This window comes from Xyrauchen texanus, chromosome 48 (assembly GCF_025860055.1).
Source record: "Xyrauchen texanus isolate HMW12.3.18 chromosome 48, RBS_HiC_50CHRs, whole genome shotgun sequence".
Taxonomy (NCBI): Eukaryota; Metazoa; Chordata; class Actinopteri; order Cypriniformes; family Catostomidae; genus Xyrauchen; species Xyrauchen texanus.
This window is the reverse complement of record NC_068323.1, coordinates 15772670-16061027: the sequence shown is the minus strand read 5'-3', so window position 1 is coordinate 16061027 and position 288358 is coordinate 15772670. Positions and strand designations below refer to the sequence as shown.

Genomic DNA, 288358 nt, shown 5'->3' with positions numbered 1-288358 from the left:
ACTGCTGATGCAGGTGCAAGCAGGGTGCTGCGTATGTAATAGTAGGTGCATCAGACTGCACGTAACCTTCCAACACCCCAAAAGACGTTATATAGTTCACCACATCCCTGAGGGGGGGAAGCGATGTTACTAGCATGGGAGCCGCAGCTTTTTCTCTCTATGTTTTCTCTTCACAGAATATTAGATTCGGCTGGGGCCATCTAACCTTATCATAAGCATCGGGGAAGGTGTTCTTTTCCTTTCCTATTCTTTCAGGGGGAAAAGACCCCGTGGAAACCACATCCTGAGGCGACTCTACAAACACAGCGACCAGGGGCAGAGAGAGCTACCATGGAATATACATCACAGGGGTTACTGAAGCAATCAGCACCTGTGGAGCACCTATCCCAGTACAGGGCATATTGGGGCTGGCTGCAAACTAAAGCTCTGCGTGCTATCCAAGTATGTGCGCAAAGCACACACTGGACACAGCAACTACAGGGCTGGGGGTCATGGGAACCTTGGGCACATAACCCGGTCGGGGTCTCAGTATCACGTGAGAATCTACCAGACCGAACTCCAGGTAAGAGTCACTGACAGAGAACGCTTGCAGGTCCCCCACCCTCTTGATAGAGGTGAGCGCAATCAGGAGGGCCATCTTTAAGGAGAGGGCTTTCAGCTCAACTGACTCTAGCAGCTCAAATGGGGCTCTCCGAAGGGCCAAGAGGACCATGGAGAGATCCCATGAGGGGAAGAGGCATGGCCTGAGAGGAGTCAGCCTCCGAGTGCCTTGGAGGAACCTGATGATCAGGTCATGTTTCCCTAGGGATTTACCATCCACTGCGTCGTTGTGTGCAGCTATAGTGGCTACGTATACCTTCAACATGGAGGGGGACAGCCTCTCCTGCAGGAAGGAAAGCACTGACCCAACAAAAGAGATGCTCTGAACTGGGGAGAGCTTGCCCTTTTCCCAGTTGACCCGAAGCCCTAGACGGCTGAGGTGCCTGAGCACCAAATCCCTATACGCGCACAGCAACTCTTGAGAGTGTGCTAGAATCAGCCAGTTGTCTAGGTAGTTGAGTACGTGGATACTCATAGTCAATTAAAAGTATATTTATATATGATATTATAGTATATTATATACACTCCTTCAGGAACAAATGGAGCTGACAGGATGGAAGAATGGACTGACATCAACAGGAACTATTTCATTTTCTTAGTACAGCCCAATCTGGTATGCAACAAAATCCAAATCTTACCTTTACATCAGCAATCAAGAGGGCTTTGTTTTTGTGAGGAAAAAGAGAGAAGAGAAAACCTCGATTGCATCTGATTTTGGTATGTACTGTAGTAATGAAAGGAAACAGTATCTATCTTGCCGACTAATTTATCCATGGAAAACAGTTTTATAAAGTGAGCACAGTTTGAGCGGGACCAGTCCTTTGCTGTTCAGGGTTGGAACCAATTTCTCAATTTAGTGAATAGCATAGAGGTACTTTGATGACGACATGAGGGGTATCAGGTGTGTGTGGTTTGCTGGTGATTTTACAGAGGAGTTGAAGACTAGGTTGAGGTTACGCTCAGGGCAATCTTAAACAGAGGCAAGCTTAATTGGTGCAATGCACATGCACCTACAAATGCACAATTACACCACTGAGCCAGAAAACTGTCAACATCTGCTTTGGGTGAAAGGACCCTTCAGACATGTATGTGCACATGTGATCTGAATCTCTGGACTGTTCAAATGACAAGAATAAGTAATAGTATGAAAAATTTGCCAAAATACTTATACTTTATGTTTTTTTGCCAATATATGAGAATATGAGTGTAGATTACAAATAAATAAATAAAAATACAACAAAGATACTGGCCTGCTTTGAGTGGTTGCTTATTGGCCTCAAGTCAAAATCCCACTGCCAAGCCTCTTTGATATTCTGGCCACTAATATGGCTTAGGTGCATTCAGTTTAGGCTACGTTCACACCGAAGCTAAATTTGGCCCAAAGCTGATTTTCTGCTAAAATACTAGGAGTTTTTACTTGAAATTTTTTTAATATCAGACATTGGTCTGAACTAGAGCCCGAAGCCATTTGTTTTGAGAATAATGGCTGGCTGATGAAGTTATTGGCTGACTAGCCTGCTCAGCCAAAACCTAAATGGCTGCTGCAGCCACCAAACTTTTCATAGCTGCAAATGGCTGAAGCTGCCACTTCATGTCTATAGATGTCTATGTTATACTGATTTACTAGATCTCAATATTTCCAAGCAATGCATGGCTTACACTATATTTCTACAAAATGCAATACAATGTAATAAAGAAAACACCAGATTTTACTTTCACAACGTATGTACATATTTATTTTGTTGTCTGTATGCTACTAAACATTTTCAAATAGCCTACAATGTGTTGTGTTTAGGCTAAATGTATGTAGGCTAAGTTGTATACAATAACTTGGCATTATCATGGATGAAGCTTATCATATTACACCTTGAAGGAGCAATTGATGATCGTTTGCCATTGAGCAGTAGGCCAGTGGAACTAAACATGCATTCCACCGGCACACTACCTGCGTGACGGCAGAGATCGCGGAGAAGTATGTTGATTAAGAACGCAAGCTTTTGTTGAATTTATGAGAAATCTACAGATGCAAACAGATGCAGATCAGTAAAATAAAGACCTAAATGTGTATTTCAGACTTTTGTCACCACAAGTCTGAAAGAAGACATGTTATTGAAGACAAATATCCAAAAATCTCAAAATTGACCAGTAAAAAAAAAACGATGTTTTTGCCTGCCGTGTCTCGCCTTAATATAAACACACACTGTTAACAGTATTATTTTGGACAAAGTTTTGCACATTTCACTTCAATGTACACTGAAGCATGCGTCGTGAATTAGCAATGTGGAAACGGTGGTTTGTTACTGCAGTAATATCACGTTCAGTGCTATACATCTCTCCGTTCCAGAATATTTGGTTCATAACATCAATCTTTGATTCAGGTATTTGTGCAACCGTGCCCTGAAGATTTAACAAAAGTCTGGGTAGGCCTAAGTTAAAAAAAAAAAGTAAGTAGGAATTAGGAAAGTATGTGAGAAGTGAGATCAAAATTACCTTGCTTGCTTCTTTCCGCCATTTCACCTCAGTGCGAGAAAAACATGCATCACTTCTTCTGTACGGAAAACGAGCAATTTTAATTGGTCGTCAATTCACTGTGAGTCTGTGTATCGTAGCAACGAGCACAAGACTGTGCTGTTATGAATCCAGTGGGAAAATAGATCTCGTGTATTGTTTATATATTTCATGTGTGTATGTCTCTATGTGATAGAATTATTATTTGATGCAAATAATTCTAGCCGGCTCAGCCAAACTTTATCAGATGGCGGCTCAATTTGGCTTACGAAATTATTGGCTGTCGGCGGCTGAAATTCTAAATGGCGGCGCCTGGCAGCAGCTTCGGGGTCTAGTCTGAACAGCCGACTCTCCTAAAATGACCCTCATGCATGTAATACTCACTGACAGTTCTGGGTAAGTTACTAAAAAACTGTAATTCACTATAAATTACTAACTTCTTTTGTAAAATTATAATCAGATTACTTTACTGATTACTTCAATGAAAAACTTATCACATTACTAATTACTTTACTTTTAAGTTACTTTCTAAAACACTTGTCACATAATTGTTTTGGTTTTTCCTTTGAACAAATTCAAAATAATGTCTAATTTCTCGTCCACATATATACTGCATTTGGATATGTACAAATACAAATCTTTTACTGTTGGTAAGTATGGAATGGATATGGATGGATACCAATTTAACATGAATTTAACATGGAAGATTTAGATAAATAAAGACAAGATAAATTAAAACCTAATGGTGAAGCTAATTGAGCATGCTTAAAGCGGCTGATAACATTATATTCAAGGTTAGCAAGCATACATGGTTAATGTTGTGCTTCTCTTCTGTAGCTAATGGAATAGAAAATGTTCTGGCCACTCATTCTGACTTTAATCTGGGTAGGATTATGCACAGAAAACCCAAAGAAACGTCTCTTATTGTCAAACTAAAGTTGACGTATCAATCTGGGTAGGGTCAAGGGATCCAGGCTTTCTCTGTTTGTTTCAGGCAGAACCTCATGCATGTGGCAGTAATTACAGAAATAGGAGACAGAACAGGTTCCCAAAAGCTCTGGAAGAAATGGAGTAAAAGTGAGAGAGAAAAAAGTTTTTCACGCTTTTCTGAGAGGCCTACTAATGTCTATGACGCCCCCAGAAAAACAGTTTAATTAAGTTGTATACATAACGTTTATTTTAAGTGCCAGCAGTCTTTAAAATAAGGGCGAAATGTCAGGTTTTCGTCTCAGCTGTGATGTACTGCAGAACCTACAAACTGGATCAAATTTGTCGACGTGTTCATCTGTGCGGTGAGAATGTCAGAGAGGCTTCAAAACCAGGCAGAGTTTTTGAGTTTAAAGCATACACAGTACAAAAGATAGAAATTTGCTAACTTTGAGGTCATTTCTGTTTAGAGAAATTGTCTTTGATTAACAAGTATTTTATTGATGTAATTGATGTTTCCAAACGTTCTTGTCTAGTGTTATGCACTTTACACATCATGTATAATCTGGTTCTAATTTGTCATTTCCACCCTAGGAATGGACATTTAACATACATTGCCAAATACAAACAATGTGCACTTGCAATTACGTAACGGTTCAATTTCACCTCCGGACTATTTGACATATTTAATATCGGGTTAGAATTCGTAACAGTTACCTTTAAAATTATACCTGTCAATATGACAAACTATTTCATCTGATCTATCAACATATACAAACTTTCGAAAAGCAGCCAAACTTCTGCAGATTCCACGTGCCTCACAAGACAATGCCTATACAGTTGTACAGTGTATTTTTGATGGCGCAGCTTGCACAGGGTGGTCCGACTCTCTGTTTGAATAAAGACATTTATCGTAGAGTCAGTTCAGAAAGTCCAGAGTGACATTTTGTTCTCCTTTAAAAAGTCCTGGAAGGACAGGTTAAGGAAAGAACTCCAAAAGAGAGTGAAAGTGTTATAAAAGGAGAAGCCAAAAAAAAATATTTTTACATTTTCTGAAGCCTGTGCCAAACTTAAAACACAGTGCTTAGCTGTTGTGGGTGGTAACTAGGGATGGGAATTGTAAGTTATTTAACGATTCCGGTTCTTTATTAATTCCATTTACGATTCTTTTAAGTATAGCGTACTTTTAAAGAAGAAATATTTGGAAATAATAAATGCACTGTATGCACTGATTCTTACTGATGATTATTTCATATAAAGAACAGATTCTTGCAGACGGTGTGTTTACACAGAATGTACTATGTAAGATACTTTATTCATTCATTATTTTCTCATAAAATATTAATAATTACAACATACCATGTATATTTAACTTCACACTGTCATATGAACATCCAGTCATTATTCATGAATTAGGCATGGAAAAATGACTTCCAGTTAAGAGTTATTCTTTTGTGAGGTAAGTAGCATTGTACATTTTGCAGTTTAGATTGAAAAGAACCGGCTCATATGAGTCATTTGTCCTGTTCTGGAATTGGGCTCCACTGGGGAAAACCAGTTTTCAGTTCACCGCCCTAGTGGTGGCCAGGACATTACTATGATGTTATTGTGCTCTTCAGATGTCGTCCACAACATGGAAAAGTTGTTCGCAGCATGGATGCGTCGTAGACTATTCAAAATCTGCCTTCCTCTGTCATATCCAGAGATTGGCAGCATTTTGGCTTGTCCAAGGTTTTTCCTTCATTAAAAAAAATAATTATATTAATCTCGCGGTTGGTGCTTTACATGCACTTAATATGCGATGCGAGCCATCACAGACCCACTAGTGCAAGGGAACTGTTCTGCTGCATGCGCCAAAATAATGCATCAATAATGTTCTGTTAGAATGGTGTTAGATATTATAAAATAAACTGGACTTTTTTGCTTCAGACATTCATAAAGATTTCTTAACTCATTAAGAGCCTGATGAAAGAAAAACTGACTGTTATGGAGTAGGAAACAAACAATGAGGCATCATTCATATTCGTAGAACAAGCAGTGCAGGACGAATTACAATCCTAGCTTTAGTATTTAGGGTTAGGGGTTTGTTTCAATCACTAACGTTTTAGTATGAGCAATAGTAATTGTGATGCTAGCTTTAGAAAGCACCAGGCAGAATGAGTGAAGATAATGCCCTCTTGAGGCAGGACCCAGCTAACAATTTTACGTTCTGGGAACGTTCTGGGAACCTTAGTTTTTGGTTCCCAGAACGTTCTCAAGAACGTTACCTATTGGTGATCCAGGAAAGTTTTCTTAACATAAATAGAACGTTCCCTTAAGGTTAGGGGAACGTTCGGGAACCTACTCGAACGTTCCCGCAACGTTCTTGCAACGTTCTGGGAACGTTCGAAATGTTCCCATAAAGTTTCCAGAACGTTCCCCTAACCTAAGCATGTTGCAAGAACGTTGTAGGAACTTTATGGGAACGTTATGGAACGTTATTTTAATTATAAAATTAAACCTAAAAATAACCTACATGAAATGTTCTGGGAACGTTCCCTTTAGGTTATACAAATAGAACCTAGAAATAACCTACAGGGAACATTCCAAGAACGTTCTCCTTAGGTTATAAAATTAAACCTAAAAATAACCTACAGGGAACAATCCCAGAACATTCTCCTTAGGTTATAAAATTAAACCTAAAAATAACCTACAGGGAACGTTCCTAGAACGTTCTTGTTTGGTTCCCAAAAAAATAACCAAATGGGAACCATACGGGAACGTTAGGGGAACGTTCTGTGTTTGCTGGGGAGGAGCTGAAGAGAGAGAGAGAAAGAGCAAGAGATGGCTAAAGGGATACCCAAAGGCCACCAAGCCCTGAGAAGAGAAGGCAGATAGAAGCTGAGGTAGTGCGAGGCAGTCAGGGGAGGCGGGGAGAGTTATTAACTTAGCCCTGAAAGCCCTTCTTAATATAGGGTCCAGTGGTGATAGCTAACAGTGCCTGGCAGAGGTGACAGCTCATGGACCTGCATGAGGAAATCCAATTGAGAAGCAGCCAAGAGGAACAACAAGCACAAAACAGATGTTCCCTGCTATAGCAGAGCGCAACCGTGTATACACCAGAAACACCCTCTCTTCTCCTCTCAAATTGGATGCAGAAAAGAATAACAACTGTGATCATTATAACATTCACATTTGGATGCCTTTGCAGCAGTCTTTTAGAAAGTCAAGCCACTACACTACCCAAAGGTTTAATATCTTGTTATTCGCTGAAAGGTGGGTTTGAAGGTTAGTCATCTCAAGAGCCTCATATTCATCTTGTGCGGAGTGGCGAATTATAGTTCAATTAAAATGTATAAAAATGTGGTATTATTCTATTTTAGAGGACATTTTCATAAGCAAAGCCCCAAAGGCCAAACTACATAGTGTGAGCAATTGAGAGATGAAAGAGACACTATGGAGAAATTTCACACCTGGGATGGACATGACGAAAAGATAAAAAGAAAAGATGTAGTCCGATTCATGAACAAATGACTCCTTTGATTCTTTAATGAAGCTATCCATTTCAGTCTCGCTGACTATTTGACAACGTGTAGTTAAACATACATATTCACAAAGAGTTTTGTAGTAATAAATTGTGTTTTTTATATATTAATAATAATAATTCAAAGAAACATTAAGATGTGAACAAAAAATAGTATTGTTTTGTGTGATATGTCGTTAGGGTAAAATATTGGGGGGTACAGAACTCTGTTGGAAACACTGAAAAGTGAATAATTGATGCCAGATTGCCAAAATGCCTTAAAAATGTTCTAACACAAAATTGTACCATCAAAGCATTACACATTGAGGCACTGTGTATTTCACTGTTCTCTTGTTTTGTGTATTCAAGACACTAAGAATCCACAAAGTAACTAAATATCAAAAGCTCATGGCACACATGTATGAAGAAGAGAGGGAGAGAATGAATGGTAAACAAACTCGCGTTTAAACAAGACAATTTCACATTGCATACTTAAAAGGGCCAAGTCAAACATCCTTGCAGAAAATTGATACAAACTCTTAACACATGGGTCAAGCCACACACTTTGAACTGGAGGGGAAAAGGGGGCCCCATGTGCCAAAAAAATGTTTAATTAAAAATACTTAAGGATCCAAAAGACATTTTTGAGTGCCCCTGCTGTCAAAATGCATGAGAGCCCCCTGCCAATCTCAGACAAATTCGAATTACATACTTTCCACGGAAAGCAACACAAATGTCAGGCTTCACACGGGCTAAGACAGAACAGCTGGGAACGGGGATCTGCTTGAACTCAGAACACTCAGAGTTGGCCTCTTCCGACGCACACAGAAAAACTGCTGCCGCTCATTTCATTTGTCATTATCACGCACCTACTATCATACTTTTGATGGGAAGATTTGACAATACGCAAGGGCATTTCTTGATGCACTTTACATTAATAGCAAATGTAAGCTTTCAAGGATATTTGATGCTAAGGGGAGAATTCACTAAGAATGAATTGTGCGTTTATTTGCATATGGCGTCCATGCTGGTTTAGTGGCCAATTCACTAAAGCAAATGAGGCAACGGTGCAAACGTGGCCACAAAAACTGTGCTGAATGCAATTTGCACAGCGCAATTCCGATCTTGTGGTCCGAATCTGAGCTCTATGTGATGGAGGATGCAGCAGACCACCTCAATATAGCTGACTTTGCAAAGACAGTACAGCATCACTCCACAAATGTAATCCAGACACCTGAATTGTCTCTTTAACATGCTGAAAGTGCTCCTGACTACAGTACAATGCACATCTGGATAAATGCCAGGTTATGATGCACTTCTCCATCATTTTTGATCAACATGAATTGCACACAAGCTTCTCTTTTAATAAAATTCAGTTTACCGTCTGCTTTCCTCAGAAGGTAATAACGCAATGTTCATGTAATGTAAATAGCACAGGGTTTGATGAATAAAGCGGAATCTATAATACGATGAATTTAAGTAAAAGGAGGCATGTTATGACAAGGGCTAAAATGAAATACTCCAAAACACCATTTTAGTGCTGGTTGAGCCATCCTAGACTAGATTGCTAGTGGTTAGTGAATAAGACGCAGGTTTTTATAAATAACAGATATTACACTGCAACAGTGTGTAACAGGCTTGTGTATGTATATGGTAGAAATATATGCAAATAAGGTCTCTTGCATAATAAAAACGTACAGTCGAAAGAGACCACATTTTGGATACCCAGATCAAACTCTCCTTGGGCTGCTATTAATTGTCTAATGTCAAAAAATCTGGAAGCAGTGTTTGTTAAAACAAAAAGTGGCTGGGAATTGTCTTATTTTTTTCCCCCTCTTCAGATTTCAGTGGGTTTGAGGTTAATGACATATGCCCGAGTCGTGCCACATGCGGTTAAGGCACTTTACACCAAGAGCATCAATCCTTATCCAGCAATACACGGCATGAACGTCACATGCATTTACAGCTGACCACGGCTCACGGGAGTCCTAAGTGAAAACGAATGGTAGTTCATCGATGTGAGCACTTCATTCGTCTTTGTTTTCCAGACTCTTTGTCTCTTTCGGAGTCTGTGTTTTTGCATCCTGTCTCTTCACTCCCTTGGATCACTTTAGCGAGACACTTATATTAAACGTCCTTCCTCAATTTACTCAAGAATATTATTACATAACATTTACATAGACTGAAATTAAAGCCTTTTTGGTGTGACTGAACAAACATACTTGATCATAGAAAAATGTGAAATTTCTACGGAATGGGCCACAGTTAAAAGTCTCTAGTAGCGCAATGCACCGCTAGCCATTTTTTCCCAGCCTAATGAGTCGAGCTGAGACAAACTTTGACGTCCTTCAAGCATTAGGGTGGTTTTCGGCCTAAACTAGGCCCAACTCAAAGGCAGATGATTGGCACATGCTTTGACTTAATGATGATAATTACTTAGAAAAACAAAGCAGGAGGCCACATCTGCACAGTGTAAAAAGCCCAACTCCACACCCAAGTGCCGAGCTGTCAACCGCCCTGTGCTTTTTCCCACTTAGGGTGGATAACTCTTAACACAACCCATGGCCCTCCCCGTGTTCCCATGCCAACCAAACCGACAAGAACCAGATTAATAAGAATCAACATATCCTTGTCAGCAGTCGTTAGGGGCCAGGCGGTGCAACGGGACGGGAGGAAATGACACGGGAGAGGAGCGGCAGCTTTCTCAGCTCTGTGACAGCTCCGCCACACAGGAAGGGCAACAGGCCAAGAGGGCTGAAATGTACCTGTAAACTACTTTCCATTTTTTGACAAGTTTTTTCTTTTCCTTTCATTCCTTGTTTACACTATACTGCACCAGATGAAACATATTTGGGATTCCCTTCAGTTGATAAACAAATCTTAACACAGACCTTTGGCTTGAACAGAATGTCGCTAATTTGCAAAATCTGCTCTAGAACCTGTTGGTACGCACGCTCTACTCTTTCCAGTTCAACAGCTACATTTTAAGACAAACCTAACTATCAAAATTGTTCCTTCCAGTCCACAACAAGCATGCCCCACAATTAGGATTTCTTTTAGAGGATATAATGATTTGAAAAATAGCACTTGCATGAATAATACATACTGTGTTTATTTTGGATTTCATTTCCATGCAGCATACGAATTGCTCACTCGTAAATTGGCATCAGCATTTGACAGCCTTTATGGAAAGAGAGAACAAGAGGCTGAGCTTTTCTCTTGCCCAGGTTGACCCAGTTCTTGTTAATTATCAGCAAAGTATACATCAAAGCCAACCAAACAGTCTGCAGCACAGATTAGAATAGATTAAAAGATTGTTTATGTTACAAGATCCCTGAAAACCACTCCCTCCTCCCTGCCGTCCAAACCACCCACCCCATAAACTCATATAAATTGAAGATGGCTAAATTACACATGAAACGGCCATTGTTTCAGTGCAGGTAATTTGGATGTCGGAGTAGTTCCTGACACCAGGCGGGGTAAGGTTGAACTTGTGCGGGCCATGTTGTTGTAAGAGGGGTTTGTAAGGTCATCCCCAGCAGGTCATGTGATCCTCAATCTCCTGCCAGGGAAGCCGATTGATTTGCTTTCCTATGACATAAACTATTACTACACAGAGTCGACTGGTAATTATAAAGCAAATAAATGCGGGTGGGTGCCAAACACGACGAGCTCTTTTAGTGGTATGCGCTAGCTGTGGAATTCCCTTTGCTCGTGGCAGGAAACGTGTTATTCGCAATGATTATTTGTTGATTTCTGGCCAGATTGCAGTGTTGATTTGCTATTCTTCATATTGTGGTTTTCACATTTGAGAGAGAGGCATTTCACATTTCAATATCAGATAAATTATTTTGTCAGTAAATTATTTTATTTATTCACGTTTGAACAACATAGCAAGCCAGAGGGCAATAAATTCAAAGAAGAAAGAGCATATATTTGATAAATATATAAATGTGATTTAATTGCTTGAGGTTTGTATTTTATTGTATTTATCAGAGGTTGAACATCGTACTAAAATGCATATGAATCCCCAAGTTTCATAGTCTATTTCTGATTGACTAAAGCCCACTTCAGTTTATATGGTTGATATATCAATATACACATTTTAATGGAAAATGTGATTTAAAAACAGAATTTTTTTTTATTTTTTTTATATATGTTCTTCCATATCAAATTTCCAAAGTAATGGTAGACCTGTCATGTCCACTGCAATGAAACAACTTAAATATGTATATTTGTATTATTTATTTATTTATTTATTATTATTATTATTATTATTATTATTATTATTATTATTAATAATTATTATAATTTTTTAATTACTTGTCTATTTTATAAGGGGTATGTTTAACCAAGGAAAAAATTAGGCTTCTCTCTTTTTAGTTGAAAACGTATTTATGTTTTTGGATTTTTGCCTTCCATTGGATACTGGAAACCTTTTTGGCGACTCTATACTACATATAAATGCATAGTTGACAAAGAGTTATTTGATAGCTCCTGAGATAATTTACTCCATGCGATCGCTTCTCACTCTGTGTTGGCACATTATATACAGTATATTGCCCACACCTAGTTGCACCTATTAAAACATAAAGCTTTGTTTTTACTAATTAGCAATCCACAAGCAGGATATCTGTGTGTACTGTATCTGCATTAAACAGAATATTGAACCGACATTTCCAGTGTGGACAGAGTGGATGTTTTCCATCGTAAACAATTCCACATGTAAAACATTTCCCTTACCAGGGGTTTGGGGACTGGCTGACCATGGAGGCCAGAGGGAGTAAGGGGGGAGAGAGACGAGCAGGACACCTGTCTAGACTGAGGAATTTATGTGCTGTTTATTGAGTGTTTTTTTAACATTTGATGCTTGACTCTTTGTGTGGTGGTGAGGGGTTTGTGGCACTCTCCCATGCCTCTCTGTGGACCTCAACTGGCATCCATAAAAGGATAATTTCCCAAATCCTGAAGGATGTTGGAGGCATTTATGTTGAGACCCAGCTACAAATGTGTATGGAAGCCAATACTTTGCATAAACTTACCAGAGGCACTAGGACAATTGATTCATTCTACACAATGAAGCATCAATATTAAGTGAATTCCTATATTTTTATAATGGAGAACAGATTTGTATACGAATACATGCATTGGGCATATTTCTTAATAGCAATTGTCATTTCGATTTAAAGTTGTTTTAATATAAAGATTCAAGTTTTCATCTGTGATCAGCAATATATCAGGGTCATAATTATGTAAAACTTGCACAGGAAAAAGTACAAATAAAATGTGCTGAGTCTTATTACATTTCATAAGCTAATATGAGTTTTAAAAAGGCAAAACATCATCTTTAGATCATTACAATTCTTTATAAGGCTCCACTTTACTGCAACACCCAAAAAACTTATCCTGAGTTTGTGACCCCAAACCCCCTTTACACTCTCTATCCTCCAAGTTATTGATAGAGGGAAATTATGAGTGTATAATGCAATGGACAATGCATGGTGGAGGGTCTATTATATACCGGTAATGGATAGCACTGAGCTTTTGAATGACATTGTACTGAGATTGGATGACGGAGGGTCATGAGATTTATGGCCAAATGAAGCAACTCCACTTCCCCCCGTCCCCACAGAAAGCCATTTATTTTCAGCCTGATAGAGGAGCACATGACTGCATTTATGGTTCATGAGTTTGTAATTAAAACTGAAATAAGACAGAATTAATCTGCAATGGTTGAGAATGGCGTAATGTTGCCTTTGCATTCTAATGTTATTCGCCATATAGTCTATATAATGTAAATAAGTCATCTGTTATATGTGTGTGGCTCAGACATGGGTTTGTTTTGAACACAACTTTGACTATAAGTCATGATCTGCATTAGACTGTTCAAAATGTAACTCTCTAAATGAGATATAATATAGTTAACATTCATTGAGAAATACTTATAAATACTTATCGTTTAAGATAGATGTTAAAAAGGTTAAATAATCAGCCATTTATTACATATGCTAATAATGCTAATTTCTGCTTATTGCAGTAAATAAAAAGATTTGGTTGTCATATTGGTTTCCTCGCTCAAACAGGTTTGTCAGGCAACCAACAGGAAGTGTGGCCGATGAAAAGGGCTTGTCAACATTATTCCTTTTATTGATTTAACAATAAAGTCATGTGGCTTAAGGTTTATGTTGTTATTGCTGCCTATTGAAAATACAATGAAACATGGAAGGGGAAAACATGGCTGAAATTTCACATAAGGCCATCTAGAACTTGGAATGCCCTTTTGGATAAAGGGTTGCTGTCATATTCTTCACATTTACAAGGGCGTTCCTTAGAAAGCAACATTGCCAATGCAATTATGAACATATCCTAAAACAAAACAACTTCAGATGGAAGAATGTTCCATTCACCACCCCATGTGGTCTGCATTCATATAAGCGCATATTGTCTCTGTTTTCTTTAAAAGCCATGGGCCGCACCGAAGTATTTAAGAGCTTACAACATCTATATGAAGCACTTAAACACAAGGTCAGCGGCATTGAATGACTCAAGCACCCTGGATAATTGACGGTATGTTCTCAAAGCACGTAAAAGCAAGCATATGGATTGAAATCTAAATTATTTGACATAAAAACATTAATTGCCGAGAGGCATGAGGAGTGGCGAGGGAATCGTCAATGACTTCGTAAACTTTCAAAGAAGTTTGTTGTTTCATAGCTGCATTGTGTTTGGTTATTCTAACAAGGTTGAATTTATAGTGCAGTTGGGTAAAATGCAAAGCTTTATTGTCATTGTTAGGTTCACAGCTCTTGAGACCTGAGCCGCTTTCATGGATAAAAAAAAAAGGAGTCGGTATGCAAACAAGGCGTGGAATTTAGTGAGAACACAGTTCAATCGGTTTGGGAGATACACATGGGAGATATATTTTTGACTGCCACATTCGAAAAGGAAGAGGCTGGCAAAATATCTGAGCGGTGAAACGATTACACAGAGGACTGCAGTGATTTCCTGTGTATTCTGCATCTCCCAAAAAAACCTCTGACTCATTTTCTCTTTTGACTGATTTTGAGCCAAAATGTTATAAGTAACATTTTAGTAGTAATCTACTTTATTTTTCACAAAAAAGCTAAAGTACACATAAACATCAGTTTGAATTGTTTGGTCACTATTACGAACTATCAAAAAAGTACTCCTAAAAAGTGTGTTAAATAGTTCCCAATTATTTATCCAATTTGTCCTAACTATGTGCAAAATTATGGATTAATTTAATAATGCAGCTGGGAAAGTGGCCCTTTTTTGAGAAATGTATATTAAAACATGTATTTAATCAACTGAGTTATATTTATATAATTCATTAAAGAATAATTATCATGTAAACTAGGTAAACAACATAAATTGCCACATCTGTGACAATTTCACTGTAGGACATATCAAAATAGAGAGAGAAAGAAAACTTAAAGAGCTTTGACACACAAAGTTCCCAAAAGACACCAGGAAGCATAACATGAAGAAAAAGATGTGCTTGTTGGACCTCGTAGAGTTTGACATCTCTTTAATGTTAAACTTGTTCTATGGCACATAGATGTGGCCTCAACAAACACAACAAACATTAAAACAAGTAAATCAACAAAACTGTGACTTAGTTTGAAAAAGGGCTTCATCAATTATCACTGTGCCGAAACATTTTTTAATTAGCGTGTAAAATGAACTATTTATAGTGTGGTTTAATGATGTGAGTCAGGCTAAATCTCTATTGATTTTCTTGTGATATATACAGCTCTATTACAGAAACAAAAGGACGCAGTATTCAAACAGCTCAAGCTTGTAACACATAAAGAATGAAACACTTTTCTTTCTTTGATCCAAATTTACACACGGATGTTTTGTGAGACGCTCTTAATCTATCAAGCATGTGAAATGTGAAATAAGATCGTTTTGATTACTGGAAGTACCACCCAAGATTAACACTGTCAATTTCAGGAGAGTAATTCATGGAAGAACAGTCGATTAAAGATGCTGAGGAAATAAGCAAAAAGTTAATAAAAAAAAGTGTTTTGAAATCTGCTGTACAAGTTTTCAACAAGGCAGCAGAATATAAAAGATTAATGAATATGACATAAGATAAGGACTTGTATATTTAATACATTTACAAGAAATATAATACATTTGTTAATTGCATAATTTTGTACATTTTGATTTTGCACCTGCTGAAATGTTGTACTAAGAAGCCAAAATTATAAATGATAAGTATCTGAATAATTAATAATAATAATTTGAAATATTATTGAATTTTAAAAAATTAAATATATGACCAACATTTTTTTATATATAAATATTACTTAATTAAATTAATCATATAATAAAAAATCACATGATTATTATTATTTTTATTATTTTATTTGTATTTATTTTTAAATTATTTATTTATTTATTATAATTTCTTATTTATTTAGAAATTATTTAGAAATTATGAAATATATTAACACTCATACGGTTACAAAGAGCAGATTTAAACAGCTTTAGGAAGAATTTCATCACCATTTGTAATGAATTAATGGGGAAAAGAAATAGCAGGGGATCCATTAGGAAAAAAGTGTCTTTTGCCAAAAGTAATTTAACCCAGATTCTGACATGTAAGATCAATACTGGAAAATGACTAACACAGAAAAACGTATTATTACCGAAATGTACAAATGCAGAAATTATATAATGAAGCCTCAAAGAAAGAGTCTGATACTCCGACAGTAACATGAAAATCTGATGCTTTGTAAGAGTTGTGTTTACCAGAACTTTGAGAGAGAGAGAGAGAGAGAGAGAGAGAGAGAGAGAGAGAGAGAGACAGATTCTTACCTGCAATGAGTTGAGGAGGCAGAAGATATATGCTATAGCCACGGAGAACGGCACCAGAACTCCACACAGTCATGTCAGGCCCAGAATTGGAAACAAAACCAGCACAGCTTTCACTGCTGTCCTGAGAAAGATCTGATACAGCAAATAGATTATTTTCTAACAAGCATGCTTATACATGGTTCCACACATAACACACAGACAACAAATATGGTGGAAAATGTTGTTGCACATGTTCTGGCTGCTCTCGTTGACCTTTAAACTATAGATGACAGATTCCGGGGGTCATTCCCAGCACAACAGGAGCTGCTGCTTATTCTCACATTGTGACAATTCCACACTAAATCGCTTTTAATTCTATTTAGTATAATATTACCTCCCCATTCAGGTAACCGCTAAAGCGAACCAGCTGCAATCCAAATTAGCCGCTGCCAAGCAGAGGAAGCATGTGTTTGATTTTCCTTGGTGGACTCCATGCTTGACCACCAGCTTTCAAGAGTCACATTGATATTTCTTTCATACAGGGGCCTTCTGAGAACCCTACCTCGACGACTGATGCCGGGGGTCTAGATGTGTCATCGGCACTTCAAAACGAAACGATGGGTAAATGTGGCAGCTTAATTTGCACTGTAGTTATTTATGGTTTTAAGGTGAAGCTGAAATATCTATAAACACATTTTGAAAACAGAATAAACCTCGATTCCAGCAGTGATGGTGCAGTCTGAAAGTTTCTGCAAAAAAAGTCCACACAAACAATAGCAAAAACAATTTTGAGGTTAAAAGAGGTTATAATGTACAAATAAATCACTATATTAAAAAGCCAAATTCAAACCACCAATAATGAGCACAGCTGTGAAAGGGTGCCTCCATGTGGCAGCCCAAAAGACAAACAAGTCGAGAATGAGAGTGCTGAAGGATGAGCTAATGAGAATAGGACTGTATGAGTCCTACCATATCTGCTCAGAGACTTCTTCCTCTGGGATGCTGTTCAGGGTCATCATCAAAGATCTTCTCTTGGCCGTGGCGATGGCGATGACCACCTCAAGGGTCAGAATCATGATATTCACCTGAAACACGCATACTCAGTTCCCTCAATTGTTGCATCATAGTGGATAAAATAATGAAGACACATTGGATTAAGCTCCATATTTTGAATACTAGGTTTTTGAAAATGAGTAGTACAGGTATGTGATCAAAAATTCTGGAAAAACTGTTGCATAATAAAGAGAGAAGCAGAGACAGATAAACAAACCATAATAATGAAGATGACGGGGCCAGCAAAGCCCCATATTATGAGCCAGCAGTGTCTGTCTGCGTGATAGTTCCCAGAAGCAGATGCCAGCGTGATGGGGACTATGAGCACAGGCAGACCTTTTACAGAAAAGACAATTCTCTATTACAGACATGTTGATTTAATATATGGACACTTAAGCTTTGCTATCTTCACTTTTCTGAGCCCTTTTTTGCAGTTACTATTCACCACTGTCTCAATGTGAGTTCACACAGGTGACATAACAGAGTAACCCCAGGTGTAGTTCATCACATTAACTGTGGGTACGTTCCACCAATGTTTGACAACTATAAACTATTCTTGTTCCACTATTGTTGAACCACCATAAAGTGTGTCCAAATACTGAAACGTCATTATAAACAGTAAATCTTCAAACAAAAACGTATGTTTGTGCAATGTTGTGTGCTTGTGGTATCCTTCTTAAAACGAAATCCAATTGGATCGCTATTTTGTTAAATAATGCAATTACATTAATCTGTAAAGTGTGGCTTTAGTGTCTAAATTAATGTCACAGTCTATCTCAATCAACTTCTTCAAGGTCTCTTATTTTGAAGTTTTCTCCTGCACTACATTTCCCAGAATTCACAGCCCTCTTCATTCCCACCTGCTTTTCATCATCCTCACCTGTATTCCATTCCCTCATTTAGTTCTTTGTGTATAAATACCCTCTAGTTTTCCCCATTCCTTTGTCAGTCCTTGAAGTGTTACGTTGTGTTGTTAATTTTTGATGTTAAGCTTTATGGTTTGTTCTACCCCAGTGTCTTCCACTCCAAGACACCCAACATTAGAATTAGAGGTCAACCGATATATGGGTTTTACCAATTAATCTGTGCTTTTTGGATCTATCGGTTATTGGCAAAATTCGACAGTTACCTGTAGTTTTTTTATACCTCTGTTAATATAAAGGCTACAAAAAGCTTCATTTGGTAAATATTTACATTTTGAGCATTATAACTGAGCCTAGACACTGATGTGACATTGTAACTAAGCAAAGACAAGTGATTGCTGATGATCGTACCTATTGATGAATGACGATCTAATGTTGCTTATTACTACTCAATCTCATACAGTATTTATAAGGCCATATGACAAGATTTATTTTATAGTTATACTATTGGAATACATTGTAGATTCAATAAATCGATTTTAAAAACTATCAGCTGAATAATCTGTTATCGGCCTTTTCCGCAACCTTTGTTATCGGTTTTGGCAAAATCCACTATCAGTCAACCTCCAGTCTAAATATTGTACTTTTAGGGGCCACTCTACATAGTTAGACACACATGTCTCAATTTACAGTGCTTTTCAACTATTTGGATCATACTAATCAAAACTATATTGAGTAATTTTGAGGCTTTACCATTACTTTGGTAATAAAACAAAGAAAAACGTATTGTTCAAAAGCAAGTTATTTTTAATGGTTTTAATTTTAATATTTTAGGTAATTAAATGTAATTAATAAGTCTGTATATTGAAATCTAAAATACAACTACACTAATAATATACAACAACATCCTGAAGACAGGAGCCCTGCATTTCTGTACTCTCTAACCCAATCGATAACCGAGTCTATCACACAACCGATTTAATGGGAGATTGGGGGGCGGAAAGATCATTAACCCAGGCAATCAGGTAGTAGTATTTCATGTGGCGGTCCTCGCTCAAATTAACGCTCACTGCTTTGCTCCAGAGCAGCAGGCCCTCGACCAGCAACCAGCTGAGCGATGCCATGAAGAACAAATGCATCAGAGCTGCTACAAGCATGCAGGCCACCTACAGGTCAAAAGGTCAGAGAACAGGCTGTCAGGGGTCAGAAGGTCAAACATCCACACAAACGTGGCCACACGCCAGTTAATCCGTGATGCCAAATATGGCAACAGCACTAATGTTGCTTTAAGACACTGTCAGAGTGTTTGAAGAGTACTATTTTTTAAAGGTTCTAGAATTAGACCTTAAGAAATTATGTTATCTCTCTTTAAGACACTTTACAAAATAACAACTTTACATAATGCAAAATAACTTTAATAAATTGGGAAAATGATTAAAAAAAAAAACATCAATGTTAAATTTAAATAATTACATTATAATTGTGTTTGCATTGTATCATTAAAGTCAAGACATTTTTATTTGTATAGCGCCTTTCACAACAAACATTGTTTCAAAGCAGCTTTACAGAAAATCATGCTTTAACAGAAGATAAATCTGTAATATTTATAAAGTTTGATTAAATATGATTATGAAGTGTATATAAAAATAAGTAATTAAATAATAATTTTATTTAGAAACTCTTTGATCAAGCCGGTGGCGACTGTGGTAAGGAACACAAAACTCTATAAGATGTTGTTATAATGAATATATTGCACATTCATAAATAACGCTATTACAACATTTATTACAATAATCACAATAAACAATTATTTTGCCAAGTTATTGTTAAACACAGTTAACCATTTTACTGGTTTGTTGCAACTTGTCACATTAATTCAAATTATAATTTTTATTAAAAAAAATAAAAATAAATACATATATATATATATATATATATATATATATATATATATATATATATATATAAATTAATTTTCTTTAATTTACACAAATAATTACTTTATGGGAGTTCGAATCCAGGGCATGGTGAGAGACTCCAGCCAGGTCTCCTAAGCAACCAAATTGGCCCGGTTGCTAGGGAGGGTAGAGTCACATGGGGTAACCTCCTCGTGGTCGCTATAATGTGGTTCTCTTTCTCGGTGGTGAGTTGTGAGTGGATGCCGCGGAGAATAGCGCGAAGTCTAGGCGGTAACGTGCTCAACAAGCCATGTGATAAGATGCGCCGATTGATGGTCTCAGTCGCGGAGGCAACTGAGATTTGTCCTCCGCCACCCGGATTGAGGTGAGTCACTACACCTCCACAAGGACTTAGGGTGCATCAGGAATTGGGCATTCCAAATTTGGGAGAAAAAAAATACAATTTTGAAGACTACTAATATAAACTTGCAGATCTGTTTTGAATGTTACAAATGAGTGTGTGATAAAACAGTACCTTGTTATGAATGGCAGAACCACAGCAGAGAAGGACAATTATGGCACAGGTCAAAGATACAAAAAGATTCATGTTAGCGGATGTCCGTTCTGATTTCGGGATGCTGTCAAAACAAATAAACACTTTTAATCTTTTATCCTTTATTTATTTTTGCCCTAATTTTCATCACCTGCTTTTGCCAAAATATATATTTTGTGAATTTAATAGTAAATACACAATATAAGAAATGTTCTATTATACTTTGAAGAAAAAGTATACACAGTACAGTACATAGCTGTCAACCCTCCCGTTTTTTCCGGGTTTCTCACGTATTTTAGCTCTTTTCCCGCTGTCTTCCCGTTTTAGTATTTTCCCGTAAAATATCCCGTATTTTTACGCTCTGATTGTGTTAACTCAGAACCAGAACACGCAACTATCTGTGTCTGTGAAGTGGCTTGCACTTGGGTTGCTAGACCTCCAGTAAAGCAGGTGGCAGTATACAGACAGTAGCTTAAGCTACTGTCGAAGAAGAAGAAGACAGTTGCAGCAGCGGGGCGGGAGGAAGAGGTCTGTTGTGGTCTGTCATTCTTTAATATCTATTGTGTAGTTTTAAACTCTTTAGACTGTTAATGATTAGTCCTTTCTTTTAAAAAGTTTGTGGGTAAGAATGGCTGAAAAAAAATCCCTTATTTTGGGGATGGATTCCGGGAAATCTCCCTTATTTTCAATGTTCAATGTTGACAGCTATGGTACAGTAACAGGCAAAATTCTCGTGCGTTTACAAGAAATCTGGCAATCCAGATGAAATTTGAGAGTGTGTTTGTGTGTTGGTTGATTAGCAGCAAACAGACCATAAATCTCTAAAAGAAATCAGCTTGGCTGATCCAGTGCTGATTAACCTCCCTTTGTGTGACCATTTCCTTTAATTAACTCCCCTGTAATGTCACCATAAAACTTCAGCTTTGGGCTCATTTGGCACTGAGCGCTAATTAGCCGATTAGTGGTATTCAATACTGATTCAGCCACAGACCTGAGCACTATTGACAAGCACGAGATGCTGTGAGCTCACATTCACTAAGGCATGACTCTGGATTGTGAGTGATTGCTTGGTCAGGTCATTTAGGAGCAGATATTATGCCAGGTTGCGGTTGCGGCCCTATGAACTCAACACTCCAGAAGAAGTTTTAGAAAGGTAAGGTATTGTGAAAGCCTTATCAAATTATTCCAGAGCTCTTTTCAAAGAGCATCACAGAAGCACACTGTTATTGGCATGGTAGTGTATCCGTGGAAACCATTTACTCCAACATGGTAAACAGCATCAAGGTCACCACCAGCATGCAGAGAGAGGCTCCGGATCTGATAAATGTCAGCTACGTCCAAATGCTCTCCTGTTCAGCACTCTACTGCGGGGAAAAGCCCCATCAATATACAGATCATCATTCCTCAACCTCTGTCTAACTCTCATTCATGAATTAGGCATCTCAATGACCAGAGATACAAATCAACCTCATTAATATTCGGTTTGACGTCTCCTACGGCACTGAATGGTGATATAATGGCTGTCCATGATCATATTAGCTCCTCAAGAAGTTCTAGAAGGGATCTTCTCACTGGATCAGTCTTAAAGGTGCACAGTTCTGCACTCCCACGAATATAGGCCACTATAAAGCCTTCCTTGCTTTTGCAAGCTAACAGTGACCTCTAGTGGAAGGATTGCATTATAACACAAACTGCCATCAGACAATAACTTCAGAAGGCTTTAAGGATTACATTTTTCTTAGATTGCGTGATGTACCATTTATCAATGGTTTAATAATAAAAAGTTTAGATGCCTAGAGAACATTAGCACATGTGAGTATGTTCTTTGTAAGCACCATTGATTGTGTTACATTTTAACCTATATACTATAAACATACCCTGAGCTACATATACTTCACGAGGACAGCAAAGTTTGTGGTGTGGTGGCAGAGGCAGGAAGTGACATAAAGAGCTAAAGGCAACTCTGCATCCTATATTCGACCAATCACATGTGCGACCAGCCCTGTGGACACTGAGACAAATCAGACCCATGAAATATGTAACTGACATTCCAAAACACACATACTCAGCACAATACACAATAACAGCCTAAAATGAAAGAAAAAAAATCATGGAAGCAATACAACAACATCTGCATCAACCATCCAGAAAGCAAGTGGTTTAGCAGGACTAAATATGTATTAAGAACATCAAGTTTAGTTTAGTTTACAAACTGAACGGCAATGATAAAGTATATACATATTGTATTACTCATAGGCTCTACTCTTGTTAATAAAAAATATTTTTGGTTTCTGCACACAAAACCAATTGCACCTCATCTAAGATGGACCTATATTTCATCAAATGCACCCAATAAACCCATGCAATACAGCTCTGAGGGTTATAGATTGTTAACCCTATAGATTGTGGTGGTGGTGTAGTGGTCTAAGCACCATAACTGGTAATCTGGTAATCAGAAGGATGCTGGTTCGAGCCCCACAGCCAGCACCAGTGTGTCCTTGAGCAAGGCACTTAACTCCAGGTTGCTCCGGGGGGATTGTCCCTGTAATAAGGGCTCTGTAAGTCGCTTTGGATAAAAGCGTCTGCCAAATGTATAAATGTAAATGTAAAAAAAAGTTCAAAATGATACAGTGGGATATTTGATGGAAAGATCGAGAGATTCATTTTTGACCCCTTTGTTAATCCGAAAACTGCAACAAATATCTTTTTTACCATAATCCCAGTGGACCGTGTGGACAGAGACAGGAATATTCTCTGCCCTGGAAACATCACGCTCTGTCGCTGACATCCCTGCCGTGGCTAGCCGACCACTGCATAAAATAAATGGGGTTATAAAAGACACTTTTAAGATGTGAACTTTTCACAATCAGGTAATTTCAGTGTGGTGAGATTGAAGAGACTCTTGCCAACCTATTTTGGACAGGTGTGTGCACCTCCAGTCTATCTTTAACAGGTGGCTGTGGTAAGTATGAACAAGCAAGCCTTCCTTGTGGCCTGTAAAACAATATAGAGTACATGCCATCAGGTAACTGATTTTCACCAATATATGAATATATATTATGAACAATCAGTTCAAAATAACAAAACATATTTCAATTTACAGCATCCCAGCCATGAAGATTACTTGAAGAAATAAGCAAACTTGCCAAATTACATCATCTCTCACCTAAATAGAAGACTATGCACTTTTGTCTCAGTGATGAGGATAAATGGCTGTTAAACTGGCTGCCATGGACTGAGGGCTTGTACACACAACTGCAGATCATCTGTAGATCAACCTCCAAGGCTCCAGAAGTATACCCAAGAAACCACAAATCTCCAACGTATCATGCTAATTGAGCCAAATATTAAATATTGGAACTGATGTCTTTGTGTTTTGTGATTGCAGGGCTGACACAAACACAAGTGGCTCAGTTGTACCAATGTTCTTTGTTGACATTGTGTAGCTTTTGTGTTCAGGCCAGAGTGCATCTGCCAGTGTCCACAGCAGCTTGTCAATGCTCTCTACAACGGTCCATGGTCAGTGGTAATTCTAAGAATAAAGAAAATGTATTCATAAACCTGAAAGAAAAGAGTACAAAAGTGACTGCCCATTTTTTCAGCAGCTATTCATTTTCTCCATATGAATGTCAGAAATATTCTATAAAGATTTCAGAGCCTTGAGCCATAGCAACCAGCTCCAAGAGGAGTCAAAATACAGTGCATCCGGAAAGTATTTACAGCGTTTCACTTTTTCCACATTTTGTTATGTTACAAAATTGATTAAATTCATTATTTTCCAAACAATACCCCATAATGACAACGTGAAAGAAGTTTGTTTGAAAATTATTAAAAATTAAAAACAAAAATCACATGTACATAAGTATTCACAGGCTTTGCTCAATACTTTGTTGAAGCACCTTTGGCACCAATTACAGCCTCAAGTCTTTTTTGTGTATGATGCTACAAGCTTGGCACACCTATTTTTGGGCAGTTTCTCCCATTCTTCTTTGCAGGACCTCTCAAGCTCCATCAGGTTGGATGGGGAGCGTCGGTCCACAGCCATTATCAGATCTCTCCAGAGATGTTCAATCGGGTTCATGTCTGGGCTCTGGCGGGCCGCTCAAGGACATTCACAGAATTGTCCCGTAGCCACTCCTTTGTTATCTTGGCTGTGTGCTTAGGGTCGTTGTCCTGTTGGAAGATGAACCTTCGCCCCAGTCTGAGGTCCAGAGCGCTCTGGAGCAGGTTTTCATCAAGGATGTCTCTGTTCATTGCTGCGTTCATCTTTCCCTCGATCCTGACTAGTCTCCCGATTCCTGCCGCTGAAAAACATCCCAACAGCATGATGCTGCCACCACTATGCTTCACTATAGGGAAAGTATTGGCCAAGTGAGGAGCGGTGCCTGGTTTCCTCCAGACATGACACTTGCCAGTCAGGCCAAAGAGTTCAAACTTTGATTCATCAGACCAGAGAATTTTGTTTCTCATTGTCTGAGAGTCCTTCAGGTGCCTTTTGGCAAACTCCAGGTGGGCTGTCTTGTGCCTTTTACTGAGGAGTGGCTTCAGTTTGGCCACTCTACCATACAGGCCTGATTGGTGGAGTGCTGCAGAGATGGTTGTTCTTCTGGAAGTTTCTCATCTCTCCACAGAGAAACACTGGAGCTCTGTCAGAATGACCATCAGGTTCTTGGTCACCTCCCTGACTAAGGCCCTTCTCCCCCTGATTGCTCAGTTTGGCCGGGCGGCCAACTCTAGGAAGAGTCCTAGGAACTTCATCCATTTACGGATGATGGAGGCCACTGTGCTCATTGGGACCTTCAATGCTGCAGACATTTTTCTGTACCCTTCCCCAGATCTGTGCCTCGATACAATCCTGTCTCAGAGGTCTACAGACAATTCCTTGGACTTCATGGCTTGGTTTGTGCTCTGGCATGAATTGATAACTGTGGGACCTTATATAGACAGGCGTGTGCCTTTCCAAATCATGTCCAATCAACTGAATTTACCACAGGTGGACTCCAATCAAGTTGCAGAAACATCTCAAGGATGATCAGTGGAAACAGGATGCATCTGAGCTCAATTTTGAGTGTCATGGCAAAGGCTGTGAATACTTAATTTTTCATACATTTGCAAAGATTTCAAACAAACTTCTTTCACGTTGTCATTATGGGGTATTATTTGGAAAATAATGAATTGAATCAATTTTGGAATAAGGTTGTAATATAACAAAATGTGGAAAAAGTGAAGCGCTGTGAATACTTTCCAGATGCACTGTATTAAAGCATTTGTAAATGTAAATGTCAATTTGAAAATATGAAAAATGACTTGAATTTTGAGGGTGAAATACAAGTTAAGCCCTATTGCCAGTAGAACCACTTGCTCCACTAGTCTCGCTGTTAAGATTGCTGCAATTCCTGTTTTCATGGCAACAGAATCTTCTCTGATTGGTGGATTTTGCTTCAGGATTGTGGGTAGTGTATTACTTCATCAGGAATTTGCTAATAAATGCGATATTAATGTTAAACTGACTTGTTGGTTCAACAGAACCATTGCTATATAACCTTGAAGTTCATGGTAAGTCTGTCTTGAAAAGTTTGTACATTACTACCTAACATTGATTTTGCTATGGAGATTTTGAATCCCATTTTTAGTTCAACCCCAATGTTAATCAGTATAGGTGATGCAAGGTAGCTTTTCAACATACCCCATGCATTCACAAATCCATCCACTGTTGGACCATATCATGGTCAATGACTCTGCTGGTTAATTCCAAGCAATTATGATTATGGCCATGAAGACTTCAGAGGGAACAGCTATTTTATTGTGTTGAGTGGCTAATGTCTTCTCAATAATTTCAATGAGTTACAGAATATCAGAATGTGTGATAGCTGTCCATAACTCTCAAAATGGTACTCAAGAGAGTGCTATGGCGAGCAAATTGATTTGTTACAAATAAAGTACGTTTTTATTCTCAGTATAAAAATATATAGATCAGGTCGAGAAATTATACTCAAATTATTATAAAAAGGCCACTAGTGAAAATGCTTCTTTTTTGCCTTTAATAATGTTTTTTTCATTACAAATTATATTACAAGCATAGCAATTTGAGTAAAAAGTTGAATAATTTTTTTTATTTTTAGGGACATACCATATACATTTACCAAAATGTATATGGTATGTCCCTTTTTTTGTTTGTGCTAAACCTGATGGTCCATGTCATCCAGCCTAATTTGAGAATGTTCCAAAGAGTGCGTCAATGGAAACAAGGAAATCTAACCTTTTCAAACTTAAAACGATCAATGACACAAATGTAGTTATTTAATTAGCGACCTAGAAACAGTGCAGAATCTTAAATATTTTTATTCAATTTACAGAATAAAATGTTCTTTATTTTAAATGATTCCTTTGTTATAAATTATTCCATAAACAGTTCTTTTACGGTTTAAATTTGAGTTTGAATCCTAGAGTTTTAGCATGGTCTCAAACTTTTACAAACACTGTATGTGTCACAATACTGAATTTATTTCAATTCAAAACAATGAATGGCAGGTTTAAGAATAAAAACCATTTGGCCATTTCATGGTAAAATCAAGTGTTTTTTAGCGAATCTAATAAAAAGCAGCAGTGAATCCTGTCACAGGTTTGGAATGTAACTTATTGTTGACTTGTGTGAAGAACAGGGTCCCGGGAAAACCAAATGAGTTCAGCTGCTCTGAAATAAAGATCATGACAAATTTTCACAATGTGCACAAAATATATAAACACAGTTATATGTATACATGTATAAGACACATTTTTGCTCTCTGATCTGAGGTCTCATGCATACGTATTGTGTGAAAAGGCTTTGCAAAAGTTTCCCACACACATATCAGTATTGACAAAAAACAAACTTGAATCTAGCATGTGGTCACCTTTGTGGAACATGCAAACACTTCCTCTTTGTATTGTACAAAAGTCATTTTTCAGTATCCAACTTGAAGGGTAAAAGTTAAAGTTAGACATTAGGACATCTTCAACAGAAAAATTGCGATGAAAACTTGGCCCCAACCAAGGGATGACAAGTTGGCCTGGTGTATGACTTTTGATTATAAGAAACATGAAAAATAATAGTAATAATAATGTACGTTAAACAGAAAAATATATACCTTATTTGGTATATTCAATCTGTCTGGGGCCACCAAAAAGCAGACAACCCAATTTGTTTCAAGTCTGCCAAAAATTTAAGGTGATGTCAGAATAAATCTTAGATATCACACTCTGCAAAGTCTGGTACATGTAAAGACCACATGTTTTTTCTTCTGAAAAGAATTAGGAACTTTGGGTCCATTAGTTATGTGAATGTTTTGAAGGGTGTGTCCCAGCATTACATTATAAATGAAGTATTTACAACTTGAATAAGACTGTATTCTCTTTTACGTAAGAGTTGAATTATGTGAAAATGTAAAGGACTAAATTAACCCAATTCCATGTCTTGCACACAGTGCGTGTGACGCAAGTTTCGTGGACTTTTCTCGACTCACAGGCAGTCCATGTCTTGGTGCATCATAGGATCATGCACCTGGCATTGATTGTGCTTAAAAAGTATCACAAAGCAGCTGTAGTAATCTCCTGTGTGAACGTGTCCTGATGGGCTCATGGTCAAAAGAGTATACTTTCAAAGGGTTAGTGTTCGACCATGTGTGAAACAGAGTGGCACTCAGAAAAACGACTTAGCATTTACCCTTGACATGGTGAGTTTCCCCTTCGTGTCTGTAGGGAGGTCTCTATTTCCAGTTCAGACTCACTCCGTTTGAAGAACAAACCAGAAGGTACGGGTGAACAAACTTTTTCCATGCTTTGAATTTCACTGTCAACCAACACGAAACCACATGCACAGCTGCGTAATGTTCCTACAGAGCGCCATATAATTTTTGTAGCCTCCAAACAAATTTTGCTCTTGTCCAATGATGAAAAGGCCATCACCCCTGATACAGCTTGATTAGTTGAGGGAACTCCCAGAACCCACATGTGTTCCATCCGCCTAGATGGCCCATTTACCAGTATTCCCAACCGAGCTCGACATAAAGTGCCAGGAAGCATTGTTGGCAAAGGCTGATACATAGGTAGTTTTTGAACCATGCACAAGCAGTGCAAGCTGGGTGGGTTCATTCTGCACAATTCTTGCTTGGAGTTGGAACTCATTAATGAACTACCTTATGGAATATGAGAAAACAATGGAAAGTCAATGGCAAGAAGAATCAAACTGGAGGGAAGCGCAAACAGTCAGCGCTTCTATGTTAGGGAACATAGATTTTCGATGAGAATGCACTGGAAACTCAAGCATGTACAGTACTGTGCAAAAGTCTAAGGCACATAAAATGTTTCACAAATGCATTTATCTTAAGTTGGTTATTTATTTCTTCAGCTTTTGTGTGTCAATAGGAAATATATGTGTTATACTTTTGCAAATAGAAAAGATTAGAATAGAAGAACAGGGAGCCCTGCAGCAGATGGCATGGCCTCCATAGAATTCGCATTCTGCGTGCATATCGCCACCTACTGGTTGGCTATTTGAAAGTGGTTATTTATATTCCTAAAGGACATAAATACTGACGTTTCTCATGAATCATATCGCTTCAGAAGACATGGATTAAACCACTGGAGTTGAATGAATTACTATTTTGGAGCTTCAAAGTTTTGGTACCCATTCACTTGCATTGCAGGGACCAACAAAGATGAAATATTCTTCAAAAATCTTAATTTGTGTTCTGCAATATACTCATATACATCTGGGATGACATGAGTCTGGTATGTATAAAACTACATATAACTAATACCTAATAATAACCAAGTTTCTTAATTTTGTTATCAGGCAATTTATGAATTATATATATATATATATATATATATATATATATATATATATATATATATATATATATATATATATATATATATATATATATTTTTTTTTTTTTATTATTATTTTTTTATTTATTCAATCAAATTTTGAGTAATCTTTAATAAAATAAAATCTAAATATTTTAAGATTTATTCATTTAATTTTGTTTAACATTACTCAATTCAATTTGACAGACTTTGTTATTAAATTAAAATGTGTTGAGAGCACCTTCCATCTGGTCTGAATTGTGAGCAAAAATAAAATGCATTTAGTTTCATGGTGTAAAACATCATGGATTAAAATTCCCAACATTAAAAAAAGAAGAAGATTGGAATTAAATGTGTTAAATCAACAATTAAAGAGGATACAAGAGTTTGGGTACCAGCGGGTGTTTATTACTGATTGTATAAATTATGGTCAAACAGTTACATGATCCAGAGTAAATAATGCTACAGCTGGCAAAAATCACATTCCCATGGTTAGGAAAATGTGATATGCCTGTGCAAAGGTTTCAAGTGCAAAAAAATATATTCAATGAGAAAGTATTTTATGAGTGAGTTTTAAGCAATTTGGAAATAAATGACCCAACTAGCAAACTTTCTTTACCATCATACAAAAATATGCTTGGCCATTTCCAAAGTATAGATACCCACCCTCACATGTCATACAAATAAGCCCTTCATTAAAATACCCAACTACAATTAAATCTACAGGTCATACAACATATGTTCAGATAGTGCTCTACAGCACCATAGAAAAAATACTGAAGGCTTGAAATGTAATTGTAAATACATAAGTTAACTGCGGTGGTGTCCAGAACACACAATGAGGTTATAAACATGACTACAACCCCCAATTACGACATTCAATTTGAAGACACCGGAATCAAACCCAGCGGGCGTTTCTGGAACACATGCTAATGCCTGAGGAAAGAGAATACACAACTTTAGGGATGGTTCGGCTCCTGTTGCCATAACCAGGTTCTTGCAGATCTGCTTTGGCAAAGCAGCCATCTTCGTCCAGCATTCTGTCTGTGCTTTTATCGAACATCTCCGTCAAAGCATTCAGTGCTGAATGCACTTCATCTCTGGCTGCCATAACACTCCTCACACACGGAAGCTGAAGACTGTCGGCACGTTGGGCTCCCAGTTTCCGTGGAAGACCGTTGATGACATCGTCAATCGTCTTGGACGAAGTCTGTACTGCTTGTCTGAAAGAACCGTGGTCAAAGTCGCTGCCCCTCCCTACATAATCAAATCACCATAAAAAATTAACTCATGTCAAATATGTGTCATAACAGAGAAGTAAAAGTGTTTCAAGTGGAAAGAATGAGGCACTGTACCCTTCAGAGAGCATGACAAAGAGGAGTGGAGATCTGTGATCGCCTGGTTCAACTTAAGGAGTTTATTGGCTGTGTTCTGAATTCCACACATGTCAGAGCTTTCAAAGTACTCTGTACAGTTTTCAATGGACCCTGACCTCTCCTGTGAAAGAACAGGAACAAAAAACATTACTAAAATATGACAAATGTTTTACAGCACCATAAAAGCAGTCAATACCAGAGGTAGGCCAATAAATCGGTTTTACTGATTAATCGGTGACAATAGTTGCTTTTTGGAACTATCGGTTATCATCAAACATCTATGCCGATAATTTTTTACTATGCAACTAAAGTGACTGTAAAAAGTTACTGGCTGTTAAATGTTTACAGTAATTGTGTAGTTTAGTCGTGAAATGTTCAGCAGCGAGATCCTTTCACAGTGTTGAGAGGAAATGTTGTTCCGTGTAATGCGTGTTCAAGGACGAGATCCACATGACCCATTTGTCATTGAATACAATCTCTTAATACCGTATCGGTTCTCTACAGTCAGAAATTAGATGCCAGGCCCAGTACTCGTGAAGTATGCCCTGTCTGGTCAGCTCCTGTACTTGGGATAGGTGCTCCGTGTGTGGTGGTTCCCTGTCGGTAATCCCATGAGGTGTTTTCCATGGTATGGTTTCCCTAGCGATAAACCCATGTCTTCCCTTGGGCAGAGTTCTGCTCTGCCACCGGTCGCTGAGTTGTAGAGCTCCTCCCTTTCCTGGTAGAACCTACCACGGGGACTCCTTTCCATGTGTGGTACTTCCCGGTTTGTAAATCCATGTGTTGTATTCTCCACATGTTAACCTCCCCTTCGGGCAGGATGTGGTCTCTGCGGTGTCTTTTCTCCATGGGGAAAAAGAACACCTTTCCCGGGGTGTATGTATCTTGGTCCCTGCTAAGTTCATTTTTATAAAAAAATTACAAAAAAAGGTAAAAACAGCTTGTATGGCCTATTCCCATTGTAAGTACGTCTTGTCCTCCCCCTTGGGTACGAGGGACTATGCTACTTATGTGGGGTGTTGGGAACGTTACGATGGGGCTGTGTGCACTTGTTATTATGCATGCGACAGCCTGCCTGCACCGCCAATCCACCTAACACATGCACTCTGACGTAGGCATGTGTTGACCAATGATAATCTTGGAAAGGCTGGACTAGTTGCGCTGAAAATTCGATAAAAACATCATACATGCAGTGTATTAATTTCCTGTCCTTTATTTTTCTTCTCTGCCAGGCTAAAAAGAGATTGTAGAGAGAGAGCCTAGAGAAGTGTTTCAATGTTTACTGGTACATTGTCGATATATTTTAGATCGCCACTGGATTGCTGCTTGTTCTCAAATTGAACTGCCTCTTCACTCATTGGTACACACCTTCCAAACGGACCTTTCACATTCCCATCCGTCAAATCCGCTTTTGGAACTTTCCCTAGAGTGTAGGCACCCTTAAATGGTTAGTTTTTATCAGGGTAAGGACATTAACACCCTGTCTTAACTGGACGAGAGCAGTGCTTCAAGTCAAAAGCAATAGAACCCCTTATAATCAATGATGCTGTCTACATTGGAAGGGTCCGTTGCGGCACAGCGCCGACAGTACCGGGAGTCCAGTTCCATTTGGCGCTGCACGCGCTGGTGCTGAGACACACAAACAAATACAGTTTAGGATGTGTCAATACAAACATTTGAATCCGTTTATTTATGTTCTGTGTAGACAGCCTCAAGCCGTGGCGTTGCATCAATGGACATGTAGCGGTTTAAGCAGGCAGGCATACATTTTTGACCATTACCCTGATTTCACGTTTAACTGCTAGGCGCAAAATTACGTTTTGAAGTGAGCAGAGAATAACCCAATGATTCCAAGTCTTATGTTGTAGGATTTTTTGACAAAGCAATTTTTTGGTAGTTATCAGCATATCTGTGCATATTTGACGACCGCGATTGTTGGTGACGATTAGCGCAGGACCTGCAAGTAATACTTTATGGTAGTTTAGTATCATATTTGGAGTTTAACAGCGTCCTTCCTTATTCAAGTAAATCGTGCAGTGCAAACATACTGCCTTTACATCTAATTGTGTGTTCCATAAATTAATGAAATGACAAGAGGGTGAGCAAACTATGACAATTTTCATTTATGTTGTTAAATGAAAACATAAAACATGACTGCACTGGTTAATAGAAACAAAACAAATGACTTGTGCATTAAAAGCAAGAACTGATGGGCCTCTTATTTGTTTCAGCCCACAGTTTTTTCAGTAGGGTGGGTGGGATTGAGGAACAGGGGAATTGGTTGAATCCCAGCATCCCATTCTCTTGTTGAACAATAACATAGAGCCTGTAGTTTGTGTATTGAAGATAACAGCTACAGCCACATTAAGGTGACAGATGACACTCCACTCAATCCATTTATTTTCTAAACAGCGAAACGACCCAAGATGTGCAATAAGTCCGCTTGGGTACGACATTGTACAAGCGTTGTAAAAGCTAGTCCCCCACAGTCATTGTAGGGTTGGTCATCAATCCAAAACATTTAAACATTTAGCAGACATACCGACAAACTGCAATGGATGTAGCTTTGCAGAGCACAGGCAACCTCCATCAGTTTGCTTTTCAGGCTCTGTAACACCTAAAAATCGACAAAGGTTATGAAGTGATGCCATGGTATCCTATAATTTATTAATAAATTAAAACTGTAACTTTATATTTATTTACTGCATACAGATGGTATGATTACAAGTATACTCCATGGAATTTGTTAAGTGAATTTACCTGTGTTCTAGGCTGAGCCATCTGTGCATCTCGTAGCATCTCTTTAGTGATGGACAGACCCATGTTGAGTAAAGCAGTCACACTTTGATGCAACCCATCTTGCAAAGAACCCACAACCAACCTCTAAAGAGAAAGAGCAGAGAAACAACTATCAAAATCCAAAATTTCCATGTCTGCAAGTGTGCTAGATGTCCATCTTCAATAAGGTTATTGAAAATGTATGCTAACATAAAAAATTACCTACAGTAGAAATGTAAAACATTTATAGCACTTTTATTTGCCATCTGTCTTATAAGACTGTCATCAAGCCCTTACAGTGGGGCCTCTAAATTTAAGACTTTTCAAAAGATGGAAAAATATACCCACATTGCTTATGATCTCTGTACCAAGTTCAGTCAAATGAAGATCAGCCCCATTCACTCCTGCCAGCAAACCAATGGTGTTGAGAGCTGCGTTCAGACACTTGGCAACCTTCCTCTGGGCCTCTGTTACCATGGAGGAGATTTCGGAGTCACAGCCCTGAGAAAAGCATTTATTTAGCAGAGAGACAGAAAGACCAACTCTGTGATTTAAGGCTTCCACAAATAATTTAGTTGTTAATAACAAGTATTCAGGAAATTCTACTACTAGAGATATGTGGGGCCCATTTGTACCACTAAGTAGTAAATAATTACCTGAGAAATCAATAAATCAATTAAACAAACAATTATAAAATATGTTGATAAATATATTTATATTAATTAATAATATATACACTGATCACCCACAGTATTAAAACCACCTGCCTAATATTGTGTAGTCCCCCTCATGCCACCAAAACAGCACCAAACCGCATCTCATCTTGTACAGATCAGTTATCTGAGTTATTGACTTTGTCAGTCTAACCAGTCTGGCCATTCTCTGTTGACCTCTCTCATCATCAAGATGTTTCCGTCCACAGAACTGCTGCTCACTGGATGTTTTTTGTTTTTGGCACCATTCAGAGTAAATTCTAGAGACTGTTTTGCTTGAAAATACAAGGAGATCAGCAGTTACAGAAATACTCGAACCAGCCCATCTGGCACAAACAATCATCCATGCGATTATCTAATCGGCCAATTGCATGGCAGCAGTGCAGTGCATAAAATCATGCAGATACGGGTCAGGAGCTTGTTGAGGTTCACATCAACCATCAGAATGGGGAAAATGTGATCTCATTGATTTGGAGCATTGCATGGCATGGCATTGTTGGTACCAGATGGGCTGGTTTGAGTATTTCTGTAACTGCTGATCTCCTGGCATTTTCAAGCAAAACAGTCTCTAGAATTTATTCAGAAAAAAAAAAATAAAACATCCAGTGAGGGACAGTTCTGTAGACTGAAACAACTTCTTGATAAGAGAGGTCAACAGAGAATGGCCAGACTGGTTCTAGACAGTCTACGGTAACTCAGATAACCGCTCTGTAAAATTGTGGTGAGAAGAATGATATACTGAGATGTGGGTTGGTGCTGTTTTGGTGGCACGAGGGTGACCTACACCATATTAGGCAGATGGTTTTAATGTTGTGGCTGATCGGTGTGTGTGTGTGTGTGTGTTTATATATATATATGAATATGAGAGAGAGAAAGGTATGACCAAACAGCCTGTAGTTTAACAATTCAATCTCTGGATCAATTTCATGAAAATATTGTTTTTGCATTATGGTAATAAGCACCTGAATGAGCAATTGAAGGTAGCCACCGATTTTCTTGACCTCTGTCTTGAGCTCCTCAAATTTTTGAGACACTGCGTTAGAACAGGGCTTAATGCTGGAGACCCAGTGCATAGTAATGAACACAGCCCTTTCAACAGCAGAGGTGGCCTTCACCAGATGAGTCTGGGCTTCAGTGCTGCAGGCAAACACTGTTTTCACACAAAAACAAGACTCTTTGAATAGAGGTGTATAGAAAGTTCCACGGCATTGATATTGAATATCGTCACTGATGAATGGCTCTGTTGAATTATGTTTGTTAAAAATGCTCAAGCTCTTACAGTTTTCCTGACTGTCATCGTCAAGGTGCTCGTAAAGGTCTGCGATGGACCTCACGGCTGTGTGAATGGCGAGCAGGTCTAGGGTCAGTTTGTTGGGCAAGCTTTCGTGCTCCTCCAGCGATTGGTAGGAGCATAGGCGAGCAATGGCAGCACCAATCAGATCTTTGCAGATGGCCGGGAGGGCAGAGTCCGAGGTGCTAGAGTGCAGGGAGGGGGGTTTGCTTTTACCCATCAGCCCTAAAGAGACATATCAGAGCAACTCAGAGGAGGAAGAAGGGATTCAATCATATTTCAGTCATAAAAAAAAAAAAAGAGCTTTCTACTGTTTTTCAAAGTTTCAGTGGAGGAAAACGTAATCCTAGTGTGGATAAGAGGCAAAAATGTAGCGAAATCAATGCATTTTTAAAAGCAACCATATTAGTGTGGACATGGTTGCATTGCATGTATCCTTTGCAGAGAAGGCCATCCCAGAATGCATTTTGAGACCCGGTGAGGATGAGTTGAATGAAATGCTGATTAGATTATAAATACATACAATTTAATACTGAAATGTTAGGATTCTGCCTTTGAAAATAGTCACCTATGCAGGCAGTAGACACCCAATGCAGCTCGATAGATTTTGCAAAAGAGCTATTACAGCCACTATTCACAGTAGGCAGTTAAAAACACTGAGGTCAAAAGTCACTTTGAGAAGATATCAAGGGTACTTTACCAGTAGACTGTGAAGGACCACAAAGTAAGCTCTGAATGGGGTGCACTCTGATCTCATAGAGACGCCCAGATATCCTCCTACTCTTTAGCAAACTCCTACTCCTGAGCACAAGTATAGAGACAAAAATGGTCAGACACCAATGTAGAATATAATGCAAACAAAACACAACTGACTTAACCGCCATGCCCATTCATGTGCCATTCAATGCTTCTACAACAGACAGTTATGCTATATGCGTCACAAACAGTTTATTGTGTACTATGGCGTTTGAACAGAGTCCCTATACCACCCCTCTCTAGAGTCATTCAAAGCAAGGATTGATACACACAATGACACACAAAGGGGATAAGCAAGCAAATGTATTACGAAAGTAAACCACCTGTGAGAACAGGGACTTCATAGAGCTGGAGAAGTGGTTTTGACGGCTGGTATAGTTTGGTCTGACAAAATATTGAATTTGGCTTTATTCACATGCATATGTGAGCAATAAAATGGCAAAGCAGAAAAAAATGGAAAAGAAAATGGGAAAAATGGTGGATGATGAAAACTATTTGCTACTTTCTGGACTTTTCTATAGAGCAAGGGTGGGGAAACCTGCTCCTGGAGGGCCACTGTCCAGTAGAGTTTAGCTCCAACCCTAATCAGACAAACCTGAGGAAACTAATCATGGTCTCGATTACTTGAAAAATGTAAGGGCAGGTGTGTTTGATTAGGGTTGGAGCTAATCTCTGCAGGACAGTGGCCCTCCAGGATCAGGGTTCCCCACCCCTGCTATAGAGCTTGGTTTACGGGGGAGGGGCATAAAATATTGAGTGAAAAGTTTAATCAAAAAACTTTTTTGACATTCAGAGTTTAGCAGTATTTAGTTTGCTTTGCCTGAATTTTTAAATAAGCTGATTTTTGGGAGAAATCAGCGTGTATTTAAACAGACTCAATATCACCGTTTTTTTTTTTTTATTAGTGATGAATAAAAAATGAAGAACGTTTTTCTTTGTTTTGTCTCAGTGTTCACTTGAGATTTTTCAAAATCATAAAATTATTTCCATGATTTAAATTTAATTTGCAATCTGATATCAGACTTTTGGACCTCACTGCACATACAAAGTACAGACAACTACAAAGTGCCATCATGGACACCAATGAAAAAAAGACTAGTAAATTCAAATACCTTCTACGAGAGAATGAGGATGTTGAAGAGGAGGCAGATAGGTCTGCTTCCCACTCATCATTAGGGTCGTAAAACACGTTGTCATCTTTAGAGGCGGTCTCCCCCTGCAGCCAATAAAATCGAACTTGATTTAGCCTCAGATTCTTTTATGATAATAAGAATGAATGCCAACACTACACACTTCCTGCTTTTATTTGGTAATGACAAGAAAATAAACAGCCTTCAAATGGACTCATCTATCATTACGCACAAACGACCATTTTTCACATGACATACTTGATGGATTTATCGATACAGTAGGGTTCCAGAATTGTTTTCTGTTCTCAATGAAAGTTAAATTTGCGACAAAATAACAGCCAATCAAAACATTTTTGATGTTTAATATACAGTTATGTGGAACATAATATTTGACCAATGAGGTGTGAGTGGCACAGACACTACCCAGTCTGATGTTACAAAAAAAATGTCTTGTCGCTTATTGCAGTTGCACCTGGTTAGGAAAGAAACTCAGATTCACATGGGATAGATGAGATTTTATACTTCAACGCTTTAACGCATGATTTCTGGTTAGGACATCATGTAGGGTTCACTTTGTTTACTTGTCAGAAATTGTATCATGCACTCTTAAATTCTCTCATCATTTAGTCACCCTTATGCCATCTCAGAGGTGTGTGACTTTCTTCTGCAGAACACAAATTAAGATTTTTAGAAGAATATTTCAGCTTTTAGGTCCTCACAATGCAAGTAAATGGGTGCCAACATTTTGAAGCTTCAAAAATCACTTAAGTCAGCATAAAAGTAATCCATAAGACTCCAGTTTTTTAATCCATATTTTCAGAAGAGATATGATAGGTGTGGGTGAGAAACAGATCACTTTAACATTCTTCTTCTTGTGTTTTTGGATATTGACATTCTTCGAGCATATCGGCCCCTACTGGGCAAAGAGAAGATCTTTTACGCAAAAAAAGGATTTAAATATTAATCGGTTTCTCTCCCACACCTATCATATCACTTCTGAAGATATGGATTTATCCACAGGAGTCTTATGGATTACCTTTATGCTGATTTATGTGATTTTTAAGCTTCAAAATGTTGGTCACCATTCACTTGCATTGTATGGACCTACAGAGCTGAAATTTCTTCTAAAAATCATAATTTGTGTTCTCCAGAAGAAAGAAAGTCATACACATCTGGGATAAATGATGAGAAAATGTAAATTTTTGGGTTAACTATCATGCATTCGATTTACTGAAGCTAGATCTGACAGCAAGTTTATGGTTAAAACTAGATGAAAATCTTTAACCTGCTCGATCTCCCTCATGGCAGCCAAGTTGCTCTGAAACTTCTCCAGACTCCAGAATGTGGAAATCCCCAGTTTGGTGTTCTGAACTTGGACTTGCAGCTCAGAATCTCTGCCACCGTTTTCTTTATCAGTCGCCTCATGTCTGGCATAAAGATCACATTTCATTTCATCTTATATGATTCTATTAATTATTTTCAGTGTTGTGCATCATTCTTGTAAGCAACCCTTAATTGTAAATAGCCATAACTGGGAATAATTTAGAAGGTGAAATTGAAGAACTAAACAATTAAGACATAAAATGCTTTAAATGGCATGGACTAAATTGGCAAAATGTGATTTAGCAAAGTAGGACAGTTTCCAGGATGAACATGCTTTGTTGGTCCTGCCATATTCCTATCAAACAATTGTAAGCCAAACTCTATGAACCTACCCCGAAAATCAGAGGGAAATGATGGGCTGATAAGAAAGTTGCTTAAAACTCTTAACTTTAATCCTAAAATCAGATTAATTGAAAGCAATCTTATTCCAGGACCAACAAAGATGTTGATCCGGAAATAATACAACCCTCAAACTTCTTGGCGAATTCATGTTCAACGACTAAGGGGCTATTCAATCCAAATGCATTTTTTTGCATCCATCTACACTACTTTTATTGGTTTTAAGTAAACATGTATTAGACATCTGTCTTTGACGGTTGCGTCGGATCTTGCTATTTTTAAGCATCTCGTGCAGGAGCGACACGTTTTTTTAGAAGCTGCGTCGAGTTAAAGAGAACTGAAACATTTAAAACACGTCTCAAGAATAAGGATGTGTGAGTAAACAAGTCGACTAAACGGTTCTGATGCTGCTAGTCGACACTGCAATTACTAGTTGGTTAATATTTTTCCCCAAATAAACGGTTCAACATTCTTACACATTTATGTTTGGCTTTATATTTTTACAGAGGCTGCACTACACATTTTAAATATAATTAATAATACAAATATTATATTAATATAAAAAAAGAGGATATCTAGATCAGATACAACAACGTGCTTCTTCCTTCTCTCACTTGCGGTACATGCAGGAAAATGTCCTCTCACTAGACAAGCAAACTCAACAAAGTAGCTATGAAATCACTTCAGTGGTGGCGGAAGCGGATTTCAGAAATGTTGACTTGAAAGTCAGAAGTTTTCACATTTGAGTCTTCTTTAAATCTGTGCATGCTTGTAAGTTACTTTCCCGCCGAGCGAGCATTTTCAAGCGCAGACTAGCCGCCTCAGGTGAGTTAAGTCCCGTCTTTCACCGGATCATGTCGATGTGTTAATTTTGCTCATCCAAAAATGTATGCTTCTGAGTCAGTAATTTTAAATGGGTCGCATAAACACAATTTTTGGACGGTTTTCAGAATATTGGATTCTTTTTAGACTAGTCGACTCCAAAATATTTATTTAAATGTAACTTAAATTAGTCGTTCCACACATCCATTCTTGAGACACCTGCGTTCTGTTCTCTTAGTTCCACTGCTTTAGCTTTTTTAGTACAGGAACGCAAATTTGGTCTGAACTAGGAGGTAAAGTGGTGTAACGGTTTACCGATTAATCAGTGCCGATGGTTGCTTCTTGGAACTATCGGTTATAGGCAAAAATCTAGAAAGGCTTCATTCTACAGTATAACAGCATCCTCTAGATATCAAATAAAACAGTCACTTACACCTTGTAGGGATCTAAATCTGTCATAACTGACCATATTTTTCCATACTTTTGTCCTCAATTCAATTTTGTTATTTTGATTAGTAAATCAAGTGTTCTAAATTGAAGCAAAGAAAAATGTGTCTACCAAAATATAGAAACATGCCTCATCAGTGCAAACATTCATTTCAAAACGATTGGCTGAACATTCAGATCTTTTCCACCACCTTAGTTATCTGTATATGCAAAATCAACTATCGGTCGATCTTTAGTCTGAACAGACCCTAAAATGTACCTGCTGAAGACAGTGTGTTTCCGGAGGTTGGCACTGATTTTGTTTGCTTCTTCCATCATCAAAGAGAGCTTCATGGCATCCCACTGTGGATAGGCTGCAAACATTGTAAGGCAAAAGACAGATTAAAAAAAGACATTACTCTTAAAAAGGCAGTCTTAAAACACATTACTTTTTTTAAACTATATACATATACACACACACACACACACACACACACACACACCAATCAGCTATAACGTTAAAACCACCTGCCTAATATGGTGTAGGTTGCCCTTGTGCCGCCAAAACAGCACAAACCCGCATCTCAGAATAGCATTCTTCTCACCACAATTGTACAGAGTGGTTATCTAAGTTACCATAGACTGTTTCATCAACAAGGCATTTCCGTCTACAGGAAACTGTAAACAGAACTGCCGCTCACTGGATGTTTTTTGTTTTTGGCACCATTCTGAGTAAATAGAGACTAGAGACTGTTGTGTTGTGTGAAAATCCCAGGAGATCAGCAGTTACAGAAATACTCAAACCAGCCCGTCTGACACCAACAATCATGCCACACTCCAAATCAATAAGATCACATTTTCTCCCCATTCTGATGGTTGATGTGAACATTAACTGAAGCTCCTGACCTGTATCTGCATGATTTTATGCATTGCACTGGTGCCACATGATTGGCTGATTAGATAATCACATGGATGATTGTTGGTGCCAAACGGGCTGGTTCGAGTATTTCTGTAACTGCTGATATCCTGGGATTTTCACACACAACAGTCTTATCTCTAGAATTTACTCTGAATGGTGCCAAAAACAACAAACATCCAGTGAGTAGCAGTTCTGTGGACAGAAATGCTTTGTTGATGAGAGAGGTCAACAGAGAATGGCCAGACTGGTTTGAACTGACAAAGTCTATGATAACTCAGATAACTGATCTATACAAGATGAGATGCGGGTTGGTGCTGTTTTGGCGGCACGAGTGGGACTACACAATATTAGGCATACACTGTAGATGTATACAATAGATAGATAGATAGACAAACAGTAGGGGTGGGTAAAACATTTTTTCAGATTAATCGCGATTTGCACTCAGTGCAACCCTCTACTACAATGAAAGGAACTCACTCGCATTTGCAACCAAATGTCGCGCTATGCGACTATATATGTATTTGGCAACTAGCTGTTAAATGTTTACATTTAATGCACCAGTAATTGTGTAGTTTAGTCGTGAAATGTTCAGCAGCGAGATCCTTTCACAGCGCGTTGAGAGTAAATGTTGTTCCGTGTAATGCGTGTTCAAGGACGAGATCCACATGACCCATTTGTCATTGAATACAATCTCTTAATACTGTATCGGTTCTCTACAGTCAGTTGATGATCAAAAACAACAACAAAAAAAACATTTAATTCTAATCATGCATCGCACAGATGAGATAAAGCCATAAGATGCATCTCTAGTTAACATACGCTCATTTAAAAGTGCTGTTTACTGAAATCGGATTTAGCATGTGTTCAACAAATCAATGTAAATACTTGTAAATAGTACAAATTATGCAATTTAACAATAAACATGTCAAAATAGAATATTAAATAAAATATCTTATTTATTGATTGAAAACATTTATTTTTTCATTTTTAAAAAGTCACAATGTTACAAATTATGAAAAATATTAAAATATAATTAGTAAAATTATATTTTCCTAATGAACCTAGTTCTTTTATGTGCAAGCAAAAGGGACATTATAACAGAAATAAACCCATATGAATTGAGAAATCTGTATCAATGCCTAGACAGGATGGATGGACAGATAGATAGATATATAGATAGCATTGATGCACCTGTTTTAGGGGTCTGGTTCACCTTGGGAGCACGTTTCCTCTCAAACTGAGCAAGATCTTCAGCAATCTTCCTCTTTTCTGCCTCAAGGGCTTCTACAATTTTAGCATGCCGGATATCATGATCAGCCAAGGCCTACAAGACACAAAGACATGCAAAATCTGAAAAAGTTGTTAGTAGAAATGACAAGATCAGCTTTTTAAAAAAAGATCAAAACACACACAGGAAATCAAGCTTGGATGTCCCAATGTGAATGTCAAAAAGTGACAAAAACAAACAATTTTATTACAATTTGCTGAGTGAACAAACATGCCTAAAGTCCAGAACATCAAAAGTAGGAAAAACGTTTTACGGCAACATGAAATGTTCACAATTCATTAAAACACATATTACCCATCAGGATTTGATGGGATAGTGAAAAGTAGGCTTTGATATTATTTTTCCCCTGCCTGCCCAACCTTGGTAGTTACATCAGAAAAGGCATTGCAGAGGCGAAGAAAGTTAGGCTATTACAAATTGATGAAAGATTACAAAAACAAAGCTTTTTTTTCCCTTTTAAGAATTCTGTGAATGATCAATCTCGCACAAAAAAACAGGCACATTTAGCAATTAAGTAAATAGGATCAATATTGATGTCATGTTTTTAACCATGCTGCACCTGTCTAGTGGCACAGGCCTCGAGCTGCAGGCGCTTCTTATGGGTGTTTACTTCCTGTTCCAGTACAGTCTTTGCTGTCTGAAGTTGCTCTATCTGGCTGACAACCCTTAGTTTATCCAGCTCCTGTTTTCTTTTCATTTCACTCTCCTCCGCCTAAGAAACAATGGACAAGTTTTCAAAAAATAAAAAAGTATTCAAAAAACTAAAGATTCAGATTCAACACAAGTTAAAGAGACAGATCACCCAAAATTTAAATTCTCATTATTTACTGACCCTCATGCCATCCTATATATGGGACTTATTTTTTTTCTGCTAAACACAAAGATTTTTTGAAAAATATTTCAGCTCTGTTGGTCCATACAATGCAAGTGAATGGTGACCAGAAGTACTCCAAAAAGTACACAAAGGCAGTATAAAAGTAATCCAGATGACTTCAGTGCTTAAATCCATGTAAGAAGCTATATGATAGGTGTGAATGAGAAACATATAAATATTTAAGTCATTTTTTACTATAAATCTCCACTTTTGACCAGCCGGGACCAGTAGGTGTAGATATGCATTAAGAATAATGTGAAAATGTTAAATGGTAAAAATATTGATCCATTTCTAATCCACACCTATCATATCACTTCATAAGACATGGACTGAACTACTGGAGTCATATGGATTACTTTTCTACTGCATTTGTGACCTTTTTGGAGCATAACATTTCTGGTTACTATTCACTTCACATTGTAAGGACCTACAGAGCTGAAATATTCTTAAAATATCTTAATTTGTGTTCTGCAGAAGAAAGTCATACACATCTGGGATGGCATGAGGGTGAATGAATGATGAGAATTTAACTATCCCTTTAAAGAAAGAAAGAAAGAAAGAAAGGGATGAGTCAAAAAAAATTATTGTGGTTATCAACATTATGCCACATATGTTTTCGATAGAGCTCAAACTTTATTGAACACAAAACATTCCTTTAATTGCTCTTTACTTCCTTTGCACACAAGAAGAAAACAGACATGCAATATACACTCACTGAGCACTTTATTAGGTACACCTGTACTTCTACTTATTCATGCGATTATCTAATCAGCAAATCATGTGGTAGCAGTGCAATGCATAAAATCCAGCAGATATAGGTCAGGAGCTTCAGTTAATATTCATATCAACCATCAGAATGGAGATAAAATGTGATCTAAGTGATGTTGGCAGTGGCATGATTGTTGGTCGCAGTCAGGCTGGTTTGAGTATTTTTGTAACTTGGGAATTTCACGCACAACAGTCTCTAGACCAACATGTGAGCTGCGTTCCCTGCCTGGGCCGCACTCATGCTTAAGCAGCTGTCATGGGGATAGACTGCCCTTACTGTGAGGACATGAGTCTCAAGACGCCCACTCTAGGGTCGCCCTCATTCTGAGGGACGATTATGCCTCCCGCGCCCTCCTGACCGCTTCCTCTGTGTTAAATCTTGAGAAAAAAACATGAGGAAGATGGAAGAACCGGAGGAGGATCTCGCGCCGGCGCAAAACCCACAATCGCAATACGCACATGATGAATTCTGGCCCTCTATGAATGAGCATGGTGTTGTCATATTCAGCGGTTCAGAGAATGGTCCGTTGAGGATGTTGCAGCCCCTCCACCCAGTAAGGGTGAGGAGCAACAGCATTCCCTTCAATGTTCCATTCAACAGCATTCTATCCTCCACGTTACAGTAAGGACACACCCATGCTCACGGGCATGTCAGATTGGGTGCTAAAAATGATAGAACACTGGTATTCGATCCAATTCGCAGGCAGACCGCTTCGCTTCAACAGCGTTTTGTCCTCAGTAAAATCTCACTAAAGATGTGATCGAGATTGTTCTGCAGCTGCTACCTTTTCTTTCTGAAGAAAGGTGTTGGACTTTGATTTTAGATCTCAGATCGGTGTGCTTGCAAAACGCCCATTCAAATGTTAACTCAGAAGCAGATCTTATTGTCTCTGGCCCCGTACACATTCACGAAATGTGTCGATGTGTCAGAGGCTCTGCTATGCTATTTGAACAGCCTGGGTCTCAATGTCAACTGGGCGAAAAGAACACTTTCTCCCAGCCAACAAATCTCCTTTTTGGACTTGACTACATGAGCATGCATGCGTACCTCACGATCGAGCGTGTCCAGACCATTCACCAGTGTCTGTCTCGGTTCAAAATGGGGAAAGCAAATTTTTCCCAAAAACTTTTCAAAAATGCTAGGTTTTATGGCAGCAGCATCCGCCATCATACAGTTATGTCTTTTACACATGAAACCTCTCCAGTGGTGGCTCAAACACCATGTGCTGAGTCATGCGTGATGTCGGGGGCATGTTTGTGCCACCATGACTCACCACTGCCTGTAGGCTCTAGCACCATGGACAGCTCCAAACATTTATCAGCAGGGTGTGATGCTGGGTCAGGTTTTCAGATGAAAAGTGGTGACCACGGATGCGTCCAGCACAGGTTGGGGTGTGCTGTGCGATGGACGCCCGGCTTTCGGCACTTGGACATGTGTGAAATGGATGTGGAACATCAACTGCTTGGAAATGCTAGCTGTCTTCTTAGAAGTGAAAGCTTTCCATTCCGACATAGTGAATCATCGTGTTCTGATTCGGTGTCGTCAGTGGTAACGTACATACATTTCTAGGGCGGCACTCGATCGCTACCAATGATGAACCTGTCGCAACGCCTCTTCGTGTGGAGCGCTCACCATCTCCTCTCCTTGCACACAACATATGTTTCGGGCCATCTGACCAGCGGAGCGGACATGCCGTCATGCGAGGGACCGATGGCAGTGGAATAGTGACTTCATCCTCAGATGGTTCAGATGATTTTGGAAATGTTTGGCAAAGCGGAAGTCGACCTATTTGCCTCCGCAGAGACAGCCAACTGCCCTCTTTGGTACTCCATGACAAAACGCAAATATGCGTTTCCCTCGGTACGTCTCCTCCACTCTATCATTAGCAAGGTCCAAGAGAACAAGGAAACGGTTCTGTTGGTTGCGCCAAAATGACCCAACCAGCCATGGTTTCCAAAAATTATGGAGATATTAGGTGGCCCTCCATGGGAAATACTGCTGAGGAGGGATCTACGCTCAAGCGCGGGGTGCGATTTGGCTTCCCCAGCCGTAGCTGTGGAACCTACACGTATCTCCCCTGAACGAAGCACAGCACACGAGCCGGAATTGTCTCAAACTACAAGGAGCACCATTTTGCAAGCTAGAGCACCATCTAAGATGCCTCTATGCACAAAAATGTTGTGTGCTTTTGCGGATTGGTGCTCTTCACGCAACAAAGACCCAGTGAATTTCTCCATAACGGATTTCCTTGCATTCTTTCAAGAGCGGTTGGACACAGGTCTTACTCAATCAATGCTTAAGGTCTATGTAGCGACCATATTGACATTTCACGCCCCAGAGGCTGGTTCCTCTACAGGCATACATGATTGACCATAAAGTTCCTTAGGGGAGCGAGGTGCTTGAACCCCCCCCTTAAAAAAGTTGCAACATAGGATTTAAATCTGGTATTGAGGGCACTCATGAGCCCCCGTTCTGGCCTCAGTAAATTGGGTTGGTGATATACAGGCGCTGTTGGTTGACAGTTCATGTCTGGAATGTGGTTCGGGTATTTCAAACACATATATCAAACACAAAAATGGCTATGTACCTAAGGTGCTTTCCACACCCTTCAGGGCTCAGATAGTGCACCTTCAAGCTTTCTCTTCTCCACGGTCTAATTCGGATGTGGAGCAGTTAACGCATTTATTATGTTCCATGCAGGCATTGTACATGTATGTGGAGCGTACTCGCCAGTTTAGACTTTCAGATCAGCTCTTCGTTTGTTATGGAGGGTGCGCAAAAGGCATGTCCATCTCCAAACAAAGGCCCTCTCAATGGATTGTTGATGCGATCGCCCTTGCTTATGAGTCACAGGGCATTAGATGCCCTATTGGTGTATTGGCGCATTCAACGAGAGGATGGCTTCCTTATGGGCATGGACAAATGGTATATCTCTACAGGATATATGCTTTACAACAGAATGGCCTTCGCAAAACACATTCACGAGATTTTATAACCTAGACGTGGCATCCATCACTTCATGAGTCCTCTCTGTCTAAAGAGATATTATTCCTTCACCCAGCGGGTGAGCCCGAGCTCCTTTTTCGGGCAGGCTACTCATTATAATTTTAATACAGCCGCCTGGGTAGGCCGCTATCCAATTTACGGCCACTAGATGTGACAAGCACTTCCAATAGAATAAAACCTCCTTCCCTACCGCTGGTTATGAAGGGGTTAATTATTCTGTGTGTATTATATGGCTCATATAAATCCTCAGATTAAGACTAATTAATATTTTCCATCTGGTTTCCATACATTTTGATACACACATGAAGACATAAGTCACCGCCCCAAGGGCCATGACCTCATATACACATTATTGTGTTTCTACCGGGGAACATCTAGTGTATGACACTACGTAGTGCAGCGTGATGGGACTCTGTTCCCCATAGTGCTCAAATGCAATGTCGAGTGAACTGAATCGATAGGGAATGTCTCTGGTTACTCACGTCACCTTGGTTTCCTAAGATGAAGGGAACGAGACATTGCAAAACTCGGCCGCACTACTACTACATCAGAGCTTTGAGGAACAAGCAATGCGTTCTTGTCCCTCAGTCAGACATTCTGAAGAAATTATGTTTGAGAGCCCGCTTATATAGGGCAAATGTGCAATTAAAGGGGCGGAGCTCAAGCATCATTGCCAATCACAAGATTACAAGTTATGATTCAAGGGCATTAACTAGGTCTTGGAAAAGGGATTTTCCCCATAGCATTCAAATGCAATGTCTCCTTCCCTTTATCTCAGGGAACCGAGGTTACACGAGTAACCGGAGACGTTTCCCAGGACGTGTGGGAACCCTGACTCAGAATGATGATTAAAAACAAAACACATCCAGTGAGAAGTAGTTCTGTGAACGGAAATGCCTTAATGATGTGAGAGGTCAATAAGGAATGGCCAGACTGGTTCGAGCTGACAGAAAGGCTACGGTAACTCAGATAACCCCTCTGTACGATTGTAGTGAGCAGAATAGCATTTCAGAATCCAACAAACACATCAAACCTTGAGGCAGACGGGCTACTACAGCAGAAGACCATGTTAGGTACTTCATTAGGACCAAGTGCTCAGTGACTGTATTGCCATACATCCTAACAGAACTGTCTTACCAGCTCGCTCTCCAGAGCTTTGATCTTGTTCTCATACTGAATTTTCTGCTCGCTCAACTCTTTCTGTGCCATATCCTTTGCCACCTGAATCCCCTGCATCATCTCCTCTTTGGCCTTCAATCGTGCCTTCTCGATTTCTTCTTCAAGTCTACACAGAAAAGTAATAATTATCCCAAGTCAGTAGCTGCATCCGAATTTGCACACTTTCAGAGCACATACTTTCAGTGCATTTGATGAACCATTAAAGGGATAATGTGGATTTTGGAGCTTCAAAATTTTTGCACCCATTCACTTGCATTATTTAGACCAAAAGAGCTGAGATATTCTTCTAAAAATCTTTCTTTTGAGTTTAGCAGATGAAAGGAAATCGTACACATTTGGGATGGCATGAGGGAGTAAATTATGAGAGAATTTAAATTTTTGTGTGAACTAACCCTTTAAGTCAAATCAGGGCTGCTTCTTTTTGTTGCATTCTAGGCAAATTAAATATGAGATCCTAAAGGATCAGTAACTCTTTGGTGTGTACTCACTGAGCTCTCTGGGCAGACAGCAGCTCGTTTTTGGCAAACTCAAAATTCTTTTGACCATCTCCACCGTTCCAACAAGATGCACGCTTCCCGCTCTGAACCTCAGCAGGGTGGTTGAAACGAAAGTAATGATCTCCTCCAAGAATCACACGGTCTCCCTAAAAGGAAGTAGTAAGTACTGTAACTTCCATTATGATTTTTGATGGCATTATAGTAGCCAGCTGAACAAAAATTAGTACATAGTGGCATCATGAGTGATTCTTCACTCACATGTTGGAGAACAGTGCATTTAGACACAAGATTTCCATTCAGAAAGGTCTTGGCATTCTGCATCGGTTTAATGCTGACGGTACCTTTTACATTGGAGATGACACTGAAAATGAAAGTCAAAACAGAAGACATAAGTAATGAGAAAATGTAAACACTTTTCTTTTTTCTTTGGCACACTCAAAATGGCAGCAGCACATATTTCTATCATTTGTTGAATTGGAAAAAGGAAGGATACTAGTGAACACGACCGTCTCACCAGTGTTCATCTGCAATAAGCGCACCAGAGAGATGGATGTCATGGGCCGACTCAGACTTGAGCTTGCCGACCTTGGTGTCACCCTCTTTAATCATGTACAGCAGTATCTCTGACAGCTGCGGATCCTCATTCAGGTTCACAAGGTTAGGCAGCTGATTATCCACCTTAAAGGTGACACCGGCATGCTGAATGGAGTACACCGAATAAACAGAGGATTAGAGAAGAGAGAAAGATGGCCATAAAATATTTGAAAAAGCTCAATCAATCAATCGTTGATTTCTGCAAATGTTAAACCAATTCCATACCTGCAGCTCTTTGGTTTCCTCACGTTTCCTTCTCTCTGCCTCTTCCAATTTTTCCTTCCAAGTTCTACACATATCAAATGAAAACAAACAAGCAAAACATTTGACAGGTGCAATTTAGGACCAATAACGATTTGATGAGTTTAAATAACAAGGTGATGTGAATCAGGAGATGCTTAAAGGTGAGGTGTTATATTTGTATAAAAATAAAAATATTCAACAACCAAGGGCTCTTCGCTGGCCATGGCAGAACACTGACATTCCTGTCTTGCAGGAAATCATGCACAGAGCGAGCAGTATGGCTGGTGGCATTGTCATGCTGGAGGTTCATGTCAGGATGAGCCTGCAGGAAGGGTACAACATGAGGGAGGAGGATGTCTTCCCTGCAATGACAACAAGCTTAGTCCGATGATGCTGTGACACACTGTCCGACCATCACCCCTGGTGAGACAAAACTACGACTCGTCAGTGAAAAGCACTTTTTGCCAGTCCTGTCAGGTCCAGCAAATATGGGTTTGTCCCCACAGGCGACGTTGTTGCCGGTGATGTCTGGTAAGGACCTGCCTTACAACAGGCCTACAAGCCCTCAGTCCAGCCACTCTCAGCCTATTGTGGACAGTCTGAGCACTGATGGAGGAATTGTGTGTTCCTGGTGTAACTCAGGCAGTTGTTGTTGTCCCGCACATGTGATATTCAGTTGTACCGATCCTGTGCAGGTGTTGTTACACGTGGTCTGCCACTGCAATGATGATCAGCTGTCCTTCCTGTGTCCCCGTAGCGCTGTCTTAGGCATCTCACCGTACCAACATTGCAATTTATTGCCCTGGCCATATCTGCAGTCCTCATGCCTCCATGCCTAAGGTACGTTCGCACAGATGAGCAGGGACCCTAGGCATCTTTCTTTTGGTGTTTTTCCAAAGTAGAAAGGTCTCTTTAGTGTCTAAAGCTTTTATAACTGTGATCTTAATTACCTACCATCTGTAAGCTGTTAGAGTCTTAACGACCGTTCCACAGGTGCGTGTTCATTAACTGTTTATGGTTCATTGAAAAAGCATTGAAAACATTGTTTTAACAGATCTGCAAAGTTATTTGGATTTTTACGAAATTATCTTTAAAATGGTGTCCTGAAAAAGTGATGTTTCTTTTTTGCTGAGTTTAGTTTTGTAGCTCATGTCTAATCACCTGTGAGCCTCGACCATTTCCCGCTCCTGTTGACAGAGTTTAGTCCTAAGGGATGCAATCTCTTGCTGAAACAGTCTCATTTTCTCCGGAGCAATGCCTTGAGAACTCATCTGAGCTGCACGGAGCTTCTCTACCTCTGCTTTCAGCTCTGCACAAAATACAATCACAAAACGTCATATGTCATACATATTCTTAACAATTCACCTTTAACAAATTGACATTGTAATTCTTTATTGGTGGTTTTTCAGAATACAAATCACTAAGGCCAGTCACAATTGTTGGAAATGTACTGTCCTCCAGGGGAGAGGAGGTGTGGTGCAGCAGCATGCCTTGGTGTTATTGGGGGGCAGGGGGCATATTGCCCCCATTTGAGCATCGATCCCCCCCTCCAGAAACATCTGATGCCCCTGCCCTGACGAACAACGATACTCGGACTAAGCCCATTGTACAAAGGTGCCTCGGTTTGTTCCTGGGAGGCAGTAGATGTCTTAACCCCACCACCACCCTAATCCTATCCATATGGAGCCTGTAAGGCTGAGTAACCTGCCAGGAGCAACGCACGGCACTGCTCACCCATCATGCCAGACTGATGGCAAAACAACCAACGTTGCCCCCTAAACATACATGTGCTCCACCAAAGATTGCGTCCTAGTACCAGCCCTGTGCAGCAGTGTGCATGGTTATGACAGCTGATGCAATAACATACATCTAAACAGACAGGGAAATGACAGGCCTGACCTCGGATAAGTTTGGCATTGGTGTCCTCATTGACTTTTGCTGTGTTAATGATCATTCGGGCCTGCTGGGCGTAACGCAGAGTGCTCAGACTCTCATCCATGTTACTGGATGCAGGGCTTAGTGTGGCGATCATGGCTGTCTTGGAGTTGCCACCAAGACTCTCCTTTAGTAACCTGAACACAGGAGGGGATGAAAGAATTCTATCGCACAAATCAAGAGACTTAAAAACTTTGGTAAAAATGATATCTCGTAGGTTCTATCATATTTTACTTTACATTTGAATAATTTTCTCACCATGTAAGCACAGACTCTCTATAAGGAGTGAAGACTTTCTTTCTGCTCTGAGACTGTTCTGAAAGTGAAGAGATCACCTTTCCCAGCGTGAACAGAGACTTGTTGATGCTTGCTCCTTCCTGAAAAAATGTATAAATAAACACTATGGAAAAATGTTTATTTTTAAGACCTTTAGCAACGAAACTAAAAACGGCTGCTTTCCAACAGGTTTCCAAAACGTTACCACTGTCTACCATTGTTTGACCAAACAGATAGTCCAATCCCAAACTCACGCCGTTGGTTGGGCCAGTGATATTATGGTCTCTATTTTTTTGACCGTGAACTGCGTCTTATCCAATTTTCGTGCCAGCACAAAGCGCTAGTGGCCGTGGGTGGGAGTGTTTGCACTATCTTTGGGTGTATGTACACAAACTGTGGGTATATTGTACGTAAATTAAGTCTTAAAATAGGCCCCTATGTCTGGCTAATCGGAATGCTTAAACAGAGAAATATTTTGATAGTATCACAGAGCCACAGTGTTACACTTTTCGGGTAAATCAACCTAGAAATGCTCAACTTATAATTGTCTATTAAGTGGAGATAAGAGAAAGTATTTTAACTTTGTAAAAAATACACGATACAAGGTGTGTAAAAATGTACTGATGTATGGAATGCATCGATATGAATGAAAATGCAATGCATCAATTACAGAAACTGATAATTGATTATCATTAATATAATTGTATCCAATGTATTATGCACTCATTTTTTACTCAAAATGCAATTCTTGAGCCTGGAGTATTGTCTTTAATGGTGGATTACCCTGAGGCGGTCACCACTGGTCTGGGCTGAGGTGCAACGCTCACTTCCTGCCAAATCCACCAGGTTTATCCGGCTGGTGATGCAGTGATCATGTTCCTCTTCCTCCACAAACTCTGTCTGTGCATGTGCAAACACCATCATATGAATTTAATCATCAAATGCATTGGTCAAAATGCAGCATAGCATGGCAAAACAATATCCTTTTAAACACATGGAACTCATTAAATTGTTTGTTCAAGTATAAGTATAATCTAATTTTAAGCCTGATTTAAATGAGGTGTGGTCTTACTTTAGTTTGCGTCATGACCAGAGTGAAAACAGAATGGGATCTTGAGCTTTTATCATTCAGGCCAGTGGCAGCTGTGGCTCTCTGTTTGTTACCGAGTTCAAGCCAAGTCTATGAAGAAGAGGGAGAGAAAAAATGTATTTCCTTAAACCAAAACCAAAGACAACAATGAATTTATAAATACAGTGAATGGTCACAAAGCCATTTTACCTGAATATCTGCATAGCAGGTGACCACATTCCTACAAAAGAGCATAAGGGTAAAATGAGTAAAATGTACTTCTCAAAACAAAACTAAAATAACTAAAAAACAATTATATTCCCCATTTCAATTTTCATGATGTTTCCAGGCTTCGAAAATACAATTTCAGAATTAAAATTTCAATATTTTTCCATGACCGTCAGAATCTGGGTGTCTGATTAAACAACGTTTACTTACGTAGACAGATCTGCTACATACGGTCCATAGACAGGATGTTCTCTGACACGGAGCTAGAAAACAGTCAAATGAAAAGGATTGAATTCATGGATCTGTCAAAAGGGATAAATAAGGAACTACATTTAGCATTTAATGTGGTTGCATTGTACTTACAGGCATTTTCTTTTGATTCTGTTCATCCTTTGCCACTAGCAAATCATGGATTTTCTCATTGTACACCTCAAAATAGCTCATCTCCAGATGGCAAGAGACCTTTAACACAACAGACACTTGCATTTGTTAAAGTTGAACAGGCCATGCTTTTAATGCATTCACAAATTGCTGAAATTAAAAACAAAACTGCAATTGAAAAATCAGTGTTTGGGGCAGTAACCTCTTTGATCTTGGACCCGGACAATCTGGAGAAAAGTTCATTGCAGAATCTGGGTATAACACCAGCCTCTTCACCAAAGCCCATCATACTAGAAAACAATTAAATATATCAATTAAATACATTTAGAAACTTTTTAAGAATAGCGTAGCTCACAAATAACATGAAAAAAAAATAAGGTTTAATTTATATGAATGTATATCTCGCTTTTAAGTGTGATAGCTGGTCAAAATTTCTATACATTTTTAAAGGGATAGTTCACCCAAAAATGACAATTCTCTCATCATTTACTAACCCTCATGTCGTCCCAGATATGTATGAATTTCTGCTGAACACAAACGAAGATTTTAGACAAATATATCAGCTCTGTTGGTCCATTCAATGAAAGTGAAAAGTGACCAAAACTTTGAATCTCTAAAAACCACATTTGTCAGCATAAAAGTTATCCACACAACTCCAGTGGTTTAATCCATGTCTTTAGAAGTTATATGACAGGTATGGGTGAGAAACAGATCAATATGCAAGTCCTTTTTTAGTATAAATCTGCACTTCCACATTCATCTTTAGTTTTTTGGCAATTCACATTCCTCATATATATTGTACCTACTGGTAAGGGCTAGTCAAAGGTGGAGATTTATAGTTAAAAAGGACTTAAATATCAATCTGTTTATCACCTATACCTTTCATAACACTTTGGAAGACATGGATTAAACCAGTGGAGTCGTATTAATGACTTTTATGCTGACTTGATTATGATTGTAGATTCACACCATTCACTTGTATTTTATGGACCTAGAGAGCTGGAATATTCTTCTAAAAATCTTCATTTGTGTTCTGCTCAAGAAAGTCACACACATCTGGGATGGCATAAGGGTAGTAATATGAGTAAATAAAATAATTTTCATTTTTGGGTGAATTATCCCTATAAATCACATTTATGAAGATTCCAGTTTTGAACAGAAGCATTACTTACGTGTAGGACTTTCCAGAACCCGTTTGTCCATAGGCAAACAGACACGTGTTAAATCCTTCAAACGACCTTTCAAGCAAGGGCCGAGCCAGTTTTTCATAAACCCCCTGCTGACTGGCAAAACTTGCATCCGAATCATCAATAGAGCAAAAGGAGAAATCAAAGGTAAACGTGTAGTTTTGTTTAGTGTCTGGATGCTGCACTAGAGTTTCATGGTTGTCCATGAAGATCACCTGACGGGCTTTCTCATTCTGCTCCCTGTTGAAAAAAAAAAAAAAAAAAAAAAAAGAGCGAAAAGCAGAGCGAAGACACTGTTAGATGATTCTCATGAAACCTGTCAAGAAAATATTCTGGTCCTATTTTACTACAAGATGAAAAAAAATGTAGTGCTATAAAAGGATCATTAAATAATGATATAAAATCATTATTTTTATTTATTTTTTCAAATTTGTGACTTCTTCATGACAGTTACTCATATGTTACCCCCCAACACTCATTCTGCAATGCAAAAAATAACTTTAATATTCATTCATTAAAATTTGTAAAAATCATTGTACCACAGCATCTATTTTTACTGTAATACAGTAAATGACTGTGTTCCAGTAATGAGAATCATCATTGAGAAATCAATGGGAAAATGAAGCCTATTTTTAGGGCCATTAAGAGTTTTTTCATTGTGACATTATTTTCATGACATTTAAACATATTTTACCCCCCAATTCTCATTACCGCAATGTAAACGAACATTACATAAGCAGTATATTGTTGTATCCCCATCATGTGTTTTAATGTACAAGATAAAATAATAAAAACACAACATGTAAAGAAGATTAGTGCATTTTCTTTTACCACAATTAGCCTAAATGAAAATAGGGTTGAATTTTAAATCATTTAACTACTTTGGTTTCAGCAGATGTGGCCAGCTACGATTTACTAACTAGAATAGCATGAGGCTCCACATGCTGTGAGTCTCCGCGGTGTCATGCACAATGAGTCATGTGAGAAGATGTTCGGATTGACGGTCTCAGAAGCGGAGGCAACTGATACTTGTCCTCTGCCACCCAGATTGAGGCAAGTAACCGCGCCACCACGAGGACCTAATAAGTAGTGTGAATTGAGAGGAAAGGGGATAATACAATTTTTATATATATATATATATATACATACACATATATTTAAATTTACTTTCTGTCCTGTTAGTCTTTTGTAACATCCCTCCAACTAATAAAAGCCAGTACAGGTAAAACATCATCCTCCAGGAAGTGACTTAATATTTGGTGAGAAAAAAACAGCTCAAACATAAAATAAGTATTAGCAATTAATTTTATGAATTTTGTGAGATTTGTCTAAATCTGAAATAAAAACTCCATCCTGTTTGAAGAAATTACAGAAAGCGGAATAATTTATTTAAAAAATTATTAACTTTTCTAAATTACACAACCATATTGATTTTTCAAAAGTAACAGTTAAGGTACTGCTTAACAGTAATGAACCAACTGTAAATGACTAAAGTTACTTAACAACTATGGAACAAAGATACATTCCTCACCTTGAACTGAAAGGTCGCACTCGAACTGCAACAGTGACCGCACTATTCTCCATCTTCAGTTCTTTAAGTTGTACAGCACTTGATCTGCTTGCAGCTTCCACAGGAACATAAGTTTGTCCTGCAGTGGGCCTAGAAACACTCGTTCCTCCATGAGGTGTGGCGCTCATTAGGGTTGCAGGTCTCCTCACCTGTGCGGAATGTGATGTGGGTGTCATGTGCCTATTTAAACCACCAATCTGCACCTTCTCAGCGGCTGTTCCACATGCTGACCTTCCAGATTCTGTTCTCCCCTGTGGTGGGTTGTGTCTTCCAGCACCTTTGTGCTTTATGGGTGCTGGTCTTGGTGCATCCCTTCCAGCTAACCTCTCAAAGACATCTCTCTTGACACTCAATTTCTCAAACTGGGTTTTTCTTGTAGGTGTTGATACTGTTTTACCTCCATATTGGGTGGCATCTTCTTTCTCAGAACCTGATTTCTGAGCACCCCGTGGTGTTATTCCAGGTGTGTTGATGGTTTTGTGGATCTCCTTTGCTGAACTCCTGACCTCAGCAGAGACACATGGTGATGGATTGGGTTCAGACAGTACTTTGGTTCTGTTCATGGACCCTGTTCTGGTCCGGCGCTGGAGGGTCAGGCGTTTATCTGTGCTTTGGTTCTCGGTGTTCTCCTGTTTGGTTCCTTCATAGTTGCTTGCAGTATTTCTACTGCTGTGTTTCCTCTGAAGGGTGAGTCTGCCATGAGAGGATGGTGTTTTTAATGTGTTTTCTTCACATTTTGTGAGTGCAGAGATTACATAAGTCCTGTTTATTTCTTTGGTTTTGTTGAAAGATGACGTGATCTCTCCCTCCATAATATAAATGGTCCAAAAACAAGATTTGTCATTTAAAAAAAATCACTACTGAGCCATAGGATATTTAGTCCACATTGTTACGATTGTATTAAATCTGAGTATGACATATTTTAATCCTTTTATAAACCTATAAATCTAAACATAAATATAACTAACTTGCATGTACTAAAAATCCCTTTAGTAAAGACCCGTACCGTATCAAAATGGACTGCTATTCTGTCCTCCCTTATTTAATTTTGTTTCGGTTTCAACGTTGAGGAAGTATACAGACTGTACACCGCATCCTAATTCCAATGCGACGAGCTCAAAGTGTCAATAAAAACCACAAACTCACTGTATAGCCACCGCTATACTGCCGCTTTCTTTCGAAAACTGTCGGTGTGCTGTGATTGGTCAGATCTGAATGACGTATGATTTTAGAGCGCACCCATGCAGTAACGCATATCTAACAGCAGATGGCAGTGTCTGAGTTTTGAGACTGAAACAAGCGAGGGAATCTCACAAAACTGTCAAGCACACTGAGAAGAAACAATCAATTATATCATAAAAAAAAAAATCATGAAACTTGTTTTAGGACCATTAAGGTATTTTTATTTTTTTTACGAGCAAATTTTCAGCCCCAAAAAGCTCCTTCTCATTATTGTTAAAATTTACTTTTATTAATTGTAATATTTGTTAATGAACTTCGTGTTTTTCCCACAAAACATTCAATATATGTAGTAGCATGTATACATGGCAGTATTTGTTGTACTGAATTTAATTTGTTTTTTATTTATATTTGTTTTAATAAATAAAACAATTGTGCATGGCATTACACTTTTTATTATTGCACTACAATGAGAATTACACACACACACACACACACACACACACACAAACAATAAGGAGAATTACAAACGAACTCAAAACACCCGAACAACTGGAGTATAAAAAGCTTAATTTTCATGACAATGTCACAATGAAAAAAAAAAAAAAATCTTAAATTAACTTAACCAAATTTTCCTGCAAAACAAAAAGGCTCATTCTCAGTACTGTAATATTATAAAAAATATATATATTGAAATTGTAAAAAAAAATATTTAAATATCATGGTTGTATGTGCTGCACTGAAATAAATGTATGCAAATTTTATTTTTTTTTTGTAATCATTTCTATATTACTGTAACAAGAATTTTATGAAAATCATCAAGAATAATGAGAATTACAAAAAAACTGTTGAGCATAAAATGCACATAATTGTCATGACACAATGCAAAAATATTGTCTTAAATATTGTCTTAATTTTTCATAGGTAATCCACCAGTACAAGCACAAAATTATTACCAATAATGTTCATTTTGTACAAGAACTTGAAATGAAAAAGAACTGTCAAGCATGCCTTAAGATGGGACATTTATTGAAGATACAATTTACAAAACTTTAAACATGTAATAAATATATTTCATTGTGATTTTTTTGCAGAGCTTCTGTCATGCCTCCTGATGATGTCAATGAAGTTGCTCTTGGTTATGACGATGTGTTCTCCATGATTGCTCCTGTGTTTGGCTCTCCTCTGCGGTTCATGCAGATGGGGGGAATTGAGGAGTTATGGTGGCAGTATGTGTGAGTTTTACTCTGTACACAATGTCCAAAAACAGTGAAGGTGATGGCTGTTCCTCTGTGGCCCAATCTACCTGCTCGACCAATCTGAACGCACATGTTTGAACATGGTAGTATCATCAAAATTAGAAAAAACCTTTATCATCAACAGGGCTGTATCAAGACAGTGTGGTGCCCCTGGGCACTATACCTCAAAATTTTCAAAAAAACTGAAGATTTCATACAAAGGTGTACACTACAGTCTTCAAAGACAAAGGACAACTGGCTCTAACAAGGACAGAAAGAGATGTGGAAGACCAGATGTACAACTAAACAAGAGGATAAGCACATCAGAGTCTCTAGTTTGAGAAATAGATGCCTCACATGTCCTCAGCTGACAGCTTCATTGAATTCTACCCGCTCAACACCAGTTTCATGTACAACAATAAAGAGAAGATTCGGGGGTGCAGGACTTATGGGAATAATTGCAAAGAAAAATGGACAAATTTACACAGTTATACAAGCTGTACACTCACTACTTAAGTGTAATTTCTTCAGTATTGTCACATGAAAAGATATAATCAAATATTTACAAAAATGTGAGGGGGTGTACTCACTTTTGTGAGACTCTCTCTCTCTCTATCTTATATATATATATATATATATATATATATATATATATATATATATATATATATTTGCTGCCTGTCTGAACAAAGACTTTTTAAAAAGATATCAAAAAAAGATATTTTTAAGTATACTTTTTTGACCACGCCCCTCCAGATGCAATTGACGCATGCACACTACATTCGCTTTGTGATCCTAGACATGGTCAATGCCAGGTGCATGTGTAAAAAAACGAGCACTGACTATGCGACTAAAAACTAGGGTGGTGCACGTGAACAGTTGTTGGGTACTGCCCTAATGACAAAATTTGCAGTGTATGCGAGGTGTCATGCCACACAGAAGACCGAAGTATACAATGGCTGTTTTAGTCTAGTTTCTATACTTGCATTTAAAATCTCAAAATGTTTATTTTTATTTGAAGGCTCCTCCACCCAGAGGACTATCTGCCAGATGTAATGCCCACAGCGTCATGGGTTAGACATGCTGCTAGCTGTTCCGTTCCTGTGGGAATGGTTGCTGATGTCAACAGCGTATGATGGTCTTCGGGGACATGCTCCAAAATCTCAAGAACCTGTTGTTGGAATCCCATCTTCAGCATGGAATCTGCCTGATGGTGTTATTAGATACAGGATGTGATATAATAAAGCATGTTCATTCTTATAGGAAAAAATGAAACTGGTATATACTGAACTCAATTTTACCTCATCAAACACAACAGCCCTGACATCATCCAGCCGTACAGCCGTAGCGTTCTATTTGATAATCTCAAGGAGGCGTCCTGGAGTGGCTATTGCCATCTAAAATGGACACATGAACCAGACACACACAATTCATTCAAAGTGAGCCAAAGTTGCACAAAAAAAGGAGTTGTGGTTGGTTGACAAACACTTCCCTAACCCCTTACCTTGATCTTCTGCTTGAGTCGATGCAGCTGAGGGGGAAAAGGCATCCCACTCACCAGGAGAGCAGTCCTCATGTTCGGCAGACCCATCACCAGCTCTTTCATCTGCTTCTCTATCTGAATTGCCAGCTCTCTGGTTGGGTTAAGGATGAGGCATTTGGGACAAGACGGAATAAAATGCATGTAAATTGTTTGTGGCATGTTCAAATAGTGTGGGAAATCAAATCTGCAAAAATAAGTAAATAAATAACCACATTTATAAATTACTAACTTATTGATTAATGTCTATAATAATAATTATTAAATCATTATTAAAGGTACTGTAAGCAATTTTTTTTTCATGGAAAAGTATGCAAAAAAATGTCCTACTACCATAAAGATATTAATGAAATAAGTATCCTGAGACAAATCTCACCCGCCTCTGTGACGCTTTTCACTTGTCAATCATTTTGCTTGTTCTCATTTGAAGAGGATTATTGAGGCTATGATTCATAATGTTTGTCAGTTGAGGGCGCTATTGTGCCACTGTTTTTTTTTTTTTTATCCCCTTTTCTCCCAATTTGGAATGCCCAATTCCCACTGCTTACTAGGTTCTCGTGGTGGCACAGTTACTCACCTCTATTTGGGTGGCGGAGGACAAGTCTCAGTTGCCTCCACTTCTGAGAGCGTCAATCCACACAACTTACCACATGCCCCATCGAGAGCGAGAACCCCTAATCATGACCATGAGGAGGTTACCCCATGTGACTCTACCCTTCCTAGCAACCAGACCGATTTGGTTGCTTAGGAGACCCGGCTGAAGTCACTCAGCACCGCCCTGTATTCGAACTCGTGACTCCAGAGGTGGTAGCCAGCGTCAATATTCGCTGAGCTACCCAGGCCCCCACTATTGTGCCACTGTTGAATTTGACAGTCAAAGGAACAAACAATGGTACTCTTTTTCTTAGTTTTGTTCTCAAAATTATCTTTGGAGGGCAGGAAATGAGAGAGCATGGCTAATTCAACGGCTCAGTCATGTAAAAGCTTCAGAATGCTAAAATCACTTATAGCACCTTTAAATAATTATTTTCAAAGAAAAAAATATTTGAAACACAAACCAAACAATTTATTTTGCTTATTTTTTGTGTTTTGTTTTATAATGTGTGACTGCAAATCTCACATTATGGTTAATAAACACCAAATTTCCTCTACTGTGCTCCAATGTATTAGCCATGCCTGAATGAACAAATATATATTATTGTATTTCTTTATTTGCCTCCACAAAATAAAGAAATAAACTTCATAGAGAGAAATAAGGCTATTGTTTGTAGCAAAAATTCAAAAGACCTATGAATATTTGATGTGATCTTTCGGCTATAATATGTACATCTCATACTCTGTTTGCTAAATTGCCCTCATCTGAACTAAGCATTCTCATTGTGAACTTTTCATAGGAAGTGCACTGGGAATACAGAACAGCTAAAAATAGATCTGCACTTATGAATTGCTCTTACCAGTGGTGCACAGAAGAGGACTCTATCTAGGGTAACCTAAAAGAGTTTGCAAAAGTGAATGGGGTGACCTGCCAGTACTGAGTCACAAAACAAAGCCTAGGTTAAATGACTGACTTATTTTGAATGCCTTATTTGCAGGACTGATGTAACTGACTAAACAGAAGGCAGTCTCACTGAATGCACTTGTTAGGTTATCCTTGAGTGATCTCTCATTGTATACTAATTAATAGAAAACAAAAGTATTGACTATAGAAGTATACTATATAGAAGTATGCTGCCTAGAATTGGAGTTACTCATAATAAAATAATATTTCTGTTTATCACATTGGATAAATCCATGTCTTCAGAAGTGTTATGATAAGTGTGGTTGACAAACAACAATATTTAAATCTCCACTTTCACCTTCTTTTTCTTTCTTTATTTTCCATTCTTCCTACATATTGCCACCTACTGGTCAGGGTTGGTCAAAGGTGGAGATTTATAGTAAAAAAAATACTTAAATATTGATCTGTTTCTTACCCACACTAATCATATTGCTTCTGAAGACCTGGAATTATCCACTGATGTCTTATTGATTACTTTCATGCTGCATTTATGTGCTTTTTAGATCTTCAAAGTTCTCTTTGCATATTCTTCTGAAAATCTTAATTTGTGTACAGCAGAAGAAAGTCATACACTTCTGGGATGGCATGAAAGTGAGTAAATTATCATTTTTGGGGAAACTATTACTTTAAAATTTTAATCAAGCATAATATTTACCATGACGGCACAAACAACCACTGGAAGAAGGAAGGCAACTTTTTTTCCTGAACCTGTATCTGCAGTGGCAATCGCATCTCTCCCAGATAAACCAACAGGAACCATCTGCATCTGAATGGGACTCGTGCCTCATAACCAGCCTTCTTCAGATTCACCTTGAGTGCTGAAGGAAAGTTACAGTGTTCAAACTTCTTCCTCCAAAAATCCTCTCCAAAGTCCTTGCACGTTTTAGCCAGATGACTGGCTTTACACTCCAGGCTGCAGACATCATTGTCAGTTTTACCGCATCGACCAAACATGATACAAACAGGCTCTCATGCCATCTCTGGAGCTTCTTGAAGGACTTCACAGGTTCTTCCTCATCTGATTCTTCGGTCTCTATCTGATTGTGTTCCTTTATTGATACACTCTCATATTTTTGTGATGTAGAGGTGAATATGTTCAGATCTTCTGGTTTATTCTCAGTCTCATCTGGAGGACAGACCTCATCAGTTATTGGAGATGTAGAAACAGTGGCTGCTGATCACAATTTGCTTCTCTTGGTGTTCTGCTGTTGGGACTCGGGAGCTCTCTTGAGCTTCAATGATCTTGGCATAAACATCTTCCGACCAAATTCAGCTATCCGATAGTTACAGAACATAACTAGCATGCATAAATAAAAGTGGATGTGGATGATTTATCCTGCAAAGACGCTTTAAGTTATATATTTCTAGATATGTTGATGATGCATTCAAGCGGTCGCGTAAATGTGACGTCATGGATGTAGTTTTACGCTGGGTATTGTAGTTTTTAGCTCTGTATTCCCCAGTAGAGCAAGCATTCCAGCAAACACAATGTGGTGAAAAGGTTTTTGTAAATATTGAGAACTGTACATATAACAATATATTTCGGGGTATGTGGGAGGAAACAATGCATGGAAATGAAGCAACAGAAAAGATATTATAGAAAAATGTTGTACATCGTAAATTCGTATTGCTTTCAGATTTTTATTTTAGATATCGTTTCTAAATATTTTTTATTTAAATTGATCAAATACAGGAATTTACAATAACAAGTCATAATAATAATTATATCACATAAAAATAAAAATATTGTATCATTAATCAGTTGCGATACACTATAACATTACACCAGTTTCTTCAAAATTAAAAACAATCTTGGCTTCTTGTTGGAACAATGGCGTTTCCTGGGGTGGGCCACCCAAATTAGACCCAGGCCCACCCAGAATATTACAAATTATTCTTTGACTTCAAATATGTATTTATAAAATATTTTTTAAAATGCATTAATTCTGAGTTCTGATTGAACTCTTTGAATGTGCCACTTCAATGTTGTTAAGAAATATTTCTAAAAAAATAATTTGGTTGAAAACTTAGATTTTTATTAAGGCCCACACAAAAGTAATTTCCTGGCTATGACCTTGGTTGGAAATGTTTTTTGTTTTTTTTACTCTTTTACTTTAGGACACTCACAAAATGATTTAGGCTCAGGGGCAATTTTACAAAAAAATTATACACTATTATCTTACTGGCTAACTTTAAAGCACAGTGCCACAGTCTCAAAGGTTGTGATAATGTTTTTATCTGAGGTCAATAATAGATTTTTTTTTTTTTTTACGTAATAAACAAGTAGTGTCAAAACGTTGCAGAAAAATTGTTATGAAGTTGTTATCCCATCAGCACTGCTCCTTGTGACATTTTAGAAACCTTCTTGCTGTGTTCAACTAAAACTAAAGACTAAAAGTGTTGTCATCAAATATGTTTTACCACGTTATCTTGCGAAACAAAGCATAAATTTTTTTGTCGTTTAATGCTATACTACAGCATTTTACGTATAATATCTGTTTATAATAAATTACAAATGTCAATCACTAGTCCAATACCTTATTTTATTTTTCAAAATTTCCTCAAGTCCAATTAATAGTTCACCCAAAAGTTAAAACTCTCTCTCATCATTTACTGACCCTCATGCCATCTCAGATGTGTATGACTTTTATTTCTTCCACATTCTTTTATAAGAATATTTCAGCTCTGCTGGTTCATTAAATGCAAGTGAATGGTGGCCAGAACTTTGAAGCTCCAAAAAGGACATAAAGGCAGTATAAAAGAAATCCATAAGACTCCAGTGGTAATATCCATGTCTTCTGGAGTGATATGATAGGTGTGGGTGAGAAACAGATGAGTAACTGATCAGAGAATTAAAGTATTTGGGTGAACTATCTGTTTGACTATGTATACTTTTTTAATCTGATCCATATTATTTCTGTTAATAATATGTAATAAATATGAATAATCTATTAACATAACGATTTAAAAACAAAATATGTAAGGGGCCGTTCACACTGAACACCTTCTTGTGCTAAAAATACTAGACGCAGCCTACGAATAAAAAAAATAAAAAAAGACGAATAAAAAAAATGCAGTTCTTTATAACTTCAAACAGCGTCTAAACACGCGAATCTCCTACGCGATACGCTGAAAAACAGCGAGATACGTCGCAACAGTCAAAGATGTCTGTCTGGCGCAAGGTTACATAGAAAAACAATCGAGAAACAACGCAGACGGACGCAAAAACGAGTTCGTTGTAAACGGCCCCGAAGTGTCCATGTGAATGTGTATTTTTTTCTTGATATTTTTTAGGCATAACCAAATTTTAGGTGATGAATTCTCAACAGGTCTAATTTCTACCTCTCAATCCCAATTTCTGCCTAGTTTTGTATTGTCGGTGTGTTGGGCGGACCGCGCATGCGCAAATCGGCCGGTTGTACTCACTGCTGCAGGAGACCGCAGAGCTCTGGATGAATAGAGGACGGAGAATAACCGTACACATCCCGATGTGGGCAGAGCATGGCGAGATCCTAAAAAAGACAAAGACTTTTTAATGAGAAACACCACGTCTACATCTTCTGAATCAGGACGTGTGGGGTCATTACGGAGAAAATCGCTACAAATCAAATGGGGTACCAGAATGGATGAATGTCTGTGGGCAGACCCCCACTTTTATTATCGGATCGCCTCGAAATTGATTGACAAATAAGCCCATGTTTAACGCAACCGAGCCTTTCAGTAGTTTTCTGGCATATGCATGTTACAGAAGCTGGTAGATGTAAACAAAGAGAGGCAAAAAGTCAGATTTGATGCATTGAATTCCTTCGGAGAGATGTCATCGTTGAGCCCGTGAGCCGTGACTCTTCAGCCGTGAATATGGGCGATCTGACCGACTCCAGTGAACCGAAAAAGACTAGCATTGTTCCTGCCATCAAGTCCTTCGATCATTATGATGTAAACAGAGCTAAAATCAGAGCCAGTCTCACATGGCTGGTGGCCAAAGCCTTTGGTGCAGGTAGGTGGCGTCTTTCTCTGTCGCTAATATCATCTTTGTCTCTTGATTTGATTGCAGTTGAAATGTTTTGAATTATTTTGATATCAAATGCGAAATAAATCGATATTAGATTTGATTCATGTCATTTAGATGTGAAAATAATATCATAATGTAAAATTTTGAGTGTAAATAAATTAATCTTGCTTACTCTCAAAGGGAGCCTGTGATAACTAGTTTTTAAATGTCCTTTATAAATAGCATAAATATTGATTGATTGATTGAACTAGAATTTATATTTATGCTACACGTTTTCTGTTACAAGTATAGATTACACTAGCAATCTGTAATTACAATATTATCCACAAATAATTACTAATATGACGTTTACTTTTGATAATGAAATACTGCACTAAAAAGTGGTAACATACAAAAATGAAAATTTCTCCAATCATTTTCTCTCCCTCATGCCATCCCAGATGTGTATGACTTTATTTCTTCTGCAGAACACAGATGAAGATTTTTAGAAGAATATTTCAGCTCTGTTGTTCCATACAATACAATTGAATAGTGGACAAAACTTTAAAGCTCCGAAGAGCACACAAAGGCAACATAAAAGTAATCCATACAACTCCAGTGGTTTAATCCATGCCTTCAGAAGTTATATGATATTTAAGTCCTTTTGTTTTACTATAAATCTCCATTTTTGATCAGCCCCAACCAGTAAGTGATGATATGCACAAAGAATTTGAATCACCAAAAAATTAAAGAAGAACGTGAAAATTGAGAGTTTTTTTGTTGTAAAACAAACAACTTATCATATCACATCAGAAGACATGGATTAAATCAGTGTTTGTCTTTTTGGTTCAGTTTTATATGAAACCATTATTTAAATCGTCAAGCCATTTCTCGCCTCCTCCTTTCCCTTTAATCCCTTCACAGCCTATTAGTAGTGTTCAGTTCTTTTAGTATTTTCTATGTAAACCTTACTCTAACTCAAAGGTACCATGGTAGTACTGTGGGTTTTGGACAAGTTATACCATGGTATTTTTGATGCACCTTGGAGTACCATGTAAATACCATCAATATGTAATCATCAAAGGAATATTCCCAGTTTAATACAAGTTAAACTCAATCTACAGCATTTGTGGCATAATGTTGATAACTACAAAAATTATTTAGACTCATCCCTCCTTAAAAAAAAAGAAGCAAAAATCGAGGTTACAGTGAGGCACTTCCAATTAAAGTAAATGGGGCCAATTTTTGGAGGGTTTAAAGGCAGAAATGTGACGCTTATAATGTTATAAAAGCACTTAGATAACTTCTGTTAAAACTTGTGTATTATTTCAGCTGTAATGTTCTTAAATCGTCGTTTTAGGGTTTAGGGCGTAACGTTGTCAAGGCAGCAACGTTGTAAAATTGGATTTAATGTAAGTGATTTTATCACACTATTGTTTATGTCTTGTGGCTATACTTTTGAAACAGTGAGTATTTTAACATTTGCAGATTGGCCCCATTCAGTTGTATTGTATGTACTATAACTCAGATGGTTACTTTTTTAAAGAAAAGGAGGAACTAGTCAAAATATGTTTTTTTTTGTTAATCAACATTATGTCACAAATGCTGTCGATTGAGCTTAACTTGTATTGAACCCGCAATATTCCTCTATCTATAGCAAGTCACTGAGCTGTAGGCTTTGGTTGTTTTCTCTTCTGAGGTGAAGTTTAATCATCCCATTGAGATTGAGATTGGCTAACTGATGTGACCAGAGGCCATCTGGTTGCCTTTACGCCCCCCTCATTAGAATGCACAGTCTGCTCTTCATGCCCATATGAAACACAAATGAAAGCTTTTGGTTTTTGCTGTCAGAATGGTTATTGTGTAGCATCTTTGATTTAAAGTGACCTTAAACTTTAGAAAATTAGAAACTGAAGTCCAGGATAAAGATATGATAATGTGCAGTTGGTTGATTGACGCCCTCAGGGTGTTATTGGCTGTTTTTGTTTATAATTTTTTGTACTTGTTTTGTGGTATAAACTTAGATAACAGATAAAAGGCTATACATATCTTCCATTCAAATAAATACTGATTAAATCAATAGATTTAATGAAACCATTCTTTAAAATATTGAAAAACTAAAAACCCAAATGTCAGGCTTAAAATGAATACATTTTAATTAATTGAGTGTGGTCAGTTTAAAGTCCATAAAAGCTTCTTCTCTATTGAACCATATTGGTCAGTTGGGAAATACTGAGATAATGTATTGGCCCGATACAGAGTGCATTTTATGGCGTGAAGCAAACTGTTCTGTACATATCTTTTGAACGCACTCTTAGATAGCTTATTGGTTGTATGTCCAAACAGAAAAATAAACCAATAAAAAAACCAAAATTCTTAGTATATGTTCTGAGTTTCCTTCCTTTTGACCCTATAATACACTCAATCCTATCTAACACTCTAAAGCAGGATTAGATGCATGTAAAGCCATCACATGAGAAAGGCTTTAATGAGAAATTCAATTTTCTTGATATTTTGTAATAAAATAATTAAATGGACTATGAAATTTTTTTGCCAGGACTCATAACTTCCCAGTTTAAAAAGGCCATTTATTGAAAGTAAGCTGTAAAAACAATTCCTTTTGAACTTCCACAATTTTCTGACTTCAGACAGATAAATACATCAACACATGACTGGGTAGCCCAGCGAGTATTGACGCTGACGACCACCCCTGGAGTCGTGAGTTAGATTCCAGGGTGTGCTGAGTGACTCCAGCCAGGTCTCCTAAGCAACCAAATTGGCCCGGTTGCTAGGGAGGGTAGAATCACATGATGTAACCTCCTCATGGTTCTCGCTCTCAATGGGGCGCGTGGCAAGTTGTGCATGGATTGCGGAGAGTAGCATGAGCCTCCACATGCTGGGAGTCTCTGTGGTGTCATGCACAACGCTCCACGTGATAAGATGCGTGGATTGACTGTCTCAGAAGCGGAGGCAACTGAGACTTGTCCTCTGCCACCCGGATTGAGGTGAGTAATGCGCCACCATGAGGACCTAGTAAGTAGTGGGAATTGGGCATTTTAAATTGGGAGAAATTATGAAAAAAGAGTTGAATCAAGCCATGAATCAAACCAACCAGCTCCAAGCACAACATTACAGACTATTAGTAATGAGTATTTAATGTAATGTAATGTAATGTAACAATTATTTGAAAATTAAAAAAAAAAACAGACAAAAAAAAGACAAAGGTGCAAGACTACACAGTCTGTACTTTCATTTACATTTACCAGATGCTTTTATTCAAAGTGACTTACAGTACACTTATTACAGGGACAATCCCCCCCAGAGCAACCTGGAGTTAAGTGTTTTGCTCAAGGACACAATAGTGGTGGCTGTGGGGATCGAACCAGTGACCTTATTAACAGTTATGTGCTTTATCCCACTACACCAACACCACTCCGTACTTAAAGTGATAGTTCACCCAAAAATGAAAGCTCTCTCATTATTTACTCAGACTTTCTTTCATCTGCTGAACTCAAACTAAGATTTTTAGAAGAATATTTCAGCTCTGTTGGTCCATACAATGCAAGTGAATGTGTGTGAAAATCACATAAATCATCATTAAAATAATCCATATATCTCCAGAAGCAATTTGATAGTTGTGGGTGAGAAACAGATCAATATTTAAGTCCTTTTTTCTATAAATTCTTCTCCCTGCTCAGTCAATCTCCACTTTCACTTTCACATTCTTCACCTTGTGTTTTTGGTGATGCTCATTCTTCGTGCATATCACCCCCTACTGGGCAGAGGGAAGAATTTATAGCAAAATATTGACTTAAATTTAGCTCTGTTTCTCACCCACACCTATTACATCACTTCAGAAGATATGGATTTAACCACTGGAGTCTTATGGATTACTTATTTCATGATGCCTTTATGAGCTTTTTGGAGCGTCAACATTTTGGCTCCCATTCACTTGCATTGTATGGACCTACAAAGCTGAAATATTCTTTAAAAAAAACTCTATTTGTGTTCTTCCCTCTTCAATATGGGTTGCGTAGTTCTTAACCAGAAATTATAATATCAAGCCATTTTTTTTAAAATAAAGTTAAAATAATGTGGACTGATGTACCAGCAGAAGCATGTACCATCGATTAACAACCTTGGTGCTCACATTATGTCTGTCTTTAAAGGTTTACAAGCATTGTTAAAACAACCTGGCCTCATAGTGAAAATGTGACTATACATTTTTGCAAAACTTGTTACATGTGTCTCCAGGTACAATTCCCTGCAGTTTCAAGGTGAAATCAACACTAGAGGCGCTGCAACGACTGTGTGTTTTATTCACTTTCACTCTAATCATGACTTTAATGGCTGATAATGACTTTTACTCTAACGCATCTTTTGAAAAACGATACATTTTAATGCCTTTATTACAAACTCACCTACATGTTTATTACATATTTACACTTATTCCATCATGGATAGCTTACACAGTAGCTTGGTATGTTGGACTTAGATTTGAAGGACCGCGGTTCAAGTCCAGCCATTAACTCAAGCTGACACGTGACATTAGAGTCATAGAAGTGGCAGGAAATTATGTAGTTGCTTCAGAAAATGTGATTTTTCATTTCACTTCTGCATTTAAAAAAACGTATGGTTAGATTTACGCAATGATAAGGTAAGGATGTCTTTTTTAACGTCTCATTTCTATTGTAAAACACTATTGGTTAGGTTCAGGCAAAAGTTTTAGGTTAGCGAGGTATGTTTTAAAAACATCCATCTAAAATTCACCTTAATACCGCATTTGAATACGACACCATTTTAATCACTTTTGGCGCCCCCAGCTGGACATTTCACTGGAAAACTGCAGCCAAACGTGATATACAGCACGTAAATTTTGAATTGCAAACATGTTGTCATGTTCACATAAATTTCATGAGACCAGGCTGTGTTAAAAGTAAATGTGTCTTTGGAGAAAATGAATGGGATTTTACATCTTTAGCCAAACTGTTGCACTCCATTTGCTGATCAGAAGAGAATTAAATTACTAGCATAGTTTAGTAGATCATGGGCATTTGATAGGTTGTTCAAATGTAGCATTAATCTGTCATACATGTTGTGCGTGGGTTCTTGGAAGGTTGTGTTTAAAGGTAGTCAGGATGTTTAGTAGTTCCTCTTTCCCTCTCCTTCTATGTTTCTCAGCTTCTCTTTGATGAGACTCATGAGGAGCTCCTTGCTAGATACCTACGGCAGGGGAATGGATCAGGCACCCAGTTGTTGCTATGCAACCGCGGTCCAGCTCGACACAGTCATATTTTTTATTCAGATTGTCAACACCTTTTGGCTTTGATAGCATCAGCAGTGTTGGGGTTTATGCATGTTATGTAATCAGATAACTTTTTTGAATAACAAGTAAAGTAACTAAAACATTTTTATTTTAGACCATAATATAGGAGTTACTTTTTAAATAAAGTAACGTGTTGCTTTTGTACACCTCTACTTTCCCTGTATTGCGAGAAATCAGGAGTAAAAGTGTGCAAACTTCGGGGAAGGATACGTAGTGTATGATTGGCATTGTAGTCTTATAGAGTGTGAGGCCAGAGACTATTCAGCATGAGTCACTTCTATTTAAATGAATGAGAGGAATTGGTATGCCCAACCAAGGAGCTCTAGCACCCAACAGTCAATAGATGTTTAAAGGAAGTCCTGCCTTGCAGATAAAATAGCCAATCACATTTTAGATACAGACATCACCAGTCAAGCAACTCGGTAACGCGCATGTGCATTAGCTATACAAGCCGGGAAAATTGCGTGTTTTAGCGTAATATGTGGTCAACATTCGGTTGAGTGAAACGTGATAGCCCCATATCACCCTGCGGCTATTGCCTGGTTGCCCACTAAAGCTAAGCAGGGTTGAGCCTGGCCAGTACCTGGATGGGAGACCTCCTGGGGAAAACCAAGGTTGTTGCTGGAAGTGGTATTAGGGAGGCCAGCAGGGGGTGCTCATCCTATGGTCTGTGTGGGTCCTAATGCCCCAGTATAGTGACGGGGACACTATACTGTAAAAAAAAAAAGCACTGTCTTTTGGATGGGACGTTAAATCGAGGTCTTGACTCTCTGTGGTCATTAAAAATCCCTAGGGCACTTTTTTGTAAAGAGTAGGGGTTTAACCCTGGTGTCCTAGCCAAATTCACCCATTGGCCTCTATCTATCATGTCCTCCTAATAATCTCCATCCCTGAATTGGCTACATCACTCTACCATCTCCTCTCCACCAATAGCTGGTGTGTGGTGTGTGGTGGGCGTTCTGGCGCACTATGGCTGCTGTCGCATCATCCAGGTGGATGCTGCACACTGGTGGTGGTTGAGGAGATTCCCCCTATACTATGTAAAGTGCTTTGAGTTTGAGAAAAGTGCTATATTAATGTAAGTTTTTGTTGTATCAAAATGCACCTTTGAAGTTGTATGTGATCAACCAGTGTCGTATGTACGCACCGTGGATCAACTCAAAACAAGCGTGTACTGAGATGGCTTAAGTTTCTTTTATTATCAGACACATTCCTTGAACATGTTAGGCTGGCATTCCCCACTGAATTTTATCCTGGACTTTTAAAAAAGATCTTATGTTGACTCAGACATTGTCGATGTTCAGCACATGATGACATACCTGATGCAGGTTCAAGTGTTGGACTTTGCTGCTTTAGGTAAGACAGTGATTATTCTTCATTATTCATGTTGGCTGCCATATTGATGGAAAAACAAATCATGCATATTTATATTATTGATTCCTTGTTATAAATATGACGTGAAGACTTACTTTCTAAATATCTGTTTGTTTGCTATGTTGTAGCAAAAATAATGCAAAAGTAACGTAAAGCTTTACGTTCCATAAAAATGAACTTTTTAATTAATTAAGTTACTTTTTTTAGGAGTAACGCAATATTCTAAGGAGTCACTTTTAAAACTAACGTTACCCAACACTGACCATCGCTGAAATGTTTGATATAAGAACTGTCAACAACTGTTAACATCTTTTGTTGTTGAATGTAAAGTATTACTATATAATTGACCAAATCAATTTAGCTATTAGCACAATCTAGTTTGACACGCAGAATTGAAACCCATGTGCATGTAATAGTGATGTGTAGGGACTCACACATCAGCATTCTCTCAAACTCTCATCCTTCTCCATAAATAGCGAAACATCTCAGTTCTCCATGGATACTGTGACCTCATTCAGCAGAACTGTGAACCCATTTATTCTGTCAACGTGTTCAAGGTCACTCGCATTAATGATATTTTTTCATATTCTAGCTAGCTATGTGGTAGACACTTTAAGGGGTTTCTCTTTCCCTTCATCTTCCCATGTTAGAGTAAATTACGCTTGCTCAGAGGAACGGAAATCACAGACTGGAGTTTTGAGCCCTTTGAAGCTTGAAATTCTGAAAGATTCCATGCTGCACAGGCTTAACAGGGTTAAGGTGTCAAAATATGTGCAGAAAGCAAAAGTCATATTTTGTATAATATACTGTATATTAGTAATATAAAGAAATTTCCTGGGTTGAAAAAAAGTTATATCAGCAGAATCCATGTGTATCTTTTTACATGATCATGATAGGGGCTGAAAAATTGGATGTGACTTTACAGTCAAGGGTAGGAAGTGATTTTAGCATCATGTTATCACATATAATATTTAAAACTGATGTATCTTTTTCTGTGTTAAAATACTTTCTCCTATTCCAGCTTAATATGCAGTTTAATTCGCCTTTAAAATAAATTTAATTTTTTCTGTAAATTTACTCGAAAACTATAAGCACTGTGTTTCTGTGGCACTTTGAAAATAGCTCTGTTTGTTTTGTGCAACCCACTTAGACCCGCCCCAACAATGTTACTCAACCAATGGCGTGAGTTGGGGGGTGGTGCTATCTCTTTGTTTGACCAATGGCAGATGGGGGGAGGGGTGTCAGAAAGCTGTTTTGAAGACAAAGTTTATTTTTGGAATTCCATTTGGTGGTGTAGAAATGACATACTTCAGCTTTAAGTCTTGTTGCTTTACTTGATACAGTATTTCAATGTTTATTCCGGTGCAATGCCTTAACTCATGGACTTCCATTTTAATTGCATTATTGTGCTCATGATTTTTTATTATTTTTACAAATTTATTATTTAAAAGAAATTATATTTACAAAAATAAATTCTGTGCTAACTGACTAATTTTCTGTGGTAGTTTTATAATAGTAACAACTATTTTCTGTGGAGTTCAGTTGCATTTGTGGCATAATAGTGAATACCACAAAAAATTATTTTGTCTTTAAAAAAAAAGCCAAATTTGATGTTCCAGTGAGGCACCTACAGTACAATAGAAGTGAATGGGAGCCAGTTTTTGAACATTAAAATACTCACTTTTTCAAAAGTATAGCCACAAGACATAAACAATATGTGTGTTAACATGATTTTAGTGTGATAAAATCGCATGCTAACCTTTTGTGTGTAAAGTTATAGGCAATTTTATAACTTTGTTAAAATCTCAACAAACCCTAAAATGACTGTAAACAACTTTACAACTCAAATAATACACAAGTTTTAACAGAAGATTTAATGTACGTGCTTTTATAAAATTATAAGCTTCAAATTTCTGCCTTTAAACCCTCCAAAAATGGGCTGCATTCACTTTCATTGTAAGTCCCTCACTGTAAAGTCAATTGTTTATTATTTCTTTGTAAAGAAAAGGAGGGATGAGCTGAAATACATTTTTGTGGGAATCAACATTTTACCTCAAATGCTGTCGATTGAGCTTAACTTGTATCGAAACCTGGAATATTACTTTAATATGTGGATACTGTGATTTAGGTCTAGTTCCAAAGCTTATTTCAGTACCAAAAAGGAATAGGAATACCACACTACTGGATCTGCAGTGATTGATATAACAAGTATAAGTCTGCTGTTTTATATAATATGTGGCTTGAGTACAAATTTCTAGTATTATTTAAACAAAAAGTTTTATTACATACAATATTACATCTAAAAAAAGAATCACAGATTCAACTATCTGTACTTAAATTCTTACAAATAAAGGTTCTAATTAAAAACAAAATGTCTTTTAGGCCATGTCCACACTACTCCGTTCAAGTTTGAAACCTCAGTTTTCAGTTTCCTAATATTAGGGCTGAACAGTTTGGACAAACAATCTAAGTTTATTACAAAAATATTGCGAATATGATTTGAACTGTGATGATAACTATGATTATTAAAATAAAAAATAAATAAATAAACTAGTATGTGTTTGCTGTTACCAAAATTACGCAAATGTTCTACCGCCAATAGAAATACAGTACTGTTCAAGAAAGCGTGTTCACTTTAAGTACTCTTAAAAGAACCAGACCATATAAATAAAACAGTGAAACATAGAGGGGAAAAAACTGATTCACGTCATCTTCACATTGTATTTGTTCACAGCGCTCAAAAAAAAATAACGCTTTGGCTGAAATTTATTCAGTCGTGGACGGTGGTTCCACATGTTTGAAATGAATTTTCCTAAATTAAAATGACCTTGGAAATTCAACTGAATCAAGTAAACCCATCAAAAAATATGCATGTCCAAATAACTCAAATTAAACTATTTTAGTGAAAGGCTAGCTCGTGGACAGGAACTGTTAATATGCTAAGCATATACTGGTGGGAAGCACTACAAATAACTATTGAAGAGCTTTATTTCCTTCATAATGATGTACTATATCAGTATTTTAGCAGATTTTTTAACCTTTTTCACAACCATGTTAACTGATCTCTTCTCATTTTTTCTATGTTCTCCCAGACAATGTTCCAGAAGAGCTGAATGAGCCCTTCTACAAGGACCAGTATGACCAGGAGCACCTGAAGCCTCCGGTGGCCAGTCTTCTGCTGTCAGCTGAGCTTTATTGCCGAGCAGGAAGTCTGATCCTGAAGAGTGACTCTGCCAAACCTCTGCTGGGTCATGATGCTGTCATCCAGGCTCTGGCTCAGAAGGGCCTGTATGTCACTGACCAGGAGAGACTGGTCACAGAGAGAGACCTGCAAAAGAAACCCATTCAGATGGTGAGACGTACTTCTTTTTCTCATGTTTCTAATGGTCAGAAAGTGAGGAGTGGTGGTAGCTGGAACGTTTTAAAGAACTTGAATTGCACACTGTTTTATGTCCTTTATCTTCTACCTCATCTTGTTGATGTGTTCACGTTGTGTTGCAGTCTCATATAATCTGCTCTAAAGATCTAAAGAGAGCCGTTGTTGTGTGAGTGATTTCCTGTTGATACTTAATTACCGCGGTGATGTTTGCTGTGCCTCTGGCTGCCTCACCCTCCGCCGAGCACATCTCATCAAAAATTATGTCTGTGGGGGGCCTGGGTAGTCCAGCGAGTATTGACGCTGACTACCACACCTGGAGTCACGAGTTTGAATCCAGGGTGTGCTGAGTGACTCCAGCAAGGTCTTCTAAGCAACCAAATTGGCCCGTTTGCTAGGGAGGGTAGAGTCACATGGGGTAACCTCCTTGTGGTCGCGATTAAGTGGTTCTCGCTCTCAATGGGGCGTGTGGTAAGTTGTGTGTGGATCACGGAGAGTAGCATGAGCCTCCACATACTGGGAGTCTCAGTGGTGTCATACACAGCGAGCCACATGATAAGATGCTCGGATTGACGGTCTCAGAAGCAGAGGCAACTGAGACATGTCCTCCGCCACCCAAATTGAGGTGAGTAACCGTGCCACCACGAGGACCTACTAAGTAGTGGGAATTGTTCATTACAGAATTGGGGAGAAAAGGGGATACAATTTAAAAATGATTAAAAAAAAATAAAAAAATAATATCTGCACTATATGAATAATGGTTTTGCTTTGTGCCAATAATTATTGTTGCTCTATTCTCTGCTTCCCATGGGTAATTGGTTATTTTTATTTTATTGAATGATCACACTGCACACAGTGTATTTAACTAATATCACCACAATTTAGAGTAAAAGATGATCCCTGAGCTGTTGTTTCTCCATGGTGACTGAACCGGGGGGTGGGGGGGAGGTTTGGCTGGTTAGCATAGGCAGTTAGCTCCAGCTTGTGGATGCCATAACTACCATTCTGTGTGCAATAAGCAAGTTTCTCCATTGACAGCCATTAAAAAATACCTGTTGACATAATTAAAATAAAAAACATTTGTCTTTTGAAGAAAATGCCCTTTAAATTTAGTCAATATTTTATTGTGTCATACTAATTAATTTATGTCCGTTTTACACTTGACTAAAATTGCATATTATGGCCTATAATTTGTAAAATGTACCCTGAAGAAAAAAGTGTCAAGCTGACTGAAATTTTACCAAATATTTGTACAAACATTTTGAAAAATCTATAAACATTTAATAGCCTACTTTAGACATGTATGAAACATTTCTAAGATATATCGACATGTAAAAAGTGTCCTGTAAAAACATGAAATAGTAGCATATAATGAATATATTAAGGATTAGATACTTTTTAGAAGTTACTTTTTTGTGAATTCTTCACGGCGTAGGCCACATCCAGACTAATCTGTTTTGTTTGAAATCACAATTTACAGTTTCCAAAAGTCATCGTTGTGGTACTGGAGAGCGTTTTCTAAAGTCTCAGTTTTCGGTTGAGGAAAACGCAGTTCCAGTGTGAATGAGAGGCTACCACCACTGGAGTCACGAGTTTGAATCCAGGGTGTGCTGAGTGACTCCATGCAGTCAGGGCTCCTAAGCCACCAAATTGGCTCGGTTGCTAGGGAGGGTAGAGTCACATTGAGTAACCTCATCGTGGTCATTATAGTGTGGTTCTCGGTTGCTAGGGAGGGTAGAGTCATATTGAGAGACCTCATCATGGTCATTATAGTGTGGTTCTCGGTGGGGTGCACGGTGGTTGTGCGTGGATGCCTCGGAGAATAGCATGAACATTTACATTTATATTTATGCATGTGGCAGACGCTTTTATCCAAAGCGACTTACAGCGCATTTATTACAGAAACAATCCCCCCAAGAGCAACCTGGAGTTAAGTGCCTTGCTCAAGGACACAATGGTGGTGGCTGTGGGGATCGAATCAGCGACCCACTACGCCACCACCAGTCCCAGCATGAAGCCTCCACACACGCTATGTCTTCGCGGTAACGCGCTCAACAAGCCATGTGATAAGATGATTTGACTGATGATTTGAAGATTGACGGTCTCAAACGTGGAGGCAACTGAGATTCGTCCTCCGCCACCCGGATTGAGGCGAGTCACTATGTCACCACGAGGACTTGGAGCACACTGGGAATTCCAATTTGGGGAGAAAAGGGGAGGGGAAAAAATTGCATTATGTGTAGTGTGTTTTTAAGGAAACGTCGTATTTACAACACAATTGCGCATCCTGACTTGCTCACAACTTAGTTCAAGTTCAACTGTTATTTGCTTCATTGTCATTTGTCAGTCATTGATGACGAGTTTGGCATTCGCTTTTTATGACATGTCATGCATTCAAATCGGAAACAAAATACTGAAGAAGCCAAACTAAAACAAATACACATTGAAGAACTGCAAATCCTCTTTTTTCTGTTGTACCGGTGAATTAAATGCATTGAAAACCCTAATAAGTTGACTCTACTCAACTGATTGATCAAACTATTGGCTTTATCGTGGCACGATACATCGCAGTTCAAAAATGTGACGATGCACATCATCGAGATTGGAGGGCTTTTTTCGTCCTAACGTACTACGCCTTCGTGACGTGGGCATAGAAATAAAAATGGCTTCATTGCACACAAGGAGGTCTAAAATATGATTGCATACCAGCAGCCACAGGTGTTGAACGATAAGTTTGCCTGAAACTTCAAAAACTGAAACAGAAACCAAAGCGAATGTTATGCAGGGATAACCTAGAGCGGGAGAGAGACTGCGCAAGAGAAAATGAAACCGAGGTTTAATGATAGTGCCATATTAATCTACTAAACTGTATATTGTATAATGTTGAATATTATGTATAATACTATTATGTGGAAATAGCATAATGTCAAATGTATGATTTGATTTCATCAGTAAATTATTATTACTTAATGGATAAGCATGCACTTCCATTAAATATGAAAAGTGTATGTAATAAGAGACAATATTATTTTCGAAAAATGCCATTTTAATTGAAAATATTTTAAATGTATGTAATCTGTGACATTGTGTAAGAAGCATAAGTATCTAACTTAATTCTGCATTTTCAGTAAGTACAATTATTAGCTAATATTTCCATTTAGTGTCACCATTGCCCTATTCTGGGCTAATTTTAGTCCCATGAGTTCAGTGTCATGAACCGGGTCAAATCGTGGGATGAGTGAACCATTACACCCCTAGAATTGAGTAATGGGATCTTCTAAACTTGTTTAATTAAGTTCACTTAATTTGGTGATCATATATAATGAATTTAAGTATTTATAACAAGATGTAAGTAGACTTAACTCAAATTTACTATTTAAATGTTGTTGTTTCAACTTAATAATTTGAATTGGACTCAAATTTAGATGGTACAATAACACAGCTGAAATACTGACCAAAGAAACATAATTCAATAATACAAGCGCAAGGCAAAAAATCATTCATTCATGCATTCCAGTCACAACTGTACTAGTATCATCTATAAATTCCAAGTTTCTCACTAGTAAATATGACTTTGCTTGCTCATTCATGTGCTCGGAATACGTAATTACGATATTTCCGACTCCACTTGAAGGCTGTGTAACACTGGTCACTAGTGAAGGGCTAAGGACTGTGCATGTTCTTGTGGGTCCATCAACCAGACGGTGTTGTCTGGATGTCACCTTTCTGTGGCTTCAGAGTAATTAGTTAAATAGCATTTAAGGCTCAGATGACTTACTGACCAACTGTGCAACTGCCATTGCGATGGGAATGCTAACAAATAGCTTTCTCCAAGTATTCTAGACCTCTTTGGACTGAACAGAAAGTAGCAGCTCCATGTAGCCGACCCCATCACTGAAAGCCAGGTTTAGATGTCAGACAGCGCTGCTGTCATTGATCCAGCTCTAAACTGCTAAATATCTACAAACCAACATTTTAGCACCTTGAAATCTGTGCTCATAAATCCTTATTAGCGTCAACCAGCCATCCATCTGTCTGCTGTTCTACACAAACTCTGCTAGTGTAAGCTGACTACAATATCTGTCATTCTTAGACCATTTCCCATCCTCCAGTTTAACCTGGTTTGCCCTGAGTTTGGATTTTTAGCAGTCTCATTTTGAGGAAATACTGTGGTCATAATCATAATCTGCATGGAGAAGGATTCTATGCCTCAGTTGGCTTATTGTTGCCAGAATAAGGCTCACTGAAGTGTTACTGAATGGCCTGATCTCAGTCTCTTGGCAGAATGTAGTAGCTTTCATGTTCAGGACTACAAGAATTGATGAGGTCTGATGAAGGTAGAGCTCTGTGAAGTAGCTTTTCAACAAATAACTCTGAATGTAATATCCTAAGTGTAAACCCTACAACAGTGAGCATGTTTACATGCACAATATTAAACTGATTATGCTTAATAACACGGCAACATGTTAAGGTCACGTAAATGCTTTAAATAAACATTTTTCTTTTATCAGGAAAATGTCATAAACAATTTAAGTATAAAACAGAATTTTTGCCCATTACCTTGATTTTGCTCTGCATATAAACACCATTACAGGCATTCTTGTAGCTAATTCAAGTGTGTTTAATTATGGAAACATCAAAAATGTGTACTTTGGAGGAGCTTTCAGGAACAGGGTTGGGAAACACTGCACTCCTATCAGTACTGTAGAAAGAGTGGAATTGCTATTTTTTTTTTTTTTTTTTTTATTGTAGTATCAATTTGGTACCGATGTTTTGGTACTTTTAACATTCATAATTATCAGTATTGGTCAGATTTGGCCAATGCTTTAAAAAAAACGTTTATTCAAACACTAAATTTAACTGTAATAAACAGTCTTAAAACTATATATGTGTAATCCATAATTCTAAATAACAATTATTTATAGATTATAGGTTTATAATTTATATTATAGATTATACAGTAACTGCGATGGACTGGCGACCTGTCCGGGGGACACCCCCTCTTTTCACTAAGATTATAGATTATAATTATCGGTCAGATTAGGTTATTTTTTTTCAAAACCTTAAACTAAACAGAAAACTTAAAAGAAAAAAGCATGCTTTTATTTTTGTAGTTTATAAATCTATAATCTATATATTATAAATATTAATAGATTATACACTGATCAGCCACAACATTAAAACCACTGATAGGTGAAATGAACAACATTTATTATTTCATTATAATGGCACCTGTTAAGTGGTGGGATATATTAGGCAACAAGTGAACAGTCAGTTCTTTCACAAGTGCCAAATTGTGATGGCTAGCTAGACAACTGGGTCAGAGCATCTCTAAAATGGCAGGTCTTGTTGGGTGTTCCTGTTATGCAGCGGAAAGTACCTAACAAAAGTGGTCCAACCGGTGAACCGGCAACAGTGTCATGGGCGTCCAAGCTTACGGCGGATGTGGCTGTGTAGCCACAGACTGGTCAGAGTGCCCATGCTGACCCCTGTTCACTGCCGAAAGTGCCTACAATGGCCACGTGAGCATCAGAACTGCACCATGGAGCTATGGTAGAAGGTGGCCTGGTTAAGGGCTAATAAAGTTTTCTTTTAGATCATGTGGACGGCCAGGTATGTGTGGCCGGTGGAAGCAGTCTAATGCTCTGGGCATTGTTCTGCTGGGAAATCTTGGGTCCTGACATTCATGTGGATGTTACTTTGACACGTACCACCTACCTAAAGACTGACCACGTACACCCCTTCATGGTGATAGTATTCCCTGATGGCAGTGGCCTCTTTCAGCAGGATAATGTGCCCTTCCACACAGCAAAAAGGAATGGTTTTGAGGGCCATTCAAATTCCAAATTCCCCAGATCTCAATCTGATTGAGCATCTATGGGACATGCTGTAAATTATTTAAATAGTAATCTAAACTGTAATCTTTAAAGAAATCTTTTTTATGATTATTAATTATGATTAATAAGAGATCATAGATTTATAACATTGGCCATCATGTCGGTGATGGGCTATAAAACAATTATCTGTATTTCATCCACGGCATGCATGATTGCCGTTTCCATGGGAACATTGATTGTTTGGGAACGTGATCGTGCCACTAATTAGCGTGCCGAGAAACACCTGTTCTCCTCTAATTTAAGCCCTTCTTGTTCTCAGTATCTTTGCTAGCTTGTTGTTGGGTGTGAAGTAACTAACCTCACTCTCTCTGCCTGGTTGGTCCTGTCTCGTGTATCTGTTGGTTCCCCGTGTGTCGGGTGTGTGCTTGCCTTCCATTTCGCTGCGTGTCAGCTGAGTTTCCACAGAGGATACCTCGTCTTTGCCTGCATGTTGGGAGCTAGATCGTCCTACCCTGCTGGGCATCATTCTGCACCTCACTAAGCTTCAACTGTGGATTCCACAAATCTATTCCTGACTTCCACAACGCATACACTCATTATACGAACACACTCATCGCAGATTGCCTCGGGTGCGGCCACAGCGTGTGCACTTCTCTGTCATCTCTCCTCGCTGCTGCAGCCGGTGCCGTGATCCTCGACATCCACAGTGACTGCTCACATTTATTGTGAATAAATCCTTTGAACTGTTCCTCTGCATTTGGATCTGTTTGTCTCGCTATCGCTTGTTACAATTGGCCATTTTTATATTGATGTATACCTTCAAATATTGTAACCAAAATGTAATGGGCAGACCCAGTTCACATTTGTTTTCTTCACTTTCTGATGAATGTGTCAGGACGTCGTTTTGGTCGTGACGATAAAGACCTGCTGTTTCTAACATTTCTTCACATATTAATACGTGTGACAGGTAAAACCTTTTGGAGTTTGGCTCAGAAAAAGTGAGTTTTCATCTGCAGTCACTGCTGTCTTGGAAAATATACAGAGCTCTGCATCGCAAATGTCTTCATATTACATATCTTCATCTCTCTCTCTCTCTCTCTCTCTCTCTCTCTCTCTCTCTCTCTCTCTCTCTCTCTCTCTTTCATTTTCTCAAAAGAATTGTATTTACTGCTGCAGCTACCGCCCACCCACACAAAATTCTGCATTATCTCTACATTATTGACTCATTCAAGAAATGACATACTTACTCATACACACACACACACACACACACACACACACACACACAGCTCATACTTTAACCCACGCAGTCATGCCAGAGCTAGAAATAGTATCTTGTCATAATAACTTTGCATTATGTTGTAGGTTTAATTCATTTAATATTTATTGAATTTTCAAATCGTGCACACACTATAGCAAGATTTGAACACAGGACACATGAAATAGCCCTCTGCCATAGGCCATCTTTCATAAGTCATGTGCTGTATCTATCTATCATCAAGTGGAATGTAAATAACGCAGTCAGTGAAATAGATCTGTTTACTGAGCAGGTGATGATAAGAGGCTGTAGTAGCCAAGAAAAGGAATGACTTAATTTGGCGAACTCAACAATATATCTCTCAATATAGAATATCTCAATATAGAACTCAACAATAGGTCTAATCTGCAGTACTATCAGCTTTACAGACTAGAGGTTGACCGATTAATAGTTTTTTACAGATAAAAAGGCACTAATACCTGCTTTTGGAACTATCAATTAGAGGTTGCCCAATAGTGGATTTTACCGATACGATAACTAAGATGGTGGGAAAGGCAGATAACTGATTAATCGACCGATAGTTTTTAAAATGGATTTACAGAATATACTTTTTTTTTTCACAATGAAGAGGACAGACAAAGTCTCCTAAATTAATAAAGTCCCTGATGCAGCTTAGTGTTCAACCAAAATATACCAAACATAATCAAAATATTTGGTGCTTAATGTCGGATTTTAAATCTAAACAAGCCCAAAACACCCAGGGCACACTTATTTTGAAATGACGAAATTATGAAAAAACTATTGCCATATATTTTTGCTGATAATTATATTTCCAAAAAGTAACTATCGGCACAGATTAATCAGTAAAACCGATATATCGGTCTACCTCTACTATCAATGTAAGTGCAGCGTAGTTCTAGCGGGAAGAATAGCAGCTGTTCATCATCACACCATTAGCTGGGTAATTCCTAGCCAATCACATGTAAGCTGTTGCTTTATAAGTCTGCTCACAATCTATCACATTGCTGTTTCAGTGTGCTAAGGCGGCAACCTCCACCACCCCACCACTACCAGTTGAGCCCTGTCCCGCACAGGGGTAGGCTCCTCGCCCCTGCCTCCTATCTTCAGCAGGATATGACATTCCGAGTACAACTCCCTTGGACCGCCAGACCGCCAAAGAGAGACATAACTTTTCTGTTTTACATTCATCAAATAAACGGCATCTTAAACCTCACTCAAGCCTGCGTGTCTTCCCGATAGAAATACTGTTATGCGCTCAAATAAATCTGAAAGGAGTATCTGAAGGTACCCCACACTGTCCAGAAGCGCTGCCATCTTCTCTGGGTTCGGTCTCATCTTAGAAGGAAAGTAGAACAGTGGAACCATGTTTTTTGGTCCGATGAGCCCACATTTCAAATAGTTTTAAAAAACACAGCTATTGTATTCTCCATGCCAATGAAGAAAAGGACCACCCAAGTTGTTATTAGCATCAGGTCCAAAAGCCAGTGTCTGTATGGACCAGTGGTGTGTCAGTGCCCATGGCATGGGTAACTCACACATCTGTGAGGAGCACCATTTTAGAGCAGCATATACTGTCATCCATCCAACACCATACGGTGTGCCCTGTACAATTGTGCAGCTGAAGACCTGCATAATGGATGAATGGGGGAAAATTCCACTTTTTAAACTCAACAACCTTAATAATGCTAAAATACTTAATAATACTTAAGTGCCTAAATACTTAATAGGTGATGAATGGTGATGTTTCACTGTGGTAAACACTAAACTGTCCCATCCTTTTCGGAGTGTGATCCAACCATCTGATTTGAAATGACTGTACAGTACATTAAAAAGGTAAAACGTCATATAATGTTTAGTTGTAGTGCTTTCAATATAGCAAAGTATGAATATAATTTACAATTAACTTTTTATTAGCATTTTTCTTACTCTATATAGTACTCATATCAAACCCTATTGAGAAATAGGGCCTTATTTTAAGCACAGCGCTATGCAATAAGTCATACACGCAAAGTCAATGGGCATGGCCATTAAGTTTTGGTATTTTCAAGCAAACATTCACTAAGATTTTGCGCAAGTGAGTTTGGCGAAATTGCGCATGGAAAGTGCTATTGGGCTGGGTCAAGAGCAATTCAGTTCTGAGGTTTTTCTCTGGTTATTGCGTCTTATTATATAGTCCATTCCCTGTCAAGCACCAGTGATATAAACAGAGACAGCACATTCATAAGAAGTTTGTAGTGTAAATAGACTGTATGCAATGAATTAGAAGAATATAAATATGGACTTACGTTCTTTTGTGGATTAAATGTATTAACTGCATCCTTGTCCTAAATCAGACTAAACTTGCCCTTGGGCACATTTGGGTATGTCCTCAATCGGAACAATTATTCATAAAGTAAATTCTAAAAGTGAAAAAATATATATTTTAGGGTTAGGGTGTGAGTTAAGGTTAGTCTGTAGTAACAGACTAATTTAAGACTATGGTATGTCCGTGTGTTGTGTATGTGGCCAGCTTTCTCTATTCCTTTCCGAAGATGATGTACACCTTGACTTCCTACCATCACCATGATGACAGCTCAGTTAACGTTCACAATGTACGGAAGTCATCATCTTAACTTGATTATCATGAATGTGAAAAAGCAGCAGTGTGTGAAGCGGAAAACATGTTGAATATGAAAGGACTGAATATTCCCCACTCCTGTGGTGGTATGGCTATAGTTTTTGTTAAATATTTAATTCATATACATCTGCATGGCATTAACCAGAGTATAAGGTATTACGTTGAAGACCTAAGCTTCTGCATAATTCACAAACAAGCACAGTATGCACACTTGACCTACTTCATGTATTTTGGCATCAGCGCTTGTTGATCATGAAAGCAGCCAATACTTACATGTTTTTAGGCTCTTGTAAGCATACTGTATAGGTTTGTTTTGATGTACTTGTAAAGTCTGTGCAGTAATTGTTACTATACTGACGTAGGCTCCCATGATGCACATAGTGATTGGGTATTTCAATAATACCACATTGAATGTCGTTCAGCAGCCAGCCAAAGCTGCTAATCAAACCCTAGCAGTCCAGTGTAGCTTTGCTCACTTTCCCGCTGCAAGAGGCGTAGGCACACCAACCTGACACTTCCTTCTACCCGCTGTTCATACACGTTCTGTTGCCATGGAGACAAAGGCAAGTGGCGGTGATGGAGGGGGTACTTTTATTTGCAAGGTGGATCCATTAGTGACAAGTGCAATTCAAGCTAATCTCTCAACCTGGCCAAGATGGTTTTTAGTTGGTTTGTTGGTCTCAGCTGGCTTCCAAGCCTTGTCAGACTGGTATGTTATCTAGTTTTAGAGGGGCTTCAGGCACTGATCAGTAGCAGTAGGCGATATATCAGTTAAAACGATATATACCCGTAGAAATGGGTCAACCGTTAAAGATCAGCAAACTGGTTTGAGACAGTTTAAGATGTTTTTTTTTTTTTTAGGCAAAGTACCCTAAAATAAAACTCCTAAACCATCAAAACAGCCCAGGTAGACCAGCTGGCAAGTCCCTATACTCCTCTGAAACCATCAAAACAGACCAGACAGGCAAACCAGCTAACACTGATAAACCAGTTTGAGTTTATCAGTGTTAGCTCTGTTAGCTCCTCTAAAACTATCTAAAGAGACCAACTTTGTGAGACTTGGAGACCAGCTCAACCGTCTAAGACCAGCAAACCAGTTTGAATGGTTTAAGTTTTTAAGATTAGTTTTCTATCATAACAGACCAACCTGACCAGCTGAAAAGTCACCAAAAATCCTCTAAAACCATAGAAACAGACCAGGTACCAGCTGACAAGTCCCTAAGCTCCTCTGAAACCACCAAAACAGACCAGCCTGGCCAGACTGGGAAAACAGCTAAGACCGACAAACCAGTTTGAGCAGGTTTAAGATGTTTCCTTTTGGTTTGCTCAAATGGGAAGACCATTTCTCAGAGGTCATTCCAGAAGAAATAAGAAATGTGATTGTGTGCAGTTGACTGGACAGGGAGCCCCAGTGGAGAATGTTGAGCTCAGCTCACACAAAAGTCTGTTTACAAAAACTTGTTTCTAAAGTCTCTTTGCAGTGCTCGGCTGGTGTCTCATCAGCTATAAATAGCCACACATTTTAGGCCAAACACTGGTTTGGTTCTTTGAATTGACTGAAAGGAAATATTGCATTTAGCTATTGTATCATGATGTGGCAGGTTTGAATACATGTAAATTATGAATTCACATTTTTGGTGAACAATATATAGTTGAATGTCAGAGCTATGGCCTGACGGTTTGTGCACATACTCGAGACATGTTGAGCCATAATGCTCATGTGGGAGATGCAGGTTTGAACCTGACGTCATGTCCCGATCTCATGTTCTCTAAAATTGAGAATAAGTTTTCATTTTGAAACTATTAAGAGGGAAGAACAGATTTTCATCCCAAGTTAAATAAGCAAATCACATCACACACAATGACCATTAATGCTTATTCACACTGCAAAAAATGCAATCAATAAAAGGCTTTATAAGTGTAATCAGCTTAAACTTGAAGCCTGGCTCTTATACAAAAAGACTGTCTTCTGTTATCTTTACTGGGAGAGAGAGAAATCGCTGACTGAACAGTCCAACTAATGCAGCACAGTATCAGGGGGGTCTGTCATTGCAGATCTTTCTATCGTACTGCATTAATACAAGTATGATGTAAAAGCTGTGCTGTGGCACTACCTGTTCTGCTAAACCCGTGCTCAGCAGGCTATCTGAAAATGTGCAGTGCTAAGGAATATGCTACTGCAGATAAAATCAGGTAGATGTTTGGTACTTCAGCTTTTTTAGGGAATTCAACTTCAACAATGACCCCATTTACATACCCACCAATATGCTGATTACTCCCAAAATCAGCTTTTTTTTAAAATTTGACAAAGCAAGAAATCTATGTGTACATGACATTTGAAATAGTTGCATTATCCACTGTTTTGATGTCAAACTTTGAAGAGGCAAGCATACGGCATGTGTGGTCATTGGATACATGAAACGCGAAATCAGTGAAATCGCCAATTGGTTTATTCTTACACCATTTATGACCTTACACCGATAAAGGAATACAGTTCACAGCCCTTCTACTTCCTCCTACGAACCAGCCTCTGTTCTAAGGCTGGATGGTTATGACAAAAAAATCATAGTGTAATTGTCGATTAGTTCCTTTGCTATTGTAATTGCGATTGATTTCAAGTAATAGAATTAACATGAAAACTCATCTTTTGCGTGGTGCATCTGCATACCATATTCTTTATATAGGCTACACATCCAAAGCAAGTGAAGATCTGTGTTTATGTATTACTTTATTTGTGTTTTATACATCATTAAATCAAGACAGTGGCTAAAACTTCACATTGGCCATTTTAGCAGCATAACAAAATTGTTAATAAAATTTTAAATGAATTATGCACAAACAAATTGCAATTTTCTATTTTAAAAAGTTGTATCACTACATGGCCACTAATCAGCAAAAAAGCATTTGGAAGAATTCTAGATTTTTAGCTAGAAATAATTTCACTAGATAATTAGCAGTGAGATAGGCGAGTCCATTTTTTGCTTGTACGCAGAGGTAATGACGACAGTGGTGTGGACAACATGCTTGTACCCAGCTTGTCTGTGCTTGTTTGTTGTAATGGATAAATTGAGGCTGATGTCAAGACCACATAAAGAGGGTTATACATTAGTAGGTGCTGAAGGAATTCACACCTCCCATGGGAGTGTTGTGATGAAGGGGTTGAAAGGTTAAACCCCTTATTTATTTAACAAACATTTAGTTTACAGTGGCCAGAAGCCCACTTGGTCTAAGATGAGTCTGGTAAGATATTTGCAGGGGGGAGGGTAATAGACTAATTGTTTATTACATGATATGGTCATAAGCATTAACTATTTAATGGCTTTCAAAAAGTATTTCAGAGAGCTTTGTAATGATATATTTATAATATAGAGACTGAAAGGATGGGCCCCAAACAAGAGCAGGAGCTACTGTCCTATCTCTGGAAAGATTATCTCTAATTGGGTTGAGCAACAGGGGATGGATGCTGCCGTTTCCTGGGCAACAACCTCAAGAGACCGATGACTAACTGCCAACTGAGAGAGTGATAATAGTCAGTATATGTATTCATGAATAGGACCCATGTCAGCAATTTGATTTCTCACCAAAGCAATGGGCTTAGGGGTATCTTCATTGATTTGCTGTTTGCAGAGCGCCCACCTGGCCATGATTGACACGCTGATGATGGCGTACACGGTGGAGACTGTGAGCATCGAGAAGGTGATGGCATGCATGCAGCAATACTCCACCGATGACCCAGATGAAGATGTGCCCTACGACATGGAGGATGCTGTCACCAGCTGGATGAACAAGGTATACACGACTCATCCGACTGTTTGTCTACAACCTCCATCTCAAACCCTTTATTGTAAGATTTGTGTTCAGAATCATTAAATAATTTTCTGGCTTTTATTGGATGTTGGATGTAAACCCACGTTCTCTGTACATAAGCTGCTTCACACTCAAAAAATGAAGTCAATACCTTTACTTAAAGGGGTCATGAAATAAGGTATCACATTTTCCTTGATCATTGAACATATAAGAGGTCATTGTACTATTAAAACGTACTGTACATTTCAGAACTCAAACTTCCTCTTCAAACAACAAAAGTGTTCCCAAACCTGTACATTTACGAAATCTTAAAAAGATAGTCCAATTCCACCCTATCAATTGCCTTCTCGGCATCAAGTGAGATGGCAGCGATTGGGGTCTGATCAATCACTGCTGACCACAAAATAGTTATAAAATGTCTTATATTATCAGAAGAACTATGACCACAAATAAACCCCACTTGATCTAAATGTATAATAGATGTAAATACCAGAATTTTAGCCAATATTTTTACATTGTGGTGATGTGCGTGTGGCCTAGCGATGTCTGTGGGTAGCTAGGCAGGGAGAAGAAGAAGGGTAAGGATTGACAGCTGTTCTGTGTTGCAGTGAGAGCTGGAGAGGGATAAATGAGGCAATCCAGACTGCCGGAGGAGAGAGAGAGAGAGAGAGAGAGAGTTGCATGCAGCAGTGTGGATGTGTGCATTTATTTATGTGTGTTACGCTGAAATGCCAACCTGTGTTAAAAATAAAAAGATTTACATTGACTGTTCATCTGGCTCTCGCTTCCTTCCTCGCTTCCTTCAAAGAGAGTTTGTGACTTGTCACATATATCTAACTGGATCAGGAAAATTGGACTATAACTTTTACATTCATTTGGGTCTTTATCTTTTAAGTGGAGTCAGTGGGTGCCTAAATATTAGCCTAAATAAGATTTTGCCCCTGTATTTCAGCCATAACAATAATGACTCTTCGTAAATTATCTTTTAAATTGTAAATGCTTACTTATCAATGTGATGACTCCTTCCTGTGGAGAAAGGTGCATTTTTTATGGATCAGTATGTAAAACATTATATTCTTAAGAAAAAATACCACCTTCCTTCTTTTAATAGGGTGCCCAGCCCATTAAAATTCCATGTGGAGAGAAACATTTAAAGGGGTCATGACATGGGTTTTTTTATTGTATTATTATGTTCCCTTAGGTGCAATTATAGTATTAATATATTTTTTTTTTAAGAAAAACTTTTAAAATCTAGTGATTTATGACCTTTTCCCACCCTGTTTCTCATCCTCTGATTCAAACAGTCTGTTTTGGGGGCGTTTTCCATTTAAGACTTCAGTGTTAACGCCCACTGTTATGATTGGCTAACGTCAGTGCCTATGTATCAATTATTGACGCCCCCAGCCAGAACAATATGCAAGTAAACTAAGTAAAAACACTGTGATTATTCATAATGAATGAAATTGCGCTTTAAAAAGTAGTTTAAAGTTTAAAATAGATTACTTACAGTTTGCGTCGTCGTTGTTCCCAGAATAGTCGGCACGGACTTATCTTTGAGCAACAGTTTTCTGGCAAAGCCAGCATCATATTGAGATTTGTTCTCAAAACAGTCATCCTTAAAATGTACAGAACAAACGCTTAAGTTAACACTGCCGTGACTGGGACGTCCGCAAAAAATAAACTGCATCCATTTTCCCTGACGTCTGGATCTTTCGGCAGCTTATTCAGAGGTTTTGTTTGACCACAGCCAGGAACAGCACATCTGTGTGGCATCGTAATTTTCCTGTGCACAAGTAGTCTCTGTCAGAGCTCGCTGTCCATCGACTGAACACTTGTGAGGCGCACGGCGATACGAAATGAGCGTAGTTCTCTTGCGCTTAAAGCGTAGTTATCTTGTGCTGGAGGCGGTCATATGCAAACGCTGGTACGTCACTTCTAACCGTCACGTCACTTCTAACCATGAATCCAGAACGAGCTGTATTTTGAGCTTGATTAAATAAATGATTCGTTTAGAATGGGGAGGACGTCTTAAAATATTAAACTTGCAGGACGTTTTAATGATACAAAGACCTCTTATATACCAAAAGATCAAGGCAAATTTGGTTTCTCATGTCATGACCCCTTTAAAGTGTGACATATTGATATGCAAAGGAAAATTATGTACCCAAGGATAAATAATATAGACCACTATCCAACATTGATGTAACCTAACCATAAAATCCTTAACCCACAGAACAGGGATAAAAAATGCACTTCAGCCTCGCACATAGCATTCCCAACTGGTGTCCATCGCTCGGAAATCCAACAGTCCATGCACGCACACTGTTGCTACCAGTTTGCTCTAGTCTGGTGATTTTTACACACACACATACATACACACACATATATATATATATATATATATATATATATATATATATATATATATATATATATATATATATATATATATATGCTGCTCTAAGTGACCAATCCTCACATAGTGTCACGTTACTCCCAGTATAACGGAACATTACAAAATCTCATATTTTCAACTTGCTCAAAAAATGCATAAAATAACACTTCATTTCAACACTTGTTGAAAGCATGAAAGCACATTGCAAAGCATGCTGGGAAATGGAAATCCCCTGTCCAGATTTATCAATACTACATTAACACCACAAAAAGTATTAATGTAGTCCCAATTCAATTAAAGTTATTAAGTTAACTTCAATTTTACAAATTTAAATGGATAGAATGCAATACAATTCTTGCAATAAAAAAGTTGTGACAAAATGTTGTAGAATTGTGTTGCTTTAGTTCATTTTAATAAAGTAAATTGAACAAGCAACAAAAAAAAAATTATTTTCTTTTTTTTGCAAAGTATTCTTTAGCAGCTTAGTCCTTACTACAGAGGTTCATTACACTTATAAGATGATAAAGATATTTTTCCTTTTTGTCATGTGCCACATCCATTGGCTGTGAAGGGGCATCCCTGCAGGGCCTGGACTTTTTACATTCTCTTGCACTGTTTACATTCCATTGCAGGTCAGCTGTACAACCAACCTAAATCTAGGCACAACCGTAAATGTACACACACATGCTAAGCAGCCAGTGAACAAACCATTAGGAACTGCCGGGAAAATGCCTGTGTATCTTTTGCCTTATTCCTGCCCTAATTAATTAAATTTTCTATTGAAAAAGCTCTAAAATAGCACCATAAAAGTTCCTATATAGCCTAGTAATCCAATCGACTCGTGCCCTTGACAGCTCCTAGTCAACACTTGAAGTGACGTAATTAGAGTGTATAATTTAAGCTATGTATAAATGCATTCTATACAGGCTCCTTCTAAAAGATATTTTGTGTTTTACTCCATCATTTAAGGTGAACGCATACTTGAAGGAAATCATAATGCAGGAGCAAAGGAGGAGTGAAGCCCAGAGCGCAGAGCCTGTTGAGAATCCAAAGGTAATCGTGCAATTCCTTTTCATGCCCGAAATCAATGATCATTCAACTTAATTGTAGGAGGAAAATACAAGTGTAAAAGGTGGAATTTTGTCATTGTGGGTGTGTGTACATTTATTTTATTAGCTTAAAGCAACTTTAGGATCTTCTTCCCTTCCGACTGCAAACATGCCTGTAAAATGTACTTGTAAGTGCCCAAAAACTTTTAACAGATTATCCTAATACTAGACTTACTTAAGACTTCATAAAATCAGTAATAAATATGTAGTCTAGGCCTGTTTTATTCTGTGTCTATTGACAAGAAAATTTTGATTAATAATTTCACAATATACTTTATTATACAGTATATATATAGAGAGAGAAAGAGAGTGAAAACTCCATAAATATGTATTTTATATTATTATTATTTTTCTTTCTTTTTTTTAATTTCATTTGGGCATCCATCAATTCGACCAAATAAATAGATTCAAAATGTTTAAAGCAAGAAGTCAAATGAATTAAATTCTACTTAAATATAATCAAGTCATGTTTTCCACCCTGTATATCACTATTAACACAAGTAAAAATATTTTACCATTTTAATTTCCTCAGTATATGCTCCAATACAGTATAACAATACAGAGTAATAAACATTGTTAAAAAAAAAAAATTCATTTCCTGAAACATTTTGAGTGATGACAGATGAATCATTGATTCATTTAAATAGACAGTTCAAAAGAACTGATTAGCAGAAATAACTTAAACTTCAGAGGACAAAATATTAAAACATTTATAGTGGTGGTGGCATAGTGGGCTAAAGCACTGCACTGCTAAGCAGAAGGTCGTTGGTTCGATCCCCACAGCCACCACCATTGTGTCCTTGAGCAAGGCACGTTGCTCGGGGGGGATTGTCCCTGTAGTAAGGGCACTGTAAGTCACTTTGGATAAAAGCATCTGCCAAATGCATAAATGTAAATATTGAATATATCATAAATATTGGATATATTTTGCCCAGCCCTACTAACATTAAACAGTGATCCACTAACAAAAAATTGTCCATTCAAATTTGATATAAATGTTGCCATTGTAGATTCTCTTAAGAGGCTGTTAACACCAAATGTGTTTTTGCATCTGTGTTGCTGTTTTCAATTGCTTTCTATGTAAATATGCGCTAGACGGACATCTTTGACCGTTGCGCCGTTGAGTTCTTCAGTGTCTTGTGCAGAAGCTCTGCTTTTTTAGACGCCATGTCAAGTTAAAAACAACTTCAACTTTCGGAAAAACGTTTGGTATGAGCGGCCTCTAAGGTGATCTGAACACAGGTCGCAGGATGTGACACGTGTGATTAGACATGCTATCTTATGTAACATGTTGCTGAGTTAGGGTCTGACTTTGCTGAATCACAGACCCGTGGTGAGGAACATCCTGATGTGGTCCGTGAGATGTTCTAGGCTGATGTTACCAGTGAGATGTTTGCTGATTCATGTCCCAGTGTGACAGCGAATCTGCCAAACACAACTAGATGACATCAGTCTCATTACATTTTTCCCCTCTCTCTTACCTTTAACCCATGTGCTGCTTGGAAGGAGTGTGGTGGATGTCTTTAAAAGGAGAGGTGTCTGCAGAGTCATCACACAAAATTGTGTGTGTGTTTGTTTCTATGTTGGGCATCTGACAGAGTTCGCCACACCCTGTCCTGACATTGTCACTAGGCTAGGCAACTGATGCTAATGAGAGAAGTCAGTTCTAAGAGGCACTGTATGCGTGTGCGTATGTGTGTGTGTGTGTGTGTGTGTGTGTGTGTGTGTGTGTGTGTGTGTGTGTGTGTGTGTAGAGAAGCAGTGTGGACATATCAGTGCTGAGCAGAGGACTGTCAGTCTGTTACACAACACTATAAACATCCTGAAACAGCCCACAAGGCATGCAGCTCCCAAACCGTGAAACACATCAGATGACTTGGGCTCAGAATATGGTGCTTGCAGGTGTAAGGCAAGCTTCACTATTACTGTTGTCAGACGGTGTGTCGGGTAAAAAAGAATGTCAACTTTTTAAACCACGGCTCGAGACACCGGAGTCCTGTTACATGCTTTGCGCTGCAACCTTCTACAGACATGATGGAGAAAGAATCGCCATTGGCTAGTTCATTTTAGTTTTTACTCGCCAGACTTTTGACAGCATGTAAGCGTAGTGGAAATGAAAACAGAAAAAGATATTAAACATACTGAGAAGGGGGCATCTTTACATATACAGTATATAGTATTCATGTAATTGACATCACACAATATAGTAGTATGCACGATTGTACATTTCATTTTGTATTTCACTTTTCATCATTTAATCACATTTTAGCTTTTCTTAAAATGTACTAATTTCACATTCTGTCAATTAATATGTTATGAAATTGCATTTTTAATAATGATACAAGCTGCTGCCTCTATTTGAAGGTCGGAACCTAATAATGAACATAGAATTACACACAAAACAATAGGGCTATCATTTTATAAATACAATTTATAATTACATTATAAGAATTATAATTTAAGTGCTACTATATCAAAACAACTATGCCAAAAAAAAAATACAAATTTGAACAAACCCTTGCATAGATGCATCATGAGCTTATTTGTTAAATTCATTAATATTTAGAGTTTTCTGACGTTAAAATATTTCAGAATGTATGATTGTGCCTTCAAATATTTATTTACACATTTATTACACTTACCACATTTTTTTATGTTTTTATATACACTTGTGTGATTTACATTGAGTTTACATTGACATGAATTACAAGCATTAATTTGGTACTGTCTCTTTAAGACAATGGCTGCTCCACAAGCAAGTGTTTACAATAGAAACCAATTTTCACCAATTGACTTTTTCACCAGTTTAACCAAAGAGATATTAAAACTGACATGAAATGAAAATAGGATCTCGTCTTTAGTCACAAAATACACAGAACGAGCCAAAAGAAAATTTTACGTGCATAATAAGTATTAACTTGCTTGTACAAATATTTATTGTACAAGTTCTCAAATTTAAATCTACAACCTCTTGAGTTTTGCGACACTTTTTACCTTCCAACAGCCTTTCAACAGGACAGGCACATTACTGATCTGTATACAGACAGTTCATGGAAGTGTAGCCATATATGGTCATATTCCTTCAGAGAGTGCGCTCATGAGACACAACATGCTTTACAAGACGAGACTGAATCCAGCTTCATAATTGCCAGTTTCTTATTCATTAAATGGATTTCACTGCTTCGCCTCTACACAACTCAATAACTGGCGAGTGAAATCTTAATATTTACTCACCATTGGCTAATAACAGACATATTTTAGTCGCATAGAGCGAAATTTATCCGCATATGCATGTGATTTACTCACTGTGTAGAGGACTGCACTGTTTCTAGCTTTTGGTAGTGCAGTGACGTATTCGGTCTAAACAGCTCCGTACACTGTCTAGATGTGAACGGTCTAGATGTGAAGCGACAAACAAATTGAGACGCTCCAAAAGCGTCCGTCTGATGCATGTGTTCATTGATGCGTCCTTAGAATAGCTTTTACAAAAAATCTGTCTTGGAAAAATTAAATTGCAAAATGGAATTAGCTCTGCCGCTGATGTTGATTATTCTGTCTTTTTTCTCTCTCATTCATTATTTGACTGGCTGAAGTCTCCAACCAAGTGGTATATGAAGCTGGTTCCTGTAAGTGTGATTCTGTGCAGTGAATTATGTCATCCCCACTTCTTCCATCTCGTCATCTTTTTGTTTCCTTCACAATGTGTTTTTGTTGTCTTCAGTTTCATTACCGTCAGTTTTAGTCGCCGATGACTAGCTACACATAATAATAACACTACAGAAAAATAACAGCTTAAACCAGCCTAAGGTAGCTAGCTGGTCTCCCTACCTGGCCAAGCTGGTTAGGCTGGCACTTTTGGATGGTTTTAAGGGGGTTTTGGTCACTTTTCAACTGGTCAGGCTGGGAGACCAGCTGGCCGACCAGTTAAGCAAGCTAAACTCCAGCTTGGCCAGTCTGGGAGATCTCAAAGACATCTTAAACCAAGCAAAGGCTTGCAAACCATCTTAGTTTTAATTTATTTAATTTACAGTTTATTAGTTTGAGTATGAAATTAATTTGAATTACCATCCATGGGATTCGTCCATTTCTATTAGTTGAAATTCCTTTTGCATGTCTTTAGCAAAGTAATTGTGAAATGAGCTAGCAGAATCTATTAAATGCAATGTAAAATGCCCATAGTTTATCAGACAACGGTTTTACCCCAGCAAATAAAATATGTTTGTCTGTTTGCCCTAGGCACGTTACAGAAAGGAGCAGGTTCTGCCCAAGATGGTGCCCTGGATCCCTCCTCTTGACAACCTGCAGAAGGACAGCACAGATGGCTGTGCCCTCGCCGCCCTGCTTCATTTCTACTGCCCCTCCATCGTCAGCCTGGGGGGTACGTACACCTGCCAAACTCCTCTCATTCCTGTGAATATGCACAAAATATTGCAGTTTGTATATTATCTGTCTTTTATAGCATGCTAGATTAGGATCATTGGGATCAGAGTATGTTGAATATAGTATTGAGAAAAAGGTGCCCAGATAGTGTACTACTCAGGTTGGATTTAAGGACAGATCCATGCAAGCTTTTGAACTGGTATTACCCACAACCTCTTGTACTATTCAAGAGAATTGGTTTGTGATGGTTCTCTGGTACTGTAAGGTTCGACCGATAGTGGATTTTGCAGATGCTAAAAATTTAGCGATAGTTTTTAAAACCGATTCATAGAATGTAAAAAAAAATCGAAATACCGTACAATGACAGGCACAGACATAGATGCTACAAGAGTCCAAAATGAATAAAATCCTTGATGAAAATTTTTGTTCAACCAAAATTCCAATGATAACCAGAAGTTATTAAGATTTGATACATAACGTGGGACTTTTATAGACAAACCTGAAACACACTGGGGACTCTTATTTTGAAATGAGGGCGACTTGGCTCCATTACAGTGCTTTATATTTAAGTATTTACCTGTTCTTTTATTTTAATTTATTTGTATTCTTTTGTCTTGTATAGCCTTTATATTCATAAGATGAAATGTTTTGTATTTATTTTAAATATATTTGACCAGACGAGAAATAAGGTTTATTATTCTTAAGACATGAAGTTGGGAGATATGAAGTATGTGCTCACGCTCACAAAGTATGTGCTCAACTGTAGAATCTTCCAGCACCACCCACAAAGAAACTTGGGGGAATATTAATATATTTTTTTAAAACATCAGCAACTATCTGCACAGATTAATCGGTAAAACCGATATATTGGTCGGTCTACTGTAAAATGCAATTTTATGACATTCTATGCCTGAATACTGGTCGACAAGTTTGTTTCATACTTAGGTGCTACTGTTACTAATGCAGTATATATGATTCATACTTAGTCAAAGTATTCAAATTTAAGGCATTTAGCTGCAAAAAGATGTCTCAATCCAGAGAATATGATGTTTAATTAGTGTCTTAATAAAACAAGCCTGACATTAAGAGAGATTGAGAGCCAGCGAGTGTAAGGTCAGAAAGGGTCAACAGGCAGTGAGGTAATTAGGGTAACCTATACAAGCACTGAGACGATTTCTTTAATAATAGTTGCAATATTCAGATGATTATTTCTCAACTGAAATTTCTCAGTAAATACAATAGTTTAGTGGAAGTCTTATGTAACTCTGAACTCAGTTTTAATCTAATCACAATGATGAAGGGGTTCATATTAGAAGTGGTTCTCCACCTAGTTATGAAATCAAATGATGGAAGCAATTGATGGAAGTAATTTGCAGTTTATCTCCAAAGGCTTACCTGGACTTATCACATGACTGTCAGTGATGCTCCTTGATTAATGGTCTACTCTGTGTTTGGTCAAGCCCTTACAGAATCTTCCAAATAGGTTGGATAAGCTGTTCAGTGCTTAGTAGAATCTTCTCTGATTTACAGACATTTGCCTGAAGGAGACCATGTCACTGGCAGACAGTTTGTACAACCTGGAGCTCATCCAGGACTTCTGCAAGGAGCACTTGAACCGCTGCTGCCACGTCAGTCTGGAGGATATGCTCTACACTCATTCTTCCATCAAAGTAAGCCTTCAGATGTAACTTAGCTTTGGTTGTTTGGTAGGTGTTTGGTAGGAGAACCTTTTTAAGTTCCACAAAAAACATTTTATTCTTTAGAAAACCATGTACTGGTGCTTTAAATTTTAAAGAACCCTAATGGCCTTTCCTCCCCGGGCGGACCGGAGTCAGACCTACGACCCCCGGCTAACAGAACGCCCCTCTGTTTTCCGGCGACTCGTGGGGACACTCCCCACGCGGCCCTACCACTCCAGGCGGTCGGGGAGTTGCTTCCCTCCTCCCCTCGTGGACGGTGGTCTTCTTTTGACCCCTCTGCATTTCTGGGGGATGGCAGGGTACTCCTCCGCCCCTGGCAGCGGCTCCATTGCTCCAGGCGGTTGTGGAGTCCAGTCCCCACTAGCCTCGCGGATGGCGGATTCCCCGCGATCGGGCAACCCCGTCCCCCGGCAGATGGCAGCGGCGCTCCCCTGGGTGGACGGCAGTGTCGAGGACTCCGCGACGGGCATCCCTCCTCCTTCCCGGGTTTCGGCACCAGTGTAAAGCAGTTCAGTGGAATGGAGGAGGCGAGAACCGGCTTGAAAATATAAATAATAGTTTTAATGATAAACTGAACAAAAAGCACACAAACATACACACAGAGCAGCTGCCTGTCATTCTCTCTCAAACTGTCCTCACCGGCCGCCTTTATCCCTCGCTTGCCCCCATCACGCTGATTGGGGACCGGGCATGCGTTGTTCCAGCCCGACCCCGCCCTCCTCTGCTCTACAGCCTGAAATAGTATATGCGTTGTATGTGAACACAAACACTTCTACTGCCACACATCTCGATGTCACGCATTGTTGCATTGTGAAGTGTGTCACATCACAATTCTTTATGCAACACGTTGCATTTAAATGGTTGTCACAAAGGTGCTATAGCGTACCCTCTCTTCTTCTACATTCAGTTTTCTTATTCATGATGGAATAGTTTGAGAATCTTGCTGAGTAAGTTATATCTTGTAAACATGTTTATGTATTTAGTGTATAGTATGCTGTTACTAAAATGTTTTCCAATCAGTGCATTCAAATTTAATATTATAAACAAGATTCACTCTGGCAATATATTATTAATGATCAGAGACTGAGTCTGTCATATTGTTTTGTGAAAATTAAATATCTTATTTTAAAAACATATTTTGTTGAATTAGGCCCTATTTTATAAATGCGGTCCTAGGAAATAGTGGGGCAAATTAGTTGGATTCACAGCATATGTGACTGGGTGGAATGCAGTTATTTTGAGCTCTTCTTTCACACTGGTGCAAGTGCCATCCATGGGAGCTGGCTTTATTCCTGTTAGCCAAAAGCATAAGGCGTGCTTTCAAACAATGTTGCTTAAACCAGTCTCCTCATGGAATCAGATTCTATAAAAACTAATGCCATTGACTAAGACAGCAATACTTTAACATAGAGATACAAAGGCTATATATCATAAATAGAATACTCAGCACACGTTTAAATTAAGGGAATCTGTGAACCTATGCAGGTGATAAATATATATATATATATATAAACACACACTGGTGGCCAAAGGTTTGGAATAACGTACAGATTTAGCTGTTTTGGAAGGAAATTGGTACTTTAATTCACCAAATTGTCATTCAACTGATCACAAAGTATAGTCAGGACATTACTGATGTAAAACAAACAGCATCTTCACTATTTGAAAAAAAGTCATTTTTGATCAAATCTAGACAGTCCCCATTTCAAGCTGCCATCACTCCAACACCTTATCCTTGAGTAATCATGCTAATTTGGTATTTGAAAATCACTTGCTATTATATCAAACACAGTTGAAAGATATTTGGTTCATTTAAATGAAGCTTAACATTGTCTTTGTGTTTGTTTTTGAGTTTCTACAGTATGCAATAGACTTGCATGCCTTAAGGTCAATATTAGGTCAAAAATGGCAAAAAGAAACTCGTCAGTCAATCATTTGTTCTAGGATTGAAGGTTATACAATGCTTGAAATTGCCAAAAAACAGAATATTTCATACAAAGGTGTACACTACAGTCTTCAAAGACAAAGGACAACTGGCTCTAACAAGGACAGAAAGAGATGTGGAAGGCCAGAAGTACAACTAAACAAGAGGATAAGTACATCAGAGTCTCTAGTTTGAGAAATAGACGCCTCACATGTCCTCCGCTGACAGCTTCATTGAATTCTACCCGCTCAACACCAGTTTCATGTACAACAGTAAAGAGAAGATTTAGGGGTGCAGGACTTATGGGAAGAACTGCAAAGAAAAAGCCACTTTTGAAACATAAAAACAAAAAGAAAATGTTAGAGTGGGCAAAAAATCACCGACATTGGACAACAGTCATTGGAAAAGAGTGTTACGGATCTTAACCCCATTGAACTTTTGTGGGATCAGCTAGACTGTAAGATGTGTGAGAAGTGCCCAACAGCCACATGTATGACAAGTGTTACAGGAAGTGTGAGGTGAAATGTCACCTGAGTATCTGGACAAACTGACAGCTAGAATGCCAAGGATCTGCAAAGCTGTCATTGCTGCATGTGGAGGAGTTTTTGTTGAGAACACTTTGAAGTAGTTTAAGAAGTTCTGAATTTTTTTCACATTGTAATAGTAATGTTTCACATTATTAATGTCCTGACTATACATTGTGATCAGTTGAATGCCACTTTGGTGAATAAAAGTACCAATTTCTTTCCATAAGAGCAAAATCTGTACATTATTCCAAACTTTTGGCCGCCAGTATGTATATATATATATATATATATATATATATATATATATACATTTACAGACGGGCTGGTTTGAGTATTTCTGTAACTGCTGATCTTCTGGGATTTTCACACACAACAGTCTCTAGAATTTACTCAGAATGGTGCCAAAAACAAAAAACATCCAGTGAGGGGTAGTTCTGTGGATGGAAGTGCCTTGTTGATGAAAGAGGTCAACAGAGAATGGCCAGACTGTTTCGAACTGACAAAGTCTATGATAACTCATTTAACCACTCTGTACAATTGTGAGAGAAAGTGCTATTCTGAGATACTGAGACTGCTGGCGCAGTTTTGGCAGCACAAGTGGGACCTACACAATATTTGGTTGTTGGTTTTAATGTTGTGGCTGATCAGTGTATACAGCTAAGAAACAATTATGAGACCGCTGCAAAATTCTCAGTTTCTCTGGATTTACTATTTATAGGTTTGATTAAAATGAAATGTTTTTTTTTTATTCTATAAAGTACTGACAACATTTCTCCCAAATGCTGGAAAAAACTATTCTCAGAGCTGGAGAACATTGTTAGAGTAGAAGGAAGCAAGTTTTCTTTCCAGGATAACCTTGTACATTGCTTGATACATGCGTCCTTCACAAAGACGAATCTGCCAGATTTCAGCCTTGCTGAAGCACACTCAGATCATCACCGATCCTCCACCAAGTTTCACAGTAGGTGCGAGACTCTGGATTGAAGGTTTGTCTGGTCTCCGTCTAACCATTAGACGGCCAGGTGGAGGATGAGTGATGATCTGGGGGGTGCAAGCTGAGGCAAATATAGTATGTAAACAATATATATATATATATATATATATATATATATATATATATATATATATATATATATATATATAAAGTACTGTGCAAAGGTTTTAGGCACATTTTGCATAGTGAGGATGTCTTGAAAAATAATGACATAAATAGTTTTTTTTCTGAGTACATACTATATGTACTGTTTGTTTCAAGTTTAAAACATTTCCTAAATCTGCCAACAATTGATACAAGCATGAGGCTTCTCTTCTGTTCAACTATTCTATTCTATTGTAATTTGCACCCTACAGTGTACTAAGCTAATATTGACTGTTGTGCTTTGCGGTGGCTGAAAAGCCCAAGGGAGTATCATCTCACAAACAGTCAACACAAGAATGCTCAGTGTTTGGCCACTGCCGCACCACACTGCCGACATGCTCACAGCGTTCACTAAACTACAGTAGGGGACATTATACATGTATGACAGCTCGAAACCTCATCAGTATCATTCAAAAAGAAAGATTCCTCTAATTAATGCAATTTGTTCATTCACAAATGATAAACATTTACTTAGGGGTCCACCATTAACCAGCCTGGACTAGCATGCTGGTCTGGTCTTTTTTGGACCAAGCTGGTCTTTTTGGCATGAAAGGTCTCTAGGCCACAACTGCCCTCTAGATAATTAATGTTTTTATGATTTTAGAATGTGAATGTTAGATTGAATTTTTTGTTTTTATAAGTAATTTTATATGCTTATAATGCTTGTATATGTTCACACCTTTTTTGTGAATAAGTAGGTAGACAGACAGATGGGGGAGAGAGACTACATTTGCCATCTGGACACAGACTGTCAACCACTCCACAAAAATGATCAGCAGAGGGGTCCTTTATTTATTTCATCACTCACTTGCAATAGCAATGTTAAATAGGATTTTATTGCATTATATTGCATGAAAATATGAATTTGACAATGGAGTATTTGAATAATTTGTCAGTATGTAGCTTTGTCTTTGTTAATTTACTGTAAAGTTATCTTGTGACAACAGTGTCAGTATTATTTTAATGAAGGTTTTTGCAAAGACTTAGGGTGATCATATGTATATGATCAATAAACAGTTTAATTATGTTGTTATATGGACTGTGTGTGTGTCTTTAAGAGTAAAAAAGGAAGGTCTTTCTTTGTTAAAAGTCAATTAAATGCTGAGGTAATGTCATCTGGTAGTGGCCTCTGTTAATTGCTGGTGTTGCCCTGTGCCTTTAAACTGCTGAATGCAATTTCTGCTGAGTGGGAATAGTGTTTCAAAGGCATTTTTAATCATGTCAGGTAGTCTCTGCAGATTCAAGGTCATGAATGCTGTAGTATTGGCATAACAAAAAGGTTGTTGAGCACAGACCAAAGAAAATAAATATGTTTGTATATGTGTGTGATTGTTTGTGCGTTAATTAGATAGACCAAGCAAAAAAAGCTACATTTTTATTACATGTTATAAAACAATGATTATGCCCAATGATTAACTATTGGGATTTTGAGGATTGCAGATGTTGCAAAGACCAATTTTATAAAAGCAGTTATTACTTTAAAATGTAAAGGTCTGAAATATACACTAAGCGAGAATGTGAACGCATACTATCACACATTGTTACTTCTTATTTCAACAGAAATAAATTTACAATTCTAATATTATTATTTTTTTACAGAATAACTACCTTGTTTTTATGGCTGAGCTCTTCTGGTGGTTTGAGGTTGTAAAGCCACCTTTTGTTCAACCTCAAGTGTTGGACTCTGAAGGTAAACTACCCTTACTACAAAACCTTTTTGCCAGAAAAATGACCCAATGATCTTTACATTCATGTCATTTGTCTTGATTTTTAGAACCAGCCCCCTCACTGAAAAATCTCCCATCTGTGCCCATCTCAAAAGTCACAAAGAGAAGTTTCATTGAAAGACCCCCGAGTCCAAACAGGCCAAGGTATCAAAAATCTTCTTTGTTTTGAGACTTGACACTTCCTAATTTATTTACTCTCAATACCTGTAGCTGTTGAAATGGTACAATATTCATTGTTATTATATATCGTATTCCCTATTTCCATATTATATTTTTAAGTCTCCCTCTCCGACCTCATCCACTGAATTCAAGCTCAGGTAAACAACCAAAACATTGCTTTTGTTATGAATATAAACTAAATATATATATAAGTATCAAACTGAAGTATGTCCAGTACACATACTGTATATAAGTTTTATATGTGGGCTTTACAGGTGAGATCAAGCGATCAACCTCAATGTCATTTGTGGACAGCTTCATGGGTACTTGGCCCAAAGAGAACAGGTTAGTTCATCTGATTGAAACCATACAGTTTGAAACTATATGCTGTTTGATCTAAGGAATTTAAAAAAGATATACTTGATTGACAATTGTTTAATGTTAATGAATAAATATAGATTAGTAAAAACTTTACAAATTAATCAAATGTTAAAATGAAACACTAAAATTATTATATTGTATATTTTTTGCTTTGTATTTTCACCATTTAATTACTCCTCCTAATTACACCGTCTAAACTTTAATTACGTTATTAACTGCAAATACTCGACGATTCATTAATCATTAACAACCAAACCAAAAAACAATTTTTGTCACCTATCCTTACTTCTTTGTGAATTTTCCACAGGTCTGCTGCTCAGGGAGTGTCCTTTGAAATCCCATTTGACAACGAGAGCACTAGCCAAGCACCTCAATCAACAGGCCGAGGGATGACCCGGTCTGCCAGTACTGAAGGCTTTGGTTTCAAAGTGGCCCATGGGACCAGAGGCATCAAGAGAAATCTGTCCTTTCAGCCTGTCAATGGCAAGAACATGGGCATCGAGGAGGAGGGCTGTCCTGACAGTCTGTTTGGACATCAAAATGGCCGCCTCAATGGTTCAGAGCCACCAAGCATTGAAGAAGCCCTTAAGATTATCCACATCTCAGAGGAGAATTCACAGAGCCCCAGGGCTAATGTGCCCAGTGAGGGCTTCTTCCTTCACCTCCAGAGCAAAGGACAGTTGAACCCCAAAGCCAAGGATGGTGATCTAGACTCAGTTTCAGAGTCGTCTAAAGGGGATGCTAGCACATCCACCACAGAAGTCGATACCGGAATCCATGTGCGGACAGAGGACATTCAGGAGACTCTGGACGAGGACTCGTCCCTTAGGGATTGTACCATAAGCATGGAGCTTGACACGGATCAAGACTATGAGGCAAGAGCATGCCAGAGTCAGGGTTCCACTAGCCCATGTCCCAGCAGCATCAGCGGCAAGTCTCCTGCTGGGAGTACATCAGCCACTGCTCTCACACCTGGAGTTAAGTTGACCAGCTTTGCAGAACAGAAATTCCGTAAACTGAATCCAAATCTGGAGGCCAGAGGTGCCAGCTCCCAGGGCACAACCCCAGATGGTTCAGATCTCGGCATTCCGCACTCAGTCTCCTGGGCCCCTTCACCTGAAGTTAGCCCTGCACACCAACCATATAAGGACCCTGCCCAAGCAATGGCTGCTGAAATGGTTGAGTTGCGCATGAGACTTGAGGAGAAACGTCGTGCTATTGAGGCCCAGAAGAAGAAAGTGGAAGCGGCCTTTACCCGACACCGTCAGAAGATGGGTCGCAGTGCTTTCCTCACAGTGGTCAAGAGGAAAGGAGCTGTCACCTCACCATCTCAGGAGGACACTCCTAGCTTAGAAGAAAGCAAGATGCCTGCAGAGACACCTCAGCCCGTGAAGTCACCTCTAAAGTCCTTGGGTGAGGATGGCACCTCCGAGGCAGACCTGATGGAGTACACTCGTTCCATTGAGAAGCTCAATGCTTCACTGAGCTTCTTGCAGGCTGAAATGCAGCGGCTGGCCCAGCAACAGGAGCTAATCATGCAGATGCGGGAGCAACAGGCTTGGATAGTGTCACCATCTCAGCCTTCTCCACAAAAACTGGTGCGTGAGCTCAGAGGAAGTGGAGCACACTCCTCTGGGTCTCCGTCACCTGCAGATTCTCCTCGAGCAATACACCGTTCCCCTACAAACCTTAAAAGGAAGTCTGCTTCTTTCCATTCCAAGACCCCAAGGACACCCAGACCAAATGAGCTAAAGATCACTCCCTTCAACCGAGTCTTGAATGTTCCTCAGTCCGTGGACAGCATACCACGCCTCCGAAGGTTCTCCCCATCTCTGTCTGTATCATGCTCCTTTTCGTATTTGGGAAATGAAAAGAAACCACAATCAGGAGTGGAAACCACATACAAGGACCTTGAACAAGACCTTGAGGCTTTTTCTATTGAACGTTCTTCTGAAGGAAACTCCCCAACCAAAGAAACTCAACAGGCTGTTACAGAGGAAGCTGGTTTATGTGCCAATGACCCTGAAGATAAAGTAAAAGAAAGCAAGATTGAGCATAAACAAACAAAGAAAAGGGAAGAACAGAAGAAGCCAACAGAAGAGATCAAGCCTGCAGTAAATTCTAGTGTGTCGGAAGTATTATCGCAGCCAATAACAGAGACAGTCATTGTCACTCCCAATGAGAAGCCAGTTGACATCACCAATCAGAGCAACAAAAACTTGATTGAGGTTCCACTGTCTGTCCTCAAGCCCCTGGATGGACAGGCATTAGATGGAGAAGAGAATGAGACATCAGGGGAAAATCAGGATGATGAGCAGAAAATGTGCTGTGGATTCTTCTTTAAGGTATTAATATGCCAGTGCCTGGGTAATTATAGTTTAAAAAACATTTTGGTTTTCAATTTCAGTTTAGTTTTAATAGTGCATAAATAGTTTTTATTTCATTTTATATATTTTTTAAATTGTCTGTTTTAAGTAGACCAATATAGGTGTGATCTAGGGAACAAAATATCATAGAGACGTGGTTTGGCAGTAAAATGTCTTTTAAATGACTTGCGATGGGATGTTAATGCGTCACTCAAGGCCAGCGTTAAGTGGCATTAATCTAAACATGAAATGCATTGCAGAGAATGTCTTGTTTTGATTTTAGACTGGCACTGCTGTAACCTGCACAAGAAGAGACAGTCACAATGTCGAGTAAAACTGCTTTTATTGCAGAGAAGGCAAAAGTACAAAAGGGCAAATCCAGAGAAGAGTAGTCAAGGGGAGCGTAAGGTCGAAGCCGGGGAATCAGAGTATGGCAAAGGGGCAAATCCACAGAAGAGTAGTCAAGGGGAGCGTAAGGTCGAAGCCGGGGAATCAGAATAGAGTTAGACGTAACAAGCGAGTTGAAAAGACAGGGGAAGCTAGGGGAACACTAGAGCTGGCAAAGCGAAGGGGTAAACTAAACAATAACCAACAAGTGTGGAGAGAAAGGGCAGCGTATATATAGGGGAAAACGAACAGTGCAGGTGAAACTAATAATCTAGTGATGGGAGCGAGTGCGGGTGAAACTAATACTCTGGTGATTGGGAGCGAGCGTGAGAGCTAGAGGGGGTGGGGTGAACTTGAGGATCAGAGTTCGTTACAACTGCACACCTTGTAATACAACATCTGAATTGTCCGTTAATGCGTCAGATTGTCAGCAGCAACAGGTTCAAAGCTGAAATTGTTTGTATTTTGAGTGCCGCGTTACACCTCTTTACAGAAGCACAATGCAGCTCCAGCTTTAACTAGCTAAGAAACTTTATAACAACACACAGGCAACCACCCATTACACCCTAACATTGTAGTGGCGAGTTTTACAAGAACAAGTACCTCTCACATTGTCTTGAGAACATTGAGAAAATGTAATAATCAAGTTTTAGCTCTTAAGCATTCTAGAAAGACCCAAAACAAGATTCAGTCAGGAGAATGTTGCTGGATTACCATAACCACTATATATATTTACCATAATCTATAACAATATTCTAAGTCTATGTTTATAAAACAATGCAGTGGCTTAAGGAGGTTAGCTTGGGACAGAATGCTGTTGCTGATCAGTACTGTATGCCATGCAGCTGTTTGATCTAGGTCAGAAAACTGGGGCATATAAATCATTTAGTTTATAATGTAAGTGTTCTGCAAGCAGTCTGAGTAGTGTAGCAGTCATATCTGGTTCATGCAGTCTGGTCACATCAACATCAGTATGTTTATGTTGCCTTCAGATTCCTGTGGATGTCTTTATAATGTACTGTATATGTCTTATTTTTGAATGCTTGTTCACAGTGGAGCTACTAGATTATTCATGACATTTAGACACAGAAAACTGACTCAAATTAGCTTAAAATACCAACCAGTTGTCCCATTTCCATTGGAGCCATAGTCTTGTGGGCTGTAATCCGAAATATGGAAAAATAACTCTTCTTCAGTATATTTGTGAATGGGGAGATATATCAATTTCAATAAAAGGTAAAACAGGATTACTTTTCTTACCCAATTTGCAAACATTTTTGTTATTGCATTTTGTTACATTTCTCTTTTTTGCAATGTATATTGAGTGAACTAAAAGTAATTAACAGAGATGCTTGATGTCAATTCTGATTACGTGCTTATGTTGTCAGGACGATATGAAGGGAGAGGACAGCATGGCCATGAAGCGGGCGGCAATTCTGGAGAAAAGACTGAGAAGAGAACAAGAGAGCCAGCAGAGGAAACAGCAGCTAGAGGCGGAGCTTGAGCAAAAGAAAGAGGAAGCCAGGTAACACCCAGCTCAGCTAACATCATACATAAACTCCTTCCCTGCATTTTGATTGGCTAAAGTCCGTTTAAATAATGGTCTCCTTTCATAGGTTGAAAGCAGAGGAAGACCGTGTGAAGAAGGAAGAAGATAAAGTACGGAGGGAATTCATCAAGCAGGAGTACCTGAGAAGAAAGCAGCTGAAGCTCATGGAGGACATGGGCACACTGGTCAAAGCACGACCTGCTGGGGCCAAGCAAAGGAAACCACGGCCAAAATCCATCCACAGAGATGTGATGGAGTCACCCAAGACTCCTGTTAGGGCCATGGCAGGTAAAGGGCGAGCAACCCCACTGAAAAAGCCTAGTACTGCATGCTCTGTGCTTCTATCAACCTTTTCCTGTCCAGCTCACTGCATTCCTCTGTATTTCTTTCGAACAAGTACTCTGACACCTTTTTCACACTCACAGCATCTCTACTGAAAATAAAGTATTTTCAGGGTCACTACACTTAGATTTTACTAGTGATAGACCGATTTATCGGCCAGGCCGATTATTAATTATCTATTGACAAATCTATTGGTAGATTTTGGAACAGACACAAGGGAAAGTTAACACTTTTGTTATTCGGCCAAGCGAATGTGGATATAGACAGAAACCGATAATTGCAAAATGGTAAAATATCAGTAAATATCGGTAAACAATTTCTGTATTCAAAGATTTTCTTTTCAAGTTTAAGCAAATGTATTGAATATTGTACAAAATGAATGTTTGTTTCACCTTAGAAATGTTGTGGACATCTGATTTGGTGTTGTTAAATTATGTATATCAGCATTTACGTATATCGGCCATCCTTCTCTCTAGATATCGGCATCGGCCAATGTAAAACCTGTATCGTCGACCACTATTTTTTACAAGCCATAAATTATAAAATGGTTATCAGAAGTTGGACATTAAGATCTATTACACGTTTTTTTGTCATGCAATCTAAATAACATGAAGAGGAGGACCACATGTATATCCAAATGGATGTAAATTGTGAATGCTGTAACATGAATGTCGAAATGAACACCCCTCGAACGCAGTATGTGTGGAATAGGCTTAACATGTAATTTCTGCAAAATCCCTTTTTGAGAAATTATTTTCCTGCTCTATCATTACAGATAATCTTTAGTTCAGGGTTCCCACCACGGTCATTGAAATCCTGAAAATATCATTTTAAAACAGTGATTTCCAGGCCTGGAAATGCCAAGAAAATTATGAAAATCTTAAAAAGTAATGTACATTTTTTTTATAAATTATATTTTTCTAGTTGCTTTGCTCAAAAATATTTCAGAAATTAATTTTTTACATTTAGAAATTACTCTTTGTGAGTGCAAGATAGATACGATATAATATTTAACAAGTTTTAACGGCCTTTTGAGCAGTCAGACTAATGTAACTCTATACAATCTTTTAGGTGTGTTTAGACAGTTAAAAGCATTAAAGCACATGGGCTTGTTGATGTCTTGTGTAACTGTGGGTCCTGTGTTGTTTTTACATTTTCACCCGGGTTCACGATCTCGTGTTTTTTCAGTGTCCAGCCTGTCTCTGGCCTCTCTCAACCTTGGAGATAATGACAGCGTCAACTCTGACAAAAAATCACCCAGGTAAGTGGCACCTCAAGCAGTGCACAGTGACAGAATGCAACCGAACACAGGGGTCTGGGGACAGGTTTGTTAAAAACTAACATGCCACATTTTCATGGATTGCTAAAACAATTTAATATGCAACGAAATGGCCTAAGACATTCGTCTGACACATAGAAAAACAATTTAAAGTGGTTGTCTCATCATTGGCGCAATCATTGGGAAATTCTAGGTGGGCAATGACCCTCCAGTCCCCCCTTAGACCCGGCCACATTTGCAACTTTCATTAATTGATTTCTCTTTCCCAGTGTTGTGTTACTAACCTGGTATGCTCTAGTTTTGCTTCTTAAAAGCATCTGGCAATCTTTCAAAAAAATTTAATCACTCATCGAATGAGAGGGTCAGTCGTAGTTGGATGAGACATGTTTTCCATTCAACAAGAACAACATTTTGTGTTTAGTTTGGCAGCAATATGAGGATAATTTCTGTGAAAAAAAAACTGAAATAAGGTAAAAATGTTCAATTCCCACCTTTGCAAAAGGCTTATTTGGAAAACCAGTGTCCATAAGATTATTGTCATTTAATTATAATATACAGTATATTGTAATTAGTCATTTTAAAATAATTACTTAAATATTATCAACAAATCTGTGATTTAAAATGAAAACATACGTAATTATAGGTCCCACTTTGTATTAGGTGTCTTTAACTACTATGTACTAACTTTAAAATACAGTCAACACAATGTATTTTCAGTGTAACTACATGTTATTTGCAAAATTCTCACAAGATTCACATTTGTTGCTACTGAGGTTGATGTACGGTTAATTTTAGGAGTTGGTGTAGGGTTAGAGGTTATGGTTTAGGGTAAGGGTTGGGGTAGATTTAGTTTTAGGGTTAGGAGGTGAGGTTAAAAGTGAAATTACAGATGGAATTAAATGCGGGTACTTTAAATGTAAGTACATTAAAACAACACCCATAATAAGTACATTGTATCAAATGCTTAAGTACATGGTCATTTAAGACACCTAATATAAAGTGGGTCCTTACTATATACAGTTATAAACTCATTCTTAAAGGTGCAGTATGTAAGATTCAGAAACTTTTGTTATTACTGACACCTGTGGCCATTAAGTGAACTGCAGCCATCTACCTGATGCTCGCGCACGTGCACACACTCCATTGGGAAGTGAGCAATTGAGCATCGACCAAAACAATGACATAATGTACAAAGAGACTGAACGTGATTCACCATCATCATGCTGACAGATGAGGTATCATAATTAAAATTACACAGTTATGATTATTTTACTACAAACTTTGCGACTGTATATTATATTTGACTCTTCAGTGCAGGAACAGGGCTTAAAGTGTGGATATAGGTCTGACTATGCAAGACAATAGTTTGAAGTAATCACTTTTCTTACCATGATACATTGACTGCGTTTATACGATAGCCTATGTCGGCGTTAGCTAACTAGCCAACTTTATCAATAGCTGTTAGCTAAATTTGGTGGATGATGACAGGAACTGTTTATAAATTGACTGTACATTTTAAATATGTTGACACAATTCAGTATTGATGTGATTTCCATCAAAACTGTCATTTTGATATATCGATGTGCTTTTGTTTTATAATAATAGAATGTAAATATTTTCTGTATAACCAAGTAACATTACACTAATGAATGGAGCTTTTTGCATTATCTTGACCATTGCCTAGCATTCATTTTATGTGTTATTGTAGTTTAGTTAAAGTTACACAGATCAATCCTTATGGCACTGTATTTCACATACTTTGCAGTTATGTAAGTTTACCTGTCCAATAAGAACACCACCAATTCAGGGTCAGTTTTGATCTCTTCCAGGAATCAAATGTCCTGCCGATGTTCACTCTAGTTTTTTTTTTTTTGGCTTACTTAGAGTTTGTGTAAGAGTTGGTGTTGTGCTGGGAGCCGGACTTTTGCTGGATTCCATCTCTAAGATAACGTTACCTAGCGTTGCAGTTTGTTGTCGCTGTTGAATAGCAGAAGAGAAGCACCGAGTCCAGGCTCTCAGGAGTGTGCATAAACGTCACATCCTTTGGATGTTCCCGGCAAAAGTGTCCCGCTCCCTTCACATGAAAATCAGTCTACAGGCTTTAATAGGCAACCTAGGAAGTCCGGGAAGAGCTCATGTTTTAAGTTGTGTTACAAGCCGTTCACACATTGGCAAATATTATATGAAATGTTTTATATATTGCACCTTTAATGAGAGCTTGTAAATATTCACATCATCTTTCATATTTGAAATTTTTTTAAATTTTCCCATTTGATGCTGGTATTGATGACATTTTCTAAGTAAACCCATTAGATTAGAGCTTTTGTTTACTCACAACGACCTCACTGCCTGATTTCGCATGAGATCAGTTGAGACTTGACAGCACTGTTCCTGTCAGACTTTGATGGATCCCTAAGTTGTCTGGTTTCATCCCAGTAGGCCGGACTCAGCAGATGGTTGCCTGTCCCCCACTCGCTCCAGTAGCCGCAACGGAGAGAAGGACTGGGAGAACGGTTCCACCACATCCTCTCTGACATCCAACACTGAATACACAGGTTAGTAACTCTTTTACTGGATTTTATGCCTCCTGATCCACCAGTCTGCCAGAGGGAAAAGAAGTTCTGAGCAATATTCATAAGCCCGAGTGATTCACGCCTCAGGATTAGTACACGAAAACAGCAAACTAAGGATTATATTGTATTTACACAACCAAGCAGAAAGTCTGAAACAGGTGTGAATTGCTCAGTCTGGGCAAATATTCCTCAAAACTACTATTTGGATGAGGGCTCCCTCTGGCAGACTGGGGGTGTACTGCAGTAACTCTACTGAAGTACATGCTTTGTGTCTTATCCAGTAATCTTACTAAATGCAATGATTTGCAGCACAGGGATTCATTTATATTTCTAAGACATTTATCCTCCATTGTTTTGCCACAGGTCCTAAATTATACAGAGAGCCCAGTTCAAAGTCCAATAAACATATCATTCAGAATGCTCTGGCACACTGCTGTTTAGCTGGCAAAGTCAACGAGGGACAGAAAAACAAGATTTTAGAGGTAAGCGCCTCAATTTGTGACATTAATTTAGTATTTTCTACATTTATGAAACTAAGTATCCATACTTTTTGTTTTTTTAAATAAATATATATTTTATATACAGTGTTGGGTAAGTTACTTAAAGTAATCCACTACAAATTACTAACTCTCTCATTGTAATCAAATAACTTTTTTAGATAGAAAAGTATACACATTACAAATTACTTTACTTTTATGTAGAGATGCATGGATGCATGGAGATGCATTGCGGCCGCCGAAAATGCCATACAATTTGATTAAAGTTTTTTTTAACCAAAAGCGAAAAAGTAATTTAAAATTTTAACAGAAACTTTAAACTTTAAAATTTGGAAACAGAAACACTAATATGGAAAAAAGCATTGTTTATGTTGCAAATTAAAGTGAAGTGTTCGTGTTTTTAGCGCATGAATAAAGAGTGTTTTTCCAGTGCTCCTGTATTGTGTGTGTCATAGTTGTTTTTGTCAAGCTCCAATATGAAATAAAAGCACCATTAAGTCTCTTGAAGCCATACAATAGTTTTATGATTTGCAAAGGCTCCCTGGCTGTGGCTCAGGTGGTAGAGTGGTTTGGCCACTAATCGAAGGGATGGCGGTTCGATTCCCGGCCCGCACGACTCCACGTGCCGAAGTGTCCTTGGGTAAAACACTGAACACCAAGTTGCTCTCAGTGGCAGGCTAGCACCTTGCATGGCAGCTCTGCCATCATTGGTGTGTGAATGTGTGTGTGAATGGGTGAAACAGTCGAGATGGGCAGAACACTAAAAAAGTCAATAGATTTTTCAGTAACTCTTTGGTTTGTAATCAGATTGCACCCAACACTGATTATAAATATAAGATAGATATAAACTAACCACATTTTATTGAAATATCTGACTTTGTCTTCCGAAGGAAATGGAGAAATCAGGTGCCAACAACTTTCTGATCCTGTTCCGGGACTCCGGCTGCCAGTTCCGCTCTCTCTACATGTACTGCCCAGACTCAGAGGAGATCAACAAGTTGACCGGCATCGGCCCTAAAACCATCTCGCGCAAGATGATCGATGGACTCTACAAGTACAACTCAGACCGCAAGCAGTTCAGCAAAATCCCAGCCAAAACCATGTCGGCGAGCGTGGATGCCATCACGATCCACAGCCACTTGTGGCAGACCAAAAAGCCGGGGACCCCCAAGAAAGTAGTTGCCGTAAAGTCCTAGTGTTCTGATCGGATGTACTCATTCTGAATGCACTTCTTTGTACATGTAAAAAAAGTTTGTACACATTCTTCCATTAAAACTTCTTAACATTTTGTCCGCACTCAATCAGGATACACAAGTTTGTAAAAATGATGCAGAACTGGAATGTAAAACTTTACGGGGTTATGTGGCAACCGAAACTGCGTGATCCTAATTGTTTTATTGAACATTTTTGTTTGTAATTTTGATGTGCCAAAAACAGAAAATAATAAAACCTTGTCATGGATGTCCTGTTATTATAATTTGGTACACTGAAGCACTGAATGTTATTAGTTTGTACGGAAATCTCGCACATATGTTGACGTGTGGCCTTATGTTGCTTTTTTTTTAGCTATTTTTATTTGATTTAGATTTGTATTTATTTAATTTTTTTTACGACTGTCCTGATGTGATTGTACAGCTGCTTTTTGAAAGGTTCTCACATGAATAGCTTGTGATTGTAATGGTTCAATAATACTGTAACTTTAAGGGAATTCACTTGGCAAACTATGGCAGATCTAATATCGGCTACATTAACCAGCGTGGTAATGTGCAGTGAGTAAATGTTTGCAGAATTAGCCCACTTTTGATGGGTTTAAACATTCTGTAACTCTTAACGACATTGATTCACAGCAGGATTGTGAATTTTATTTGATTTTGTTCAAGTAGGTGTATTTGCTTTTTTATTCAATGTTGGATTTGTTTGATCGACTAAAAGAAATGTTCTATATTCAGCATTATTATCTATTTAAAACATTATATTTATCTTTAGTAACAGGTCTTGGACAAGACCAGGTACTAGAAAACCAATCTGTTTGGTTATTTTAGTTTTTGATTGTTGGTGCGACAACAAAATCTGGATAATAAGTATTTGATTATGCTGGACTGAATTGTTTCAACAATATTTCCATGACAGCTTATGAGATTATGGAGATAAACAACATCATGTGCTGGTGGGCACTTCATTGATCAAATCTTTTGTACTGTTATGTATGCTTGTGGTGACTGGTCGAAAGTATTTTCCACTGTTGTCCTGGGTCACGTAAAAGTATTAAAAAGCAGTTTGCCAAATGATATATTTTAGGTGATTGTTGGAGCCTATTAGGATTGTGTGTTTTGCGAATGACAACTAAATCCTTTGATTGGTAAATTATTTTACATAAAAAATTATTGCTTCAGTAACGCCACATTTTGTGGTATTTTAAGAATACTGACATAATGAATCACAATCTGTTTGCATTCCCCACTAATTGTCTTTAGGCAGAATGTGGCTGTATACGGGTAACGAAAATGACTGCCTTCCTTTCCTGCTTATTTAAAGCCATTTGTTTCTTTAGATTTCTATTGTGATTGTAAAAATTCCCCTTTTCTGGTGCTTGCCACTCAAAACAAACTCACAAACCTGCTCTTCTATGAATACTATCTATTGAACAGATGTATCGGTGGTATGGAATGGGAAAATGCGCACAGCCCTGCAATATGGAGTAGCTTATTAGGAAAAGAAGACATCTTTCAGGTTACATTCATAAGAACAGCACTACTGTAATCAGTCTGTCATAGTTGAGTTGTCTGGGTATTTCAGGTCAACAAGGTCAACAGAGTTTTTTAACTGTAAATGAGCACGGTAGAAAATTATAGAGTGTGATCTCTCAGCAAGTCTCTCTCTGTCTCTCTTTTATTTTATTCTCAGGTGCTGTCATATTGTCAAAGTTACATGTTAGATTTCAGTTGCATTAAATAAAGTTTCGCATGGCCTCAGTCTCTGTCCAGCTGATCATTGCGCAACACTTAACGCACATCTTCAATTTAAAGGGATGCGTCACCCAAAAATGAAAAATCTCTCATGATTTACTCACCCTCATGCCATCCCAGATGTGGATGACCTTCTTAATAATAAATATTTTAGAAGAATATTTCAGCTCTCTAGGTCCATATTCAATGCAAGTGAATGGGTGCCAAATTTTTGAAGCTCCAAAATCCACATAAGTCAGCATAAAAGTAATCCATACGACTCCCGTGGTTGAATCCATGTGTCAAGACATGATTTTATAGGTGTGGGTGAGAAACAGATCAATATTTAAGTCATTTTTATTATAAATTGTTCTCCCTGCTTAGTTGGGCAAGATATTCACGAAGAATGTGAATCACCAAAAACAAAAGGAGAAAGAGAAGGAAAAAGGACTTCTCCGTCCTCGAGCCTGTGAGCCGTAAACCAATCACAGTTTGCCATCAATAAGGACATATCAGATCTCTAAATGCACCACAAGGATTGAGGATGGAGGAAGCTTATCGAGGATGCATGAGCGAGGAAACACAGGTGAATCCTATGCAGTCAAAGCACCTGACACATGCATAAATTCTCCTCCCCATTCATAACAACAGTTTTAAATCATGTTTAACCTTTGCGGTTTAAGTAAACCATAATTGTTACGTACTTCAACAGTGCATCTTGAATTATTCAGATTTAATCTGAATATATTCAGAAATAAAGTTTCAATAACATAAAGGCAAGCAGAGTATCCCTTTTGCTTGATAACAACACATTTTGGGCATTTCTCCTGAGGAGTCGTAGCCCATTCCTCCTTAGCAAATCTCTCAAGCTCCTCCAGATTTGTGTGTCTCCTGGCATGGACTCTAGTCTTCATGTGTGGCCCACAGATTTTCTATGGGATTCCAGTCTGGGCTTTGTGCAGGGCAGTCAAGGACGTTAACTTTGCTCGTTTGGAGGTAGTTCTTCACCAGAAGTGAGGTATGCTTTGGGTCGTTATCATGCTGGAAGACGAAATGTCGACCCAAACCAAGTTTTATTGCAGATTGCCTGAGGTTGTCTTTCGAAATCATCTCGTAGTCTTCCTTTTTCATGTTTTCTTCGACCCTGATGAGATTCCCAGTTCCAGATGCACTGAAACATCCCCACAGCATTATACTCCCACCACCATGTTTCACTGTGGAAACGGTGTTCTTTGAGTTTAACGCCTCTCCCTTCTTTCTCCAAACATAGGCAACATCTCTATGGCCAAAGAGCTCTAGTTTTGTCTCATCTGACCATAGGACACATTTCCAGTATGCATAATTTCAGTCTAGCTTGGAGATGTTGGAGGAGGAGTTTTTCTTGGTCTGCAACCTCGCAGGCCGTTCCTGTGCAGGGATCTAGTGACTGTCATCGTTGAGACATCAATCCCAGACTTGGCTAAATCATTATAGTGTCTTGGCAGTTGTTCTTGGGTCTTTAGAAACCTCTCTCACCAGTTTTCTTTCCAAGGTTTTTAAATCTTTCGCTTCCTGCCTCTGTCAGTCTTGTTCTCCACTGTGTGGGTCTCTTCAAACTTCTTGATAATACTTCTCACGGCAGTTTTTGACACCTGAAAATGCTTGAATAAACGTGTATATCCTTCTCTTGCTTTGTGAGCATTAACAATTATGTTTCTCAAGTCTAAACAAATGTATTTTGTCTTTGACATTATGACAGTTTTATATTACTTCACTAGTTGTTTTGCAAGATACTAATCCTCAGTTTGAAGTGCAACTTAAAGGCTTGGGGGATTAATTCGGTTAATTAGGCAAGTCATTGGATAAAACTGGTTGGTTCCGTAACCAATCAAACAGATAATTTCTTAAGGGGGCTAATAATATTGACCTTAGCAGTTTTGTAATTTTTAATAATAAGAAATACTGTGTTAAAATCCCCTTGCTCTGTTAAACATCACTTGGGAAATATTTTTGAAACATTATTAGGGGGCTAATAATTTTGTCTTCAATTGTATTATATTCAGTTCTATCAAACATTAAATTTATTAATCTGACAAATTGAGAAAATATAAAATTTTGACAGGCTTTTTTTAATCTGGATTAAAAAACAATTAATACATGAAATAACACTTAAAGCCAGTAAGTGGCTTCAGTTATCCTTTGATTTAAATGGGCATAATTCTCTGTAAACCAATGATGAAACAAACTTAGTTTCAACATTTATTTCACAAGTTCTAAATTTGGAAATGTACTTAGAAATTATTAAAAACTATTATTTGTAAAATTGTAGCTTTTTATGATTAACATTTTTATTCAAACACAGAAAAGCAAAACATAAATCACAGAATCAACTTTTAAAACCCAATCTGACCAGCAGAAAGGGGATTTATTAATACAGAATTTAGGGTTCATCCACACGATTGAGGCAACATTTAAATTAATATCAGAATTAAACACTCTGGACACTTTTGTCATAGCGCATGCAAATGCGAGATAATGGGGTGTAACTTAACTTCTCCGGTTAGTTTGATAGAAAGGCTTTGCAATGGCGGAATGGGCAAAGAACTTTCTGTTCAATACAGAAACAGGGAGGTTCTCTCTCAGGTGGAAGCGAACAATGAGCCAAATGTCTGAGACCGAATGCATAATAATAAAACAAAATCTTGGGTAGGCCTAGCCCACTTTTGTCAATCGGCCTATGTAACTTATTAAAATGTAATATAAGGGGCCTGGGAAGTTCAGTGAGTAAAGACTCTGACTACCACCCCTGGAGTTCATGAGTTCGAATCCAGGGCATGTTGAGTGCTGAGCGTGCAGCCAGGTCTCCTATCAGCCAAATTGGCCCGGTTGCTAGGGAGGATAGAGTCACATTGGATAACCTCCTTGTGGCCACTATAATGTGGTTCTTGCTCTCAGTGGGGGGCGTGGTGAGTTATGCGTGGATGCCGCGGAGAATAGCATGAAGCCTCCACACACGCTACGTCTCCGCCGTAATGCGCTCAACAATCCACGTGATAAGATACTCGGATTGACGGTCTCAGACGTGGAGGCAACTGAGATTTGTCCTCTGCCAACCGGATTGAGGTGAGTCACTACGCCACCACGAGAACTTAGAGCACGTTGGGAAATTGGCGAGAAAAAGGGGAGAAAATCAACAAATATATATATATACATTTTAATGAATGAATACATGTACATTAATAAAATAGATTACAAATAAATTAATGTTATTGAGATTAGAGGCTATTGTGCATAAGGCAATGTTTTGTGATGTAGTGTGATGTGAAAAGCAGATGTGAAGGGAACGCTGAATATTACACTCTGGAATGAAGGGGGTCCAGCTGCTTTGGGAGGAGCTGCTGGCATTAGTCAGAGAGACAGACTGGCCTAGCTTCCTGCAGGTAAGAAAAGCAAAGCATTAGTCTCTTATATCTGTATACATAGATTATTTTTTATAACAAATCCCTGACCTTGCGTCAAAGTGTTTGCCATTGCATTAGATTAGTTCCTAGCTCCAATGCAGGGATCTGGGCAGGACGATCAGCTGCAGGGGTGGGTGGGATGCAGGGAAGGCTCTAAGCTTTTTTTTATGATTTAATGGTTTAAAGTTTCATAATTATTATTATACTTTGCTAAAAACCCAGATAGTACACAGTGATATAATTTGGATCTTATGGGCCCCAGTACAAAGCACCTGTCGGACCCTTCTGTTTTCGCCTTCCGGGAGGGGGATCTTTAATCGTTTCCCTTTTGGGCGCCCATCGCGGTCCCCCTTTCATCTCAGGCCCCAAGGTGGCTGCCCACCCTGCACTGCCTGTAGTTATGCCCTGCGTCTCCAAGATGCCTCTTTAAGAGCGTTTCATTTGGAAAGCATTGCAATATAATTAACATCTGCTAAACATCTTAAAAAGATCAGATTTACAAAACATTCTAAATCATAAACGTCTCAAAGACATCCGCTGAATATCTTACTGACATCCGAGAGGAAACGTCTTATAGACGTACGGCAGATAAGCAAACAACCTTAAAAATGCATTTTCCAGATGTAAACACACCAAATAGACGTCTAGATGATACGTGTGCTATCTGGGAACTGGTCGACAACATGAAACTGGGTGGAATGGCCAATGGGGGGCGCTACAGTGAACAAAACAAGAAAATGAGACATTTTAAGCGATAAATCCAGAACACAAAATAATCAATTACATGTATAAAAGAGCTTTATATGATATCAAGAATTATAGAAGGTTCACTTTTTGTTTTTTACATTTTAAAAGGTTCATTTGATATCTCTTTTCTTTCTATACACCATCTTTCTATTCATTCTACAGCAAAGTTTTACAAGACTCAAACGCGTCTAGTTAATGATCGACGTCACCCGCACGGTGTTGTTCAGGTGTGCGTTGACTGTAACAGTCGGATTCAGCGCTCGCGATCATTTCCGATGCGAGGCTGAGGCACATTTTTAGGAGGATTGTCATTCATTCAACTCCGGTGAGTTAATGTTTTGGGCGAGTTCAAATAATGTTTGTTTAGCCTAATTTAAGCGATGTATGAAAGAAGCAGCTATTTATTTGACTTCAACTTGGAAAAGCTACTGCTGTACATCAGGGGCACTGAGTGCTTCTCAGAAGGTAGATACATTTGTTTGTGTTGTGTGTTTAAGGTGTGACCTACATTGGTATTCTTACAGCTATTAATCCATGTGTATCATGCTTTTACCTTGATGTGTGGTGTCAGATGTTTTGGCAAAATTATGACATTTTACACGCAGCTATTGATATAGAAAGAAAGTTCTCTCATTATTTACTCACCCTCATATCATCCCAGATTTTGTATAACGCTTTTTTTTTCTTTTTCTGCTGAACACTAACAAAAATTTGTAGAAGAATATCTCAACTCTATTTGTTCATTCAATGCAAGTGAATGGTGACCAGAACTTTGAAGCTCCAAAAAGCAAATAAAGGCAGCATAAAAGTAATCCATATGTCTCCAGTGGTTAAACCCATGTCTTCAGAAGTGATATGATAGGTGTGGGTGAGAGACAGATCAATATTTAAGTCCTTTTTACTATAAATTCTCTTTCCTGCCCAGTTGGTGGCGATATGCACAAACAAAGATGTTTGAAAGCAGAGATTTATAGGAACCTATCATATCACTTCTGAAGACACGGCTGTAACCACTAGTTAACCCACTAGAGTCGTATGGATTACTTTTATGCTACCATTATATGCTTTTTGGAGCTTTACAGTTTTGGGCCCTGTTGACTTGCATTGTATGGACCTACATAGCTGAAATATTCTTCGAAAAATCTTAATTTGTGTTCTGCTGAAGAATGAAAGTCATACACATCTGGGATGGCATGAGGGTGAGTAAACGATGATTTAAATTTTTGAGTGAACTATCTCTTTAATGTATAGACTATGGTTCCCCATTTACAATGGATCCAAAAGTGTTTGGAAACGTAAGCCAAAGTTACAAATATAAGAATATCGTTGCATTATTACAAACTATCAAACTAGGTGGTTTATTTAAAGAATATACATCCACTAAAAGGACTTTAGGGACAAAAAGTAAAAAAAAAAAATAAAAAAAAATTGCAAAAATGGTTTCAAAAGTCAAATTAGTCCTGAGAAAAGGTCTAACATCATTTGTTTGCAGATGCAACTTTGTTTGATATTTTGTCATATAATGCAATGACATTAATACTAATGTTTTCAAATACTTTTGAGGGCCACTGTATGAGTGACAGATTAAAAAAACACAGTTGAGACAAACTGAACTGGTCTTAAGTCTTGCTCCGACTTGCCTGAATGCAAGAAGGGAATGTTGCCTTATTTCACGCCCATGTGTTTCCTTCGGTCTTCATGAGATGCATAATGACACTCCATGGTTTTTATATTATCCAACACATCCAACCTCTTCTGCCATTATATTCCCTTGCTCTGTATATAACCAATTTATATTTAGATTTGCACTAAGTGTGTGTTTGTGTGTGTGCGTTTGTGTCTGTGTGTGTGTGTCTGTGTGTATATGTATGTGTGTGTGTGTATGTATGTATGTGTGTGTATGTGTGTATATATCTATGTGTGTGTATATATATATATATATATATATATATATATATATATATATATATATATATATATATATATATATATATTGTCTATTGTGTATTTTATATATACTTTATTTTCTTTTCAGTATTTATTTATTTATTATTACATTTGTTATTATTTTTTTTAAAAAGTCTTGTTTGTTTTTAATTGTTTGTACACTGGCAACTTCTGTCACCAAGACAAATATCATTGTGTATGTAAGCATACTTGGCAATAAAGCTCATTCTGATTCTGATTCCAGCACTTTAGTGTAGGTTTTACAAAGAGCTGTAACCTTTGGCTCATGAACACCTTTAAAACTACCATCCTAAGTGCATTCATAATAATAAAGCCTTTTTGTTTTGTTGAATTGATCCAACAAAGGCCTGACCCCATTAACTGGGTGTGTCTTTTAACGTAATAGTGTTTCACAACTTTGTGTGTGACACATGAAGTGTTTTTGCTGCTCCCTCTCACAGGCACTTTACTCCTGACCTTCCGACTTTGCTGGTTAATGAATCACAGAGTGTTATTTCAGCCTGAATCATTGTAACACTCCGGATCAAATCACATTGCCTCAATTATAATAAGCTACACTTGTTGTACAATTAAATTAAATAAGCCTCTATTTTCTTTACTCAGTAGTATTAATATAGCTTGTTAGCTACTTTTTACCGCACACTATCAAAGTGCAAATTTCACATGAAAGGAGCACCCTGGATTAAAACACACAACATATGCTGTGTTCACCGCAGTTATGGCATGCCATAACCACAGAAAATTATTTTGACTCAATTTGTACCTCATTTACCTCAATTTGTAAAACAAACAAAAAAATGGTTGATATAGTAATGTACTCACAAAAGAAGTCTATGTGGCAAGCACAACAGAAAGTATTTTGTCTTAATTTATACCTCATTTACCTCAATTTGTAAAACAATCAGAAAATGCACTGACAGCAGTGTGCTTGCAATGGAATTCTATGGGGCAAGTGCAACAGGAAATACATTTGTCTTAATTTGTTTATCATTTACCTCGATCTGTAAAAACAAAAATAATTGTTGACAATAACGTGCATACAAAAGAAGTCTATGGGGCAAGTACAAAAAAAATTATTTTGCCTCAATTTGTATAACAAACTAAAAAGAATTTGACAATAATGCACTTACAAAAGAAGTCTATGGGGCAAGTGCAACAGAAAGTCATTTTGCCTCAATTTGTACCTCATTTGCCTCAATTTATAAAAATACATTGACAGTAAAGTGCTTACAAAAGAAGTCTATGGGTCAAGTGCAACAAAAGATAATTTTGCCTCAATGTGTACCTCATTTACCTCAATTTGTATAACAAACAAAAAATATGTTGACAGCAATGAGCTTAAAATGGAAGTCTATGCAGTAAGCGCAACAGAAAATAATTTTGCCTCAATTTGTACCTCATTTACCTCAATTTGTATAACAAACAAAAAAATGTGTTGACAGTAATTCGCTTACAGAAGAAGTCTCTGGATCAACCGGCAAGCATAGAATGGTTTAACTTTCTACACGTGATATGTAAGTCAAAACTAGTTTAACTGGTAATTTAGTTTACCACTGATGCTGTCTTAAATGTGAAGTGTGTAAATTCTGCCCTAGCATCACCAAACGAATTGCAAAATGAATGAATGTTTTCGGAATACTCCCCCATTTGCCATTGATAAAAATGACATATTTCACCTTTAACTTGTATACAAATTAGAATATTCCTTTATGTTAGTGCTAAAGACTGGTATATATCAGTTAGACAGCAAGTCTTGGATCACGATACAGTGTTCAGGATTATTTTATCAGCCATGTGAGAACATGAACAGGTGGGAGAAGCTAGTCTGAAAAGTTATTACTAAGCAATCATTTGCATGATAAACACACTTTTTATGAGGCATGAGTAACAGTAGTCTGCCTGTCGACAGTGCCTGTATAGAGGTGAACTGAATGATTTCCTTTGTTATTCACAGTTGACCAACATGTACAAATGTTTGACTGTTTGGGCAAAAGAGTCAAATTTGTAACAAAATGAAAAATCATATTGACTTTTATAGTTTCTTTCTCTTACTTTTTAAATCTGGTGACTGCGACATTTAGCAAGCAATAAAAGCTGATGGAATTATTTGTCCTGCTTGTTCTAAAGAAAACTAGTTGGCTATTTTAAATAATCATTAGCATGTAACATTTTGCAACTTTCTTCCTTATAAACTTTATATATATGAAACTAGCACTAAAGCATATAAACTATACTTAATATTTTGTTGGTGTGGTAAAAAAATTGGGTCCTATCTTTTCCGTATTCTTTTTTATTTCGTAACTTCAGTTGTTGCGCAACTCACTTTCAACGTGCGCAAGTGTGTATTCAAGAGCATCTCTTTAGAATGCAAACATTTTAGATATGTCAAACACTGTGAATTATTACACAAAGCCTCATACAAACAGACAGCTGTGTTACGCCGTGAGTTTTCACCTTAAGGCATCAACAATTTGAGGTATCCTCACACGCTGATCCTCTTCATGCCTCATCCTGTCACTGCACACATCTAGCCAAAATTGGGAGGGAAAATGTTTTTTTTTTTCAACTTCCAGAGAGCTGTCAGCGCAGACTGTTTTGGTGGGAAAACAATGAGTCACTGTAGAATTGCTAGCTTTAAACACAGCATTGTGAACACTGTTTAGATAAATGAGCAGAGATGTAGGCTACATGTTTACCTTTCAGATTGACTGAGGGATAAGGGTAAGTGGGGATATAGTTTTCCATAGCTGCACTCCTGTATAAATCCATCATTCAGCGTGCTTCCTGCAGGAATAGTCCTTCAGGTGAATCTTCAGTCTTTGTTTAGGAAAAGATGATATTTCTCTTAATATCTTTGTTCAGTGGAAGATAGTATCTTTTGAAATTAGAGAGAATAGACAGACCATAATGCAAAAGATTTATCTGAGTTTAATTTCTTTCTTCTCAGATGTTGGTGAAACAGTGAAAGAGTTTGATGTCTACCCCTTCAGCATCACAGTGTCATGGATTGCCACCCTTACCTACGTGAACAAACGTATATGTTGGAAACTTTCACCGACATAACGCGATCCACCATGGCAAAACACGACTTAAAAGACTACTATTTTCTTTATTAACAATTAGTTATGGTTAGTTTTTCTAAGTGATCAAGTGGGGGAACGAAGCCATGTATTCTCTTCTGCTGTTCCTGACTGTACTCCATGGCATCCTCTTGGCGTGTGCCTACACTTTATGCAGCAACCTGAATTGTATTGCCCGAAAAACCATCACATATGAAGGTAACATTCTCCTTTTTTGAGTTACGTGTACTGCCATGACCTGCAATAGTATTACCCTGTGAGTAATTCCTGAATGTTTAAAGGGGTCATATCATACCATATCATGTTCCACCCTCTCTCTTACCCTGATTAAACTGGTCATGTTTTGCTTCTATGTATTTTAAGACTTCTAGGTAAAAGCCCTCTTTACATTGACTGTCCACGTGCAGCCCAGTTTTTCTAGACATGCAAACAGTCCTTGTCCATGCGCATTGCCAGTGCATGTGCCTGGCTTTACTAATAAGTGTATCACAAAACAGTCATAGTGCACATGCGTCAAACGCATCCATATGGTCCATGCATGAGATGGAACAGCACGTTAAAAACTAAGTGTACCCTAGCCTAAAGTTGCAAGTTGTTTTTGCGGCATAATTCATAAAAATGCTGTTTTAATACTGGGGCGGATGTTTAGAGTTCTGAAAGTGGTATGCAACAGGATCACACAGAAAATATCCACGTTCATTGCTCCAAATGTTTTTCCACCTAAATGGAAAAACCCAATGTGTCGAATTCCAGACTGTTATGCTTGAGTAACGGAGCAGACGAGGAGATGCGGATCCAAACGCAGTTGAACTTTATTAATTGAACAACACAGGAAAAACACAAAGTAACAACCCACGATGGAGAAATGAAACATAAACTGAGTGAGCTGACCAAGGTAAACACGAACAGGGAACTCGGGAGGGAAAGATACACCGGGTTAACATCAAACAACGATAGACGAAGACTGAACAAAGACACAGGGTATAAATACATAAACAAGGGGAAAAAGGGACCAATGAACAAACAGAACTCAAACAAGATAACAAGGTGATTAACAGAAGTAAAAGGCAAACTAATGAGGACAGGTGAAAACAATGAACAGAGGAAACACGAACGCTAACAAAGAGACTATGGAGTTACATAAGGGACTAAAGTGAAAACTAAGAAATGCAAAAGTGACAACACTTTTTGCAAGGTAAACAAAAGGGCAACAGTGAAACAAGACAGGGTATTCATAACAGAGCCCCCCCTCAAAGGATCGGCTTCCAGACGATCCTAGAAGACAAAGACAGAAGACCCACAGAGAACAAAATGATGGCACCGGGGGCAGACAGGCAGACCAGGGGGGGCACAAGAACAAGGAGGCAGTCCAAGGGGCACAGAGGGCAGGCAGGAAGTCCGGGGGGGCCACGAGGGGAAATGAGACAGTCCACGGGGGCACAAAGGGAGATGAGACAGTCCACGGGGGGCACAAAGGGAGATGAGACAGTCCACGGGGGCACAGGGGACAATTAGGCAGTCCATGGGGGCACAAAGGGACAGGTTTCGATGGTCTGGGAGCTGGCCATCGGGCAAGGGTAGGTGCAGGAGGCCTGGGAGCTGGCCACAGGGCAAGGATAGGTTTGGGGGACCTGGGAGGAGGCCACTGGACAGGGACTGGGTCAGGAGGCCTGGGGGGAGGCCTCAGGACGGGAACAGGGTCAGGAGGCCTGGGTGGAGGCCACCGGACAGGGACTGGGTCAGGGGGCCTGGGAAGAGGCCACGGGACTGGGACTGGGTCAGGAGGTCTGGGAAGAGGCCACAGGACAGAGGCTGGCAGAGCCGTGTGAGGTGGAGCCAAGGAGGACTTCGGAGGCGGAGACGTAGAAGACTTGGGAGGCGGTGCCAAAGGAGGCTTAGGCAGGGCCGTGGCAGACTCAGGCGGTAAGGCCTTGGGCAGGTCAGGAGGCGGAACAGTGTTGGGCGGAGCCAAGGGAGGCGATGGTGTAGAAGGCTCAGAAGGCGGAGCCACTGGAGGTGGAGCCGAAGGTGGCGAGGGCGAAGAAGGCTCTGAAGACGGAGCCAATGGAGGCTTCGGAGGCGGAGCCGGGAGAGGCTCGGGAGGCTCCGGAGGTGGAATTGAAGGAGGTTCAGGAGGTGGAGCTGAAAGAGGCTCAGGAGGCGGAGCCGAGGTAGGCGGCACCGTGGGAGGCTTTAGGAGCGGAGACCAGGAAGACTCAAGAGGCTCTGGGGACGGAGCCCTGGAAGGCTCTAGAGGCGGAGCCCTGGGTGGCTCGAGAGGCCTGGAAGGCGAAGCCCTGGAAGGCTCGAGAGGCTTGAGAGACAGAGCCGTGGGAGGCTCGAGAGGCTTGAGGGGCGGAGCCCTGGCAGGCTCGAGAGGCTTGAGGGGCGGAGCCCTGGCAGGCTCGAGAGGCGGAGCCCTGGCAGACTCGAGAGGCTTGAGAGGCGGAGCTCTGGGAAGCTCAGAGGGCGGAGCTCTGGAAAGCTTGGGAGGCTTGAGAGACGGAGCCCTGGAAGACTCGAGAGACTTGAGAGACGGAGCCCTGGAAGGCTCGAGGGGCTTGAGGGGCGGAGCCTTGGTAGGATCGGAGGGCGGAGCTCTGGAAAGCTTGGGAGGCTTGAGAGGCGGAGCCCTGGAAGGCTCGAGAGACTTGAGAGGCGGAGCCCTGGAAGGCTCGAGGGGCTTGAGGGGCGGAGCCCTGGTAGGCTCGAGGGGCTTGGGAGGCGGAGCCCTAGAAGGCTCGAGAGGCTTGGGAGGTGGAGCTCTGGGAAGCTCGGAGGGCGGAGCTCTGGAAAGCTCGGGAAACTTGGATGGCGGAGCTCTGGAAAGCTCGGGAAACTCGGATGGCGGAGCTCTGGAAAGCTCGGGAAACTCGGATGGCGGAGCTCTGGAAAGCTCGGGAGGAGGAGCCCTGGAAGACTCGAGAGACTTGAGAGACTTGGGAGGCGGAGCCCTGGTAGGCTCGAGAGGGGGAGCCCTGGAAGGCTCGGGAGGTGCTGACTCTAGGATGGGCACGACCACTGGCGCTGGCTCTTGGACGGTCACGGTTACTGGCACTGGCTCTTGGACGATCGAGGCTTCTGGTACTGGCTCTTGGACGGTCACGGCTACTGGCACTGGCTCTTGGACGGTCACGGCTACTGGCACTGGCTCTTGGACGGTCGAGGCTACAGGCGCTGGCTCAGGGACGGTCGAGGCTACAGGCGCTGGCTCAGGGACGGTCGAGGCTACAGGCGCTGGCTCAGGGACGGTCGAGGCTACAGGCGCTGGCTCAGGGACGGTCGAGGCTACAGGCGCTGGCTCAGGGACGGTCGAGGCTACAGGCGCTGGCTCAGGGACGGTCGAGGCTACAGGCGCTGGCTCAGGGACGTTTGAGGCTACAGGCGCTGGCTCACTGACGTCCGAGGCTACAAGCACTGGCTCACTGACGTCCGAGGCTACAAGCACTGGCTCACTGACGTCCGAGGCTATTGGCACTGGCTCACTGACGTCTGAGGCTACTGGCTCTGGCTGGGTTACCGTGGTAAGCGCCGGCTTGGGTTCGCTGGGCGCTGAGGGCAGAGCCAAGGGGGGTTCAGAGCATGGGGCTGTGGCAGGCGGAGGCTGGAGTGCAGAGACCTCTCCCTTTCTCCTCTTCCTCCGGGCTGATGCGACTGGCGAAGCTGGGATGTTGTTCCTGGTCAGCGTGGCTTCAGGTTCGCTGACCGTGGCTGGCAAGGGCTCAGGCTCGCTGACCGTGGTTGGCGAGGGCTCAGGCTTGCTGACGGTAGAGGCCGTAGGCGCTGGCTCGCTCACTGTGACATGCGTGGCCGCTGGCTCGCTCACTGTGACATGCGTGGCCGCTGGCTCGCTCACCGGGGCAGGCGTGGGCTCTGGCTCGCTCACCGGGGCAGGCGTGGGCTCTGGCTCGCAGACCGGGGCAGGCGTGGGCTCTGGCTCGCAGACCGGGGCAGGCGTGGGCCGGGAGGCGGAAGCCTGTCTTCTCCTCCTCCTCCGGGCAGACGAAGAGGGCCGCGCTGGCTCGTTGACAGGCGTGAAAGGACGAACCACGGGCGAATGGAGGGTCAATACTGTGGGAGGCGCTACGGGGTTCTCCTCGATGACGTCCACTGTTAGAGGAGAACCGCAGGCCTGTAGGGTCTCCTCTACGAACGCGCGGAGCGTCCAGTCGCGCGTTGGCGGTGGCAACCGCTCCTTCAGCCCGTCACTCAGATTGCCTCGGAAGAAGACCACAAGGGAGGAATTAGGGAAGTCTGAAACGTTCGCCAGGACAAGAAAGTCGTGGATGTGGTCTTCTATCGGTCGGTCCCCTTGCTTCAGGCAGAGCAGTTCGTAGTTCGCTCTTTGGACTGCTGGATCCATGGGTGGTCTATCGTTCTGTTATGCTTGAGTAACGGAGCAGACGAGGAGATGCGGATCCAAACGCAGTTGAACTTTATTAATTGAACAACACAGGAAAAACACAAAGTAACAACCCACGATGGGGAAATGAAACATAAACTGAGTGAGCTGACCAAGGTAAACACGAACAGGGAACTCGGGAGGGAAAGATACACCGGGTTAACATCAAACAACGATAGACGAAGACTGAACAAAGACACAGGGTATAAATACATAAACAAGGGGAAAAAGGGACCAATGAACAAACAGAACTCAAACAAGATAACAAGGTGATTAACAGAAGTAAAAGGCAAACAGAGGAAACACGAACGCTAACAAAGAGACTATGGAGTTACATAAGGGACTAAAGTGAAAACTAAGAAATGCAAAAGTGACAACAATGGTAAACAAAAGGGCAACAGTGAAACAAGACAGGGTATTCATAACACAGACAAACATCACCATGCGATGAATGTTCAATACCTGAAAGATACCTGTGCTGTTTGCTATGATGTCACATCTCTTTTTATCTCCAACTAGCGAGATACTACATTTGCAAAGACGTATGTTAAAGAGTGCTGTTTTGGTCTCAGTACTGTAAGGATTGAGGTTAGGTTTAGGGTTAGGAGTACATTAATGTATGCACAACTCAAATGTTTCCAAATATGTGCCTTTCCTGTCACATCCATTCAAAGAAGAAAGTCTCAGTACTGTTTAGGGTTGCCAACGGCCCGTATTAGCCAGGAAGTCTGTTTTTTGGGGCAAAATAAGGGCATATTTAAGCGGTAAAACGCTCGAGGGAGAACAGAGGTCTCAGTACTGTTTAAGGTTGTCAACTGCCCCATTGTAGCTGGGATGTCCCGTATTTTGGTCAAAATGAAAACTCTCGAAAGGAGAATAGCGGATGGCAAAACACGGCAAAACATTGCGTTTTGAAGGCATCGTGTCCTACATTCAAACTGCAAACTGCTGTACGTTGAAAGGCTAAATGTGCCCTATTAAATCACTAAAAATGCTCAAGTAACCCATATTCGTGTGGCGAAAAGTTAGAAATCTCTGCACTGTTGCGCATATGCATGACTGTATTTCCCACTTCTGCCACTGGGGGCAGTTCTGACATTCAGATAGCAAAATCAGATAAAAGAAGACAAAAACATTCAACCTCATGTCGCGATATAACCCCTTTAAATTGTGGCATTTAAATTGTTGGTAAACAGACATATTGTTAAATGTTAGGTGAATGCATTTTCAGTTGAGAAGTCTCAGTGAGTTCTATTTAGTGTCAATTTAGTTTTTCTCTTTTTTTGATATTATGATCGTGTTAGTTCTTAATTGATAAATGGAAATCTAACTTGTATTCAACATGCATTTATGTTCACATTCCTCTTAGATAACCATGTGATCATGTTTAAAGAGGAAGGTATTTGGAATTACTCCACAATGCTGATTAGGGAGGATTTGGGGTTGCTGATATTGGGGGCAAGAGAGGCCGTCTACGCCCTTGACATAAATGATATCTCGGTTGCCAATTCTAAGGTAGGGTTTTCATTTCTTCCATGTTATTTCTTTTTCAAAACAGCATTTCTGTGTAGTTTTTATTGATTCCTTTTAATCCACCCATCAGGTTCTTTGGAAAGTCACAGAAGAGAAACAAAATGAGTGTTCCTCCAAAGGAAAACATCCTGACGTGAGTATGGACGTTCTGCTATAACTTCATCACATGCATGCAGTCAATGTAAATACTCTTTAGAAGGGAAGCTATTGATACTGTGTTTTGCTGTGTTTTATCATAATTTGAATGTATTGACGCCTGTATGAACGATTAACCTTTCAGATTGACTGTCATAACTATGTGCGGATGCTGCATCAAGTGAACGACAGTGTGATGTACGTGTGCGGAACGAACGCATTTAGCCCAACCTGTGATTACTTAGTAAGTGACGCACAACCAGAAGAACAATAATGACAATACTAGTCTGAATGAATGAACAAAGACAGTGGGAAAAATGCAGAAAAAGTAAAGAAAACCTTTTTGCTCTACAATTGCTCACTCCTACTTAAAAGTACCATGGTAACACCATAGTTGTTTGGACAGTACCGTGATGGTAGTATTATGGTATTATTTGAAGAACGTGGTAAATACCATTGTATAAATACTGTATACCGTATGGTACATACAGTATAATCTACCATGGTATATATCAAAGTACCATCTAGAACCATGGTATTGACTATTTCCTTTCTGTTGTCCATACTTCTCTTAATGTGTTTTGGTCTTGTTTGTATTTTATTATCCTTTACTTGCATCCTGGAATGGGATTAGGAACATCAGGTTTCATGTGTTCTAACAAGTCCCTCTGTTAAACAAGATAAGAGACACTAGTGTGCTCATGTGTTTGTTTGAACAGACGTACAGTGATGGACAGCTGAAACTGGATGGAAAGCAGGAGGAGGGGAGGGGGAAATGTCCTTTCGATCCCTTCCAAAGATACTCCTCCGTTATGGCTGGTATGTATAACTTCATGGACTTTCACTCTCAGTGTGAGTAATTAGTTTTTTGGGGGCAAGTAGAAATAACCTGGCTTTATTGAAGCCATAGCTTAGCGGTTAGCATACATTTGAGCTGTGATGCTAATGTGGAAACGGGATTAGAATCCAGACTGATATGTACCCATCCCTTTTCCCATCATTTACTGTGTCTTAAATTACACACAAAAATGCTTTAAATCTATGCTTTATCAAATGTTGTTTTTGTGCTTCCAATATGTCTCTTAACACCTGAAATCGTGAATTTCTTGTGTATTTTGTAACAGATCAAGACCTGTATTCAGCCACGTCCTTTAACTTCCTGGGTTCTGAGCCGGTTATACTGCGCACCTCTCCCATTACACTGCGCACAGTGTTTAAGAGCTCTTGGCTTAATGGTATGTCTGGCCTTTGAAAGAAAGGGTCAGAAGTTATGACAAAGGAATTGGCTTAATCTAGGAAACAAAGACTAACTGCAGGCTGTTGTGTGTACTAAGGAGATCATTCAAGGTTTTGTTCAAATGTCCTGTATTTTATAGGTAATATATTATCTTACAATAGTTTTATTTCTACAAGTTTTTAAGTCGTATTTTAGTAATGGGCATGGTCAAATTTAAACTGTTAAGAAAAAAGAGGAACTATTAAAGTAATGGTTCACCCAAAGATGAAAATTCTGTCATTATTTGTTCACCTTCACCCTTTGTTTTAAACCCAGGTCTGTATGAGTAGGTGTTAGCACTGGTGTTAGTGAACTAAAAAAATTATTAGCAAAAAAAAAAAAAAGAGTATGGTGGAATATACAATTTTGAATTGTAATTTTATGTTTTATGTTGTTTTACTATTATAAATAATTCATCACAAGATAAATCACGATGCTGCCTGCAACACGCTCGTAATTTCCAATAATATCTTGCGTTTTCATCGATTGCATCAGGGTCTTTTTGTGCCCATTATTTCCGCGACCCTGACTTTGTATTTGATAATGGCAAAGCAGATATCAGAGCCACTGTAGCCTATATGTTCTTTGTTGTGATGCTGTTCTTAGCAGAAATGACACTGATTGCACATGTACAGCCCTGTGTAAAAGAGATTTTTTTAAGAATCTTCACTCAGCCAGTTTTCCATACTATGACCGTTTACAGTGACCATGTCTGTCAAGCTCCTAAAAAGGACACTGTAGCTTTAAAATCAAAGATGACAGCGTTAGAGGTGTTCAGTCAGGTTTCGAAATGCATCTATTCTCTGACTACAAACTGATCTAATCAGACATATTTAGTAAGTTCTGTTCTTTGGGTGCAGCTGTGTTGTGTTCTGTTGTTAAAATCTATGTGGGGGACCTGTTTTTAGATCAAACGAGTTTTAGCTTGAAAGCCGCATCTCGTGACAGAAACTACTCTTTTGCAGTCTCAAGAATGTACAGAGGAGCGCAACTGTCGGTCAACCTTTTCACTAAATAATACATTCGATTCCGGTTTGTTTCTTACCAAACCTCATGGTATGGTTTCAGAACAATCATGAGAATAATACTTGCGTGCTTTTGAAACTTGAAGAGTTGGTCACCATAAACTGCCATTGGATGACATACCTACTGTAACTGAGCACAATATATTTTCACAATTTCTCCCTTTGGGTTCAGAAAAAGATAAAGTAAAATAAGGGCAATAACAACACAGGGGTGAGTGAACAATGACGGAATGTTCATTTTGGGGTGAATTATCTCTTTAAGAGCTACGGCAAATTTACAGTGAATTAAGTCTTATCACAAAAAAGCTATTGTATGGCTACAGATAACTTAAAATATAGCGTACGAGTCCTATGGACTACTTCTATGGTTCTTTTTTGGTCTTAAAGAGTCCTTTCTGGCACTTGACTGCCAAATTTTAGACAAAATCTCCTTTCTTTGCTCACTCAAGAGCCAAACTTCATCTACATGGACATGGTCCCAGAAAGTGAGGACAGCCCCGAAGGTGATGATGACAAGATCTACATGTTCTTCAGTGAGAACGCGGTAGAATACGACTTCTACAACAAGCTTGTGGTGTCGCGTGTTGCCAGAGTTTGCAAGGTTACCCTTTATTTCTTCCTTTACTGTTGACATAAGGACTAATGCTTAGTGTTTATGGCCACAGCTTAGCTCAGCAGTGTGTGGTCTTTTTGCTTGTTTGTAGCTTGACTCAGTGGATTTACAGCATTAACTATCAGGGCATTGATACTATAGGATGTATTGAAAGATTTTGCATGTTTAGCCCTGTATTTGCTGAGCTTATACTGACTTAGTCTCTGTTGTGCAGGGTGACATGGGTGGCCAAAGGACTCTTCAGAGGAAATGGACTTCTTTCTTGAAGGCGCGTCTGGACTGCTCTGCCCTTGAGCCCAGCCTGCCATACATCATTCAGGACGTCTTCTATATCCGACACAAAAAATGGAGGAAAAGCGTATTTTACGCTGTCTTTACCTCTCAGTCGTAAGTTTTGTCCTCCTGAGTCTTTTGGAGTCACAAATCTCCACTCTGATTCTTCCATTGTCTATTCTCAACTGTTAAGAGGAAATAAGACTATACAGTGACCAAGACTATAAAGTGAATGCCACATATGGGGATTTACAATGTGATGGAAAATGTATTCAGATCTGATCATTCACACTAAAACATACTGGAAATGGGGTTTTAAGCCGATTTCAAACCACATATGAACACTGTTGGATGTAATCCAATTATAAAGTAATTAGTTACTGCACTCTAATTACTTTTAAAGTAAAAAAGTAGTGTAAATCCAGATTAAATGTAATTTTATTACAGTTACTGACCCTTAACCCTAACCTAACTCAACCCTTACCATAAAACCCCTAAAGCCCTAAAGCCCTAAAGCCCTACCCCTACAATGTAACTTAATTGTGTAACTAAGTAATGTGATTACTTTTCTTCAGTGTAATCATTAAAGTTATCTGATAATTTTTGTAGAAGAATGTGGTTTGGTTTTGTAAAAATTGAATTTCATGCATTTTACTATTCAGACTAAACTATTCAGAGTTTATGAAGCACTGCAGGTCTGACTAAGTAAAAGAGTCAAGTGAGACAGTTTATAGATTTTAAGTGTAGGATTGATAATTACATCGGGATAGACTTTTCTCTCACTTTTGCCATGCAGCATTGATGTAATATGAAGTATGTGTTTGTGTTTGTAGAAGCTCAACGGATCAGTCATCGACGGTATGTGCGTACAATGTGACCGATATTAGTGAGGTGTTCTCCCGTGGCAAATTTAAGACAGCGGTAACCGTAGAGACATCTGATGTGAAGTGGGTCATGTACAATGGAGAACTTCCTGTCCCTCGACCAGGAGCAGTGAGTTGTTAATTATGGTCTTAATTACATACTTGGCATATTCATAAACCATGTTATTTAAATGGAATTGTATGGTACTTCAAAGAATACCATGGTATTACTATTACAATAGTGTATAAAAGAACATACAATGGTGTATTTTAATGGTAATAATACCATGACACTGTAAATCATGTAAATCTTGTTTTGCTCTTCCAATGCTCATCTTTGCACAGTGCATCAATAACGCAGCGAGGAGTTTGGGAATAGAGCGGTCACTGGACCTTCCTGATAAAACTCTACAGTTCATCCGAGACCGGCCCCTTATGGACGACGCTGTACGTCCAATCACGGGCAAGCCTCTGCTGGTCAAGAGAGGACCGCTGTTGACCCGTCTTGTTGTCGACCATGTAACTGCTCTGGATGGACAGCTTTATCCTGTGATGTTTGTTGGCACAGGTGAGATCTTCCAATTAGCCTGTAGGGCAAATCAGTCGTTAATAGTCAGTTAGAGGGTGTGCATGTAAACAGTCATTTACTGGAATGTTAATTGTACCTTGTACTGAGCTCTCGGTCAAGAGAGAAAAGTTTGTTTATAAAGGGAAAGCTCAACCAAAAATGAAAATGTGGTCATCATTTACTCTCCTCTTGTCATGATTTAACTTCCATAAGAAACACGCTACACGCAATGTAATATGCTTTCACGGAAAATAATAAGTATCTAAAGCATGAAGAATTCAGAATACAGGCTAACTTCAGTCTATACATTTTATTTCAGGAGCTCAGGTTTTTCACACATATGTTTATTTCATTTCTAAATGTTTGAATATTTGATTAAAGTTTGGGCTGTTACAGTTTTACACATGTTTTGTCCATTTTGCATGTCATCATCAAGTAAAAGTTATCAATATTTTTGTTGACTAAAATGATGTCATTTGATGTCATTGATTGAGTCAAATTAATGAATATGAGATGACAAAATATTGACTATTTTTAAAAGACATTTTCATCAAAAGATAAACTATGTATAAAACAAGTTTTAGTTGAACATACTGTCTTAAAAAAAACTTTTAGAATCAGTATGCAGCTCTTACCATACAATAACAGCTCATAGTGACAAGGGGCTGTAAAGCTCCAAAAAAGACATAATGTTTAAGGGAAGGCAAGATTATCATTGAACAATGACTTAAATTTTGGTCTGTTACTCACGCAAAGCTATCGTATGGGTTCAGAAGACTTGGAATAGGGTTCACGAATCATATGGACTAATTTTGTGATACTTTTATGGTGGTTTTGGGGTGTTTTTTAACCTTTTTGGAGCTTGACAGATGTTGTCACTATGTACTATCATTGACCAGGTCTACATGCACTTAAGAAAACAGTTTATTCCAGGGTTTTTGCAAAAAGCGGCATTCTGAGACGTCATGAAAACAAGAACAGCAATTAACACACCCAGGTTTCGCCCAGAGCACGCGGTTTATGCAGTCATGTAAACGGAGAAGCGCCATTCTTATAGGTTTTTGAGGATTGCGCATGTGCTTAAACAGACCAGAAAACAAACATCATAGGATGGAGCAAAACAACAAGTCAACACAGCAGAAAGAATTCAACATTTCTGGGAGTACAGTGGGAAAAGCACACATTATAAACTATCCTATTTCATACACAACAATGTAAAATATTGACTCTCCCTCACATTCGCGTAAATGCGCTCATACATTTGGGGATTTGCTGAGTTTGACATAAAATGGAAACACCACTAGTGCAGCGCAATTCTGCTGCAGATCGTAACAAAGTTAAGGAAAAAAAACACAGCAAGAATTCTGGAATATCTGTAAGTAAAGCAAACACAAAGAATAAAATAGTGAAGTCTTCCTCGGATCCCATGATTGTTATTTACTCAAGCGTCAAAATGATGTTGCTTTTGATAGAGCGTCTTACTGACTGAGCCGGATGTATACAGGAGTAAATAGTACGCTGCATATACAGTGCATGGAAATGGGAATGCTGCTTTCTCACAATAAGTTGCTTTCTGTTGTCTATGTAAATGTAATCAATGTATGGCAAGAGCAGTGTTGGGGAAATACTCAAAAATGAGTCTGTTAAAAATGATCAATTACTTTGAAATTGTTATCAGATCATTTTGCTGATTACTTCATTGACAAGTAATCACGTTTCTAATTAATTTACCTTTAAGTTATTTTCCAAAACACATTTCATATAAAAGTTTGTTTTTCTGCTCAATTTCAGAGTAATGTCTATATTATTAGAAAGCTAATAACTGTAATCTGATTACAAGTATTATATTTAATGCATAACATTACTTTTTGAATACAAAATGATTGGATCACTGTAACTTAATTACTTTGTAATCAGATTACACCCCAAACTGGGCAAGTGCAGTGAAATTCTGTAAAAACATCACTATGAATTTGCGTTCCACTGAAAAAATGACAGACATAAGGGTTGAGTAAAATAATGACAGCATTTTCCTTTTTGGAGAAAATTTTAATTTTTCATTTTTTTTCCTGTCTTCCATCAGAAAATGGTTATGTGCAGAAAGGGGTGAACTATGATGGAGAAATGCATATAATTGAGGAAGTAAAACTGTTTGAGAACGCTGAGGCAATTGATGTTCTACGTCTCTACCAGAGCCAGGTACTGAAAACCGTCCATTTCATCCAGACAGGGTGGTGTAAATGTGGTATTTTTGTTTTTACATGTCATACTGTAGATATTGTCGATACAGCTTAACTTGTGTTGAATCAGCGCATCCCTTTAAATACTTGAACATGCTTGAACACTTTGTTTCTGTAGGGGTTCTGCTCCTATAAATAAATGTGAATATGAGTAACAAGTAATTTCATTCACTAATTAAATGTTTAGAAAGCTGAAGTGGAGCTTTATTCAGTTTCAACGTTCATCATGAAAAATGTGTTTGACTCAGGTGTTTGCAGGCTCTGCGTCTGGGGTAATTCAGATGTACGTTAGCAACTGCAGTCGCTATTTTTCCTGTCTGGACTGTGTGCTGGCCAGAGACCCTTACTGCGCCTGGGACCTAACGGCTCAACAGTGCTCTAGATTGCCTAGAGAACCTAAGGATGCTAAAGTGTAAGATATACACTCACGTGCAAACATTTACTCATTCTTATTTTGTTTTAAACCTGTATGACTGTCTATCTTCTGTGGAACACAAAAGGAGATGTCAGGAATGTTTATGCTGCTCTTTTCCATACAATGAAGTTGCATAGTGACCAGTGGCTATCAAGCTCTTTTTTTTTCGACTTGTGCACTTTCCTCCCACTGTTCTGAAGACTGGGCAGGGAGGAAAATGATGAGAGAATTTACATTTTTGGGTGAACCATTCCTTGTCTGTGTATAAACAATTTCTATCAATAGCTAACATCAAATGTTTCACATTTTAGAAATTTCATACAAAGTCTGAAAGATGGGGATGCCACTTGGTGCCCAATAACAGGTACTTATCGACACATTTATTGTCTAATCAAATAGTAACAATAGTTTGTGCTGCATGTAATACATGTTTCTGTGTCCTACAACTTCAGCTGCTGTGGAACCAAAGATCCGGACTCTGGTTTTGGGAAACAACATCAGGTTGCTGTGCCAACCAGACTCTAATCTGGCCCGGGTGAGGTGGAACTTTGCTGGGAAGCTGCTCCCCTCCTCCAACAAGAAGTACACCATCTATAGTGATGGTATCCTTATCTACAACGCCTCAGTAACTGATACTGGACACTACACCTGCATGTCAGTCGAATGGGTCAAAGGAAGACAATACACCCAAACACTGGCCATTTATGACCTGCAACAACAACTAGTTGTAGATGTAACTGATAAAATAAAGACTACAGTGGGAATCAATCCTACATCATCAGGTTTCCATAAGTTAGAGGAGCCTCCGTCACTTCCTCAAAGTCAGACAATTGAGAGTAAGTGGATAGTAATGCAAGTGGCACTGGCTGTGCTGTCAGTTATGATGGCATGTCTGCTGATATGGAACCTGTACATGGGCCACATATCTCCATTCATGTGCTGTGTAAGGCAAGCGATCAAAAGCCCCAGGAATCTTTGCGAGAGGGAATACCAGCATACAACTTGCACAGATACATTGGACAGTAAACAACAAATGGTCAGGTTGTGTCCCACATCAAACAGTGATCAAGAAGCTGCCAGCTTTCGCAGGAATACTGCCAATGGGGTTATGCAAAACGATATGCCTATTTGTAAGTACATTACAGATGAGTCAGAGATTTAAGCTCTGCGGTTTACAAATGTCCTGTTTTATTTTATCAATAATTTTGCATAATTTTTATACTTATTTATTTATTGTTAATAATAAAAAAACTTTATTTCATAATACCAAACATGCCTTCTGGTCCATTTATGCTTATCAGCAGAAATGTGAAGCTTATCATTTTATAAAAGCTGTTACGTCGTCATGGCAACGAAGTTGTAGAATAGGATATAACATTACACATAAAAAATTAGGAGATTTTATCACACTAAAATCAAAACACACATATTTTTTTGTGTCTTGTGGCTATATTGATGAAACAGTGAGTACTTTAACGTTTACGCATCGGCCCCATTTGCTTCCATTGTAAGTGCCTCACTGCAAACCAGATTAAGAAAAAGAGGGACGAGTCTGAATACATTTTTGTGGCAATCATCATTATGCCACAAATGCTTTCAATTGAGCTTAACTTGTATTGAACCTCGAATCTTCCTTTAAGAAATTATTTTGTTCATATATCAAAACCACAGAATCTGTTATCGTTTCCTGCTACACCATTATAGTAATAATAACTAGATTTTTAACTAGATAACTAGAATAACTAGAAGTTTAGAACTGTTTAGAACTCACCACCATAATGCCAGGGAGTTGCTATGCAGTTGCTAGGGTGTTCTGGGTGGTTGCTTACTGTCCCAACACAAAAGAGCCGGTTTTATTGTATAGAAAGGTCATAGCATGCCTCTCCTAAAAACCGCACATGAGATATACAACCATTCATATGCATAGCACAAATGGTGCATTATACTTAAATATATCAGACTCTTTGGCAAGCTCTTTTAACATTTATTCCTTAAAACGTACTAGTATCGATTTTTGTTCCTAGTACTTTTTGTAGCTGCTATTAAGTATTATAATAGTGACTAGTATATTTTGTGATTTTACTGAATTTTAATGATTAGATAGTAGTACTTAGTTACTAGTTGCATTTGTCACTAGTATCTATTCCAGTTTACTAGTATTTATTTATTATACACTTGTCTATTTAATCAAAATATTTTTGCCTATTTAAAAAATATATTTTTGCATTTCAATTCCATAACAAAATTCCATCAAATTAAACTGTTTAATTTTTAACTCAATTTAATTCATAAAAGTTGAATAAATTAAAGTTTTATTAATTTAATTTTGTTAAAGATTACGCAATTCAGTTTGATAGAATTTAACGTAAATCTTAAAACAAATTGCTAAAATATTTTTTGAGTGTTCCAAATGGTACTAGTAATATTTCTCATCTCACTATTTGCAACTCTTATTTTACTTGTTAAATATAATGAATGGTCAGAATGACCACTGTATATCCAATTTAAATATCTTAATAGTAAAATTACAATTTTACAAGTAACTTTTGGAATAGACACAAGTGTATAATAAATAAGTGCTAGAATCTCATTAATAAGAACTATTAAACCTGGAATACGTACCAGTATCCAATGAATACGAGTAAAAAAAATAATAATAATAAAACAATACTAGGCACTGTTTGTATGCATAGTACACATACTAGGAACCACAGATCCCATTAGATTTCAATGGCACAAATGAGCAATTTGTTACCAGTAACAATGAAACAGTGACTAATAGCAAAGGAATAAGCACTAGTTTCTATTGGGAAAAAGTACTACTTAAAGAAATAGTTCACCCTAAACTTTAAATTCTCTCATAATTTACTTGCCCTCATGCCATTCCAGATGTGTATGACTTTCTTTTTTCTGCAGAAAACAAATTCAGATTTTTAGAAAAATATTTCAGCTCTTTGTCCTCACAATGCATGTGAATGGTGATCAGACTTCTAAAAGCTGTAAAAAAATCACATAAAGGAAACATAGAAGTAATCCATTAGACACCAGTGTTTAAATACATATCTTCAGAAGCAATATAATATGTGTGGGTGAGAAAAGAAACAATATTTAAGTCCTTTTTTACTCATAATCTCCACTTTAACTTTCACATTCAGATGTGAAAGTGAAACTAAACAGACACAACATTTCACTTTCAGGTGTAAAAGTGAAAATGAAAGTGGATAATTAGTGTAAAAGGACTTAAAAAAGGACTTAAATATTATTTAGTTTCTCACCCTCACCTATTATATCACTATTGGATTACCTGTTCTGTTTTGGTCACTATTCACTTGCATTGTATGAAGAGCTGAAAAATTCTTCTAAAAATCTTCGTTTGTGTTCTGCAGAAGATAGAAAGCAATAAACATCTGGGATGGTATGAGGGTGAGTAAATGATGAGAGAATTTTCATTTTTGGGTGAACTATCCCTTTAAATGGAAAAAGAAACTAGTCACTTTTGGAATACTCAGTAGTACCTAAAAAAATATCTAATAACTCAAATGAAATTAAAATAACTAAAAAAATGTTAGAAGCATTGGCCATGCACCCACATGGGCTTTAAGTTTTGATTAAAAATATAACAACTTAATTGTATCCCAAAATGTAACTACCTGCTACAAACTCTACCTGTAGATGTCCCCCCTCTTATTTCAAGCAGTTTGATAGCATAGCGAAGTACTTAATTTTGAATGGAAAACAACCCAGATTACATTTTAATAATGTATGTAATAGGCCGATTGACAAAAGTGGGCTAGGCCTACCCAAGATTTTGTTTTATTATTATGCATTCGGTCTCAGACATTTGGCTCATTGTTCGCTTCCACCTGAGAGAGAACCTCCCTGGTTCTGTATTGAACAGAAAGTTCTTTGCCCATTCCGCCACTGCAAAGCCTTTCTATCAAACTAACCGGAGAAGTTACATCCCTTTATTTCGCATTTGCATGCGCTATGACAAAAGTGTCCAGAGTGTTTAATTCTGATATTAATTTAAATGTTGCCTCAATCATGTGGCTGAACCCTAAATTCTGTATTAATAAATCCCCTTTCTGCTGGTCAGATTGGATTGTGAGGGAGGTTAATACACTCTGTGACCCATATGAGAGTGAATAATAATGTTGATTCCCAGATCTCAGTTCTTCAGGTATTTACAGCTGCTCCATCTGATCTGTACTATTTTTGGGAGTAGCATACACCCCCCTAAAGCAGCAGATACTCTGAGAGATTCAGAGTCTGGGGGACAGAGCTTCAACTTCTCTCAAGAGATTATGGGAGAAAGATTTAAACTTGGTATTGGAGGAGTGAGTGTGTGCTAGGATTAAAAAAAAAGTCTGCATCTCGAGACACAAGGGTGCTCCTTATGCAATTCAAGATTTAACATAGATTCTACTGGACCCTCTCTAGTTTGTATAGGCTTGGTCTTAAAGACACACCCACCTGCTGGCAATGCCAATCACAAGATAGGGACACAACACGTGTGTGGTGTGTTAAGATACAAGAATCTTCATGATATTTAAAACAGAGTTTTATGTGTGGTGTATTGGGTACTCAAATCTCATTTAGCCCCAGACTCTGTATTTTAGGAGATGGGGCGGTCAATGATGTAGGGGATAAGTTCCTGAAAAATTGGTTGCTGGGTGATGTTATGATTGGCAGACAGGTCATCCTTAGAGGATGTAAATCAGCTGGAGCACCCTCATTTCATGAGTGGTATGCAGAGATGGGCAGGGTAGCGACATTGAAGATTTGTCACATAGAAGGGTAGGCAACATGGATAAGAAATGGAGCAGCTATTTAGACTTTTTTAATAGAAGGCTCTATGGGAGGGTGATTTCAATATTCTGTTATTTTTTATATATATAAATCTATAGATATGTTATATGGAATCAATAAATTGTTAATAATAATAAATATCACAATTTTCATTGCAAATGTTAAAATTAGAGCTGTCAGTTTGGAGTGTTAAATTCATATTCCTGGTTCAATACAAGTTAAGCTCAATCGACAGCATTTGTGGCAGAAAATTGATTACCGAAAAAAGATATATATTTTCTTTAAAAAAAAAATCTGGGTAACAGTAAGTAAACTAAAATCAAATTGAACCTTTCCCAACTTCATGCCATCATGAACAATTACTGTAGCTCGTCACCTAAAATCCATCCATTTATTGAAAATGAATGACTTCTGGTGATTTTGTCACTGTAAATCACACTCACGCTCCTGTAACAATCAGTGACAGCAATAAAAGCAACTCTAAACTGAAAAGGAATGTTTTTTATTTAACTGCAGTTAGTTAAAGAGCCATTCCGGTCACATTTCAGATGCATATACAAGAATATTAAATACATTGGCAACACCGAGGTGCAGTCATAGAATGTTTCAATTCAAACATGGCTCCTCCTATGGCTCTGTAGTGGAAGATCTAGAAGAACAAAAAGGAGCAAAGATCAAGTCACATATTGACAATAAGTGTCTTGTGACTCCAACCAGCCACATTTGTAAACACAATGTTCCAGTACGAAGCACAATGAAATCAGTGAGATGAAACATAAGGATAAAGAAAAACATCTAGAAGCAACAGCATTAAGCACTTGCAGCAAACTTGAAAGCTATTGGCTTTCACATGCTTATTATGAATGAAAATTTAAGGCTGTCTTCATTTTGAAGAAACAGAAAAGAGAGAAGGCACAAAATGAATTTGCAACATGACTTTGTCAGTTAGAGGAAAAACTGGATTTCTGCAATGCTTTGCTGCAGTGCATAAAAACAGTGTGTCATATGCAAATCATATTTACAAAGACATTCAATTTACATTCATGAATATTAAAAATCTGAGCAAATATTGAACAAAAGTAAAAATCAATGCAGAAAACTTATTGAAATGATGCGAGACCTAATTTCTTGAGGTAAATAGAAAAGCTGCCATGAATTAGAAAAGAATCCAAAGCTTTTTCCTCAGTCAAAAATCACTTTCCCTAAAACGGTAATGTGATTGTGTGCTGTAAAGTGATTTATATGTTCATAGTGGATGTAATCATTTGATATGTAACAATTTCATTCTCTTAACAAATTAATGGAATGTTTACAAAAAATCAAGACCTTAATGATGCTTCGAAGAATCGAGATTAATTCATGATGTGTCATGCTTTACATTCTCTACCTTTCATCATTATGTACTTTAATGTTACAATGTCCCAACGATACTTTTTTCTATATATATATATATATATATATATATATATATATATACTAACATTTCAACAAATGTGTTGAGATGGCTTTAAAGGAGCAGTTTGCTGAACAGGATGTTTCAGCCAAAATTTGACAATTTTCACTCAAATATTCCATGAACTTCTTTTTAAATCAGGAAAATTGGTTTCAAAGTGTTGAATGAACATTTTCTCATCCTCATGCCATCCCAGATGTGTATGACTCTTTTCTCTGCAGAACACAAATGAAGATTTTTTGAATAATTTCTCAGCTCTGTTGGTCCAGACAATGCAAGTGAATGGTGACCAAATCTTTTAAGCTCCAAAAAAGTACATAAAGGCAGCATAAAAGTAATCCATACAACTCCAGTGGTTTAACCCATGTCTTCTGAAGCCATATTATAGCTGTGGTTGAGAAACAGATACATATGCAAGTCATTTTTTTCTTACTATAAATCTCCACTTTCACATTTGTCTTCATTAGTGTTTTGGTTATTCACATTCTCTGTGCATATCACCACCAACTGGTGGAGGCATGTCAAAGGTAAAGACTTATAGTAAAAAAGGACTTAAATATTGATCTGTTTCTCACCCACAACTATCATATTGCTTCAAAAGACATGGATTACCCAACTGGAGTCAAATCAATTGCTTTATGTGCTTTTGGAGCTTAACACTTTAGGTTACCATTCACTTGTATTGTATAAGAGCTGAAATATTCTTCTAAAAATATTAATTTGTGTTCTGCAGAAGAAAGTAAGTCTTGCACATCTCAGATGGCATGAGGGTGAGTAAATAATGAGAGAATTTTCATTTTTGGGTGAACTATCCCTTTAAATGTTCTTTCTTATGTTTATACCTAGGATTCTTTGAGGAGTGCTGATGTTATCAATATTAGATTAGTACATATTTTTGCTATATTAAAAAAACTGTAATATACAAATGTGAAAGAAAAAACAAACAAAAAAAAACTATCATCACAGTCACTGATCCAGCTGTGTGTTAGTGTTTTTTCCATCCTAACATTCTTTCACATACTGCCCCTTTAAGGTTAAGTCAACAAGTGGCACTCTGTCTCCATCTATAGTTCAACAGCGGTATCACCAGGGTCCGCTCTCTGGGTAATTGGGCACAGCAGCAGGATACTGAGGGAGGCTTGGGCCACTTTCAGAGATGGCATTGAATCCTGCTTCTCTCACAGGGGCGCTTTTCCACATGCCTGTGCTCCACTCTTCTTGGGCCCGCTCCAAACTGCCACCACCACCACGGTACAGCCGATGAACCTTTTAGGGGACAAAACTAATGTCAACTTTTCACACGTTTTTTAACTAATGAATTCCCATGAACTTCCCAATAATTTCTAATGGGGCAGGATACCGACACAGAAAACAATTTCCAATTAGATTTGATTCTAATTCACAAGCTCTCAATCAATTCTGATTCATTTGGGTATATTTCAGTTATGAAAGATATTCTCTTTTTGTTAATGTTGCATATCATACAAGAAAGTATATTACAAAAAAAAAATATATATATATATAGGTTCTCGTGGTGGTGCCTTACTCACCTCAATCTGGGTGGCAGAGGACAAGTCTCAGTTGCCTCCGCTTCTGAGACCGTCAATCCACGCATCTTATCACGTGGCTCGCTATGCATGACACTGCGGAGGCCCATGCTACTCTCCGCATTCCACGCACAACTTACCACGCGCCCCATTGAGAGCGAGAACCACTTAATCGTGAGAACGAGGAGGTTACCCCATGTGACTCTACCCTCCCTAGCAACCCAAGCCAAATTGGTTGCTTAGGAGACCTGGCTGGAGTCACTCAGCACACCCTGGTTTCAAAGTCGCGACTCCAGGGGTGGTAGCCAGCGTCAATACTCGCTGAGCTACCCAGGCCCCCAAAAATATACATTTTTAAAATGAACAACCAGACTCAAACTATTGCTATTTGCTTTTTATTTAACAGATAAAATAATCAATACAACCAAAACTGAAATACATTTTCAGTAAAAGTAAGAGATTGATCTTGGGATTTTAAGAATCGATATCTGGATTGCTCAAATGAAGATCAAGAGTAGTTGGAAAAAAAAGTATTTTTTTACCCAGCCCTAGTTTATATGAAAGGACTGGATAAGGATTCATACAAATCATTCAAATTCAGACTGATTCATTTATGAATCTTTCAGACTGAATTCTGAACAAGTTCGACTTTTTTCAAATGACGATTCATTGAAAAGAACCAATTCAAAAGAAAAATGTGTTCGCAAGTCAGACATCATTTCGCGAGCAAGTTTTACCCTACACAAGAGCAATATTTAGTGAGGAAATATACTTGTTTAGAGCATTTGAAAAAAGGTTTTACATGACTATGGGAACCCTAAACATTGCCATACTCTCTGCACACTGCTTTAAATTAAGGATTTACTCTTTAACATTAAGATATTTTGTGTGTCAGCTGAGCATGTAAATGTAAAATGGTTACAAATAAGGCAAAGCTTGTATGTATATGCAAATCATACCTTGATGAGAACAAGCACCATGAGAACAGCAACAACAGTAAAGAGCAGAGTAGCGATGAGCATGAATATAGCAGAGACCACGTTTGTGCTGAAAAACATCACTGTGGCAATCCAACCACTGTAAAGAGAAAGAAACATTCTTCCTTTAGCATCAATGGAAGTGTTCAAATTTCCTCTTGAAAACCGAACTTGACTAAAAGTCCTTAAAGGAGAGTTTATCCAAAAATTACAATTCTCCCATCATTTCCTCACCCTCATGTCATAACAGATGTGTATGACTTATTTCTTCTGCTGAACACAAATGAAGATTTTTTAGAAGAATATTTCAGCTCTGTAAGTCAAAACTCTTGTATGTTTCCCTTTTCATCAGCCTCAAATAACCTGGCTTTTTCCCACTTTATATTTCGACAAGATTCAGTTGAGGCTCCGCAGCAGCAGCTTTGCTTGCCGCAATCTTTTGCTTGTTCTTTTGTAAGTCGCTTTGGATAAAAGCGTCTGCCAAATGAATAAATGTAAATGTAAATGTTATGAGCGTTCGAAAGTTCCCACCTCTGCATGGGTACCAGGTAGACCCGGTACTCGGTACCTTCAGAAATTCTGGTATCGTAATTCATTTTTTGTTTGAGTACCGACTTGGTACCGGGGTACCGGTATTTTTGACAACACTACGTGCGACACAGTTTGAAAAAAAAATTTCTTGCCCAATTCCCAATGCGCTTTTAAGTCCTCGTGGTGACGTCGTGATCTCAATCCGGGTGGCGGAGCACGAATATCAGTTGCCTCCTTGTCTGAGACAGTCAATCTGCATGTGGAGTCTCATGCTACTCTCTGCAATCCACGCACAACTTACCACGGGCCCTATTGAGAGTGAGAACCACTAATCGCGACCACGAGGAGGTTACCCCATGTGACTCTACCCTCCCAAATTGTTTAGTCACAATTCACTTGCATTATATGGACCCACAGAGCTGAAATATTCTTCTAAAAATCTTAGTTTGTGTTCAGCAGAAGGAAGAAAGAAAGTCACACATCTGGGATGGCATGAGGGTATTTAAATGATGAGAGAATTTTCATTTTTGGGTGAACTATCCCTTTAACATTTCATGTTACTCACCATGCACCCCAACCCGATATTCCAATACTCTGGATGAAAGTAAGTACACATTGCAGGAAGAAAATGAAGAAGAATGCCATGAAGTTGAATGAACTATCAGCCCTGTATAGAGGGACAAGACCAGTTAAATCAAAGCATAACATCAACCTCAGAATTTAGTTTTCCCCAAAAATGGTTTCCTTACCGGAAAGCTTTATAGAGTGGCCTGAACCAGCAGGTGTAACTACACGGGCTGAAAACAAGTAGCCAGAGGAGTGAAAATCCAAAGTTAACTGCGCTGCCCCCTCCGGCCCACCAGGCTATGCTGGCTACCACATTAACACACAGTGTGATAGAGTACACTGTAAAAACAGAAGTATCAGTCATCAGATACGTACCTTCATTTTAAAGAGACCGTTCACGCAAAAATTACAATTCTGTCATAATTTTCCCCACTGTTGCTCATAACCGATACAAAGAACATTACGGGAGCATTATATGGGTTTGGTACAACATGAGGGTGAGTAAATGATGAAAAAAGTTAACTATCTCTTTAAGACCAAATCTGATATCTGTATCAGGATCATTTCACTCACACATCCAAAGGTTGTAAACACGGCGCACAAGCTGGCGGTGGGGTTGTGGAATATCCTCGTCCACGTTCTGGTAAAAACATGGCTTTATGCGAAGAAACTTCGGCAAAGGGGGGAAGTTGTTTGCTCGATCTGTCATGCAAAAATGGAAAGAAATTGAAAATGTAGGACTGTGTTCAAAAAGCAAACTAAAACTATTTCAAAGTGATGACAACATGACATTTATGTTAAATTAATTATACACAAAAATATAGCATGCATAGTTTCAATATGTCAACCACATCTGGCTTACCTGTCATCCTTAGTTGTGTGAAAGTTGGTTAAATGTGTTCCTGATGCTCCTTTTTTAACTGAAGGACTGCTGTTTTCAGTGCTAAATGAAACAATATAAAAATTGTAAAATGTAAAATAAAGACATTGTTTACTCACCCATGTGGTGTTATAACCCCTTATGACTGACTTTCTTTTTCTTAACACAAAGTGAAGCATTTTGAAAAAAATACATAAATAACGCCCCATCTCAGTAGCGGGACTGCGTATTCTGTTGTTCTCGTGCACTCTCATGAACACAGCAGAGCAACGGTCAGTGAAGATTTTCACAAAATGTTAGATTTCGGTTTCTTTGTTTCTCACCAAACCTTATCGTATGCCTTCAGAACAGGGCATAAGTCACATACAATTATTTATAAGACTTCTAAATAATACTTTTATGTCTTATATGAAGCTTGAAGAGGTGGTCACCACCAACTGCCATTGTATGACATCAATGCACAACATTTTGTTACATTTCTCCCTTTGTGTTAACAAGAAAGAAAGAAAGTCATATGCGGTTATAACAACACATGGGTGAGGAAACAATTACTTAATTTTCATTTTTGGGAGAATTATCCCTTTAAATTACCAGACAAATAAACAAATAACTGTTGTACACTGCACGCCACACAATATCACAGCAGTGTATTCAAATGAAATAAATTACACTCATGTTACAGTAAATTGGTGTTGCTATTGGTAAAACTTCTATATTACATATATCTCACATCACTAGATTTGTTCTGATAACAGCACAGGCCAGCAGCTAACGACACACTGCCAAATATAAAGTAGAAATGGTCTAACTCTACAACATCTAGGGGAATAAACGATAACATTTCATGTCATGAGACAAATAAACGCTGCTACATAATACACTAAAACATCCGAGTTATATCCAGTTTATGACACGATACCTGTGCACCGCTAAATAGTTTGATAGTGGATTCGTCTGCAGGACTGGAAGCGTTGTTGCGGCATTATGGGAAATGTAGTTCTAAAATGGTGTAGTTTGTGCTCTGAAAGGAAGTTGTCAGCATTGAAGACTACAAGCCCCATCAGAGTCAGTCAAAGGCGTGGTCTCTGTTCTTGTGACTACTGTCTTTCCTGCCTTGTGGCAATGGAATTTTTCTTTCTTTTTTTTTAATTTTTTTTTATGTATGTACAGTCAAAACTACAATAATAAATATATAAAGAGAAAAACAATACAGCCAGGGGGGAAGGCTAAACATTATGTAAAAATATTGAAGGACTCACATATAGAAACAGTTTTAATTGCTTTCTTATTATGTGAATGAAAAATAGTCTTGATATATATTTGAATTTCTTTACCTTGTGGCAATGGATACATAAGATGCATTTCGGTTATATTCGTCAGAAACCAGTGAATATTGATGTGTACATTAAAATTATTCTATGAAATCAATGAATCTATGAATTCAAAACCAAAATGTGAAATATGCAATAAACCAGTAGGCTACAAAAAAAATTATATATGTAATTGGATACTAATATATAACAAGATCAACTGATGTGTGGTAACAGGTAATTTCAATGTAGATAAAAGTTCGAATGTATCCCGACTGAAGCGTTGCACTTTGGAATGTGAATCAAGGACCAAATTTAATACTAGAATAGACCTATAAATAGTCAATGCCATTCATTCTATCACAAATAGTGCAAATGACGCTTTAAAATTAGCTGTTTATTATGATATTTAACGTTACCTCCTTTATTTAAAAAAAATAATCGAAAAAAATTAGTCTGGAATCGACTCTTGGAATCGATTCAATCGATTCCGAAAACCAGGAATCGGAATCGAACAGCCCTAAAAATCCAAGTCAAAGCAGTTGAACAAATAACTTAGTGACTTTTTATTGTCGTCTGACCAATCCTACTCGGGAATCACACTTACTGACCAATCACAGGTCTTTACGGTCCAAAAAGGACGTGTTGCGAGGCAAAGGCTCGCAAAATAACCAATCATATTATTCTTCAATTCGTGACGTAGTACTCTGTAGGCCAATCACACCCGGGAATCCTTACCCGCAACAAGCTCCCGCCAATTCTGAGCGGGGAGCGCGAGGGAGTCTGACCGGGGATGTGAGGGAAGCGACGATCCAGGATTACGCACCAAAGAAATATAAGCTACGAATAACAAAATTTACAGAAACACGCCAGATCTGTAGTTGACAGGTTAATGTTACGATAGGAAAAGATTGGAAGTCGATGCCTAGCCTCCAGGAGTCAAAAAAAGTCCTCACCGTTTCTGTTTAACGTCAAGTTTCCAGTGTGAGGACAGCGCGAGCGGATGGTGGTGGTGATGCTCGCGGCCGAAGAGCCTTGCGCCTCCACTCCACGCAAAGGTCGCTTGTCTGATGTTAAATGTGGATTCTTGCGTGAGGAAAGTTACTTAGAGCCGACGTTGTTGGGGAAATTTGAGAAATAAAAACTGTAGGTGGCTAATAGAGCTATTGTAAGTGCATTCCACTTGCAGAAAAACCTGAAAACTCCATCATTCACCCGAGAGACAAACTGAAACTGAGTAAAAGTTTGGCTCAGTTGCTTTGTGAAAATGGGAAATGTTCAGTTTAATGTCTTTCCGAATAGCATCAGCGCAGTCAGGGTTTTACTAACCTAATTAGCATGCTAAGTTTATGGTTAGCCTACGAGCTATTGACTGGTTTGGTAATTTTGTCTTTTTATATGCAAAGTGTGTGTCTGGCATAACGTACCTTATTTGTAGAGGGTTAAATGAGTTCAAACGAAACGACATTAGCTTCATTTGTGCTATTCTGTTAAGCTATCTCTTTATTCGACAGTCTTGGGCTAAATAAGGTAACTTTGATGGCTCCCTTTTCACAGGTTCTGTAGCCAAACTCACATTAGCCACAGGCCTACTAACCATCATTCACTGAAAGGCGGGAGATGAAAAAAGAAAGACATCGCGCTGTTTCCTTTGAAGTTTATAAATGCTTCGGACTTTTGTATGGTATATAGAGTATTTTCGGCCTTTAAAGTATGAAGTTATTGTTTTGACTCTAAAGGAAAGTCGTCGGCTTTAGTAATGACTGTCAGATGGTGGTGAGCAGCTCGCAGACCTAGCCAGCATCTTTGTTATGAAGAGACATGCTGAGTAAATGAGTACTGTTGTACTTACTATAAACGCTTGTTTTGGCAAGGATTGACGTCAAGAACATGTCAGGTTTCATGTCTGGTTGATATCATAATTTGAGTGTCTCTGATACAGGATTGAAAACGTCTACACACTAACTTTTGTCGTTGTATTTCAGGCATGGATTGTGTGGGCAAAGCTAATACTGTCAACAAGAAGCTTGTTCAAGGTAACTAACTGATGGAATGTTAAATTATTGTAAAATAAGCATTTGTTTCTCATTACAGCAGACAAAGTTACTGTTATCCATGTAAAACCATCACCATGCAACAAAATATGTAAAAAAAAAAATATATATTTTAGGATTTTTTTTTTTTTTTTGAAGGGGACTCAAATAATTTTGACTTGTCCCTCCTTTCTTAAAAAAACAAAACAAAAACGGTGGTTACAGTAAGGTGTTTACAATTAAATAGAATGGGGCCAGTCCATAAACGTTAAAATACACACTGTTTCAAAAGTAAAGCCACAAGATGTAAACATTATAGGTCTTTTTTTTCCTCCAATTTGGAATGCCCTATTGCCAATGCGCATTTAAGTCCTCGTGGCGGCGGAGGATGAATCTCAGTTGCCTTCGCGTCTGAGACCGTCAATCGGCACATCTTATCAAGTGGTTTATGCGCATTACCGTGGAGACAGCGCTTGTGGAGGCTTCCACGATATCCATGCACAACTCACTATGTGCCCCACAGAGAGCAAGAACCACATTATAGTGACCACAAGGAGGTTACCCCATGTGACTCTATCCTCCCTAGCAACCGGGCCAATATTGTTGCTTAGGAGACCTGGCTGGAGTCACTCAGCACACCCTGGAATCTAACTCACGACTCCAGGGGTGGTAGTCAGCGTATTTCCTCGCTAAGCTACTCAGGCCCTCAACATTATACGTCTTAACATGATTTTAGTGTGATAAAATTGCTAACTAACCTTGTATGTGAAAAGGTATATCCCATATTACAACTTGCCATGACCCAGTAAGCGATTTTTGTCACACTAAAATCATGTTAACGTATCTAAACTTGGGTCTTAATACAGGGTTTTAACCTGGCTCAAAATGAGGCGGAGGTGGTATCATACTGAGCAAAAAGTGACGTTAAGGACACGTAAACGTTGGCTTTGCATTAATACACTCCTAATGCCCTGGCAACTGCATAATAGTGTTCATTTCCTCATCTGTTTTTTTATTTAGTCTTAGTCCTGTGTCAAATGTCCTTTTTCGTTTTTATCATATTTAGTCAACCATATAATATTATTATTTTTTTTTTTTCACGTTTTAGTTGACAAAGTCTGGGCATTTTAATGTAATTTTAGTCAATGAAAACTGTTGACATTTTAGTCATATTTTAGTAACATTTAGTCATATTGACATTTTAGTCACTGAACACTGTAAACATTTTTAGCCATAAGAGTATTATTGATAAGCATTTGTCAATCTAGTCTATCCAAAACCTATATATATATATATATATACACACACACACACACACACATTTTATTGTTGTTGTCATTTTAGTGATATTTTTCATGATGATGACGTTGCGAGCAGCAGACAGACGTTGCGAGTGAGAGACGAGCACGTATCAGCCGGCAGAACTTTAAAACTCTCCCGGTCTCAACTCCCGCTCAGATTGGGTCTCTTCCATGGCTGGTTGAAGCAGCTCTGACTGCACAGACAATGACAGTTTTGGAGTTTGTGTTTATTTACATGGCATAAGTTCATATTATATTAACTTAAATTAAGGATGAAATAAAGATATATCGCCAAGCTGTGATCTGTGTTTCTATCAGACACTCGAGCTGCTAAATTACATCAAGCGACTATTCGACAACGGAATTGTTTTTTATTATTATTGCAGAGATTTGGAGCTACAAATGACAATCCTCTGAGTGCAGCCCTTGTTAGTTTTTTCCTTGAAGACACTCACCAGAGTTTTGTAGACAGCCAGAGTTGGCACGAAATTTGATGGAGGCGGCCGCTTAGTAATTCTCTACGCAGGAAAAACCCTGGTATACTTTCGAAACAGTATGTATTTAAATGTTTGTGGACTGGCCACATTCACTTAAACTGTAAGTGCCTTACTGTAACAGTGATTTGGCTTTGGCTTTTTTAAATTTTTTAATAATTAGAGAGGAGTTGAAATACATTTTTGTGGTAATCAATATTATGCCACAAAAGCTTAACCTTTACTAACTATTTTTATGACTAAACCAGGGCAATTCAGCTTTATTGACAAGTGGGCCAGATGGAAAAATCTTCAGGGCATGCAGGACAAGCCAGAATATTTAGTTAATCATCAGATATCATGTTAAAGTAGGCCTATAATAATTGTTCACTGTATAAATAAAACAGCTGTGTTAATCATTTTAGATTTTTATCTTGATTTAAAATTGGTCCATGACCAAGTCAATCATACTGAGACAAATTTTTTTATTGAACTATAATTTGTTATAGATTCTATGATAATAACTTTTGACATTTCAAATGAAATGTTTTCTTGACCAAATTAATGAATAGAACTTTTCTTTTTCTCCGAACTCACGCTTAGCAGTTGGCCATGATTTTAGTTATTTAATCTTCCCATCATGATAATTAATATTTGAGGCATGACCTCTGAAAGCATCTAAAAATACCGCGTTCTTGCACAAAAAAAAGAGCTGGGGCGTAATGCCCATCCAGCACAAGTTTACATAGGAAAACAATTGCAAACAGACAAAAAGCACGTTTGGTGTGAACGGCACTGAAAATTTCAAACGGCATGGGTTTGACACGTGGGATACCAGTTTAATAGGCCCTCTCAATACTGTCTTTATGAACCTAATCCATAGCCCATATTTTATTTAGCTTTTATGACTAACTGTCCTCAACACATTGAAGTTGTTTTTCTGATTTTAAGACCAGCAATCTGTCTGTTCCTTTTTGTCTTGTGCTCTCGCACCCCCCTTCCCCCCACACACACACCAGCACGTCTTCCATTCAAAAGGCTTAACCCAGAATCCCAGGAATGCAGTGAGTCTAAAAGAGCCAAAGGTCCAGTTGCCCTCAAGTGTTCTGAACCCAGTGCCTCTGATGGCGAAAATGAAATGGATCACTCTTCTTTGCTACTGCACCACGGCCCAGCTCTGGTTAATGGCCGTGGGCCTCTTGATTGCTTCATGAGCCGACGGAAGCATTCCCCAATCCGCTCTGCACATGAAGCCACAATTGACCTCACAGAAGACTCCACTGATGCGCCTGTGCCTCCAGTTGCAGCCACCTGCCCCATTAGTGAAGAAACCACAAAGATAGCAGAACACACCCCACAATCTATAGGACCTACCACACCACTGACGGAGGAGGATGAAGGAGAGATCCTCCCGCTGCTGGACACCACTCAGGAGTCTGACTCTGAAGACGAGGAGCAACAAGAGGCTGATGTTAGCCAAGGGAATGAATCTGTGCTTTCGGCTGAGTCTACCAGCTCCCTCTCAGTGGTAGAGAGCTCACCAGAGCCCAGCAAGAGCGCACCCACCACCCCTGCCTCAGTGAGTAGACCATTAGCTCCATGGGTGTTAGGGATGCGCTGCATTGCTGATGCTGAATTTATTACTATTCATTTTTGGCTGAAAAGGCCAATACAACTGTGATAGAAAATTTTGTTAGTTTTTCCTAGCTGTGCCAAATTAAAATACGTGTATACATACGTTTTTGGTGTCAGTTGGTATCTAAACCATATTTTTAAAGTTGGTGGAGCCTAGTTGTATTGATGTCAAAAGTATTGAAAGAAGAGCATAGTGTAATCACTTTAAAATAAGTTATGTATACTGGCTAATTATGGATACTAACCTAATAACATTTTAGTTTCTTTTGCCCAGTGTGTATTAAGTGTTGGTTTAGGACTAGACATTTTGATGCAACACTAATGAAAGTCATTAGTAGATAAGGAATGTACCTGTAATCCAGTGGTGTAATTTTCTTGCCAGTAGTTTTGATTTTGAGGTCCTTGTTGTACTTTGCAATGTTTTTTGTGTCATACATTGTATGACACATTTAAGAGTCCTTTTGATTGTTGAAAGGTCAAAACATTGTTTTTCTTTTCCTGGCACAGGCAATAAAGACAAACGCAGTGAAAAGACGGTCTCTCAAGGTAATCCCACATCTTTACTGAGCATGACACTAATCTGAACACTTGTGAAGATCAAGCTTAAGTGAGTGGTGCGATAAATCGGTGTGGATTGCCACTGACAGTCGCAACCATTATTTTAACTTTGCAGAGACCCAAATGTTCAGTAATTTGAGTGAAAATTGTGTCTACTTCCACATTAAAGCTTGCTTGTCTTGTAAAAACAGCAATGATAATTATGGGAGTGAACGAATACACACCCCTTCATCTAATAGCAGGTGGGGTTTTTTAGCGAGTGTAGAACATAGTTGCTCAACCGACCCATGCCTTATGTTCTAAATATCATCTTTTACCATCAGGCAGACCCTATAGTCCCAGTGTAAGAGCAACCATTATAAAAAGTAATTTGTTCCAGCCTTAAATAACATATTGAGCAATTGTCAGGAAGTTTTGTGTATCTGGATCTGCCTTACTAATATTTTATTACTATTCGTTTTTTGTTTCTCATATATTGTTTGTATATTATTTGTGTATTAGTCCAAGAAAAATTTCCCTAAAGGGCAATAATATGTAACCTAACATACAAACTCTGGTCATACACCTACTTTGATGCAAAATGCAACCCGATTGCCCCTGGTTATTAAAAGTAGTGTTGTCGTGATACTAAAATTTCAGTAGTCGGTACCGATACTTGTGAAATTTCAGGGTTCTTGATACCACAGCAAAAATATACTAACATGATAAAGTGCTATTATTGAAAACACTGCTTTAGCATGTTTAACTATAAATTTCAACGTAAATAATAAATTTAAATAAATGGATGTTTCCTTCAAGTGTTTCTCAATTAAGTTAGCATTGCTTAAGTGTTAAGTTGGGCCCTACTGAAATATTTTTTTAAATAATTGTTCCAGCATTCCATGTTTTGGAACTCCATTTAAAGTTTAAATTCATCATCAAAATGGTGTCTAATCAAATTAACTCTTTAACTTTTAAAATTTCTGTTGCTATTTCTATTTGAAGAGCCTGGCTGTTATTTTAAATCATGCTTTTATTTTGACGCCAGCAAAGTGGTTTCGACGAAAGCTTAATTCTACTGACAGAAAAACTGTTCCCTGCATGGCCCAGTGTGATCTTTAAAACGCAAATGTTGTAAAGTAATTATATACAATGGATTCAGAAAGCATTCAGACCCCTTCATTTTTTTTTTTTTCTTCACATTTTGTTATTTTGTCTACACCCCATAATGACAAAGCAAAAACCAGATTTTTCATAATGATGAAATGATGTTTGATTGGATTCAAGTCTGGGCTCTGGCTGGGCCACTGAAGGACATGATCAGGGTTGTCCCTAAGCCACTCTTGCGTTGTCTTGGCTTTGTGCTTAGGGTCATTGTCCTGTTGGAAGGTGAACCATCAGCCCAGTCTGAGTTCCTGAGCGCTCTGGACCAGGTTTTCATTAAGGATATCTCCATGTTTTGCTGCGTTCAGCTTTCCTTCAACCCTGACCAGTCTCTGCTGTTAAAACACCACAGCATGATAATACCCCTGCTGTGCTTCACCGTTGGGATAGTATTGCACAGGTGATGAGTGGTGCTTGGTTTCCTCTAGACATGAAGCTTGGAATTGAGGCCAAACAGTTAAATCTTCATTTCATCAGAGAATCTTGTTTCTCACGGTCTCAGAGTGCTTTAGGTGCTTTTCCAAATTCCAAGCGGGCTTTCATGTGTCTTGCACTGAGGAGTGGTTTCCATATGGCCACTCTGCTATAAATCCCAGATCATTGGAGTGTTGCAGTTATGGTTGACCACCTGTAAGTTTCTACCATCTCCACACATGATCTATGGCAGTGTTTCCCAACCATTTTTCTGCCACGGCACACTTTGTACGACAAAAAAATTATTATTTAGTAGCTTTTATTTTAGATTCACATTTTCATTTTTAATCATGAAGTTACAGGATGAGCATATAGCATATTATGCATTTATTTATTTATGAAGAGAACAGATGAAAAACAGACACCACAGGAAGCAGATGATTGTTTCCCCACTGCAGTGACAGTGGAGGCCACTAAAACATGACATATGAACAATGCAATATTACAAAAAACAAATACGATTAAAATATGAACAAAACACTTAATAAATGAACTGAACACAACTCAAACCTTCCGCTTGGTCCGCATCGACTTAAACTCGCCTCTGCATAATCAAACGCATCAAGGGAGACTGATGCTTAGGTGATTGTCTTTGCCTCGGACAGACGACTTCAGCCACGGCACATGGTTTGGAATCACTGATCTATGGAGCTCAACCCGAGTGACCATCGGGTTCTTCACCTCTCTTACCAAGCCCTTCTTTCCTGATTGCTCAGTTTGGCCAGGTGGCCAGCTGTAGGAGGAGACCTGGTTGTTCCAAACTTCCATTTAAGAATTATGAATGTCACTGTGCTCTTGGGAACCATCAATGCAGCCTAAAAAAGTGTTGTTCATACATCCCATTAAATAATTATACAATAATGCATTACATTATGTAAATATAATTTCATTACTATCACGTTATAGCTAATAGCTCACTCCTGATAACCATTATATAACTTGATTTTCTGTATAGACCGCAACATTTTCTGCAGCAGAAATGTAGCTGGTGTAAAAAGCATGTTTCTGTCGTGATGCACTGCTTTTGTTCGGCTTACGACCTGCTTCGGGTGCAATCATTGTATCTTGTTACAAAGAATCAACCTACCTGGCGGGGAATTTATTTTTTCACCATTATAATTTTTGCACTTTTTGTTAAGGTGTCCATATGGATAAATTGATTGTTTTATTAAATTGGTGTAATTTGTTCCTAGTTTAAAAAGCCTTTATCAATTGATTGTCTCTTAGAATGTTCAAGAACAAGAGGAGAGGCAGCGACAGAAGGAAGAGAAAGAACGACAGAGACAAGACGCCATAGCTGCCAAGGAGAAGAAAAGAGAGGAGGCCCGCAAGCTGAAGGAGGATAAAGAGAGGGAGAAGAAAGAGAAGAAGGAGAGAGATGAAAAGGAGCGGCGGGAGAAAAAGGAGAAGGAGGAAAAAGAAAAGGCAGAAAAAATACGAGCAAAAGAAGAGCAAAGGCAGATGAAGATGGAGTGAGTGCCCAAGTATCTCAATAGTACTTGCACAGTTTTTTTTCTCTTCAATAAAGAATTTGTTAAAATCTTTTACATTTTTAGGGCCAAACTGGAAGAGAAAAGGAAAAAAGAAGAGGAAAAACGGTTGAAGGAAGTGAAAGAAGTGAGTGTTTTTCCTTTAAGTTTTTGTGAGACACTGTGCATTAAAATTGGTGGGTATGAAATAAATTTTATTAAACATGAATATGCTGTAATATGCAATATAACAATTGCAATAAGTTTCATTAAGTTTTTTTTTTTTAGCAGTGACTAAAATAGTTACAAGCTAAACAAATGAATGTAAATAACTTGGAACATGGAAACTACAGCAATGTTATAAATACTCAGATGTCAATAATATTAGTTAACATGTTACAGTAACTTCACCGTAAAACGTAGATACATAGTGATCTGACAAGTTCGATTTGTAAAGTATGGCAAGCAATAGAATCTCCAACAACCTTACCAGAAAACAAATTCAGGCATTCTAGCAAGTGAAGAACTTTGCCAAACAATTCAGGACTTGACGATAAGGATTGCCCGATGGTCCGGGGCCAGTGTGAGAGAGCTTCGGGCAAGTTGCTAGAACGGTCACTTGCCCGATCGGGCCAGTGTTGCATTTATAACATTAGTGCAAGCAAACAAGCGAGTGAGCACAACAATTAAACTGAGCGAACGAAGTCTTCTAACCGAGGAGCAAGCGCAAGTATATTTAGCTCGCAAAGATGCACGATCGAATAATATACTGGACACACCAAGGCACAGTCGGCTGCTTGCACGAGATGGTGCAGACACCGAGTGCATTCTCCTAGCACTGTCCTCGCTCTTTTCCAAGTGTCTTAGCAGCAGCTATTACCAATGTGTAGAAAATAGAAGGAAAAAGCCCCATTTAATGCATTTCGTAGCGGGATTGCACGTCTTCCGCAACATTGCATAATATTACAATTTATCATTTGAACAGCATTATTTAAAATTTTAATAGCATTATTGAAATTTTTGTATTTGATTGGAATGTTTGAACTGCATTGTTCGGAATTTGAATATTCAATTCAAACAGCATGTTTGAAGAGTTGTAGGTGTCTTTGATGCCCAAAAATGCTTTTAAAGTAGGGTGACCATACTCCTCTTTTTAGGACCTTAAAGCATCCGGCCGCGATTTCTAAATTAGCGGGATTCGGCTTTAGTTGCATTATGATGTGCATCTGGTCTAATACTTCATTGTGTGTGCACGCATATTTGCATTGATTTAACACCTCTTTCTAAGTCCCGCCTTCACGCGCACCAATTGGTCGATTATAATTGGCTTGCAGCAACTATTGGCCAAATTCCTGCCTGTCAATCTATCCGCAAACGTGCAAAGCACTGTTGTGTTCAGCATCAAACAGTTGCTTGACAATAGCAGTAAATGTCAGCTGAGTGGTACAATGCCCCAACGAAAGTGCAAATTTACAGAAGATTTGCACAAACAATTGACATGCTTTCGTCCAGGTTCGGTCGAGACCCGTGGGAAGTAGAATGTATGACATGTAAAGCTGGCACTTATGTGTCAGCTCCTAATAAAGATGCAAGTGATTAAGAAGCACACATTAGGTCTGCAAAGCAAGGTGAAAGTTCATCAGGTAAATTAACGGACTGCTTTTTGATTAGGCATATTTATCACATTGCTTCTTTTTCCATGTCCATTCAAAATAATAGTAATGGTAAATGAAGGTACACTCATGGCATCACATTTTATTTTAGTACACGGACATTCAAAAGAATGTTGGAAGTTTTTATTTATTTATATATATTTATGTTATGCTAATAGTGTATTTTTCACTGTATCTAAGATTACATTCAGAGTAACACTGTTTTGAACCCTATTATTCCACACACACCCCCTCCCCTTTTTGCAAAACCAGAATATGGTCACACTAGAAAAGCAGTAATCCATACATTGGTTTCATTCTATAGGACTGAAAATGCATGTCTCTCCGTGCTGTGCAGACTGTTTAACATGCATGTGCTCTCCTGAAGGGACAGAGCACTAGTTTTATTCTGTAAAAATAAAAGCATAAATAAAATTTTCTCATTAATTCACCTTTAGAATTAAAATTGAAGCACCGAATGAGATGTAATAAACTTTGTTAAACCCCAGTTATGCATGTGTCTGGAAATCACAAGCTGCTCAATATCCTAAATGAAATATACATTTAATTTGTTTATGTTTTGAAACTTAATCATTAATTCAACATGATAATATTTGATATGAAAAGCAGCAAGATCACTATGGCTTTTAGGCTATTATTATCAGAGCTGTTCAGCTGTAGGGTGAAGATGAATTTTCATAAGTCTACTTCATATCATTCTCATGAAACACCAGTTACATTTCTCATTTCTGGACCGTACAGGTATATTTGTTTTTGTGCTTTGTTCATCAGTCTTTAGGTTGTCTGATTTCATGTTATATACACATTATTAATTCACAGATTAGGCCTAATATCTCCCTAATGTATATTACACGTCACAACCGATTTGGTAGCAAGTCACTTCTCAGGGATTCATATGTTTATTACATTCAGCCAATAATCTCATTTTTAACTCCGTGGTTACATCTTTGATCCTGTGTGTGAGTACACTACGCATGGCCAAAAGTTGAATGACTAAATGGGTGACCAAGAACCCATCATCTATCTGGACAACAGAACTCTTTGCTTAAAAACACAAGTGTAAATGGCAGGACGGCTGAGGTTAATATGAAGTAGTTATGAATTTATATCTGTAATGCACTTATATGGGATTACATAAGGCATAAATCATATCTTGCAAAATATAAATGTGATTCAGTTTTTGGGGGGGGGGGCATTGTCTTAAGAACATAATTTTTATATATATATTTAATATTTTATCTTCGGACACATTTTTAAAGCTGGTAAATGATTGTTGTAAACGGAACAAAGGAAAGGAGGCAGCGAGAACTGGCTTGACAAATATAAATAATATTTTAATGTAAACTGAAACCAAAAGACACAAACACGCACATAGGATGGACAGCTGCCCGTAAACACACTCTCTCTGTTGCACCGCAGTCAGCCTTTATCCCTCTCAGAGGATTGATTAGCCTGATAAGGGACCAGGTGTGTAAAATCACAACCTGCCCTCCACCCTGTCACACTTGTAAAAACAGCTATTTATAATTTTTGTGTTGGGGCCATTGATAATTTTGGCAGGGCCAGTAAAAATTTGAATCACTGGCCCAAGCGGGCCAGTAAAAAAAATCCTTGCCGTTGAGCCCTGCAATTAACAGATAAACATCCATACAGAGTGCTGAGATGCTGTCCTGAACTGTGTGACAGTGACTGATTGAACTGAAAAGTGTAGTTTCCCAAGCCGGAACACGGGCCAGTCGGTACTTGTTTTCTGTGTTTACAGACATTATGTTCCAAACAATCTTCTGTAGTGCATCCTTTAAGCCCGAAAATACTTCAAGTATGCAGACACGAGCACTTCACCAACACATGGTCCCATTGAACATACATTAGGTGTGCTCTTGCGGTTACAAACCTTGGACCACTAGGGGGCTAAAGAGGGTTTTGTTTTCCGATGCCACGAAACCGGATGTGGTGGAGTCAACAGTTGAGGAGTGTGCTTTTGTATTTGCTGAAAAGATGACAGAAAAATATGCTTGTATAATTATCTTTTTCGGCAAGACCCTCTTCAAATTGCTGCTCTGCCATGACAGTTTTGATTGAAAAAAGTAAATCCGCTGTAGCACCCAGTGTACTTTCGTTGGGTTATGAATTGCATTCTGACATATTTCACAACACAACGATGTGTGAAATAGAGCTTGCATTGCAAGATGCATCTGCTTTCATGTACTTACGTAAAGTATGTTTATGTATAGTTAGATGTTCTGTTTTGCTGAAAATGTCAGTAGCTTAAATGATAATGTTTGCTGAGCTGTGTAGGACATTTTTGTCTGACCTTTGTTAATATCTCTTTAGCGAATCAAAGCAGAGAAGGCTGAGATTACCCGGTTTCTACAGAAGCCTAAGACCCAGCTGGCACCAAAGGTAAGAGCTACTTGATTTAGTGTTTGATAGAGCCGTTTTCTTTCGGTAATCTAGTTTATGTAAATACACAATTTTTCTTTTTTTGTTCTCATTACTCTCTCAGCCAACTACTTGTATTGTACATTTACAAATGCGACGTAACTGATATTATGTTGAGTTACACAAGCTTCCATTAACATGCAGTTGTATATTTTGTTTTCTTTTTTCTAAACATGTTAGTTGTTCTTGGTTTCAGACTCTGGCATCTGCCTGTGGGAAATTTGCTCCATTTGAGATTAAATCGTACATGTTTCTGGCACCATTGACTCGAGTACAGTGTGAGGATGCTGTTCTAGAGGAGCTGGACCATTATCTTGCCCAACCAGACAGCACTCTAAATGGACTGAAGGACTGGATGAGTCACAAACCTCGCAGATCGGGTCCAACCAGGCCCAGGTGCATTGATACGGGAAGGTAAAGCAGCATGGGTCTTTTCTTAATGACTGTTGCTTGGATACTTCTTTGTATGCCCATCATGTAACCTGGTCGAACACCAGCAGCCATTTAAGTTATTGTTCTTGTTTTGGTCCTTTTTTCAGTCTGTTTGTTTATGTTCTCTGTCAACAGTGATTGTTTGGTTGTAAGTGAAAGCCTGAAGGCAGATGATGGCGTCCCAGATCGTTGTCGATTCGGCCGCATGAAACTCCTGCATTTCCATGACAACTATCGTCCAGCTTACTGGGGCACCTGGAGCAAAAAGAGCACTTGCATCTCTCCACGCTGTCCATTGAGACAGGACAAGGTATAACTAAATGCGAAGCTAAATTTACATCTTAGCGCAGTCACTTCAGTAGGTGCAAAAATCTTTAGGCACCTCACTATTTTTATTCAGAGAGTCACAATGTGATTATAAAGCAAATCTTGTTGCATTTAAAATTAAATCAATTTTCATCAACAGTATGGATGCAAATATTTTGCAATAAAACATGTGACGGACCTAGTGATTTGCATCTCCTAAATTGAAGTATGAAGAAGCTTTGATGCTTGCTTGGTTCCCTATATGGAATTGACAGCAGTGACAACTCTGTTGTTACTCCAGCAGGTGAAACTGTTGATTAGGATTTCGGATGTATAGGTGTCTTGCAGTGTTAATCTTGTCAACTAAAATCACTGACAAAAACATTAGTTGACGAAGGGTTTTTTGATTTCATCAATGATAACGAAGATGAGATGAAAAAAGGGGCATCATGCCGATAATTATACAATTTTATTAAAGCACACAGTCGATGAAAATATGATGATAAAAATTATACTGCAAGATATAAACATAAGGAGAAACATATTGAGAATCTGTTTATAGAAGATATTAGGTATAGATTAATCTAAACCATTAATAATTGGGGATTTCTCCACTTGAGCTGGGTGAGTTGAACACATGCAACATGATCCGCTTCAAAGCGGGGTAAATACCTCATGCAAACGCATTCTATTTATACATTATATTAATCACTATAGTAGCCTATATCCACAACATGTATGTCATTTATCAATTTACATCTGCACAACGAAATGAATAAATGTAAACGTGAATTAAATTACATGCTTGTTAGTAACTTGAGTTGTGAATACACTTTCCGTAAGAAGCGCCACATGCAATGTAAAATCCTTTCATGGAAAATTAAGAAGTCTAAAGCTTGAAGAGTACAGTAGGCTAACTTCTGAAAAGTAGCTAATACTTGTTATTATATTAGGAGGACAGTAGGCTATGTATAGTGGTTTTTATAGATTTTTAAATTAAATTTTAAATTTCCCTAAATGTTTGAATATTTGATTTAAGTTTGGTCTGTTACAGTTTGATGTACTTTTTTGTCCATTTTGCACTTTGTCATCAACTAAAAGTTTTTCTTTTTGTTGACTAAAATAATTTTTTCTCAGACAAATTAATGGAAAACTAAATGACAAAATATTGAATATATTTAAAGGACATTTTCATCAAAAGACAAACTATAACTAAAACAAAAAACTGTGAAACAAATTAACACTGGTGTCTTGCACTGCCGAGATAACGTGGCTGCAATGCTCAATGTTAGACGATGATCAACAATACCGGGAAATGGCAAAACCATGGATCTGGAAGTCGCCAAATATTTTTAACAGTTGCACAGAGCACCCTCAAAATGCAACGAGGCTGAATCCAGTTCACAAGCTCCTCGTCCAAATGTATTTCATGCGCGGGTAATTTTGCTCATCTACTTGCAACAGGCGGGCAACCTATAAGACGTCTCAGTGACACATGACAAGAAATGCTTTGTCATAAAGACATGCACTTAAAGAAACACTATTATATTTTATAAGAGCAGACAAAAGTATAACTGTCAATGCTCATGTCTGATTCGCTGTTTGTTCAGAGGCGTGCAGCGCAAGAGCATGTAAAGAATTGTAACTTCTTTTACTCTCTATTTTTCATTCATTTGAAAACCGTTTGCAAGAATAATGTCATCTATGGAAATGCTGCAAATCATCTCCGGAGGTGCTGTGAGTTTAGTTCACTTTATTTCCATGGAGCAGTTTGCGGGTAACATGCATTGTGAATTAGGGTTGCACAGTTTTACCAGTACTAATGCAGTATCGCGATACAAAAAAAATTAAATAAATGCTACTATATCATCTTGTTGCTAATTTTGGTACCATATTACAGTATGCTGTCATTAGCAAAACAATATGAGATGTGACTCTTTTGAGATGAAATCAATGACAAATTGAAAATCAAATAAAAATACTTCTGGATATGGCCAAATGTGATCATTAAATGGCAGAAGGATGTAATTTAATGAAATAATATTCAGTCACATGCACTGCACGCTACAGAATGAACAAGAGGTGCCACTCTGTTCATCTGCTTCACACACACACACACACACACACACACACACAGGGCGCTCACACAAACTCAACACATGCTACTGGTTCTTAATTTTCATGCAGTGTGTTTATAAACGGCTGTTAACTCTTAAATGAACTCCTCCGGTTCAGCTTGGAGATTTCAGCACAGGAGTATTGATCGGATTATCCCAGCACTAATGGGAAGCTTGATATAACTAACCAGAAAAACAGGAAGATATTTTAAACATCAAAATAAATGTCCCGCTAACATGGAAGCTCTATTCAAATGGTTGCGTGAAATGGAAGACAAAAAAAATTAACTACTGTATTATTAATTCATATTCATAAAGTAGCAATAATACTTGTAATAACAATTATATAATATTAATTGGTTGTTTGAATATTACTGTTATCTGTACATAATATCACAAATGCAAGTGTTTTATCAGCATGTTCCACAGGTAATGATTTTTTTTTTTTTTTTTCTCATAAATACTGTGAAGCTGTATTGTGCAGCATTTTATTTTACAAAAAATGTAATTGCAATATAAAATATATATGTCAATGTCATTATCTAATGGTGTTTAAATTGATGCATACTGCTTTAATATTAATAAAAAATAATAATACGTGTGTGTGTATGTTTGTGTGTGTTTGTGTATATATATATAATTAAAGCAGTATGTATCAATTTAATTAAACACCATTTGATAATGACATTTCATATAAAACAGTTAACATGGAATCCAGAAGAATTAAAACGTAAAATGCATAATTTGTATCTGTGAGACTTCAGGCAATTCTTGTAATCGTCATTTTCTGTGTATTATCATAAAAAAAAAAAATTGGCTTTTTATTTGTTGGTTATAGTATCGATACAAAGGTGCCAGGGCTGGTATCGCACCGAAGCCAACATTTTGAAATGTGAATGCAACTCTGCAGGTTCAGTAATATACATCTTTGTCTTAAAGAAACAAAGATGAAAGTGATTAAATTATAAAGAAATGCAAGACAAGTTCATCTTGAACCTAAAATGTTTTTCTATTTTATTTTCTTTAGGCAGCATTAACTGTATTACCAAAACGCAATACAAGCTTTTAAGATTTCGCTGACAGGTAGACAACTTTTTTTATAATTCTCCAAGCGCATAGTGTGTTCATTTGAAACTGTTCTTTGTTTTAGGAGCAGATGGATTATGAGGTGGACAGTGATGAAGAATGGGAGGAAGATGAGCCAGGAGAGTCTTTATCACACAGTGAAGGGGTGAGTAGGAGGACTTTATTACACTCTCAAATAGAATAATTGTGTAGGATATTCACTGGTTGCTTTTAAGTCCATACGTGTGTATTAGTATCTTGTTGTGTGGTCCCCATTAGCCTGTGATTGAAAAGCTTCATTATGACTTTCATTTGTCTTGCCGTGGCAGGACGACGATGATGAAGTAGGAGGAGGAGGAGGAGATGATGATGATGATGATGATGGGTTCTTTGTGCCACACGGTTATCTCTCAGAAGGGGAAGGAGGACTTGAAGATGAGGTACATCAAACATCACCCTTTTAATTTATGCCCCTTTTATTCACTCATTTAGTCATGTCATGATGAAAATGCTCTTGCAGGAGGGTGGAGACCCAGAGAAACAGAAGGTCCGTCAGAGGATGAAGGCTCGTGAATGGGAGAACGAGCTGATGTCTAAAGGGAAGGTGAAGGTGTTGGAGGCGGTGGTGCGAGGCTGCCTGTGGGAGGGGAAAGAGCCTCCACTGGAGCTCCTGCAGCCGTACGCTGTATGTATACTGGAACCATTACCCAGAGACGAGTGCAACACCCCCGAACAGGATGTCTCACGCCAACAGAGGAATGAGAAATGTGAGTACAGCATGTGTATTTGACATATTGGCCAGCAGTCATATCACCCTGTAGCTCTAGTCTGCTAACCCACTGAAGCTAAGCAGGGTTGAGCCTGTTCAGTACCTGGATGTGAGAATTCCTGGGGGAGAGCTAATGTTGCTGCTGGAAGAGGTGTTAGTGAGGACTGCAGGGGGTGCTCACCCTGTGGTATATGAGTCCCAATATATTGTTGGGGACACTGTGCTGTAAAGGCACACTCTTTTGGATGAGAGGTTAAACTGAGATCCTTGCTCTCTGTGGTTATTAAAAATCTCAGGGCAGTTCTTGTAAAAGAGTAGGGATGTAATCCCTGGTGTCCTTGTCCAAATTGGCTCTCTGGCCCTTATCAATCATGGCCTCCTAATTATCCCCATTCATTAATTGGCTGTATCACTCAATCAAAGTTTGTCTGTATACAATCTCCTCTCCACCAACAGCTGGTCTGTGGTGAGTTTACTGGTGCACTGTGGCTGCTGTTGTAGCATCCTGGTGGATGCCGCACACTGGTGGTTGTTGAGGAAAGTCCCCTGTTCACTATGTAAAGTGCTTTGAGTGTCAGAAAATATGTATATAAGTGTAACATTCATACATTCATTCACATCCATGGGAGCTCAAAGAAACAGTTGGCAGTGAAGTATTAATTTGTCTGTATTGGTTTTTTTCCATGTTTGATCACAAATTATGTACAAAATATTAGCATGCCTTAATGTATTGGAGAAGTTTGTTTTCAGTCTGATCGTCTCATTTATTGTTACACTGAGGCTTTACAAGCCATGTCAATGATTGTTAGATATCACATAAGAATTACATTTGCATTGCAATGAAGTGGACATATGTTAATTGCTGTTCTCAGCTCAGTTAATGCACAAACACGAGCCTAAAGGCCCGTTCACACCAAAAATGATGCAAATCGCAAACAAAGCAAATCACAAGCACAAGTTCACAACAGAAACTGTTCACGCAAAGCACAATGTGAATTTTTAAAAGTGCTCAAGTAAATCGGATGACTCTTGTGAGTGTTTAAATTGATTAGTGTAGTAAACATGTTTTTAATTTCTCTTCAGTGCTGTTACAGCTGCTGCCATTGCTGCATGGTAATGTGAACAGCTCTAAGATCATAATCAGTGAGTTCCTGGAGTTCTGTCGCCAGCAAACATCATCCCCCACAGAAACCCCTCTGAGCTCTAATGAAAATGTCCCAACTAGGTAAGCTAGCTAACAAGAGTATCTTACTGATCCTTAGCAACAATAGTCTTTATACAAAACAAAATTTCTGTTGTCCTTTAAAAATTAAAATTACGGCTTTTATGTCATCTGTTCTTAATATAATAAAGTGTGTCTGTGTGTATACGGCAAATTATTTGTAATATTAATTTGATAATAATTCTAATTTAATACATTAATGGGAAAACGAGCCAAATATCATCTTGACATCGTCAAATGCATCAGCTATTGGTGATCACTCTGACCAGATCATCGTCTGTTGGCAAAACCCTAATGTGCATTTCTCTCTGTAAATTAACAAAATGTTCAGACAGTCTCCTTGCTGATTTTTCCGACACATTCATAATTATTACTCCTTTTGCCGGTGTCGCTGCATCTCGCTTCTTGCGTGTTCTTGTAAAATTGATATTTTAAAAGCTCATTATTATGGTTTAGTATTTCTCTGTAATGTAGAACAATGCTATTTATAACATTCTCAGCCCTGGAACTCAAACCGTTTTCTTGTGTGTGTGTGTGTGTGTGTGTGTGTGTGTGTGTATATATATATATATATATATATATATATATGTATATAAATAAATAAGTTAATATCATAAACGTGCAACCAACTAGTCCACTAATGGTTGGGGCACCCCTAAAACAAGATGAATCATCTTTTTAATGCCTGGAAAAATCTAGCTTTTTGTTGAATATTACTTTTGTCTTTCTGACTGTGGGGGGAGTGTTATTTTGTGAAGTTTTATTTTGAAATTTGTGCTGGAATGTGAATGTGTGGCTTTATCTGTGTGTATTGATTTGTTTTCATTTGGCAATAGGATCCATATCAAGCGTCTCATAAAGGAGTATGCTGTGTATGAAAAACGCTCCACTTACAGGCGATGCTGCTGGTATGTGCATGCAGAGGTTCTTGCACGTTATTCTCAGGAGGCCTTGCCTGTGCCCTGCCAGTGGACCTACCTCACCACTGGAGCTCAGGTGACCCGCGACGAGGCCACTGGGTCACAGGGCAACTCTCCCACCACATCCAGCTCCACCACACCCTCCAACAAGAGGAAGAGCGCCAGCAGCCACTCCATAAAGAAGTATATGAAGAAATGTGGCGATTCTGAACAGGTGAAGGAAAAAACAAGACTGCATGCTTTATTGTACTCTGAGCTATTGTGAATACACATTTGCAGGGTTGTCACAGTAGGCAATACCAGTGAGCACCTGCTCTTAATGCTAATTTGCATACCATAACAAGAGCTCAAATGCCGTTTAAATGCATTCCTCATTTACTTTATGGTTTGTGAATATTTATTTGGTTACATGACGGCATGCTCAAGGACTAATATGAATCACTTTTACAGAAGATTACTTCATCTCAATCTTCATTTCAGTCATCATATTTTGATTTATAAAATCTACGTGGTTGCAGTATGGCAATTTTGTAAAACAAATATTTCCAAATGAATCAACATTGAATCAGTATAGAATCAAGAAATATTGTATTGGGCACTGATTCCCAGCCCTATTCATGAATAACTTTTTTTATTCTGACAAGTGAATGACCAATTTACTTGTCCGGAGGACAAGCACATGACAATGCTTAATGTCGAGCCCTGATTTACGTGATTCGTGCATATTTTTTGGGGGTAGCCTATACATATATGTATTTTTATTTTATAAACATCCATAAAGTAAACTACTGTGTTAGGTGAACAAACATTTTGTTCGGCCAATTGCATTCATGATGAGCAGCACAAGGTGGACCGCCTATGTGTTAGATAGACACAGCGCATTACTCTGAAGCAAACTGGGGGAAAGCTATCCTAACTGTTGCAGTGTATGGTATTGGTAAAAAACAGATTTTCGCTATATTTATCGCTTTATATACAGAACAGGACTTTAAAATGTTGTAAAATGGCCACAACGTTTGGCTATTAGTAACACACGAACTAGATTTATGATATCTATTTGAATATCTCATGTTCTTTACTGTCAGCTGAAAAACAAAAAGACATTATCAGTCACATTTAGTGCAGTGACTCTCATCTATGGCTTGTCATTTCTAAAACTGTCCCTTTCCTTTGCTTCCTGTCAGCTCCCTCTTTGGATATGAGAAAAGCTGGAAGGAAAGGAAACAACAATTGTAAAATGAAATGTCCTGCTCATTCAAGCTTGCCATTATGTTGTTCAAATTTCATTAATTGATATATTAAGAATAAATTCTAATAATTCAAGATGCACTGTAGAAGTATGTGACCATTGCATTTTGTTAAAACAACGGTGAAACAAAGTAAAACTATTTTGTCAGATGTGAAGGGGGAGGAGAATTTATGCCTAATCTTTCCTCATTTCAAATGTTTTTCATACAAACACATTTTGCTGTTTTAGTCACCGTAAAAACAGAAAAAAAAGACACATGCGTTCTGCCTTAATTATTGCGCTGCATCTTGTTTATTAAATTTTTTTAGTGCAAGAACGCATTCGGTCTGAACCAGTGTCAGAAATTAACAAGGGCTTGGTGCTAAAATGCCACTGAATGTGACAAATTACCTCAGAATTTAAATCATGGGGTCCAAAAAAAGTGCCGCTTTTATGATTTATATTTCTTTTTTGGAACATCAAATAGGTTTATTTTTCTTTTCTAGACCTAGTATATACGCATCACATTAAATGTATTTTGATGTTAATTTTTAATTTATAGGTAACTGCTTATCTAATTTCAGTTTTACATGTATTTAAGGAATTTATTAATTTGTTGTGTTTGATGTAAAACTGTCATCTTAAATATGGTTAGAAAAAAATATGTCCTAACAATTCCCTCATGGGAAACAAGTGCCACTAAATACAACTCCATGGAGGCAAATGTTGCCCCTTAATAGAAAAGTTCATTTCTGACACTAGTCTAAACAGCTTCTTTTAGAATGTATTGCTTTGGTGGTGTTTTGGCCAAAATGTCTCACTGCTAGAGGTTTTTAATGTTTTTAAATATAATATAAAAACAAAGAATAACATATATGTTGATAGTTGCATGTCACAAAAATTACATTTCCCAACTCTGTTCATGAGCTAAGCGTTTAGTATAGTATGATTTGTAATTTAGCTACCCACATTCCAATTTGCAAAAAGAAAAAAGCTAGTATTATATTTGTGTTGTTTTGCTGTTGAATTTTGTACAATGTTTAATTCGTACTTCAAGCAAACTTTTCAACATGTTTGTTTACATTTATGTCTTTGCTATCTTGTATGTCCGTTTACACATCTTCTGTAGATTGGAGCCATGGAGACCGACGGCTTTCAAGCAGACACAGAGGATGATGACGATGATGACGACTGCATTATCGTTGGAGAACAGTCCGGTGAGTAAACTGTGACTTAATTCTGTCTTCATTGTCAAGCTTTGGTAGGACGAGTTGTAACTCTGTTGTTTTCCTAACAGGATCCTCTGAACAAGATGCCAACACATCCTTGGCACAAACCCAGAGAAACACGGAGCCTATGGACACAAATGAATCTGAAACTGCTGCTCTTGTCATACCCTGCCTCACTTCAGCCACTGCCTGAGATCCAACACCTTTACTGTTGGGGTTTTGTAGGGGCTCAAAATAAGATCTACAATTCGAAGGAACACCGAGTCAGACACAGTATTAAAGGTCCCCAGAATGAATCACTTGTTTCCTCCAAGTTGGAGGTCTGTTAGATGAAATTTCACCAGTACACCATGTCAGTGGACTACACTATATCTTGTTGGCTCTTTTGAAGAATAGGGTTTACCGCCCTTCATAGATGAGGTCCCACTTTTTGAAAGTGTGTTAAATCTCTGCTGGTACACAGTCAATCAAGCTGACATATTCTTCAGCTCTGACTCCAATCATGAGCTTGTTGCTGTCTGCTGGGCTTAGTGCTCAATGCCATTTTTTTTTTTTTTATTGTTTTTGTTTTCTCAGAATACTTGAACTGGTGTATTACTTTCAAAAATAATGACAGTTGAAATATATTGCACTTTTATATTCCATTTCTGTTTATTTCTTTCTTCCACTCATCTTAAATATAGAGTTCACCCAAACATTTAAATTCAGTCATTTAAGACCGAATTGTCAGTTTTGGGTGAAATATACCTTTAACTTCTGTTAGCCCCTTCAGAAGTCCTTTTCTTCTGAGATGTTTTGTATAAAAATAGCACATGCCATTTTTCGTCCAGGCTGCTAAATGTGGTGTACATACTATTTCAAATTTTATTTTTTTTTCCTTTCTAAAGAATAGTGTAGAGGCTGAAATTGTCAGTGACTGTTCAACAACAGTAAAAAAAAAAAAAAATACACAAAAAAACAGCAGCATTGGGGTTTTCTTTTGGCTTAAGTGATTTCTTAATTTTTCTGAATAAACTGCGCAATAGTTTGCAGTTGTAATGGGTTTCCTACAAAGCTTGTTTAAATAAAGCATTATTTAAAAAGAATGATAAACAACTTTGATATGCTATTAACAAGATTTTTTTTTTTTTCATTCCATTGTTTTGCATAGAATTTGATCATATTTACAAGACATTCTGCACAGCTAAAGAATAGCTGAAGCTGTTTTGTTGTGATTTCATTTCATCTGACAATGCTTTTTATTTCATACATTATGTCAAAACCAACAAAATACAACATTTGGAACTACAATTCTGAATGTAAAATACAGCAATTTTTAACAATATAGCACAGTGTAATAAAGGAACACTTGACAAACTAGTTATTAGACATCCAAATCTGTGGCCATTATATTTTGTGTTAACTTTACAGGCCAATTAATTGGTATTGTAACAGTTGAAAAAGTGGACATTTATTGGAGCTTTTGTCCAACTTAATTGGCATAACATTCGTGTACGTTCATCTCTAAGCAGAAAACAAAGATTCATAATACAATACAGAAGACAATTGGTAGTGCTCATGTTAGATTAATTTCAAACACAGTGCTTCTGTTGTCGATTTTATGGGACATTACTTTTTTTTTGTCCCCTCAGCAGTAGTTAAAGTTAAATTGCTACAATACAACGGTTTCACATTTGAACGCATGCCAATTCATTGGAGACAGAAACTGAGCATTTCCAGTCTTGACCTCCTGTAAGGCAGCCAGTCATGAAACAACAAAGCATTATCATAGGATGACTAATAATTTGAACACTGCGCTAGCTAGCACTCCCAATAACACCACTGATTTACCCACATCAAATAAAAAATACTTGGATGTTTCTGATCCTGCAGTTTTATAGCACCATTTAAATCCACCTAATTTATGCTGTGGATGCAACCAATGCATCAGGCTCATCTTGTGAAACAGTGTTGGGATCTCTAGAAATGGGTGGGTAGACAATGGGAGAGGAACTCGTTAAGAGTGGCAAGAGAATGCAGGCAGGGATCGCAACACTAACTATTCAGCTCAAGATCTTAATGTTCTCTAATAGTGCTGGTTTAAGCAAAACCATAGTGTTTCCTCCTGCAGCAGCAATATCAGTCTGCACAGCAGCGTCCCACAAGAAGGTCAACAGAGCTGCTGGAGCCTGGAAGATGGAGAAATGAAGTCAAAATTGATCTTATTTCTTAAACCGGTATTGTGCATGACTCAGAGCAAATTAGTCTTAAGAAAACAAAATGAAATTACTTTCTATACCTCAAACTAATTTTTGACTGTAACAACTGCCTTGTAGCAAGAAAAATAAATACTAACCTGTATTATCATCTCTTAACATTTCATGGCAATACAATCTGGATGACACAAATTAAGCCTCACCCAATAGAATATTGTTTTTACTAAAAAAAATACATCAGTTAAAGGTGCATTCAGTATTTTCTTTCTATTAAAGTTTAACTCTTAAAAGATATTAATTGTAATTTTGCAATACATGCAGGAAATCATAACTACTCATTAAAATGAAGACTCCAGTCGTATCAGTAACCTTATAAAAGCTGTTTTATTCTACATGGAGATGGTCCACACATGGGGGCAGCCATGTTAGAATCACATGACTAGCTGAATACTATTTAGTTAATCTCAGTAACTGTCCTGTTACTACACATTTCACTCACTGATCAAAGTAATTATGGCTGACTGTGAATACTACATTTCTACAATGGCAACTGACACTAAAAATTATTGATTTTAAATGATGCTGCATCCAAGCCGCTAGGTGTCAGTGTAAGTCCAAGATGACACAAAGACCAAACTTACTGAGTGCACCTTTAAATATGTTGTAAATGGGGTTCATGCAGTCCAGAATGGAAAAATACTAAATGATCTGAGAGCACTACTGGAGAAGAGTTAAACAAAATTGTTGTGAATAATGTCACAAATACTTTGATCTTTACCTACCAGGCTAAACTCATTCAGGGCTACCTCATTATCATCTTTCAGCTTTTGTCCACCAGGTGCAACCAGCTCAAAGGGCTGCCAGCCATTCTCCAGTGAATCACGCACAAACTGGTACACTGCTGCCACCCTCTCCCATGCCAGGAATGTGCCTGCAAAACATTTAATGGTAAAATGAATCAACTCACAGTGATGATTATTTAGTACAAGGATGTTAAGTACAGTCTTTAACTCAAAGCTTGTAATGTTGAGATTGCTTTTGTTGGGACTTGGAGCTTGTTGATTTGGCTCATGTCTTAGATCTCTTTTATGATGTATTTTATGAAATTTCTATGGAAAAAAAAAAACAAAACATCTGGAACCAAATCGGCAAAAAAAGTGGGCCGGCACTGTTGCACTCTACTACATTGAAAATGTTGTCGAACCGATAAAACAAAATAGGTAATAGCTAACAGGGACATTTTGTGTGCGCTACTCCATTGAGAAATCACAGCACCTTTAAGCCAAAATAATTGTCCATACCCATTACTTTTCCCTAGAATCTGCTTCATTTGAATGTGTTTAATTTAAACTGAATCAAGAGACAAGTGTGAACTCATCAAACAGAGAAACTGCCAACCCTGGAGTATATTTCCATCTGGTAACCGCACTCTCAGAAGGGCGTAGTTGTATTTTCTTCTCTCTCTCTGCTCGTCTTTCTCTCGCATGGCTTTTGTTCGCAGCATTGCGTTTCTCTCCACCATTTCACTCCTGAATTATGAAATATTATAAAAAACATTGTTGGATCTGATCAACTTTTTTATAACTTTTAGGAACTTGTTTTGTTTTGGCGTGAATACTTTTGTTTCCTCACTTAATTTGCTGTTCTTTCTTCAGTTCCTCTGTGGTCAGATTGAAGAAGTCGGGGGGCAGCTCAAAGTGAGTTGCATGCTGAGAGGGTCTGAAGACCTGTGGCTGACGGTCCAGCTTTGCTCTGATTGGCTCCCCATTCTGCAGACACGCCAAATGAACCTTCAGAACCTCCAGAGCCTCGGATTCCTGCTGCGGCAATACCAAGTACTCCTCTGTCCTTTCTGTGAGGATTTAAGGGATGGAGAGACGTGTCAGGCAAGAACAGAGGAACATCCCAGGTTCAATTCATAACGCTGACATTACAGTCCATAAATGTTAAAACAGACACAAGATGTATACATTATATGTTATTATTTTAATGTGATAAAACGCATACTAACATTATCTGTGTAAGTTATTTTCACCCTGAAAACCCTAAAAATGGACTCAATTGATTGAATAAACTTGTTCCCTCAATTCAACTGAGTAATGGCATCTCCAAAACTTCTGTAATTAAGTTCACTTTATGACCGCGCCACCATGTTTGTGACCAATATTCAATTTACCTTCATTGTAATGCGCTGTGAGATGCGACAAAAACCTTCATCAGGAGTTAAAAGAAGCTCTTATGTTCATACAGATGGGATCATCTCAGACGTTTTTTAATACTGTGACTAAATCAGACCAGAAAGCAACACAATAATGTGTGTAACTTCTGAATGAGAGACATTCATGGTGATGTACATGTGGGTGGGTGTACTTGCCGGTCATACGTCAGACTCACCAGCGCACGGAGATGAATCAATGATAAAATATCTTTAATTGTCAGTGAAAGTTAAATTTGCCAATATTTGTGCTGTCTTAAGACCTGTATGAACTTTTCCTGGGACTTGGAATGGATCGAAAGCAATTTTTGATGTTTTTCTTGATATCGTTTTTTTTTTAGTATTTTTCCGCAAGTGTTTCCTCCCACTGATAGTCACAAATATGGCGGCTGTGGGGAAAAGTGACATCACTGAAATGGGTCAATAGAATGAACTTAACTATTTAAGGTAACTGGATACAAATAGACTTAACTCTGATTTGCTATTTAAATGTTATTGTTTCAACTTAATCATTTTAATCAAATAGCCTCAAATTTAGATAACAATAAAACAGCTTTCTAGGTCAGAACAGAATGCATAGACCCCTGCTCTTCAGTTCTTCATAAGGACAACTGTGACAGAATTAACAACAGTGTCCAACTTGACCAATCGGGACACAGATCACCCTAATGGTGACATCACACGAAGCAACTATTTGCAATAAAACAACATAAATAATACTACAAAAGAGCAAAAACCTCTATGGATTCTTAATAACAACTATTTAAATGTCCCCATGTTTCCTTTGACCAAGTAAACATAATTAAATAATTCAAGCGCAAGGGATTATGGGTATTCCACATAGCCTTAATTCTGAACTATTAACACTTAAAATCTTAAGTCTATATATTTATAAGAAAAATAAGTTCAAGGTACATAGATATGAGCCCAAAACTTAACATTTCAAATAGTTTAATTAAGATGTCTTGATTTTTCCAGTAATGACAACATTAGTGTTTACAGTGCAATATTACAACTTTGTTGTCATGATGATGGTAAACTCAGTAATCGATTTTATCACAGTAAAATCATGTGGAACAGAGATTTTATTGTATTAAAATCATATTAGCATGACTGTAACCAGGTTCTTTTTATTTTTTATAAACGACGGACGAGTCAAAATAATTTTTTGTATAAATCAACATTTCCAGACAAATGCTGTCAATTGAGCTTAACTTGTATTGAATTATGAAGATTTGCCAGTGATGGATGTTCAGGAAAATCAATGTCTTCAGAATCAATACATTTTCCAATAAATCTCCACTTTCACTTCCACATCCTTCTTTTGTTTTTTGGTGATTCACATTCTCCGTTCATATCGCCACCTACTGGTCAGTCTGAACGGAGGTAGAGATTTAAAGTAAAAATGGATTTAAATATTTATCTATTTACATTTATTTACATTTACATTTATGCATTTGGCAGACGCTTTTATCCAAAGCGACTTAGAGAGCCCTTATTACAGGGACAATCCCCCCGGAGCAACCTGGAGTTAAGTGCCTTGCTCAAGGACACAATGGTGGTGGCTGTGGGGCTCGAACCAGCATCCTTCTGATTACCAGATTACCAGTTATGTGCTTAGACCACTACACCACCACCACTCCTACACCAGCAAGGAAGACACTGCTCCGATCTATTTCTCACCCACATCTATTATATTGCATCTGAGGATTGGATTTAACCACTGGAGTCTTATGGATTACTTTTATGCTGCCTTCATTTGGTTTTTTGTGTTTCAAAGTTTTGGTCACGATTCATTTGCTTTATATGGACCAACAGAGCTGAGATATTCTTCTAAAAATCTTCATTTGTGTTTAGCAGAAGAAAGAAAGTCATACACATCTATGATGACATGAGGGTGCGTAAATGTTGAGAAAATTGTCATTTTTGGGTGAATTATACTTTTAAATTCAAATTCAAATTTAAATTCAAATTATAATACCTTCACCATCTACTGGCAGCATGGTACTCTCAAACCCCAAGGCCTGCAGGTACTCCCGAGTTCCGTCAATTCCGCTAACCTTCTCCTTTGTGGGTAAAACAGTGCAACTTGAATAAATTGTTTTTATTAATGCCAGTTTTGTTTTATTTGATCCAACAATACAGATGCTCTCTTACCTGAAACACTTTGTTGCTGACTTTGAGCTTCCGATACTTTTCCTCAGTTGGATTCTTACAAATGTTATCAATGTACCTGCATATTATAGGTACTGAATTAAACGTTAAAAAGTCAGAAGTTTGCATACACTTAATTTGAAGTCATTAAAACTAATTTAACCACTCCACAGATTTCATATTAGTCGTTTAGGAAATCTACTTTGTAATTTTTCCAACAATTGTTTACAGACAGACGGTTTCACTTTTACTTGACTGTCACAATTCCAGTTGGTCAGAAGTTTACATACACCAAGTTAACTTTGCCTTTAAACAGCTTGGAAAATTCCAGAAAATTATGTCAAGCCTTTAAGCAATTAGCTTCTGATAGGAGGTGTCCTGAATTGGAGGTGTACCTGTGGATGTATTTTTCGGCCTACCTTCAAACTCAGTGCCTCTTTGTTTGCCATCATGGGAAAATAAAAAGAAATCAGCCAAGACCTCCAAAAATTGTGGACCTCCACAAGTCTGGTTCATCTTTGGGAGTAATTTCCAAATGCCTGAAGTTACAATGTTAATCTGTATGCCAAACACCATGCGACCACACAGCCATCATACTGCTCAGGAAGGAGATTCTTTTTCCTAGAGATGAATGTAGTTTGGTGTGAAAAGTGCAAATCAATCCCAGAACAACAGCAAAGGACCTTGTGAAGATGCTGGAGGAAACAGGCAGACAAGGATCTATATCAACAGTAAAACGACTCCTATATCAACAGAACCTGAAAGGCTGCTCAGCAAGGAAGACACTGCTCCAAAACCACAAAAAAAGTCAGACTACAGTTTGCAAGTGCACATGGGGACAAAGATCTTACTTTTGGAGAAATGTCCTATGGTCTAATGAAACTAAAATGTAACTGTTTGGCCATAATGACCATCGTTATGTTTGGAGGAAAAAGGGCGAGGCTTGCAAGCCAAAGAACACCATCCCAACCGTGAAGCATGGGGGTGGCAGGAAGACATAACCCAGGAAGTGAAAGCTCAATCGCAAATGTGTCTTCCAAATTGACAATTACCCCAAGCATACCTCCAAAGTCGTGGCAAAATGGCTTAAGGACAACAAAGTCAAGGTATTGGAGTGGCCATCACAAAGCCCAGACCTCAATCCAATAGAAAATTTGTGGGCAGAACTGAAAAAGCATGTGCGAGCAAGGAGGCCTACAAACCTGCCTCAGTTACACCAGTTCTGTCTGCAGGAATGGGCCAAAATTTCAGCAACTTCTTGTAAGAAGCTTGAGGAAGGCTATCCAAAATGTTTGGCCCAAGTTAAAGAATTTAAAGGCAATGCTACCAAATACTAACAAAGTGCATGTCAATTTCTGACCCACTTGGAATGTGATGAAATAAATAATAGCTGAAGTAAATAATTCTCTACTTTTATTCTGACATTTTACATTCTTAAAATAAAGTAGTGATCATAACTGACCTAAGACAAGGAATGTTTTCTATGATTAAATGTCAGGACTTGTGAAAAACTGAGTTTAAATGTATTTGGTTAAGGTGTACTGTATGTAAACTTCTGACTTCCACTGTACAAGCATCAAAATATGATTGTTTCACAAACCTCAGTTAACAAATTGACTCCTTACTTGCAGATGATGTCCATGGCAGCCTTTACTTTCTCTCTCTCTTTATTAAAAGTGTGAACCATCATAATGGAGGCCTCCATTGCATCCTCTGAAAACCGCTACGAAGAAGAAGAAAAAACATCTTTATTAAAAAAGGAACCTACCTTGAATATTTTGTCTATAGTAAATAATCTCACCATCAGAATGGCCTCCTTGATGTGTGACTCTCTCTCGCTCTTTGTTAAGGTTTTTCCAGTGAGAGGACAGATGAAATACACTCCTGACACGGAGAAACAAGACGGGTCCTTCTGTGGAACACTGGTGCCCTTGAAAAGGTACATTTTTGGATGAGCTATGCCTTTTAATGCTGGGCCACCACCACCACCACCACCACCACAAATAAAAATGTGGGTCTTGCCTTGACATCTGCATCCTTTTGACCAGCCGCTGTGGCAGCTGCCTCTGCTTCAAGCTCCCGCCTTACTGAAATACAAAAGAAAACTAACTTCATTTTGAATTCAAACACTGGTGCCAACACAGAGCAAGTGGCTATACATATATGTGCATGCGTTACCTTGGTTCCTTATTACATCCTGTGATGTTTGCACTTTCGGCCGGTGCTGTTGCTCCATCCTGGCCAGGGCGGCAGCCCCCGCCCTCTGCGCTCCCTCGGTGGGTGCGTTTCTGGGCGCTGAATGAGCAGCCTGTGGGGCCTGATATTTGGGGCTGTTTAAAAACAAGAAGTCACTTACACATATGTGTGGTTATAATTGTTGTTGCACTCAATAACATTAGTGCAAGCTTCAGCGTTAACGTGGAAACCACTCCCATGTGACTAACACAAGAGCTTTACTAAGCCTGTTACCTTCTGAGTAATTATAGAGATAAGGTTAAGCTCCCAGCTTAAAGGGATAGTTCACCTAAAAATGAAAATTCCTTATATAACACAAATATTTCAGCTCTGTAGGTCCATACAATGGAAGTGAATGGTGACTAAAACTTTGAAGCTCCAAAAAGCACAAAGGCAGTATAAGATTAATCCAAGTTATGCTGGCTTTATTTGCTTTTTGGAGCTTCAAAGTTTTGGCATACATGCATTTGCATATGGACCTACAGAGCTGAAATATTCTTAAAATCTTCATTTGTGTTCTGCTTGCTGTTTCTCTTTCTGGGATGGCATGAGGGTGAGTAAATGATGAGTGAATTTTCAATTTTGGGTGAACTATTCCTTCAACATCATGGTTAAAATAGCTTTACAATCTTGATTCATGTCAAGCATTTAGCACATTCTGTGAATGCTGTTAGACCAGTCAACTTAACCAGAACTCATACAGGTGCATTCATACATAAATGCAGTTTATACAATTGTGTTAGACATTACAATAAACTCAGGGTAAAGTGAAGCTAACTTTCATATCTGGATTGTAAAACTATTCTCAATGAATACATTGAGACAAAATATGACCCTAGATTGGACTTTTACCATCTAAAATGCAGGCCTGATAAAGATTATGTCATGTAATAATAACCAGGTGAAAAGTTATTTAGAATGACAGAAGCAACCCAGCTGGTTTCCAATGGGGGAAAGTCAGTGTTTATCCTTCATTAATAAGACGAAATGCGAATCAGTGCGTCTAAATCTGATCTTCGAAATGCATCATGATGCAGCTGTCTAAATGCTGTCTAATGATCAGAGTAGTTGCCATAACATATCTCGTTAAACAGCTGATAATTTACCTTGACTCTTCTGTAAGTTTCTTTCCTGGCCCTGCCGTCTTGAATTTTACATCCTTCTTGATGTCCTCGAAGAACTTCTTCATTCTTAGCTAAAGACACAACAACATATGTAAAGTAATATGCAGGTTTTAATGAAAAATAAGTTGCTTTCAATTATTAATAACGGGATGTGGGCAGTTCTAGACCGGAAGTGATGATCGCTTTCGAAACACCGCTTCATAAAGCTTCGAAGACTTTACGAATCATTTGTTTCAGACCAAAGCTTCGGAGCGCGTATCAAACTGGCCAAGTCACGTCTTTTATTATTATTATTTTTTTATTTATTTATTTTTTTTATATATATTATATTACAAAAACATAAGAAACATACAACGCCAAGGGAAAATGCCAAAAGATTACACGAGGAGAGAGAAAATACAAAATACACTGTAAAAATAAATGTCTAATTTTAACGGTAAAGCACTGTAAAAATCCTAAAACGTTAGGATGTTAATTGATTAACGAGTATTAACTGTAAAATAAAATAACACAGCCATTTTTTTTTGTAATATATTTTAAAAGACTATAGTAGTTTTTCCAGTAAAATGTTGTAAAAATTAAAATTTTAAGTGGTAAAAATAAGATTTCCCTGCATAATTCATGTTTTTTATAGTAAATTATTGTTAAAATTACAGTAAAAAAAAAAAACAATAATCGGGAATCCCCACAATTCCGTGCCTGACCCATCATATTCCATTATATTTTATGGGAATAGTTAAGATTCATCATATTTTTTATATCAGTTACGTAAGTTGGGGAGTTCTGTTTTATATTTAATGTAGTTTATTTAATGTTTACTGCATTATTTAAAAGAAATAGAACTCTTCATATTGTTTATCAAAAATAATAAACCCAAACAATACATTATCAAAAAAAAGAAGTTGAAAGTCTTTATTGATAGAATTTATAATAAATTGAGATACACCTTGCCAACATTTCTTTGTGTCATCACAGTACCAAAAGAAATGAAAAAGAGTCTCAGGTTGTGTATCACAAAACGTGCTGTTCACATCAATGTTCATTGAAAATCTTGATACAATAAATGATTTAACTGGATAGTATCGATGAAGAAGTTTAAAAGAAACCTCTTGCACTTCATTTACTAACAGATATTTGTTAGGAAGTGTCCAAACATTTTCCCACACAATATTCTTTACAGATCTATTCCAAGTTACAATATGGCCTGTAAACACAAACATTTAGGAAAAAATCTTAAATTCTTGATATGTGAACAGATGACCATCCTTGGCTCACAAGATTAATACCATTTATAAACCACTTTTCAAAAAACAAGGACAGGTTTGTAACCAATATACATTTTATTCCCGATGAAATAACAAGTTGGAGAATACAAACCCCAGAAGAGTGTCGCGAAGCATGAGAATAAACATCACTCCCCAATTGAGATTTCCAAAAAGGTAATTCATCAGTACTGTGAGTTTCCTGTAGAAAACAAAAATCTGCCTTGCGTTGTTTGCCAAATAAAAAAATGACTGTTCATTTCAAACAGTCTCTTAATACCCTGGCATTGATAGAAACTATTGACACTGACATATTGACAATGACATTATGTCAACAATTAGACGACTGGCCAAGTCACGTGATTTCAGCAAATTAGGCTTCGTAACGTCAAACTGTTTCTAAATAGTTTCGTCATGTTGCTTTACAGCTGAGTGGAGTTGTTGACATAATGCAATACTCCAATGATCATGTAATGGATAAAGAAAAGCATATCTTATACGATTGTTAATTCTAATGGGAAAGATTCACATTCATAAAATGAAATGGTCTGACTCCAAACCTAATTTTCTTCCATTTGAAAATGATTTCAAACAATATTGTAATGTGCTATTCAATTGTAAAAGTAAAAAGGCGATTAGAGCCTGATTAGAGTAAGCAAGTATAATATTGTTGGACTGCCCGCCCCCAATAGACCTTATTCACGCTAGCGCCATCTTTCAATTTTAATGGAATGACAAGGAGGCTGTAGTAACAGCTGATCCAGGGGCGTAGTTTACAGTGGGGAGGATCGGAGGTAAACCCCCCATAATCAAAACAAGCAAGTACAACCCCAATATTTTTACCATGATCAATGGAAACAGATGCTTCACACTGCACCCCCACCAATGTTTAAGCCAATTATACGCCCTTGAGCTGATCTAACGGCCAAAGAACGTTATGAACTTAATATTGCAGCCTACCATCAGAATTATAACTCCCTATTGCATCTTCCCTCAAATACCAAATACTTTTAAAAGAAGCGCGTTAGTTATTTTTGCATTAAAAGCGCCCTTTTCACTCTCACATGGCTGCGAACGCTTTCCTCTCCTGCTTTTTCTTTCATGTACACGCAGAGGTCGAGCGAGAGATATACCCATGGAGATAAAAAATACCTGGAGAGAGATATCCATTAGCATCCCCATCAAACTCGCTAACTTTCCATCAATATCTTTATCTTTAATATACTCCCATCACTAAATACCAATTAAACCTGTGCTTTCCAGGAACCTAAACACTACTGAATTTCCCCCCTTCCCGTTTCTGGATTTAACCATTTTTTTTTATGTTATTTCTTGTTCTCCTTTCCTCCTCCATTTACCATTATATATATATATATATATATATACCATTACATGAGTCCAGTAGGATGCTTCGATATTAACTACATACTGTTCTTAATCCAGTATGCCCCAATCACAATCTTGATTACCTTCTTCTCTCCTGCTCCTCCCAGAGTTCCTTCACCTCCCCACTATTGACTGTATTGAGGATAGATGTCTCTCCTTAGTTTCTGTATCCCAATATTGTTGCCATCTCTGATATATCTTCTTTTTTTTTATTAATGACTTGATTTCTGAACTACCATGTGAGATCTCCATTTTCACTGTAATCCCTTCCATTGGTATTTAGCCAATCTATCAGCGTCCTCATTCCCTTTCACTCCCACATGTGCAGGGACCCACACAAACTGTACCTTCTCACTTAACTGCTGTAATGTATATAAAAGATGAAGAATTTCCAATATAATATCTTGCCTTGTTTCAGATTGCCTAACATTAAGACTTGACCAGAGCAGAATTTGAGTCTGAGCATATTACTGTGTGCTGTTAATCTCACTTATCCATTGTATTGCTATCATTATTGCCATAAATTCACCATAAATACAATGATCACTAATCAGATATCAGTATCTTCTTTACAATTTTCAATTTAGGAATTGTAAATGCAATTCCGACCTGTCCACTACTTGGATTCTTTGATGTATCTGTGAATATGAGTGTATTATTTCTAATAATACTAATAATAATTTGTAAAAGGTATATCAGAGAAGATGTATAGAATATATTAGAGAATATATATATATATTGTTTGGAATTTATAAAAAAAACGAACAGTAATAATAAAAAAGGCCAATTTATATAAGAAAGTTATCATATTCTGAAAATATTAAGATCTGTTTATTCCAGGATACTGAAGACAACCATGAAAAATGATTAAAAACAGGCATCGAGTCATTGTAGCTACTATTGACTGGAGTGTTCTCATTGCATTTACACACCTGTGACCAGCAGGTGTCCTCTTTGTGCGGTGTTTCGAGCGCTTCGAAACAGTGAATCATTTTGCAAAGCAATAGGTTCAATTGACTCGAAGTTTCGGAACACTTCGTTTCTGCCATCACTACCGGAAATATTATCATCAGGCGATTGTGATGTCAAATATCGACTTTTAGCAATTACAATAAATTAAAGCTCAAATTACAGCATCTGTGGCATAATATTGATAACCACAAAACAAATGTTTTAACGTTTTCGGATTGGCCCCCGTTCACTTCCATTGTAAGGTTCTCACTGTAACACAGAGTTTTTGCTTTTTAAAGAAATGGAGGAATAAGTCAGAATTAATTTTCGTGTTAATCAGCATTATGCCACAAATTAATTCTATTAAACGCGGAATATACCTTTATTTTTTCAATTTTAACAATTGAAATAATAGTTTTTAAGAATAAATTGTGAGTGTACAATTATTGTTTTAGAATTAAGTTACTTTAAAACAGATTTCCATGAGAATTAATGCATTTTGTGCATTATGAAATAATTTTTCTGTCCTCCCAATGCGTTAGCCCAAGCAATTCGTTGTTTTATCGCAAGATTTGCATTAATAACACATGTTGATTGTCCAGAATGAAGATATAAGTAGTTTTCAAAATTGTCATTTCATAATCAGGTCAACGCGAATGTAATTACGATACTATTAAATTGAAGTCTTTAGCGGCGTACACATTATACATTTCTATTGGTAGACAGAAAGGGTGACAGCAGTGGTGACAGCCCATCCCTCCAATCGTTGACCTCACGGGGGAGGGACTTCCGCTGACAGAAATGGTTTGGCGGAAACTACTTCAGAAACCAACCGCCTTTCCTCGCGCGCACTGCCTGAAACAGGTCTCACATTCGGCCTTAAAAACGGACCGCAGACGGACATAAACCAGCAAACTAGGAAGCGGTACATAGAGGGACTACAGTATGCCGCACAACTTTCGGCCCGGCGATCTTGTCTTCGCTAAAATGAAGGGATATCCCCATTGGCCGGCCCGGGTGAGCGCAGCAGCGAGCACCTCCCCCCATCAACCCCAATGACCAGCTTTACTGTTGTGTCTTTCCATTTGCATTTTATATTCTGCAGATATATTCAAGCCCGTCTTATATCTATCTTTAGTATCCAATCCCATTTTATTATGTATTTGTTTCATATTGTTGACATAGTAATGAATGTATGAATGGGCTTCCTGGCTAACTAATGTCGCGTGATCGCATAGTCAATGTTTATTTTGTGTTGCTTGCATTTGGGAATCGTCTTAACGTGGTTATTGAGCAATAGCACTTTTTTTTTACTTCTCTTTCGTCTTAAACGTTAATAGTGTTTCGGTGTTTGTTTAAATTAGATCTTTTATAATAATTTTGACAAAGTGGTGTAGGGAATTCTATAAAGACATATTTCTTAAGTTCAAGAGAACATGTTGTCAATTTTTTTTAATCAAATCTGTATTTCTGTCTCCCCTACAGATTGAAGATGTTGCTGAGGGGGCCGTGAAACCACCACCTAATAAAATTCCCATTTTCTTCTTTGGGACCCATGAAACGTAGGTATCCCTGGACTTCAATGATCACCTGGGGAGGGGTTGCACCTGCTGTGCGTAAGGTCTCACTTAAGTTGAGATGTTATGTTCACATTAAGGGCTTAAACTACTAGTTAGTTTGTAACTAAGTCAGTGCTTTATTTGGCTGCACCCACCTGTTTTTAAGGCAAGACTTAGCTAGTAGATCGTAAGCTCTCCGTAAAGTAATGCATAGTCGCATAAAGTTGACCTGTATTGATTAAATATACAGTATTCAAATTTGTACACAGAAGTGTTAAAAACCCATGTTTCAGTTTGATCTTGTTACGTTAGTAATTTTTTCTCTCTCTCATAAATGTAAACGAGTCTCGTAAAATATGAGCTCATTAAATATCATAAAATATCAGTCTGCTTTTTTATTCCATCAGTTAATCTTGGTCTTCTGTAAATATTTAGTTTATATGTAGGTTAAACCTAAGTTTAATGGTGTAAAGCTCAAATACTTAGTAGTGGGTAAATTGTGACGTAGTGCCCATTTATCCCAAAACTAGGCTAAGTTGTATCTTGTGTATAACTGGTGCAACTGGACCCTGGTCATTAATAATGATAAATGGATATATTATTTTTGGTTTTGTTATGTCTAGAGACCAAATAACAGAAGGATCAGCACTACCTGTAATAGAGATGTTTGCAATACCTCAGCTGTTTTCTTCTTGTTGTGTTTGTGTTAGCATTTTTCAGTCATTACATTGAAGGCTTTGAATTCCCTGTTAAAAGTGTGAGGATGCCATGCTTGACAACTATTGCATGACCTCAAGAGTCAACAGGTGGTGGCACTAGAAGAACCATTTTCTAGACATCACTCCAATGATAATTTTTGGTTTCCTTATAATGTGTGATATATATATATATATCACACATTATATTTATCTGGTGTTTTTTTTGATGAAGACCCTGGAATACCACCTACACATTTATTCATCAAATACATGTCTGATTTGTACTTTATTTTCTCCACTTCAGAGCATTCCTTGGACCCAAGGACCTTTTTGCATTTGAAGAGTACCAAGACCGTTACGGGAAGCCCAGCAAAAGGAAAGGGTTCAACGAAGGCTTGTGGGAAATCCAAAACAATCCTCATGCCTCTTACAGTGCACCTGTGGTACCTTTGATTTTGCATCTGAAATCATTGTTAATGCTTGAACTGTGGCAGAAAACAGTGATTTTAGATTTATTTTTTCCTTTCACGCATACGTATGTTTAGTCTGAATCATCATCTGACAGCGAGGACAACGAACCTGCAGCAGCAAGTGATGCAGGAGATGATGAGGAAGCAGTGGTACCAAGGAAAGCTGAAACGGGAAGTGATGATTCCAACTCTGGGAGTGAAGATCAAAGGAAGGTAGCTGTGAAGCGGAAAGCTCCTGCTGCAAAGGTATCCAAACGCAAACAAACATCTCTGCTGTGAAGGCTAACATGATCTCCATTAGTATGCCCTCTAACCATGTTTAGTTGTCAGATGAATAGATCTAAATTGTTGCATCACTATATATTGTTGTCTCTTCTCTGGCATGCTTCTAAAGTATTACTCATTGTACTTTTCAGGTGCTGTAAATGTGTCCTTTCAAAGCTCTTAATGCCATATCTTCGTTTAGTTGAAGTTGGATTACAGAATGTTACATTAGGATTAATAACATTAGTGATTGTACTGTAATCAGTGTGCAGTGTTTAGCTTAACTGTGTAGAACATGAGCTTGTAGATTTGTGTATGGTTTTCATTGAAATGTTGACAGCTTTTATATTTAACTTTGCAGAAGCCACCGGTGAAGAGAACACGACCATCATCCAGCGATCGAGATGGAGAGGAAAGTGAATCTCCGTCAGAACCAAAACCATCGCCAAGTTCTGACTCTGATTCCGGCAAAAACAGTGACCAGGTATTCTGCTCTGTGAAATTGTACAGCCCCAATTCCAAACAAGTTGGGACCGTATGGAAAATGCTAATAAAAACAATTTAATTTTAGTATTGTAGCGTTGCAATGAAGACACTCAATGCCGATCTTATCAACAGTGTGTTTCTTTAAGGCTGTTATCGGCCACGCCATACACTCTGTAACTCTTTAGAGAATCACATTTAAAACAACAGCTATCAATGCAAGACATTACAACCCAGTCAAATAACACAACAAATTTATCTTAACAGTTAGAATAAAACAAACAACATTTCAACACGCTACATGCAGTTACATCGATGAATATGAAATGATAATAAACATCAGAAACAACAGTAACACATTGTGAACATTACTAAATAATGCTAGGCTTGTATACAGATTTGGTAAGATATTGAATTTGAAGTTGGATATACCCTAGTGATGGATAACTGACTTGGATAAAAATGAATGAATCTTTATTCAGGTAATTTCGTTCATTTGAGCAGAATTAATTAAAACTGTTAAATTTTCAATAGCTGGACATAAACATGCAAACACTCGTGTGGCAAAAGCTCACAGATGCTATCTTGTGCACCTAGCTAATTCACTAATTTCAAATCAGATGATTGCAACACGTTCCAAAAAAGTTGGGACAGTAGGTTGTTTACCACTGTGTAGCATCACCATTTCTTCAAATAACATGTATTAATCGTTTGGGCACTGAAGACACAAGTTCAAATTTAGCAAGCAGAATTTCCCCCCATTCATCCATTATGCAGGTCTTCAGCTGCGCAATTGTATGGGCCCTTCATTGTTGTATTTTTCGCTTCATAATGCACCACACATTCTCAGTTGGAGACCAATGAGGACTGCAGGCAGGCCATTCTAGCAGCCACAGTCCCTGCTTATACAGCCATGCACTTGTAACCTGGGCAATATGTGGTTTGGTGTTGTCCTGCTGGAAAATGCAGGGACGTCCCTGGAAAAGATGACGTCTAGATGGCAGTATATGGTGCTCCAAAATTGTTATACATCTTTCTGCTATCATCTATTTTTGACGGTACCCTCACAAATGCAAAGTTACCCATGCCATGGGCACTGACACACCCCCATAACATAAGAGACACTGGCTTTTGGACCTGACACTAATAACTGCTTGGTAGGTACTTTTCCTCTTTGGCTTGGAAAACATGATGGCCTTTTTTCCCAAAAACTGTTTGAAATGTAATCTTGTCAGACCACAAATCACGATTCCACTGTTCTACTTTCAATCTCAGATGAGACCTAACGGTGCTTCTGGACCGTGTTGATGTATGGCTTCTCCTTTGCACAATAAAGCCTTAACTTGCATCTGTGGATGCGGTGATAAATGGTGTTGACCGACAAAGGTTTACAGAAGTATTCCCATGCATGATATCCATTACAGATGAATTACTGTTTTTAAAACTGTGATGTCTGAGGGATCTTGGTGGTTTTCGTCTTGGCACTTTACACACAGAGATTTGAATGGATTCCTTGAATCTTTTCACGATTTTGTGCACTGTAGAGGGTGAAATGCCCAAAATCCTTCCAATTTGTTTTTGGGCAACATTGTTCTCAAATTGCTGGACTATTTGCTGTTGCTTCTGTCGGCAAATTGGCACACTTGATCCATCCACTTGACCCCCTCTTGAAAGATGAGGTTTTTATTGAAGACTCCATATATACTAAAACACGATTGCGTTACCTGAAAATAAAATATTTTTGGTGCTATTGATGCCTAAAAAAAATACTGTCTGGGTTGACGGCTTACTATGTTTTGAGAAAAAATATATTAATAAATTTGTTAGCTGAGAGTAATTTATATATTTTGTCAGAGTTGAGTTGAGCAGTTTTAATAACACTTGATGTTTCTTGTAGTAATTTAATGTATTTATAAGCTACTTATGTATTATCCAGGACTTCACACCACAGAAAGAGTCAGGCGGTCGAGGCGGCAAGAAGCCAGCTGGCAAAGGCAGAGGAAAGGTGAGAAGAGATCCATTATTGCATGAAAGTCACTATCTATTTCAATGTACCTGCATGGTAAAATATTGTTTTTGTACCATTTTAGAAGGCGGCATTAGGCTCTGATTCAGATTCGGGCTCCCAGTCAGATCCCAGGGCTGCCGGGAGTGACTCGGAAGACGAGAAGCCACGACCGGCCATCTCTGGATCAGAATCACAATCTGGATCCAAATCTGACTCCGATTCAGAACCACCTCCCAAGAAAGGCCCTCAAGGGCGCAAGAAAGGTGAAAACATGCACTTTGCAACTTGACCCCAGCACATTGCTAACATATAAGTTTTAATAGTTGAGTAATTGCGTTGAAGAGCATCACAATGAGTGAAAACCTTACCCGAGGTGCGCTCTGATATCAGAAAACCTAGAAAAGTACATCTGAATGCTAAAGGACTGTTTTTGCGTTATTTTCCAAGCTGCGAAACCTCCACCAAAGCCACGAGGAAGGAAACTCAAACCAGCTCCGGAGAGAGCGCCTTCAACATCTTCAGACGATAGGTGAGCTTGGTTTATCTTTTTGGTTTTTTTCCATGTCCACTAAACCTTCACGTTGTCAAAAGCATATATTGCAATATTCACTGCAATAACATCCATTTAAAAGTATTTTTCTGAATTGAAGACCACATATTGTTGGTGAATGTTTGGGTTTGTCTTGTTTGTTTATTCGCAGTGACAGCGAGAAGGACCGTGTCAGCGAGTGGAAGAAGAGAGACGAGGAGCGACGGAGGGAACTGGAGGAGAAAAGGAAGCGGGAGGAGGCAGATGAGCTTCGTCGGCTCCGGGAGCGAGAGAAAGAAGAGGAGGAGAAAAGGAAGAAGGAAAAGGAGACCAAAGGCAGGAGAGGCAGCAGTAGTAGTAGTAGTAGTAGTAGCAGCAGCTCAGACAATGAAGTGGACGATCACCCCCTCAAAAAATCGAAGAAAGCACCACCTCCCCCGATCCCTGCACCATCAGACTCGGATTCCCCTGCTGAGGTTAGCCATCAGAATTTCCAAACCATTTATATGGTACTGTCGTGCAAAAACGCATGAAGCGTGTTTTTAAAAACATTTTGTTAACCATAATTGAGCAAGTTTCTTTTTACTCTTTAGGTGAAAAAATCTGCCAAGCGTCAAGACAGCCAGAAAGGGCGACAAAAGAAAGGGAAGGAGGTGAAAGAGAAAAAGGAGAGGCAGATAAAAGAAAAGAAGCCGCATAGATCGGAGGAGAAACACAAAACAAGGTAAAACCATCTAGACATTTCCTGTCTGATGTGCCAAGATTTCTCCAGTCTTATGGCGATTACATTATTTCTCTAAAATAGACTTAAGCCTGAGAAGCCGAAAAGAAGACCATTGCGTCGACCTGAAAAGACAGTTGAGAAGAAAAAAGGTCTAAATCCCATAAAACAGTCCTTTTTTATACTTATGTTTTTTTTATTTTTATTTTTTATGAATGTAATGCAAACAAACTTTAAATTGTTATTTCTTTTGCACTATATAAATCCAGAACCCTCTCCTGAAGAGAAAATGCAGCAGCTCCACACAGACATCAAGTTTGCACTGAAGGTTGACAACCCAGTAAGTACTGACAACCCTACTGCCCATGTGTCCGTATATTTGTATGAACCTTTTGCATTTCATAAATTACCAGAAAGGTTCATCTTGCAATTGTAGCTGCTGGGCTTTGAAACGGGATAAATCTAAAGAGACAGTTCACCCAAAAATTTATATTTTCCTTATCATTTACTCACCCTCATGCCATCCCAGATGTGTATGACTTTCTCTTCTGCAGAAAACAAATGAAGATTTTTAGAATAATATCTCGGCTCTGTTGGTCCATACAATGCAAGTCAACAGGGTCCAAAATGTTAAAGTTCCAAAAAGCACATAAAGTTAGCATAAAACGTAATCCATAAGACTCGAGTGGTTTAATCCATATCTTCAGAAGCAATATGATAATTGTGTTGAGAATCAGATCAATATTTAAGTCCATTTTTATTCTAAATCCCCACTTTCACTTTCTTCACTTTATTTGTGCATATCGCCATCTAATGGGCAGGAACGAGAATTTATTAGGGCAGGGAATTGCCACAGACCTTCCAATTCGATATGCATTGCGATTTTGATATAAAAAAAGTACTAAAAAGATTTTTAAAAAAATAACTCCTTTTTCTCAGAAAGAAATGTCTATTGAAGAGTAGTTGTGTCTGAAATGACAATTGTTTTCACTCTAATCTATAATTTGCACTTGCAGGTAAAAAGTAGGGATGTGTAAAACTGTCAATTGACCAGTCAGTGCGTTGTCTGAACTAGGCGGACTAGTTAGTGCAAAGGAACTCCTGTATAAGGCTGCATTATGTCCATTTGTGTTAAATATATACAACATATTTTAACTTGTCAAACTAATTTTGTTATTATATAATATATTACCATAGGCTATTACTATTATCATAATGATAATTTTGCAACATATAAATGGAGGCTAAAAAGTAAACTTGTTAAAGAATCGTTGCTGGGGCTGTACATGACACACATGACAATTCGCCTATAGTCTCAATGCATTCTCATAGACCGCATTATTCTTACAAACTGCTCCCAGATGACTTGGAGAGAAAAAAGGGAGATTCAAGCTGCAAGTGTTGCCGACAATGCGCAATTGAACTTCTGAACAAAAAAAGCAAAGCAGACATGCTCATCGCTGGCATTTCTTTCATCTGTTCTTCAAAATATTATTGGGGGTGTTTCCTCAAGCACATGTCTTTTTGTCTAGTGGCATTTCTTGTCAGCAGTGGTGGGTAAATATGCAAAATTACTCACAACTGCACATGAATACCCTGGCTGTTAGATCATAAATATTGCGCAACATGTAGTTTACGCCATCCAACAGTTTGTTCAGTCTGTTACAGTTAAATTATTTATTAAAGCAGTGTCAGACAGAATCTGCAGAATGACTTCTGAAAAATACTCTCCACAACCCTCTCAAATAAACCTTTGGATTATGCATAATAACAGGAACATTGATCGATAGTGAACAAACAGCGCTTGATCCACACACACACAACTCGCCATGCGCCCCACCAAGAGCGAGAACCACATTATAGCAACCACAAGGAGGTTACCCCATGTGACTCTTCCCTACCTAGCAACCGAGCCAATTTGGTTGCTTAGGAGACCTGGCTGGAGTCACTCAGCACACCCTGAATTCAAACTCGTGACTCCAGGTGTGGTAGTCAGCATCAATACTCACTGAGATACCAGGCCCCCTTCACATGACTTATAAATGGGGGCTGTTCTGTTTTGGCAAAGGCTTTGTGTGAAAGCTTCCTTGTGTGTCATTCTATTTTCTTCTGCTTCCTTTCACCCTTCAGGACATTGAGAAGTGTCTACAGGCCTTGCAGGAGCTCGGCTCTATACAAGTGACCTCTCACATCTTACAAAGAAATGCTGACGTAATTGCCACACTCAAAAAGGTGAACTCCGATTAACCTGGAAGTCACACTTCAACATCTCAAGTTTTGTTTTCAATTACGTATTGTTATATACAAGTATATTTTTTACTTGTATACAATTCATCATAAACATACATAAATGCACACCATTAAGTGTCCTGACTGTTTTGTCTTATAGATTCGCCGATATAAGGCTAGCAGTGAAGTTATGGAAAAGGCCACTCATGTTTACAACAAATTGAAACTCCAGTTTGTTGGCAAGACTGAGTCCGGTAAACCAAAAACCGATGAAAATATCCAAGAAAGCGATGCAAAAGATACACAAAACACAGGTGAAACATTCTGACATTTTCAAAAACTGAAATAATGAAACAAATATAAGATTTTGCTCAGTGCTTGGAAAATTTACCTTCATTTTGATTCGATCTTCCTTCCAGCAGACTCCAAACCAGTAAACGGGGAGTCAGAGAATGAGAGAAAAGAGGTTTCTGAATCCGAATGTAGTCCAAAACCCACAGACCAAGAGAACCAGGATGAGAACAAATCCCCAAACACCATCAGGTGAAGAATGTCCAAAGATTGGCTTTTGTTTTTTATGTTAGGACATGTTTCCCACAACTATGGCTGAATTGGAATTTACATATATTTCTGCTGAAGCAAATCTCTGTTGCGAGACTCTTGTCGTAAACAGTGCAAACAATAATTGATCATGTCCAGCTCTCTTATAAAGAATTTTGGCTTGAATGTGAACTCTACAAATGAACTCTGAGACCATCTCAAATGTCCACAGTGAACAGTTTATGGTCATGTTCACCAGACACCGATCAGACACATTTCTGAACGATACATGGATAATTGCAGCACATAAAAGAGAACTGACAGATATTGAACAAATAAACAGAGACCCATGATTTTATGGTTGTAGCGGAGAAGATATAAAGGGGGTGAATTTAGAGATGCAACTTCTCTAACAATTAGGGGCTGTTCAGACGTGTTTGTGCAAAAAGTTTTGGAAGCTGTGCTACGAATGGAACAAAATGCTAAAGAAAAAAGCACCGTGTTTTTCAACAAATAAAAGGGTTCAGACCAAACTTCTTTTTTCTTGTGCTAGAAAGTTAGATGCAGCACAACGGATAAGTAACAGGAGCTAAACTTTACACACTGTGTATATAATGCAGCACGTCTGCGTGTAATGCTGAATATAAGTCAAAGACTTCTGGTTAGCACATTGTTTTTCAACAAATAAATAGACTTATGGATTATGCATAACAGGCCAACAGTAATTGTCTTCCAATTTATTGTTGAAAGTTGAATATGTTAAAAAGCTGTGCTTTGATGGTTTTAGTGGTGATGCTTAAAGGAGATGAATTTAGTGATGCAACTTCTTAGGGGGCTGTTCAGACTAAACGCGTTCTTGTGCCAAAAAAGTTAAATGCAGCGCAATATATAGAACAAAACAACTTGACACTTCCTCTAAAAAGCCTGTGGCACTCCAGCGAGAGATGCTGATTGTTTATTTATTTTTTCATCATCCAACTTGCGTAACCTTTTTTTGCACAGGAACATAATTATGCAGTAAACAGACATTTGACCGTTGCTCCATATCTCGATATATCCATATATTTTTGAGCAAATTTCAGAAATGTCAGATTAGCGCCTATTTATGGTTTTCTCAACATAATATGGGCCCTTCAGACCAAACGCAGCGCAATTTATATAACAAAATGCAACTTGACCGCTTGACTTAAAATGCTGAGATGTGTCACAGCAGTCAGATGTCCATCTAGCACACATTTACACTAATACTATTATTTTTACTTTTTAAATCCCCACTGCAAACGGATGAAAAAATGTGTTTGATCTGAACTGACCCTTAAGCCCAAGGTGTACTTCAGTTAGATGCAAACGTAAGGCGTCTGCATATAGAACGTGTGATGCAAATGTCTTCATCAGCAGAGTGCCTGAGCGTTGAACTCGTGCAGCCCATTTATTTTTTTTGTGACCGTACACACCAGCACAGTAGGTGGCAGTAATGTACCATAAGCTGGATTGCCAAACGGCAATAAACATCACAATAAGAAACACTTTATTGCCCCCTGACAACGTTGTGGATCATGGAAAAACATTTAACTAAATAGTGCTTAAATAAAGAGCAATAGTGTTGATGTCAGAGTTGCTGTGTTCAGTCAATAGCTGTTTTGCATTGTCAGTGTTTTCTTTTTCGGTGCACAACGATATCATATTAGTGTAACGTACGTGTGTGTGTGTGTGTGTGTGTGTAACCTCACTTCCTTGGCCTCAAGAGGCACACTAGCAACTGACGTTAGGGGCTGTAGCCTTTAGCCTACTCGTTAGCGCGCCCGGCTCCCATGCTGGAAATGCAGATTCGAATACTGCTCGGAGCTGGACTGGTTACGTTTGCCGGAAAGCTAGCTAGTGGGTACTGAGCCTCATTGCCGGTTTCCATGACAGCAGGGCTTATGTAGCCACTAACAGTTTGATTTCATGACTGATTCAGTTAGCAAGATGTGTGTATATCTTTGCCGAACTGCTCATGTTTTTAGCGACACATACCTGATCCGATATTCTAGATGTAGAACATAAGCTAAATATCGAAAATGACTCAAGTTTCATCTATATATAATAAATTCAATTAAAAATCAATATAATTTTATTGTCCAGCCCTTACCGTTCATACTCTAATTATAACACTAATTAGTGGGTCCACAAGGTGGCAGCACTCTAATGGGAGCGTTGCAGACACAAAGAAGTGCTAGATGTAATCACCGCTAAACATCAGGAGACGAAGGTGGAAACAACAACAACAACAGTGGATGTGCACATCAAGAGTGTTTGTGTGAGGTGGTCAGGAGATTCCTGCATTTGTATAACTTGAGTCTGAAGGAATATTTAGACGTATTTATGGGTCTAAACTCTTGAACCGAAATAGTTCAGTATCTCATAGAAGTCAACTGCCAGCACAAACGGATGCAAAAATGTGTGTGGTGTGAACTGACTTTAAACTGTCATGCTGGGTTACTATTTGCAACCTACTAAAATTTGGGACACTAACTCTAATCTGGCATACTGTATAACATGGATGGTTTCCGATTTGGGATTCATGTTGGATTTGTATGTATTTGTCTTTAAGGCCTAATCCAGATATCCCAACAGAGCAGCAGTCACTCAAGGACTCTACAGATCCCGATCCAACGGTAGATACAGAAGCAGTAAAAGAGGACTGCAAAGAACAGGAACAGCAGATGTCTGATGAGAGCTGAATGGTGAACTGCTGTCAGTGATACATGGATTCTGGACTGCATCCCTCTTTTAAACTTACAAACACACTCTGGCTTCCTTCATTCAATTTTGTTGTTTTTTGTCTGCCCATTTTTGTAAGCTACATGAGTTATGTGACATGAACATTGTTAGCACTTTTTAATTAAAAGACGTTATGAGGCAGACAGACACCTTAATATAATGTTTGATGTGGTGGAAATGATTCTGCACTGACAACATTTGTTCAATCAAGGGAGAAAGTTTTATTTTAGAACCACACAGATGTGAAGGGGAAAACATCAAAGCCCAAAAGGATATCAGGACAGTGCTTGTACTATGTAGCTGCCTTTTTTATGAGTGAAACTTTTTTTTTTTTTTTTTTTGTATGAAAAAGGAAAATGTAAAAAAACAAAAAGAAATCTGGTTTTGCATTGATCAAGAAGATTAACTAATAATTAAGCCATACAGCAAGAGATTTATCATCATCATTAAGCCTCTGTCTGGTGTGGTTTTCAATTACTGTCTCTGGACTTAATACTTTAGACGTGTCTGGTCCTCTGATAACAACTTGCATCTGCATAATGATTAGGATAAAAACCTAAATGGGTTGACCCAATAATGCTATTATTTTCTTGGATGTCATAAAACGTGCTTATGCATATTATAAACATGTTTCTAGTGCTATGTAACTTAGTTCAAGCAAAATTTTCTAAGCATCCGTGAAGGATTAATAAAAAAATCTGCATGATGGCCACAATTTTTAATATGCTTTTAAACAATGGCCACATGGAACACACGCCTGCATATCAATGGATATGTTCAAAGTAAAATACTAATGCACTGCCTAGTGGATACTACACAGTATACTGTATGCTTCATCCCTGGTAGTAGTATGCCATTCCAAATACACTTCTATTTAAACAGGTTTCTGGTGTCACTCGTGATCATGCGAGATTGCATGATGCTAAAAACAAAAACAAAAACATTATTTATGCAAATGATCAAATTCAATTTAACATCATGGTCGTACAGGAATAATCAACATAATTCCTCATATATTGAAAAGGCTGTAAGATTATGAAATCGCTATGCATACACATTACTAGCATCACGATCCAATGCTCTCATAAACAAGCCTTTGATTTCAACCTTGAAATACACGTCGCTGGCTCGTAGTTTAAACCGCTTCTGTAATTGTAACGGTATGCTAATAACTAAAAAGAAACTTAAATAATTGCAAAAATGCGGGGAAAAAATACAAAAGAATAAATAATACAAACACAAAAAATGGCTAAATGTCTCAAAGGTGCACTCAACTATTTGTTTCCCATTACAAAAATGTTTACGCCTAAAAATTAAACGTTTATAAAGAAAAATCATGACCTCTCACGTGAGATAAAGACATCAGCCATATCATTGGCCTTATAATAGCTGTTTTATTCTGCAAGGAGTGGGTCTCCTTATGGGGGCGGCCATATTTGGATCACATGACCAGCCAAATACTACTCCCTTAATCTCAGTAGGCCTAACTGCCCTGTTATTAGATACTTTCACTCAGAATAAATGTATTATGCCTGACAGTACATTTATACAATGGCATTAATGCGTTTGAGTGATTTTGCCTCCATGCTCCTAGGTGTGCCCCCTTTAAATTGAGATGTACAAACCACAAGTCTTTTTTTTTTTTATTTAAACAGTTTCTTAATATGTTGGGTTAAAAAAGGCTAATTGTGTAAGAAACACAATTCTGCCAATATTACAATGAGTAATAGCTTCTCTAAAATCATTTGAGAAACCAGCCAAGACATTTTCCCACTTCAAGAAACTAGAATAATATTTTTTTTTCATATTTTAAATAATTTTACCATAGTGTGACGGGATCGTCCTAGTTCGTCGCGTCTTGTGCTTCAGTGTGGATGGGTTTGTCAATCAGCAGACTCAGTCGCCATTTTGTCAGCCATTTCCTAGACGGGTCCACTGCAGATCAGCACTCACAGAAAGGAGCCCCTCCTGCACAGGCTGCTGTTTGGGACTGAATGAGAGACAAGCGCTCCAGCGGGCCGGTCAGTACTCACATTAAGCCCGTGTTCGCGGTTCGGACAGGAGGGACATCATCATGGCTCTGAAGATCGTGAAGGGAAGCATCGATCGGATGTTCGATAAAAATCTGCAGGATTTAGTACGTGGCATTAGGAACCATAAGGAAGATGAGGTGAGACTGTTTTATACGTTTATTTGAACTTATATGGTCAAAATCAGAATCGGCTAGTTGAATACAGTTGTACAAAGTGCAGCTGGTATAAATTAATAAAGTTAATCGGGTGTCAATGATCCCAAATCAACTGATATCAGGTGAGCTAACCAAAGATAACCTGCTTTCAAATCAAATTATTGTTATCGTTATACAATAAATGATTATTTCAATATTGTCACAAATCCTGTGTGGCAGGTTACAGGTGTTAGTGTTGTTATAATACTGTGTCATCGTTTTGTTTATCATGGATGAGGCCAGTTAGCATTGCTAACGGTCAACACTTACTGAAAGACATTCTGTAAAATACGTGCAGATTTGAGGAAATGTGCATGACATCTTGCTTTAGACACAAACCGACTAGTTATAATAAAACGCACATGTTCTGTACGCTTCAGAATATATGTTAATTAAATATAGCGTGCTACACTGTATGTGTGTGTGTGTGTGTCATGAGATTGGTTGTGTCTTAAAACCCAGTGAGCTGCCTTCATAGACAGCATTATTTCGGCGTTGTAGGTGCATTCCTAAAACGTTCAATCTCCCCTAAAATGCCCGAAATGTTCGAATCGAATGTTTAGACGCCCTTTGATGCCCAAAACGTGCAATTCGAACATTCTTATGATGCCCAAAACGTGCAATTCCAACACGCTTATGATGCCCAAAACGTGCAATTCCAACACGCTTATGATGCCCAAAGCGTGCGATCCGAACACCCTTATGATGCCCAAAGCGTGCAATCCGAACACCCTTATTTGTTGAACTTATTTGTTGTTTGTTCAAAAACACATTATTTTCAAAAGTGTTCAATTTGTATGTTCGAGCGCGCTTATGATGCTCAATGTTTGATTCGCACGTTCAAATGCTCCTCTGATGCTTAAAGGTATGCAATTTGTCAGTTTCAACCCACTTATCATGCTAAAAATATTCTATCTGAACATTCCAACCTGCCTGCCCAAAACATTTTGATTCCAATGCATGATGCCCAAAATGGTGCCTGGGTAGGCAGCTTACTTGGCTTTGAGCCATTATATTGGACATGACATCACTACTGTCAGTTTGACAACAGCATTTTGGATCAGGATAAATCTTTCCTTGTGATTCTTTTTGTAATTTTATAAATATAGCTGAAATTATAAATGAATGAAATGTGCAGATTTGCTGTGAGAATAGGCCTCAGGCTGCCTTGTTACATATAATGACAAGGCAAAATTTTCAATAGCAATATCTTGCTTGCCACTTCCTTCGAAAAAGGGAACAAGATGCTCTGACAGTGTGCTCTGACATTTATAATCTGAAACTGGGTTTCCACTCTTTTCTTGCATTATGGTATTAAAATTCCTTTCATTTATTTGGTTAAATAAAGTCTCAAATTGATTCCAGTTACGAGTTTGCCATAACCAGAGACATCAGGTCAGTAATTTACGTCTTATGGGATGCAATATCTACACATTGAACACAAATGTCATGTGTTTCTGATGACATTAGTGATAAGCCATAGCCATCAGTGTCAGTTTGATGCAGGACAGACCTGCCTGGCCAGGCCATCAGTGTCCAATCTATGGTCAAACTATCTACCCCTACTTATACTTAGCAAAATGTCAAAGAGTTAATGAGGAAATGCATGACAGTGATACAAGTTTGTTTTATCAATAGTGACACAAACTTTTCAAACCATAAATCACTAGGTTAGTGAATGTTTGTTCTATACAGTGTATTGATTTTGAGAAAACCTTGAAACACGCATAGGTGTGGTGTTTAGTCCGTAAAACTGTTACAGAGCCCCATGGATGCCCAGTGCATTGACTTTACTGTAGAGCTGCAACTAACACCTGTTTTGATAATCGATTAATCAGTCTATTATTAGTACGATTTATCGGATAGTGAAGCCAAACTTTATTTTTGGCACGTTGTTAAAAAGTATGTTATTTTGCATCTTGTCCAATGCTATCCTTCAAATTAGGGCTGGGTAAAAATGTTAAGTTTCCAATTAATCGCGATCTTCACGATATCTACTTTTACTTTTAAGCTTACTTTTCTTTTAGTTGTGTTGATTATTATACTTGATGTCATTGGCCAGGTCGCGGGCAATGTCAGGGCTATGCCGTTGTCGCTTCAATAAATAGCTATTGAACTGCATTGAGCCTTGTTTTTAATGTTTGTAATTTATAGTTAAGGTTCCCTGTATAGTTAAAGCATTTGCTGTGAGAGGATTTATTTTGTATTTAAGCAAAATGGATATTATAACTTAAATATACCCAAATGAATCACAATCAAATCAAATAAAAATTGGTATCAAATGAAATGGAGAAATCTGTATCAATACCCAGCCCTACTAAAAACAATTAAATAAAAGCAATGTACACTATACATCAATCATAATTGTTCCAATAGAAGAGCATAGTCCCAACAAGCTAATCAATAGAGAGTGCATTTACATGCACACCAGTAAGCTGAAAAAATCAGCTTTTTCGAAGAACATCTCATTTACATAAGATTTGAAATTTTTTGATTACTCTCTGCTTTTGAAGTTGAAACATAAACCGGACTGTGCACAACACTCTGTTAAAACAGTGCCAGCTATGTTAAAAGTGATTAAAATCTTGATGCTGGTCTGTCTGGTTCTGCCAAATGTATTTCCTACTTTCGTTTTAGTTGATTATCAAACTATGTTTAAATTTCTTTTCACGTTCAATTATCCCAATGTAAAAGATCCTTCAGATGTGCTTGAGACAGTATCTATGTTGTCAATGTGTTGGCTGCTTTTATGTTACAGTACATCCAATGCATGCTCCCTGTGCCCTGTTTAATCTGCAAACATCTGGAGTCAGGTATCAGCAAGACTTCGTCAATGTAAGCTGTACTAGTGTACCTAGATACCGTGTCTGTTACCTGGCCGACAGTGCACAGTGCTTTGAAATATTCATACTCTCCTGAATGAACTGTCAGACTGTGTGTGTTCACTGGTCTGCTTGCACTCTGCCTGTGGTTTCATATGAGACCTCTATATTTGTTTTCCACAAGAGGTGGGTGTACTTCCCATAAGCACTGACCGTGTCTCAAAATCTAGAGAGGTGCCTACCTAGACAGTATCGGGTATTGTTTTTTTTAATTGAATGTTCAGAATGTGCATATGATGCCTTAATCTGGCCTTGATAGGTAGCTAAGTTGGTTTAGCAATGCAGCTTCTGCCTTACCATATTTAACCTATAGGGTCATGTGTTTCATTCTTGTTACCTGACTTTCATACTGTGCAGCAACCGGTAATGCCCATGAATTTGCCTGACTTGTGTGTATTTTGTACTAGTAGTGTTTGAATAGGAGGGAAGAATTCTTCTCTAACTGTGCTCTCTTGTCTGCCTGAGAAGGACATCGAGTTCATCTTCATACTTCTTGGATGCTTTGCTGAGCTTGTCAAATCCAACTCTTGGAAAATAACAAATAATTCCCAGCAATAGGGCTGGGTATCGAGTTCAATACATTTTAGGCACCGATCGAATTGCCTCTAAACAATTGGGTATCGAAAAATGTCTTGTCATTCGGTACCAAATTTCTATACCTAAGGGGTTAATCTCGTCATCGTCACTGATAAGCATGTAGCATGTTAGATGTGACCAAATCTAAAAGTGCGGGTGATTGGCTGTTTTTAGGCATCAAGGAAAAACACTAGTATCATAAAATGGTTTGAGTTCCAGGGCTGAGAATGTTATCAGTATCATTGCTAACACTGTTCTACATTACAGAGTAATACTAAACCGTAATACTGAGCTGTTAAAATATAATTTTTACAAGCGCACGCACGAAGCGAGCCGCAGCGACACAGGGAAAAGCGGTAATGATTCTGAATGTGTCGGAAAAACCAGCAAGAGACTGTCTGAATATTTTGTTAATTTATAGAGAGAAATGCACATTCGGGTTGAGCAAACAGATGATGTTCTCGGGGATCAATGATGGTCACAGTGATCACCAATAGCTGATGCCTTTGACCATATCATGACGATATTTGGCTAGTTTTCCCATTAATCTATTAAATCATTATGATTAGACTTATTATTATTATTATTATTATTATTATCAAATTAATATTACAAATAATTTGCCCGTAGACACAAAGACACTCGTTTGAAGAAACACTCTTTATTATATTATTAAGTACAGATGTCAGAAAAGCCGTATATGTGCATATGACGCGCTGATACAGAGGCGTGCAGTCTCGTGGAACACGCGCATCTAAGAATCTCACACTTTGTTTCTGCCTTCCGATTTTTATTTTTATGAGTGCTTCAAATGACCTCAGACATCTCAGTTCAGGAGGTGCTTTGAGTTCAGTTCACTTTATATCCACAGAGCAGTTTATTGTGAATGCAACTCTGCAGCCTGTAAAATAATAAAAACTATATCAAATACAATAAACTTTCACCTCGAATATGATTTATATTTCAGTGATTATTATCATCATTATAATTATTATTTTTGCATTTATAATTATTATAACTTTTTATGTCTTCATTTGTATAAGTAATTTTCCACCTTCATGTTTAGACGGATTCTTGCGTATGTACGTGTACTTAAGGGGCCGTTGATATTTTACAATGGTGTACTGTATAGTTTCTTTAAGTGCTTTTCCCACTGACTTTACTCCCAGAAATGTTGAATTATTTCCACTCTGTTGACTTGTTGTTGGGCTCCATTCTCTGACGTTAGTTTTCCGGTCTGTTCACACACATGGCACATACACTTTCCTCAAAAACCTGTAAGAACACTGTTTATGCATTTACACGCCACATAAGCCGCATAAAAGCCGCATTAAAAGGCATAAAGAAAACAGAGTTCACGTTTACATGCCGTTTCAGAATGCTCAAACCGTTTACTCATGTGCATGTAAATGTGGTCATTGATTAGTTTTGTGAATATGTGATGGGGAAACCTTCCAGAGAACATTTTTATACCTCTAAAATCTCTGTTAAACAAGGGTTTGTGCCAGTGTAGTAGTTCTGGCTGTCTCATGACTTAAGACACATGACCACCACACTCATTCCATACAACAGCAGTGTGTGTGTGTGTGCGCGTGCGTGTGTGCATGCCTGAGATGCACAAAGTCATTTTATTTCCTTGATTATCTCTTTTTATTTTTTAAATAAATTCTCTAACTTGTTTGAAACCATGCAGCCCCCACCCATTTAATGTTACTGGTCATGAGATATTATGGTTTATAAGCTATTTAGTCAGTCAGTGATTCCACAAATTCTGACCTAGATTTGAGGTGTTTTATTTTAAGATTTTGGGTTGCAACCATTTACCCTAAATTGTGGCTTGTGTATATATATATATATATATATATATATATATATAATGTGAAGCACAACTGATAAATCAAAGCAGTTAAGGATATCATTTATGGCTTTTAAGTCCTGGCGCTTAGATTTCATGGACCATCAGTCTGGTTCTCCTCGGCTCGAACTGCGCCAAAACGTCTAGAGAAGCCTTATTTTATGGACCATAACCGATATACCTGTTACGAGTCTAAAGGGGGCCTGGGGGGCATTGCCCTCTTATATTTTCCTTGTGCCCACCAGAAACTTTCCCGCCCCACCATGGTCAATTGGTGAAAAGACCAAGCCCATAGCTTTTGTAAATGACAATAATTAGATATGTTTGCTGTTAAAGGGATGTGTATGTGAAACCTTTTATTGTGGCATGGAAAACCTCAAATCATTCTTCCTTTCAAAGTTCTTTATTTTAAAACTCAACATTTATCTTCTCAGTAGAGTTGAGAGGGATTTGACAGATATACGGCAGAGAACAGGAAGCTCAATGATACCCTAGTGTGGGGAATAGTGTTTGTTTTTATTTTTGGCTCACTCTGTCTAACAATATGTCCTCTTCCTTCTACAGGCCAAATACATCTCCACATGCATCGATGAGATCAAACAAGAACTCAAACAGGACAACATCGCTGTCAAAGCCAACGCAGTCTGCAAGCTGACCTACGTAAGATTCGTTTATAGAAGCTCTCATAGGTCTGGGTATCGCCAACCACCTCACAATATATATATCGCATTACATATGTCACAATTCAGTATGTCAATATGCATCATGATATTATAATTGGATCGCAACTGAACTACACCAAACACATAATAGAGACCAAGCATGCTCTTGAGAGAAAGTGTGAACCCTGTGTGTTCAGTTTCAGTTGCTCTCACGCCTCATAGAAATGCTTCTGATCGCAATGAGAACATTTTACCAAGTGTTTGCGCTTATTTAGATGACCTGCTACTTCGTCATTGAACTGTAGGACATGATATGAATACACAAATAGATGAAAAAAAACATCAGTACAGGGATCTAAATTATCAATACAATATAGTGTATACAAATTGTATTGGCATAGTTTCTGATAAATGTTATAAATGCTTTTATCGCTTTGTTTATTTGGTACTCTCCTTATAGTTGCAAATGCTGGGCTATGATGTCAGCTGGGCTGCTTTCAACATCGTGGAGGTGATGAGCTCCTCCAAATTCACGTACAAGGTGAGAAACTATATCGAAATAAAATGTTGCACTCTTTAAGACCAGGCCCACAATTTCATGACTATTTTTTTGTACTTTTTCAGCGAATTGGTTATCTTGCAGCATCTCAATGCTTTCATGAGAGCACTGATGTCATCATGCTGACAACCAATCAGATCCGTAAGGTTAGTTTGCCACTTCCTATATATTTTTTGCAGTGCTTACTAAGGTAAGCGTACATTAAGTTGGTTAAACAGATCGCCATATCATATTTATCACATTTCTCCATTTCTGTTTCATAAGGATCTTAGTAGTCCCAACCAGTACGACACCGGTGTGGCCCTGACTGGGCTTTCCTGCTTTGTGACCCCTGACCTTGCCCGTGACCTGGCCAATGACATCATGACTTTGGTAATAAAAACATAAAGAACTGTAAATTAAGCTTGCAGCAGCAGTTGATTGAACAACCATTCAGATTGTTTACTCTTGGAAAATATTGCCATTCTATATATAGCAGGCTCATGTTCACTCCCCTTCACCCCACCTCCATTTCAGATGTCCCACACTAAGCCATACATTAGGAAGAAGGCGGTGCTAATCATGTATAAAGTGTTCCTGAAGTACCCTGAATCCCTCCGTCCCGCCTTCCCCCGACTCAAAGAGAAACTGGAGGATCCAGATCCCGGTAAGAGTGCCATATCCTCACCTTATTGTAACTTTCAGGTTTTTACGGTCATGGGAAACCTGGAAATATCAGGAAATGTCAACATTTCCAGGCCTCAAAGTAATGGAAATGGAATTAAATCTTTAAAGTCTTGGGAATTTCAATATTAAATGTACATTTCTATGGTAATGCTCTACATGGGGCCCAGAAAACCAAATTCTTCATTGAACCACATGTTGATCTCATTTTTTATCATTTTGAGAGACATTTGTACACTAATAAAAAATAGCAGTTTACATCAGTCTATCCAAGGATGAGTATCTGACATACACATGTGAATCCTCCTTAAAAGCTTGATAAAATTATTTTAGAAAATTATTGTGCTGTGTTTATAAATTATTGGAAAAGTAATACAAATCAATTGGAACCTTGTAACTCGTAGAGTTGTCACTAATATTTCAGACTTCCACCTGAGATCAGTGTTTGAATTGTTTGTGTTGCAGGTGTCCAGTCAGCAGCTGTGAATGTCATCTGTGAGCTGGCCAGGAGAAACCCCAAGAACTATCTTTCCTTGGCTCCCTTGTTCTTCAAACTTATGACCTCCTCCACCAACAACTGGGTGCTCATTAAGATCATTAAGCTGGTAAGAAAACAGCCCAGCAAATGCACATGATGGTTTTTTTGGGTTATTTGTTACACCTCCTTTAATATGTGTTTATTTCAGTTTGGTGCACTCACTCCCTTGGAGCCTCGTTTGGGAAAGAAGCTAATTGAGCCACTTACAAACCTCATTCACAGGTGAGAACTTTGACACTGAACAAATCCTTGAAAACTTTCCAGTTGGCCAAAAATATTGGGGTTTAAAAGTGTTTTTGTGTGTGTGTGTGTGTGTGTGTGTGTGTGTGTGTGTGTGTGTGTGTGTCGTGCGCGCGTGTCCTTCCTCTCATTCACTCTCTCAGTACCTCGGCCATGTCTCTTCTTTATGAGTGCGTCAACACTGTTATAGCAGGTCAGTATTATGTGGTACCGTGACCCAATGATGTAGCAAGTGTGAGTTTCTTAACAGTACTGTTGATTTCTGTTCTCTCTTTCTCTTTCTGTTTCACCTCAGTGCTGATCTCACTGTCCTCTGGGATGCCCAATCACAGCGCCAGCATACAGGTGGGCAATTGTCACAAATTATATCAAAAGGGTACCCAAAACCTTGTTTAAACCATAGTTTGAAAAGATTTAGAGAGTTGGTAGACTGAAATAATACCTTCTCAAAATTCAATGCAAATATCTGAAAAACGACATTTCAAAATGGCCAAAAATCACCCGAATAATCACTCTGGACAAAAGGTCAATATATCACTATACTTTTGTTGTTGGAAGGCTCCAGACTAAAAAATTATTTTGGAGCCAAATTGCTGTTTTCATTTGCCAAATCCCCAGAATTGTTTGATTTAGATTGTTGTTCAGAAACAAGAAAGAAAAGGAAGACAGCTGATAACCCTATATATATATATATATATATATATATATATATATATATATATATATATATTATCATTTTCATTCCCCTTTTTATTTTTTCAAAAGTTTTCACACCCCTCTCAGAATTTATACAAATATACAGTTGAAGTCAGAAGTTTACAAAGACTTAGATTTAAGTCATTTAAAATAAATGTTTTAACCACTCCACAGATTAATATTTGCAAACTATAGTTTTGTCAAGTTGTTTAGTACATCTACTTTGTGTACATTTCAACAATTGTTTACAGACAGATTGTTTCACTTTTAATTGACTATCACAATTCCAGTGGGTCAGAAGTTTACACACACACAAAGTTAACTGTGCCTTTAAGCAGCTTGGAAAATTCCATAAAATGATGTCAAGCCTTTAGACAATTAGCTTTTGATAGGAGGTGTATCCGTGGATGTATTTTAAGGCCTACATTCAAACTCAGTGCCTCTTTGCTTGACATCATGGGAAAATCAAAAGAAATCAACCAAGACCTCATAAAAAAGAAGCATTGGAACCTCCAAGTCTGGAAACAATAGTACACAAGCATAAACCCCATGGGACCATGCAGCCATCATACCGCTCAGGAAGGAGACTCATTCTGTCTCCTAGAGATGAACGTAGTTTGGTGTGAAAAAAGCAAATCAATCCCAGAACAACAGCAAAGGACCTTGTGAAGATGCAACCGTTAGGCAAGTATCTATATCCACAGTAAAATTTGTTCCTACAACGACATAACCTGAAAGGCTGTTCAGCGAGAAAGAAGCCACTGCTTCAAAAAAGCCAGACTACAGTTTGCAAATACACATGGGGACAAAGATCTTACTTTTTGGAGAAATGTCCTCTGGTCTGATTAATTTAACTAGTTAAATTTAAACTATTTGGCCATTATGACCATCATTATGTTTGTAGGATTAAGGGTAAGGCTTGCAAGCCGAAGAACACCATCCCAATCGTGACGCATGGGGGTGGCAGCATTATTTTGCAGAGGTGATTTGCTGCAGGAGGGACTGGTGCACTTCACAAAATAGATGGCATCATGAGGAAGGAAAATTATGTGGATATATTTAAGCAAAATCTCAAGACATCACCAATGAACTTGAAGTTCGGTCACAAATGGTTCTTCCAAATGGACAATGATCCCAAGCATACCTTCAAAGTTGTGTCAAAATGGCTTAAGGTCAACAGAGTCAAGGAATTGATGAGGTCATCTCAAAGCCCTGACCTCAATCCGATAGATAATGTGTGGGTAGAACTGAAAAAGCGTGTGCGAGCAAGGAGGCCTACAAACCTGCCTCAGTTACACCAGTTCTGTGTGCAGGAATGGGTCAAAATTCTAGCAATTTATAGAGAGAAGCTTGTGGAAGGCTACCAAAAACATTTGACCAGTTAACAGTTAAACAATTTAAAGGCAAATACTAACAAAGTGTATGTAAAATTCTGACCCACTGGGAATGTGATGAATAAAATATAGTAGTGATCCCAACTTCAGATTGTGAACATTTTCTACTATTTAATTTCAGGAATTGTGAAAAACTGAGATTAAATGTATTTGGCTAAGGTGTATGTAAACTTCTGACTTCAACTGTATATAAGCATAATTAATATAGAATGTTTAAAAATAAATTATTTGTCTTTGGACGGTCCAGACACAGAATCTACAAGAGCAGAAATTAAATGAAATACCAGATGCAGTTTCATTATGCTACTCCAATCCTAATCAGTTATAACCAGGAAATAAAAAAAAAAAAAGATTTGGTACATAACACGGGTCTTTTTAATTACAAAGAAGCCTGAAATATACCTGGGACTCTTATTTTGAAATATCTGTGCTACCAGTTGTAAACTGACTGGCGATTCACAGTCTGTAGCCCTGAGTCGCATCAGCATGATCTGCTCCATTAATCCTTAAAGTTTAATATTTTGCAAATGGTAATGTTGCAAAAGTCCACAAATTGAACTCCCAACACTCAGACTTCAACTTTTGTGTAGTTGAAGTTGCCAGAAAGTCCTTGGATTGCTAACAAGCACCTAATCCACCATGACTATGTAATCTGGAGTGGAAAGGTTTTAAATATGGTAGTAATGGCTTGTACACTTGTGTCTCTCTCTTTCCTATTTCTACTCTCACATCTGCAGCTATGTGTGCAGAAACTGCGAATCCTGATTGAAGACTCGGACCAGAACTGTGAGCCTTCTGTCAATGCCTGCAGTGTGTCATTCTCTCATTGTCTGTGTGTTTCTGAGTACCCCCCTGTAGATGGAGTCTCTGTAGATCTCCGTCCTGTATAACTCGAAACCAGTGCTACAATATAGAATTGGCAAGAGATCTTGAGGAACTTCCATACCCTCAAGGGCTTTCTAAAATTATCCTCACTGCACATTGGTGTATCATATATTTTAAGACTAGTGCATAAGAAAATCTGACTGTGTTATGGTGCAATAGTTCCGAGTTATCAGTGTCCCAATGAGAGCTGGCTGTAGAGTAGCTCTGTTAATCCTGGACTGCCATGTTTTGTTTATCAAAAACCACAGAGTTCCCTTGCAGAACCTTCTATTAATCCTGAAGCCCCTTGATTTCTTTAAATAGACTAGTGTGTTTATGCATTTTGGTATGGAAGTGATGAAGTTAGACAGTGAGGGCTAATTCTGGTCTACAACTGGTTTCATGACCATTTAATACAATATACAATTAACTGGTTATGACTAATACAATTACCTTAAAGAATTCGGCAAGGAGTCAAACAAAACTGAAGTCCTTTTGTGGGGGTGTGTGTTTGTGAGTGTGTTTGCGGAGTGAATTCTTGTGTGTTTGTTGTCCTTCATGTTTGTGTTTTCTTCACCCATTGTCTTGTGATTTATTTTGGTCTCTATGTCTTAATTTGCTGTGGACTTGCAAAAATGTTGTTGTTATTAATAAATGGTATAAATAGCTGGGCTGTTAAAAATATAACCTTTTTGAATCTTCATTTGAGCAATTCAATTGAATTATTCACAAATTAATAAGAATGGGTATCGTATCGAGACCTGGTTAAATGGAATCTACTCGAGAAATCACTGCTGATACCCAGCCCTAATAAATAGTGTTTAAAATGGTTACATTTAAATTTCTTTAGCATTCTCTAAGCCAACATTGTAGAATCAGAATTAATATTTCATTACTATCGTATTGGCATATATGTTCAGATTGCAACAAGCTGAATGAAGATTGCATAAAACCTAAAAAAAAAACCTCTAGTTAACAATAAATAGAAGAACTGCAGTATAGCTTCAACTTCACTAAGCAGTTAGTGATCATCTGTGCTAGTGTGCAGTGAGACTGTCCATCATTGCATGAATCGCTTAGGCACTGTGGTGTGTTGTAGTGAAGTACTTGGGTCTGCTGGCCATGTCCAAGATCCTGAAGACCCATCCTAAGTCTGTGCAGTCACACAAGGACCTCATCCTGCAATGTCTGGACGACAAAGATGAGTCGATTCGTCTAAGAGCCCTGGATCTGCTCTACGGCATGGTGCGTTCAGCATCATCATCAACAAAATGTTTATTTCATTAACGTTCCTGTAGATGTCAAGTCGTAATCTCCAAATGTAATGCTGCATTTAGCATGATGGTAAATGTGTGTAACTAGGTGTCGAAGAAGAACTTGATGGAGATAGTGAAGAAACTGATGCTGCATGTGGACAAAGCCGAGGGAACCACTTACAGAGATGAATTGCTCACCAAGATTATCGACATCTGCAGCCAGAGCAACTACCAGTACATCACCAACTTTGAGTGGTAAGACTAGTCTGCAAAGTATGTCATAATCACACCAAGGACTGTTACTTCTAGAATATACTCGCATGCTGTTTTGAGTATGTAAGACAAGCTGCTGCAACATAATTAGGCATGCATACAATTGCCATAAACGGATCTAGCCAAGTGCTGCTGGGGAGGTGGAGGGTTTCGGAGAGAACTCTAGTAGCGCACTGCAGTAATACCAGCTTAACTGTAAACAATTTGAGGCAATTTAAATGTTATACAAACTATCAGCATGCACCATGTAGAGTTTCATGACTAAACTTTGAATCATTTGTGTGTTAGCATTGTGAACGTACTAGCAAAAGTCACTGGATACGTGTCTTCTATGTGACTAATAATAATGTCAACTTAAATTTTTTTATCTGAACTAAGGAAAAATAACTTGAATTTCCCTTTGCTATGTTTGACTGTTAAGGGTTTTGTAATGGCCGACAATTCTGTGCACAGTTATCGGTCCCTAATCTCGAAATGGCCAAATATCGATCTATCACTTGTCTTATGTTATTCATGTACAATATGAGAATTGTTTTATTGTCTGAGTCTGAAAGTCTAGAAATCAACCTCATGTGTCTTCCAGGTACATTAGTATTCTGGTGGAGTTGACTCGTCTGGAGGGCACAAGGCACGGTCACCTGATTGCCTCGCAGATGCTGGATGTTGCCATCCGAGTCAAAGCAATCCGAGGCTTCGCTGTTGCTCAAATGGCGACTCTGCTGGACAATGCACATCTGCTGACTGGCAACACACAGCGAAATGGCATCTGTGAGGTTCTCTACGCTGCTGCATGGATCTGCGGAGAGTTTTCAGAGTAGGTGTTGGTGTAGCCTAGTGGTTTAAAATCTGGGCCGGAAAGGTTGAAGGTTCAAACCCAGGGTTTGTTCACTCTGCTCACAAATACTACATAGAGTTGGTAGTTATAAAAATGACATTGGCATCAACACAATGCCAAGAGACTTTCTTCTTCAACCATTAAATGCAGCATTCAGTGTGGAAAGTTAGGAAGAAAAATTGAAATTTAGCTTATGTCCATCATAACATCTTGCTACAGCAATGTACTTAAAAGATGCAGGATATAAGCAAAAAGCATTTTAAGCATTAATGCATAATCAGTGTTCAATACATAGTGAATTTCACATTTACTTTTGAGTAAAGGTGAGTGAAAAGTATTTTATTTGGACAAACCTCCAATATTTTCCACTCCTATAATGTTACATATGCATTGTGTCCTGAACAACAAAGAGCAACTACATAAGGATTTTTATCTAATTACGTATGTGGTTTGGATCATGTGAACATTAGATTTTATGTGTTTGTTGCTGTTCAGACATTTCAAAACAAAACAGATTTTAGTAAAATGCACCAAAAAATCTGACAAATGCCATTGAGCAGCATGCTAAAGTAAATATTCCTTGCAGGCATTTGGAAGATCCCATGCAGACATTGGAGGCCATGTTGAGACCCAAAGTGGCCACACTTCCTGGTCATATTCAGGCAGTGTACGTACAGAACGCTGCAAAGCTGTTTGCTACCGTGCTGCAAAAACACGAAGGGGAGACGGACAGCCAGGCTGCACAAGAGACGAGCCAACTTCTCATAGACAGACTGCCACTGTTCGTCCAGAGTGCTAACCTGGAAGTGCAGGAGAGGGTAAGGAGAGGTCACACACACACACACAAGTTCTGTTCTGAAACCTACAGAGCTGCCTACCAAGACAGGATAATTTTAGGCATCATATAGAGTATATTCTCCTAACATATAGTATAACAGTAGATAGCAAAGTTATGTAGACTGATAAGATACCTCATTAAGTCTAAAGGCCCAGGAATACTTATTTTTTGCGTGTTCTGGACTGCCTCACGGCGTGAACTATTAGGAACGTGTTTGACACATGCACACTACAACTGCTTTGTGGCACTTTTTAAGTACAGTCAATTGCCAGTGCAGATGAGTCAAGAAAATATAAGCGGCACGCTGATGACAATTTCCATCACATAAAATGTGCACGGATCATTCTGAAACACACACACACACACACCTGAAGTATACTTTGGCCTTAAGGTTGCATCACGTGTATTCTTCAAAGGCAATTTAGGAAGGAATTGCAACAAGTTAAGTTACAATTTTTATCTAAAAGCAAAATGTTGATTATTAATATAAAATAACTGAAAAGTGTTGATGTTTAATCTTGATTAAAATGCACTGTTTCACACAATATGTGTGTGCTATGTATTTTTTTTCTTTTTAGTTTCATGCTGTCATCTAGGCAACATGCTAACATCTAACCAACGTTTGTGTGCGCTATGTATTTTTTGCCCTTTTTGGAGTTTCACGCCTGTTAGATTATCAACATCTTAGCACACAAGTATTAGTATGTATTTTTTTGCGCTTCTTCAGTTTCATACTGTTAGCTTGGCATCATGCTAACATCTTGCAATATTTGTATGCGCTATGTATTTTTTATGCTTTTTAGTTTCGAGCAGCAAGCATAGCAACATCCTACCATCTTAACAATATTTGTGAGAGTTATGTATTTGTTGCACTTTTTAGTTTCATACTATTAGCTTAGCAACATGCTAACATCTTGCAATATTTATGTACGCTATTTATTTTTTGCACTTTTTAGTTTCACACAATTTACAATTCTACAATTTCTCCCGTTAATAAGTATACCAGTGTCTCTGGTCTTACTCTTATGAAATCAACTACGAGTCTTCATTTCTTGTTTGTGTGGGGTGAAAAGCATATCATATCTGTCACTTATGAGTTTCCATATTGGATAAAGTGCTGCAATTAGAATGAGAGGGAACTTAATATTTTTAAAACAAAGCTACTCAGTCAACAATTTTTTGTGACTCTTTGTAGCATTTACTCATATTGACATCATGGCACAAGTCATTTCACACAGACACTGATGTGTAAACTGCAGCACTAATTGTAACATTCCCCTGCAGGCGTCCTGCATCCTGCAGCTGGTGAAGTACATCCAGAAGCTGCAGCAGAAAAATGTAGATGTTGCAGAGGAAGTGACGGCTCTCTTTGCTGGAGAGCTCAACCCCGTGGCCCCCAAGGCCCAGAAGAAAGTGCCTATACCACAAGGGTGAGTTTGTTTTCAAACCGTAACAGTAAGGGTTAGCACCAAAAAATTTATTCCAGTCATTCTCTACTCACCCTAATTTTGTTCTTTTTAGTAAGTTTGATAAAAGAATGCATAAGGTTTATTCATGACATCATTCCATTCAAAATGTTCAGTGATCATAATTCAACATGATTCCCGCCCCTCAGACTGGATCTGGATGCCTGGATCAATGAGCCTCCATCAGAGAGCGAGTCTGAGGATGAGAAACCCAAAGCCGTGTTTGCTAAAGAAGAACCCAAGCATTACAGAACAAAACACACTGAGGTGGATGAGAAGGAGTTGGCCAGGGTGCGGTTTAGCACACACATACACACTCACTTTATAACTTGCATCCTTACTGATATCGATACAGGTTTAGAAGTCAAAACGTCCACCAGCAAACATGATGTATGGTAGTTTTATTTGTGCTCTGCCCATGTCTGTTTGCCATGCTGATCTTCTTAATGTTGATTTTAAACAGAGAAGAGAAGTCAGGAAGCAGGAACAGGCCAGCAACCCATTCTACATCAAAGCCTCTCCATCATCTCAGAAGGTATGAAGTCAGTCATGTTTTCTATGATCAAATGATCAATAGACCAGAATGTATTTCTAAATGCCTGAATACTTGAGGTTGCCTTTTTTTTGGCAGTATTTATTTTTGGTTTGAACTATTGTCTTGAAAGAGTTCTGTTAGAGCTTGTAGATGTTCCCACAATTTCAGGTTTATGATGCGCCAGGTGTTGAGCACATTCCAGTGGTGCAGATTGACCTTAGCGTGCCTCTCAAAGTCCCAGGTAAGAAAATCTACAATCCTTTTGAACTTCGACTGAATCCACATTAGCTTCAACTGCATGGTTTTGAACAAGCCTTAATAAAATCTGTTCTTCCATCTCATTATCTTCATTTGCTCCATCTTACTCAGGGATGCCCATGTCAGACCAGTACGTTAAGCTGGAGGAAGAGCGCCGGCAGAAGGCAAAGTCGGAGAGGAAGAAGAAAGAGAAGAAGAAAAAGAGAGAGAAGCGAGGCAAAGAGAGGAAGGCAGATTCAGGTCCTGAGAGTGAGGAAGACATCGCGCCTGCTCACCAGGTGGACATAGTCACAGAGGAAATGCCAGAGGTGGGTTACAGTACATGTTAGAGACACACTGGGCCACATTTTCTTTTTCTTTTTTTCTTCATGCTTTGGCGATGTTATACATTTTATCTACAGACAAGAAGAATTTTCATGCAATGTTGGTGTGTTTTTTTTCACAGAATGCCTTACCAAGTGACGATGACGACAAAGATCCCAATGACCCTCACAAAGCTCTGGACATCGATCTTGACAAGTATGTGCTGTATTTTTCTATCTTCAGTTTATATATGTACAGTCTGCACCTGAATTTACCGGGTAATATTTGGCTTCTCATAGACATCTATGAATTAAGTTTGTGTGGTCCATAGTAGTTTGAGTTTGTTCTGAATAGTAGTACAATGCACTGAAAATTCGGCCACCAAAAATGCCATAATGTAGTACTGATATTAAAATGTAATGTTACTGTAATAAATCTTCAAACATTTCATATTAACTTTGACAATAATAGAAAACAGCATGCAAGTGAAATGATCCAAGTTGAACTGAATGTAACCCTCAAATTTCTCCTAGCTATGTACTAAGTAGGCACATGCATTTTACTCCTTTTCAAATTTGACATTTGGGATAAAATGAATGTATGAATACACTATTAAAATGAAATAAAATTCATGCTGTATAATAATATGATTATTAAACAGTCTGCATGTGTTTTATGCTTCAAAGTGAATGTGTGAAGCTGGTCGATCATACACTGACAACATGCTCTGTGTGTAGTGGATGACCGAGAGCAAGAGCGCTCATTTAGTTTGAAGCGGGCAGCACATGCAGCTTATATATTTTATCAAATCATTTTTCGGTTTAATAAGCACATTATGCCATAAAGCGAACCGCTTATCTGTGTGAAGCTGTCGTCAAAAACCCAAACTGAAATGGCTTCACTCGGTTTTCGACCAAAATAAAAGTTTTACTTATAAATGGCTCTTGTCATGTTTATATATATTGTACCACTCGTGTAAAAAAATTTCACATGAAATCAAGATAGTCTGATCTTTCATTTATAATTAACAACTCTGTGTAAAGAAAAATACATAAAGAAATCTTTATAGACCCTTCAAATTTCAAACAGAATTTCAGTCACAATTGTAAACGATGGTATTTTAAATGCCAGCTGACGATGACACCCTTTACGTGTTAAGGTTTTTGAGTAGAAATCCAGATGGACATTGAGAGCTACTGCACAACAGTCTTGCTGAAGTCTATGTAGTTTGTATTGTTGTCAGAATTTAAATGTGAATGAAAATTCAGTTTGCATTTACATTTCCCAGCTTTTTGCACACAATGTGTGTCAATTGAAGGTAGAACATAGCTATATAATTTATATAGCTTTTACAAATTGGATTTTAGAATTTATATAATTTTTACAACCTGGGATTTTGACCCAGTGTAAAATATTTCTAAGTATTTACATTTATGGCCAAACATTCCCATATCAGTGCACAGGTGCATGCACCTGCTGTTTACTGATAAAAGGACATAAAGCAATCGTAGTGCGCATGCATTGTACACATCTGTATTGGCTCGCAGTTGAAAGGGTATGCTTTGAAACCCTAGTGCTCGACCATGTGCAAGATATAAAGGCATGTTAACAAAGTATTCCATAGCCTTTAGTCCTTGTAAGCCTAATCCGGAATCTCACCACCTTAATCTTTGTTTTACTCCATTGTCTGGTCCAAAACACTTTCTACTTTGAAAACAAGAACTACCAGTTAATTTTCAGTATCCTGAGCAGAAGGAATCATGTCTTCGCCAGTTCCCCCCCCCAGTTATTGTTTTCAATTTCATGCTTTTTGCCACTGTCATTACTTGAACCGCCTTCAGCAGATGCTGAATGATTAGACCACAATCCCGTCCACACAACGATTTCAGCATCATCTTATTAAACCAACTGAGCAAAACAAGGATGCTATTAGTGGCCTTTTAACTTTTGCATCTCTTGAGTCTCTGGTATCCAGCTCCTACTCCAGGATCTTGTACTGTACCTTCTCCACTCACATGCACTCTGCTGTCTGCTTCTCTCTTACTTCATCTCTCTCTCCCTCATGCACACACACATCTCTGCTCTCCTGAAAGTCTGCTCTCTGGTGCTAGCTCGAGGTGAGTACTTCCTGTGGTCGCAGGACCCAACGGACCCGGTCATCTGCCCAATTACCAGCTCCTGTTCCTTCCCTTCACACAGCACTTGCAGTTGGTTGCTACTGAAAGGTTGTAGGCTAATATTCATAAAGAGGACATAATGCATGACGGATCAGCTCACCTGCCGATTGGGCCTTGGCTCATATTGCAATGATATTAGCATTCAACAGCCTTGCCTGGCTTCAACCTGGCCAATCTCGGTCCTGGAATACCCCCAACACCGTTAGATTAGGGAGATCTCCAAAATGGACAGTGTTGGGGTCCTCCAGGACCTGGATTGAGAACCACTGCCTTAACACCTGGGTGCAGATTCAGTTTTTGTGTTCCCGCAGTTGTTTTTAGCTTTACTATATAGGAGCAGTCTGCAAGGTTCACACCAGGTCTGAATTTCCTGTAAAAAAAAAATTAGAATATTAATTAAACAAGCACACCCAGATTTGCAACCATATGATCACCTTCTTAGTCCAAAGTATCATACTTTAATGCTAAACCATTCATTCAGTCCAAATGCAGATGTTCAAGAACCGGTAATTTAACTTGATTAATTTGGTGGTACTGTGATGATTCTTTTTTTATTGAACCAAAAAAAGTTTGGTTTCCCCGTTCCAATTTGAATGTCTCCTGGTTGTCTCGCTCTCTCTCACCATCTGTTCATCTAATCTCATTTGCTTTGTCTTACTCTTTCCAGGCCACTTGCAGACAACGAGAAGCTTCCCGTGAGAACTCACCGTCCAGAGGTGCTGAAGAGCCCTGCAGATGACCGAGAGAATGAGACCGTCCCACTGGAGACCAAGAAGAAGAGCAGTAAGGAGAAGAAAGAAAAGAAGGATAAGGACAGGAAGGTGAGGCAGTCAGTAGAGGGCGGTGTTTGTTTGCAAGTCACTTTGGTAAGAATAAAAGTGTTCAGTCCAAAAATTACCAAAAATCATAATGTAAGTATATTCTAAATTTCTTTACATAAATATAGTTGCGAGTATGCTTTTGACAAAAAAATAGAGAATTGCAAAGTCATTCACTAAAACGTAGAGATTTTGAAATTGTGGTGGATCTAAAAGATTCAAGTGACAAAATCAAAGTTAGCACCAGGAATATTGAGACCCTCCCTAATCATTATGCCAAATTTTGTTACTTCTTTCCATAAACTTCTAGGGATGTGTTTTTCCTAATCGACTAGTCTGTGGGTTTACTGAATGACTAGACAACTAATTGGTCTTTAAGTATTGCATATTAAGTGCAGCGGCCCTGTATAATAATCCTTATTGTTCAGACAAATGTTTCAAATTTCTAAATTACCACATCAGTATCTGCATAATATGAGTATTTATGTTTTTAGAAGAGCAAAGAGGAAAAGAAGAAAAAGAAGAAACGCAAAGAAGTGGACGAGCCGCCTCTGGAATCCCAGCTAGAAGAGGCTGTCCAATCAGAGGAGATCCAAGAGGTGGCAGCCCCACCCACATCCACATCTGCTGAGGTATGATCAGTTTTGTTGCTTTTGGTTGTTGTCATTAATAATAAACTATTGTGTTATAATATCATGTCTTATTTCCCTCCCATCACTAACAGTTGGCGGTTTGTTGGCTTTATTTAAACGGCTCTGAAATATTCCATTGCTCTGTTGAAACTAAATGAAATTGATTTCTGTAGACGTGTCAGAAATTGGTACATTATTATTTTTACATAGTGAAGCTTAATTCAGTGGTTTCATTTGAAACATTTAGCGACAACAGTTTTTCCTGTGACAAAAATGGTCTTGCAGCTTTTTTACTCATAATTGCAATTAGTATTAAAATATGTTGTTGCATTTCATGTTTTTAAAGAATATAATTTATTGTTGATAATCTGAGCATCTAGAAACTTCTGAACTTAACAGAATTTTTTGTACAACTTGCTGTGGGAAATAATTTCTTTAAGCCTAGTTATAATATTCATGAGTAAACCACTTTACTGATTTTGGACCGTGCTTCTATAGTAAATAGGTTTGTTTCTTCAAAACAGATATTGTTTTTCTTTTATCAGACTCTTAATAATTTATAACCAGACCAGTTTGTTTCCTTATTTCAAACATCATTAGAACGGGGAATATATTACAATATCACACATGAATTTCTTCATACTTTATATTCTACATTGTAGCCTACTTGTCCTTGTGTTTACCATAGTTAAGACCATGGATTGCTCTTCAGTGGTTAATTAGGTAGTCTTTCTTAAAAAAAAAAAAAAAAAAAAACTTGTTTATTTGTTATAAATAAATAATAGCCTAACTGCATTTAAAAATTTAACTTTAATACAACTATTTTTTTAATACAAAAAAAGAAGAAAGTTTACTGTGATAAATGTTAGTAAGGGTGTGTAGATGTGAAAAGTCTTGTAATTGATGCTGGTTTGAAATGGTTGAATTGCCCAATAGCGCTTTAAAATTGAAAATTGGGTCACATTGGGTATGTTTTGTGGCATGACATCGAGGGAAGCCCAGTTTAATCGCGCATGTGATCCGCTATGCTCTATCCTATTACCGGAGCTCTCATATCAACATGTTATTATGATATTTAAAAGGGCAATACATGGTCATAAAACAAGTATGATCAAACAGTCATGTTTACAAGATCTTATTCATCTAACATATTCCAACATAAATACATCAGCCATCATCCATACCAATTTTTTTTTCAAAAGTAGAGAGATCTTAGCTTTTTTTTTTTTATTGTTCTTTAGGGAAACTAATGAATTTTAAAAGATTTCAGAGGAAAATAGTCTGATGTTTGGAATATTTTACATATTTTGCTTTATATGATATTTCCCAAACAAGGCTAGAATTTTAATCGCCAATGAACCGGTATCACAAACCATACACAAGACCATAGCATCACTTATTTGATTAGTTTTATGAAAAGCCTCAAAAATAATTAGGGATACTTGAGACCAAAATGATTTTGAATAAATAGGTGTGAGATTGTTTCTGATTCCTCTTTGCAAAAGCAACATTGTGATTCCTTAAACTTATCAATAAAGGCATTGCAGGGATAATATCGATTAAAAATGAATCTCTGTAACTTTCTATTCAGAATTTGTGGTTAGACATCAATAAATATGTAATTACAAACAAAGGATAATCTTGCTTCCGCTTCATAATCACACTAAAGAAGAGACTAGTATCTTTGTCTAAGATCTTTCTAATATACGAGTTATTAAAATTTGTATCCCTGAGGTCAGTGCCCCCAAGATAAGACCTGGAAGTGAACCAGCTACATGTTTATACATTTTCTGCTTTTTATGAGATTTAATTTCGAGGAAATACAATGAACTATAATTCTACCACATGAAGCATATTTAGTGCTTATTCCTTTTGCTTTCGGTGCTTTTTGTCATATAATTTCGTTCCGCGGCCCGACATTTCACTTCCGCAGGCGCCGGAGAATTTTAAATGCAGGAAAAGCCCTGCCATTGTTTTCTCATCATTAGTCAAATACCTGCACACTATAATGCTGTAATTATTAGTAGTAGTTAATAAGTTATTTGATAATTAATTATTCATAATCATAGGCGGAAATCGCGGGGGTCAGAGGGTCAGGACCCCCCTATCTGAGGGTTGTACCCCCTATAAAATATCATTTAAATATGTGTATTGTAAATAATATAATGATATATTCTTAAAATAATTGTTTAAGAAATAAAATAATACAAATGCAAACGGGGCTACAAAAAAAAACCTTGGTGTCCCCTTCAAAAATTGCTCTTGAGAATTGTTATGTTTATTGTTCCCCACCCAACATTATGATGAAATTTTCGCCCCTGTTCATAATGCATTTTCTCCCCAAGCCCCGTTTCTTGTGCTCATTAAATCTATACCACCAGGGGGTGCAATGCTTACCAAATTATTTTCCATATTTTTTCTTATTGCAAATTATGTAAATACCTTCACATTTAGACGATACAAACATTCATATTTGTAAATTCATTAATTACCTCTGGGGGGGTGCAAAATTTGCAAAAATATTTTCCTTAATTTTTCTCATTTCCTTGATACTTATTATTTACATTATTTGTCCTTATTGTAAGCAATGTAAATAGATTTGCATAATACAAATATTTACATTTGTAAATGCATTAAAAACAACTGGGGGTACTGTTTACCAAAACCTTTTTCTTATTTTCCTTATTCCTTATTTTTCCTAATTTTCTTAATAGTTACATAAATACATGTGTATTGTTAAATGGCCATAACAGACATGGTGATGGAATATCTGCTTTTTGAGGTTGTCAGAAAGCACATGTATGGGGTCATGTTTGGGCCATACAGGAACAGACTCATTTTCCCCCACCCTGCCTTTTCTGTTCTAGGCCTCCGATCTGGATTTCTGGCTCTCTACCGCTCCTGTTCCCCCCGCCACCCAGGTCCGGTCCCTCATGCTTTCTTTCTCCCCCCTCTGGTCATACTGCTGTCGGTCTGTCTTGTTTTTAATGATCGTCTGTTCATGTTTTACTCCGGGCTATCTCCGATCTCTTTGTCTCTTGCATGTCTTTCCACTTTTTTTTAACAGGTCTTTTGTTCTGAATGCATGTGATGCAAGTGCAGAGGTAGAAATGTGCATTGATGACTGATGTGAGAACATGAAATGTATTCTGTATGATCAATTCTTTGGGCCATTGGTGTTTGTTTTACCATCATAAACAGCCAGGACTTCTGCTTGACAGTTCTCGTGGTTCCAGTCAAACGGCTAACATGTACAATGCAGTTCTTGCTGCTCTTTAAACTAAATGTAGGTCATGACAGAAAGTACTTGGAAGGAATAGTTCACCAAAACTGAACATTCTGTCTTCATTTACTCTTATTTCTTCATAGTCCTTTCTCCCTAAACTTCACAGTTCAGTTACTGTAGTATTTAAGTGTTACCAAACTTGCCCTCTTTCAGTTCAGTTCTGCCTCCTTAAATCTGTTTGTGGGAAACATTAAATCAATTTGATCAGAGGAGGTTTTGTTTTTCGCAATCATATTGCATGCTTCATAGTAGAAGATCATTTTTCAGTTTTTAGACGGTGTTTAAAAGCAGAAACATAGTCTAGCTTGTGTGTATTAATAAACGTGTTGTTTACAGGATGTAACAGCACCTCCGTCAGCCGTGACTGTAGCCACGAGCTCTGCGGCCACGCCAGATTCTGAGCCAGAGGAGCCTAAAGAGACAGAACCAGAGGACACGGTGAGTCTTTAAGTAATTCTTATTAAAGGGATAGTTCACCTAAAAATGTTATTCTGTCATTTACTTGCCCTTTTGTTTTTCCAAACCCGTTTGACATTTGTTTTATTTTAATAAAAATTCCTGGCTGCTCATTTCATAAAATGAAAGTTTGACAGCCCAATTTCCTTTAACTCCAAAATGAAAATAAAAAAAACTTAACACCATAATAGTAGTTCATATGACTCAGTCCACAATATAGTCCACTATTTTGCACTATGATAACTTGATAACTGAAAAGACCAGAATCGTTATTCACTGAAAATCTTTGCCCTCCGCTGTAGCTTCAAATCTCCTTTGCATATATTCAAATATTGCTTGTCAAGAGGCATTGCACCAGGATTGATATCTATAGTGTTTGGTTAGTTACTCAAAAATGTAATCCACAGGAAATGACTTCTCAAATTTGTAATCAAATTACTTTATTTTTTCCATAAAGTAAACAGTAATCACATTGACACTCAATACTTTACCTTTCAATTACCATCCAAAACACTTTGCACTGAAAAGTCGATTAGTCACGCTCAACAATTATTTCCTCCTCGTTCATTCTCGCTCTCAAGTCATACACTTGACAGTCGGCACCATTCATCTTCCACTCACAGAAATGCAAACAGATGTACATATGAACACAATATTGTTTTGAATGCATTCTAAATATTATTTTAGAAATGTGTAAAAATATGTACTTAAAAGTAATTAACTTAATTGAAAGTCAAAGTAATTGTATTCTGATTACAAATCTTTTATATTACACTACCTTTGACCCCCAAAAATGTTAGATTACAGTAATTTAATCCGATTACAGCCAACACTGGACACTTGGCACAACGCAAACGCGTTTACATTTTTGGGTGAACTAGGCTTTTAGTTGTGGGCGAATTATTCTTTAAAGATAAAATAATATCCAGAATGGCACAGTTTTGTGCTTCTTAAACCAGAGGAGTATTTAAGTAGCATGAATCTTTCTTGCGTCATTACATTTATATTTTATTGCTCCTGCATTTATTTATTCATTTCCTGATCAGAAATTATCCAAACACAAGAAAAAGAAGCAGAAGAAAGAGAAGGAGGAGAAGGAAAAGAAAAAGAAGAAACGACACCACCATCATCACCATCACAGTGACGGAGGAGAGGATTCAGTGCAGAATGGCACTGTGGAGGAGGAGGAGGAGGAGGAGGAACCTCTTCCAGTCAGTAGCCAATCACAACAGAGCTAAAGTAGAAATGCTGTGTCAAACTACTGTCCAAAATCTGCTCTATGCAGTTACGCAAACACTTCTTGCTCCGCAAGCTCAATTTTAAGTGCTGTTGTGTTCTGAATTGCCAGAACCCAAGTTCATAACACAAGTACGTCTTGTATTCTTAGCGCTGCCACAAGGGGCGCTATATGTTAGAAATTGACAGAAACTGTCTTCTATGGTCAGTTTTCTCTTTCAACTTCTCTCGTGAAGCAGCAGTCTGAAGAGAATCTTGCTGAGTATTTTAAAGTTGCAGATAAGACTCTCGACATGTTTATAGCTAACTATCTGAATAATAACACATCCAATTTAAAGGCACATACATTTGAAGGTGAGTACTAGAGTATTAAGATATTTTTACTGCCAAAGTAATGCAAGACAGGTAATTTGCATTGCATTGGCCAAACCTTCACGTCTACGTTTGCATATTTGCGCAGACTTTCTTGTTGAAGTAGACGACATATCAGTTTTACCTATTAATCGGTGGCGATAGTTGCTTTTTGAAACTATCGGTTATTGGCAGAAATGTATGCTGGATATAGATATATATGTAATGTATGTGTGTGTGTATATGTATGTATGTGTGTGTGTGTGTATATATATATATATATAATTTTTTTTCCCTCTGGTCGGCACTGGATGAGACAGTTAGAATGGCTTGATTCTGCCAGAATCAGAACAGCTTGAATGGTGGCCTATAGAGGTGAAATAAATATCTCTGGTACCTTGTGGGGATTTACTGTATCTAAATCTTTCATCATTGACAGTATTCATCCATGTTTTTATCCTCACTTCAATGCATATTTTGTTATTTTGATTAGAAAGTCAAGTGTTCTAAATTGAAGCAACGGCATTCAAAGAAAAATGCAACTATGTGGAAACATGCCTCGTGAGCGCATACATCGTATCTTATTTGTGAATAATAAACCTCATTCCTTTTTAAAATACATAAACAATACCCTTTATCTGGTGAAATATATAGGCTTTAAATTGATTAATTTGGTAGATAGCCTACTTAACTATAGTGTGTTGTAATTGAGCCAAATCTCCATTTCAAAATAAGAGTCCCCAGTGTGGTTCAGGCTTGATTAATACTGGTTGTATTGAATCTCACCAGATTATAACAACAAAATAATTTATAAACCTCCATTTTGCACCAAATCTTAATTTTTGTTTTTCAGATTATTGCGAATTTGGTTGAACTGCATCAGGGATTTTATTCATTTTGGATTATTGTGTCTTTGCACGTCACAGTGAGGAAAGATCGATTTAAAAAAATAATCCACCGTTTAATCTGTTATCGACCTTTTCCCCAACTTTAGTCATCTGTATCGACAAAATCCACTATCAGTCAACCTCTACTTTCTAGCCTAAATTATGAAAACTAACACTTTACCCATAAATAATGTATTTTTACATTGTAAATTGCTGCCATATTGGAGCTCCCCAGAGAAACCATTTTTTAATATTTGTTATAATTTTATATTATTGACTCTTGTCTAATCTAACCTCCACCTCATTTCAGCCCATGTCCAACTACTCTCTGCTGGCTGAGAACACCTACATCAAGATGGTGAGTGTGATTTCAGACATGAGTCAATCAGTTGTTTGTTTCCTCCACCAGCACAAGCCTCAGGCTGTAATTGAGATCTTATGATGCTGAGACACTGTTGTTGGTTGTTGTATTTGCTAAATCGAGCTGACTCATTGCTTTAAGTGATTCTGTTCCCTTGTGTATAAATGATGTATTGTTCCATGTGTCTCTGCGTGTATGTTTAAAGATGCTGATCAGGTAACAATAGTAAACGACTACTAACATTGCTACTAACTTGCGGCGATGTTGACTTAAGTCAGAGTAGATGCCATATTTAATTGAAAACACTTTTAAAACAAGTCTTAGAGGTCTGTTCAATATGTTGTACTATTGATTACCTCTGTTTTCAGCCAACAAAATATGCACTGTAATCGAAATATCCATATCCACTACTATATATTATGCCAAAAACAGTATGCTAATGGAGTAGTACGTCCGAATCCTCAGTATTCATAAAATGGAAAGCAAGAAATACCCGAATATATATATATATATATATATATATATATATATATATATATATATATATGAAGCAAGTTGCTTAAATGGTGCTTGTTTAACAAAACCCAAAGTAGATTATTTACACGGTTGTTGTTACGTCATATATTTGGGTCATGGGTCAATGCCCTCATCCCCAGATGAAGTACATTGCTGTTCTTGATGTTTGGAGTCTCTTACTTATTCTTCACATTTTGAAATAATAGTAAAGTCATCAAAACTATGAAATGACATAAATGGAATTATGGGAATTATGTTGTGACTAAAAAAAATCAATAATACGTAAAATGTTTGCATCTTCAAAATAGCCACCCTTTTTTTAGAATTTGCAGAAATGTACTCTTGACATTTTCTACACTAAATTCTTGAGGTATCACCCTGGGATGATTTTAAACAGTATTAAAGGAGTTCCCATGTATGTTGGGGATTTAGTGGCTGCTTTTCTTAATTATTCGGTCCATATCATCAATTTCAAAAAAATATTTTTTATATTTTATGTTATATATGTTTGTTTTATAATGAATTAAATGATTAAATGAATTGAATTAATATAGTGGCACAAATATATTTTTGTCTTAAATGTAATTTCAAACATTTAAGCATACACCTTCAGATCAAAAGGTTTTTAAGATCACGTGAAACATTTCAGTAAAGTGACCCCAAACTTTCGAACGGCAGTGTATGTTTGGAATCTATTCATACTACTCGCATGCCTAAAGAAGTTAACCGTCTGAGAAGTTCATCAAATACTATTTGTTTCTTTCCCGATCTGATTCCGGCACTTGAACACCAAGTATCTGCCGATATTGATCCAATACCAGTGTTCTTAATCAGTTTAGAATATCAATACATCAATGTGTGGAACTGATTGGGAACAAAAACATTACCGGTAATTATAAAATAGAGAGAACAAAAAAATTTGAAGCCCAAGTAAATCCAGTGATAGTCTTCAGTTGATAAGAAGCCAGTTATCTTTACACATTTTTTTCAGTTTGTATCTGGACTCAAATGTATTCAGACCTCTTTTTTCTTCAGTTGTAATAGAATATCAGTCCACTTTTAAATCACAAGTATTTTATTTACCCCAGTCAACTTAGATATTTTTGTAATTTTATATAAAATATAATAATTGTTGTTGTTAGTATTATTAATAACAACAATAATAACACTAATAAAGATAATAATAAATATTATAATTTTATTATACAATAGTTATGTATTTTAGTTATATTTTCTCACTTTTAAAATATTGGGGCTTTTATTTTGATAGTACGGGAAGACGTGACCTCAGAGTGTCTGTGTGTGGGCTAGTTCACAGTAATTAAAATGCTTTTCACTCATAATCTGGAGAAATGCTCCTCTGTTTCTGACCTCAGTGCATGTTATAAACAAACCAAACTATCAAATACAGTACATACTCTGGCAGTACTTGATTTCCGATGCAGGGATTGACGTTCCAAAAAATTCAAAAACATGTATTGTCAAAGTTAGTTTTGTCCTTATGACATTCACAACAGTGTGGCAAATTGAACAGACTGTATATCCACCCATCACTATTTTGTTCATGTACAATTTAATATGCCGTCTACTCTGTTGAGTGTTGTAAGACTGTTCGCCTTTGAGCTCTGACTTTAAAACATTAGTTGTTAAATTGGGTGTCATTAAGGGTAATGTGGTCTTATCCTTGCTCATATTTGGAATGCTGATGTTATGGACCTTTTGCCATCAACTGTCTTGGATTTACCTGTATCGACTGTCTTCATTTTAGTTTGTTTTGCGTTCTTCAGAACTCAACTATTTTCCATCCCATCACTTCTAGCCTTTTCTAACAACTGGGATCTGAGTGTTCTCTGTGTTGGTGTGGAGTGTATTAGTGTCTCTCTTTTGGTTTTCTACTACTAAATCTTCCCTTGTTGCTTCTACAGGTGTACGATATCCAGGGCAACCACCAGGATGAGAGCAAGGTTGTAGTGTCTGTCATCTTTGAGAACAAGAGTGACAGTTTCCTCAAGTCTATGGAGTTCAACGTGCTAGATTCCCTCAATTCCAAACTGCAGCGACCGGAGGGAGCCGGACCTCATGACAGTCTCACCGTCCCCTTCCAACTGCCACCAGGTCAGAACAGCAGAATAAAAGGGCAAGATGCTGCCATAAGTGCCATTTACTGGATTTTCGAAGGGTGATTCGATTTCAGACTTGAAAGGTGATATCTTTTTTCAGGGGTGTCAAATGAGGCCCGGTTTGTTTTCTCGGTGCAGAGTATCGTCATGCCTCAGAAACTAAAGGGAACCCTCACCTTTATTGTTAAGGTGAGAAAAGTCCCATTTCCAATACATTACCAATGTATGATTGATCAATGTGAGTGGCAGTATTGTTGACCTGTGTATTTCTGTTTCCTGGTAGTCAGAAGACTCCTCTACTCATGAGAAACTGGACTTCAGACTGCACTTTACATGCACGTCATACCTAATCACCACTCCCTGCTACAGGTGAGGAGCACAAACCTGTCTAAACGCATTGTTGCATTCAAACAAAGCTGGACGGAGCTCAATTCTGAATGCAGGGCTCACAAGACGTGTTTTTGTACATTTTAAACTACGTTTAACTTGACACAGTGACCTAAAAACGTTGTGTTTATCCAAAGTGAGAATGGCTTCTTCGTTCTTCACTCAGAGCCAAAAAGAAGTTTGAAACCGCCGAGCAAAAACATACTGTTTGCAAACATTCAGACTCTGTCCAGACAGCTGGGGGAGATGTTAGAGGTACATTTAAATATGAGGACGATCAAGACTACATGTAAAACATCAAATAATATGACATTAAAATGTGTTATCAATGACTTCATTCCTCATTCTACGAATAGAATTTGCATGAGATCAGGGGGAGAAAAAACTGTTTTAACAACTCTGGGATTTAAAGTAACGTATATGCAGTTGATGATGTTAGGTAAACATTACAAATTACACATGATATACATGGCCATAATATGTGGCGATCACACCCCAGTTTGCAAATAACTCTACACGCCAATGTGTTCATGTTGACAGATATTTACTGACTGACACAGAATTTAGCTCTTCGCCTGAAAGTAGGTGGAGCTCCAGGTCATACCTACCGATGACATGGATCAATGACAGTAAGAAGGTCTTTAGCAGCCGGTACGAAGTTGTCCTGAAAGTTCGCCTTAGCGATCTGTTACAAGCCACAGAAATGAACTCAAAAACACTCACAATTAAATCTGGACCATACCTGCCAACATTGGAAAAATAGGGAGATTTTTATTTTATTTTTTCAGGCGGGTGTCGTGGTGCGAGTTTTTGCTGCCCCCCAGGTGCTCCCGTAGGCACCACCAGACTGCATAATATACATATAGGAACCCTCCACAGTATTAGCACATTTCAGCACAATGTGTGGACATTTCAGATGACCCCTTACCCACCGTATAAAAAATTTCCAACTTGTATCTCATATCAATGTTAAATTAACAGTTTGGAATGATTTCACCATGATGCGATCGGACCAGCTTATGGAACAAATCGCGACCCGTATTTATTCGATACATGATGCATCATATTTAAATAAGGGATGATCCCATATGAGCGAAGTGAGGATGCAGAAAATCCTGAGTTTATCGGGAGAAATTGTAAATAGGGAGTTCAGCGGGAGGAGTGTTGGAAAATCGGGAGAAACCAGGTAAAATCGGAAATGTTAGCAGGTATGATCTGGACCGAGATCTAAATATTTGTGCTACTTATCTGACACCTGGCTAAGTGATTGTGTAGGCATATGCGCGATTCTCACTTTAAGGAAAATATAAAAATGTTCCATTCAGACTTACATTTTTGTACATTTTATGTTTAGTATTTTTAATTTCTTTTACAAAGTACTATTGCCAATGTGGCAAGTTATAAAAACTATTAAAAAATATAATATAATTTCATAGCCATATGACACTTTGTAAGCTACGTATTATTATCCGGACCTTTGCTGGGAAGAAAATGTAGAGACGGACCTCTTGGAACTTTAATTGTGTACCCCTCTAGTGTTAAAAGATTCTATTCGAGTCTGAAAGTGTATGTGATTTGTGTTGTCAGTGATGCATATGCTAAACTGCTGGAGTCGGGCAACCTGAAGGGGACTTCTCTACGGCTAGAGGGGATCATCATGCCCTTCCATCACCTGCTGGCCAGGATCTGCTTCCACCATCACTTCTCTGGTACCCTGAATTCAGAACAGCAAAAAAGATGTGCTTGTTATCAATTTAAAGGTAAAAACCTTTAATGTTTCTGTCTTTGCTTCCTGTTTTGCAGTTGTGGAGAGGATTGACTCCTGCTCATCCATGTACAGCAGGTCGATACAAGGTCACCATGTCTGTTTGCTGGTCAAAACCGTAAGTGCTCCTGACCTTCATTGAATCTTTGGAATATGATTAGGCATGGGAATTGTAAGGAATTTTAACAATTTTGGATCCGAATAAGATTCCACTAACAATACTTTAAGAGCCCTGCGTATAATTATCCCTAAGTATTCTCAACCAAAAAATACCAAACAAAAGCAATACTGCTATTTCTGTATTTTCATTTTTTTTATTAAATAATTTTAAATAGAATTATTCAGATAATTAAAAATGCATTACATTATTGTGGCAGACAAGTAAAGCTTTGAGACAAAATGAAAAGTGGGTCTGTGTACCTTCGGATAATTCGTTTTCTCCAAAATAGAATAACCAATAAACTGACCATTAACTTATTTTTCCTCTTGAAAGTAATGGGTAAAATTGAGAAACACTTTTTTTCCACTTTGTTTGGTTCATATATGAAACAGAAAAAAAATTATTCGGCTACTTTTTTTATTTTTTTCATTCGTGTTTTTCATTTAAGTGTTTTCATTCAAGTGTCCATTTCTACTGATTTTTCTCTTTCGGTTGCCCTTTCACATGGGACGTGGCGAGCACTAAATCACCGCTAGTTTATCGTGTATATTGAGGGCTATTGGCTAATGTGTATTGAAATATATAGACGGAAAGGACTTCATTTTGCATGACATGTCTATCTGCATACATTTTTTAAAAGTGTAATATGGGGGAATAAATGTGTGTTAACCAAGTCCAAGTAAATTTGTTAAACAGAGCAGAATGATCCTTACATTTTTAAAGACTACGAGTAGTTTTCATTCATTGTAAGACAGCCACTAACCATGAACTAATTGAATAAAATGGCACCCGTATCTATTTTTCAGTTCTCTTTAACATCTGCATACAGACAAGATGTTACATATTTTCACTTTGCACAATATTCAACCAATACACAATAAAATACTGAGATTGGATCGCAAAATGTGTTTAAATTGAACTGGAATTAAGTAAAATAGTCTTGTTGTTTGGCGTTCTTGGCTTACTTGGTGAGTTCTATTCTAGCCACAATATTATTGTTTTTAATATAATAACCCCATTATAATAGCCAGGCTTTTTAATATTATACATAATATTATTTTACTGCATTGCAATTCAGTTGCAGGTCACGAAAGTACGTTTAGGTAACAAACACAGCAACAACTCTGGAATATTTGGAAATAAAGTGAATCAACAGAGTAAAACAGTGAAGTGTTACTCTAATGGCATGTTTGTTTGCACAAGCATTGTGGGAAAATGATGTTGCTATGGAGAAAGCTGCTTACAGACGGAGCCATGTATACGGGAGTAAAGAGTACAGTGCTTAAACTGTTCATGTAAACGGGAACGCTGTTTTCGTAATAAGCAGTCATTGAAAAGATTAGAATCTGTCTGGCCAACTTTAACTCTGTTGAACTCTTATTCTAATTGATGGGGTTGTGGAAAAACGGATGACGTTGTGCATTGACCAATCAGTGGAAATAGGTGTGTCAGACCCGCCCACATGTGCAAATCAGATAATCATCAACTCGGTTTACTCTATTTGCATAAATAAAAAAAGTTTTCTTGTTTTTGACTTTCTTTTATAAATACAAAAAAACAAATAAAATAATGAATAAACATAAATTGTTAATTGTGTTCATGATATATATCGGAAATGGGATAAATGAACAGTAAAACGTTTATTGGTTATTCCTAACCTGTTCATAAATGAGAACTAATTATCCGAATGTACCGAAGTGGCTTCAGAAGGCAATATGTTTTTATTGCCATATTATTGAACATAAGTCTATCATTGGCCTACAGTCCACAGCAATCCATTTTGCAATTTAATTCATCTGTCTGTCCAAGATTGATCACAATGTCTTTTCTAAGGACGTGAATGTACACATGCATCAGATGGACGTTTTTGGAGCTTCTCACATTGGTTGAGTTGCATCATAAATGTTATTTTTATATATATATATATATATATATATATATATATATCATCTAGCACTGAATTAATTAGTTAAATCGATATCCTTTCATTGCGGTGACCAGAAAGGACATAGGAATTGGAAGATATGTTGTCTATTTATTTAGCATTAATTTTAGACCGCAAGAGTACTGCCTAAGAGAATTTTAGTATGGAGTTTCATTCACATCAGCGGAAGAGCGCAGATGTTCAAGACACAGTTGAAAACTATTTGGTTCGTAAAATTAAGCTTAACATTGTCTTTGTGTTTGTTTTTGAGTTGCCACAGTATCCTGAAGAACAAATTCTTGGTTTCCAACCCTAAATATGTTACAAAACTCTACAACTACATTAATGCTAACCCTTTCTCCATGTCTTTATTTTTTCCAGGCCGATCAGACCATCTCCATTGACGCCAAGTGTGACGAGCCATTGCTGCTGGGGAACTTGCTGGATGAGATCAAGCAGACCTTCTCAAAATGCTGATTGTATCTGAGACCACTCCCTAAACCCCCTTAAACCCACTACAGCCTCTGCGACGGAAACGTGCGCTCAGAATCATATCATGCGATCTGAGACTTGCGTGCCCTCCTCTGCAACTCTTCCTTTTTATTTATTGTATCTCTCATTCTGTTTTTCCTCTCAAGACCACAACACCCCTCTATTGCCTTTTGCGTCACTGATTTTTGTTTTCTCCTCTTCTACATCATACTTCCAATGTGCATTCCTCTCATCCGATCTCATCATTCTACACTCTCATCTTGGCATGTTCTCAAACTGGAAACTTTGTTTTAACGATTTTCGCTCTTACTGTCTTTCTCATTTCTGCGTTGCCATTGTATTAATGGTCTGTGACATTCACGTTAAGAACTGGATTTTTCATTGTCGATGCTTGAGTTGTTTTTGTTTTTTAATGTTTTGCATTGTGGTGTTTGCTTAATTTTGTTCTGAAATCCATCAGCGCCTTTCTCCGCATTAAACATCAACATGTTTGCTCCTTGACAGTTTTGTAGCATATGTGTGATGTGTTTTTTTATTTTATTTTAAGGCTAGCCCTTGCAAGAAGGTTTAAATAACCTCTGGATACTCAGTATTGCACTAGAAACCCTGACACTCTACACTCACCTCCCACCCTCAATCACTAAGGGCCCCTGAGCACTTGAGGTACTCCACACCCAACCTCACAAATGTGGTTCCAAACATGCAAATCGTGGTACTTGAGGATGTATAGGAACACTGTTGCATTCTACAACCATGCTTATGATCCAAGTGCGTGTGATCATGTGGATCACTACTATTTATGTCCTAATGCTGACCCAAAAATAAGAGTGAAACTGTCATAATATTGATTTATAGTGAGTTTAAACTACATTGGTAACTACGAGAGTGTATAATTAATATAACTGCACACTAACCGACCTTGTAGGCTCAGGACAATGGCAGTTTATAAAAGTTAATTATTCCATGGCTTTCAAATCTGATCTAGTAATTCTTGTACTTGTGTTTCTCCATGGATACAGTTTCTCAGTTGGACTCCACCAGAACTCCAAGAATTGCCCATCATGAAAGTAATATTATAATTAAAAACAAGTTTGGCTCTATTGTCAGCATCTCTGGCATGCTGTTGGTTACTGCAGAAAAAAGCCCAACTCATACCCTGGTTTGTGAAAACCAATGAAAAGTGTGTTGAAGGTTGTGCACTTGCTATGGAAATGTTGTCTAGCCTAACAACCGAAAGCTTGCATTGACAGCTTTGCACTTTCAATAAAAGTAAATGGAGCAAGCAGTTGCCCCATAGACTTCCATTGTAAGTGTATTTCAGTATACACATTGTTTTCAGTGCTGAAAACTGCTTAACCCATCTTAAGGTTGTTAGACTGACCTGTTGTTCTGGCTTTAGAGGGATTTGGTGCACTTGTCTGTTGGTAGATCAGATAAACTTGGCTGATTTTTTGTTGTTGTTGTTATTTCCAGCAGGGTTTACTGAGGTACGAGTTGAAATCTGAAATTTGTGGTAATCGTAAGAATTATACATTTGTAGTTAATCCCAAATATTTATTTACGTTCTATTGATCATACTGACAGTATCTGATGTTGCTGAACAGTATTATACTGTAAAAGTGATCCATTGTGTGTTTCTTATACATGTCTTAAGAATATTATATTGTTAAAGGGAGCCAATGTCTGTGAAACCTGAGCACTCCCTCAGTCTGTATCACATCTGTAATGGCTTCATGCCTTAGACATCATCCAAACCCACGCTTGTGTTTCTTCAGCTCTTAAAACTGCCATCTTGTATGTTTGCCGATTACAATTAATCATTTCTTTTTTTTTCTTCTTATTTATGCTGTTAAATGCCTTTTTTTCACACTACTGAACATTGACTGACTAATTAAAACACATGCTGTAAGCAGCTCTTGTCTGATCCAGCTCGCTGTAGCGCTCTGTTGTAAGGACGCAACCAAAGTACAGTTTACCTGCTCTTGAAACCTAACATTATCTTAAGGCGAAACAAGTGTTTTACATCAAAGTACAAATAAGTTTATCAAGAAGTGACTTCTGGAAGAACAATATTGCAGATTTATGAGGCTTGAAGACCGAATCATTTCATATGGATGAAAATGACTAATTATTAAATCTTATTGTTAAAAGTCACATTCATAGTTATTACTTGCATGGGTAGGAATGCAAACTTTTTGCCTATTTTGTTTTTCTTCGACTTATGGACACTTGACTATAAAATTCCCTGATCATTCCTTTGTCACAGTTATTTTCTAGTTTACTTTTATGTAAAAGTTAGCTTCACCATATTACACCTTTTGATGGTATTATGTATTTTTACTTGCTATGAGTACATGAACTTCAAAACAATGTCTTGGAATGTTATAAAAATAATTGCATTTTTGCATTAAATATATATATATGATATGATATATATATATATCAATAGAGGGGGTTTGGGAGGAGGGTCTTCAGTGTCAAGAAGCTGAGATTTACAGTACGGGGTCCAAATAGTTATGAATACTTAGCAGTTCAATGTGATTCACGTGAAGTGGCCCAGCCGATCTAATAAGGGTTTTCCTTCTGGCAAGTTGTAGTGCAGAATTGCTGGATTTGGCTTCTCATTAAATATACTCTCATTGCTCTTCGTTTGAAGGTTCTGTCAGACTCCATATGTATTTTCTGACTGTATGATGTAATATATTGTTTTAAGATGAATAAATGAGCAAAAAGAATGACCAATAATTTGCTATCGACATTCTTTAGAGGTCCACCCAAAAGAGTTCCGGAAGGATATTGTAGTTTTGTGTGTGTGTATACCAATAAATTCAAACATATTAATAACATGCATCCAAGTTTGTGCTCACATTTGCCTCTATTTAAACAACTACAGATGTTTCCTGTTTATATGATCATATGTGTGAACATATGGTAGTTAAAAGTTAATTTTTTTCCTCTTCCTTTTAACATACTGAGTTTTAATGTTGTGCATCTGAATAATGTTAAAATACATGTTTTACATTTTTTCTTCAAAACATTCTATTTGTACACATTTTCTGCATTTTAAGCATGCATGTAGAAGATCAAACATTTATTTAAATTTCTGTCTTGCTGTTTACATTTAAACCAAATTTTTATATACATTAACCTATGTAGAGCTTTATTGGATTTCTACATTTTTATCTCAGTCTCTTGTGCTTGTTGGGTGACTCCTAACTTTTATTTGTATAATTAAATAAGAGTTGATGTCTAAAATCAGATAGTATACCTTTATAAAACAGTATGTGGTAGTACCATCCCTTATACCTTATATACCATGTTATCTATAGTGACAAAATATCACAGTTACTTTAGCTATTGCTACAACAATAACAATAATACATTTTATTTGTATAGCACCTTTTGTATGTGAAGTGTCGCTCAAAGTGCTTCACGTATCAGACATTAAACGTCAAATTAAAATATTGCATCTTAAAAATCCTAAATAAAAAATATATTAAACTGAAAAAATAATACTAACATACTGTACATGCATATTAACCAAATACTAATAAGAAAAATGTCTTAATATGTCTTTGAATGCTTTTTAAAACTGACAACTTGGCAAATAAGAATAAAAATAGACAGTGATTCTGAAACTGTTGGAAGGAGGTGTCATATGTATTCATATCTAGTAGTAATAATAACTAGTAAACACGGTATTTTGACAGAATCTATGGTTCAGTGTTGGGTAAGTTACTCAAAAAAGTAATCCACTACCAATTACATAAGTCTCTATAATTGTAATTGGATTACTTCAATGAATTATCAATAATTTTACTTTTAATCACACTCTTTAACAGAAAAGTTTGTTTTTACGCTCAACGAATTCAAAATAAATGATAATTATTAGATTTACACATTTCAATTTCATAACAAAAATCCATCAAATTTTATTGAGAGATTTTTTAAGAAAATTAGTCAGTAGCTGTAATCTATGTACAAGAATTTAAAAGGTAATGTGTGACACTACTTTAAAAATAAAAAAAAATAGTAGTAATTTAATCACCCTACACTGGCAATAATATAGTAAAACCCATATTTACATTTCAAAAGCATGGTTAAATCAAAGTAAAAAAATAAAATCATGATAGTACCATAGCCTACCATTTTGTTAGTGTATGTATGCCATATGCTAATCATCATATAGTATAAGCCATATTCAAGCATTGTAATTCAAATCTTTCGTTTAAAAAGCATATTCAAATAAAGTTTATTGCTTATGTAGTGTTTTCAGTCACAGGATTGAGCAACTTTATTAAGACTAGTGCACTCATGCCTTCCATTGGTTGCAGGAGGTGCGTTAGGAGGGACTACAGCTGTAGGCAAAGTGTCGTATAGAGTGACGGCTGAGGGAGGACGAGACTCTCGTCACACTCCGCTGCCCGTGTTTATTTACTAACGTCGGAACGCTTGGTTAATTTAAAACTCGTTAGTATCATTAAGGACGAGGGGCAGTTTGAACTTCATGAACAACACATTCGCGAGAGCGGCTGGTAATCGCTAATCATAAATGGCCATCAAGGAGTGACTTATATGTTTGTTGGCTCACCGTGGACGAGTTGAGCTTGTTCGGCGACCGAACAAACGGAGTAACAAACGGTGTCCGTGCACCGAAACAAGGAAAGACTGCGTACAATACTAGGAAGTTGTTGTGACTGTTACTTTCCGAAAACAATTTGCTACTAGTTTTCGGAATATGGCTCATCATGGACGTCATCATGTTGCGAGTTCCCAAAAGGCTTTAATGCTGGAGATGAAAAGTCTCCAGGACGAACCGGTTGAAGGCTTCAAAATAACTTTAGTCGACGAGTCGGACATGTACAACTGGGAAGTTGCGATATTCGGACCACCCAATACGCATTATGAGGGGGGCTATTTTAAGGTGAGTGTCCTCTCACTGTACCTGTAACAGTTTGCAGTTAAGGCCAAATGATCGTTTGTTAACAGTAGAGTTGGCGTGTGTTTTTATTCGAATACGTGAATCGAGTTGAATCCGAATTTCTTTATGGTGTGTGTACACGCGTCATTCGAAAACGTGAGCTCTTTGTTTTGTCACCATTGTTTATGACGTCAGCAACAAGCTCGACGTTCCAAATGTTCGTTTGTGGGTTTAAAATGATTAAAAGCGAACATTTGATTCGTTCGAACTTTCGACTCGTCAAAATGTGGTCTGTACTCGATGAAAGAACTGCTCTTTTGTTCCTAATTGTGCTTTACACTTACCTTCGTCACTTACATTTCTACTCATTGTTCTCTGGGACGGAGAAGAAATATTTTTTTGGTTTCCTCTGTGTTATTTAGGTTGCCTCAAGGCATATGCGTGCTGGACATTTATTACCTAAATCAATGACTACAGTATTGTTTTCAAGCTGCAGAACTTGATGTGTTTTATCTCAATCAGATATTTAAGGCAGTTCACCGGATTACACATCTCAGTCTTGAGCAATGTATCGTCAACGTCATATTTATAGCTCCAACTGTCAGTAATTTTGTGTTATGGCACATTTGAGTCTAAATGTGATCAAATTTTTTTTGTATTTTTTATTTTTTTATTTTGTCTCTGAAACTTATGATCTTTAATCTGTATTAATTTTAGTAAAACCAAAGATTGTGCAAATGGTTCACAGACCAATGCAATCATTTGAAACGCATAATATATAGGTTGTATGACAGGGAGAGTTTTATGATTCACAAAGTTCTTCTAAGGACCTATAATTTTCTGAAAATAAGTTGTATTGCTCAATCATAGTGCACTTAAAAACAAGTATAGCAATCTCCATATGCATTGTCATGCCAAAATGTAGTTTCTAACATGTTACGGCTAAATATACATTAAAATTGTATTCTAGATTTACTTTTTAACGAGTTCTTTTATCTTTTCTCCCAATACAAATGCTAATTAAAGCTCAATTTTTGTTTTAATGCAGAAATGGATGACACTACAGCTACTCTTGAATGGTGTGAATGAGATTTAAACCACTTTAGTAATTTTTTGTTGTGGCAGAAAATTGCTTGGCGTCTAAGAAAAGTCAATCAGTCAGACCACAACAATGGCAGTTATGTTTAGCCCGGCTTCATAGCTATGCCTGTGTGTCATTGGCTTGCATGCTAGCCAACCAACCCCTGTGCACAGCCAGGACACCAACCTGCTGGACACATTGGTAATAGTGGGGCAATTTAGCAAACACAAATTGCATCTCAAAATTCTTTCAGCCATTTGACATTATTTTATGTAGCAATCTTTCTATATTTCCTCTGAAATGGCTTAAAATTGTGCTCCCCCCCCCAATCAGAAGAACCATAATTTTAACCAGGTAGCCAGTTAGATGACATGAAATTAATATTATTTAATGCAAGAAGTAAAATACATTAGGGATGAAGTTTTTTGCCCACCAAATGGGCAAAAGACTATTTAATTTTCATTTATATTCAACTATACTAGTACATACAATTAATCAGCAATATTTACCAGCATACTGTATATTTTTTTACGGAATAAGTTTAATGGAAAAAAGATGCCACGCTGGTGAAAAATATAATCAGAGTTTTTAAATGATTAATTGAAACTGACAGCTTGAACAAATTCACAGAAATGAATCGAACTTAAACTAAACTTAACATGTTTTCCTCAGAGGTTTAAAAGAAACATATTTAAACTTCAGTCTCAACACTCTGATACTTGTGAGTCACGAGACAAGGGGTTTTGAAATTCGTCTAATGACATGATCTTTAGGAAATTTAATGGCCAATTTTGCTAACAAAACAAAAAAAAAAGTCTAGTAAAATTACAATATTCACAAAGTTGCTTCATTTTTATATCTGCAGCAAAGTCATTGAGTATATTGTGAATATTCAATATAACTGATTGTTCAATTCTTCAGATCATACCATATTTTCCATTATTGACCAACCTTTCCTGTTGTCTGAACCTTTGAAGTTAAGTCTTAGCTGTCAATGTATAGCTGTGAAAATTCTCTCCTAAAAGAACAAACTGTTCTGTTTTCCACTGATGCGGAAAACCGTATCTGCTTGTTACCAAGGGGGAAGCAACCAGGTCAGCCCTGGGATTTTGTCAGCGTCTCTTCCGACATGAATAGATGAGGAACCATAACTTCCTTCACATTACACCAGCCCAGATGGGTTTCCCTTCTGCTTTTTACCCTATGTTATAACAGATGTATACGCTGGCTCTGGACTTGCTGCCTATGGATTTTTTTATTTTTTAATGTCAATAAGGGCAGTGTGATGGTGCAAACCATGCAATACTAGAAAGGTGTCAACTTGTAGAGATTTTGTTGTACTTTGCTTCATACCACAGTTAGATGTTTATGTGCCTCTTTTATGGGACCGGACTACTTAACTTTATTTGAAAAAAACAAAAAACAAGTGTGACAAAGAAATCTAGTAATGTGAAAATACTGAGTGGTACGTGTCCCAAACAAGTCACGATGTGAAATGAATTTATAAGGGATGCTTGGCACAACATGATGCTTAGTAGTTTAAATTTGCCATGTAAGACCAATGGCAGATAGGGGGAGTGTTTGGGGAAACCTGTTTGAAAACAGTAATTTTTGCAATTCTGCTTGTTGCCTCTAGAGGCACAGAAAGATACACTGGACCTTTAAATTATGGCCCCCCTCCCCTACAATATATGCTATTATATATTTGTGATTTGATTTGCTTATACCACCCATCTCAGCATCAGTGTTTGCTAGCTTTTCCTAGCTAGGAGAGATTTGGCACAGTCATTAAGTTCTCATCAGTGGGATCCCTTAAAGCAGGCTTCACGTGGCACTGAGCTGACAGGTTGCAGGGTTTACTGCTGATCACCTGGGTAGGGTTGCACCTGCTGTGCCTAAGGTCTCACTTAAGCTGAGACGTAAAGTTCACACTAAAGGCTTCGTAACTACTAGCTAGTTTGTAACTAAGTCAGTGCTTAATTTGGTTTTGCCCCCTGTTTTTAAGGCAAGACTTAACTAGTAGGTCATAAGCTCTTTGTAAAGTAATGCATAGTCGCATAAAGTTTACCTGTATTTATCCAATAAACAGTCTTGACATTTGTACACTGAACTGTTAAAAAGCGTTGAATTTCAGTTTGATTTTGTTCAAACCATGTTTGCTCACATAACTGTTAGCTGTAATGAATGATATCCCCATTAAAATATGATACGTAATGAAGCAAGATTTCATTAATGGTATGTTTAGCCTATGTAAATATTTAGTTTGTATGTATGGTTTTGTTCTACCCAAGTTTAATGGTGCAATGCTCACATATTTATTAGTGCGTAACTTGTGACTTGATGCCCATTTACGCCATAACTAGGCTAACTTGTAACGTATGTATAGCTGGTGCAACCGGCCCCTGGTAGTTTCACTGTAGCTTGCACACACCCAGGCTCTTGGCAGGTGATGCGAGCTGGGCTTGGCTGGGCTTGACTCAGCCTGGCAGCTCGAGTCATGTTACTCCATCCCCTCCCCGGGCTAACGGAGTGTCACAGAGAAATGAGAGTTCAGATAAATGGAGACTGACACTTACTGTGCCTGTTCTAACTTCGCTTAGTGCCTTGGAGGAGTTTGGAGAAGTGAGTCGGCAGCCCCTCAACCCACAGTAACAGCAATATTTAACCCCTTCAAAGGTATATGTTTGTGTTTTGGTATGGCACGGTAATGGCTAAACTTTCAAGAAATTAATGTTCAACATACATTGCGCAACACAAAACAATACTAACCCTTCCCCTAAAATCAACCGTGTAGGGAAAAAACGTTTTTGTTCAATTTATGGTACGTTCAACATTGCTTTTTTGTTTGAGCATCAGACATAATGGTGTAAGTGGGTGGGACTACCTTTTTGACCAAACGATGTAAATTGGGGGAGGAGTGTTTATGAATTCTAATGAAAACCGTCATTATTTTTGCGGTTCCATTTGTTGGTACAGAAATTCCATAAAGTAGCTTTAATTTGACTTGAACAAAATGTAGGCTATGAGTGACGGAAGTACTTTTTTCAATTTGATGTAGTGCTGTGTACCTGGGTATCGATCGCGTGACCTACAAAACATTGAAAATACATATTTCCACAAATTCCGGTGGACAAAAGAACTATTGCCCAAAGAATACTTCGGTCAAATGCGGATGATCTGGACAAACAACAGGCAACAAATGTAAAAACCACAACGGTGGATGTGCATGTCAAGAGCGCATGTGTTAGGTGATCAGGAGATAACTTCATTTGTATAACTCAAGTCTGAAGGACTATGAAGACTTCTTAATGGGTCTTAAGTCCTGAAGAGAAATAGTCCAGTGTGTCATTAGGTCTCCTAAGCAACCAAATTGGCTCGGTTGCTAGGGAGGGTAGATTCACATGGGATAACCTCCTTGTGGTCGCTATAATGTGGGGCGAGTTGTGCGTAGATGCCGTGGAGAATAGTGTGAAGCCTCCACACACGCTACGTCTCCATGGTTACGCACTCAACAAGCCACGTGATAAGATGCGCTGATTTATGGTCTCAGACGTGGAGGCAACTGAGATTCATCCACAGCAACCCGGATTGAGGCAAGTTGCTACGCCACCAGGAGTGCTACACACCACGTTATAGATGACTCTGGAATATTGAGTGAACGCCACATTCCATGTGTCAGCAAACAAACGGAGACGCTCCACCTTTATGCTGGGCCAGAGAAATTGGACTGTGCCATTATGTTCAGAACTGGAGGAGGGATTTGTTTAATCAGTTATTTCATTATCTCTTTGTCATAATGCAATAAATAAACTTACAAAATGACTGTTAGAATTCTGTTTGAATGTTGATTATAATGTTATTCTGTTTGGGGTTATTTGAGTAAATTTGTTATTTTGATACTTTTTAATATAAATTTTTTAATATCAGTTTTGATACTGATAATTTGTGTTTGGTAGAGTGAAAGCAAGGCGAGAGAGGCATTTAGCTCGGTTCAGCACAAATGTCTGTTAGTCCCAGCAACTGATTTATCGGTTGATATTGTTTGTTTTTTAGTTTTTTTTCCTTTGTTACTTTATTAACCAGGAATAGGGTTATAATCTGGAAGCGTGGTTTATTTGTTTTTCCTTTATCTTATCTGAAGACTGATGATTTGATACTGATGCTGCTTTTGCTGAGGAGAAATTAAATTATTTTTTTGTGTCATTGCCCTATTCCATGTACTGCCTAATTCTTGGCTATAGTCATCACACTGGCCTACAGGTCACAGCAATCCATTTTGCAATTGAATTTGTCAATCATTCCGAAATGTATTCTAAGTGCTTGTCAAAGGAAGCGTCAGTGTACACCTACGTCAGAAGGATGGTTTTGGAGCATCTCACTTTGGTTGCGTCCAGGGCTGGATTGGTAATCTGGAATACTGGGCAATTTCCCAGTGTGCTGACACACTTTATGGCAGATCAGGGGTGGACTGGCCATCGTGAGAACACAACGGGCCACAAAACGGCACCACGATATGCCGAGGGTGACAGCGATCTGCAGAAAACCCCTTTTTTCAAAGGTTGTTTGCAATTAGGAAAAACATGTCTTGAGATCTCTGTGTTCAGATTTATGCTCTGTACAGCTGTGTTTGAACATGTTCTTATCTCATGCTGTCTGCTTTCAGTAAGTATGGTTTGTTCTCTGTACTGCTGTGGATTGCCTACACATCTGGAGTTTGGCTTCCCTGCTGAAAACTGGTGATACTTCAAGCTTGAATCGCTCCGATTGTAGGAACATTTGTTATTACGGTCCGTGGACATGATTAATTGCGGAAAACAATTTTACGTGTTATTTTTATATAATTAATCTCACTAAATTAACACATTAAACTGACAGCCTTAACATATATATACATATTCAGAAATTAATGTTAAGCACTGTCTGCCCCCTGCTTGTAAAAACTAATATTCAAATATTTTATTTTAATTGAAAATATGATTTGTATTGCTAAATGTGCCTGCAGATTAGGAGGCATGATTAACAGTGTTTTGTGTGTGTGTGCTTTTTAATATAATACATTAATGTGTTAAATCAGCAGCCATAATTATGTAATTTTATTTGCTTAAGTGGATGTTTATTATTGACAGTGTACATCTCCCTGTGTGCTGCCATGTTTGCATGACATCACATGCCTTAATTTCGGTGAGTTTCCAAGTTAAAATGCAAGTCGCATTTTATTGCACTTTTCCAAGTAGGAGATTGGAGTAGAACACAGCATAAAGGCTGGGTTACATTTAATCTTGCACAGTGAAATTCCACAGCCAAAATACAGTTTTCTCAATGGGCATCTGCACGTTTAAGAATTTCACCTGATGGACTTCTAGTGGTGAAGAATTTTCCCTTCACAAATTTAGCACATGCGAGTTACTCGATTTACATCCAGCCCAACCTTCTTTGCCTGTAGAACGTTTGCATTGCAAGAGTTAATGTGACCCAAGACTTAAGACAGTAGGAAATATTGAACAGACTTCTGTTCCTCGGAACCTAATTTCCATTCTCATTTAAGGTCTATTGATGGGTTTTGAATATACAGTATTTGCTGAAAATTGCAGTCTGAATTGATTGGCTTTTTGCACCATTGCTTTTTAAAGTCAGGTTTTATTACATTTGAATACTGTAATGGGGACGTCATCAATCTTATTTATTTGGGTCTTCTAGACCTTGTTTTTGACAGGTAATCTAGTTCCTCTTAGAGAATATTATTGCTATTTAATTGGGCTACTTATCTTTTGGTGTCAAGTGAAGCAACGGTGGGAATTAAAAGAGCTCTCTCTGTACTTGACTGTTTATTATTAAGAGTAGAGTGATTTATTTCAGCTTTTATTTCTTTCATCACATTCACAGTGGGTCAGAAGTTTACATACACTTTGTTAGTATTTGGTAGCATTGCCTTTAAATTGTTTAACTTGGGTCAAATGTTTTGGTAGACTTCCACAAGTTTCTCACAATAAGTTGCTGGAATTTTGGCCGATTCCTCCAGACAGAACTGGTGTAACTGAGTCAGGATTGTAGGCCCCCTTGCTCGCACATGCTTTTTCATTTCTGCCCACCAGATTGAGGTCTGGGCTTTGTGATGGCCACTCCAATACCATGACTTTGTTGTCCTTAAGCCATTTTGACACAACTTTGGAGGTATGCTTGAAGTCCACCAGTCCCTCCTGCAGCAAAGCACCCCTACAACATTGTGCTGCCACCCCCATGCTTCACGGTTGGGATGGTGTTTTTCGGCTTGCAAGCCTCGCCCTTTTTCCTCCAAACAAAACGATGGTCATTATGGCCAAACATTTCTGTTTCATTAGACCAGAGGACGTTTCTCCAAAAAGTAAGATCTTTGTCCCCATGTGCACTTGCAAACTGTAGTCTGACTTTATGGTGGTTTTGGAGCAGTGTCTTTCTTGCTGAGCAGCCTTTCAGGTTATGTTGATATAGGACTCGTTTTACTGTTGATCTAGATACTTGTCTACCTGTTTCCTCCAGCATCTTCACAAGGTCCTTTTGCTGTTGTTCACTTTTCGTATTGGTTATAATGACTTTTCAACCTAAGTGTATGTAAACTTCCGACTTCAATTTTATGTCTTCTCTGAAGCTACTTTCGCCTCAAGGACACAATCTCCCCATTCTCTCTAATGCTTCCTCTATTCAATCAGTGGGCATGGAGGATACAAGGGACTGTCACCGGAATACAATGAGGCTGGTAGACTTGAGGGAAGGGCAACAGAGGTGTGGGAGAACAGGACAGTGTTTTCATGGAGAGTTGGAGCCATGATGACCTGGTTTATTTCTCTATCAGCCTGTATCCATAGGATTGTTTCCTCTCCAGTGGGATTGTAGGAGTGAGATTTATTTTTAGGTCACACTCCAAGACAATGATTTTTTAAAAAAACTCAAAAGGCAGATATCAGTGTGTTCTGGAATCAGTTGCTCATTTAATTGCAATGCAGAAGATGGCTCACTCACCAAGTTTAATTTACAGCTGAATCAAATTTCCAAGAACCCATAACTGTGCACCATACCACTTTCACACTGCCAATGGAATTGTGAAGTCATATAGTTGTACAAACTATTTACAAAATCGTAGAACATGAACAATGTGCTGTTTAGGGGTGTAAATCATAAGGAATTTAATGTTTATGGTTCTGATTACAAGTTCTGATTCACTGTTTTAGCATTCAAATTTGCATTTTCTTAAATTCAACATTTTAAATTATTTAACCACATGGTTTAACCATCACTGGTTGCGTTGTTTTGTTTGTTGTCACTGTTTTGTTGCATGTAATAGAAAGACATGTTGTCTATCACCTTTTTATGATTTGTGGTGCCCAGTCTTTCAAATTGTATCAACTCAATTGAAACCGCTACCCAAGCTTAATTATAATTTATTTTGCTGTGGTGTTGTAGATTCAGCAGCGCAAAAACATTTCAGTATAGAGTATTTATTACGGTGTTCTGTAGGCATTGGTGGAAGAGTCATAAATTATTTAATTCCTGTATTTTAAATAACCAGTCTGAATAAGAACCATTTCTCGATTCCCAACTCTATTGCTGTTGGTTTTACGCTTGTATAGTTGCTGTGAGGTAATGTAGTCATAGAGGGCTGCTTGGCACACTGGCTGTCGCAATTGCTCTTATGTGTCAGGTCATGCACAGTGGCAAAGGGTTTCTGTAAGCTGCTTCTGGCGAAACATAATACCGTTACCTTCGTACACGGACCCTACTTGAGGTTTAATAGGCTTGCTTGCTTGAAAGTTGCACTGCATTTCTTGGGTTTGTGTGTGTGTGTGTGCGTGTGCGTGTGCGTGCGCGCTGGTTTTGCATACCCATCCCCCCTTAAAGAGTTTGAAAAACACCAGCTGACCATGCCAAATCGGTAAATGTGTAGTGTGGGGGTCGTGAAGTGGACTGTATGCAAGCACCCATCGCCCACTGTATTGAAAGGCACCAGGCTCAGCTTGCTACAGATTGTGTGAAGGATTTGAAAAGTGTGTATTTGTAGAGGGTTTGTTTATACACTTATATATATATATATGCATGCAATGTCAATCACCCTTCACATAACATTTTGTTCTTTAGTACATTACTTGAAATGTCACATGGTAATAATTTGATCACAAGGGTTTGACTGACAAAAGTTTGGGATTCCCTGTCTTTTGGGGACTCTACTGTAAATAGTAGACTGTAAAATGTAACCTTGATATTTGTTATGGCACATTACCTAAACATTTTATCACTCACTTAAAGCCTACGCTACAAACTCTCGCACTGATTTAATTTATACTTGCAGTTGAAGTCTGAAGTTTACATGCACTTGGGTTGAAGTTATTAACTCATTTTATAACCACTCCACAGATTTCATATTAGCAAGCTATAGTTTTGGCAAGTTGTTTTACGACATGTACTTTGTGCATGACACAAGTAAACAATTGTTTACAGACAGAACTTTTAATTGACTATCACAATTCGTGTTGGTCACAATTCGAGTGGGTCAGAAGTTTGCATACACTAACTATGCCTTTTAAGCAGCTTGGAAAATTCCAGAAAATTATGTCAAGCCTTTAGACAATTAGCTCCTGATAGGAGCTGTACCCGTGGATGTATTTTAAGGCCTACCTTCAAGCTCAGTGCCTCTTTGCTTGACACCATGGGGAAATCAAAAGAAATCAGCCAAAACCTCAGAAAATACAATTGTGAACCGCAACAAGTCTGGTTCATACTTGGGGAGCGATTGCCAAATGCCTGAAGATACAATGTTCATCTGTACAAACAATGCAATGCAAGTATAAACCGCATGGGACTACACAGCCATCATACCTCTCAGGAAGGAGACTCTTTCGGTCTCCTAGAGATAAATGTAGTTTGGTGCGAAAAGTGCACATCAATCCCAGAACAACAGCAAAGGACCTTGTGAAGATCCTGGAGGAAACGGGTAGACAAGTATCTATATCCACAGTAAAACAAGTCCTTTATCAACATAACCTGAAAGGCTGCTCAGCAAGAAAGAAGCCACTGCTCCAAAACCACCATAAAAAAGCCAGACTACAGTTTGCAAGTGCACATGGGGACAAAGATTTCACTTTTTGGAGAAATGTCCTCTGGTCTGATGAAACAAATTTTACTGTTTGATGTTTGTAGGAAAACTGGTGAGGCTTGCAAGCTGAAAAACACCATTCAAACCATGAAGCATGGGGGTGGCAGCATCATGTTGTGGGGGTGCTTTGCAGCAGGAGGGACTGGTGCTCTTCAAGCATGCCTCCAAAGTTGTGGCAAAATGGTTTAAGGACAACAAAGTCAAGGTATTGGAGTGGCCATCACAAAGCCCTGACCTCAATCTGATAGATAATGTGTGGGCAGAACTGAAAAAGCATGTATGAGCAAGGGGGCCTACAATCCTGACTCTGACACCAGTTCTGTCTGGAGGAATGGGCTTAAATTCCAGCAACTTATTGTGAGAAGCTTGTGGACGTCTACCCAAAATGTTTAACCCAAGTGAAACAATTTAAAGGCAATTCTACCAAATACTAACAACGTGTATGTAAACTTCTGACCCACTGGGAATGTGATGAAAGAAATAAAAGCTGAAATGAATAATTATCTCTACAATTATTCTGACATTTCACATTCTTAAAATAAAGTAGTGATCATAACTGACCTAAGACAAGGAATGTTTTCTATGATTAAATGTCAGGAATTTGAAAAACTGAGTTTAAATGTATTTGGCTAAGATGTATGTAAACTTCTGACTCTATGTTGATCTGTATATATCTACAGTGCTGTGAAATGTTTGGACTACTGTCCAAATAAAGGAGGTATTTTTAGGTTGTGCCACGATTCAGTTTATATGCCGTTTTGGCTGCATTGCAGATGGTAGCTTTACTTTTAATAGGCTTTCCGCTAAATCTGAGATTCTCAAATGAAAAAAACGCACCACGGTGCCAACAATAAGGGCATTTTGTAATAAACCTAAGCAGTTTTGTACCACTTAACCAATGAATGCACCATTGAACATATCTACTCCTGTTTATTTTCTTATTTACTACTTGTGAGCACTTCTATAACGAGGCTAATACAGTATCATAGATTTCTTGGTACCTGTAGAGTTTACTCAGTGAAAAATATTGTTCTATTGAGTGGCCTCAGTACTTTACCTTGCGCAATGTCAGATAATGTGCTGTTATCTCCTTTTCCTGATGAATGTGTTGGTTTGTTTTTTCAGACACGCATCAAATTCCCCATTGACTACCCATACTCTCCTCCTGCCTTCAGATTCCTCACCAAGATGTGGCATCCCAACATCTATGAGGTTAGCCTATTACACAAAGCAACCAATTGCAGCCTCATCTGCATTTATTTGTTAAATTACATTCGTTAACATTAGTTAATGTGTTAGGTTTCATGATCAAACAATGAGCAATGTATTTCTTACAGCATATATTAGTCTTATTGTTAGTTTGAACCTTATTCTAACGTTTTGAACTATTAAGCGAATGTTCAAAATTCCCATTAAGAACAGAACTTAGTTATTTATAGATAGAAATAAAAATGTGTAGATATAAATAATTTAGTTCAACCCCTTATTCCAAAAGTTTGGACCGTATGCCAAAAGCCAATAAAAACAATTTTCATTTAGTAAACAGTAATTTGTCAATTCTATTCACCCTGTGCCAGGGGAGGACTGGCCATCGGGAGAACCGAGACTTTTCCATATATTATATATTGGGGCTGTCGATTTAACCCGTTAATTCAGTGCGATTTAATTTGACAAGAAATAATGCGTTAAAATAATTAACGCAATTAATCGCATGCCCATGGACCATAATAAGGAAGATTCCTGAGAAATGCAAGCTTGTAGTACCACCTGTTTACTCCAGAGGGCAGGAAGTGAAATTTCAGCTGTATGAGCAATGCGCAGTTTATTCAGTGAAGAAAACACTTCAGTTGGCAGAACAACACAAGCATGCGTTACGTTCTTGCGAAAGATTGAGTATTAAACTATTTTTAACTTGACACAGTGACCTAAACATTTTATGTTTATGACACAACACACCCGAGACGTCTGATGCAGGTGTAGATTGACGGGCCCTTAAACAAGCCCTCATAATAAATCTCAAACTGATTGACAAATTCACTTGTGAATTGGATTGCTGTGAACTGAATGCCAATGATTGACTTATGATCAATAATATGGTAGTAAACAATACATTATAGTCTAAAGCCACTTTTTATATTGTCTTATCAATGATTAACTCTTCTGCCACAAGAATGTAATGCTTTTTAATTATCTGAATATTTTATAATGTTTAAATATTTAAAGATAATTATATATTGAGTTATTGTTATATGAGGGGCTTTCTCAGCAAATATTTGTATATGCGATTAATCGTGATTAATTAATCGTGACACAATGTAATTTAAATTGATTACAAATTTGATACAAGATGCTGAGTTACCCATGCTGTGTGCGCCGATACACCCACATACCATGACAAACACTGGATTTTGGATCTGACATTGGTAACGACTTGGATGGTCCTTTTTCTCTTTGGCCCGGAGAACACAGCAGCTGTTTTTTCCAAAAATGCAAAACACGAATCCACTGTTCTACTTTGTATCTCAGATGAGACAGAGCCCAGAGATGTCAGCGGCACTTCTGGACAGTGTTGATGTATGGCTTCTCCTTTTGAATGTTAAAGCCTTAACTTGCATCTGTGGATGCAGCGATGAATGGGGAATATTTTGGTAAACCTTTGTCAGTAAACAAGTATTCTTATGTCATGATATCCATTACAGACAAGTGACAGTTTTTAAAATTGTGACTTAATCACACAGATTCAGAATTGGTTTTCGTCTTAGCCCTTTACGCATAGAGATTTGACCAGATTCCTTTAATCTTTTATCTATATTGTGCACTGTAGAGGGTGAAATGCCCAAAATCCTTCCAATATGTCTTTGGGGAACGTGGTTCTTAAAGCGCTGGATTATTTGCTGATGCATCTGTTGGCAAAATGACGAGCCTCGACCCATCCTTGCTCTTGAATGACTAGACTTTTATTGGGACTCTTTATATACTAAAACACGATCCCCTCACCTTTTAGCATCTCCTGATTCACATCACCTTGTTATTTCAACTCGTCAAATTTTTACTAGTCCTACATTTTGTTGGAATGTGTTGAAGGCATTAATTTCAGAAAAATTATATCTTCAAAAAGCAAAGGTAAAACATTATGTTCATCGTCTTTTATACTGTTTTTGTTTAAATACAAGCCAAAGTATATTTTCATATCACCCCTTTTTATTCTTATTGGCATTTTGCATACTGTCCCAACTGTTTTGGAATTAGGATTATGTTTATAATTAGCTATGTTTGTTAACTTTTCAGACTAAATTAACACATTTAATGTATTTACCTAATTATGGTGCTTGATAAACATACTGTTACTGTACAAACTACTGTCAATCTTTAAATTTATATTTAAGTCCTTTTAGACAAGGCTTTATTAAACCAACATTTAAAGTTTGTCTTCAAACTTTTCTTTTTCCTAGTTTAGCCATGACTGCTGCTTCAGGATCCATAAATCCTGTTTGTTATATTGTATTTAGTAGGGCTGGTTAAAAATCGATTAATCCCGATCTTCATATGAACTATACTGATATCGATTCTTATAATTCTAAGATTGATCTTTTACTTTCAGGATTACTTCAGATTTTGTTGTGTTTTATTATTTCTAGTAAATAAATAGCAATTGAACTAGTGAATATATTAAAATAAAAATTAACAACAATGTACTTTCATTATGTCACTTAGAAAGTTCCCTGTATAATTTACATTGGTAGGTGAGAGACTTGAAAGCCAAGTTAGGTGAAAGCCAAATTTCAACAGCCAAATTTCAACATTCAAATTAAGATCTTTTAACCTATTGACAGACCCTTCTTTTATTACAAGATTGCGTAATCATTTACTGTATTTCATAAAATAAAAAAAGGATTGTTTTGAAGAGTGTTATCATGACCCACAGAAGAGTGATAGACGTTTAACAAGTTAACAATCTTTCAGAATGGAGATGTGTGTATTTCCATACTGCACCCACCAGTGGATGATCCACAGAGTGGAGAACTGCCATCAGAGAGGTGGAACCCTACACAGAACGTGAGGTACAACTTACACTCTTTAGTCCTTGATCATTTAACCTATCTTATGTAGGCAGACTGTAATATTCTACATGTTTCCAATTCAAGGCCTGTGTGGATGTGTTATTGCAGAGTACTTCAGTTTCCCCTTGCAATTGTTTACACACTGCATCTTTTCCCGTCTCTGTTACGCCTCAACCGTTTGAGACCAATAATTAAGACAAACGGCTGTAATTAGTAAAATATAATCATCCATTACAGTGATGACTGCTTCCATTTCAGGACTATCTTGCTAAGTGTTATCTCACTGTTGAATGAGCCCAACACCTCCTCGCCTGCCAACGTAGATGCCTCAGTCATGTACCGCAAATGGAGGGAGAGTAAAGGGAAAGATCGGGAGTATGCAGAGATCATCAGGTTAGTAATCACATACTTTGTGTAACCATATACAGTGTATATACTCGCAAGTGGAGTAATACATAGAGAGAAGGGTCCCAGTGCTGTGCTATTGAATAAAACTGATCTCTGTTGATAGGAAGCAAGTTTTATCCACCAGAACTGATGCCGAAAGGGATGGCGTCAAGGTGCCCACCACACTTGCAGAATACTGCATTCGTACCCGCGCCCCACCCACTGACGAGGTCAGCACCCTATTCTATGAAGACTACTATGATGATGAGGACATAGATGATGATGATGATGAAGAGGAGGGTGACGACTGTTGCTATGACGATGATGACTCCGGGACCGAGGACTCATGACGACCAGACCCACATTTTCCAAAACTGATCTCTCCACGCCCTGTACCATTTAGATTTCGTTGTTTTTAGTTTGCTTCGAAAAGGAGTGTTTTCTAGTCATTTTTTCAATTTCTGTATCAGACATCTGAAGTTCCCTGTCTCAGCGGACACGACCATGGGCAAGTTTAATTCTGTCTTCTGATGACACAATATTTTGTGATAAGGAGTTGAATTGTGGAGGTTATTGATTTAAATATTCTTGTGCTTCTGATCGAGATATAACCAAATGATACAGTCAGTTCCAAACAACAGAGACTCTTTAAGTTTTTAATTTCTTACTGTTAGTTTTGTCTGGGTTTTGGGGCAGATGTTTTTCAGCCAATTGGTGCTCAAGAGCCCAGCTAAGTGCATACATGTTTATTTGATCCTTTATAAGCAACTTGCCTATCCAAGGCATGTTGGTGCCTGATCTCAGGTTTTCAATGTCTGTGGAGAAATAAAAGCATTGCCATCTTGGAGGGGATAAAAAAGTAGCTAATACACATTCTCCAGGCTACTTTAATTTTTTAAACCGCAATCCATTATATACTGCTTGTAGTACTTGCAAATTATGTGTGGGATTTCTCCCCGTTATCAAGAAGGGAATTTTCTCAGTAGTTGATTTATCAAACATGGCTCATACCTTTCTAAGCTGTCTCCTTCCATTGGTCTTTAATCCTTAAACATAATATTTTGTTTGATTTTAAGGGGGTGGCCAGGTAGATTTGTGCATTCGGAACTTCTTTGCTTTATTTAGCTACTTTTGTTGAGAGGATTTTAATTTTATGTATCTCTTTTTATTTTCTTTTAAGCCTTGTGGTGACTTTTATTTGGAAGCTCAACCTCCTCAGGAAAACGGACAGAGTTTGAGGCATTGGGGTGTTTATTGCTGACCCATTAAACCCTTTTATAAAATTATATGCACACGGGTATTTTGGGTCACTTTCTCATGTTTGTTTGTTTTTTTGATATGCTTTGTAAATCTAATTTAAATTCTCAATAAAGATCTTTATTAGAATTGTTTTGTTTCGATGATGTGCACATTGATGCGTTTTTTATATATCACATACATACACTGGCAGCCAAAAGTTTGGAATAATTTACAGATTTTCCTCTTATGGAAAGAAATTGGTACTTTTATTTACCAAAGTGGCATTCAGCCAATCACAATGTATAGTCAGGACATTAATAATGTGAAAAATTACCATTACAATTTGAAAAAATGTTAATTACTACTTAAACTACTTCAAAGAGTTTTCATCAAAAAATCCTCCACGTGCAGCAATGACAGCTTTGCAGATTTTTGGCATTCTTACTGTCGGTTTGTCCAGATACTCTGGTGACATTTCACCTCACACTTCCTGTAGCACTTGCCATATATGTGTCTGTCTAGCTGATCCCACAAAAGTTCAATGGGGTTAAGATCCATAACACTCTTCCATTTATCTGTTGTTCAATATCTGTGTTTCTTTGCCCACTCTAAACTTTTCTTTTAGTTTTTCTGTTTCAAAAGTGGCTTTTTCTTTGCAGTTCTTCCCATAAGTCCTGCACCCCTGAATCTTCTCTTTATTGTTGTACATGAAACTGGTGTTGAGCGGGTAGAATTAAATGAAGCTGTCAGCTGAGGACATGTGAGGCGTCTATTTCTCAAACTAGAGACTCTGATGTACTTATCCTCTTGTTTAGTTGTACATCTGGTCTTCCACATCTCTTTCTGTCCTTGTTAGAGCCAGTTGTCCTTTGACTTTGAAGACTGTAGTGTACACCTTTTGTATGAAATATTGAGTTTTTTGGCAATTTCAAGCATTGTATAACCTTCAATCCTCAAAACAATGATTGACTGCGTTTCTAGAGATATAGCTGTTTTTTGTTGTTGTTATTGACCTCAAGTCTCCAGTCTATTGCATAATGTGGTAACTCAAACAAAGACAGTGTTAAGTTAATGAACCAAATATCTTTCAGATGTGTTTGATATAATGGCACGTGATTTTCCTAGTACCAAATTAGCATTTTAGCATGATAACTCAAAGATAAGGTTTTAAACATTTACTGTAATTTATACTGAAGAATGGTAGTGATCTAATAGATTTTGGATGGGAACAGATCAATATATAACTCCTTTGTTAACGTACATCTTGCAATTGCAGTCTCTGGGCACTATCATGATTTCAAGCTCGATTACACTTCCTAGTGCTTGACACATGAGATGGGGCTATTGGAGGTGATCATGCTTGAAATAGATGTCAAGATTTATAGTGGAAAAGGGATTATATTTTGGTCTGTTCTTGCCAAAACAACGATTGGAAACATGGATTTAACCACTTGAGTCGTGTGGATTACCTTTTATGCTGCTTTAATGTGCTTTTTGGAGCTTTAAAAGTTTGGTCACCATTCACTTGCATTGTATGGTCCTACAGAGCTGAAATATTCTCATTTAAATCTTCAATTGTGTTCAGCTGGTAATTTTCAGTATGGGGTTAAGTTAACTATCCCTTTAAGTAGTAAAACCATAGTGGCTGACAAACCAAAAACTAAACCTGCCTAAACACAAAGATGGCTGACAGTGGACTGACTTGCTTGAAAGACTTTGGTTTGAAATTTAGTTTAGCACTAATATTCGTACATTTCTATGTAAAGCTTAAAGGGATAGTTCACCCAAAAATTATCTCATTTACTAATCCTCATGTCATCCCAGATGTGTATGACTGTCTTTCTTCAGCAGAACACAAACGAAGATTTGAGAAATTTTTCATTTTTCGGTGAGCTATCCCTTTAAGTGCCCACATATTTATGGAGACACACTATATAGTGCCATACACAAATTGTACCACTCGAGGGCAGTGTTGGGCTACTTATTGTTATAGTGTTAATACGCTTTATCAGTCCAGTCTGACTATTCCTTATAGGATATGCCTTTTATGTGTCTGAACCTGTCTGAACTCAAAATGTGGAACTTTTGGTTTAAACTTTCAACATTTTATTTAAAGTAAATCCAACCATGCCTTAATGGCTCAATTTATTTTGTCCTGTGTTTGAATAAGCAAGCATAGTTGTAGCCTATCTGATTTATAAAATCATTGCCATCTTAACATTTTTATGATGTATCAGAGGCCATTCAGTTGCAGTTCCATTCAAGTGTAGAAAAGGCTCAAATTAGACTGTCACTCCTTCAGCACCCAAAAATAGATTTGAAGGAATAATTTGCATCTAAAAGGCATAAATCTTGATTATACTTAGGGTGTAGGTGGTGTTCCCTTGACAGAATGAGGAATGAATGAAATTTGCTACAACAGTCGCATGCCAAGACCTATTATGAAGGGCCTTTGACAACATGCTGCTATCGTCTGGATTTCTGCTGCTCAATTATGATGCTGACAGACCTGACTTGAAGGTCAGCTAAAATTAAAGGTCTTTGATTAGAGGCACCAGAGTGATCTAGCTGAAATCTATCTTCATGAGAAGTGATGCCATGAGATTTGTTAAGCTAATAGCCCCCAAAAAGGAGGAAAAAATAAATAAATCTCCTCTTACAAAACCAACAAAGAATACACTTCATATTCAGACATGCTGATTACAAGTAATGCTGCTTTATAGATAGAAATACTGTATAGCCCTGTACACATTGTAGCATCCTTATGCAAACATAAAAGGGTCTTGCCCAACAGACAACAAGTGTTCCTCTCACCCACTCTTCAACCGTTGCAGATTGGCGGGTCGAGCGATTCAGACAAGGGTAAAAACTTCAAATCTCCAAGGAGGGTAAGTGTGTTGCTGTCGCCAAGGAAACCAATGACAGGGAAAGATGTGTAACAATAAACCCTACTGTGAAATTAGTGTGTGTGAGTTTTTATTCCCTTTCCCCACACCTTGCGTTTGTCAAAGAACATGAATGGAGCCATGTGAGCTCTATATAACTTGTTGGAACACCGAGTACCCTGAACCTTTTGGCTGTCCATTTCTGAGCTTTTTCCATTTTTCAGGTCAAGCCTGTTTTCTTGACATATATATAGATATATATTAGAGAGAGACTATATAATCACTTGAATATATATAATTATTCTTTTTTCATCAAGTCGGAACCATCCACCCAAATGCTTGAAATAGATACACAAAGCGAGACCGTGTAATGTCTCATAACATGACTTTGTACATATACTTGTGAATGACCAGTTGTTAAATAAACTTCATCTGTGAATAGATGGTCGGCTCTCGTAATCATCTGTGTTGTCTCGGCTGTCTGAAAATGTTTCCATTAAATTAATTTAATGCATGACAAATATGCCTTAACATATTTCCTTAACCATGAACTGAGCATTTTCGAAAATGCTCTTCATCACTTCATGCTTTGGATACTGAAGGCGAAGTATTCAAGAATGGCACGTCCACACTAATACGTTTTCATTGGAAATTGAATTAATTTGGTTACATTTACACCCATCCTCAATGAAACGGCATTTCCCTCTACTGAAAACGGAGCGTTTAGAAAACGATGACGTTAGGAAACTCAAGATGGAGTTTTCAAATGAAGAGCACATTCACAAACATTTTATGCATTGATTTCGCTACTGTATTGACTCTCATCCACACTAAAACACCACTTCCCTCTATGGAAACTGGAGCGTTTCAAAAAGACCCCATTAATGCTTTGGAAAACTATTACAATTGGAATCTGAGGACAAAGTTTGAAATGAAGAACACACCCACACTAATATATTTTCATTGGAGAATGCAATGATTTACCTACTTTTCTCATCGGTACTGAAAACAGAACATTTTGAAAATGTGCTTCAGTATCGCATACTTAGAAAACGATGATGTTTGGAAACTGAAGATGAAGTATTCAATCGAATGACTCATCCACACTAATACATTTTCGTTGGGAATTGCATTCATTTCCTTATGGTTTCGCCACCCATCCATGCTGAAATGCCATTTTCCTCTAATGAAATCGGAGCATTTAGAAAACACTCACCATTACTTCATGCTTTGTAAAACAATGAAGTTAGGAAACAGAAGTTGGAGTTTTCAATTGAATGACCAGGGATGGATTACCGACCAAGCCAATAGGGCCAGTGCCCAGGGGCCCTTGACTCCCCGGGGGTGCCCTGGGCTTTAAGTCTGCGCAATCTAGCATGGTGATCCCCCCACTTAAAAACCCTTTTGGGCATGAACGCCTCCCATCCACACTGAAAAGGCATTTTCTAGAAAACACTCCATTAATGCACGCTTTGGAAAACAATGACAAAGGAAACTGAAGACAGAGTTTTCAAACAAAGAACATATCTACATATGTTTAAGCTTGAAAATGCATTGATTTAGCTAGTTTTACGCCTCTCATCAATACTGAAATGCCGGTTTCCCCCCTTGGAAAATGGAGAGTTTCAAAAAGGCTCTCCATTAACTCATGATTTGAAAAAGTATGCCGTTAGGAAATCAAATAGGGTGTTTTCAAGCAAAAACTGATGTGGCGTAAGACAACAAATACAGATCTGACAGCTACAGGTCACTATCAAAACCACTTAAATATATGAAATATTCTTACCCTGAGGTTAATTTCTGACCTACATCCTTACAGTATATGAGCTTTAAATATTAATGCTCCAGGGATATTATTCCTTGAAATATTACATTTAAACCAGTTTGTTTAAATGTATTTATTTGCAAAGTAGTCCATAATTCGATATCTCATCTGTTGCTGGAGCCCCATGCAGCATCCCCACTTGGTTTCTTTCCCCCTCGGGTCACTATTTCTGCTCCTGTAAAAATCTATTTGTTGCCATAGATATGGCAAGGTCTCCAGGGAAACCAATGGCCAGAACGTGGCAGAACATAGGCAAGTGATTCAAATTAAATTAAGTCAAGTGCACCACTGACTTCACTTTTCCCGAACACTCAATTTAAGCAATGACTGAGCAACTAACAAGCACGATGATGGAGGGCTTATTTTGTATAATATAAGTACAGATTTAATCAACTTCAGAATTCACTGTCTGATTGAAGGTTGCTCAGAGCTTGTTATAGCTTCTTAAATGAGGCAATTACAGCAATGGGCAGCAATAAACCTTAACATTACTTTTTAATTTAAAATATTGCAATATATAAACTGAGAGGCATTTTTGCAAAACAATCATTCAGACCATATAAATTAAATGGGTTCAGATGCTGTACAGATTCATAACCCAGTAATCAGCTCTGATTGTTTGCAGTGGTTAGATGCGAGCGATCGATGCAGCTCAAATGATCGAGACTCGTATCGGAAGCGCATCGTGTCCTCTGATTGGCTCGTTCAGGCGCGCGCGTCTGCTGCAGGGCTATAAATGTGCAACAGGCGACACGGACGGGAATCTCTCGCCGCTGCGTGAGGGAGAGAAACACTAGTGCCTGGAAAGGTGCATGCTCTGTGAGGAAAATCCTAGCCCAATCCAGTAAGTAATTTACTATTAATGCAACAGTTATAAAAGTTAACTTTTCATAAACTTTATGAATGATTGATGTAGATTTAATAGGTTATATATAGGCTAATTAATAACAGTAGATGATTGATGGGCATGAGATGAGAATATGAAATAGCTAACACTTTTTTTTCTTTTTTTAAATAACTTAAACTTAAAAATTCGAGAAGAACATTGTCTTTTGATTATACTACAAAACATCCCCTATATTTTAAAACACTAGTAGCCTATACATTTGTCTTGTTTTACAGTATTTTTTATTTAGTGAGTACACCTGCCAGTGGAACAACACAATTAAATGTTGTATTCCCTATATAGTCTATATATTCTGATGCTTTAACTTTTTCTGAAAATAAGTCCTAGACATTTTGCAATGTTGCTTAATTATGGAATTTTTGCAGAGTGGGAGGATCACTAAACGCCTTATCATCTTTATACAGCCATATAAGTTCATGATTTAAAAAAGATTCTGATCTTTTTTTTTTTTTTTTTCTTGGTTATTTCCCGGGAAGGATTGAAAGCAGCTATAACTTAATATTTCTCAACATATCTTTTTAATGAATTGCGTGACTTCGCTGTGAATAAATACAGTGAACATCAGTTTTCAGAGAAGTTGAGCTGTAAATGTGACGGACTCGACGCAACCTCTTGCTCGAATCTAAAATTCAGTCCCAGTTTTGGATATTTGACAGACGAATTCTGTCAATACGATCAGTTTTTCTTTTTAGTCAGATTAAATCATCAAGGAATTGTCTCCAGTATACTTTATGCTGTCAGGCAAAAGCTCACAAACTCTCTTCAACACGGATTATTTTGCATCTCTTCTTTTCGTCGATTTAAAAATCACGTCAATAGTAATTTTGTTAAAGGATTTATGCTTGTTTGTATTTTTCTGTTAATTTGTTTAATTATGCTTTACAAATGAAATCTATACTCAGGGGTGTAAAAAGTACTCAGAAATTATACTCAAGTCAAGTATGGATACTGAGTGCATATTTAAAAATAATTTAAAAAATAATAATACAAAAAAATTATATATATATATATTTAATATATTCTCCCCTTTTCTCACCAATTTGGAATTCCCAATGCACTCTAAGTCCTCATGGTGGTCTAGTGACTCAATCCAGGTGGCAAAGGACGAATCTCAATTGCGAATCTCCACGTCTGAGACCGTCTATCCGTGCATTTTATCACATTGCTTGTTAAACGCATTACTGCGGAGACTTAGCGCATGTGGAGGCTTCACGCTATTCTCTGCAGCATCCACGCACATCTCGCCATGCGCCCCACTGAGAGCGAGAACCACATTATAGCGACCACAAGGAGGTTAACCCAACGTGACTATCCACCAAGGCTGGACTGGGAAGAGAAATCTGCCCGGGATTTTACATAGAAACTGGCCCAAAAGTAGTTTGGGAGGGGGTTACTGTCCTTTTCTGCATGTAGCTTCCCCCTTTGGCATAATGCGGTGCCGTTTTGTGGCCCGTTATGCATAATACGGCAGCTCATTTCAGCTTATCGTGGCCCATTTGCCCCATTTCGTGGTCAGCCCGGTTCTCCCGATGGCCAGTTCACCCCTGATCAGCTCCAAAGTGCGTTGGCCCACCGGGAAATTGTCTGGTATGCCAGATTACAAACCATCCCTGCTACCCACCGTAGCAACCGGGCCAATTGGTTGCTTCGGAAGCCTGACTGGAGTCACCGCACACCCTGGATTCGAACTCACGACTCCAGGGGTGGTAATCAGTGTCTTTACTCGCTGAGAGGACAGGATTACAAGTCCTGAAGAGCATACGAGTCGACATGTGAGCCGGAAGTGTCATAGAAGCACAACAAAATGAACTGGTTGCTTCAGAAACCCTTTTCATCTCTCATTTGCTTTTTATGACACTTATCGGTTCAGTTTAAGTTTAGGGTTTAGGGTAGGGAGGTAGGTTTTGTTTTTTAAAATCTTGATAGAACATTAACCTTAACTCATCTGGTCGGGAAAACATTTCACTCTCTTTTAGCTCCACAAAGTGGACATTTCACTTCGGAACTGCCCTGAGACATTTAAAAACATCAGAAGTTGACACAAAGTGCTTTACAGATCAAACAAATAAATGTTTATTTATATATACACATTTAAATATAGCTTCGCGTATTTACCTGTTTCAACCTATTCAAAAGCTAAAGAATAAAAATAAGTTTTCAAAGATTTAAAAATGCTAATGAAGAAGCTGACCTCACATGGAAAGGGAGAAAGTTCCTAATCTCTGGAACAATCACAGAAAAGGCACAATCGCCCTTAGATCTATAGCGACAACTAGGAAACCTCAATAGAAGTTGATCAGAAGACTTGAATGCTCTAGTGGTGGAGTAAGAGAGGAGAAAGTCACTGATATATTGTGGTGGGAGACCAGATAGTGCCTTGTAGACATAAATCAGAATTTTAAAATCTTTCTTGACCCTGTTAAGAGACTGGCTGCCGCGTTTTGAACCAGCTGTAGTCGAGATAAAGCTGTTTGAGGGAGACCAATGTACAATGTGTTACAATAGTCTAACCTTGATTCAATTAGCAGGTGGATCACAATTTCCATGTCTTTGCTGGAAAGAAAATGTTTAACTTTAGTGATCGATCTCAGATCGGAAAAGCTACCCTTTCCAATTGCACTGATCTTATTGAGTCTAATATCATTTGAAGACTCGCAGGGAAATACAATGGAAAATCATATGCATAACAGTGATAAGATATGCTGTACTTCTGGAAAATAGAACTCAGAGGAAGCATATACAGGGAAAATAGTAAGGATCCCAAAACTGATCCTTGAGGGAAACCAAATTGTGCCGTCATAGAAGATCAATTCCCTAGATTTACAGAAAATGTCCTATCTTTTAGATAGGAGGAAAACCACTGGAGGCATCCTGGGTATGGATGCCAATCATACAATCAAGACGATTGAGAAGAATATTATGGTCGATAGTGTCACTGAGGACTTATAAAACTAGGACAACAGGTGAACCTGAATCCATGGAGAGAAAAATATAAGTAGTGACCTTCAGCAATGCAGATTTGGTTCTGTACAAGGGTCTGAAACCAGACTGAATTGTATCTAAAATGTTAAATGTATTTAAATGTTTAAATGTAAGCTCATGTGCAATCAACCACAATTTAGCAAGAACATTGCCACAGTCACGCAGTGTTTGTTGCATGGGAGAAGGCACTCACGAATCGCAATTTCAGAGCACCCAGCCCCATGAGACACAGACCCTTGAAAAATTCAAATGAAGCTTTGAAGAAAGTTAATAATGCTGTTGGTTTTGTGAATTGTTTTGTACGGTTTGCTACCAAACCATGCTGTTGAGCAGATGGATGATTTCAATAAAATTAATAATAAAAATTTTGTCAGATTTCATTATTTTTATTATCAATATTATTATCATTGCTGGTTTATTGTTATTATTATAATTAATAGTTGCCTGACAACAACAATGATAATTCAGCAAATGGGGAGTAGAAATTCATAGATATGATTTAATATGAAGGCAAGTATAGAAATTAATGACATTTACACATTTAATTACAAAAGCCTTTTGATTTTATTAAAATATATATATATATATATATATTATTTGCAACGTGAATTATCAGTTTTGACTTCATAACTGTCCAATCTGTAGATCCAATCAGATGTTTAGAATAAAGTTAGGAAAAAACCTTCAGTGTTTCTCACTTCGTGCTCATAGTTTTTAATGAATACATCACATTCAGTTGGGCGGTCACATACAGTGTAGTCGCCCAAATAATTTAATGTATCCGAAGCTCAAATGTGATCTGAAATTCTACCTCTGCAGATAACTGGAACTCCACGCAGCCACCGTGCGACACCCCATTTGAAATGACCGACCTCTGGTCTGTCATCTGTTGTTTGTCGGATGCACTGAAAAGGCAGCTTCAGTCCAGTAAGATGAAAGAAAATGATCTGCAAAAATGAATACTTTTCATGTTTAGATAAAATTGTAGAGAAAAAACAACTTATTTTTTTCTTTGGAAATGTAATTAAGGAAAAGTACAAGAATTCAGTTTAAATTGCACTCGAGTAAAGTACAAATCCAAGTACAAAAATGTACTCAATTACATACACATTGTCTAGTCTAAAGTCAAGTCAAGTCAATTTTATTTGTATAGCGCCTTTCACAACACACATCGTTTCAAAGCAGCTTTACAGAAATTAACATTAACAGACGATAAGAACTGTAATGTCTATAAAGTCGATTAATCATCATTGTGTAATTTAGATAAAATACAAATTTTAATAGTGTTTATAAATAATTAAATGATAATTGTATTAATAACCCCAGTGAGCAAGCTGTAGGCGACTGTGGCAAGGAACACAAAACTCCATAAGATGTAGATTAATGGAGAAAAATAACCTTGGGAGAAACCAGACTCACTGTGGGGGCCAGTTCCCCTCTGGCTAACATTATGAATGTAATGTAAATATTAATTATGTATAGGTAAAATCATGGTTTAAAATTATTAAACTAAGTGATAAGGGTCATTGATTAAACATAGATTGTGTTTGAACTCTAAGATTAATGACCAAAGTCTTTGAAGTCCATCTTGATTAATTGCAGAAGTTCACAGATGCAATTGTCCTTGTTAATTGGCTGATGAAGGCTTTTGTTGGCAACTGTTAGTCTAAGCATTTAATTTCAGGATCGTAGTCCATAAATAGACCGAGGTGATGCAGGTTGGAGTTGGCATAATTTCATCCTCTAAAGTCTGTCATAATAGATTGAAGTGATGTTTGGCTGGCACCGGCTGCATTTAGTCATCATCATTCTGCGACATGTAGCAGTGGAGTCCAACATGAAGCAGGAATGGTGCTGGATCCAGCCGGTTCTGGTGACCTCAGGATAGGAGTCCCGAGGTTGAGACAGGGAAACAAATAAAAAGATGTAAGAGTAGATGCCATTGAATTTATTGCAGAGTTAGAGATCATGCTCAATGTTTCTGGTTTCTGGTTCCGGCAGACCCAACTAAAGTAGCCTAATTGTGGGATAAATTAGGTGTATGCCTGGCTACATCGATGAGTCTTTAGTCTAGACTTAAACTGAGAGAGTGTGTCTGCATCTCGAACAGTGTTTGGGAGACTATTCCATAGTTTAGGAGCCAAATATGAAAAGGATCTTCCTCTTTTAGTGGATTTTGATATTCTAGGAACTATTAATAGGCCAGAATTTTGCGATCTTAATGAACGTGTTGTAATATAGCGTGTTAGAAGATCACTTAAGTACTGTGGAGCTAGACCATTCAAAGCTTTGTACGTAGTTAACAGAATTTTAAAATCAATACGGAATTTAACAGGTAGCCAATGTAACGATGATAAAATGGGGCTAATATGATCATATTTCTTGGTTCTCGTCAGCACTCTGGCTGCTGCATTTTGAACCAATTGAAGTTTATTTATTGATCTTGCTGGACATCCTCCCAGTAATTCATTACAATAATCTAGTCTTGAGGTCATGAACGCATGAATTAGTTTTTCGGCATCAGCAACCGAGAGCATATACCTTAATTTAGCAATATTTCTTAGGTGGAAGAATGCTGTTCTACAAACATTTGTAATTTGATTTTCAAAGGACAGACTGGTATCAAATATAACACCTAAGTTCTTTGCTGTTGAAGATGATGTAACAGTACATCCATCTAGAGTCAAATTATATTTTAGTGGCTTATTTTTAGAGTTTTTTGGTCCAATAATTAGAACCTCTGTTTTGTCAGAATTGAGTAGAAGGAAATTTCTGGCCATCCAATCTTTTATTTCATTGATACACTCTGCTAATTTTGAGAATTGTGAAATCTCATCAGGTTTTGAAGAAATATGAAGTTGTGTATCGTCAGCATAGCAGTGGAAACTTATTCCACGATTCCTGATAATATCTCCCAGGGGAAGCATATACATGGAGAAAAGCAGAGGCCCTAAAACTGATCCCTGTGGCACTCCATACTTTACTTTTGTTTGGTTTGACAATTCCTCATTTAAATAGACAAAGTGGTAGTGGTCTGCTAAATATGACCTAAACCATGCTAATGCCACTCAACAAATTCCAACATAATTCTCCAGCCTATTCAAGAGAATGTTGTGATCTATCATGTCGCATGCAGCACTAAGATCTAAAAGCACTAGAAGAGAAATGCAGCCGCGATCAGATGATAAGAGCAAGTCATTTGTAACTCTGATAAGTGCAGTCTCTGTACTGTGATGAGGCCTAAAACCTGATTGAAATTCTTCATATATACTATTTCTCTGTAGAAATGAACATATTTGGGAGGATACTACCTTTTCTAGTATTTTTGACATAAACGGGAGATTTGAAATCGGTCTATAATTAGCAAGTTCTCCAGGATCAAGTTGTGGCTTCTTAATTAGCGGTTTGATAATTGCCATTTTAAAGTTTCTTGGGACATGTCCTAAGCATAGCGAGGAGTTAATGATATTAAGAAGAGGTTCTGATATTACAGGAGATACCTCTTTTAAGAGCTTAGTTGGTATAGGATCTAACAAACAAGTTGTGGCTTTTGATGTTTCGATAAGTTTTGTTAGCTCTTCAATTTTCAGCAATTAGGAGTTTTAAATGATAAAGTGACTATTGAATGTACTATTAAGTATGAATTGTGACTTTTTGGAAACTAATCTTTTTTTTTTTTTTTTTTAAATCTCTTTACACTAAAAATGTGGGAACATACATTAGCAGGTTGTTTTCAAGAATGGTAACCCTTCACAATAAGGATGTATTTGTTATAAGTACTAGGTATCATGATTTAACAGTGAACAATATTTTTAATAGCATGTATTAATTTTGGTTAATATTTATATATATATATATATATATATATATATATATATTTGATATATTAGTTCATAATGCATTACATTTTGTTAATGTGTACAACTTTAACAAAAGTAAAAAAAAAAAAAATGCATAAGTATATGTCCAAATATGAACATTATTCAAAAGAGTTTTTCATCGATAGTGTTCGTGCTACTAAGGTAGTTAACTAATGTTAATAAATACAACCTTATTTTAAAGTGTTGCTGATTGAATGAACCTGACTACAATAGTAAAAACAAATATAAAGGATCTGATCATGGTAGAAACGTCTCCTTAAGGTAACAACTGTAGAGTTTCACTTCTTATATTCAGTGTGTGCTTTACATATATGACTTTTCATTTGTGAGACCATTTATATTGCCATGGTACATTTGTTGTTTTGTAATGGCAAACCACAAGGCATTATTAGCTAGCTTGTGTCTTTTATAAGTAAATGAGGCTCATCGTTGAACACTCTGTTGTTTGTGGTTCCAGACAACAGCTCATCACCCAGCGGGTTAAGCCCAGAGTGATCATGTGGGTTCTGGAGAAGATCCGGGACTCTGTTGAAACAAATGTGCTCCGGCAAGGAGAGACGGGTGATAAACAGGGCAAGGCGCCTGTCTATAGCAACGTCCTCACACCTGATAAGATTCCAGATTTCTTTATCCCCCCAAAGCTGGTAAGCTGCCCACCAGAGCCTGAGGCAACAGACGTCAAGTCCAAAGAAAGTTTGCGACCCTCAACATCTGAGCAAACCATCAGCAACAAGAATATCAGCAGCCCTCGTAGCCCACGATTGGTCAGCAAGTTGGCCGGAGACACTAAAAACCTGCTTAGGGCCGCTAACCGCCACATCATTCAAATTGAGAGTGCAGATGAAGTCGTAGCAGGTGATACAAATGCAGACCCTCAATCACAGACCGCCATGTCACTGCCGTACATTCCAAAGACTCAGACCTCTTACGGCTTTGCAACGTTAATGGAGAGTCCCCACACTCGGCGGAAAGAATCCCTGTTCCACTGTGACCACACCAGCCCAGTAACCTCGCCCAACACCCAACGCAAGTCCCAAAGCAAGAGCAGCAATGAGGGGAACCACCTCAATCCTCCAGACTTCAACACATCTCACATAAACCCCTACCGTTACTTCAGTGGTGGTGAGAGCGACACTTGCTCTTCAGCAGAATCTTCCCCATTTAGTTCACCCTTGCTGTCCCGTTCCGCATCCCTTCTGAAGATCTTCACCCATGACACGCAAGCCAAGGTTGCAAAAGGCAAGAGGACATTCGCCAGACATAGTTCCCTGTCCACGGATGAATGCAGTTCAGCGGAACCAAGCCCTAATGTTCCCAGACGAAGCCACTGTTCCTCTTTGCAAGGTGGTGGAGCTCTTGAACATCTGCATGGTACCGACCGTCAACACAAGGAACACACCATCAACATGCACAAAAGAGGCACCGTCCGGCTTTTTGCAGATTACGATGCAGGTACGGCCCGCTTGCGAATTCGTATAATGGCAGCTGAGGACTTGTATGACCCAATGTTTGATATAAAGAGCATCAACTGCTGCGTGTCGCTCTACCTCAATCCAGGCAAGTTGCAGAAACAAAGGAGCACAATAATCAAGAACAGTCGCAATCCCGTCTTCAACGAGGACTTCTTTTTTGATTCAGTCACTTCGGCTCAGGTAAAAAATCTAGCTCTGAAGATCAAGGTTGTGAATAAAGGAACTAGCCTGAAAAGAGACTCCCTGTTAGGTGAGCGAGAGGTTGCTTTGTGCAAGCTCTTGTCTGGATTTTAGGCCTTCAATGCAGCCTACAAAGGGACTTCAAAGGTGGAATAATGTCTTCTGTAATAGATATTTGCTTTGTTGTCTCTCATGTAGCCTGACACAGTGGTTGACTTAGTATTCAGAAATGACAATAATCACCACCTGCTCAAGATCAAGATACACTATCTGCATAGCTCTGAATTTGTTGCCAGTGAATATAGAAAATCAAAAGTCTTTTTGTGTATCTTCCTTATTTTTGTTCTACACATTGAGCCTAATTAAGACGGAGCATTTACCTTTTTGATTGTAAAACCTTTTTTCAAAAGCTGCAGTCCTTTGAAACAACACAATGGCTCTCTGTGCTAATGTTAGCTTTGATCCTGGATTCATCTGCCGGCTAATTTTGAGGATAAATAACCAGACTAAACAATGTTGCGCCACACTGCATGTGTTGTCAGACATTAGCGTAACTTGTAAATGCAATGACGTATTCTTGCAACAATGTGCTGAATGTCATTTGGTGAAACCCAGAAGCCTTACTAATGAGAAGACTGATTTTGCATGCTTAGATTTGCTCATAGTGCACCATTTTTTGATTGAGGAAATAATTTCTGACTAATAATTATCTGTATTTGATGAATATCAACATTTAAATTGAGTGTTCTGGTTTGCACTCTCTATGAAGAGCCTTTTATGAGAAAGTTAACATAAAACACTTTCTTTTGAAAGTCTTTCCATTTTGAATGTATGTGCTGCATTTGTCATTATGCAAATGATTGATTTTAAGTGATATTATAGCTCTGTTCCATAACCTATTGAGCTGCCTCACTGTCAACTGCCTACATAAGCAGCTGCCTGCTAAAGGCTAGGATACACGTAATTTTTATGTGTGCCATTACGTCTTGCACATGGTCAAGCACTCAGCCACAGACCACGCATACTGTGCTGATGACGAAATTAACATTATAAGCACTATGCATGAGACGTACTGTACAGCAGAAGGAAAACCATTAAACCGCAGTATGCTTTGGCCTTAAGGCAGAATCCTAGCGGAAATGGAACCTCAAAAGTGAGTGATTTTGAGCGCTCTACATAGACAGCAACTAAACCAATTATACAAAAATGATTGATTCCAATAGATTTTGCCATTAGCATGTTGCTAAACTAACTGTGTGATGCTCTGTTAAGCATAAAAATATATAAGACCCACAAATATTGGGAAATATTACTTTTGGAAACCAAGAATTATAAAAAAAAAGAAATACATTGACCGTTTGATTTTCACAACTTTCGGTTCCGTTAATGGTTCTTGTGCTTACAATCTTACGTCAGTGGAGACTGAACACTTTATTAAAATATTCTGACAGTGTTTCCTGCAGTGCATTTCTGTGGCAGCGCAGCCCCCTACATAATCTACAGCATAACAGATGCAGCAAATCAAGTGTTTTCTGATTCCTGAACGATTTAATCTTATGTGCCGGCTCTTTTGGATCTACAGCATGAAACGCAAATCCTGTTGTCTGATTACTGGACAACTTACTTCATTGAGCGGTTCCTTTTAATGTGGAGCGTGAAACATCCAACGCTTCCAATGTTGTCCGATCCTGAAGAAATGACTCTTATGAGTCAGAAATAAATACTTAAACATCAGTCAGAGTGGTTACTGAATTAATCTAGTAATGATGCGCAAGTTATGAATATCCGACTCGAAGTCTCACAAGCATGATGTACAACATTAGACTGCATAACACAGTCTAAACTGTCTCTGGAACTGTTTCTGTGCTTTTTCATGTTCTTCACACCAGTGAGACTTGAACTGGTTGCTCAAGTGACAATATCACATTTCTTGTTTGTTTACTAATTTATTTTCTATGTGGTTAGAAACAATTATTGGATTGCATTTATGCCTCTGAAAAGTATGCAAATGTGCCTTTCACAAGAATTGTATGACATTTATTTCTGATTTGTTACGTCTACTCTGTAGAAATGTAAAATTATCTCATTATTTGGCAACAGGCTACTGAGGGCAGTAAATGCAATAAGAATTACATTTCTTATTTTCAAATAATTCTTCCTCGAAAGTTCTGAAAGAATCATTAAGAGGAATTGGAACCGCAAGTAATAATGCATGTTTAATTACATTGGAGTAAATTTGATCTAGACTTTAGACTTTTATTGACTAAAATAAAAGGATAGGGTACAACAGGGCTAAAGTCTCTGAGGTAAAAGGCTCCTTTTGATTTTATTTTCTCCCAAAAAAAAACCTTTCCTAAACACTTGTTTGTCACTATACGCTGGAACATTTTCCTGATCCGTGAGATCTTTGTGTGTAATGTCTAAAGGATGATTGTGAGGCAATTTGATAATATATTATATATTTAAAAAATATATTTACTAATGAAAAACAAATTTATTTTGAGACAAAACACTTATTTATAATGTTCAGTTTTGTTAAATGTTATTAAATATTTTTTTTTTTCAATAAATAACAAATAATTGAAAGGATAGTATTTGGGGTAAAACGCCCCCCTGTCGCAGGGGTTAAAGGCCTCTATTAAACACATGATTTTTGAAAGTGGAGATAATAGATTTGTTCTGAAAAATGTTCAGAGTGGCTCACATTGACTCATCCAATCATAATAGAGATTAGTTTGTTTATAGAATAATTGAGATGTAATAAAATGCCAAATGTGTTTGAAATGAACAGGAAAGGGTGACTTTTCATCTAAATTTGTTACTCAAAAAAGCATCTTGCTGTCTCAAATTTGTTTGCATTAGTTGACAAATTGTGCCCTTTAACTATTGCCCCTTTATCAACACAAGATCATTTTAAACCCCCTAGAGGTCCAAGTTTACCCCAAGTGATGGAGACTTTCACCCCAGGTGTGGGGTAAATGTCTCCCTCACCAATTAAAAAAAAAGAAAGAAAAATTTAATTTAATTGAAACAATCTTCTGTTATTATTTCATTTCTTTACACACAAATTATGTTGCTCTATCAATTATCAATAAAAAAAAAATATATATATATTTATTTTACCTTGATACATTGTATCATACATGCAACCAAAAAAAAAGCAGGGTGACTTTAGGCTCGTTGTACCCTATTTATAATCAACTTGCATTTTAATTCACCATCTTGGGTTAATTGTTTTCAGACAGGATACATCTGCAAAAATGTCCCATCCATCTGCGCTGTTTTTCAATTGTTTTTTCTATGAAAACATGAGCTAGATGGACTTCTTTGACCTTTGCGCCTTGTCTCACTTTTCTTTCATTTTTGGATGCTGTCTCAATTTAAAAAGAACTTCAGCTTTTATAAACCTTTCTCAAAACACCTGTTCCCTTCGTTGCAATTTTTCTAGCTTTTTTAGAAGCAAGGACACATTCAGTGTGACCACATTCAGCCTTCATGTCAACGCTGCATCTATGATGCCTTGAAATGCTGCCTACGGAGGCAGCTCACTAGATTTGTTTAAACAGAGCGTATATGCTAAATCCACAGACAAGTAAAATTAAATACGTCAATTAATTTATGATAAGCAATATTTTTCCCCATTTCCATTGCTGAATAATATCAAACAAAATTATACAAATGTAGGAAGAGTTCACTTCCTTCCATCTTTAAGGTGCATTAGCTGGCAAGAGCTTGTTAAAATGCTGATAAATGGCAAAGATTGCCCCATTGATTCCAGTGAATAGCAGATTAGTTACACAAACTATTTAAGGATGGACATGAACATGATCTGTGGATTGTGCCGTAATTACGGAGTGCAAAAAGCATGTAAAGCTTTTCATTTTTATTCAAGTGTTTCATTAAGTTTTTAATTTCCTAAACTACTCGAATGCTGGAGTTTTCCTGTTTTAACAGGTGCATTTTGCAAAATGAAGAAAGTGCCAATCCTATGTACTTGATGTAGAAGTAAATTGTTCATCTGTCATTTCCTGTGAGTAGTTCATGCTGGACTTTGTCGACTCTGGTGTTTGTAACTTGTGTTCATGGTTAATATATTTACTATAATATTTTACTATATATAATTATAAGTGTGAGCTGTTTGATGGAGATTTCAATGTACTATGTTTTGTTTTCTACACTCCTGCATGAATATTCAACTGGTGTATTTGTATCTTAGATGGGCAATTGGGGGTTCGGGGTTGGGGCTTTGCTCTGGGGCACTTTTGCAAATAATAAACATAAAACATTTTGTTGCCATTTTGCTGTTGTATTTCATAATTAGCAATCCATGACTTAACTCTTATGGCACTCCAACGGTACATTTTGTCCCAATATAGGTGAGGGTGGAAGTGAAGACTCTGAAGTTCTAATACTCACCATGCACCTTTGACTTCAGTTGAGGATAGTGAATTTATAATAATCAAGCAAAAATGTGATGTTTTTATTTATGTTGTCATGATGTTTTTCAAATCATGTTGTTCGCTAACCAATCCAGGTGTTATGAGATAGTCTGGTCATTCTCAGTGAAAACACTGCCATTTGTTCTTGTACATTTCAAGAAAATCTGTACTGCTGAATACATGGTCAAAATTCAGATTATAGTCAGAAATGGGGGTTTTCAATGGTTAATTTTTTACCACTAGTATTCCCTATCTTGAATATGTGGTTTAAACTTTGCAAAATAGTTATTTATCATTATTAAATCTAAAGAGCTACATTATTTTAACCCTGTCACAATTCATGGAATTAATATGCTTATAATTTGAATTGATAATGGAGTAAATTTTGGTAGAATAACACTGCCTTGGTTTGCCTTGTAATGAATTGCAAATTATATTCAGACATCATAAACATTTTACTTCCTAAAACATGATGTCAGAAAGCTCTGTCATTTCAAATCACATCAAATTCTTTTTTGATTTTAGAAAAACAAAAATCATTATTTGAAAGAATGATATATATATATATATATATATATATATATATATATATATATACAGTATTTATATAAACTTAATTCAAATAAACCATTAAAAAGGTGGTGAATGGGAACATGCAAATTGGTTGCTATTCCAATGAACATTAAAAAGTTAAAATTAAATAAAGTTGATTGAATTTCACAACAGAGGTTAATTAATATTATGAATGATTCATGTGACTAAGTTCAGTATACTGTTAATTATATCTGTAGGATGTCATGGGGATATACAATAGTGCACTAATAGCACCATTTAACCAATTGTCATCAGCCAAAAATTATTTTATACAATTGCAATTATATATTAGCACCAGGGCTGGACTGGTAATCTGGCATACCGGCCATTTTCCTGGTGGGCCGGCGCACTTTGGGGCCGATCAGGGGCGGACTAGCCATCGGGAGAACCGAGTGGGCCAGTGGGTCAGCCGCGAAACGGGCCAAATGGGCCGCGATAAGCTAAAATGAGCTGCCGCTTTATGCAGAATGGACCACAAAACCGCGCCGCGATATGCAGAAAAGGACAGCGAACACCCCCCCACTCAACTTTTGGGCCAGTTGCTATGTAAAATCCTGGGCCGATTTCTCTTCCCAGTCCAGCCCTGTTTAGCACTGTAATTAAAGGTGTTTGTCATTGTGATTTGCTAGATAAGATAAGTGTGTCTGAGATAGGTGACTTCACTGTTATCAGAAGTCAAAGTTTGGTGCATTACATGTCTATGGTCACCAAGGGAAAAATTCCCAGAAGTTTCTGAGGCTCGCCTGCAAACAGAAATGTTCAAAGGGGGCTGAAAAGATCAGGCATCTCTTCCTGGTAAATAGATAATAGCAGAGGGTCATCTATCATTGCTGTCCACCGGCTGGCCTTCACCTCATTAGGACAGAGAAATGAGAAAGCAGAACGGAGAATAAGAGGGAGAGACAGAAACAGAATAGCAGAGCACACCTGTTTTTCCAAATGAACCAGTTTCACCCATCTATCATTGAGCTGGTCTCCTTTGGGACCCCTTTTGATCCATTCCCAGCTCTTTCATGTCTCTTGGCTCTTTTCTTCTGGATTAGATTAAACATTCTTCCCCATCTTAGGCAATACACATTCACAAAAGCCAATAATAGCATCTCTAGAAACAATTCTACAGATTAGTGTTTGTTCACTGGTTTTGCTTCAGGATATGACATGAAACATCAAGTGGCAACTTATTTTACAAAAGTAAACAAGAATGTCCTGTAACTCCTTAAATTGTCAAAATTTCAATGAACTGCATAGGCCCAACAACATGCTAAATTATTAACACGACATTATTAGCACGTTTATCATTACCGTGTTTATCCTCGTTGCAATTGAACCTGTATTTAATGAAATGTGGATAATTGTTCTTTTACCTTAGTTACCATTATGTTTTAACAAAAAAAAAAAACATTTTTCATGGTTTTCGAGGATATCACATACTGTAACATGTTGGCATCCGACAAATTTATTAGCTTCTACAAAGTCAACCAAATAAATTTGTGCCAAAATACAGAAGAGTTTAATTGGACACACAGCCTTTAATGTCACAACAAAAGATATGGGAAGGGTTTTCTCCTCAACCTGATCTCACGTCAAGACGTTTTAATGGTAAAAGGTGGCCTATACAAAAACATACAACTTTTACTCTCATTGAGAAAAATAAAGGAACCAACGAACAATGTTATTTCGATATTTCCTAATAACTCCTACTCCAAACCTAAACCTAACCATAAAAGAACCATGGTGGTTTTGAACGAGTGTGCTTACAGTTTTTCCTAAGTGTAAATCCGAATCCGAACCCAAACCCCAGACCTAAACCTACCCAGTTTTAATATGAAAATAGCTTTTCTGTAACACAAAAGACAGGATTTGAAACAGGGGAGGGAAGCGTATTACACGTTATTAACATACATCAGCCATTTGTATTGCATAAATAAATATAGAATGAGTTACTACATTTGTTCTCAGACACTTCCTTTCTTAAAATAATGTGTTTGAGAGGAGACTAGCTAAAATTTGAAGTCTGTATTGTATCGATTTGAAATACTGTTTGTTGATTGGTTGGTCTCTATTTCGCAATCTCTTACGAATTATTGTGAATTGTCATGAGACCATGTTGCCCCCTTTAATAGTTGATAAGCCTATTTAATTTGCTATCCTAGCTATGCACCATTTTGTGGTTAGTTGCATTTTATTGTTTGCATTCAGCATTGTTTTTTTATTTAAAATTCTAATACATAAATTCAATTGTTGCATAATATCCAGACTCCACGGAGTTTGTATGACAAAATATTTCAGAAGACTTTTCTAAGTTTCATTTTTCACCTGAAATGGCACATTCTTAAGGTATTCCGATAAAATCTGCTTCCTCACAATTTTTGATCCCAATCAACATGGTGATTTTTGTTCTTCAGGTAAGGCATTTCTGGCAAAAATGAATGCGAAATTAGCATGCAGTAGTGATTCTGAGCAATGCTCCACCTATGACATGATGTTAAGATATGCCATCTCAAAGTTTAGAAATGTATTAATTGTGTTGTATTGCCCATAGGAGACTGGGGGGTAATGCGTGTTGTGGCACAGACTGTTTGACAACTTAATAATACTGCTGGAATTAGTTTTTCATAAGCCTCATAACCGAATGATCCTGAGTGATCTCTTCTGTCGGAATTAGTGGAGCTTGCAAAGGCAAGCGTAACTATTATTTTCAAAAGAACTAGACACTAAATGGTTCTTTATGGAACTATGAGATCAGGCTGTACAAACATTTTTGATTCTAAATGGAACCTTGATGATGTTATAATTTCAGCTTGTTTGAATTTCAATAACATTATTCAATCCAGTTATTTTGCTTGCATTCCAAAGTTCACTTTGGAGAAGAGAGATCCAACATAATCTTTAATAGTTTAAGACAGCCCTGTCAGTGAGAGCACATATTTTCATGTGCTTCCCTTTAGTTTCAGGGAGCAAATGTAAGGGCTATTATTGGCTGGGGATTGCTATAGCAACCACAGATTCTGGGAGCAAGTAAGGTACCGTTGCCTGTCTGCTATGGATGCATTGGAATGAAGCAGAAGATCATCCAAGAGGCTGTGACAAATCTGTGATCTGGTACTAGTAGACTCTGTTCTGTAGTGTGTAGTTGGACATTTTAATAGTTATATAATTATTTATTACTTCTGGCCTCTTTTATTATCTTTTGCTTCACTTGTTTCCTTGGATTAGATGAATCATCCTTCCTGTTTTAGGTAATACCCGAACATTCACAGGTGCCAACTGTAGGATCTCTGGTTGTCATTTCATATTTCAAAACAACACTCTGGATCAGTGGATTTCATCTGGTTTTGCATTAGAACCCAGATTTTTAAATCAGACATCAAGTGGCGACCCGATATAGTACTGTGACAAGTCTCTAGCACGTTTATGAAGGAGGAAATGGGGGACAGGTGAACAGTCCATGTAATTCTTTATTTTTATCACTTTTCAGTGTAAACACACAAAATAATGCTTTCCAGCCATCCACTGAACACACACACACACACACACACACACACACACACACACACACACACACACACACACACGTAGCTTTGTGCATCTCTCTCTCTCTCTCTTTCTCTTTCTCTTCCAGTGGTTTGGACTACCCTTTTATCCCTCTCCAGCTCTCAATGCAACACAGAACATCTGTTAGAAGTGATTTCCCACAGGTGTCAATCCTTATCGCTCTTCCTCTCCTGGCCTCGCTCTCCAAAAATGTCACTGGGCCACACCCAGCTCACCATATATACCAAAGCTGTTTATATTATCTTACAGCATCCTAGGATGCACCTCTTGGTTATGGGAACTCCCAGAGTTTGGAGAGTTGTAATATAGACAAAGGGTTGCTAAATTATACATATTTAGCTATGCAAACAATTATCTGTTTGCATTTTGGGATTATGATTTCCAATGAATAGCGCAAAATGTTACATAATGGCTATTATTAGAAATGGATCACTTGTGGTTCTTCTTTCATTTACTCTTATTTGGGGTCGCCACAGTGGACCATGATCCACATATTTGAACTGGCAAAGGTTTTACTCCAGATCCCCTTCCTGATGCAACCCCCAGTGGCTGGAGGTCTCTCACTCATATTTACATGGCAATTTAGAGTCTCCAATTCACTTAACCTGCATGTTTTAGCACTTGCGGAGGAAACTGGAGCACCCGCAAATTCAACACAGAAAGGCCCAGTTGAGCCAGAACTAACAACCCAGGACCTTCTTGCTGTGAGGTGACAGTGCAAACCACCGAGCCACCGTGCTGCCCTAAATGGATCACTTGTGGTTACTTGGATTTTAGTAATTTCATGACCTTCTAAGAAGACCTGTGCTGTCTTAGATTGTCTTCTCTTGTCCATCCACCCAACCTGAGCAATGAAGCTAAGTCCAGTGATCACAGACCTGCTCTCTGTTCATGTTTATAGGGCCTAGAGGCACCATCCGGCCAATCTAAATCAGAGTGATACACATTCCCATGGAAACCCCAGGAACATCTGCTCCTGATGATAACAGTGAAAAAACATATGGTGCAGCTTTTGATGCCTAGATATAAAAATGGGGATTTCTTGTTCATGCTTTACAGAAGCCAAAAACGTCCTCACTAGCAAGTGAACATTAGTATATAGATGTCTTAAAGGAATGTTCGGGATTCAGTACAAGGTAGGCTAAATCGACAGCATTTGTCGCATAAAGTTGACTACCACAAAAATGATATTCAACTCATCCCTTGTTTATTAAAAAACAAGCAAAAATGCGTGTACACTTAATGTGAATAGGGCCAGCTCGAAAACATTAAAATACACAGTGTTTTAAAAGTATAGCCACAAAACGTAAACAATATACATGCTACTTTGATTTAAGTGCTATAAAATCACTTACTAACCTCATCAGAGTAAAGTTATATCACTTAGTTGTCATGACGATGTAACGCTGGTAAACCCTGTGATATGGTTAAATCCTTAATTTTATCTAACTAAAATCATAAGAACAAATATAATGTTTCCATCTTGTGGCCATACTTTTGAAACAGTGTGTATTTGACCGTCAATGGATTGGCTCCATTAATTTCCATTGTTAGTGTCTTACTTTAACAGTGATTTTCCCCTTTTTTATATATAAACAAGGGAGGAGTTTAATTTATTTTGTGGTAATCAACATTTTACCATAAAATCCTGTTATAAATTTTTTAAGTTTTGTTAGGCATGATGAATCTGCCATTGCATAGGCCTATGCTTGCTGTTGAGGCAAATAAAAAAAGGGTTTGTCATGATAAAAGAAAATCCCAGAAGAATCACTCTTCATTCAGCTTCAGAGCCTGCAGGGGAAACAAAGCACATCTTTCTGATTGGCAATTCCATGAGTGGTCTTACTTTGAAAGACCCCTCTTTGCTTAAAGAAGATAGTGCTATACAGTATGTGTAGCCAAAGAGAGAGATGTTGAATTACAAAAGTTAGTGCATTTTATTTATTCACTTTAAATTCTACCCATATTTATGGCAAACTTCAGGGTAAGATTCATGCTCAGCATTGTTTATGTGAGCGTGATTACTGGGTTCCCAATGGTACAGAACCGATGTCTCGGAGGTCAGTAACGCTAGGTGACCATGGATGAAATAATGCAATATGGGTGATGGCTCTTGTCAGTAATTTAGCAGTATGGGATTGCTGTCAGGGTACATAAACTTTTGGAAGCAACATATCGATTTCCTGTTTGATCACTGATCATGAAAGATCATGAATTTTAACAAACCCCTAAGTATTAAACTTTAGCGCATTACCGTCCTCTCTCTCTCTCTCTCTCTCTCTCTTTCTCTCTTTCTTTCTCTCTCTCTTGCATGTGTGAGGGAAGTCCAAAACGTTTAAGTGAATCGGTTCCTTCGGATGGGTTATGTACAATAAGTGAACAGGTTAAAACAAGCAATTCACTTATATGTAGCACTGGGTTGTCAAATTCATTTGGGTTCATTGTTTTTTCAGACGGTACATGTAAATGAACCAGTTCAAATAAATGATTCACAGATTTAATTAAGCACATGCCCTGAAGTCCCTGAACTGTTTTGGCTTGGGCTTCTTTCCCCATATGATTGTGGGTAGTGTTGCCAATGCAGTTAGCTGACAATAGTAGGCAAGAGTGGCACGGAAACCGGCATCTTTCTCTAAAACACACAGCAGACATCGATAAAGTAGCAAAGTCAAACTATCTTCAGCTAAGCCATTAAAACTAGGGTTGTGATAGGACAAGTTAATGTGGTGCCAGAGTGCCTTTAGACTAATATAATTATGTTTTTCCTTTTAGTTTTTACATTATCTGCCTTTCATAATAAACAAACTTAAAGAGCACTAAAACTGTGTACAATAAATTGAATTCAGAGATGGCATCATCTCTGACACGGAAAGACAACACTTTAGAGCTCGTATAGAGTTATCAGCAGTGTTTATAACCACAGAGGGTTCTGATCCCATGGATACCAGGAAGTTATCATGTTAACATAAACAATGGTGAATCCATTGCCCTAAAAATCATTTTTACTCCACCGATGGTTACATTTAGGGATGTGGTTTTGGTTAAGGGGTAGGGTAACCAAATATTCATTCCTGTTGACTGTATAGCATAAAATACAGTCTGAACCTTAAAACGAAACAGTAATATTAGTGATACTTGCCTTAGCAGCACCCCTAAATATTTAAAGGCATAAATAACTTTTTGTGGTTCTTGACTCTCTATGCAAATCAAGCAACCAATTCGACAGCTTTAGACTTTAAGATTATCTAAAAACAGTACATTTTGAGAGCATCATAAAAATAATTGTCATATTTATTATTTGGCATGCAACCAGGCTTTGCCATGGAATGTAAATTTCACTTTAGCACAGTCAAATATGATATTTAGTGAAGGAAAAGGAGCAAAGACTTTCAACACTTAGAACTATTAAGTTACAGAGTTATATGTATTTTTCCATTGATTTAACAAGGTTAAACCCACTGCATTTCAGCATCAGGTTTGTCAGGATATTATGCTTCACAAGACCATTTGACACGTCACAATAAACTGACCATTAATCGCTTGAATCAGCTTCCAAATCAAAGCCCAGCATAATACAGTATTTAAAACCCTCCACTGTTTTCACTTGAATGTGCTCAAACTGCAATCAACTTTTTCCCATTTATTTTGGGAAGAACAGGGAGAGGTGCGAACGCAGACATTGTCTGTGGTCTGGATTAATCAGCATCGATAAAATGTGTGTGTGGGGTGGGGGGGAGGGTTAATGGGATACCTCGTGGTTTCCATGGATACATAGTCGATGCGGACACATGTGAATTAATATCCGCCTGCCGCCGAGCAACAACAGCCGAAGCTTTAATTAGAGTATGAGAGAGAGAGAGGGGAAGAGAGAGCATGATGAACAGTGAAATGTATTTTGGCATCCCTTTTAACACACTGCTTCCATAAAATCAAAGAGAATTATCTCACAATTGAACAGGTGTCCAGGGCCTCAAAGTGCCATGGCTATATCCTCTCAATCTTTTCATGTTGTTTGCAACTCGCACAATAATAACACCTCTGTTAAATTCCAGGTGTTCCTCTTTGCTGTTCATTACTGATTCATTCCATCCTCGGTGAGAGAATGTCACTATCTCTGATTTCATATTGTTCTGTCTTTGCTCTCTTTCTGTGTTAGGGTTAGGGTTGTTAGTGACTATGTTTGCAATAGCCCTACCCTAATCCTTAACATAACCGATAGTGTCATAAAAAAGTGAAGCAACCGCTTAATTTTGTGTAAACTCGCATGCTCTTCTGGACTCGTACTGCGGTCCTTTGCATTGCAAATACAACACTTTATCAATTGAGATACTACACACCTCAATCACACATGAACAAGCTTATAAATGTAGTTGGTTAATTAATGCAAACATTAAAATACATCATCCTACAAGTCATTTGCTACTACGCTTAAAGTGTTAAGATGTCATAAGATAGCACTGTGTGAGAAAAAGGGCAAAAATTAAGTGTTTATGAACTGATAATTTGTGTGAAAGTTAGTAAAAGTCATTGACCACATTTACATGCACTTAAGAAAGTTTAAGGGTTTTTGCAGAAAGTGGCATTCTGAAATGTCCTGTAAACGAGGGTCAGTTTGACATAAGAGGGAAACCCCACTATTGCAGTGTAATTCCGCTGCAGGTCAGGATGGAAAGTTTAGGAAACAAACACAGCAACAACTCTGTAATATCTGGAAATAAAATAGCCAAGTCTTCCTTGTATGCCATCTTTGTAATTTACATTAGCATTGTGAAAAAATTACACTGCTTGGAGAGAGCTGCTTACTGACCGAGTCGCATGTATAAAGAGAACACAGCTTATAGTGCATGCAGTAAGCCCCTTTTGGTGTCCATGTAAATGTAGTCATTGTTGTTGTAGTAGTGGCACTAGTGTTTATTTCACCAAGAAACTGCTGCGACAAGCCACGTAAGAAACACTTTGCAAAAGTTAGGTATAGTAATGTGTTTCTTTTAGGCCAGGTTGCCCATTTCCAGTGTGATGAATGTAATGGAAGTTATATCAGCTGCAATTTTTTAAAATGTCTTTCTCATTATTTGATCTGACTGTCAAATGTTAAGACATTTCAACACAAAATTGGATAAAAATTGGCATTTTATCCAAGATGATAGCTGGATGCATTCTTTGAAATACGTTTACATTTATGGAACATATGTTGTGGAATAATACCTAATGTTTCACATACCATTGAAATAAAATTATTTGCAGTTTTTATTAAGTAGCAAGCCAGTATTTTACTGGGTGAAATGCGTAAAGACTTTGTCAGTAAAACCTTCTGGATCACCTTTAATATTAGTCTACATCATATTTTAATTTCACTGGGTTAAAATGAACCATAATCCATTATCAACAAACATTTTATGACCTTCTAGAGAACCTTCTGTTTACCTCATGGATTACGGAGGATTCCCATTATAGTGCTCTAAATTTGGCGCCATGCTGTGGACAGGTGAATCAAACCATAATGCAAAAGGACTTCTAAGTTCTCATTGAAAAAAGGTCAGTGAATGGGATTTATTTGAGGCTAAAGCACATTGTGACAGGCTGCTTTGACGTCATGCACGATATACATGAAAACTTCAACAGAATCTGCCAGGAAGAGCGACAGGTGTTTTCTTGAACCCCTTATCAAGATCTATTTCTCTCACGGTGCCAGAAAGCCAAACACTAAATGGAGGACAGCAGAGATGGAAAATATGTTTTGCTATCTTATATCGCACATGTGAAATCTCTCAAGTCACATTTTTTTTCAGTTGATTTGACTTACTGGGTGCCCTCGATAAGATTACTTGAGAGGACACAAAATAAATTGTTATGCCATTTAAGACTGTTGCTCTAAAAAAGAAACCATGCGCATCTATCTGAAGTAGACTGAATACTTCTAACCTAAATGCAGGCAAAATAGAAATAGAAAAGTTTCATTTCACGACGCAACATTGCAAAACTCACCAGGTGGATGGAATGCAATGTGTCAGCTTGAGACTATGACTATTATTGCTTTCATCATCAACAGCATCGGCATATAGCCAGCTGATATTTTGACTTATGGAAAGCAGTAAAACAGCTTACACCACACAGCTGTGCACAGGGAGCACCAGGGGTGAAATACTGATTAGAAATCTCCACTGGAGAGCGCAACTATATTGAGATGCTCTGTCTCCGAAGCTATTATGTTCTACTGTGTGAAAACTGAAAACAACATACACTACATGGCGTCAGCAATGACCTAAGCATGGACAGGATGTTGTCACCCATTTTATAATAAATCATATCTAAAGATAGTAAGAAAACATGCTTTGTAGACTCAACAAGTTTGCATGACCTCATGACAAAAACTAATTATCAGGAAGGCGAATGTGATATCTGCTTCTAATACTGGTAGTAATTTAGAAAATTACATTTTCCTGAATCTGAATTAAAATAGCCTATTCAAGTGAAATTTTCATTATTGGCTGAATGGATGAGAGATGTTTGCTACCCTGTGTCATTATTCTGCTGTTGCACATGGGCTAATTTCTGCTCTGTATGTCTGTGATATGACAGTGTATGTGTATATGCAGGTGATGTTTGTGTGATTCCGAAGAGTGGGGTTGTTCACGATGCCGAGAGAGTGATTAACACAACAAAGACACTGTTAGAGCTCTCTTTGAGGTAACATAACAGTTCCTTAGACCCATGGTGACTTACCATTAACTCTGCATCTTACTGTACATAGATTTTATTACCTGGATACATCAAGTCCACTGCAATATTAAAAAGGTCAATATTTAGTTTGTACAGTTCATTTAGGTCACACTGTATGTATAAACAATATACTGTCCAGTGGTTCTGGTCTTTGCGTCAGGTCCTAGATTTTAAATTACATTAAATGGCGACCGATACGATGGTTGACACAAAACATATTTATACTCACTGCAAGTGAACCTGTATTAAATGTAGTCTGGGTCGTGTTTTCTTTACCGTGCATAGTTTTGTTCATTGTTTCCGAGAATGAAGGCACGTCAACTAACTAAAAAATGCACCAGTGGCTTCAAGCATAACTCGTCACTGTTTAATTTAGAAACTCTTGTCTGCCGATGCTTGTGGGCCAGGAACAAGGGATCAGTTGACAGAAGAAAAACTGTTAGTATTCAAACTCTGAGAAAATATAAACCAGTTCTTGGAAAATACTAACATACTGTAGTTATGAATACCTAGATCAGTGGTCTCGAAGAGCATGAAAGTTGGCACATAATCCAAAAGTGTCATAGAAGCACCAAAAAATTATGTGGTTGCTTCAGCAATTGAGTTTTCATGCATTTGCTTTTTATGACACTATCAGCTTATTTTTAGGTTTAGCTTAGTGGAGTATGTTTTGTTTATTTAAGATTCAATAGAACAATAACTTTAAATACACAATCTTATTGGGAGAAAATGTATCTATGACTCTCTTTTAGCGCCACTCAGTGGACAATTCACCTCAGAACTGCCGCAATACGCAACCTGTGCATGTTGGCATCAAAACAAATTTTTCTAGCTTCTACTAAGTTGCAGATGCATTTTTGTGACAAACTAATGTACAATGCAGCCTAATTTCATGGAATTAAGTGTGGCGTCAACAAAGTGACATTAGGGGGTTATTTACACGTATTGCGGCAGTTCCGAGGTGAAATGTCCACTGAGTGGCGCTAAAAGCAAGTTATAGTTACATTTTCTCCCAGTAAGGTGGTGTTTTTAAAGTTACTGTTCTATTGAGATTTAAATAAACAAAACCTACACCCCTAACCAAAACCTAAACTAATAGTGTCATAAAAAGCAAATGTGACATGAAAAACTCAATTGCTGAAGCAACCATGTAATTTTTTGATGCTTCTATGACACTTTTGGATCATGTGTCAACTTTCTTGCTCTTCGGGACCACTGATATATATTCATAAATATGTTAGTATATTCCAGGAACTGAATTATATTTTCTCAGAGTTGGAATAATGTACTAAAAGTTTTTCTACTGTCAACTGGTCCCTTGTGGTTGGCCCACAAGCATCGGCAAATGAGAGTTTCTAAACTAAACAGTGATGAGTTATGCTTGAAGCCACAGGTGCATTTTTCATCACACTAACAAGGAGAATCTGCGCTCAGGCCATAGCTCGTAATAACATCGCACCACACCACACTATGTCTTTACCTTAGAGAGCTCAAGGGAGAGGTAAATGTCAGCTTCATGCTCTCTGCTGAAAGCCTCTCTTCAACCTCTGATTTCCTGTCTGTTTCCCTTCTCTCTCCAAA

General features: G+C 38.0%; 10 protein-coding genes across 18 annotated transcripts; 7 read left to right on the top strand and 3 right to left on the bottom strand.

Annotated features, from left to right (window-relative positions):
- Window positions 1-29987: 29987 nt before the first annotated feature.
- On the bottom strand, window positions 29988-57421 carry LOC127639509 (kinesin-like protein KIF14). Its single transcript, XM_052121559.1, has 29 exons — window positions 56571-57421; window positions 55025-55279; window positions 54055-54142; window positions 53835-53933; window positions 53682-53734; window positions 53454-53484; window positions 53247-53354; window positions 52958-53074; window positions 52157-52275; window positions 51863-52035; window positions 51125-51272; window positions 49946-50009; window positions 49641-49825; window positions 49385-49487; window positions 49118-49272; window positions 48588-48735; window positions 43361-43513; window positions 42705-42837; window positions 40875-40968; window positions 38910-39051; window positions 37607-37710; window positions 36439-36539; window positions 35727-35963; window positions 35410-35597; window positions 34083-34235; window positions 33717-33839; window positions 33499-33573; window positions 30936-31077; window positions 29988-30837 (listed from the first exon to the last, which is right to left on the bottom strand). The coding sequence occupies exons 1-29, from the start codon at window positions 57419-57421 to the stop codon at window positions 30479-30481; spliced, it is 4701 nt and encodes a 1566-aa protein (XP_051977519.1). The 3' UTR covers window positions 29988-30478.
- Window positions 57422-65553: 8132 nt separating this feature from the next.
- Window positions 65554-117130, top strand: LOC127639651 (calmodulin-regulated spectrin-associated protein 2-like). 2 transcript variants are annotated; one of them, XM_052121780.1, is made up of 18 exons: window positions 65554-66121; window positions 75908-76167; window positions 89552-89713; window positions 93096-93179; window positions 96829-96861; window positions 97472-97613; window positions 99146-99285; window positions 104504-104594; window positions 104679-104775; window positions 104911-104948; window positions 105066-105135; window positions 105479-107516; window positions 109313-109449; window positions 109541-109761; window positions 111004-111076; window positions 113531-113649; window positions 114031-114149; window positions 115055-117130. In XM_052121780.1, the coding sequence occupies exons 1-18, from the start codon at window positions 65983-65985 to the stop codon at window positions 115358-115360; spliced, it is 4269 nt and encodes a 1422-aa protein (XP_051977740.1). In that variant the 5' UTR covers window positions 65554-65982; the 3' UTR covers window positions 115361-117130. The 2 variants fall into 2 exon arrangements, with proteins under 2 accessions (XP_051977740.1, XP_051977741.1); XM_052121781.1 differs by lacking the exon at window positions 96829-96861.
- A 4356-nt stretch (window positions 117131-121486) lies between these two features.
- On the top strand, window positions 121487-140952 carry LOC127640031 (semaphorin-4E-like). Of its 3 annotated transcripts, none has more exons than XM_052122406.1 (15): window positions 121487-121621; window positions 126212-126542; window positions 132116-132261; window positions 132350-132412; window positions 132560-132658; window positions 133134-133233; window positions 133539-133649; window positions 135165-135316; window positions 135543-135715; window positions 136435-136594; window positions 136810-137032; window positions 139116-139231; window positions 139521-139684; window positions 139999-140051; window positions 140140-140952. In XM_052122406.1, exons 2-15 carry the CDS (start codon window positions 126431-126433, stop codon window positions 140847-140849), a joined length of 2382 nt encoding a protein of 793 aa, XP_051978366.1. In that variant the 5' UTR covers window positions 121487-121621; window positions 126212-126430; the 3' UTR covers window positions 140850-140952. The 3 variants fall into 3 exon arrangements, with proteins under 3 accessions (XP_051978366.1, XP_051978367.1, XP_051978365.1); XM_052122407.1 differs by lacking the exon at window positions 121487-121621 and adding an exon at window positions 121652-121761; XM_052122405.1 differs by lacking the exon at window positions 121487-121621 and adding an exon at window positions 125942-126068.
- Window positions 140953-144999: 4047 nt separating this feature from the next.
- On the bottom strand, window positions 145000-151430 carry LOC127639781 (secretory carrier-associated membrane protein 4-like). Of its 2 annotated transcripts, none has more exons than XM_052121994.1 (7): window positions 151371-151430; window positions 150434-150514; window positions 150145-150273; window positions 149754-149910; window positions 149570-149671; window positions 148456-148573; window positions 145000-147215 (listed from the first exon to the last, which is right to left on the bottom strand). In XM_052121994.1, exons 2-7 carry the CDS (start codon window positions 150438-150440, stop codon window positions 147033-147035), a joined length of 696 nt encoding a protein of 231 aa, XP_051977954.1. In that variant the 5' UTR covers window positions 150441-150514; window positions 151371-151430; the 3' UTR covers window positions 145000-147032. The 2 variants fall into 2 exon arrangements, with proteins under 2 accessions (XP_051977954.1, XP_051977955.1); XM_052121995.1 differs by lacking the exon at window positions 151371-151430 and adding an exon at window positions 150571-150606.
- A 1115-nt stretch (window positions 151431-152545) lies between these two features.
- On the top strand, window positions 152546-175284 carry LOC127640004 (chromatin assembly factor 1 subunit A-like). The gene is made up of 16 exons (XM_052122377.1): window positions 152546-152819; window positions 153747-153797; window positions 156588-157147; window positions 157711-157749; window positions 160606-160850; window positions 160935-160995; window positions 164855-164923; window positions 165159-165376; window positions 165530-165704; window positions 168968-169048; window positions 169212-169322; window positions 169403-169649; window positions 170735-170876; window positions 171710-172007; window positions 174151-174238; window positions 174319-175284. The coding sequence occupies exons 1-16, from the start codon at window positions 152765-152767 to the stop codon at window positions 174441-174443; spliced, it is 2565 nt and encodes an 854-aa protein (XP_051978337.1). The 5' UTR covers window positions 152546-152764; the 3' UTR covers window positions 174444-175284.
- Window positions 175285-175442: 158 nt separating this feature from the next.
- LOC127640005 (UBX domain-containing protein 6-like) lies at window positions 175443-184327 on the bottom strand. The gene is made up of 11 exons (XM_052122378.1): window positions 184156-184327; window positions 182993-183144; window positions 182837-182901; window positions 182616-182744; window positions 182440-182537; window positions 180818-180893; window positions 180642-180726; window positions 178078-178297; window positions 177844-177974; window positions 177228-177376; window positions 175443-176418 (listed from the first exon to the last, which is right to left on the bottom strand). The coding sequence occupies exons 1-11, from the start codon at window positions 184236-184238 to the stop codon at window positions 176293-176295; spliced, it is 1314 nt and encodes a 437-aa protein (XP_051978338.1). The 5' UTR covers window positions 184239-184327; the 3' UTR covers window positions 175443-176292.
- A 4273-nt stretch (window positions 184328-188600) lies between these two features.
- LOC127639791 (hepatoma-derived growth factor-related protein 2-like) lies at window positions 188601-200911 on the top strand. 3 transcript variants are annotated; one of them, XM_052122020.1, is made up of 16 exons: window positions 188601-188789; window positions 189258-189334; window positions 190334-190472; window positions 190575-190745; window positions 191125-191247; window positions 193183-193251; window positions 193340-193517; window positions 193702-193783; window positions 193956-194259; window positions 194377-194507; window positions 194589-194656; window positions 194774-194844; window positions 196635-196736; window positions 196894-197047; window positions 197153-197276; window positions 199867-200911. In XM_052122020.1, the coding sequence occupies exons 1-16, from the start codon at window positions 188718-188720 to the stop codon at window positions 199994-199996; spliced, it is 1995 nt and encodes a 664-aa protein (XP_051977980.1). In that variant the 5' UTR covers window positions 188601-188717; the 3' UTR covers window positions 199997-200911. The 3 variants fall into 3 exon arrangements, with proteins under 3 accessions (XP_051977980.1, XP_051977979.1, XP_051977978.1); XM_052122019.1 differs by having other exon boundaries at window positions 193337-193517; window positions 197156-197276; XM_052122018.1 differs by having other exon boundaries at window positions 193337-193517.
- Window positions 200912-201954: 1043 nt separating this feature from the next.
- Window positions 201955-239368, top strand: LOC127639678 (AP-3 complex subunit delta-1-like). Of its 3 annotated transcripts, none has more exons than XM_052121824.1 (33): window positions 201955-202206; window positions 208141-208236; window positions 208699-208779; window positions 208863-208943; window positions 209062-209169; window positions 209314-209443; window positions 209926-210065; window positions 210147-210220; window positions 210382-210431; window positions 210534-210583; window positions 213066-213114; window positions 214292-214437; window positions 214555-214703; window positions 215305-215535; window positions 216143-216374; window positions 217679-217824; window positions 218010-218151; window positions 218324-218395; window positions 218564-218636; window positions 218765-218961; window positions 219099-219172; window positions 221801-221954; window positions 222449-222583; window positions 225451-225504; window positions 226206-226307; window positions 227372-227536; window positions 229110-229157; window positions 231602-231791; window positions 231897-231985; window positions 232080-232165; window positions 233771-233892; window positions 233987-234066; window positions 236414-239368. In XM_052121824.1, the coding sequence occupies exons 1-33, from the start codon at window positions 202111-202113 to the stop codon at window positions 236507-236509; spliced, it is 3738 nt and encodes a 1245-aa protein (XP_051977784.1). In that variant the 5' UTR covers window positions 201955-202110; the 3' UTR covers window positions 236510-239368. The 3 variants fall into 3 exon arrangements, with proteins under 3 accessions (XP_051977784.1, XP_051977783.1, XP_051977785.1); XM_052121823.1 differs by having other exon boundaries at window positions 222446-222583; XM_052121825.1 differs by lacking the exon at window positions 225451-225504 and having other exon boundaries at window positions 222446-222583.
- Window positions 239369-240887: 1519 nt separating this feature from the next.
- On the top strand, window positions 240888-257466 carry LOC127640009 (ubiquitin-conjugating enzyme E2 R2-like). The gene is made up of 5 exons (XM_052122383.1): window positions 240888-241448; window positions 252776-252862; window positions 255614-255711; window positions 255970-256104; window positions 256223-257466. Exons 1-5 carry the CDS (start codon window positions 241263-241265, stop codon window positions 256446-256448), a joined length of 732 nt encoding a protein of 243 aa, XP_051978343.1. The 5' UTR covers window positions 240888-241262; the 3' UTR covers window positions 256449-257466.
- Window positions 257467-262831: 5365 nt separating this feature from the next.
- LOC127639912 (C2 calcium-dependent domain-containing protein 4C-like) lies at window positions 262832-275684 on the top strand. Its single transcript, XM_052122247.1, has 2 exons — window positions 262832-262891; window positions 270275-275684. The coding sequence occupies exons 1-2, from the start codon at window positions 262860-262862 to the stop codon at window positions 271581-271583; spliced, it is 1341 nt and encodes a 446-aa protein (XP_051978207.1). The 5' UTR covers window positions 262832-262859; the 3' UTR covers window positions 271584-275684.
- Window positions 275685-288358: the final 12674 nt, after the last annotated feature.

What these genes read in the sequence shown, in the direction of transcription:
- LOC127639912 (XM_052122247.1), top strand. Translation starts at nt 262,860, where the DNA reads ATGCTCTGTGAGGAAAATCCTAGCCCAATCCA. An exon ending in GAAAATCCTAGCCCAATCCA is followed by an intron (nt 262,892 to 270,274) that starts GTAAGTAATTTA and finishes TTGTGGTTCCAG; the next exon opens with ACAACAGCTCATCACCCAGC.
- LOC127639791 (XM_052122018.1), top strand. Translation starts at nt 188,718, where the DNA reads ATGCCGCACAACTTTCGGCCCGGCGATCTTGTCTTCGCTAAAATGAAG. An exon ending in GAGGAGAAACACAAAACAAG is followed by an intron (nt 194,508 to 194,588) that starts GTAAAACCATCT and finishes TCTCTAAAATAG; the next exon opens with ACTTAAGCCTGAGAAGCCGA. An exon ending in AAAAGATACACAAAACACAG is followed by an intron (nt 197,048 to 197,152) that starts GTGAAACATTCT and finishes TCTTCCTTCCAG; the next exon opens with CAGACTCCAAACCAGTAAAC.
- LOC127639651 (XM_052121780.1), top strand. Translation starts at nt 65,983, where the DNA reads ATGGGCGATCTGACCGACTCCAGTGAACCGAAAAAGACTAGCATTGTT. An exon ending in TCCTGTTAGGGCCATGGCAG is followed by an intron (nt 109,762 to 111,003) that starts GTAAAGGGCGAG and finishes GTGTTTTTTCAG; the next exon opens with TGTCCAGCCTGTCTCTGGCC. An exon ending in TCTGACAAAAAATCACCCAG is followed by an intron (nt 111,077 to 113,530) that starts GTAAGTGGCACC and finishes GTTTCATCCCAG; the next exon opens with TAGGCCGGACTCAGCAGATG.
- LOC127640031 (XM_052122406.1), top strand. Translation starts at nt 126,431, where the DNA reads ATGTATTCTCTTCTGCTGTTCCTGACTGTACTCCATGGCATCCTCTTG. An exon ending in GCTGTCTTTACCTCTCAGTC is followed by an intron (nt 135,716 to 136,434) that starts GTAAGTTTTGTC and finishes TTGTGTTTGTAG; the next exon opens with AAGCTCAACGGATCAGTCAT. An exon ending in CACTTGGTGCCCAATAACAG is followed by an intron (nt 140,052 to 140,139) that starts GTACTTATCGAC and finishes CTACAACTTCAG; the next exon opens with CTGCTGTGGAACCAAAGATC.
- LOC127639781 (XM_052121994.1), bottom strand. An exon ending in TGTTTACAACCTTTGGATGT is followed by an intron (nt 149,911 to 150,144) that starts GTGAGTGAAATG and finishes CTGTTTTTACAG; the next exon opens with TGTACTCTATCACACTGTGT. An exon ending in CCACTCTATAAAGCTTTCCG is followed by an intron (nt 149,672 to 149,753) that starts GTAAGGAAACCA and finishes CCCTCTATACAG; the next exon opens with GGCTGATAGTTCATTCAACT.
- LOC127640005 (XM_052122378.1), bottom strand. Translation starts at nt 184,238, where the DNA reads ATGAAGAAGTTCTTCGAGGACATCAAGAAGGATGTAAAATTCAAGACG. An exon ending in AAACTTACAGAAGAGTCAAG is followed by an intron (nt 183,145 to 184,155) that starts GTAAATTATCAG and finishes GTTTTTAAACAG; the next exon opens with CCCCAAATATCAGGCCCCAC. An exon ending in GGATGTAATAAGGAACCAAG is followed by an intron (nt 182,902 to 182,992) that starts GTAACGCATGCA and finishes TTTGTATTTCAG; the next exon opens with TAAGGCGGGAGCTTGAAGCA.
- LOC127639678 (XM_052121823.1), top strand. Translation starts at nt 202,111, where the DNA reads ATGGCTCTGAAGATCGTGAAGGGAAGCATCGATCGGATGTTCGATAAA. An exon ending in CTTACAAACCTCATTCACAG is followed by an intron (nt 210,221 to 210,381) that starts GTGAGAACTTTG and finishes TCACTCTCTCAG; the next exon opens with TACCTCGGCCATGTCTCTTC. An exon ending in AAAGTGCCTATACCACAAGG is followed by an intron (nt 217,825 to 218,009) that starts GTGAGTTTGTTT and finishes CCCGCCCCTCAG; the next exon opens with ACTGGATCTGGATGCCTGGA.
- LOC127639509 (XM_052121559.1), bottom strand. Translation starts at nt 57,421, where the DNA reads ATGGAGGGAGAGATCACGTCATCTTTCAACAAAACCAAAGAAATAAAC. An exon ending in AGGAAACCAAAGAGCTGCAG is followed by an intron (nt 49,826 to 49,945) that starts GTATGGAATTGG and finishes TACTCCATTCAG; the next exon opens with CATGCCGGTGTCACCTTTAA. An exon ending in CGATGACAGTCAGGAAAACT is followed by an intron (nt 35,598 to 35,726) that starts GTAAGAGCTTGA and finishes GTGTGAAAACAG; the next exon opens with TGTTTGCCTGCAGCACTGAA.
- LOC127640004 (XM_052122377.1), top strand. Translation starts at nt 152,765, where the DNA reads ATGGTGGTGGTGATGCTCGCGGCCGAAGAGCCTTGCGCCTCCACTCCA. An exon ending in TGAAAAGACGGTCTCTCAAG is followed by an intron (nt 157,750 to 160,605) that starts GTAATCCCACAT and finishes ATTGTCTCTTAG; the next exon opens with AATGTTCAAGAACAAGAGGA. An exon ending in AATGAAAATGTCCCAACTAG is followed by an intron (nt 170,877 to 171,709) that starts GTAAGCTAGCTA and finishes ATTTGGCAATAG; the next exon opens with GATCCATATCAAGCGTCTCA.
- LOC127640009 (XM_052122383.1), top strand. Translation starts at nt 241,263, where the DNA reads ATGGCTCATCATGGACGTCATCATGTTGCGAGTTCCCAAAAGGCTTTA. An exon ending in ATGAGGGGGGCTATTTTAAG is followed by an intron (nt 241,449 to 252,775) that starts GTGAGTGTCCTC and finishes TTGTTTTTTCAG; the next exon opens with ACACGCATCAAATTCCCCAT. An exon ending in AACCCTACACAGAACGTGAG is followed by an intron (nt 255,712 to 255,969) that starts GTACAACTTACA and finishes CTTCCATTTCAG; the next exon opens with GACTATCTTGCTAAGTGTTA.